Source organism: Durio zibethinus, chromosome 6 (assembly GCF_047325235.1).
Source record: "Durio zibethinus cultivar Kanyao isolate XHJ-2024 chromosome 6, ASM4732523v1, whole genome shotgun sequence".
Classification (NCBI taxonomy): domain Eukaryota; kingdom Viridiplantae; phylum Streptophyta; class Magnoliopsida; order Malvales; family Malvaceae; genus Durio; species Durio zibethinus.
In genome coordinates, this window is record NC_143167.1 from 30,967,721 (window position 1) to 31,240,306 (window position 272,586).

At 34.7% G+C, this 272,586-nt stretch overlaps 35 protein-coding genes, 1 long non-coding RNA gene, 1 other non-coding gene and 6 pseudogenes across 84 annotated transcripts in view; 19 read left to right on the forward strand and 24 right to left on the reverse strand.

Annotated features, from left to right (window-relative positions):
* The first annotated feature begins 13,708 nt into the window (after window positions 1-13,708).
* On the forward strand, window positions 13,709-15,389 carry LOC111285874 (shikimate O-hydroxycinnamoyltransferase-like; annotated as a pseudogene).
* Window positions 15,390-16,762: 1,373 nt separating this feature from the next.
* LOC111285870 (F-box protein SKIP1-like) lies at window positions 16,763-17,967 on the reverse strand. Its single transcript, XM_022875513.2, has 2 exons — window positions 17,562-17,967; window positions 16,763-17,481 (listed from the first exon to the last, which is right to left on the reverse strand). Exons 1-2 carry the CDS (start codon window positions 17,924-17,926, stop codon window positions 16,908-16,910), a joined length of 939 nt encoding a protein of 312 aa, XP_022731248.1. The 5' UTR covers window positions 17,927-17,967; the 3' UTR covers window positions 16,763-16,907.
* A 1,565-nt stretch (window positions 17,968-19,532) lies between these two features.
* Window positions 19,533-20,151, reverse strand: LOC111285873 (PMP3 family protein At4g30660-like). The gene is made up of 2 exons (XM_022875516.2): window positions 19,940-20,151; window positions 19,533-19,832 (listed from the first exon to the last, which is right to left on the reverse strand). The coding sequence occupies exons 1-2, from the start codon at window positions 20,027-20,029 to the stop codon at window positions 19,692-19,694; spliced, it is 231 nt and encodes a 76-aa protein (XP_022731251.1). The 5' UTR covers window positions 20,030-20,151; the 3' UTR covers window positions 19,533-19,691.
* Window positions 20,152-23,427: 3,276 nt separating this feature from the next.
* On the forward strand, window positions 23,428-26,810 carry LOC111284446 (uncharacterized). The gene is made up of 2 exons (XM_089762862.1): window positions 23,428-24,145; window positions 25,622-26,810. The coding sequence occupies exons 1-2, from the start codon at window positions 23,654-23,656 to the stop codon at window positions 26,600-26,602; spliced, it is 1,473 nt and encodes a 490-aa protein (XP_089618988.1). The 5' UTR covers window positions 23,428-23,653; the 3' UTR covers window positions 26,603-26,810.
* Window positions 26,811-27,508: 698 nt separating this feature from the next.
* LOC111285871 (uncharacterized) lies at window positions 27,509-30,519 on the reverse strand. The gene is made up of 4 exons (XM_022875514.2): window positions 29,498-30,519; window positions 28,612-28,682; window positions 28,103-28,502; window positions 27,509-28,003 (listed from the first exon to the last, which is right to left on the reverse strand). Exons 1-4 carry the CDS (start codon window positions 29,615-29,617, stop codon window positions 27,809-27,811), a joined length of 786 nt encoding a protein of 261 aa, XP_022731249.1. The 5' UTR covers window positions 29,618-30,519; the 3' UTR covers window positions 27,509-27,808.
* Window positions 30,520-32,890: 2,371 nt separating this feature from the next.
* Window positions 32,891-36,492, forward strand: LOC111285281 (nucleoid-associated protein At4g30620, chloroplastic-like). Its single transcript, XM_022874638.2, has 7 exons — window positions 32,891-33,173; window positions 33,670-33,818; window positions 34,960-35,060; window positions 35,149-35,188; window positions 35,681-35,752; window positions 36,029-36,085; window positions 36,179-36,492. The coding sequence occupies exons 1-7, from the start codon at window positions 33,086-33,088 to the stop codon at window positions 36,257-36,259; spliced, it is 588 nt and encodes a 195-aa protein (XP_022730373.1). The 5' UTR covers window positions 32,891-33,085; the 3' UTR covers window positions 36,260-36,492.
* Window positions 36,493-37,211: 719 nt separating this feature from the next.
* Window positions 37,212-42,655, reverse strand: BRS1 (alpha/beta-Hydrolases superfamily protein). Of its 2 annotated transcripts, none has more exons than XM_022874637.2 (9): window positions 42,179-42,655; window positions 39,622-39,729; window positions 39,436-39,531; window positions 39,253-39,345; window positions 39,049-39,134; window positions 38,544-38,944; window positions 38,362-38,457; window positions 37,740-37,845; window positions 37,212-37,628 (listed from the first exon to the last, which is right to left on the reverse strand). In XM_022874637.2, exons 1-9 carry the CDS (start codon window positions 42,447-42,449, stop codon window positions 37,485-37,487), a joined length of 1,401 nt encoding a protein of 466 aa, XP_022730372.1. In that variant the 5' UTR covers window positions 42,450-42,655; the 3' UTR covers window positions 37,212-37,484. The 2 variants fall into 2 exon arrangements, with proteins under 2 accessions (XP_022730372.1, XP_089618994.1); XM_089762868.1 differs by lacking the exon at window positions 42,179-42,655 and adding an exon at window positions 39,821-40,135 and having other exon boundaries at window positions 37,220-37,628.
* A 5,571-nt stretch (window positions 42,656-48,226) lies between these two features.
* On the forward strand, window positions 48,227-52,507 carry LOC111285072 (uncharacterized). Of its 5 annotated transcripts, XM_089762866.1 has the most exons (11): window positions 48,362-48,452; window positions 48,571-48,627; window positions 48,775-49,757; window positions 50,363-50,447; window positions 50,542-50,637; window positions 50,760-50,912; window positions 51,004-51,111; window positions 51,252-51,371; window positions 51,801-51,926; window positions 52,033-52,116; window positions 52,220-52,507. In XM_089762866.1, exons 3-11 carry the CDS (start codon window positions 48,796-48,798, stop codon window positions 52,343-52,345), a joined length of 1,860 nt encoding a protein of 619 aa, XP_089618992.1. In that variant the 5' UTR covers window positions 48,362-48,452; window positions 48,571-48,627; window positions 48,775-48,795; the 3' UTR covers window positions 52,346-52,507. The 5 variants fall into 5 exon arrangements, with proteins under 5 accessions (XP_022730040.1, XP_089618991.1, XP_089618992.1 ...); XM_022874305.2 differs by lacking the exons at window positions 48,362-48,452; window positions 48,571-48,627 and adding an exon at window positions 48,227-48,320; XM_089762865.1 differs by having other exon boundaries at window positions 48,334-48,627.
* A 128-nt stretch (window positions 52,508-52,635) lies between these two features.
* LOC111285073 (early nodulin-like protein 15) lies at window positions 52,636-53,632 on the reverse strand (annotated as a pseudogene). Its single transcript, XR_016343057.1, has 2 exons — window positions 53,219-53,632; window positions 52,636-53,120 (listed from the first exon to the last, which is right to left on the reverse strand). The product of XR_016343057.1 is annotated as an early nodulin-like protein 15 (transcript).
* Window positions 53,633-55,616: 1,984 nt separating this feature from the next.
* APO2 (APO RNA-binding protein (DUF794)) lies at window positions 55,617-58,937 on the forward strand. Its single transcript, XM_022875352.2, has 4 exons — window positions 55,617-55,909; window positions 56,139-56,290; window positions 56,842-57,167; window positions 58,000-58,937. Exons 1-4 carry the CDS (start codon window positions 55,882-55,884, stop codon window positions 58,829-58,831), a joined length of 1,338 nt encoding a protein of 445 aa, XP_022731087.2. The 5' UTR covers window positions 55,617-55,881; the 3' UTR covers window positions 58,832-58,937.
* A 1,288-nt stretch (window positions 58,938-60,225) lies between these two features.
* Window positions 60,226-63,745, forward strand: LOC111285755 (1-acyl-sn-glycerol-3-phosphate acyltransferase BAT2, chloroplastic-like). Of its 3 annotated transcripts, XR_002689759.2 has the most exons (8): window positions 60,226-60,562; window positions 60,652-60,695; window positions 61,004-61,076; window positions 61,355-61,549; window positions 61,653-62,059; window positions 62,231-62,332; window positions 62,761-63,058; window positions 63,364-63,745. XR_002689759.2 is itself a non-coding variant. In XM_022875353.2 (7 exons), the coding sequence occupies exons 1-7, from the start codon at window positions 60,520-60,522 to the stop codon at window positions 62,974-62,976; spliced, it is 1,080 nt and encodes a 359-aa protein (XP_022731088.2). In that variant the 5' UTR covers window positions 60,232-60,519; the 3' UTR covers window positions 62,977-63,745. The 3 variants fall into 3 exon arrangements, 2 of the variants coding, with proteins under 2 accessions (XP_022731088.2, XP_089618996.1); XM_022875353.2 differs by having other exon boundaries at window positions 60,232-60,562; window positions 62,761-63,745; XM_089762870.1 differs by lacking the exons at window positions 62,761-63,058; window positions 63,364-63,745 and adding an exon at window positions 62,433-62,571 and having other exon boundaries at window positions 60,232-60,562.
* A 586-nt stretch (window positions 63,746-64,331) lies between these two features.
* LOC111285753 (putative cyclic nucleotide-gated ion channel 5) lies at window positions 64,332-71,035 on the forward strand. Of its 3 annotated transcripts, none has more exons than XM_022875348.2 (8): window positions 64,332-64,535; window positions 65,647-65,740; window positions 65,884-66,466; window positions 67,303-67,515; window positions 67,723-68,039; window positions 69,160-69,271; window positions 69,393-69,629; window positions 70,131-71,035. In XM_022875348.2, the coding sequence occupies exons 2-8, from the start codon at window positions 65,682-65,684 to the stop codon at window positions 70,827-70,829; spliced, it is 2,220 nt and encodes a 739-aa protein (XP_022731083.2). In that variant the 5' UTR covers window positions 64,332-64,535; window positions 65,647-65,681; the 3' UTR covers window positions 70,830-71,035. The 3 variants fall into 3 exon arrangements, with proteins under 3 accessions (XP_022731083.2, XP_022731084.2, XP_089618990.1); XM_022875349.2 differs by having other exon boundaries at window positions 65,654-65,740; XM_089762864.1 differs by having other exon boundaries at window positions 64,337-64,358; window positions 65,654-65,740.
* A 1,454-nt stretch (window positions 71,036-72,489) lies between these two features.
* On the forward strand, window positions 72,490-80,762 carry LOC111284448 (uncharacterized; annotated as a pseudogene). The gene is made up of 3 exons (XR_016343058.1): window positions 72,490-73,507; window positions 77,971-80,005; window positions 80,255-80,762. The product of XR_016343058.1 is annotated as an uncharacterized LOC111284448 (transcript).
* Window positions 80,763-81,246: 484 nt separating this feature from the next.
* On the reverse strand, window positions 81,247-84,603 carry LOC111284912 (transmembrane 9 superfamily member 10-like). The gene is made up of 7 exons (XM_022874011.2): window positions 84,281-84,603; window positions 83,685-83,849; window positions 83,487-83,596; window positions 83,292-83,400; window positions 83,084-83,196; window positions 82,824-82,974; window positions 81,247-82,717 (listed from the first exon to the last, which is right to left on the reverse strand). Exons 1-7 carry the CDS (start codon window positions 84,389-84,391, stop codon window positions 81,560-81,562), a joined length of 1,917 nt encoding a protein of 638 aa, XP_022729746.2. The 5' UTR covers window positions 84,392-84,603; the 3' UTR covers window positions 81,247-81,559.
* A 1,686-nt stretch (window positions 84,604-86,289) lies between these two features.
* On the reverse strand, window positions 86,290-90,086 carry LOC111284914 (uncharacterized). 2 transcript variants are annotated; one of them, XR_002689632.2, is made up of 8 exons: window positions 89,757-90,086; window positions 89,344-89,385; window positions 87,877-87,959; window positions 87,697-87,798; window positions 87,367-87,581; window positions 87,049-87,143; window positions 86,589-86,969; window positions 86,290-86,507 (listed from the first exon to the last, which is right to left on the reverse strand). XR_002689632.2 is itself a non-coding variant. In XM_022874013.2 (7 exons), exons 1-7 carry the CDS (start codon window positions 89,896-89,898, stop codon window positions 86,710-86,712), a joined length of 939 nt encoding a protein of 312 aa, XP_022729748.1. In that variant the 5' UTR covers window positions 89,899-90,086; the 3' UTR covers window positions 86,290-86,709. The 2 variants fall into 2 exon arrangements, 1 of the variants encoding a protein (XP_022729748.1); XM_022874013.2 differs by having other exon boundaries at window positions 86,290-86,969.
* Window positions 90,087-90,687: 601 nt separating this feature from the next.
* LOC111284913 (leucine aminopeptidase 1-like) lies at window positions 90,688-94,959 on the reverse strand. The gene is made up of 10 exons (XM_022874012.2): window positions 94,563-94,959; window positions 93,687-94,101; window positions 93,403-93,597; window positions 92,971-93,196; window positions 92,456-92,582; window positions 92,150-92,245; window positions 91,926-92,003; window positions 91,757-91,817; window positions 91,122-91,309; window positions 90,688-91,022 (listed from the first exon to the last, which is right to left on the reverse strand). Exons 1-10 carry the CDS (start codon window positions 94,785-94,787, stop codon window positions 90,894-90,896), a joined length of 1,740 nt encoding a protein of 579 aa, XP_022729747.1. The 5' UTR covers window positions 94,788-94,959; the 3' UTR covers window positions 90,688-90,893.
* Window positions 94,960-95,176: 217 nt separating this feature from the next.
* LOC111286208 (uncharacterized) lies at window positions 95,177-98,853 on the forward strand. Of its 4 annotated transcripts, none has more exons than XM_089762871.1 (5): window positions 95,177-95,365; window positions 95,486-95,546; window positions 95,652-95,747; window positions 95,951-96,305; window positions 98,835-98,853. In XM_089762871.1, exons 1-5 carry the CDS (start codon window positions 95,216-95,218, stop codon window positions 98,836-98,838), a joined length of 666 nt encoding a protein of 221 aa, XP_089618997.1. In that variant the 5' UTR covers window positions 95,177-95,215; the 3' UTR covers window positions 98,839-98,853. The 4 variants fall into 4 exon arrangements, with proteins under 4 accessions (XP_089618997.1, XP_022731804.2, XP_022731801.2 ...); XM_022876069.2 differs by lacking the exon at window positions 98,835-98,853 and adding an exon at window positions 97,646-97,765; XM_022876068.2 differs by lacking the exon at window positions 98,835-98,853 and adding an exon at window positions 96,685-96,925 and having other exon boundaries at window positions 95,181-95,365.
* A 1,311-nt stretch (window positions 98,854-100,164) lies between these two features.
* LOC111286207 (uncharacterized) lies at window positions 100,165-104,539 on the forward strand. Its single transcript, XM_089762869.1, has 8 exons — window positions 100,165-100,304; window positions 100,521-100,592; window positions 100,687-100,739; window positions 100,873-101,485; window positions 102,684-102,741; window positions 102,853-102,936; window positions 103,013-103,154; window positions 103,824-104,539. The coding sequence occupies exons 4-8, from the start codon at window positions 100,999-101,001 to the stop codon at window positions 104,187-104,189; spliced, it is 1,137 nt and encodes a 378-aa protein (XP_089618995.1). The 5' UTR covers window positions 100,165-100,304; window positions 100,521-100,592; window positions 100,687-100,739; window positions 100,873-100,998; the 3' UTR covers window positions 104,190-104,539.
* A 1,381-nt stretch (window positions 104,540-105,920) lies between these two features.
* On the reverse strand, window positions 105,921-110,280 carry LOC111286206 (putative WRKY transcription factor 32). 2 transcript variants are annotated; one of them, XM_022876052.2, is made up of 6 exons: window positions 109,902-110,280; window positions 109,718-109,767; window positions 107,829-107,967; window positions 107,261-107,750; window positions 106,963-107,121; window positions 105,921-106,480 (listed from the first exon to the last, which is right to left on the reverse strand). In XM_022876052.2, the coding sequence occupies exons 1-6, from the start codon at window positions 110,152-110,154 to the stop codon at window positions 106,123-106,125; spliced, it is 1,449 nt and encodes a 482-aa protein (XP_022731787.2). In that variant the 5' UTR covers window positions 110,155-110,280; the 3' UTR covers window positions 105,921-106,122. The 2 variants fall into 2 exon arrangements, with proteins under 2 accessions (XP_022731787.2, XP_022731786.2); XM_022876051.2 differs by having other exon boundaries at window positions 107,261-107,967.
* A 6,135-nt stretch (window positions 110,281-116,415) lies between these two features.
* Window positions 116,416-118,285, forward strand: LOC111285879 (putative purine permease 5). The gene is made up of 2 exons (XM_022875525.2): window positions 116,416-116,770; window positions 117,045-118,285. The coding sequence occupies exon 2, from the start codon at window positions 117,191-117,193 to the stop codon at window positions 118,121-118,123; it is 933 nt and encodes a 310-aa protein (XP_022731260.2). The 5' UTR covers window positions 116,416-116,770; window positions 117,045-117,190; the 3' UTR covers window positions 118,124-118,285.
* Window positions 118,286-118,637: 352 nt separating this feature from the next.
* On the reverse strand, window positions 118,638-120,459 carry LOC111285097 (eukaryotic translation initiation factor 5A). Its single transcript, XM_022874341.2, has 5 exons — window positions 120,185-120,459; window positions 119,448-119,570; window positions 119,265-119,321; window positions 119,034-119,108; window positions 118,638-118,931 (listed from the first exon to the last, which is right to left on the reverse strand). Exons 1-5 carry the CDS (start codon window positions 120,305-120,307, stop codon window positions 118,827-118,829), a joined length of 483 nt encoding a protein of 160 aa, XP_022730076.2. The 5' UTR covers window positions 120,308-120,459; the 3' UTR covers window positions 118,638-118,826.
* A 14,772-nt stretch (window positions 120,460-135,231) lies between these two features.
* On the reverse strand, window positions 135,232-138,885 carry LOC111285273 (putative LRR receptor-like serine/threonine-protein kinase At2g24230). Its single transcript, XM_022874618.2, has 2 exons — window positions 138,360-138,885; window positions 135,232-138,231 (listed from the first exon to the last, which is right to left on the reverse strand). The coding sequence occupies exon 2, from the start codon at window positions 137,926-137,928 to the stop codon at window positions 135,367-135,369; it is 2,562 nt and encodes an 853-aa protein (XP_022730353.1). The 5' UTR covers window positions 137,929-138,231; window positions 138,360-138,885; the 3' UTR covers window positions 135,232-135,366.
* Window positions 138,886-141,550: 2,665 nt separating this feature from the next.
* LOC111285923 (midasin-like) lies at window positions 141,551-147,688 on the reverse strand. Of its 14 annotated transcripts, none has more exons than XM_089762874.1 (14): window positions 147,070-147,459; window positions 146,895-146,952; window positions 146,580-146,755; window positions 145,648-145,703; window positions 145,454-145,543; window positions 145,224-145,334; window positions 144,657-144,963; window positions 144,359-144,394; window positions 144,071-144,268; window positions 143,883-143,987; window positions 143,484-143,739; window positions 143,295-143,345; window positions 143,137-143,221; window positions 141,551-142,131 (listed from the first exon to the last, which is right to left on the reverse strand). In XM_089762874.1, the coding sequence occupies exons 9-11, from the start codon at window positions 144,086-144,088 to the stop codon at window positions 143,512-143,514; spliced, it is 351 nt and encodes a 116-aa protein (XP_089619000.1). In that variant the 5' UTR covers window positions 144,089-144,268; window positions 144,359-144,394; window positions 144,657-144,963; window positions 145,224-145,334; window positions 145,454-145,543; window positions 145,648-145,703; window positions 146,580-146,755; window positions 146,895-146,952; window positions 147,070-147,459; the 3' UTR covers window positions 141,551-142,131; window positions 143,137-143,221; window positions 143,295-143,345; window positions 143,484-143,511. The 14 variants fall into 14 exon arrangements, 10 of the variants coding, with proteins under 10 accessions (XP_089619000.1, XP_089619005.1, XP_089618998.1 ...); XM_089762879.1 differs by having other exon boundaries at window positions 145,454-145,492; window positions 147,070-147,401; XR_016343062.1 differs by lacking the exons at window positions 145,454-145,543; window positions 146,895-146,952 and having other exon boundaries at window positions 143,484-143,528; window positions 143,631-143,663; window positions 147,070-147,482.
* Window positions 147,689-149,558: 1,870 nt separating this feature from the next.
* Window positions 149,559-155,778, reverse strand: LOC111284926 (ubiquitin carboxyl-terminal hydrolase 23-like). 2 transcript variants are annotated; one of them, XM_022874035.2, is made up of 11 exons: window positions 155,323-155,778; window positions 154,704-154,818; window positions 154,399-154,509; window positions 153,952-154,124; window positions 153,431-153,757; window positions 152,821-152,946; window positions 151,710-152,330; window positions 151,452-151,613; window positions 150,705-151,359; window positions 150,254-150,350; window positions 149,559-150,079 (listed from the first exon to the last, which is right to left on the reverse strand). In XM_022874035.2, exons 1-11 carry the CDS (start codon window positions 155,659-155,661, stop codon window positions 149,920-149,922), a joined length of 2,886 nt encoding a protein of 961 aa, XP_022729770.2. In that variant the 5' UTR covers window positions 155,662-155,778; the 3' UTR covers window positions 149,559-149,919. The 2 variants fall into 2 exon arrangements, with proteins under 2 accessions (XP_022729770.2, XP_022729771.2); XM_022874036.2 differs by lacking the exon at window positions 152,821-152,946.
* Window positions 155,779-160,490: 4,712 nt separating this feature from the next.
* On the forward strand, window positions 160,491-162,616 carry LOC111284287 (BTB/POZ domain-containing protein At2g24240 pseudogene; annotated as a pseudogene). The gene has a single exon (XR_016343063.1). The product of XR_016343063.1 is annotated as a BTB/POZ domain-containing protein At2g24240 pseudogene (transcript).
* A 1,111-nt stretch (window positions 162,617-163,727) lies between these two features.
* On the reverse strand, window positions 163,728-169,150 carry LOC111284286 (omega-6 fatty acid desaturase, chloroplastic-like). Its single transcript, XM_022872999.2, has 10 exons — window positions 168,723-169,150; window positions 168,584-168,638; window positions 167,452-167,693; window positions 166,837-166,980; window positions 166,563-166,714; window positions 165,814-165,936; window positions 165,520-165,697; window positions 164,736-164,854; window positions 164,402-164,516; window positions 163,728-164,071 (listed from the first exon to the last, which is right to left on the reverse strand). Exons 1-10 carry the CDS (start codon window positions 168,759-168,761, stop codon window positions 163,910-163,912), a joined length of 1,329 nt encoding a protein of 442 aa, XP_022728734.1. The 5' UTR covers window positions 168,762-169,150; the 3' UTR covers window positions 163,728-163,909.
* Window positions 169,151-171,796: 2,646 nt separating this feature from the next.
* On the forward strand, window positions 171,797-180,628 carry LOC111284181 (formin-like protein 13). 2 transcript variants are annotated; one of them, XM_089762882.1, is made up of 19 exons: window positions 171,797-171,842; window positions 171,925-172,014; window positions 172,406-173,106; window positions 173,557-173,778; window positions 173,854-175,436; window positions 175,551-175,674; window positions 176,110-176,181; window positions 176,991-177,089; window positions 177,271-177,312; window positions 177,557-177,637; window positions 177,727-177,777; window positions 177,864-177,945; window positions 178,555-178,649; window positions 178,836-178,907; window positions 178,994-179,110; window positions 179,185-179,253; window positions 179,343-179,409; window positions 179,671-180,211; window positions 180,349-180,628. In XM_089762882.1, the coding sequence occupies exons 2-18, from the start codon at window positions 171,942-171,944 to the stop codon at window positions 179,703-179,705; spliced, it is 3,585 nt and encodes a 1,194-aa protein (XP_089619008.1). In that variant the 5' UTR covers window positions 171,797-171,842; window positions 171,925-171,941; the 3' UTR covers window positions 179,706-180,211; window positions 180,349-180,628. The 2 variants fall into 2 exon arrangements, with proteins under 2 accessions (XP_089619008.1, XP_022728630.2); XM_022872895.2 differs by having other exon boundaries at window positions 179,825-180,211.
* Window positions 180,629-183,072: 2,444 nt separating this feature from the next.
* LOC111284182 (uncharacterized) lies at window positions 183,073-187,561 on the forward strand. The gene is made up of 9 exons (XM_022872898.2): window positions 183,073-185,090; window positions 185,181-185,240; window positions 185,339-185,441; window positions 185,544-185,618; window positions 185,710-185,854; window positions 185,950-186,019; window positions 186,343-186,408; window positions 186,916-187,038; window positions 187,154-187,561. Exons 1-9 carry the CDS (start codon window positions 183,806-183,808, stop codon window positions 187,327-187,329), a joined length of 2,103 nt encoding a protein of 700 aa, XP_022728633.2. The 5' UTR covers window positions 183,073-183,805; the 3' UTR covers window positions 187,330-187,561.
* A 10,820-nt stretch (window positions 187,562-198,381) lies between these two features.
* Window positions 198,382-200,563, forward strand: LOC111284734 (CBL-interacting serine/threonine-protein kinase 6-like). The gene has a single exon (XM_022873616.2). The coding sequence runs from the start codon at window positions 198,964-198,966 to the stop codon at window positions 200,257-200,259; it is 1,296 nt and encodes a 431-aa protein (XP_022729351.1). The 5' UTR covers window positions 198,382-198,963; the 3' UTR covers window positions 200,260-200,563.
* Window positions 200,564-203,817: 3,254 nt separating this feature from the next.
* Window positions 203,818-210,861, reverse strand: LOC149518568 (uncharacterized). Of its 3 annotated transcripts, XR_016343066.1 has the most exons (4): window positions 209,558-210,861; window positions 209,373-209,452; window positions 208,616-208,804; window positions 203,818-205,924 (listed from the first exon to the last, which is right to left on the reverse strand). It is a non-coding gene; the product is annotated as an uncharacterized LOC149518568 (long non-coding RNA). The 3 variants fall into 3 exon arrangements; XR_016343064.1 differs by having other exon boundaries at window positions 209,373-210,861; XR_016343065.1 differs by lacking the exons at window positions 209,373-209,452; window positions 209,558-210,861 and adding an exon at window positions 209,089-209,319.
* A 3,829-nt stretch (window positions 210,862-214,690) lies between these two features.
* Window positions 214,691-215,532, forward strand: LOC111285506 (uncharacterized; annotated as a pseudogene). The gene is made up of 3 exons (XR_016343067.1): window positions 214,691-214,848; window positions 214,958-215,098; window positions 215,223-215,532. The product of XR_016343067.1 is annotated as an uncharacterized LOC111285506 (transcript).
* Window positions 215,533-219,432: 3,900 nt separating this feature from the next.
* On the reverse strand, window positions 219,433-222,877 carry LOC111286107 (bHLH transcription factor RHL1-like). 2 transcript variants are annotated; one of them, XM_022875904.2, is made up of 7 exons: window positions 222,129-222,877; window positions 221,931-222,035; window positions 221,677-221,838; window positions 221,430-221,495; window positions 220,917-220,982; window positions 220,619-220,687; window positions 219,433-220,159 (listed from the first exon to the last, which is right to left on the reverse strand). In XM_022875904.2, the coding sequence occupies exons 1-7, from the start codon at window positions 222,654-222,656 to the stop codon at window positions 219,776-219,778; spliced, it is 1,380 nt and encodes a 459-aa protein (XP_022731639.2). In that variant the 5' UTR covers window positions 222,657-222,877; the 3' UTR covers window positions 219,433-219,775. The 2 variants fall into 2 exon arrangements, with proteins under 2 accessions (XP_022731639.2, XP_022731640.2); XM_022875905.2 differs by lacking the exon at window positions 220,619-220,687 and having other exon boundaries at window positions 219,636-220,159.
* Window positions 222,878-228,989: 6,112 nt separating this feature from the next.
* Window positions 228,990-233,044, reverse strand: LOC111285092 (NADP-dependent glyceraldehyde-3-phosphate dehydrogenase). The gene is made up of 9 exons (XM_022874333.2): window positions 232,741-233,044; window positions 232,071-232,264; window positions 231,845-231,973; window positions 230,685-230,804; window positions 230,422-230,558; window positions 230,171-230,326; window positions 229,697-230,075; window positions 229,494-229,610; window positions 228,990-229,409 (listed from the first exon to the last, which is right to left on the reverse strand). The coding sequence occupies exons 1-9, from the start codon at window positions 232,883-232,885 to the stop codon at window positions 229,296-229,298; spliced, it is 1,491 nt and encodes a 496-aa protein (XP_022730068.2). The 5' UTR covers window positions 232,886-233,044; the 3' UTR covers window positions 228,990-229,295.
* Window positions 233,045-236,315: 3,271 nt separating this feature from the next.
* Window positions 236,316-239,241, reverse strand: LOC111286572 (small ribosomal subunit protein eS12-like). Its single transcript, XM_022876606.2, has 5 exons — window positions 238,222-239,241; window positions 238,004-238,047; window positions 237,180-237,468; window positions 236,775-236,840; window positions 236,316-236,588 (listed from the first exon to the last, which is right to left on the reverse strand). Exons 2-5 carry the CDS (start codon window positions 238,009-238,011, stop codon window positions 236,535-236,537), a joined length of 417 nt encoding a protein of 138 aa, XP_022732341.1. The 5' UTR covers window positions 238,012-238,047; window positions 238,222-239,241; the 3' UTR covers window positions 236,316-236,534.
* A 79-nt stretch (window positions 239,242-239,320) lies between these two features.
* Window positions 239,321-240,542, reverse strand: LOC111286569 (uncharacterized). The gene has a single exon (XM_022876602.2). It carries the CDS (start codon window positions 240,540-240,542, stop codon window positions 239,511-239,513), a length of 1,032 nt encoding a protein of 343 aa, XP_022732337.2. The 3' UTR covers window positions 239,321-239,510.
* A 185-nt stretch (window positions 240,543-240,727) lies between these two features.
* TRNAT-AGU (transfer RNA threonine (anticodon AGU)) lies at window positions 240,728-240,801 on the reverse strand. The gene has a single exon. It is a non-coding gene; the product is annotated as a tRNA-Thr (tRNA).
* A 125-nt stretch (window positions 240,802-240,926) lies between these two features.
* LOC111286570 (putative CCR4-associated factor 1 homolog 6 pseudogene) lies at window positions 240,927-242,399 on the forward strand (annotated as a pseudogene). The gene is made up of 2 exons (XR_016343069.1): window positions 240,927-241,327; window positions 241,457-242,399. The product of XR_016343069.1 is annotated as a putative CCR4-associated factor 1 homolog 6 pseudogene (transcript).
* Window positions 242,400-243,137: 738 nt separating this feature from the next.
* On the reverse strand, window positions 243,138-246,186 carry LOC111286571 (uncharacterized). 4 transcript variants are annotated; one of them, XR_002689850.2, is made up of 9 exons: window positions 246,032-246,186; window positions 245,533-245,621; window positions 245,245-245,308; window positions 244,830-244,907; window positions 244,566-244,642; window positions 244,382-244,448; window positions 244,189-244,296; window positions 243,416-243,502; window positions 243,138-243,301 (listed from the first exon to the last, which is right to left on the reverse strand). XR_002689850.2 is itself a non-coding variant. In XM_022876604.2 (8 exons), exons 1-8 carry the CDS (start codon window positions 246,101-246,103, stop codon window positions 243,473-243,475), a joined length of 585 nt encoding a protein of 194 aa, XP_022732339.2. In that variant the 5' UTR covers window positions 246,104-246,186; the 3' UTR covers window positions 243,138-243,472. The 4 variants fall into 4 exon arrangements, 2 of the variants coding, with proteins under 2 accessions (XP_022732339.2, XP_089619010.1); XR_002689849.2 differs by having other exon boundaries at window positions 243,402-243,502; XM_022876604.2 differs by having other exon boundaries at window positions 243,138-243,502.
* Window positions 246,187-247,932: 1,746 nt separating this feature from the next.
* On the forward strand, window positions 247,933-258,639 carry LOC111285882 (FIP1[V]-like protein). 4 transcript variants are annotated; one of them, XM_089762886.1, is made up of 12 exons: window positions 248,435-249,396; window positions 250,952-251,190; window positions 251,448-251,574; window positions 251,656-251,724; window positions 251,853-251,990; window positions 252,665-252,766; window positions 252,867-253,210; window positions 253,478-255,122; window positions 256,451-257,413; window positions 257,488-257,550; window positions 257,766-257,985; window positions 258,322-258,639. In XM_089762886.1, exons 1-9 carry the CDS (start codon window positions 248,539-248,541, stop codon window positions 256,997-256,999), a joined length of 4,071 nt encoding a protein of 1,356 aa, XP_089619012.1. In that variant the 5' UTR covers window positions 248,435-248,538; the 3' UTR covers window positions 257,000-257,413; window positions 257,488-257,550; window positions 257,766-257,985; window positions 258,322-258,639. The 4 variants fall into 4 exon arrangements, with proteins under 4 accessions (XP_022731267.1, XP_089619012.1, XP_022731263.1 ...); XM_022875532.2 differs by adding an exon at window positions 247,933-248,129 and having other exon boundaries at window positions 248,512-249,396; window positions 256,451-257,985; XM_022875528.2 differs by having other exon boundaries at window positions 256,451-257,550.
* A 1,233-nt stretch (window positions 258,640-259,872) lies between these two features.
* LOC111284449 (glycerophosphodiester phosphodiesterase GDPDL7-like) lies at window positions 259,873-264,005 on the reverse strand. Of its 2 annotated transcripts, XM_089762888.1 has the most exons (10): window positions 263,764-264,005; window positions 263,254-263,381; window positions 262,873-263,169; window positions 262,633-262,742; window positions 262,017-262,518; window positions 261,821-261,859; window positions 261,406-261,687; window positions 261,165-261,307; window positions 260,522-261,005; window positions 259,873-260,419 (listed from the first exon to the last, which is right to left on the reverse strand). In XM_089762888.1, the coding sequence occupies exons 1-10, from the start codon at window positions 263,796-263,798 to the stop codon at window positions 260,118-260,120; spliced, it is 2,322 nt and encodes a 773-aa protein (XP_089619014.1). In that variant the 5' UTR covers window positions 263,799-264,005; the 3' UTR covers window positions 259,873-260,117. The 2 variants fall into 2 exon arrangements, with proteins under 2 accessions (XP_089619014.1, XP_089619013.1); XM_089762887.1 differs by lacking the exon at window positions 263,764-264,005 and having other exon boundaries at window positions 262,873-263,473.
* A 2,860-nt stretch (window positions 264,006-266,865) lies between these two features.
* On the forward strand, window positions 266,866-270,687 carry LOC111284875 (VAMP-like protein YKT61). 4 transcript variants are annotated; one of them, XM_089762889.1, is made up of 6 exons: window positions 266,873-267,257; window positions 267,608-267,705; window positions 268,714-268,818; window positions 268,960-269,025; window positions 269,989-270,075; window positions 270,228-270,383. In XM_089762889.1, exons 1-6 carry the CDS (start codon window positions 267,065-267,067, stop codon window positions 270,267-270,269), a joined length of 591 nt encoding a protein of 196 aa, XP_089619015.1. In that variant the 5' UTR covers window positions 266,873-267,064; the 3' UTR covers window positions 270,270-270,383. The 4 variants fall into 4 exon arrangements, with proteins under 4 accessions (XP_089619017.1, XP_089619016.1, XP_089619015.1 ...); XM_022873942.2 differs by lacking the exon at window positions 270,228-270,383 and adding an exon at window positions 270,415-270,687 and having other exon boundaries at window positions 266,877-267,257; XM_089762891.1 differs by lacking the exon at window positions 268,960-269,025 and having other exon boundaries at window positions 266,866-267,257.
* Window positions 270,688-271,219: 532 nt separating this feature from the next.
* On the reverse strand, window positions 271,220-272,422 carry TIL (temperature-induced lipocalin). Its single transcript, XM_022873943.2, has 2 exons — window positions 271,912-272,422; window positions 271,220-271,654 (listed from the first exon to the last, which is right to left on the reverse strand). The coding sequence occupies exons 1-2, from the start codon at window positions 272,266-272,268 to the stop codon at window positions 271,469-271,471; spliced, it is 543 nt and encodes a 180-aa protein (XP_022729678.2). The 5' UTR covers window positions 272,269-272,422; the 3' UTR covers window positions 271,220-271,468.
* A 102-nt stretch (window positions 272,423-272,524) lies between these two features.
* Window positions 272,525-272,586, reverse strand: part of LOC111284877 (temperature-induced lipocalin-1-like) — a 1,360-nt gene continuing 1,298 nt past the window's right edge. The window contains exon 2 of the mRNA XM_022873944.2: window positions 272,525-272,586. This exon is cut by the window's right edge and continues 715 nt beyond it. The gene's annotated coding sequence lies outside the window, so the exon portion shown is untranslated.

Below are 272,586 nucleotides of genomic sequence, written 5' to 3' on the forward strand. Positions count from 1 at the left end.
ATCCTATCAATTATCTTATACACTAAACATGACCTAAATATTATTGTCTTCTTAATATTGCTTGATATTATAGTTGTCCTAATCAACACAAACAAGAATAGGACGATAAGAGCCGTGGAAAATTAAGATAAGTAATTGACATGTAATACCTCAATTATTAACTTGACCAAAAATTATCAGTAGCAAGCAGGAATACCACAAAACTCGAGACAGAAGACGTTTACGAAACTCACAGCCTGCATTTTGTCAACGCTGTGCTGTGCCTCCGGTAGTTACCCGCTGAAGAAGATTTTTGAGCACCTTCGGTTCTGGTATTATAAGGTACGGACACTTTCCTCCACATTCATCAATTATGTATGCATGTATGCACTATGCTAAATTTTTAGGAATTACGACACTTTTCATCAATAAAACTGTCACGTTCTGAGATCGAAACATAACATGATAATGTTATTTTGAAGTAAAAATTTAAAACAATACAAAGCTTAATTCATAATCATTAAAAAATCCTCAAATAAAATAAAGTTCTTAGTAAGTTTTAATATCTATAAAATTACTAAATAATAAATCTTTAAAGATTCAATGTCGAGTATTACAACTAAAAGAAACAATACTTCATAAAATCTTATTCTCTAAGTAGTTCTCCAATATTCAGATTCTTCTAACACTTCACAAAATTAATCATACTTATAATTCATATCATCTATAAAAGAAAAGAAAATGAAGAATAAGCAAATCACAGCTCAGTAAATATAAACGCACACACCTTACCAGATCTAACATCATTGTCATATATACTATACGGATCATTCCAAAAACAAACATCGTTTTCATACGTACTATATAGATCATTCCAAAAATATTCATCAAATCATAATATCAAAAGTATCAATAAATCAATATCAAAACATGTCACCAAATCATGGATCAATTTGTAAAAATCATCATAAATCATCATTATCATTCGTTTATCGTTAGCTACGATCAGTGCTATAACCCTTGATATTGGGCGTATTGACAATTCAATCCTCATGATCATTGCTAACTATTATAACCCGTTAACCAAAGCCTTACGCTAACTACTATAACTCATTAGCAAGGTCGTATGATCATTTCTGTGCTAACTACTATTATCCATTAGTCAGGATGGTAGAACTAGTTTTGGTGTCGATGATTTCATTTCCTAGGAATGTAAAAAATGTAGCTATCATAAAATCATTCTTTAAACATAAATCATTTTCTCATTTCAATCATAAGCATGATCAATCATTTATATAGAGAAATACAAAATAATCATATGCTTGATCATATTTTCATACATCAAAAATAGTAAAATAAAACATCCATTCATTTAGAAACAAACATATATACATAGATTTAAAAACAAGCAAAGTGTACAAGATTCTACTTACCTCTTTTCGATTTCATCACTTAGTTTTTTCTCCCAAATAATTAATGACCTATTCAAGATAATTTCAACATAACAATAATTAATCAACCCATTTTGAGACCAATTATACCAAAAACAATTAAGTTAAACAATGGTTAATTCAACTAATTAATACTAATAGTCTAAGCTCCTTTCACTAAAACAATCATATCTCAAGATATCTAATTCAGAATTAAGATCTTTTTAATGCATTAGAAACTAGACTCAATAAGCTTTCTAACCACATATAGCCCATCTCATGATTCCTTATAGATTAATTATAATAATTTTTCCAATCTATGTCATATATTTGCTATTAGATAGTCTATATACATTCTCATAAAAATTACGTATTTATTCATAGGAAACTCCAAATTCAATTCTGCTTCTTATGTTGAAAAGTAGACTCAATAAGCTTTCCAAGAATATATGGTTAATCTACAATCCCTTGTATAAAAATTAAGAAAAATTTCTTAATTCCTCCCTACTGCTTTTACTAGATAGCCTGCACATCCTTAAGTAAATATTAACCGACTCTTCATAGAAAACTCAAAATTGACTCTCATTTATTTCATTGGAAAGTAAATTCAACAAGCTTTCCAACGATATATAATAATCACAGTAGTATTTTAACCCTTAATACATAATATTATCTTAATCCATCACTACAAACATCAAAGTTTATACGAAATAGAAATTCTCCTTTCTAACCCCATCAAATTTCTATTTCCTATTTTTGCAACAATAAAATCACATTATCAAACTTTCTCAATACTTAACCCTAATTAAAGTCTAAATGATTTGCCCAAACTAATCTTGAAAAGAGATAATGAATTTTCTAAAATTTTAGGGTTCTCGATTATAAATTACACCTCAAAACCTAACAATCAATGTTATTTCTCTAAAATTAAAAGAAATTATTTACTCAATTTTGACAGATAATTTTTCTTATAGATTTTGTTGTTATTGTTCCAAGAATGCCTCATCAGCTACATTATGCAGACATAGGCTACTAATGTGTGATGTATAATTAAATGTGTGTTAGTGGTTTATGGAAGTTAGATGTTTGTTAGTGGTTTATGGAAGTTAGATGCGTGTTAGTGGTTTATGAAAGTTAGTTGTGAGTAAGTGGTATTTGTTTATGGCTTGCAAATAGAAAGATCATGCCTTGTGATTAGCATTCATTCTAGTTTTAGGTTAAAATCCTTTTGTACTTAAGGAAGTTGCATCAAATGAAAATGTGGTACAACATTTTTAGTTTCATATTCTCATTGTTCATTCTCACAAGTTTTTTTTTTTGTCTCTATAAAAACCAACAAATTAATATCAGAGCCAAGCTTTTTGAGGGATCTGTGAGTTAAGTAAACCAAAAAAATTATTACAAACAAAAATCCTCTACACAAACACAGCAACACACAACACCCTTAGTCAAATGGAGTCAGATAAGACATTCTTTGTTAAACCACCAGTCTTTGATGGTGGTAACTATCAAGCCTGGGTTGTTAGAATGGTAATGCATTAGATACTTTAGATCTATGGAAAGCAGTAGAGGATGACTATAAAGTTTTTGTACTACCTGCTAATCCAATAAATGCTTAGCTCAAGAATCATAATGAGAAAAGGACTAGAAAGTTAAAAGCAAAAGCTTGCTTATATTATGTAGTTTCAAACACAATATTCATCAAAATCATGAACCTACAATCAGCCAAAGAGATCTGGGAATATCTTAAGAAGGAATACCAAAGCAATGAGAGGACAAAAAACATGCAAGTGGTGAATTTGATCAGAGAATTTGAGATGCAAAAAATAAAAAAATCAGAATCCATTAAAGAGTACTTTGACAAGCTATTCAGTATTGTGAACAAGGTGAGACTATTTGGTAAGGATTTTTCTTATAAGAGAATTGTGTAAAAAATTCTGGTTATATTATCTGAGAAATATAAAGCTAAAATCTCTTATTTAGAAGAGTTAAAAAATCTGTCAAGCATTTCTTTGGCAAAGTTAGAGAATGCATTGTAGGCACAAGAACAAAGAAGAATGATGAGACAAGAGAATTCTATGAAATGTGCCTTTCAAGCAAAGGCATGAAATTCAATAAGAGGCAAAAAAAATAATAGAAAACAGAACAACAACAAGCCTGGCAACAATGAAGTCAACAATAAAAGTAAGGATGGAACTTATCCACTTTATCCACACTGCAAGAAGACCAATCATCCGTAAAAAAAGTACTGATAGAGGTCAGATATTCAATGCAAAAAATACGATCAAATTGGACATATAAAAAAGATTTGTAAGTCATATAAGCATAAAAATGAAGTAAATGTCGCTACTAAACAATATCTGGATGGGCAATTATTTGTTGCAACATACTTTGCAATGAATAGTAGTTCTAGTGACTCTTGGCTTATTGATAGTGGTTGTACAAACCACATGACAAATGATTAGGAACTTTTTAAAAAACTTGATAAAACTGATATTTTCAAAGTCAAGATTGAAAACAGTGAATACATCGTAGTCAATGACAAAGGAACAGTGGTCATAGAAAGCCTAACAGGTTTAAAATGTATTACTAATGTTATATATATACTTGACATTGATCAAAACCTATTTAGTGTTGGACAACTACTTGAGAAGGGTTTCAAAATATTATTCAAAAAATAATGGTGTAAGATCAAAGATGCAAAAGGCACAGATACATTTAAGATAAAAATGAAAGGAAAAAGCTTTGCTCTAAATCTAATAGAGGAAAAACATATAGCCTTTCTATGTAACACAAGCAATGCAAAATTATGGCACAGGAAGCTTAGGCTTTTCCATCATGCTGGATTTTTTTATATACAAAAACACGATTTAGTGAAAATAGTACTGTTGCTAGGAGAAAAGATGGTAGATTGTGAAGCTTATCAATATGGCAAACAAGTTAGAAGTTTTTTTCCTTAAACTGCATCAAAAGTAACACACAAGCTTCAATTGGTTCAAACAAATATAGGAGTACCTTAAAAAATATCATCTTTAAATGGTAGTAAGTACAATATTATCTTTATTGATGATTTACTAGATTCTGTTGGATTTATTTTTTTAAATTCAAATATGAGGTTACTGGTGTATTTTAAAAATTTAAAGTATGGGTGAAGAATCAAAGTGGTTGCAGAATACAGGTAATAAGGTCAGATAATATGAAGGAATACACTTTTGATAGGTTTAACAAATTTTGTGAAGAAACTAGTATTGAGCACTAACTTATTGCACCCTATACTCTATAAAAAAATAAAGTAAGTGAAAGAAAAAACAGAATCATAATGGAGATGATAAGGTGTATGCTATATGAAAAGGAGATACCAAATCGACTACTAACTAAATTTTTGGTATCTCCTTTTCATATAGCATACACCTTATAATCTACTTGATACAATTAGAATGCTACTTGCCTTGGCAGCACATAAAGGATGGAAGGTTTACCAACTGATGTAAAATATGCATTTTTAAATGGTTATTTATAGGAAAAGATCTTTGCAGAGCAGCCAGAAGGTTTCTAAGTCAAGAGATAAGAGAAAAAGGTCTACTTGTTAAAAAAGCCTTGTATAGCCTTAAACAAGCTCTTAAGACCTGGTACAGCAGGATTGATGAACACCTACTAGGTCTTGGTTTTGTTAAAAGCCTAAGAGAAGCTACGTTGTATGTAAAAGAAATCGATGCTAATCTAATCATAGTTTCTATTTATGTTGATGACATACTTGTAACAGAAGCTGATGAAGAGCTAATAAAGGAGTTTAATGCTAAAATACTTAAAGTATTTAAGATGACAGACCTTAGTCTGATATCTTATTTTTTAGGAATTAAGGTAAAGTAAAATCAGGATTGAGTCTTCACATGCTAAAAGAAATATACAAGGAAAATACTTAAGAAATTTTATATAGAGGACTGCAAATGTACAAATACCCTAATAAATCAAAAGAAAAAATTTAGCTAAGATGATGGATCAGACAAAATTGATGAAGGTCAGTACAAAAGTTTGATTGGTTGTTTGATGTATCTTACTGTCACCAAACCAAACATTATATTTGCAGTGAGCCTACTCTCACGATTCATGAATTATACTAGTGAGTTGTACTTTCAAACTGCTAAAAGGATTATCAGATATATTAAGGGCACAACAAATTATGGTATCAAATATTTTTATTGTTAGGATTTTAAGCTCCATGGTTACTCTGATAGTGATTAGGCAGGTTCAGTTGATGATATGAAAAGCACAATAGATTTTTGTTTTAGCTTTGGATAAAAAATGTTCTCATGGTGCTCAAAAAGTGAAAAGTGATAGCTCAGAGCACTGCTAAGGTTAAATATGTTGCAGCCACTGTAGCTGTGAATCAAGCACTTTGGCTCAAAAAAATACTTGTAAACTTATATATATAAAAGAAAAAGCCAACACAAATTCATATAGACAACCAAGTTGCAATTTCAATATCAAATAATCCTGTTTTACATGGCAAGACTAAACACTTTAAGATCAAATTATATTTCTTAAGAGAAATGCAAAAAAAAGGTGAAGTCAAGTTGCTTTATTACAAAACTAAAGATCAAATTACAGATGTGTTAACCAAAGCCCTATCCAAAGCTAGATTTGAAGCTTTAAAAAGTAAATAGGTCTTTGTAGCTACTAAGGCAAGGAGAAATGTTGCAAGAATGCCTTATTAGCTGCATTATGCAAATATAGGTTGCTAATGTATGATGAATAATTAGATGTGTGTTAGTGGTTTATCAAGTTAGATGTTTGTTAGTGGTTTATCAAAGTTCGATGTTTTTTAGTGGTTTATGGAAGTTAGATATGTGTTAGTGGGTTATGAAAGTTAGTTGGGTGTTAGTGGGTTATGAAAGTTAGTTGTGTGTTAGTGGTTTTTGTTTATGGCTTGCAAACAGGAAGATCATTCCTTGTGACTAGCAGTCATTCTAGTTTTAGGTTAAAATATTTTTGTATTTAAGGAAGTTGCATCAAATAAAGATGTGGTACAACATTTTCAATTTCATATTCTCATTGTTCATTCTCACAAGTTTTTTTTTTATCTCTGTAAAAGCCAACAGTTACCCTTCACTTGGAATCTTTTGATTTATCTTTTCTATATAAGAAAAAGAGGAGACCTAAGCTTTTATTTTTTTTCAATTAATCATCGACCTAAAATAATAGAATAAGTTAACTCTATTAAAAAAAATTAGGTTATTTATCAATAGGTCCTATGCATTTTTCATTCTTTGTTAAAGAGTCCCTCCACTTATAAACATATTTAAAATAGTCTTTTTTTTACTGGTCTTACATTATTCCTAACTTATAAATAGTTTCGTTCTTGAAACTTGATTTACCTTTATTTTTGAATAATTGAGGATGTTGTTTTTTCATATCATCTTCCATTTCCCAAATTATTTCTCTTGATGTGTGATTGCTTTATTGAACTTTTATAAAAGGAATAGTTTTATGCTTCAAAACTTGCTCTTTTCGATCAACTATTCGAATAGGATATTCCAAGTATGTTAAATTTTCTTGAACTTCTAAAGTTTCATACTTTACTACATGGCTTGGGTCAGAGACATATTTTCTCAACATGGACACATGAAAAATATTATTCACACTAGATAGTTGAAGTGGTAAGGCTATCTTATATGCAACTTCTCTCACCTTATCAAGAATATAAAATGGTTTTATATAACATGGGCTTAACTTTCTTTGCTTCCTAAATCGCATAACACCTTTTGTGGGTAATACCTTTAAAAAGACATAATCCTCTTGTTGAAATTCCAACTCCCATCTATTCTTGTCTACCCAACTCTTTTGATGATCTTATGTTGTTTTTAGTCTCTTTCTAATCACCTTGATCTTTTTCTCAGTCAATTATATCATTTTTGGCCCTAAAAGTTTTCTCTCAACATAAAAAGGATCTATATTTTCTAACATACATGGCTTCAAAAGAAGCTATCCCAATGCTAGATTGGTAACTGTTATTATAGGTGAACTTTACTAAAGGTAAATAATCATCCCAGCTACTTTTTAGATCAATCACACATGCTCGAAGCATATCTTTCAAATGATTCATTCTTTTCATTTGCCTATTTGTCTGAGGGTGAAAAGCTATACTCAATTTCAAATTTATCCCCATAGCTCGCTGTAAGCTTATCCAAAATTTAGAGATAAATCTAAAATCTTTATCTAACACAATACTTAGTGGAACTCTATGTAATCGAACAATTTCATCAATGTATAATTATGCTAGTTTATTAAGTAGAGTAATTAACTTGATATGTAGAAAATGAGTCAATTTAGTAAGTCTATCAACAACTACCTATACTACATTATTCTCTTTCGATGATCTAGACAATCTTATCATGAAATCTATAAAAATATGCTCCTACTTCCATTCCAGTATCTCTAAAGGTTGCAACAATCCTGATAATTTTTTGTGTTCAACTTTAACTAGCTGTGACACTAGACATTAGGACACAAACTGAGTTATTTCATGTTTCATGTTATTCCACCAAAAGCTTTCATTCAAATCCTTATACATCTTAGTGCCTCTAAGATGTATAGTGATCAAGACCCATGTGTTTCCTCCAAGATCTTTCATTTCAGTTTAAAATCATTTGGTACACATAATTTGTTCCCAAAACATAGTGTGTCATCTTCATGAAGTTTAAACTCTAGCCGCAAACCATTCTGCACATCTTCTTTGATTATGTACAACTCACTATCTTTTTTTCATGCCAATTTTATCTTTTCGATCAAAGTTGATTGAACCAACAAACTAGTTATAACAACACATTTTCCCTATATAGTCATCTCGATTTGTTACGCATCAAAATCTTCCAACAATTTTGATTGTGAAGTAATCAAAGCAACCATACTATCAATGGACTTTCTACTAAGAGCATCAGCAACTACATTGGTTTTACTTGGATGATAATTGATGGTCAAATCATAATCTTTGATTAGTTTCAACCATCTTCTATGTCTCATGTTCAACTCTTTTTACGTGAACAAATACTTTAAACTCTTATGATCTATATAAACTGCATAAGGTTCTCCATATAAATAATGTCTGTATATTTTCAAAGCAAACACAATGGTGGCCAACTCCCAATCATGAGTCAGATAATTTTATTCGTAGGATTTTAATTGCCTATAAGCATAAGCAATTACCTTATTATTCTGTATTAACACATAACCCAACATCTTCTTGGAGGCATTATTATAAATGGCAAAACTGTCAACATTAAAAGGTAAGGTAAGGATAAGTGTTGACACCAATCATTACTTTAACTCTTGAAAACTCTATTCACATTCTTTAGTCCATTCAAATTTTATTCACTTTTGAGTTAAATGAGTCAATGGCACAATAATTTGAGAAACCCCTCAACACATCTTTTATAATAACTTGCCAAGGCTATAAAACTTTTTACTTCTATCACGTTTGTTGGGTGAGGCCAATTCACCATTGTCTCAATCTTTTTCAAATCAACTCAAATCCCATCTTTAGAAACAACATGATCAAGGAAAGTAACACTTGCTAACCAAAATTTATATTTGCTAAACTTTGCAAAGAGTTGTTTATCCCATAAGATTTGTAGTACAATCCTCAAATGTTCTCATATTCCTCATCACTTTTAGAATAAACCAGAATGTCATTAATGAAAACAACAATAAACTTATCCAGATACTAGTTAAAGATTCTGTTTATCAAGTCTATAAATATAGCAGACGCATTTGTTAATCCAAAAGGCATAACCAAAAATTCATAATGGTCATACCTAGTTCGAAAAATTGTCTTAAGTAGATCACCTGCCTTAATCTTCAACTGATAATATCCAAACTATAAATCAATCTTTGAAATGACCTTTGCACTTTGTAACTAATCAAATAAGTCATCAATTCAAGGAACAGGATATTTGTTCTTCATAGTTACTTTATTTAATTCCCTATAATCAATGTGTAAGTGCAAACTCCCATCCTTCTTTTAAAAAAAAAAATCACATGAGCTCCCCAATGTGGCACACTATGATGAATGAACTTTTTTTTTAATAGTTCTTGAAGTTATACCTTTAGTTCGCATAACTCAGATGGAGCTATATGACAAGAAGGCTTAGAAATTAGTCTAGTTCTAGGGTTAAGATCGATTTCAAATTCAATTTCCTAATTAGGAGGTAGGCCAGGCAAGTTTTTAGAAAAGACATAAAAAAAATCTCTAACAACTGAAATATCTTCTAATCGTGAGCTTACATTCATTTAAGTGTCTTTCACATAGGCAAGATAGCCTTGACACCCTTTTTTTAAAGATTGCATGACACTTGAGATTGATACAACCCAACACAGAAGGTTTAAATTATCACTATCATATATAAGTTTCGATTGTCCTAGACACTGAAACACTAGTTTCTTTCCATAGCAATTAATAAATGCATGATGTATAAACAACAATTCATCCTTAAGATCACATTAAATTCTAGCATCTTTAACTGCATTAAGTTTGCTAGTAGTTCACAACCTTCTATGTGTATAACACAATTCTTATAAACAATATCAACACACATAATTTTTCCTACAAGAGTAACAACATATGAAAACTTATTCAACTTCTCAAGTTCAATACTTAAGAATGCAGCAAACTTGGCAAATACAAAGCAATAAGAGAGACCGAAATCAAATAAAACATTGGCATTGATATGATTAATGGGAACAGTACCTGTCAACATATTATCACTTACATTAGCATCCTAGTGAGTCAAAGTGAAAACTTGAGCATTTCCTTTCTGTGGTTGTTCTACTCGTTTAGCTTTAACAGCATCATTCTTCTTGTTTGGATAATCTTAAGCAATATGCCCATATTTTTCACATTCAAAGCAAACTCTTACTTTCCTAAAACATGGTCCAAAATGAAATCGATCATAAAAATTGCATTTATCGAGCTTAGTACCAGATTTTATCCTTTATTTTTTACTTACATTTCCTATTACATTTTTCTAACGATTACTCTGATCTCCCTCAAACGTCAAACGTTTCTTATCACCCCTCTTTTGCTCAATCTTTTCATGTCTGAGTTAATCTTCAATGCTTGCTGTAACATATCTTTGTAACTATCAATTATGTGAGAAGATAAATAAGACCAAATATTTGGCTTCAACCCATGCTCGAATCATATCGCCTTATTCTTATATGAGTTAATGATACGAGTGTAGAAACGTCTCAACTAATTAAACTTGTTGGCATACTCCAACATCATGCTTTTGTTGTGACTACAAAAATTTATTCTCTTTTTTTACTTTCACTGACTTTGGAAAATATTGATCAAAGAAAATTTTTTTAAACTTTCCCTAAGTCAAAGGCTCACCTGAATCTTCAAATATGGAATTTATAGTATCCCACTAGTACCTGGCATTTTCTCTTGGTTGAATGACAGCCAAGCTCAACTTCAAATCTTTAAAAATTTGCATCACCTTAAAAAGTTTTTTCAACTTTTTAACCCAAGCTTCTGCAACCAAAAGATCAAGGCTGCCTTTAAACTAAGGTGGGTTAACCTTCTAAAATTGCTCATAAGTTGTCTCACGTTATCATAGATTTTCTTGTGTTTGCTACTGTTGTTGTATCAAATTAAACACTACCTGACACACTCCAGCTAAATCATCTTGCGTCACAAGAGTATTATGAGCATTTTTAATATTAATTTGCTCATATCGAATATTGGTGGTTTCAAATTAATCTCTTCTCTTGTCAGTTTTTTTCTTTCGATCAACAAAGTCTACCATTGTCTCATTTCTACCACTTATTTTTACCTAAATTAGTACCAACGAAAATAGTTTGTAAGTGATCAAAATGAAATAAACGAATATTATTAGCATAAATGCTAAGAATACTTAAGTTTTACACTAACTATAACTTGATTCTTTCCTTTTTCATATCTTAAACCTTGGCTCTGATATTACTTTATGACACGCCCCAAGATTAAAATATAATACGATCATATTACTTTGAAATAAAACCTTAAAGCAATACAAATTATAATCCATAATCATTGAAAAATCCTCAACTAAAATAAGGTTCTCAATAAGTTTTAATATTTGTAAAATAACTAAATAACAAGTCTCAAAAGGTTCAATATCGAGTATTACAACTAAAAAAAACAATGCTTCATAAAATCCTATTCTCTAAGTAGTTTTTCAATGCTCAGATTCTTTTAGCTCCTCACAAGACTAATCATACTTATCATTCATATCATGTGTGAAAGAAAATAAAATGAGAAATAAGCAAACAACAGCTCAGCAAGTATAAGCTCACACACCTTGTCGGATCGAACATCGTTGTCATATGTACTATGTAAATCATTCTAAAAATAAACATCGTTTTCATACGTACTATATAAATCATTTCAAAAATATTCATCAAACCATAATGTCAAAAATAATTCAAAGATCAACATTCTGTCAAGTATTTCGTAGATCATGAATCAATATCAAAACATGCCACCAAATCATGGATCAATTTGTAAAAATCATCATAAATCATCATTATCATTAATTTATCATTAGCTACGATCACTGCTATAACTCGTGACATTGGCCATATCGATAATTTCATCCTTATGATCATTGTTAACTATTATAACCGACTAGCCAAGGCCTTACTCTAACTACTATAATCGATTAATAGGGCCATATGATCATGTCTATACTAACTACTATTACCCGTTCGCCAGGGCCGTAGAACTAGTTCTATTATCGATGATCCCATTTCTCAGGGATGTAAAAAACGTAGCTATCATAAAATCATTTTTTAAACATAAATAATTTTTTCATTTCATTCATAAGCATGATCCATTATTTATATAAAGAAACACAAAATAATCATATGCTTGATCATATTTTCATACATTGAAAATAATAAAATAAAACATTCATTTGTTTAGAAACATACAAATATACATATATTCAAAAACAAGTAAAATGTGTGAGATTCTACTTACTTTCTTTCAATTCCACCATTTAGTTTTTTCTCATAAATAATTAACGACCTATTCAAGATAATTTCAACATAACAGTAATTAATCAGCCCATTTTGAAATCAATTATATCAAAAACAATTAAGTTAAATAAGAGTTAACTCAACTAATTAATACTAACAGCCTAAGCTCTTTTTAGTAAAATAGTCATATCTCAAAATATTCAATTCAGAATTAAGATCTTTTTAATGCATTAGAAACTAGACTGGATAAGTTTTCTAACCATATATGGTCCATCTCATGATTTCTTGTAGATTAATTATAATAATTTTTACAATCTATGTCATATATTGTTGCTAAACAACCTATATAACTTCTCATAAAAGTTACGAATTATTCATAGGAAACTCCAAATTCAATTCCGCTTCTTTCATTGGAAAGTAGACTCAACAAACTCTCCAAGCATATATTGTTTAATTTGCAATTCCTTGTATAAAAATTAAAAAGAATTTTGTAATTCCTCCTTGCTACTGCTTCTAGGCAACTTACACATCATTAAATAACTCATTTATTTCATTGGAAAGTAAATTCAGCAAGTTTTTCAATTATATATAATAATCACAGTAGTATTTTATCCCTTAGTACCTAATATTATTTTAATCCATCATTGTAAATATTAAGGTTCATACGAAACAGAAATTTTTCTTTCTAACCCCGTCAAATTTCTGTTTCCTATTTTTACAAAAATAAAATCACATTACCAAACTTTCTCAACACTTAATTAGACCCTAATTAAAGTCTAAATGATTTGTCCAAACTAATCTTGAAAAGAGATAATGGATTTCCTAAAATTTTAGGGTTTCTTGATTACAAATTATACCTCAAAACTTAACAATCAGTATTATTTCTTTAAAATTACAAAAAATTACTTACTCACCTTTGATAGACAATTCTCCTTGTAGATTTTGTTATTACCTTTCACTTGTAATCTTTCGATTTATCTTTTCCATATAAGAGAAAGATGAGAACTAAGCTTTTATTTTTCTTTTGGTTAGTTGTCGACAAAAAACAATAAAATAAGTTCTATTAAAAAATATTGGTTATTTGTCAATAAATCTTATGCATTTCTCATTCTTTATTAAAGAGTCCCTCCACTTATAAATATACTTAAAAAATAATTCTTTTTTTTTTCAGTTATTACAAAAACCCTAATCGATCAAGATAATTCTTAACATTAATGTAAGCTCCATGATGAAGAGCATAAATCAGAAAAACAATTTCAAATCACGGGTTTTAAGAGCTAATATCCACAGGTGTAGACATGAATGATTCGTATAAAACTCACGAGCAAAAAGGTTGGAAAAGTTCCTAGAAGTACTATATTAAGTTGAAAATGCATATAAATAAGACAAGATTTTGAGGTTTCTGTGCTCCTGCAGTCACTGAGTGAAGAGATGCAGATAACTTTGAAGGGATCGAGCATGATACGCCCAGCTCAATACACGCCAAAACAAAGCCAATGGGTCTCAAATTTGGACCGGGTGATGACAATGTATCATTCCCCTTGGTGTACCTCTACAAACCAAATGGTTCTTCCGATTTCTTCAACTCCCACGTGCTTAAGGAGGCTTTAAACAAGACTCTGGTGCCATTTTACCCTATGGCTGGAAGGTTGGGAAGTGATGAAAATGGTAGAATCCAGATAATATGCAACGGAGAAGGAGCTTTGTTTATCGAAGCTGAAACTACTTCATCAATAGATAACTTTGGCGATTTTGCACCTAGCTCAAAACTTCGGCAACTAGTTCCAACAGTTAACTGCTCTGCAGATATCTCTACTCACCCGCTCGTTATATCCCAGGTAACTATTCACCAAACAAGAATGAAAAACCAGCATTCTATAGGCACTTAATTATACAAGGAGAAACTTTTGATACTCATATAAGTGTATTTTGCTAGGTAACTACTTTCAAATGCGGTAGGGTCTCTCTTGGAATTGGAATTCACCATACTTTGGCAGATGGCACATTTGTCTTTCATTTCATCAACAGCTGGTCTGAAATCGCACGAGGCTTAGTGTTGCACCAATTATTGACCGAACCCTTCTCCAAGCACGAGTGCCACCAATGCCTACATTTCACCATGTTGAATATGATCCATCCCCTTCCTTACACATCTATTTCAACCTCAGAATCTCATTCTCATCCTAAACCCTTATCGGTATCTACTTTTAGAATCACTAAAGATCAAATTCATACCTTAAAAGCTAAGTCAATCAAAATTGAAAATACCACCAAATATAGCACCCACAATATCCTAGCTGCAAACGTATGGCGCTGTGCAAGCAAAGCACGAGGCCTAGTAGATGATCAACCAGCAAAGTTACACATACCAACTAATGGGCGATCCAGACTATGCCCTCCCCTCTCATCAGGCTACCTTGGCAATGTATTATTCACCACTGCATCAATTGCCTTATTTGGAAATCTCCAATCAGAACCATTTCCGAATACCATAAATAGGGTTAAGAAAGCAGTGGAGAGGATGGATAATGAATATCTAAGATCAGCTCTTGACTACCTAGGAAAACTGCCAAATGTAACCAGCGTTAGGCATGGAGCTCACACTTTTGAATGCCCAAACCTGTATATTATCAGTTGGATGCTATTGCCAGTATATGATGCAGATTTTGGATAGGGTCATCCCATATATATGGGCCCAGCAAATATCGTTCACGAAGGAAAGATACGCTTGCTTCCAAGTTCGACAGATGATGGGAGTTTGTCATTGGTAGCATGCCTACAGACCTCTCATATGAAGCGTTTTCAAAATCATCTTTACCAGGGTTTAATGCCAATTGACAAAATAAAGCCTCGTTTTTAATTTTTAATTGTTATGATCCATCATAAATTATGTTATAAGTATCCTTTAGTCATTATTAATGAATAATTTTTGTCCTTACGAGTGAATTACCTTCCCCTTGTGTCAGATGCTCTTATTTCTCTTTTTCAGTTTGATATATATGTTTTCATTCAATTGAAGGAAAACCCATGTCTCCAGATTATCTCAAGTGATTGATTTTAAGAGCTGGTATCAGAAAATATGGCACCATAGGCAGATGAGATCGGAAGCTATTAGCCTTTTACTAGAAAACCTAATCTTGAAGAGTAGCACAAAATTTTGAATTGACTTTATGCCCAGAACACATCAAAAATAGAGTTGAGAAAGCATATATCACATGAGATTTTGAGGTTTCTGTGGTCGCTGCAGTCATTGAAGAGATGGAGATTATTGTAAAAGGATCGAGCATAATATGGCCGCTCAAGAAACGCCAAAAGAAAGCCAATGGATCTCAAATTTGGACATGGCGATGACAACGTATCATGTCCCCAAGCAGTACTTCTACAAACCAAATGGTTTGTCCGATTTCTTTAGACCCCAAGTGCTTGAGGTGGCTTTATGCAAGACTCTTGTGCCATTCTACCCTAAGGCTGGAAGGTTGGGAAGTGATGAAAATGCTAGACTTAAAAGATAATGTGCAATGCAAAGGGAGTTCTATGGATAGAAGCTGAAACTACTTCCAACGGCAAATGTTGTCCATGAAGGAAAAATATACCTACTACCAAGTTCAACCAATGATCGGAGCTTGTCATTGGCGCACGCATTTTACCCACAATTCATATTACTACAATCTTATAATCATGCAATCACAATAAAAAATTATATTAAAACTCACCGCTTACAAGTGTAGGCTCCATATAAAATTTTGATGGACCCATATATTCTAAACTGTGATTGGTTAATTATAATGTAATGATTGTAAATGATATGTTTCCTTGTCATTGGTAGCATGCTTAGAGACCTCTTATATGAAACTTTTCCAGAAACATCTTTACTAAGGCTTAATGCATTTGACAAATAAAGGCTCGATATTAGTTTTTTGTTCTCGCTATCAATATGTAACCTATAAAGCTGCTTCTTTTTTCCTTTAACTAAACTTTTTTGTTCGAATCCTTCTTAATTAAATTTAAATACCTTGAATTCCCCATCCCTAGCTTGGAAGGATCACACATCATCCTAAGGTAGCTAGACAACTTTCATAGTATTACAATTCTAATTTCGACCTCCTTTATTTTACCGTTTTTGATGGTGACAAACCCAAGCCTGGGAAAGAAACACAAATTCTAAATGCCCATTCAGCAATAGAAGCTTACATTTGATCAAGAATTACAGTGAAGTTAAACACAAATCTAGCTTATTATAGCATTATTTTTCATGGCCTATGTCAATTCAAAATAGGTTCATTGGCTATTTCTTTTTTCCCTTTCAGAGATCAAACAATGGACAAAGGGGAAACTAGTGATAGGGAAAATAAGTATTACATTACAACGAATTGAGCAAAACACCATGTCATCATACAATCAAACATGAACAGATGATTCATAATACGGTAATACACAAATAGTAAAGCAAAGCGATTGAGAGCATGTTCCTTTTTCTTTCTCCTAGATTCGAAAAACATCAGTTTGAAACCTCTCATCATACAACCTCCAATGCCCATATCTCTCAGCATGAAAAACTGACCTGGGTATATAAAAATTCGGCTTCTTCACCTCCTTCAAATCCTTCAAATTCGATGTCGCATTGACAATATCCCGACTAGTCAATTTAGCACACCCAGACAAATCCAAGTACTCAAGTTTCAAACACCCTTCACAAATCGAACCAAGACCTTTAGCTGATAACTTGGAAAATCTAATTTCAAGTTGCTCCAATTGAGGCATAAATTTCCCAATCGCAGCTGCTTCTGTATCCCCATCTTGTGGACAAGCATTTAGATAATAATCGGGAACGATTCCCACGTGTTGCGATGGGTCTAACCAATTCATCAGGTTCCTTTTTAAAACCTTTAGATTGGGACAATTCCGACCTATTAACACCAGAGATTCGTGTGAGATTTCATAGCAGTAACTGATGTCGAGTTGTTTAAGGTTCCGACAATGATACGCTATTTGAGCCATCGAGGCATCGGTCACGCGGGGACAGGTTTTTATAGAAAGAACTTGGAGATTTGGACACCTGGCAAATGTTTAGAAAAATCAAAGATGAAAATTGAAGCGAAAATGTAAAATCTGGAAATGGTGTCGCAAATGAGATACCTTTGAGCGGCCAGATTGATAGAGTCATCCGAGCAGTGACGGGTAAGAATCTTGGTTAGATTGCCGTTGCTCCAGGAGATGACGGATCGGAGCATGGAGTCGATTCTTCTTTCAAACTCGGTGGTCCACCAGCGGGTTGACTCGGTGGAGGAATCGAACCGAGTTTCGAGATCGAACACGGAGTTTAGAGAAGGATCCTTGCAGGCGTTGAGCCATGGTTTGCATACAAGCAAAGGGCCTGTCCATCGGTGCTCGAAAGTGAGTCGAGAAAGGATGTTGATGAGGCACTCGAGGGTTAACTCGGCCCAATCGGAGATGAGCACGGACTCGGTGTCTGATTCCCCTGTTCCTTCTTTGCCCTCCATGTTAGAACGCTTGTTTTGGGAAGCACCGAATACCGTTTCCCTCTTACGTTAAAAGAAAAGAGTTTTGTTGATAACGAATTGGATAATATGGTAATTTCATTGGAAAATACGTGTTCGCCTTTTTTATTTTTTTCCTTCAAAGCAAACGTACATGGATTTCTTCAAAAAAATATTCCTAATAAGTAGTGCCTTACAGTATAAGTTTTCTTCAATGAGATTAGGAACAGAAATTCCATCAAGTTCAATTGAAATTTCAACAAGGGTGATTTGTCAAATCACCCGAGTCGCAATGCCCAAAGGGGTATTGTTCTTCTTGGAGTAGATGAGAGAGAGGAGTGCAAATTTTAGTCATTTGATTAAAGTTTCTCTTTTGACATGCCTCACCAATATATTGGTTAAACTACTTTCCTTCCCCCATAACCAACGAATATTGGATTGCTGGAGGCCCAACCGGCTATCACATATAACATTCATCATATATGACTATACTTTGTTCAGTCATAATTCATACCAATAATGACTCATTTCTCGTAATTCATACCAATATTGAGTCACTTCCTACTTTCCCCAACTTACACCTTTGTTCACCTTCGGCATATGTCTAACAGCAATTACGAGAGTTATTGTTACATTATACAGATTCGAGACAATGCACACAAGCTACTGAAACAAATATGAAGAGCAACTGTGTGCAATTCGTTAGACACAACTGCATTTGACAAACTTGACAAAGTGCCGAGAGGCCATTAAAATAAGCAGACAAGTTTTTGTGTAAAGGCATAGACAAAGGCACAGACTGTTGCTAACTCAACCAGTAAGAAGAGTAGAAGAGTAAAAACTACAACTGCAAAGATGGAAATTATAATGTGAATGGTCATTCAGAAGAGGCCAGTAGATTGTTAAAACTTCACATTAAACTAAACTGCTATCATATATGTGAACTCAAATTGTGGGAGCAAGAACAACAATGAATAGGAATCTTTCATTCTTGGATTAGATATCTACTTGAGCCTAGTTTTCTCACATATCTGCATCAATTCTGGTCACAGAGGATCCAAAAGATTGATACTTTATGTAGTTTAGACATTAATTCCAATTGGAAGTTGTGATAACACGGGGAATACTAAATACACTGAACTAAAGCTCAAAGGTTTTCTGGGAAGAAGCAGATTGACAACTTCCAGTTTCCAAGTTCAGCCAAGTTCCCAGCCAATTGCTCTCCATCCATAGATGTTTATTTCAAAATAAAAACTACACACCAATACCACGTCTTTAAGAGTTAAGACATTGAATCAAATCCAAGGAAAAACAATCTAATGTTTTTAATTGTAGCTTATGACAAAATACAAAGTACTCCACTTCTAACTAATAAACCTAGAACCAAATCAGAACAATAACTACTTTCAGACAGGGATTGAGTATGAGACCTAACCTCTCCTGTATCCTGATCCTAACAACAATGCCAAGTAGTAGCTAGTACTTCTATTAAAGGGTATGCAGCAGATCAACTACCTCATCATGTTTCTTCATACAGCATTAGATATATGGTTAGTGCAATACCACCAAAAGTGAATTTGCATTAAGTTAAAATGAAGTAATCAAGAACTACCAAGACCAAAAAACCATTATAATAGCATAACATCAAGATCAATTAAAGAGTGCGCAACACATCAATATCGAGTCAAATTAAACACAATGGGAAAGAGTCTCAACATAATCATCATATTCATATTACAGCAAAGGAGGGAGAGATAACAAAAGAAGACTAGGCACTGGAATAATAAAGTGGACGCCTGTACTCATCAAAGTACTCATCGCGATCCACAAAAACAATGGCATACAGAGCATAGATTATCCCAGGAACATATCCCAGAATAGTTAACAGCAGACAAATGCAGAACTCAACCTGAAAAAATCATCAAAACCCAGAATTTATTAGATCAAAATATCAAAACCTCAACTTAAAACAAAACAATTTATTAACAGATCATGTGGTCAGAAAATTGTACTTACGCTGCAACAACCATGCCTTAAGCAAACCCCCAAAGGAGGGAGCAAAACCGCGATGAGTAGTTCACAACAAATTTCGCAGCGAGAAGGCATGTCGCCGGTGATGTGAAGATCGAAGTGATTAACTAAGAAAGCAGAAAAAAGGAACCCTTTGATCCAAGACTTTTGAGATTGGATATTCTTAATGAAGAAGAAAACAAAGGAGATTTTATCGTGGCGTGGGAAATTTCAAGGGAAAGAAAAATAATAAACAATGCCCTTGATTCCAACTAACTAAATCTGAGCCGTCCATTTTTCTGTGACTGGTTAAATAAACGGTTGTGATTACTCCAAAGTGTGATCACGTGCTCTTTTCGCTGGACCCACATTTTGGTTGGATTGATTGAGAAGTTGGGTGGACGAGCTGTAGCCCATAAGGCCCACAAAGAAAGGACTTCAGGGTGGGTTGTTAGCCCCTTTTTCTTATGAAAAAAACTCTAAATCCAAAAAAATATATATTTAATCTAGCTTATAACTTGTGCAATGGATGCATAGTTTAATTTATATATTTAAATACATATAAAAAATATAGTATTATTTACAAAGTTATATCAAGTTCTTCAATATTTATAACATATATATATTATATATATAATTGACATCTCATAAAAATTAAATTTTTTACAAGAAAATTAAATGTATTTTATTTTGAAAATAATTAGTCATAGTAATTTTTTCTTTTAATGATTCTAAAAAATATCTCATCTCATCACTATTATAATCTAACTCAAAATCATGAAATAAAATAAATAATAGATGTGTATCAAAATACAAGAAAAATATAATTGACATCATAAAATAAATATTCATACATCTTCAATCATGCGTTCTTAATCAAATTGCTACAAAATTTTAAAACAATTAGTAAATATCTATAGAGAAAAAAAAAAGATTACTTAAGAAAAAAAATAACTTTGAAAGAAAAGTTACAAATAGTATTAATATTGGATGGTAATTAGGATATTTATATGTATATTTCAAAATTGATAAGTATTTTTTAATTTTAAAATATGTTATGTTAAAAAAAAACAAATATTAAAGGATTATATGAAAATTTATAAAGATAAATATCATATTTTAGAAATTTGAATTTAGATATCTTTTATTGATTTAATTTGTATTTTTTTTTTTTAAGTTTCAAATTATTATTTCACCTTATTTTTTATTTTAAAAGACTAGCATGTATCTTTTCATGTAATCAACTTATAATCCATTTTTTTTTTGTTTATCATCCATTTTTATATTGAAAATTGATTAATTTAAATTATATAAATTTAAGTATTTTCAAATTTTAAATTTAAAGATTTGATGTTTTCTTTTAATTTGTAATTACATAATAATTTTTTATATCATCATTTGTATAAAAATATATAAAGCATTACATATCTTATTAGGTATTCATATATTTTATAATACACGCATATATAATGATCCTCCTAAACCATTTTAAAGTAATTGATTTTTTAATTAATTAATAAAACACTTGTTTTGTTTTATTCATTAACGAAAAACCTTCATTTTAAAAAATACATGACTTTCATGTTTAAAAAAATTGATTTTCAATATTTACAATTTTTTTTATTTTCTCATAAGTATTGATTTTTGTTTTACAAAAAGTTTATTAACCTAAGTTTATAAATTAAAAATCATTTAGTTATTATATTAAATTTTGTATATTTAGTTCACCACAATTATTAATTAAAAATTATTATATTAACTATATTTTTAAATATTCTTTAATAATTAACCAATTTTGACCATACATATTAATTATGGAGTGTTATTGATTTTTATTAAGCTTAAATTTTTTTTTAATTTTAATGTATTTAATATTAAATTTTAAAATTTTTATAAAATTAAAATTTTATGATTTTTAATGTAAAACAAAATTAAAAATTTTTAAATATAAAAAATTAGATAAAAAATAATTTGATACACAAAAAATATATTAAAAAATGAAAGAGTAATATTTTACATAAAAAAATTAAAATAAATATATTTTGATTGATACTTTTATGGAGTATTCGATTCGAGAATCTATGCGTTTTTCTTCAAAATTTTACTAGTGAATATTTAATTATAATATTTGGTTTAAAGTAATTTGATTCAAAAGGAAAGTAACAAATTCTTAATAGTACCAAAAATATCAGAATAAGGAACCCACCTAACAAATTTCCATTATAATACAAAACTCACGTATTCCTATAGTATTTTAGAATTTTGAAATGAAAAGTTATGTTGTTTTCAAATTTGACTTAAATAAAAAATTAAAAAATAATTGTTATCATTTTAAAATGCATGTGTGAAAGTAACTACAAATCAATTTGTAGGTTTATGCTATTAAGATTTTTTTATATTGTAATTAATGGCGTTTAGCATGAAAAACATTTTAAATAATTCACTTCAAATTTTTTAGATTATTTATGACATTTTTAGTTAAAAATATCTTAAATAATTTTTTAAAAAATTGACTAGCATTATTTAAAACAATTGTTGGCAAAAAAATTCTTAAATAATAAAAAAAATCTTATAAGTAATCATAAAAAAAAAAGACTAAAAGGAGAAATCCAACATACGATCTTATAATTAATAATTATATACTCTAACTAATTGAACTATTTTAATTCTTTTATATTTTATCTATTGAATTTATAAGTAATTAAAGGGATTATTTAATATATTTTTAATAAAAAATATTTTAAATAATGCCATTCAAAAACATTACAGGGTTAAAGGAAAAGTTTAAACCTACAACTTTATAATTGATAACCATATACTACGACCGATTAAGCTATTTTAATTTTTTTATATTTATCTCTTAAATTTTATAAGTAATAAAAGAAATTATTTAAGATATTTTTTATTAAAAATATATATTTTTAAAAGTATTATTTAATATATTTTTTATAAAAAATATCTTAAATAATTCATTCTTATTTTTAAATAATATTTATTTAAGATGCTTTCGAATAAAAATATTTTAAATAATCTCTTTAAAAAAAATAAATTATTTAAGATGTTTTTTAATCAAAAACCTCTTAAATAATTTTTTATTAATAATATTTTATAAATAAAAATAACAATCAAATAAAATATTTATTTTTTTATTATTAAACATATCATTTGTTGTTTTGATATTTATTATTAATGAAAATTAATAAATAATTATAATAATTATTTAAAAATTAATATATGTAAAAAAAATTTAATTAAATAAATAAATTTGAATATAAAATATCTTAAAAATTAAAAAAATCAAGTATCATAAAATTTTAAAAGTTATATTTTATTTTATAATTAAAATTTCACGAACCAATGAAAAAAAGGACGTGACAAATTATAATTGGCACTTAGATTCCTCCACACGTATGTCCTCACCTGCCCAAAACATTAAAAAACTCTGTCCGTGCGAAACACTCTGCCCAAAGTTCTCACAGTGTCTCATTTCAAGTACTGCCCGGGAAAAAAACTTTTTGCACCACCCCACTCTGCTTCTCTGCCCAGCCCCAGCCCTCTGCTCAATTCCCCCGCTTTTTAAACATTTTGCCCACGCGCCTCAACAGCGCCTACCACAAACGAACACATTTTCTTTTGAACCTTTTCAATTTCGATGTTTCTCTCTCACTGTACTGGAAAGCAAAAACCCCTCACTCAGAGAGAAAAACTAAAATTTTCCAAATGGAATTCAAATTCAGAGCGGTCGATAAACGGCAGCCAAATTATTTTCTTCCTTCTTCGTCGAGCTTCAATCCCTCGTCGGGTCAAGGAATTCGACCCAATCCTAACTTTAACCGAAACCGACCCGACTCGATCCAGTGGGAATTAGAGAAGGCACAAATAAGGGAAGAGATAATCGCGTCGGAAATGGCGCGTCGGAGAGCCTTAGAAGCCGAAGTGAGAAGAGAGTTGATGGCGGAGAGGGAGATGGCCGCCTGGCATAGAGCCAGGGAAACGAGTTTACCTTTCGAACACATGCTCACAGTGCGGCTCGACCCTAGGCTTCCTTTCATGCATCACCACTTCAATAACCACCACCGCTGGCGGCCTGAGCAGTCTTTCAATTTGTTTCCACCGCCGCCGCTGCCCATGATGCCGCCACAGTTGACGGAGATTTTGGACTCTGAGGTTAAGGATACTTCGGAGGGAAACAAGAATAAATTGATTATACTGGTAAGCCTTTGAATTAGTACATTCAACAAAATGTTTCATCATCCGAAAAGGAGTCTTTTTTTTTTAATTCGAAGTTTAAAGCCATAAGATTGAACAAACTTCATATACACACTAGTTTCTCATGAAAGAATCTAACCCTTTTGCCTAAATGATTTGGGTCGTTTAAGTAGCCAATTAAATGAAAGCCTTCGAAATCATAAGCTAATGTTGAGGTTTTACTTTTTCTGTGCTTGTACATTAGTTTAATGGCAATTTAGTTCTGTTGCTTGTGTTGTTTTGCCTTTGATGATGTTGCTATTGGTACAAGGCATGCATCTAGGCTTGCTATCAATGCATATGGTTAACCCTTTCACTTGTCAACCGGGGCAATTCAGAAGTTAGTCCTAATGGGGCATTGCAGTCATTGATCAGGAGGGTATTTTTCCTAGATTGCTTAGCCGCTGTTACTGAGTGTGACATCATATTGTAGCAACTTATTGGGGAGTATCATAGATTGATAATGGATTTGCTGTTCCCTTAGGTACAGCTTTCTCATGTCGTGGTTACATATAGCATCCGGCTTACAATAATGTGGGACTCATTGTCCACCATTGTTGTGAGAGGATAGTTGTATGCGCCCATGACAAGTGAATAAGTGATGTTATTTCTTTGAGAATGCTATCTTGTGTTTTTGTATAAAACCTTTATGCTTCCCCTCTGTTAAGTTATGTGGTATCCTGTAGCAATGGAATCTCCATACTCCACTTGTACCAGATTTGTTCATGCATATGCATGTACACTTCTACTGACTTTACTTATCATTTTTTTGAGACCTCAATGCAACTTCATCTGGCTTTGATAATCAAGTTGGCTGCTTCAAAAGTTTCTTATGGCATTAGAGAAACCAAGCCATTTTGCTGTTCCATGATTGAACTGCTAGATTTAGATGATGGAAGAATGGCTAAATGACATTATTTTTGCTTGGGGTTGTGATAATGGCATTTTAATACGGTTTTGTTGTTGTTGGAATTTGTTGTAGAACCATCTAAACTTGATTTGGATTTAGTTTATGTTGTTATACACAGATTAATTGGTTTTACTTTGCCTTCATCAGTTGCCTTCATCAGCTGCCTTCATCAGCATGCATATACGCATATGTTTATATGCATGTGTGCCCCTAACTTTCTTCATGGATCATATAAAAATGTTTAGAAGTGCTATAATTTTTGCATGGAACTTTCCGCAATCTCTGTTACTTTGAATCTCGGTATTAAGCTCTTATCAATTTTTGTTAGCTCTGTTCGCGCCAAGAAAAAAAAAGGTATATCATCTCACATGATTGATGACTTACTGTCTCTGAGGATAAATGCTTCATTTTGAGACTGATTCAGTTAAAGTAAGATAGTAGAAAATTAAATTTCTCCTTAATTGAAAAGGCAGAGGGTGGAGTGATTGACCCTTCTGGTTATGTATTCTTCTTTGAGTATCCCATTGCAGGCTAAGCCTGATCCTAATCGTGTTGTTGGAGCAAAGAGGAAAACACCACCTCCAGCAGGCACTGGTGAACTGCCTCTGCCTTTAATTAGTTTGAAGAAGATACCCAACGAGGAGTGGAGTTGTGCCATTTGTCAGGTCAGCGCCACAAGTGAGAAAGGTTTGATTGAACACCTTCAAGGTAGGAAGCACAAGGCTAAGGAAGCAAGACTAAGAGCTGAGAGAATGGAGAAAAGTTCCAATACCAATACCACAACATTGCCAAAAAAACCCAGACTGCCGCAACTTAATAAAAATATGGATGGTTCAGACCAGAAATTGGAGGATAGAGAAAAGTTAAAGAATAAAAAGGATGAACTGCTGATTAAGAGAGAGAAGAAGGCAGAAAGGTTTAGGAAGAAACATGGACCAATGCAGGTGGAGAGGACACCAGAACTTAGTAAAAAGGAGAAATATAAGTTTTGGTGTCAAATGTGTTTGGTTGGTGCGCATTCTGAGGTTGTAATGGAAGCTCATAAAAAGGGGAAGAGGCATATTGCTCGACTCCTGGATCTTGACGAAAATAATGCAGCTGCCCCTGCTACCTCCACCAACAATAAAGTCACTGAGCTGGCAAGATTTGATGGTAGTCAGATGCCAAAAGTCACTGATGTGGTGGTCGATGAAGCAAATGAGAAGATAACGAATGCTCCAGGGTCTGTTAGTTCTAAATTTTGGTGTCAAATGTGTTTATTTGGTGCACAATCTGAGGTGGTACTGGAAACTCATAAAAAGGGGAAGAGGCACATTGCTCGACTTCTGGAACTTGATGAAAATAGAGCAGCTGCCCCTGCTACCTCAACCATTAATACAATCACTGAGCAGGCAAGATTAGATGGCGTTCAGATGCCCAAAGTCGCTGATGTGGTAGCTGACAAAGCAAATGAGAAGCTAATGGATGTTCCAGAAGCTGATGGTTATAACCTATCACCTGTTGTAAGTTGATTGTCAAAACCGTAGACAAAACCCACTCTCCGGATTTGTGTTGGGAGCTCTGAAAATTGCTCTCTCTATCTTTTGTACTGTCTGAAACTTTTAATTAGATGTTGGTATTTTAGCTGAAATCCTGTCTGAAACTTTTAATTAGATGTTGGTATTTTAGCTGAAATCCAATATTTAATGAGGTGCACCCAAGATTGAGTAATTGCTTTGATACCAAGGATTTAGAGTAAAAATGCCATTCATTAATTTGACCTTGCCGCACCTTTGAAATTGCAGATAACTTAGCAAAAAGCTGGAAAGCGGCACGCTTGCATCGAGTACCAATGCTTTCCAACAGGTGTGCAACTGGTAAGTCTCCAAGAAATTTCAGTGGTATTTCTACCGACAGTTACCAGGTCCCTAATGAAACAAGTATAGTAGAATGCTAGATTCTTGCAACTCTTTTAACAACCAGATGCCAAATTTCATGTTCATATTGATAGAGAAACCTATGACAGTAAAGCAGTTTGGAAGCCTTTAATTACCTTAACAAAGGATGGCAAATAACATCCCTGTCCGACGTTCTATTGCGGAATCACATTCTGTTCCTGGAGGGTGCATGAATTGAGACTTAACCTAACACCCAAGCTTCCTTTCTTTTGTGACATTTGAACTAACTTCACCGTGCAATTTGGCATTAGTTTGTGTTTGCGTTTGCTTCAGGAACTTGGTGAGGACCCACAACCCTGGATATTGTGGATCTGTGTTTGCATTCTGATCCTAAGCGACAACAACTTCCAGCCTACTCCAAATACCCATTTCATGCATTAAAGACGGAGCAGCCGGCACCTTCCGTTGCTTAGCAAAATGTAAACTAGGAGGCTAAGGAACAAATTTTGGAATCTTTCAACAAATCATTCACACCATAAATAATTGCAAGGTACCAAACTGCTTCTCAATTACTCCGACCAAACAAGAGCAACATTCATTTGTCATGATACAAGTCGACAACAATTTCTGTAAGAACATATCTGATCTAAGCACCAATTTTGATATTTATCTTTATAAACTAAACATATGCAACTATATTTTCTTTACAAGAGAGGAAAAAAAAAAGAAGATAACAGAACATAGATCAATTAAAAAAAGGAGGGAAGCAAGCTCAACTCACAGGTCCCAACCACCAACCCCTCCAAACTAAGCACGTCTATTACAAGTAGAGTAAGAGACTTAAACCCTCAATGCCACCTGATCTTGCCATGAGATCTTTCTTTTCCCAACTCTGTTTGGCCCATTTCCGGTGTTCCTGCAGGCTGATATTTTAATATCATTGTGCTGCTCATCACTTCCAATTTTGATTGAACTTTTCTTGAATTCCTCTATTCTAGCTGAATTATCGTTAGCCTGTAGTTCTTCCTCCTCTCTCTGCAATGGAAGAAAATTTAGGCAACATAAGCTTATGATATAAGATTATAGCATGCAAATTTTAATGACAATAACTCATAATAAATACAAATAGATTACCGAAATCTGGTTTAAATCAAAAATTGGTGTCACGCTTCGAGCAGTTGCCTCCTTTCCACTATAAAGCCTTTCCCTCTGGTTTAAGTCAAGAACTGGTAAAGAACTTCGCAAAGCAGCTTCTTCCTTTACACTGAAAATTTTCTGCTGTTTCTGGTTTAAGTCAAACATCAGAGAAGGATGAGTGAAAGTGGTTTCCTTTTCACCGTAAGCCTTTCCCTTTTGGTTCAAGTCAAAACCTGTAGCTAGGCGTCGCAAAGTATGTTCCTTTCTAGTTGATTTCTTTTCCTTCATACTTGATTTACTTCTGATCACCATATTCTGTGGTTGCACAAAGTTTCGACTAGCTGGGGTGTTTGAAGATTGGTTTTGCATCAAGAACTTGTGCCTCCGTTTCAAAAACCTAAGAACAAAAAAAATATGGTCAACACTCAAAATATTAACTCTATATCAATAGTTGTGATTATAAAATTATACAAATCCAACAAATTTAAGAAGGAACAAGATCATACCGGACTTCAGCCAACAGAGTCAATTTTTGCTCTTTCATCATCTGCAACTTCTTTCTAATGGACTCCGTTTCCTGAAAAACACAACACGCATAAACATTAGTTAAGAATATACTCAGGGCTTAAGGTGAGTGTATGAACAAACTAACAATAACATAAATAATCAAAAGCTGTTAAATTTTGAAAAAAGCAAATTAGCCTTCAATTTTTTTTTCTTTATTTATCTTCCAGGGAGGTGGGTTTGAATGTATTGCCCTTTTGTAGTTTGTGCGATAACATGAGTAGTTCTTAATAGTATAAAAAAAAATCTCTATAGAAGAACTACAGGATTTAGGTGGACAACAATCAATAATTGTATTATCAAACCTTGCAATAAACGAAAAATTACATAGCATCACCTTGATCAATCAAACCAAAGAAAGCTCACTGGATCGAAAGACTTAAAGAGTAGCTATTTTTAATTTATTTGTTAGGTTTCACAACTGCCCATATAACAAAGGTAGAAAGATATTCATGGCAAACAGCATAGAAAATTTAGAAAATTTAAGGAAAAAGGGAAAACTTCATTGTGTTCAGTAAGAAAGTGGGGAAATATCCACTTACAACAGCCAAAAGTTTTTATTTCCTCATTTTTTAGCTCATCAAAAACAGAAACAAGGGCCTAAAACGCAAAAGTCTGACAATACCACATACAAAAAAGGGATCATTCCCTAGCTTGGATGAGGTAAGATCTCCATCAACTGGAGACCAAGATATAACATCCAAATAATCATATCCTCTCCTTATTCTCATCATAAATTAAGAAAACCCCAGAGGATTACAAACACCAGATCTAATGAAATCTGACGAAAGTAACTACAAATCCAAAAAATTCGCAAAAAATTATTACCATGTGCAAGTCTTCAAAGTCTTGCATAAGGCTTTGGTGCTTGAACCTGGTCCTCTGGTCCTCATATATGGCATATGGAGAATACTCCATAGCAGCAGCAACCCCTTTCATCTTCTTCATATTTCAGATCACAGGGGCGAGATTAAGAGAAGACCCCGAAAGGCCAAAAGAAGGAAATATGGAGGAAGAGAAAGAGACAAAGGGGAGAAAGAAGAGTATTTGAAGAGAAGGAAGAAAGATAAGGGCAAGAAATAATAGAAGGAAAGAATAAGTGTAGAGAGAGATAAGAGAAAGATAAACAAGAAAAGAGAGAGAAATAGAGAGAGAGAGAGAGAGAGGAAGGTTCTCGCTTTCCTGTTTACCCTGTGAAAAACTCTGACCGAGACAAAGAAAACCCAAAGAAGCCCACATAACTCGGTGAAAAAAATGTTTCTTTTGAGAGTTGAGACAGTGATGAAGATAGGATTTTTTGGGGCGTTGCAGAAGGGTATTTCCGGTAAACATGCTTTTAATTGGTTTTGTGAAAGAGAGAGAGGTTTTTGTGAGGTGGGTTTGGTTGGAGGACATTTGAAGACATCTATCTTCTCTTTCTTTCCCGTTCTCTCTCTATCTTTCCTTTCTTTTTTTTTTTTTGTTTTTCTTCTACATAAATTTTGGTCCAGCTGGGCCATTGAAGAAAGAGAGAGAAAGAGAGAGTTGGGTGGTGTGTGGACTCTTCTTTGATTTTGAAGCGGGTGCGTGGAGTTTCCATGTTTCTTCTTTTCTTTGTTTTTGGTGTGTTTTTCCCCTGTGTAGAGAGAGAAAGGCAAGTAATTTTTTTTCTCTTAGAAAGAGAAAGAAAGAGAGATATAGGCTTTGATACGAGAAGGGTGGGCTGAAAAAAGCAGGAGGATAAAATAGGATGATGCTGTTTTCTGATGTGTTGTTGTTGTTGTTGCTGGTGCTGGAGTTTCAGCTGTTGGAGGTACCTTATTTTTAGGCTTTGGCTTGTGGCGTGATCAGTGATGATAAATTTCAACGAGAAAGAGATGCTTTTCATTCCACATTATTATACTGCAGGCCCATTGCTATAAATTTCCTAACATACCCTTCACATTCCTTTCCTTTCAAGCATGCTTCCCCCGGCCCATCTACTCTTTAAGTTATTTTTTACGTCCACACCTTTCTAAAGTCATCTGTTTAAAAGAAGGTAATAAACCAAAATTGCCAGTCAACCTGTGTGCGTGGACAGGATGAAATCCGAGTTGCAGGCTTGCCTGAGTTGTTCCCCTGGCATTAGGGTTAAACTAGTAATATAATGCACCTAACCTTTTCCCCATTCACATCTACAGGTCTACCCACCTAATCCTGGAATCCGGACACCATCCTATCTTCCTAGCCATCAAAACAAGCAGTAGTTTCATGCCCTTTGTAAATGCTGGAAAGTGGAAACGAACAAACTTGATGACTTAAGAATCCCGACCCCTATTCCCATATTTTCTCTACACTGTGTCCTCTTTTATCTGCAAGATTGCATAGTCGACATTGATGACTACCAATAAACATAAAATCCTCATTTAAATTCCCTATTTTCGTGAAAGTGGGGGAGGGTATCTTGGTAAAATAAGGTTCAATTAGGTTTTAGTGGTACAGTAGCACAATGAATAGTGAAAACTAAAAACTCACCAACCATGGTGAAGCGCGCAACTCTTCTGTTACAGACCTTTGAATAGCTTAACAAAGCTAAAGCGATGGTGAAAAAGAGAGAGGAAAAAGCTGCTGCGGGGGACTCTCTTGAAGTTGTTTCCCTTCTGTCGGTGACCTGGTTCTTACTATTTACTGTTCCTTTAAAATTTTGAAACTGATAAAAAAGATACAAGCATATGTATGATGCATGTGAATGTTTTAAAGTGAGGGATGGTTTGGCTGTATTAAATTACTGTCAGTTTTCAGGGAGGTCCGAGAGCTCTACCTTCCTTGCCAATCTCTCTCTCTTTCCCATTTCAAGGAATTTCCATTAGTAATTAATTCCTTGCACATACGTGGGATGTTATCTGATATGGACATGTGAGGGTGAAATTGAACAAATTTCCGGACAATTCTTCCATTTGGCAATGCATTTCCCGTAAAGATTAAGATTTGACACCCATCTAGGAAATAAACATATCAGCTTATCACTTATGGAATGCACTCTCCATGGTCATATTACTGTTAAGCAACCTAATTTCTTTGAAGAGAGTTCTGATGCTTTCTTTAATCAGTTTTGAGTAGGCCTTTATTCTGCAGTTTCAAAATCCAAATGTCCATGTGAAACAATCACTTGCCAATATGTCAAAAGTTAACAAGTGGATGACCAAAAAAGTTGAAAAAAAAGTACTTTATGTTCCTCTAATTGTCTCAACTGTTTAAGCAGATTTTTGCTTTCTTCTGTTAAACTGTTTGAAGCAATGGGCTAGTAAGCATGCACTTTCTGAACCTTTTTTTTTTTTTTTGGCTAAAATCAAGTATCGGTATCTTTGCTTATGAGTTAAGCCAGTGGGCCATTAAATGACAGAAACAGAAGCAAAGTGGCCACTTCCACCATTGACGACTTGTAGTGCTTATTATTACTGTTTACAAATCAGAATTGGTTTTTCACTTTGTTAATTTGCAAATCAAAAGTGAAAGACATGATTGTGAGATCTGAGATGAGAAATACTGAAATTGCCTATTTACATATAGTTGACCTTAAAAAGTGAATACAATAGTAATTTCCTCTTAAGCAGGGTTTCACAACGACCATGACTCTTTGGTTTGAACTTGTTCCAGAGTTTGGAACAAGTCAAGTAGCCCACTTTTGTTGAATGCTCACTATTTGCGGTCTCTATGGAAAGCTCAAACTGACAAGGAACTGAAAGAAAAAAAATGCTATGGTAAATGACTGACCAAAACTTGTACTGACAACATAACATGTACCGTTTCTTTATCTAGAAACATTAAAACAGATACTTAGAACATGTCTGCAAGAACTTTAGATATACTAATTCATAGTAAAGTGATTGAATATCTGAAGTCAAAGTAAAATGGGATGAGAGAAATAAGTCTTGAAATCAGAATTATTTTGTTAATCAGCACCTTTGTTAAACCAACCACCAATACCAAACCCGTTTGCTGATTTTAACCATTCCTCCAAAGTTCAACTCCCGATGACTTGAAATACTAAAGGAAGCTTTAATTCAGACATGGGCTGCATGCTACTACACTAGTTTCCATCTATAAATGGAGAATCAAATTGGCTTGGGCCTTTTCTACTTGGGTTGAAACTATGAAAAGTAAACAACAATAGCCATTTTCAATTAGAAACCATCTCGAAGGCCCAATAAATTGATTTGGGCCTGACAATCTCAACAATAACGTGTCTTCCTCTTATTAGTCGCCTTGAAAACATGTACAAACTCCAAGAGCAGAAAAATCTGAACACCGAAAACGAAAAGAGAAAGAAAACCCTTTTTTTTTTTTTTTTGGATAAGTGATAAAAAACCGCACTTTATGGTTGTGAAATCTCTCTTTCTGTCTGTAGTCCACAGAAATATCTGAAAGTTTTCTAAGTGAAGAGAACCTGCCGAAGCAATGGCTTCAACAGGTGCCGTGACTGCTCAAATATCAAATCTACATGGAGCCACTGATTGGAAGAAGCCCACTCCTACACTGTCCCTTGGTAACTCTCTCCCTCTCTGTTTGGTTGCTGAGAAAATAGAGGATCAGACTAGACCATATCAAAGGTTTTTATTCTGTTTTGTGGGTTTGTTCTTGTGCTTGTTTTTAGAAGAAATGGAGTATCAGCGTTGCTGAAATAGTTGTATTGGTTCCCATTTAATAGGGTATTTTTCTTTTAACAAAAAGGTGTGAACTTTCAATTACCCTTTTCACTTTTTATTAAGTAGAAATAGAAATTTTCTCAGTAACCAAACCTAAGAATGTTTGATTTTATGTGCTTTTCTTTTTATTTTCACTTTTATTTCTATGTATAGCAAATGGTTAAGTTGGTATTAAGGAAAATTTACAAATTTCAGAATTTAAATGCTTAATTTCAGGGGACCAGAATTGTATATGTAAATCTACTTCCTATTTAACATTTGGGTGTTTATCTGCACTTTTGCCCCGTCAATTATAATTAATGGATTGTAATTTGTTTTTCTCCTGACGGTTTTCAGGTAACTTTAATTTGAATACGAACCTAGCTGGTAAGCAGTTTTTATCACCATCAGGTCATCGAAAATCTGGGCATAATTATAAATCTCTACGTGTATATAGTCTGTTTGGAGGAAAAAAGGATGAGAAGGGTGATGATGCACCTTCCAAGGTCAGTTATGTTACCCTCCAATTCTGGTGTATAGTGCATGTTAATTTCAACCATTCTTTAGAAATGGCTGTATCGATCTCTGACATCGAGTCGCATCTAGTATGAATTCCAGATTATGGGGATACAAGCCTCTTTAGCATTGTTATAGTCTGATCCATGCTCTAATATTGCTGTGACCTTTTTATTATAATTAATGTCCCATTGTTTAAACTAGTAGCTAATACTAGTTGTGTTGGTTCCAGTCTTGTCTATATTGAAAAAGATGCTTCATATTATGCCTTCGGTGTTGTTATCTCTCAGTTTCAATGTCCTTTTGAGTTTTGATTATTATATATGTTTTGCTTGTTACTGCTAGTAGTTTACGTGAGACATTTATTGGTGGAATTTGATCTTGATAATTGGCTAGGTCTGTATGGGGCACTGTACGTGGTCTTTGTTTCATCATATTTTATGCCCCATGTCAAGATGAGCTATATTTGCACTCCATACCCGCTCACTGGATGCATGTTTTATCATATGCCCTCATTTTTTTTTCTGTGTTAAAGATAACAAAAAACAAAAGAGCTTCTGCATATGCATAGGCCACTTAGGTATCCATGAATAGCCAAAAATCCACAAGTTAAACATATCCAGGGAGGCTTTGTGCAAAACTAAGAGAGCACATATGCTGGATGAAGTCATATGATCTAATCTGTATGATGTTTTTCCTAAAGTACTGAGTGCAGATGGGCTAGAAAACAAGGAAGGCACAGTGTAAATCACCATTTTGATGGTGGTCTAATTCAATTATGTGCTAGAAGGTTTCATCTTGTGTTCCTTTTTCACTTTATTAGAAATATGCATAGGCATGGAGAGAGAATATATAGGCAGCCACCGTGCATGTCTCTCTCCAGTCCTCTATCTTGTCATTAGATTTACACTCTGTTTCATAATCACTGATCCATTTCAAAGTGCTGAAATTGATTGATGGCTTGAGTCACGTGACCAGGCATTATGATTCGTTTGACTGAAAAACAAGCTTCGTCATCTTTTGCAAATGCACATGATATTTAGAACACTGCACCATGGTTGACACACTCTCTCTCCCTCTCTCTCTCTCTCCTTTGAAGCTAATGCTGCTGTCCTACTAATTTGATTTTAGGCAGGAATTCTTGGAAACATGCAAAATCTGTATGAAACAGTGAAGAAGGCACAAATGGTTGTCCAGGTTGAGGCTGTGCGGGTGCAAAAAGAACTTGCCGCGTATGGATCTTATATTAAACCTATTATTATCTGAACTTTTAGTTTCTTTTTGTGTGTGAGTTTCATTTGGTTTCATTCTTTATTGCAGAGCAGAGTTTGATGGTTACTGTGAAGGTGAGCTGATAAAGGTGGGTTATTATAGTTCTCTTTCTCTCTCCCTCTCTAATTCTAATAATGTCATATACCGCTTCACATGGTTGGCTACATTAACATTAGCTAATGAACATGGTTCAAGCTAGGTATGTCAATTTATACTTCTGGCTTTTAGGTTTCAATTTCCTTTACCACTTACTGTTCCACTGAATAACTTTCCACTTATTTTGCTTAATTGGATTATTCAGTCTTTTATGGGTGGAGTTATTCTTGAAAGATTGTTGCTTTTAACAAAATTCCTAGATTTAGAAACTTTTTATCCATAACTATTAAGGTTATAATTCTGTTTATGATCTTGAATATTAGGTATAGATAGAAAAATAAAGATGCCTTTGATGAAGAATGGTTCCGTTTCAGTTTTCATGTTTTCCAATGAAGTGTTGCTTCTGTATATCTCAAGCCAACTGTATGATGTATCATTCTATTGTATTTTACAGATTTTCTGACTCTGAATATTTCTTTTTCAGGCAACATTATCCGGAAACCAGCAACCTGTACGCATAGAGATTACTGAGGCAGCAATGGAATTAGGTGCAGAAGTGAGTATACGATTATAAAACTATTTTTCTGATAGATTATTTGAGATGACTCCTCTATTATAGTCATGTCTTAGGTGATTTTTGTTTTCAAAATCCTTTTAACAAATGGTACAGGAAGAAACAGTTTTGAAACTTCCACTTGCTTTGGCTAGGATCTAATAATGACCCATGTTGGGATGCGATTATAAGGCATTGAGAAGAATTTAAAAGTTGTGTGGTTTTGCTTGATTCCCTTATCAAGCTGCTAAATTTTTTTATAAACCTTAATACTTGCAGAAGCTATCTCTTTTAGTTAATGAAGCATACAAGGATGCACACCAAAAAAGTGTCCAGGTGATAATCCCATAATTTTTTTTTATAATTACAAGAGGTGGAACCTTTTTCAGAATCGCTTTTACTGATCATTTCTTTTATCCATTTTCTCAGGCCATGAAGGAAAGGATGAGTGATCTTGCACAAAGCTTAGGAATGCCACAAGGTCTCAGTGAGGGATTAAAGCAACAATGATCTCTCAACCAGCACCTGCATGAGCTTAGTGAGGGATTGAAGCAACGATGATCTCGACTGGCACAGTGGCACCTGGATGATTTTCGACTTTGTTTACAAACCAATGCATAAATGCTCGTTTGTACTTTTTACTATATGAATTTGCATTGTGATTTTTGTTTTCTGATGGAACTCGCACTTTTTGTTCAAAAATGCGTTGATGTTAACACAAATTCGAATATCTTTCGTTCCTATCTGTATCTGTTCAGGGGCATGTACAACACCCCAAAATTAAAATGATTGGACAGAGAAAGAAGAACTTTCTTTTTCTCCTATTATTCCCGTCAATTCCCTGAAACAGTAACAACAATATAATGAGAGAACTTAATTGGCAATTCTTTTCTTTTTTGGATGAATCTAATACTCTATATTTAGTCACCTTTTTGGCTCGAAGCCTTGTACTTCGTAGATGGTCAAGGGTCTCGTACAAGAAAGTGAGACTTCTAAATACGAATACATGCACGCTCTACAAGGCAGCTCTGAGACTGGGTATCTCTGCAGAACTAGTTGACCTTTGGATGGTAGACAACAGACAGAAGCATGCAACTCTAGTTCTGTTCCTCATGATTGTAGTTGGGAATTAGTACCAGAGACATGAAACGTTCATGACGTGACAACGAGCTTTTGGCTAACAGGCCATTGACATTACTATTATTTCTTTGAGGGTTGTTTCAGGGTAAGGTTGATTTCGTGGTTTAGGGTTTAGGTTTAAGTATTTTGAATGCTTACAGTGGAGGAGAATGCAATGTTTGTATCGCCCATGCTACCTCAGTGGAAAATGAAGCGTGAAATCATCTTGTTACAATCCTGTTTTCCTGGCAAGCAAAAAGTGCTGAGGGCATTTTGTCATTGTTCAAGGTGAAAACTTGAAATGCAAAATGGATTAATGCTCCATTTCCTCTTAGAAGTTTTTAAGTGCTTGCGCTCAAGATTTTCGACAGTGTTATAAATTAAAAAATTCTAGTTCGGTTTCCCTCATTCCGGGTTTGCCCGACCATGAACTGGAATAGAACTGACAATCTTTAAGTAAATAACAAGACATCCTAATTTGAATGAATCATTCCTAACACTAATCACCCATAAATTAATTAAAAGGGGATTTTGCTCTTGACTGGTAGATTTGCATTTGCTCAACAAACTTGAAAGCTGAAATAATTGATCTTTTCCTATTTTCTTAAGAAGTTCATTAAGACTTCGGCAATTCTTTCCCCGCCAAGAACGATCTGAAAAGAATGAAAGCTCTCCCGGGTTGAAATAGTGGAACTTCATGGCCAGCTCCTCTGACTGTTGCAAAAGTTAGTCCTTCATAAACTTCTGTCCATCCTCCGACCTAGTCAATCATATTCGATTCAAACTGAACTTAAAAAAAAAAAGAAAAGGAAAAACAAGAATGTACAACTAAAAAATTTGGGGAATCAAATACGGTGTAAGATGTGAATACCTGGCTGCCAGAGTACCAAGGATACCATGGAGTTTTGATATGGAGGTTCAGATGGCTAAGGGAAAACCTGGTGGCAGTCACAGGTACAACTGAATCTGTGTCTCCACTGCATTTAACAGAAGTAATTATGCCACATTACATTCTGTCAGTTTTTAGTTGTTGGGAAAAAAATCAGGTCTGCAGCAGATTAAAGTCATGCAGTAACACAATCCTATACCAAGGACAATGAAACACTCAACCTCCAAAGCCTAAGTTCGTGGCAGTAACAAATGGCTTGTCATTCATATGATTGGATACATCTTGATATAAGCTAATTCAGTTAGAAATTGGTAATTGTCAGCCTGTCCCACTTCCCTTTCTTTTACTATGACCTTCAAGAAAAAACCCACAGCCAGTATCTGAAAGAGTACCGTACTGTTATTACGTGTATTCATATCCTTTTTATGGTATCCTATTGACTTTTTCTTTTGTCAATACTGCAAAACCTGGTCGGTTATGGTTTGCATCTTTTGCTAATTTTTCCTGGTTAAGGAGCAAAACTTACGAGATTTTATATGAAAATATAAAACATGGTGAGAAAATTCTAATGCTCCTGGACTTGGAGTGATTGTTTAAAACTCACCTGAAAACCCAAATTCTTAGGTTTGCTGCAATCAGCTCTTTGTATATCGGTAAGATGGAATTATCAGAATCCTTCCAGTTTTTGATGAGAACATCACTGTCCAATGACAAAAATCATTTCTCAATTACCAAACCCTCCGTTTGAAAAAGAATTCAAAGTAATGATTGAGTAGTTGGAAAAACCTGCAAGCAGTCCATTTATAAGGAATTCCAGTAGTATTTGCATGCATAGCCCTTTGCACGTCTGGCCGATTATAGTATTTCTCGGCATAATTTTCAGTACACGGATCATACCCTGAAACGCGTCTATGCAAAAGAGTATTTTTGAGCCTTATATGCCTTTCTGAATTGGTTGTTAATACCAAGCAAGATGAAGTATAAATGCTGTATTGATCAATGTCTCCGAACTCGTGGTTCATGGCATAACTGACAGCACCATCACATTTCTTAGAACTTTTCTCAGCTGTAAAGTTGCAATATTTGATGATGGCTGTGTAGGTTCTATCAGATATCATGGAATGGGTCCACCAAAATGTAACAGTTCCAATGCTGTCATAGTAATTGTCTGTAACAGCATTTCCAACCTGTATGATTTTATTCAAAAAAATTTTAAATCACATTAACTTTATGCAGAGCTTTTTGGTTGATTGCTTCTGACAAAAGTGAAAATTATGCTCATTTTACTTACAATAAATCCTTTAAGATTGATGATCGGACGCGAATAGGCCTTATTATAATCATGGATTTTCTTGGCCAACTGAGGAACATAATGCCCTATATAAACATTAAAATTTTGTCAGTTCAGACATTTCTTTCATGAGGGAAGAATTTGGAAAGCTTATTTAGGTAATCGATAACTTGATATATAACCAACTGTTGCAGGCTCATGTACCTGCATAACTTTCGCCGGCAAGGTAAAATTCTCTGTGTTTGTATTGGGGAAATCTTGACATCCATCTGATGAGAAATATATGAGCATCCAGAGCTGTGTCACAAACAAACTATCATCAGGATTAAAGAATGATACATCAGTGAGATTAGAGAAAAGCAATGGCTAGCTGCAAATTAAAAACACCTGTCCGATTGTCTCCGGTGTCTTTAATATTGGAGCTTGTATTTGTGTAAGAGAATCCAACCCCAGCAGGTGATTCAAGGAACAGAATATTTGCTTCTGTAAAACATAAAGAAAAATCAAATACAAGTTTGATAGGATAATGATTGCTGAAAAAGGGATGATGACCCGTAATACATTGATTATTACCTATATTCCATGAATACTTGTTCAGATAAAGGGACGAGCCATTTTTATTAATCCGAAATGGTCCAATTTCCTCTGATGCTCCATATGCAACAGATGAGCAACCTGGCCCTGCACGGTTAGCCAGTGACGGATAAAAATCATCAGATTACTCCAATTATAAGACTTTTTAAGGTAAATTGGTTGATTTAATTAGAACAACCTAGCATTGACTGAATTCATATACAGATGTACTCCAAATGTGCTTGTTTTAAACTGATTAAGCTCTGCCAAGTTTATTTACCAAGCCAACTCAAAGAGTGAAATATTTACTTAATCAGAAGGAATGATCATTTCATGCTTTTTATTTCTTGATGAACCTTGATCTTCATTCTAGATTAGACATATACTACAGATACAGGGGAGGAAATTTTCGAGTACCAGGATCTAATTGATAATTGCAAAGGGAAGACAGTTTTGAAAACCAAAAAAAGATGTGACCCTTGAATGAAAGGTTCAATGGTTCAAAGAAAGCAGTGATATGAAGCAAGAATTTTTTCCAACCACAATAAATAACGGCTAACATAATTAAAACTGCATGATTTCAAGCAAGAAAAAAGAAGGGTCCTAAGCAGGCAACATCAAACAATGGCCCAGTTTCAGCTCCACTATGTGAAATGTGATGCTTCTATTCCTTTCTAGCTAAGCTAGCCACTCGGAGTAGGGTCAACCTCGTGCATAGTGGAGCAGAAATTCAGAAGTCAGGCTGTCAAGTATCAATGGAAATGCCAATTGCTACAGTGTTATTAGTAGAGTAATTTATCTAATCAAGGATTTTTTTTCCCATTTTGACATCTTCCCATATTTTGTGCTACAAAAAATAGCTAACCTACAAATATCAAATTAATCATAGCTATAGTTGCTTATTTGAGATAATTGAGCATTTATATATTTTCACTTGAAATATTCTTCTTCAAAGACAAAGAACAAACTAAAAATCACAAATAAAAGGGGAAAATGTTGCTTTCCTTAAACTATATATTCAAAGTTTTACATTGGAATAGTGTGAAAGTGAAAGAATTCAATAAAATAACAGTTCAGTCAATTTGTCTACTCTAAACCATTCGGTAAAATTGTGACTGCTTTACACTAATATCTTTTGATTTTCATCCTTGCAGAAAAACATTTAATGGTGTCACTTGAATAATCTGAGAGGGAACACCTACCCTCTTTGCTCTTAATAAAATGACTGAGGAAACAGTATTACTTATTTTCTTCTGAGATGTCAGCTTCTGTTTCCTTTTTTGTTTAATAAAAAAATTTTAAAAATAAATAAATTGCTCAGTCCTTAGCTTCTGATATTAATATGCTAGATAGTGACCCATTTTATTATATTTCCTATGCTTTAGTTTAATGAACTTTTCTCTGTGTGTGTGTTTTTTTTTTAAATTTCTTTGAATTCATCCTCCATTTCTGCTTCTGGGTCATAACTAATAACAGCCCGAGCAACCCCACAACATCAGCACCGTCACCCTGTCAACTGAATGCGCATGCTTCAAAGAAACAAAGGAACAGTGAGAGAATTGGGGCAAGCATCTTTTCTGTCCTTTTTTGCTGCCATCTCTATCTCAAGCCAACGCAAAGAAACAAGAGAAGAAAAGAGAGAGAGAGAGAGAATTGGAGGGGAAGGGGGCATCTTTTGGTCGCAATAACATGGAAGATTTTGGACGGTTCTACTGGAAGTAGTTGGTTCACTTTGTGGTAGCTTTTGGGGTTTCTTTTTGCCTTGAAAAAAAGACTATCAAATACAAACAAGTTGGAAAGAAAGTGACAAAGAAATTACTCAGAGAGCAAAGCTTTTTTGAGGAAATGGGTTTATTCAAAAACAGGGAATAAACGTCAGTTGTAGAAGAATAAAACCCTAAAAAGATCCAGACAGAAAGAGATCACGAGGTCCCATGTGGGTTTTATTTTTGGTTTTCTTTTTGGTACCACGTAAACAACCAGTTGTTTTTACTGTGCTTTCTTTCCAGTTGAAACTGACCTTGCTAGGAGGTGCATTTTAGCTTTGGGTCAAGGGGATTTTGCTAGTTTGCTCTCGGAGGGTTGATGGGCGCAGTCTGTCTGGAATTGTGGACAGAGTGGGCACGAGCTAGGACATGCAGATGTGGAAATGCTTCATTTATTGAGAGGCAGAGATATTTTTGGGTCATTATTTTGGCGTCAATGCCAATATTTCAAGCACAGAACCAATAAAGACGAAACATTAATTGCACGGAAAAATGAAATGTTCATAACTTCATGTCAGTTTATGGCATTGTGATTCATGGGATTGTTTTTTTCATGGAAAACATTCTGTGGGTTCTTTTCCCTTGTGTGCATTACCTTCAATGGTTGATGCAAATTCTTTGATTTGACAAAAAAAAAAAAATTAAGACACTTTCAGTACAATCTTACTATGGTAAAATGTAGAGCAAGAGCCAAAAATGATGTCAGACTTGTAAGAAAACATGAATCCATGATGTATTTCATTAATCAACAGCCAAGAAAATAGATGGAGTAGCTATCTAGAAAGACTGACCTCCATTGAGCCAAAGAACAAGAGGTTTCTTCTCTGGAACTGTAGTAGCTTCCGTCAGCCAGTAGAAGAGAGCTCGGCCATGTTTCTCATTGACAGTAACATAGCCTGAAAACTGTGAAAATGTCACTGGTGGTTGTCCTGGAAGAGAAGCAATTCGATCGAGTTCTTGTTGTTTTGGTGGTACAGCAGCAAGAATGCCGATAAGTGAAGATAAGAATAGGTAAGATATTGAGATGACAAAGACTTTGCTTTGACCTGTTGCTGCAGCCATTTTGCACCCTTCTTTTGAAACTGAAGGATACTGTTCTCTCTCCCTCTCTTTCTCTCTCTGTTGTGATGTAGTAGCAATTAAAAAAAGCTACTCAGAGATATTAATACCTGTATAGAAACTGATCAGAGAAGATATATATGGATGCCTGAATACTGTAGACTTATATGGTGAAGATTATATCAAGTCTGATGTTGTTGCATTACTACACTATTGCAGGTTAGGCGGTAAGTGGACCTCTCTCTTTCTCTCTCTCTCCCATCTCAAGATTCAGAAGAGAGAGAGTAGGCGGTCCTACTCCTACAAGAGGTAATTGAAAGTTGGATCAGAATTTGGTTAAAAACCCAGAAGCCAAATCATAAATGCATCACAAGACTCTCTCTCTCTTGCCATAGTGTAAAATACCAATAACCAAGAAAAGCTGGCTCAATAAAAGGCATTTACTCTCTAAATCTGTAATCTTCAAGGATATAGATAGGCAATTTTGATTCTTATAAAAGCATTTTGAACTTGTTAACTTTCCAATCCCTTAATGGAGAGTGGTAGAGATGTAATAATCTTATTATTAAAACAATTCTTGTGGTATATACTATTAGCAAATTGTCACTATAATGTATTAGTAATTTTTGAGTTCTAAATATCCAAAAAAGACAAATTGAGTGCTTGGACAGAAACTGGTCACTGAATAAGCTTAAGTAGTAATTTGAAACGGCATTTAATTCAAAGAAAGCTTGAACTGCTTAGCTTTTAGTAGCAGTATCTAACCACCGAATCTAAAGCACTAAGCAGGGGAACACTCTCTCTCTCTCTCTCTCTCTCTCTCTCTCGGCTTTTGTGGTCCAGAAAACGAAGATAGAAAAGAGGGTTAATAAAGATTAATGGATGTAGGGGTTGCGATTCTTGTGACCTTTCTAAAGGCCTGTAGCTTGATACTTTTGAATGTGGTACAAACAAAACTGCAACAGTTGGAGGTATAGCATAAGCCTGAAGAAAGAGATGTTCATAAACCCAAACGAGAAGTCGTTACCAGCTCTCTTTCTATTGAGAGTTGGAAGCATCAGGCAGGCGTGAATCTCCCCCACTAACCATTTTTTTCCCATGAGGTTTTCGTGTGGTATAAAAGCCTGCAAGGAAAGTGGTTAAAACTATATTATTCGATTAGATTGATTGATTGAAAATTTGAGTGACAGGGTTTGGTCAACCTTCCAATTTTTGTTGCATCTTCCTTAACATCGATCCCATAAACAATTGTCGATGGAAGTTGTTAAAACCTCTTTACCAAAATTTTCTAAGCCAGCGAACTTGCCTAATTTATAATTCTTTAATTCCCAATAAGCAAGTAGTAGCTGTTTAGCCGATTACGGTTCGTCATAATTATCACTGTTTACTGAAGGTAGTTTTAACAAATAAATTTCACAGGTTGACTACTTGGTTTGCCTTTTGAGCCACTTGAAAATTATATAATCATAGAATAAATTGGATGTATATATGTGCAAAGTAAAGTGATCGAGAACTGTATGAACTTAAACAGTAAATAGACGCGTCCACCGCCGCCTACATGTGCAGGCAAATTAATCCCTGGCCTCATTATTTGTTAAAGATGAAAATCTCAATTATTACGTAGTAAGAACAGATAGGACTACTAGTTCATTGCCGTCCATTGTGCTGACCACACCCTTGGTCGCTTTCTCCACCTATGTTTAACTATCGATATCCCTTTCGGGGGAGGGAGATAATGTGTAGCTTTTCCCCAGTTGAAGCTGTAAGCTGCCCATTACAGCAAAATGAGCAATGGTACGTTTAAACTTGAAAGTAATTGTTTGATTATTGCAATATGGTTTTGACCACGATATATTAGCCAAACTAATATAGTAGTAGTATATATGTTTGGAAACCCATCTCAACCCCACATGCACAGACCTAATTATAGAGGTTACTTCAATAGCTAGCTAGCAAATTCCACACCTCAAGTCAGTCAGAGACCTAATTATACATATATACTTGCTTGCTTAGTAAACTCTTACAATATGAGATCTGCCCATGATTTCCGAGATGTTGTTTCCACAGTCTTTACAGTACTTTTTTTTCCCTACAATATTGTTTCCCTGTGTACAACACAAAACCCCATGTGCATGCAAGCATGCAAATTAACATCTCAACATCATCTTCATCGATCCCACAATTTCTACATCATCAATTCATCATTACCAATGCTATGTCTGTCCTAGAACCTTCTCACAAATTTAGTTCTGAAGAATGTATATTATCAGATGCATGTAGTTGGCAGCCTGATCAACTTGACATTTAATATTTCTTGTCTTACATCTATATATGGTCAAAGTTTCATTTTACTACTCTAATTTATATGCAAGGAAAATTGTTTATTAAACACTTTTTTTTTAATTTATTCTTTTGGATAATTAATTGTCATATGCACATTTCATCATGTCAAAGTAAAACAATTACTCATGTTGGTGTTATTTCCTAAGGATGATATTATATTGTGTATATAATGTCAAGTTTGGTTATATATGCAGCATGCTATCTACTTAATTCTATCAATCAAAGTAAAAAAATATATTAATAACATTATATTTTTGTAGTAGCTATCAGTTTGTCCTTAGTATCTATTTGGGTTAAGATAGTGTAAGAAAAGGTTAAAAAAAAAAATGTAGGAAAGATTGATGCAGAGAGTGACCTAATCGATCCAGTCATATATGCATGGATCATATATATATATATATATGCATATATAGAGATGTCCCAACGGCTACGGCACCGCAGTTTGACCCCAATTTGTCGCCTTAATAAAATCATTCATATGGATGGAATTATTTGGCCGTCCACTCCCACATTCATGAAGCCAGCAGACATATAATACAATCAGATCACATTAAAGACAAATAATAAAAGAATAAAAGGATAGAAAAGAAAGGGGCGGGAGCTGGTATATATGGCCGGGGGAGATGTAAGTGGCTTGTCTTCAATATGAGCAGTTGGGCAGTTTTGTAGCCATGGTTTTTGCTTTAAAATTTAAACGCCGCTCATGTCTCAAGGCTTGCTGGGGCTGGCGTTGTCCTACAGCAAGGACATAGTATATCTCAAATTTGGCACTATCTTCTCTTCCAAAATGTCAACTTAGTTAAACATTGATCTTTTAATTAGTTGAAGTAACTAGTTACTGAAACTATTGGTGGATATAAGGTAGCAATCGACTAGTCCAAGATTAATTAGATAGACATGATTAAGGATTAATGGGGCCACCAATCACTTAGGGACAGGGAAGGAAAGCTTTTATCAAACGACAAAATTTGAAGAAGATGTTCATTTTTGGCCATTATTCTGTGCAAACCAATTAATCAAATCACATTTGTTTTGTTATCCTATCATATTTAATGCATCAACATTGACGCTTTGGGCTGCCTTTCATTTCCAAAAAAAAGTTGCTTTCGAAGATTTGGGTATTTGCCTAGCCGTTGAATGAATCTGTTTCTTGATAGTGATATGAAGATACATGAGCGGTGAGATACTAAATCTCCTTTCTGGGGTTAGATAATTGTTAGGTTATACATTGTGAAGCTTGGTCAAATAGAACAGTATTGTTTCGCTAATCTAGATGTGACTTGGTACTTAACGGGCGTCCGGTGTCGGGGGATAGAGCCAAGAACAGTGGCCTTTTAAGTCAAAGCGATTTTTTTTTCTCTCCTTTTCTTTTGGATTGTGATTATCTTGGTACCCAGTAACCACTTTGTCGGAATCAAGCACACCTGACCATGTACTAATAATTAATAAACAAACATGTAGCTTCTAAAACATGAATATTTGAGCTTAATTGGCTTACTCGAACCAGCAGCTCAACTTGTGCACATGGATGGACAAGTGTAAAAATGCATTACTGGGCTAAGGATGAAAAGATTCAGAGCTCTTAAAGAGATGTGAAGTTGGCCCAAAGGAACCTGGGTCAAAGGAACTGAGTCTCTGCTTTAACCTGTAATCCATTTGTGGGTTACTGTTTCGACATTGGGAAATGGGATTTTTGGAAGTTGGAGTTAGGACCATTGGAGAAATTTATGGCCATTTCTCATAGATTACGGCCCAACAGCTGCATTGAGTAGTAACTTTAAGCTGTTTCCATTACAAAAAGTTTGGTAACAACTAAAAATTGCCAGAAGTCCATCGCTGCCAAACTTAATACCACTTGAAAAACAGATTATGGAAGGCCCTTATCACTGTAACAATGGGAAGCAAGCCCATCAGAATGCCACGCCATCGCTTCAAAAGGTGAAAAATTCGGAGTGCAAGAGAAGAAGTTTGGTTTGAAACTTTTGATTCTATAACGGGTGAGGTTGGTCAAATTTGGAGGTTTTGATGGCAATTTTCAACACAGAGGGAGAAAGTAAATGAGTTGCTTTGTTCTGTTAGTTAATCAAGCTCATGTAGTGCATCTACATATGAACCCAATGTAAATCCCCATCCCCATGCCATCCTAGAAATTCACTCACTTTTTCCTTTTCCTCCTGGGACAGTGGATGAGAGCAACAGAAACAGTAGGGGTTAAGTTGGAGTTCTCTTAAAAGCCTCCTATTCATGATATAAATGCACCTGATCTGTACATTCCATTGATGGGGCCTTTGGCACATATGTGGTTCTAGCAGGCTTCTTTTTAGGCATCAATGGAAAGCAAGTCCAACTTCCCCTTTTAATTTTCTTTTTTCTTTTATTCATTTGGCAAATTTAGCAGAAATTCTGCCCCAAAATGTTAGTTCACATAAGCATGCCCACATTCCTGAGCTGCAAAACTTTTTTTTTTTTTTTTTGGAAACAATGTGCTGCAAAAACTTTAACAAATCTTAAGGTTTATACAAAAGTCTCCCCCTTTTAGGCTGTTTTGAAGGCAAAGCAGGTAGACAGTGACTAAAATTTCCAATAAAAATTTCCTCCTTTTGCAGATTTAGTCCTGAAGCTCTGGGAGTGAAAGCTATAAATAAATTATTTTATTAAATTCGAAATTTAATTCATATAATTATATTTTAAAAATAATATTAATTTGTAGAGTTACTGTTTTAATTTAATTACATTGCGGGAACGCAACTACATAGATTATATATACATAGATATAAGATCTCATTGATATGCCTCTCTCCAATAATAAAAAAAACATTCATAATGCAATAATTTTTCCCAATTTGTTGAAATTTTAAAATTTTAAAATTCTAAATCCTATGAATAGGTGACAAAGTCCCATCTAAAAAAATTAAAATGGAATCTTCGTCGGACCGCACCTCTGCCTATCTTGTACCAAAGGCCTTATCATCTCCTGCGTCTTAAGACGCAGCGTTCCGTTACTTTCAAAACTTCCCGACACGTGGCCTACATGGTAACTCGAGAAACGCCGTAGGAGTTTTTAATTGTACATTCGGGTAAAAAATTATTACATTATTATATTTTATCTTTTAATTAGTTTTATTATTTTATTATTTGTGAGTCAGAAAATTCTGTTGACATTTATTTTTAATTTCTGAACTCCTCAAAATATTGTCAAAAGAAAAAAAATCCTGAAAATCTTTTAACCACTAGGTAAAGCGTTGTCCGAACAGTTATTTTCTATCTTTTTACAGTGCCGTGCGCCAAGTTTTTAACCGTCCAGTCCGCCTTGACCAGTCAGACCCAGATTCAGTTTTTATTACACTTCCAAAAACCCCATTGTTTATTTATTTATACAAAATTATTGAAAAAAAAAAAGACCTATATATAGGCCAACGTAAACATTTTCTCAATTTGATTTTTTTTTTTTTGTTTTTTCTCTTTCAAATTTACCCTTTTTTTCCTTTTTTTTTTTTCCGTAGATTTGTAAGATTTCTGAGGAAAAGACAGGTAATTTTCCTTTTTATTAACTTTTCGATGTTTACGAGAGTATGCTTTGTCTCGAATTTATGTAATTTTTGTCTTTGATTTCTTTGCCTTGATGTTTGGATTTAATTGTGATTCGATTATCTATGAATCAGGGTCTGAAATTCGAGCCTTTATTTCGTTTTGTTTGGTAGCTAAGAAAATTGTAGATCTTAGATTGGATTTTTAATTGCGGACCATGATTTTTCATTTTTACTTATTTTGTTCCGTCCAGATAAGAGAAAGATCTATTCTTTTGAAGACCCTTCTTTATATTTTGCTTATTCCAATGGCGAGTAATTATCAAAATCCATGCTTTATTGGTTCAATTTTTGAAATATGGCTGAAAAGGCAGATTAAAAAGTTTCGTTCTCGCAAAATTTTGCTTTTAAAATTGTTTCGGTATTTGAATTTCGATTTTCATTTGATTGTATTGCAGGAGATTGACTGAAATTAAAAGATGTTAGAGCAGTTGCTGATATTTACCAGGGGAGGGTTAATCTTGTGGACATGTAAAGAGCTTGGAAATGCTCTGAAAGGGTCACCGATTGACACCTTGATACGGTCCTGTCTCTTGGAGGAACGCTCTGGTGCTGCATCATATAACTATGATGCTCCAGGCGCTTCTTACACCCTCAAATGGACTTTCCATAATGAGCTTGGCCTTGTATTTGTAGCTGTATATCAGCGTATTCTCCACCTTTTGTATGTGGATGATCTTCTTGCACTGGTTAGACGTGAGTTTTCGGAGATTTATGATCCAAAAAGGACAGTCTATAATGATTTTGATGAAACTTTTAGACAGCTTAGGAGGGAGGCAGAAGCTAGGGCTGAGGAGTTCAAGAAATCAAAGCAGATGGTTAAACCTGTGAATAACATTAAGAAGCAAGGGCAGGTGCAGAAAGCTGGGTTTGATAAAGGAGGTAAGAGTGAGGGTGGCTTGGCTGCTGATGGTGGGGATGGTGATAAAGTGAAAGGTCACAAATTGGAGAATGGACACTCCAATGGTAATCATGTTGACATTGAAGAACCTAGGATGACAGGTGTTGTTAAGGGTAAAGAAAATACTAGTTCCAATATTAATGCTTTTGATGTAAGTAAACTGCAGAAAAGAACTAAAGGTGGAAAGAAAACTGATACTGTTGTTAACAAGGGTTCCAAGCTGGACCCTAAGAAAAAGGTTACAAAGAAGAATAGAGTTTGGGATGATGCGCCTCCAGATACAAAATTGGACTTTACTGATCCAGTGGATGCAAATGGAAATGAGAATATAGAGGTTGTTGCAGCAGATCAAGGTGAAAGTATGATGGACGTAGAAGAGATTATCAGCAGTGATAGTGAAGGTGAAGAAGATGACAATGTGCAGAAGGATAGCAAGCCTGAAGCTAAGAAAAAGGGTTGGTTTTCCTCTATGTTCCAGAGGTAATTATTGAAGTTGTTCCTTCATTTGGATCTTAATTTCTATTATTGGATATATTTGTTCTGTCTTCATGATGAGTGAAATTGGAGGTCCTTGTTTTGAAACCTGATTCATTTTGAAGAAATATTTAATAGCTTTTGTTTTATCTGGTTCAGATGTTCGTCATAAAGCATGTCCTCATTACTTTTGATTTAGTTTTCATAAAACCTTACAACTAGAGTTGTAAATGTTTCTTTTATTGAGTTGATAATTTTAATATTGCCATCATGTGGCTTTATATTAAACAGTGCGAAAGATGGCATTAGTAGTCAATTTATGAGATTTCTTCCACTAGGCATCACTATTTAAAGAATGACAGTTTTAGACATCATTTACTTATATCATGGTTATATATTCCAGCATCAAAGAGTTTTACAGTCTTTTTTGTTTCCCATTTTATGATGACTCTTATTGTGCTTTTTTCTAAGTGGCAAAAGAATTAGCGTATGCTCCTAAACATGTTTCACTTGGGCTTTGTACAACTTTTACTGGAAGCTTTTATCATCACCATTGTTGAATTTACTATCCAATTACACCATTTATTAATTTTCTACTTTCTTGGGCTCAGTATTGCTGGAAAGCCAAATTTGGAGAAGGAAGACCTGGTACCAGCTTTGAGGGCCCTCAAGGATAGGCTTATGACCAAGAATGTGGTATGTCTTCTGCTAAATTTAACATACTTGAGTTCTTACATATTATTACCTCTCAATATCTGTAGGGCTACTTATTCATATGCGGCATTTACAGGCTGAGGAGATAGCTGAGAAGCTTTGTGAGTCAGTGGCTGCAAGTCTTGAAGGGAAAAAGCTGGCCTCATTCACAAGGGTCACTTCAACAGTGCAGGTCTACAAACTTTCCATCTTTATTATGTGGACTTCTAAATTTTCTTTTTTCTTTTTTCTTTTAGTTTTCCTGCCTTTTGATTTTCTATAAATTTAATTGTGTACGTTAAATTGTGACCGCAGGCTGCAATGGAAGAAGCCCTTGTTCGTATTTTAACTCCTAGGCGCTCCATTGACATACTGAGGGATGTGCATGCTGCCAAGGAACAGAGGAAGCCATATGTTGTTGTCTTTGTTGGTGTCAATGGAGTTGGGAAATCAACAAATCTAGCTAAGGTTTAGCTGATTTAACTGCTAATATGTCTAGATTTGTACTTAGGGACATGCCTTCTGGTCAGGCTGGCGAACCTTAAATGTTACTTTGCAGGTTGCTTACTGGCTTCTGCAGCACAATGTTAGTGTTATGATGGCTGCTTGTGATACATTCAGATCTGGAGCTGTTGAGCAGTTGAGAACACATGCACGTAGACTCCAGGTATTACATCAATACTAAATGTTATATTTTCAACATATTTGGCCCCATTATGCTCGAAGGCGGTTTGCTTCATGTAATAATGATTATCATTGGTATAGCTACACTTTTATTTCTGACTTGCTACTTGTTGCCCTTACCAGATTCCTATATTTGAGAAAGGGTACGAGAAAGATCCTGCAATTGTAGCAAAGGAAGCAATTCAGGAGGCCACTCGTAATGGTTCCGATGTTGTTCTTGTTGATACAGCTGGTCGGATGCAGGTATTTTCTAATCAGTTAATTTATTTGTTTGAAGACTTTCTACTTTGGACACTGCTTGGTGGCTAGTTTTATCATATTTTTTATTGCTTTCAGAAGCCTGAAAATAAAAAGTAAATGGTTCTGACTATGGACCATGATAGAGGTATAACTTTTATAATGGAAACCAGTTGCAATCAATACATTATTTACTGTGAAATTGAATGGAATAAGCTAGAGGATATCTGGATAACCCATTCAAAACAGGTTTGCTTGGGACGTAGTTGGCTGTGAATGTCAACTGCAAGAACTAGCGAAGGAACCAACCATGTTGGTTTTGCCAGAGGCCAACAACCAATTGAGCTATTTTGCTTTGAAGTTCATTTAAATGCAATCCTAGTGATATTGCTTTCCTTGTTAGCACTGTAATGATATTATCGGTATACTCATCAGGATAATGAACCACTAATGAGAGCCCTTTCGAAGCTTATATACCTCAACAATCCAGATCTTGTCTTATTTGTTGGAGAGGCACTAGTCGGGAATGATGCTGTTGACCAGTTATCAAAATTCAACCAGGTTTGCTTTCATATTTAAGCATTTTGTCTATTGTATTCAAATCTATTTGTTGTACCTATATATAAGTTAATCTCTGTTATAAAGCTGTGCCCTGTTCTTCCTGCAGAAATTGGCTGACCTCTCTACTTCTCCTACTCCAAGATTGATAGATGGGATTTTGCTCACCAAGTTTGACACTATTGACGACAAGGTAAAATGAGTTTGAGATTTGAGAAGGTTTTCATATTTTTGTTGGTTTGAGAGATCACACTGCCATTTATCTCACCTTTGGTGTTCAACCGAAATTGATGTAGGTTGGGGCTGCGTTGTCAATGGTCTACATATCGGGAGCACCGGTCATGTTTGTTGGCTGTGGCCAGTCATATACAGACCTGAAGAAACTTAACGTCAAATCCATAGTCAAGACACTGCTGAAATGAGTGAATGCTTGATGTAAACTCACAATTGCATTGCAATGCTCAACTTTTATGACTGTTTTCTTTTGCTGTAACTGCGTTACATTGGTGGAGGTGTATCAGTCCTTTGCGACTGTACATCTGTTTATGTTCTCATCTATGTTCTGAATCCTTTTTCTTCTGACATCGGGACCGTGTTTCTGAACGCCATCTTGTCCAATTAGTTGAATGAGAAGATACTGAGGTCGAACTGGATTAAGTGAATTGTAAGAATAAAACATGAAGAGATCGTGTTCCATTTAAGCAGAAAAATAATAAATAATTCATATGCTTCCCCTGTAATCTCAGAAGAGAATAATCCAACATAAGAATACAAAATTTCCTTCTATAATCATTCGAATGAATGATTCCTTAAGCAGCAGCAACTAGTTGAATATATTTCTGGTTTTTCAAAACAGAGCCAGCCCCATCAATCCCCCAAACGTAACCACCAAGCCACATTTCAAGCTCAAGCCACTGCTTGTTGGAGCCACAGCAGGGCCGTCAATTTCGATCGGAGAGGGTGCTGGTGAGATTCCCATCAACTGGCTTCTTGCAGACATAACCTCGACGATCAGTTTCAGGCCTTTTTGGCAGTGTCCCTCAGCTCCACTGATAAAATAGTACGCCCCTGATTTCTCAAGCTTCACCTTAGTGTTGCCATCCTTGTATGCAGCTATAGGGCTCAACGTATTGCATGTTTCATAGTCATTTTTGCTCACTTGGATCACAGAGTCCTTGCTGGAATCATAATTCCAAACTGCAAAAAAAAAAAAAATACAAATAAAGTGAACATTCGTGGATAAATTAATAACAAAAAGGACCCAGAGTTTGATAATGAGTGATTGATATTGTTACCTAGAGAGTCTCCAACCTGGCAACGTGACGCTCCAGCCCATTTGTTAAGAGAATCAGATTCAGATGAAGGGATTTTCCAAGCATTGGGTTTGCCTCCAACTAAGAGTTCCCTTGCATCTGTGAACGTTAGGAAGAGACATAAGCAGAACTGAAGACAATAAACCTCTCCTTGAAGCCATGCCTTTGTAAAGTAGTTTGAGAGTGTTATGGTATGTAATAATGATGGAGATTGGAGAGGAGGATGTGAGAAGATTGAGGAACATGGAAGCATTTATGCCCATTTTTATAGTGGGGAACGGCAAGCGAGGCAAAAAAAAAAAAAGCCGTTGCCGTTGCAGCAACTGTCAAAATTGAACAGTTTCATTGGCCCTACTCTTATCATTTTGCCGTTGTAAATTGTAATTGCGTGAATACAAGCCCATTTTCCTAACATAGTAAAAGGAAAATTTCAGTTTTCAGTGACAAGATGTAGAATTTCTCTGGTGGAATTTCATATGTGAAAATGATTTCCAGTATTTATCTCTTCCTCAAGTTAGGACCACAGTTTGAAGCTTCTCTCGTACCAATTAAGTATACTAAAAGCACTACCCACAAAATTTGAGCAATCTTGGATCCTTCTTTTGGAGGATGGCTAGCATGCTTGTAGCCTGTAGGCTTTGATTTATTTTTCAACTTTCATGTCCATTCAATTCTCCAATGCTCCAACTTCTATGATTCGCCGAAAAGAAAAACTAATTTGTTTTTTTTTTTTTTGTTCTTTTTCTGATGAAAGGGGAAAAAGATTCTTTTGGAAAAGGTCAGGTTTTAACTTTTGATTGAAAATGCACCAACTATTTGATTGAAAGAAAATGTAGGGACTTTATTCTCCATAATAATTCAGGCTATGCAATTCAAGTTTTAGGGCTTAAATCAAAAGATCCTTTAAACTTTATTATTACTATGGTTTGAAATTTAGAATTAAAATTAGTATATGTTATAAATTTAAAACTTAATTCAATTGATTTATATAATTATTTTTAAAAAATGATATTTAAAATTTAAATTCAATATTTTTAATTTTATTTTAAGTTTTTATTTGATTCTTAAACTCTTTATCTTATTACATATTTTATTCAAAATTGATAATAATTCTTTTAATTTTTTAATTCAAAATTGATAATAATTCAACCTTTATAAATCAAAATGACAACTATATTGTAACAATTGTTATATATATATATATTTTTTATATATACTTTAAAAATATAAATTAAATAATATTAATTTATATACTTATAAATTTTTAAATAAATAATACACATGAGTTACAAACTAATTTGTAAATAAAATACATTTCTATTTTGTGGTATTACACTTGCACTAATGGGAATACAACATAATTGATACATGGCTGCATGTTGCTGGTATTCTAGAGGATTCTTGTGCACCACAACTTCTGGAACTACTTTAACCAGTCCACTGCCACTTGTCATTTACCACCATAACTTCTCAATGTGGATTCTCGGCGTGTCAATTGTCCATTAACTGGCTCCTGTTTTTCTTCCCACCCTCATGTTTCCCTTTAAACTTCGCAGTGAGAGCCTGACAGGAACAGAGAAAGGAAACAAACATCATTAAGAGAAGAAACAAACAGATAAGAGAGAAAGTGTATAACGCAATATGGCAGGACCAGATCAAGCGGCTCAACATTCAACAGAAGTACTTCACCAGACTAGAAAAGGACCATGTCCATTTAAAATGGCCATTGGTGGTGTTGCCATTGCTGCCACCATTGGTTACTTCGTCTTGTATTCCAAGAAGAAACCTGAAGCCTCTGCATTGGACGTGGCAAAAGTCACTGCCGGTGTTGCCAAGCCTGAGAATACCCGACCACGCTAGCTGATCGGATTTACCAAGTTAATCATCTACTTGATGCATCAACTTCCCTCATTTGTTCTCATAGTTTTAAGTTGGTTTGCTGTAACACCTTATGATTGAGAACAAAATAAACTATTCAAATGCAAGGATTACCACTTCTCTAATTTTCCATTTCCTTCGTAATTCAATCGTTCTATTCGTATTATTATTTACAAGGTATTTTTCGTGGAAAAATTAAAACCTGTATCCACTTGTTCAAGCCAGGCTACTACATCATTCTTTAAAGACTCTTCACATCATCACAAAGCATCATTAAAGAACATGGCAACATGATACTTGTTTTCGGAATTTCATGTATATATATAAGCCTGTTGAATCAAAGTCATGAAGAAGGAAGAGGATACAAACATACAGAAGAAAAAAAATTCTTTCCAAAACAGAGCCGACTAAGTGGGAGCCCAGTACGATAGAAGGTCCAAGGTGTGGGCTGGATTAGATTTGGGCCTCAAAAAATATAAGTCGTGATGGCAGACAAAATACAGGGAGTTATCACTTGACCTTTGCGGCCATCGAAGAAGAGAAAGCAAAGCTCCCAATCCCAAATTCTCACCAAGCTACTTCAACGTTACTGTATAATTCCGCCAAAAAAACAGGAAGAATAAAATAAGAACTGAGAATATCGAAAGGCCTTGAAATTGGCAAATCTATCGCCATTGGCCACTTGCCCCCTCAAACTTTCCTTTCCTCTTACAAAATCTATGAAATGAAAATCTAATCTTCAAAATATTTCGCATCAAACCCAAAAAATGTCAGCTTCCGCTTCAATTCGCTGCTGTAAGCTCTCTTTTCTCTCTCAAATACAAACTTCTCGTTTATGAGATTCTTTTTCTGGGTTTTGATTGCTTATTTACCTTTATGTTCATTATTCAGGAAAAGGGTCTTCTTGTTTCTTTGAGATTAATGACAGCTTTATTTGTGCCATCTCGATTGTTTGTAAAAATATGAGTTTTACAGTTTGCTTCTCGAGAGATTTTTTAAGAAGTATATGTAATTTTGGTTTCAGGGGTGGATTGTGGTTCCACCAATCATCTGCCTCGAGGTAAATTAATGCCTTTGCGTCCAAGAATTAGGCCATCAATGCTTTCATGCCACTCAAGAGCGGATTTTTTGAAACTTAACCTCTACTCGGGCCTTAGTTTGCTTTCTTCTATGAAGGTACGCAGTATGCTGCATTCGACTTCATATTTTACTTCCCTATACTCCATATTTGGCTAATTGACTTATTGTTGAAGTAGTCAGCGAATGTTTTTATTTGACTGAATGTTGAACTGAAGCTTCAATAGAATAGGTTTAAGAGCTAACAATTGAATAATTGATTAAAACTTGAACTAGTTGGTAAATGATTATCCTTATTTAACACATAGCAATAGATTATACATTAATCTTTTGCTTGAACCTAAGGGTAGATTTTATGAGTTTTTCTTTCAGAGGTTTCCTTTTTGTTTCAGCTTGATTTGGTTAAACATAATCATTTTTCAAATTAGTTAACGAATCATTCAAAATAATCTAATTTTAGATGTCATAGAACTGTCAAGTTCTGACCCTTAGCATGTTTATAGCAGCCAGCAGTTTACTAATTTTAATAGTATCATTCTTCAATACCGAATGAAATATTAGATTCTTGGAGTCTCTTTGCTTCCCGAGTAACTGTTAGTTTTACAAAAATTCTAATAGATGCATATTTTCGGTGTTGGTGCTTTCTGCAGTCAGAGCCTAGAGCACAATCTAGAAAGTTTCATCAACCATGTGCATTGGTTGTTAGATGTGATCACCCTCAAAATGCAGACTTGCCTCGCTATTATTCAAAGAAAGAGAAAAAGCCCTTCCCTGTACCCATAGTGGAGCTGAGGCGAGCTGCTAGGGAGAGGTTCAAGAAGAGCAAAGGCCAGCCTAAAAAACCAGTTCCACCTCCAAAGAATGGCTTAATTGTTAAAAGCCTGGTACCCATTGCCTACGATGTGCTGAGTGCAAGGGTTACATTAATTAACAATCTCAAGAAACTCTTGAAGGTGGTGAATGTTCATGCTTGCGGGTAATTTTCTCCCTTTTCCATTCTTATTTCCTTATGAACATCCTGATACAGAGAGTGCCTTGCACCCATTTACTGTTCACAAAAGCATGGTGTTTTTATGGAAAAGCTAACCTGTTTCACTGTAATGTAACAGTATAGGCTTATGAAATAATGTTTGCATTTGGCATCATGAAATTTCTTACCCCCAAATTTTCAATTTATTATCCATCAATGTGGCTTCATTTTTGTACAAAAAGGTTGAGTAGTGCCACTGGACTGTCATAGAGGTGCTACTAGCACTGAAATTTAATGTTCTCACAAAGATTAATTAGTATCCTTAATATACCATGACTGACTACTATTACCTCCTGCTTTTCCTTGTTAATTTTAGGTAAGTGGCTTACAATTTATGTAGTGCACGCTTTTGTGTGGAATGCATTTAACACTGCACAAGTTATTTTAGCCAAGCCTTGTAAGTGATAGGCTGATTCTTGATGTTGTAGTAGTTATTTTAGCCAAGTTCTCATCTGCACATCTATATGCTTGTAATATAGCTGAGAGAAAGAAAACTCTCATCATTTAAATTGATTGAAAATTTGGAAAGGAAAAAATTTAATCATATAGACAATGTGTTTAACATTTATTAATGTACCATCATTAGATGCATGTAATGTGAATGTTCCACTGCTTGACTATTCTTGAATGATTCCACGCTATGTTTGTCATGTAATTAGACTTGATTTCTTTCCGGTAATAATCAGGCTTCATTAGTTTCTCTAAAATTAATTTCCAATCTTGAATGTTTTCAGGTAGTAGTATGCTGTAGTGATCTATTAATCTCACATTTTTGCAGTTATTGTAATGAAATTCATGTTGGTCCTGTTGGGCATCCATTCAAGTCATGTAGGGGTCAAGGTGCTTCCATCCGCAATGGCCTTCATGAATGGACATATGCAACCGTTGAAGATGTATTCTTGCCAGTTGATGCCTACCATCTATATGATCGCCTTGGAAAGCGCATACGTCATGATGAGAGATTCTCAATTCCTTGGATTCCAGCAGTAGTCGAGCTCTGCATCCAAGCTGGTGTTGATGTTCCTGAATTTCCAACAAAGAGGAGAAGAAAGCCAATCATTCGTATTGGGAAACGGGAATTCGTTGATGCTGATGAAAGTGAACTACCAGATCCTGTCCCAGAAGTTCCCCTGAAACCAATATTGGCTGAAATACCGGATTCAGAGATAGTAGCTCCTTGTGATGAAGAGGAAACGGTCTTACTTGCTGAGGAAACTCTCCAAGCGTGGGAACGGATGAGGAGAGGTGCCAAGAAGCTGATGAGGATGTATCCTGTGAGGGTTTGTGGATACTGCCCGGAGGTGCATGTGGGTCCCTCTGGGCACAAAGCACAGAACTGTGGGGCTTACAAGCACCAGCAACGAAATGGGCAGCATGGTTGGCAAGCGGCTGTGCTTGATGACCTGATACCTCCGAGATACGTGTGGCATGTCCCTGATGTGAAGGGACCACCATTGCAGCGGGAACTCAGGTCTTTCTATGGGCAAGCCCCTGCTGTGGTGGAAATTTGTGTGCAGGCTGGTGCTGCTGTGCCTGATCAATATAAACCAACCATGAGGTTGGATATTGGGATCCCCACCAACCTTCAAGAAGCTGAAATGGTGGTTTGAGCTAGGGTCTTTCCCCTTTATTTTGTATTCTTCATTTCCATATAAAATATTTGTTGTAATTGAATATTGGCATTTAAATGAAATGAAATTCAAAGTTCTTTTAAAAGATGATACTTAGTTTTATGATTTTTGTTCTCGTGATGGTTGTCACTTAATTGCATCCTGATTTCATGGATGTAAGTGTTCATTTCTCTTATTGTGTTTAATTATTTTAAGAAATCTTCTTAAAGTGATTTTTAAGGCTAGAATACGAATTGCAGAGTAATTGCAAATTGCTGGTAATTAAGAGGAGTCTTGTGCACCATAACTTCTGGAACTACTTCAAACAGTCCACTGCCACTTGTCATTAACCACCATAACTTCTCAATGTGGATTCTCTGCGTGTCAATTTTCCATTAACTGGCTCCTATTTTTCTTGCCACCCTCATGTTTCCCTTTAAACTTCGCAGTAACAGGAACAGAGAAAGGAAACAAACATCATTAAAGGAAGGAACAAAAACAGAGAAAGGAAACAAACATCATTAAAAGAAGAAATAAACAGATAAGAGAGACAGTGTTAAACGCAATATGGCAGGACCAGATCAAGCAGCGCAACATTCAACAGAAGTACTTCACCAGACAAGAAAAGGACCATGTCCATTTAAAATGGCCATTGGAGGTGCTGCCATTGCTGCCACCATTGGTTACTTCGTCTTGTGCTCCAAGAAGAAACCTGAAGCCTCTGCACTGGATGTGGCAAAAGTCACTGCCGGTATTGCCAAGCCTGAGAATACCCGACCACGCTAGTTGATCAGACTTTCCAAGTCAATCATCTACTTGATGCATCAACTACCACATTTCTTATAAAATGCCCTAATTTGTTCTCATAGTTTTAAGTTGGTTTGCTGTAACACTTTGTAATTGAGAACAAAACAAACTATTCAAGTACAAGGATTACCACTTCTCTAATTTTCCATTTCCTTCATAATTGAATCGTTCTAATCGTTTTATTATTTACAAGGTATTTTTCATGGAAAAATTAAAATCTGTATCCACTTCTTCAAGCCAGGTTACTACAACATTCATGAGAAGACTCTTCACATCATCACAAAGCATCATTGAAGAACATGGCACCATGATACTTTTTCTCTGAATTTCATGAATATATATATATATATATATATATATATATATATATATATATACACACATAAGCCCGTTGAATCAGTCATGAAGAAGGGATAGGAAACAAACGTACAGAAGAAAAAAAAAATTCTTTGAAAAACAGAGCCGAGTAACTGGGAGCCCGGTAGGATACAAGGTCCAAGGTGTGGGCTAGGTTAGATATGGGCCTCGAACAATATCAGTCGTCATAGCAGAAAAATACCAAGTTTTATCACTTGACCTTTGCAGCCATGGAAGAAGCGGCAGCAAAGTGCCCAATCCCAACTTCTTATCAAGCTTCTTCAACACTACCATATAATTCCGCCAAAAAAAAAAAAGACAGAAAGGCAAAAAGAATAAAGTAAGAACTGGGAATATCAAAAGGCCTCGAAATTGGTAAATCCATCGCTACTGGTAACTTTACCCCTCAAACTTTCCTTTCCCGTTACGAAATCTATGAAATGAAAATCTAACGAACCCTACAAAGTATTTCCCATCAAACCCAAGCCTCCCACATTCTTGCAGTACCTTTTTTCTCAGTTACCATGGAACTCTTTTCCCTCCCTTCTCTTTCTCCTCTCCCTCTCTGTAAGATACGTATATCTATACTTTCCTATCTACGTATTCGTATTATTCTTTCTATTTATTGATTCTTTCCTTTTTTTTTCTTTTTCCAGATTACCCAAAGCCCAGGATTTCTTCTACGTCGCCTTTCTTGCCGGTATTTTTTTTTCTTTTTTTTTTGTCTATCTATTGAGGGAAAGGTTTGTTGTATCGGGTAAAGTTGAGTAAACTACATGGGTTTCTAAATAGAGGGGAAAAAGCCTTTTTTTTTTAATCAAATTTATTAGCTATTATTGATTTGCTTGATTTTTTTTTCAATTTGAAATGTTTGATCTTTAGAGTTTAGACAGTGTTTCAAGTTGATTCTGTTATTGGAGAAAGTTTTACAAATTTGAGATTTTTTCCCCTTTTTATGCACTAATGATTTGCTTTACGACATTGTTCTTAATATATTGTTTAATGCAGTTTTATGATCCAAAAAAGGCTTATTTTGGCTACTCTCTGTGTAAACGGGCAACTTTGAGAAATTCATTTAACTGTAAGTTAATTTTGACATTAAAGCTATGTTCTTTATGTTTGATTAACGCTGCAAAATATGGATGCACTGTAAAATTTCCGCAAACTTATTATTTGTTCATCTGGGATTCTTTTTTTTTTTTTTGGGGGGGGGGGGGTTTAAATTGTTCTTGTAATTTAGTATAAAAGGTTATTTGGATGTTGATGCCAAGTGAGGGGTTTGGTAGTTGATACATGTATAGATAAGCAACTTTTCTTTATGGAGGTTTTACATATTAGCTTCTCTCCTTTATTTTGCAGCTGCTCAAAATAACTTTTTGCATATTTCGAGGGTGCTTGATGGTGAATCCCGGTGTCATTTTAGTCCAATTGAGGGTTTAAATAGATCATTTTACAATCGTAAATTACATAACCAGAACAAACTGTCCAGATATATAGTTGCGAGATCTGAACTTGCTGGGACTGGGATCCCTGATGCTGCTAATCCTTTATCAGGTTTTCCTGAAAGTTATTTAGTCATTGACCTATTTTGGTTTTCTTTTTGTTTTAACTCTTGTGCCATCACAATTTTACCTTTTCTTCAAATTTCAAAATGCAGAAATTAATCTGAGTTCAAAGGTCAGAGGGGTATGCTTCTATGCTGTCACAGCTATTTCAGCCATTTTACTGATTGGGTTTATGGTGGTGGCACACCCCTTTGTGCTTTTGTTTGATCGCTACAGAAGGAAAGCTCAGCATTTTATTGCCAAACTTTGGGCTACAACAACTGTTGCTCCATTCTTTAAAATTGAGTTTGAAGGATTGGAGAACTTGCCTTCACAGGATGCTCCTGCTGTATATGTTGCCAACCACCAGAGTTTTTTAGACATCTATACACTTCTAACTCTTGGAAGAAGCTTCAAGTTCATCAGCAAGACTGGGATATTTCTTTTTCCCGTTATTGGGTGGGCCATGCCTATGATGGGTTTAATTCCATTAAAGCGCACGGATAGCAGAAGCCAGTTGGTATTCACTTTTCTGTCTTTCTGTTATCATTCTAGCAGTTGTTTCTGTTTAGCAGGTCTGCATTAGATGGCAATATAGGATTAATCTGTTGTAATAATATCTTTTAGCTAGGCAGTTTTTGTGTTATTTCTTTCTGTAGTATGGATTTGAAATTCTATTACTGTTGTGTAGGAGTGTCTTAAGAGGTGTATGGATCTCATCAGGAATGGTGGCTCTGTCCTTTTCTTTCCAGAAGGCACACGTAGTAAGGATGGGAAGTTAAGTGATTTCAAGGTGAGATCATGCTCGAATTCTTATTGTTTGTTTGGGTTGATTAAGTGCAATTACTAAGTAAACCATCAACAGAAACTTATACTGAATGTCTTTTGTTTAGTGACTAAGAACCATTGATGAAAAGAAATATACTTGCCTCTGCCATCTTCTTTACACCAAGTGGGATCACATGCATTATTTTAGGTTGATAACAAATGCCATTGTCCAGTACTCTAGTCAAGCAATCAATCTCAAAATCAGCGATATGGCTCTCAAAAGTACCATGGAATACTTGCGAGTCCTGATTTGATAGTTGTCAAATGTCTGACTCTCTCTCTCTCTCTCATATTGATGATAGGAAGCGATTATAGAAAATCCGGATTTTAATGTGCAGAAAGGCACATTGTTTATTCAAAAGCTCATTGTTTTATCTTGATTTTAACATGCAGAAAGGTGCATTCAGTGTTGCAGCAAAAACTGGAGTGCCTGTCATTCCTATGACCTTAATTGGAACAGGCAAAATCATGCCTGCAGGAATGGAGGGTGTCATAAATTCAGGATCTGTGAAAGTTGTTATTCATAAGCCCATTGAAGGAAGTGATCCAGAAATATTACGCCAAGTAGCTAGAAACACGATTTTAGATATGCTGAAGCACCAAGGCTGAGAAAGTGGCTGCTATTACCTCTGTTTGACTTCATGGCTCAAACATAATCCTTTATTGCTGATTTAAGGACCATGAATGGAAGGTACAAAGAGTGGTCCTTGCCTTTAACAAAACTGTGCTTGTGCTTTTCTACTTTGCTTGCCAAAGAATATATGATCGTGCAGTCTTTTTCTCCCATCTTTCTGATTTTAGAATTCTACATAAGTTTCTCTTCGGAAAATGTCACATCTCGTTGCTGTTGAATTTGGATCAAGGTTGCACGGTCAGAAGTTAGTGAAGAGATTGATAAAATATTTTTGACATCATCAGGATGTTGTTTTTTTTCTTCAAGTATGATTTGTTCGCTGCTGAACAAAACTTGCCAATGCTGAACCCTTTTTTCTGCAGGTATATGATTCTGAAGTAGCACCATTTATTTATACGTGATCAGCTACTGGCTTTAGTCGGTTCATTTTGTATCTAACAACTTGGACGTCGTACCTGGGACCTTGGAGGGATCTCGGGTTTCATATCTTCTGATGGATGATTTTATACTATCATGACGGTAACAATTAACAAGTTGGCCAGGCGACTGCCTTAGGTTGGCATAAAAATTTTCTTTTCATATCATGTCTTGCATATGTGGCCATTCTGGAATAGGAGTCCACAATTTCACTGTCCCTGGATAGAACTTGGTTGTGTAGAAATTTTCCCAGACAATACTTGCAATTGTAGGATATAAATAAAAAGATAAATACTCTCTGATCCTGAGGAGGTCATTCTCATGTCACTTTGTTTCGTTGTTTATAAATGCAATGGCGGCTGCTAGAAGATAATGTGCTTTACAAACTCTGAACCTGAAAATTAAGCCGAAGCTGTGTCAAGGAGGCCGAGGTGGGGGTCGAGCAACAGGCTTTGCCAACTCTAACTTAGTTGGCTTAATAATTTAATCCCTTTGACCACGTTGATCTCTACTCCAGATTTTGGTTCATCTACTCCTTTGTTTATATCACCAGACATATGACATGATGACAGTAACTAGCTATCAATGTCACAATCTCAAAAATCCATGGAACTCAAGCATATGGTTTGTGGCACGGAAATTTTTTATTAAACACGCACAACAAAATAAAATAGTACGAACTCTTTTTTTAATTCTATTTTTATACAATAAATTAAAAATAAAACTTTGCTTTTTCATTTTTTTAAGAAAAAATTCTTGGTATCTTTATTATTTTGGCATTTGACCTTTTTTTTTATTAAGAATTTCATGAAAATTAATGAAAGCATATATAATAATGAGATAAAAGAAAAATAAAATAAAAGGAAGTAAACAGCGACAAGCATAAAACTGAAAACAAAGGTTCAATTTGGTCATTCTCCAAAATTGACGCCCTTTTTCGGTAAATGACTTTTTCAGTGTAGTCTTTCTTTTTACACTTTTTTCATCTTTCTCCTTTTTATTTTTTTCTTCTCTCCTCCTTCAGTGGCGCCTAATTGTAAATCTATTTTTTTGTTTTTAATTTATTTGTTATTTATTTTTTTAATTCGTTTTTGAAGTAAACTTCAAGGATTTCTCTGTAAGTATCTTTTCTCTCTTCTCTCTATTTTTATTAACTTAAAGTTAATAATAATGTATACAGAAATTTTCACTATTTTCTTTTTTTTTTTTGGCATTCTTAATTTTGCTTTCTAGTTTGAAATTTTTTTTTTTTTTTTTTTTTTGGGTTTGTTGTAGAAATTATGCATTTTTTGTTTGATTTTGATGAATTGAAGTTTGAACTAAGAATTTCCCATCTATGACTAGGAGTCCACTTTGCTTTCTAGTTAGTCGTTTCGTTGCATTTAAGTTAACGTTTCATTCGATTAAGCGGTCAAATATAGGTGGTAAATTTGATTATTTGAAAGACTGGAAATGTTGACAATACTTGAAAATAAAAGCAAATTCTTAAATCAAGTTTTACAGTCATTGTTTTGGATCCACTGATATAGCTAGAGAATTTAATCAATTTCTTGCAATTTTACTTACTAAAGATATAAGAACTAGGAAAGTGGAAATTTTTATTGAAATTATGGCTGTTACTTGATTAGTAGACGAAGAGGTGAAATTTGCTGCTTTTTGGTAACTGTAGAAAAGGTATGTGTTGGTTAAAATTAGGTTTGGCTTCTAAAGACCGAGAGCGGAGGAATTTGGCTTATTGAAATTCAAAAAGAGGACGATAATTTGTGCTGTTGAGAAATATTGACTAGTTTAGTTCTAGTAGTGTATAGCGTTAAAACTTTGAGCGATGCTTTATTGATGAAACTGCAGAACTGCATGAGTTTAGGATCTTCAGGAGCATGCTTTGAGTCGAATGTGAAATTATTTCATCAAATTATTTCAGTGGAACCGAACTCCACTCGAAAGGATTGAATAATGTGAAATTTCACCATAATGTGGTGTTGGAATCTTTTAAAACAATCGTAGAGACAAATCGTATGCAATTATATTACTTCTTGACGTCATAAACCTGATCGGTCTAATGAAACCTAGGTGTTTGTGCTTTCTCCTTATTCTATCCACACATTTAAAACTTTTTTCTAATAGCCCTGCAATCTTCTGGCTTTGGAGCTGCTTTACTGCTGGATCTTGACTGATAGCCTAGGTAACTGTGCTAATTGTTTAGCACTTGATTGACTTGTTCTTGTTAGATTGCAGGATGTATTTATGTGCTCGATTATAGAAAATGTTTGATTGTGGTTATAAAGCTCAGTACATGAGTGGGCAGAGGGAGAAGTTTGTCAGGTACTAAAGCACTATTATAAATATTCTTTTCTTCACTTCTCTCTCTCTGATGGTCACAGTTAAAGGCTGTTAGCTTATTGCTGCTGGATAAATTTTTATAAGTGAAGGCATATAACTTCAAGTTTTCTTTCTATTTTCTTCAGGTTGGATGACTTAGACTCTAGATTATCATCATCCTCTGATACAGAATTGAAAAAATGTGGGTTTAGCATTGATGGATTAGGTCGTTCTGTTCATGCAAACAATACAACATCTAGATCTTTCAAGAGAGGGATCAGAAAGGGATCTGAAGGACTTAAGTCAATTGGTCGCTCACTTGGATTTGGGGTTTCTTCGGCAGTATTTCCCGAGGATCTTAAAGTATCAGAGAAGAAAATTTTTGATCCTCAGGATAAATTCCTCTCGCAATGCAATAAGTTATTTTTCGTATCATGTATTCTGGCAGTATCAGTGGACCCTCTATTTTTTTATCTTCCAGTTATTAATGATTCGGAAAAGTGTCTCACTATTGATAAAAAATTAGCAGTCACAGCAACGACTCTGCGGACAATTATAGATGTTTTGTATCTTATTCGCATGGCTCTCCAGTTTCGTACAGCTTACATTGCTCCATCATCTCGGGTTTTTGGACGAGGTGAACTTGTGATAGATCCTGCACAAATAGCCAAGCAATACTTGCAGCAATATTTCATCATTGATTTTGTTGCTGTGCTTCCATTACCACAGGTCTAAAAGTTGTTTCCCTGCGTATTCAATAGCTGCAGGCTGCATATTTTCCTTGTTCTAATGCATCTCGCTCTCTTTTTCTCACATTATATCTTTCTGTATTGATTTTTTCTTCTCATGTATCCATTTTTTGTGTGCCACAATCATATTTCTTTATGATTTTTGTGCGAACTAAATACATCTAATGTCATAGTTTTATTCTTTCTTTCTTCTTGTTTTACTTGTTTTACACAGTTATTATGCAATTTATGTGTATTCACTTTCTTTCCATACATGCTTCTGCTTTCTCTCACATTGACACAGTCTTTTGCTGCATGTATTCTATAATTTAAAGTGTGAAACACATAACCAGTTGATGGTTTATTTTGCATAGAATATATGTGCTCTGTGATAATTCTTTTTCGTTACACTTTTTTCTTTCAGCCTATCAGTATTAATGGATCTATGGCATACAATCTTGTCTGTCTTTTAAAATCCTGGCTTGCTGAAGGAACTAAGTAATGGTGTTAATTTACATCGTCTTTTGAAGTTAAGTCTTGAACACATGCAGGGGAGGCCAATTTAAATATTCTAAATTCCTCATACAGAATGGATATTACCTCCACAGGATTTTTTAGTGAAAATCTGGCTGAAAATTGCTGTCCTTTAACTGCTTAATATGTTAATTATGATTATTCTATTTACATCATACGTGCATTATTATATTAGGGAGGGGTAGTTACCTGTACTGAAGTAATAATTTCAGTGAGCTGTCACTGTGGCATGGCATCCTAGTTGCAACTTGGCTGGTCAAACAGCTTCTATATCTTTCTCATTATATTTTTTCATAAATGCAGATTATTGTTTGGCGATTTCTTCATAGTTCAAATGGTTCAGATGTATTGGCAACAAAACAGGCCTTGTTTTTTGTTGTCTTGCTTCAGTACGTCCCTAGATTTCTTAGAGTTGTACCCTTAACATCAGAAATGAAAAGGACAGCAGGTGTCTTTGCTGAAACTGCTTGGGCTGGAGCTGCATATTATTTGCTATTATATATGCTTTGTAGTCATGTAAGTGCCTATTAAATTTGTGTCTTTATTTCACTAATCAAACCTGTTGTCAATTGTTCTCGACCCTGTTTGTTTTGATGCTATCTGCACCTGTCTTTCTCGCTAATTTTGATTTCTGGGGCATAATTTTCAACTATCAACCTGTTCTATCCCTGTTCTGCAATTAAGCTTACTTGTATAATTATGTTTTGTTGGATGATAATTCAGATAGTAGGGGCATTCTGGTACTTGGTGGCTGTGGAACGAAATGATACATGCTGGCAGAAGGCTTGTAAGGATATTGGTAGTGATAAATGCAATAAAAAATTTTTGTACTGTGGGAATCAACAGATGGAAGGTTATGGCGTGTGGGAGGGTATCCGAGACTCTGTTCTTAGTGACAAGTGCCCAGCTGATGACAATAATGATAGTCCTCCATTTGATTTTGGAATCTTCACACATGCTTTATCATCTGGCATTGTTTCATCAACGAAGTTCTTTTCCAAATACTGCTACTGTTTATGGTGGGGTCTACAGAATTTGAGGTGGGAAAATGTGTTCCTTCTAAGTGCTGGTTGAGATATATAAAATAATAAAAGAAAAAAAAGCAGTGGATTCAGTTATAGAATATTTTGGGGTGTATGATGGATTATAATATAACAGATAATTGCATTCATATGAGACATTGATAATTATTTATTTATCTTGATTGCAGGTGACAGTTTAATTGTAGTTTTGCATTGAATAATTTTCCAAAACTATTTTTATGAAAGATAATTTGCAACAGACTACTTCTTGGAAAGTTTTCATTTTGTGTTTGGCAATGTGTATGAAATAGGTGCACGCTAGGTTATATTTTCTGTTTTCTGTTATCTATGATCTATCAAGAGGGAATTGGATGTTAAATGCAGCGTCTATTAGAAATCTACATTGTGACCACAGGCCTCTGTCCAACTCCTAATGATCGAACAGTTAGAACTCAAAGCCATATGTAGCCCCTTGTTACTCGTGGATCATGGGTTCTGATGGCCATTTCAGAGCAATTCTCTTATATCAATCATATCTTTGCTACTCTATTTTAAATCTTACCTTCATATCTTCACCAAACTTTTGGCCTTTTGTTGCTGGACTAAATAAATAAATAAAGAAATAAAAGGCCTGTCACCTTCATTTTTTTATGCTTCTTAACTTGATATTTGGTTATCGCTCAGCAAGCCTACAGCTGTGACTTCTCCTTAATGTGACATAATTACTTGTGATTATACATTCTCCATGCTTGTGTTTGACTTATGTTCATGCGCAAAACTTTACTCATATTTATTATTTCACTGAAACTCCTAAGTTCTAACGTTGTCTGTATTCTGTAGTATTTATTGTTAGACATCTCTGTATTTACACATGTATAGAATATATTATTGTGCTGAACTTGCATGCTTATTCAATTATCTAAATAACATTAACTCAAAAAAATAGAAACTTTACTGTTTGACACAAGGCATTTGTTTTAATTGTCCATTAAATTTCAGCTATAATATCATGCCAAAATGAATCAATTATGTAAATGATGCATGCATTACCCTGATGTCTTTTTGGGTAAAATTAAACCATCAATGTTGCCATTGCTGATTACCAGGATTCTTCTGTATTTTCCTCTATCACTTGCAGTACCCTTGGCCAGGGGCTTGAAACTAGCACCTATCCTGGTGAGGTTATATTCTCCATAGCACTTGCCATTTTTGGACTCATCCTCTTTGCACTACTGATCGGAAACATGCAGGTGAATTTTGGATTTCATCTCATGTTTTATTTAACCAATTGCTTAGTTGAGACTGTTGAAGCACCTTGTTGACTATCCAATGGTGTTCTGGAATTGTGGTTGTTTTTAATGTTGTAAACAGACCTATCTTCAGTCTCTTACCATTCGGCTAGAAGAAATGAGGATCAAAAGGCGTGACTCGGAACAGTGGATGCATCACCGTATGCTTCCCCAGGACCTCAGGGAACGGGTAAGACGGTATGACCAATATAAGTGGTTGGAAACACGTGGTGTTGATGAGGAAAACTTGGTTCAGAGCCTTCCAAAGGATCTGAGCATAGATATCAAGAGGCACCTCTGTCTGGCTTTGGTTAGAAGGGTATGATCTTTTCCTATTCTCCTTTTCATATCTTTCCATTTTCATTTTTCTGTTTTTCTTTGGTTTCTGACGTCTTCTTTATTAACGGTAGTGAAAAATAAAAGTTTTAGATTGTTCGTGCAATGCATTAAAATGACAATTATCTTTCCCTTGTCTTTCTATGTCCTTGTTTTGAAGCATATGGAATGCATCTTTTCCCCACTACATAATTCTCATGTTTGCATGATATATATAACTGATCACTAGTTTGTTATAGTCTTTTTGCTTAGTGGATTTTCTAGTATGTTGCCTCGAAATTTTTGTGCTCTAATTTGATGATCTCAATTCAGTTTTTTTTTTTTTTTTCGTATAGAGCTGGTCTTTATCTTCAATTGCCTTTCCTTTTCCACCCATCTTTCTTGGATGCTTCTTCCTTCCAGCGTTGTCGTTTTCCAACTGGCCTCCAATATTATATTGCTTTGATACTATCTTACTTGATAACTGCTTTGCTTCATTTTGTAGGTTCCTCTGTTTGAGAGTATGGATGAGAGGTTACTTGATGCCATTTGTGAACGGCTTAAACCATGCTTGTTTACTGAGAGAACTTACATAGTTAGAGAGGGGGATCCAGTTGATGAGATGCTTTTTATTATTCGCGGCCGCCTTGAGAGTGTAACAACAGATGGTGGGAGGAGTGGGTTTTTCAACCGCAGTTTGCTAAAAGAAGGAGATTTCTGTGGAGAGGAACTTCTAACTTGGGCATTGGATCCCAAATCTGGTGCTAACCTTCCATCATCTACTCGGACAGTGAAGGCTTTGACTGAGGTTGAGGCTTTTGCCCTTATAGCTGAGGAGCTAAAATTTGTTGCCGGGCAATTCAGGCGTCTTCACAGTAGACAAGTGCAACATACCTTCCGTTTTCATTCACAGCAGTGGAGGACCTGGGCGGCTTGCTTTATCCAAGCTGCTTGGCGGCGATATTCCAGGAGGAAGAATATGGAGCTTCGTAGGAAGGAAGAAGAGGAATCAGAAGGGTCCGATGGAACCCGCAATAACAGTGGTGGAGTTTCATACAGCCTTGGTGCCACTTTCTTAGCTTCCAAGTTTGCAGCAAATGCACTGCGAGGTATTCATCGAAATCGGAACGCTAAGAGTGCGAAGGAGTTGATGAAACTACAAAAGCCTCCTGAGCCTGACTTTACTGCTGAAGACGCAGATTGATATGTTACCCATGATGTCTAGAGTTAAAATGCTGTTACTTTCATGTAATTGTACTTGCTTGGAAGATCTAAAAACAATGTATAATACATACACAATCCAGTTTGGTATTGCAGTAGTAAGGCTTGCTGGAAGAAATGTTGAGACCGAAAAGCTTGCTTGCTGCTTCATTATGACCATGGATTGCCATATTTAGTTCCCATTTCCCAAACCAAGTATAGGATAGAACATTCAAGCCCCTTATCACGTTCCAATTTTAGGGAGGGGGTGTCAAGTCAATGATTGCACGTGTGAAGAAACGCAGGATCAGAATTCAGAAGGAATTCCTGGTAGTGAACAACTCCTCTCTGTTTCCTTCTTTTTTTTTTTTTTTTGGGTTTTGGTGCAACTCCTTTTCCAATGTTAGATGATGAGAGCATTGTATGTAGATTGTAGGAGCGTACTTTGGGGTGGTCTTGAGAATCAGATTTATGATAATGACCAGTTGGATTTAGGTTCAGGAACAAATATCTAGGTTTTTCAACACCCTATTTCACGAAAAAGCTTGACATGATAGATTCAAAAGTACCTTGAGGGAGACCCAGAAGTAACGTTAGGTTGGTAATTGACTGTATGAGGGGATTAGAAAATACTTGCCTGGAAAAATTAGGATATGAAGTAAAAATATCTTGGTACTTGAATGAAAACTTGAAACCTTGTTGAGAAGGTTAAAAAATTAATTTATTTTTTAAGTTTATATGAGTGTGATTTACTATTTATAATAAGTCTATTACTCTTTAAGATTTGTAAATAAAATAAATAGATAAATAGTAATATGATTTTAATTAATTTCTCGTAAACTCCAATGCATAAAATTAGATAAAAGATAAAAAATAAAATTAATAAATAACAATTTTAATGTGACTTTCAGTTTAATTCAATTTATATATATAAAATATTTGTAATATATAATACATAATAAAGGGTTGTCAAAATTTTTTGAGGGGGAAGGTCCTCCCTAGACTGTATAAGGGGATTAGAAAATACTTGCCTGGAAAAATTAGGATATGAAGTATCATTCCAGACGGCAAGGTGTTGAAGATTTAATTCAAATGGTATCAGCACTGTTGCAAAAAGGGGGCTATATCTGCAAATGAATTCCGTAAGGTCGACTAGGTTAGGTAGAATAGAATCAATATATGGGTAGAGCCTAGAGGTTGCTCTACTCGAGGGCAGCTATGTTCTACTAGAATTTTTATCTTTGAAAGTCTTTTTAGTCTGGAATATTGGAACCATGTAATGTAATAGCTCTTAGTTAAGTTCTTCTTGAGCACATAGAATGTAAATTTAAAAGGGTTAAATACAAAAATAATTCTCGTATTATATATTTCTACCAGTTGTTAGTTAAAACATTAAAATTCACATTTATATATCTACATTTTGTTTTTTTTAAACACTTTAATATTTCAGTGTGGGTTGAGTTGTCTATCCATTGCTTTGGGATTGATCAGACTGTTTTTTTTCTTGATGAAATTGCCACGAAAAGAAAACTTCAGTGGATGATAACGTATCGAGCACTTAATTGTTGACTTTATGATTGACACCTGACATTCTGGACCAAAATATCTAAACAAAGATGAAGCTACGTCTTATGTTTCAGGCCCAACAAACACGGTGTATGTCCTGATATCCACCATGAAATGTGAAAGAGTAGAGAACAAGAATTTCCTCATTTCCACAAATACTTCTTCACATTCTGGGCAACTATTTTCCTTTTAAAGTAGACCGTAACCAATATTATTGCCCTTGCAATCTTAAGCTATGGTACTTTTTTTAGAAAAACAATCATCTTCATCCATCCGGGTCTTGTTCTTCTTCTTCACCCTGCTGCTGGTTTCTTCTTTCCATGTCTTTGGTTCAGTTTCTGTTTCAACTTTTTCTGTTCCTGGCACTTTTAGAGACGAAGCATCAACAAGACAGAAGGAAGCAAATGCTCTTCTAAAATGGAAGGCTAGTCTTGATAATCAAAGCCAATCTTTCCTGTCTTCTTGGGTTGGAAACGGCCTCTGCCATTGGATCGGGATCATTTGTGACAAGTCTAGAAGGGTCAGCCATTTAAACCTTTCAAGTTCCAGTTTGAAAGGTACACTGCATGATTTTAGCTTCTCTTCTTTCCCCAAACTTAATATTCTTGATCTAGGGAACAATTCTCTGAATGGAACCATTCCATCAGATATTGGTAACCTATCTAGACTAACCTACCTCGACTTGTCTTCCAATTGTCTTTCTGGAAATATTCCGTTTGAAATAGGAGAGTTGAGGTCTCTTTCAGAGCTTTATCTGGAAAAAAACATTCTGACAGGTTCAATCCCTCCTTCCATAGGAAACCTGACAGACCTGTTCTTTCTCTACTTGCACAAAAACAAGCTCTCCGGTGCTATACCTCAACAAGTTGGAATGTTGAAGTCCCTGTATAGACTTACTGTCTCTGACAATAATCTGGTCGGTTCTCTCCCTCCCTCCGTTGGAAACTTAAGCGGCTTATCTGATCCTCGCCTTCATAACAATAAAATTTCGGGGCCCATACCAAAAGAAATTGGAATGCTGAGTTCCCTTGATCAGCTCAGTTTGTCCAATAACAGTCTTACCGGTGAAATTCCCGCTTCTATAGGAAACTTGACCACAGTGTCTTTACTTTACCTTTCTGCTTGTTAGAAGATGTGTTTAAGACTACTAATGTGGATTCATGAATGTTGATTAGTTGAATGTTTCATGTTGTTCCTATTTTTTTGGTGTTGGTTATTTTTTTTGCTTAATCTTAGTACTATGATTTTATTGGGTAGTTATTAATTAGGCTTTAAATTGTAATGTTTCTGATGTTAAGAAATGGAACAATGAGTAAAATTTTTTTTGCTTCAAAAATAACAATATTTGGTATCAGAGCTATCTTCTTAAGGGATCTGTGTGTGAAATTGATACGTCATGAAAGTTGAAGGTAGTTTCTCCACAATTGCTCCGGCGGTGTTCGATGGAGACAACTATCAAATTTTGGTAGTACGTATGGAGACATAGTTGGAAGCTTTAGATCTTTGAGAAGCAGTGGAAGAAGATTATGAAATTCCTACACTTCCAAACAATCCCATCATGGCACAGATTAAAGCATAGAAAGAAAAGAAGACAAAGAAATCAAAGGCAAATGCCTACTTGTTTGCTACAGTCTCATTCATCATCTTCACTCGTATTATGTCTCTGAAGTCAGCAAAAGAGATATGAGATTATCTCAAGAATGAATATGAAGGAGATGAAAGAATTAAAGGGATGCAAGTCCTTAACTTGATTAGAGAATTTGAACTTTAAAGAATGAAGGACTCCGAGACGATTAAAGATTACTCCGATAGGCTTTTGAGTATCGCAAACAAAATAAAGCTTCTTGGATCTGAATTTACTGACTCAAGAATTGTAGAAAAAATTTGTGTTATAATACCTGAAAGATATGAAGCAACCATCACTGCCTTGGAAAATACAAAGGATCTGTCAAAAATTTTCTTAGCAGAATTGCTTAACGCTTTGCAAGCACAAGAACAAAGAAGACTGATGAGGGAAGATACAACAATTGAAGGAGCTTTGGCTGTCAAGCATCAAAATGTGGCCAAAAGCAAAAGAAAGAAGAAAAATGATTTTGAAGAAAATGGTGCAAGTACTGCATCAGCCAATGCAAAAGGAAAGAATGAAAATAAGAAGAAATCCTATTCACCTTGCCAACATTATGGAAAAAAGGATCATCCTCCATTTAGATGCTGGAAAAGACCTGATGCTAAATGCACTAAATGTAATCAGATGGGGCATGAAGCTATTATCTGCAAAAACAAAAATTTGTAACATGGTGAAGATGCAAAGATTGCTGATCAAGAGGAGGAGGATCACCTGTTCGTAGCTACATGTTTCTCCGGCATCGAATCAAGTGAGAGTTGGCTTATAAATAATGGTTGTACTAACCACATGACACATGACACATGACAAGGATCTATTTAGGGAACTAAGCAATGCAAACTCATTGAAAGTTCGAGTTGGTAATGGCAAGTACATAACTGTGAAAGGAAAAGGAACAGTTGCAATTTCAACTTGTTCAGGTACAAAGTTCATTTATGATGTATTATATGTCCTTGAAATTGATCAAAACTTGTTAAGTGTTGGACAACTAATTGAAAAGGGTTATAAAGTTGTGTTCGAAGATAAAAGTTGCTTGATTAAAGATGCAGTTGGCCAAGATATTTTCAAAGTAAAAATGAAAGGGAAAAACTTTGCTCTAAATATATTGGAGGAGGAGCAAACTGCTTTCTCAATAAAAAAAAATATCACTGAAGTATGGTACAAGAGGCTCGGGCACTATCATCATCAGGGGCTGCTGCAGATGAAATCCAAGAAAATAGTAAAAGATTTTTCAGAACTTGATGATCATATTCCAAACTGCAAAGCATGTCAGTTTGGAAAGCAAAGTAGAAAACCATTTCCTAAGGCAACATGGAGACATAAAAAAAGTTACAATTAATTCATACTGACATTGCAGGCCCACAAAGAACGTCTTTTTTGAAAGGTAGTCTTTAGTATGTTCCATTCATTGATGATTTCACCCGTATGTGTTGGATCTTCTTTTTAAAGTACAAGTCAAAGATGGCTCAAGTCTTCTGAAACTTTAAAGCCAGAGTTGAGAACGAGAGTGGCTATAGAATTCAAACTCTCAGATCAGACAATGGCAAAGAGTACATCTCTGAAGCATTCACTCGTTTTTGTGAAGAGGCAGGCATCTAATATCAATTAACCGCTCCATACACTCCACAACAAAATGGAGTAAGTGAAAGACGGAATAGATTCATATTGAAGATGACACGATGTATGCTACATGAGAAGAACTTGCCAAAGTAATTTTGGGTTGAAGCAGCAAATATTGCTGTTTTTTTGCAAAATAGGCTTCCCATAAGAGCAGTGAAGGATCAAACACCCTTTGAGGCATGGTATGGTTATAAACCATCTCTGAATTTCCTTAAAATATTTGGATGTTTGTGCTTCACTTATGTTCCATAGACCAAGAAAGATAAATTAGATAAAAGAGCACTTCCAGGCATCTTATTAGCTACAGCTCAGTTGCAAAAGCTTATAAAGTTTTTCAACCACAAATTGAAAAAATTATTATAAGCAGGGATGTGCACTTTATGGAAGATGAAGAGTGGAACTAGGATGATGCAAAAAAGATGGATCCAACCTTAAAAGAGCACAAGCTCAAGTTTCCTAGCATTGGAGATTGAAAGAATGAAATGGTAGATGACAGTTCTATCAGAGGTACAAGACTACTTTCTGATGTTTATCAAAGATGCAATATTGCTGTGTGTAAACCTACAAATTATGAAGAGGCCAAGCGGATCAAAATTGGATTGCTGCAATGAAGGAGGAGCTATTCATGATTGAAAGGAATGAAACATGGGAGTTGGTTGATCAACCCCAAAACAGAAAAGTAATTGGAGTCAAATGGGTGTACAGAACCAAGCTTAATGCTGATGGCTCAATCAACAAGTATAAAGCTAGACTCGTGGTCAAAGGATATGCTCAAATACTCGGTGTGGACTACTCAGATACCTTCGCACCAATCGTTAGACTCGACACCATCAGACTCTTACTTGTCGTTGTAGCACAAAAGAATTGGAAAGTGCACCAATTAGATGTCAAGTCAGCATTCTTGAATGGTTTTCTACATGAGGAGATTTATGTAGAACAACTAGAAGGCTATGTCAAGGAAGGAGAAGAAAACAATGTTTATTTTCTTAAAAAAGTACTTTATGGATTGAAGCAAGCTCCAAGAGCTTGTACAACAGGATTGATGAACATTTACAAAACTTGAGATTTGTTAAAAGCTTATCTGAATCAACATTATATGTCAAGCACAATGGAGCTGACATTCTTATCATCTCACTATATGTGGATGACTTACTTGTGACAGGAAACAACATAAGTATTATGGAGAAGTTTAAGCAAGAGATGATGGAGTTTTTTGAAATGACAGATCTTGGATTGATGACCTTTTTTCTTGGAATGGAAATCAAACAGAATGAACATGAAGTCTTCATCTGTCAGAAGAAATATGCCAAAGAGATTCTGAAGAAGTTTAAACTCGAAGAATGTAAAGAAATGAGGACACCAATGAATTCAAAGAAAAAGCTCTGTAAAGAAGATGGAATAGAGAAGATTGATCAGGCATATTTCAGAAGCCTGATTGGTTGCTTAATGTTTCTCACAGTAACTCGGCCTGACATTTTGAATGCTGTAAACATTTTGTCTCGGTTTATGCATTGTGCAAGTGAATGGCATCTCAAGGCTGCAAAGAGAGTGCTTAGATATGTCAAAGGCACAAGTGATTTTGGCATTAAATACACAAAGAGCAAAGAGTTCAAGCTAGTTGGTTTTTCAGACAGTGATTGGAGAGGTTTCATTGATGATATGAAGAGTACTTCAGGCTATTGTTTCACACTTGGTTCTGTTGTTTTCTCACGAAGCTCGAAAAAATAAGAAATTGTAGCTCAATCCACAGCTGAAGCAGAGTTTATTGTTGCAACAACTGCTGTTAATCAAGCTTTGTGGCTAAGGAAGATTTTAATCGATCTTAACTTAGAGCAGGAGGAAAGCACAAAGATTCTTGTTGACAACCAAGCTGTCATCGCTATCTCTCAAAATCTTGTGTTTCACAGGAAAACTAAACATTTTAATATTAAATTATTCTTCTTAAGGGAAGTACAGAAAGATGGAGCCGTTGTTCTTGTCTACTATAAAATAGAAGATCATGTTGCAGATGTTTTCACCAAGCCACTGCCAATTAGCAAGTTTAAATTTCTGAGGACAAAACTTGGTGTTTGCAGCTCCTAAAGCAAGGAGGAGTGTTAGAAGATGTGTTTAGGACTGCTAATGTGGATTCATGAATGTTGCTTAGTTGAATGTTTCATGTTGTACCCATTTTTTTGGTGTTGGTTATTTTTTTTGTTATTCATGCTGGTGGTCATGGCTTAATCTTAAGACTATGATTTTAGTGGGTAGTTATTAATTAGGTTTTAAATTGTAATGTTTTTTATGTTAAGAAATGGAACAGTGAGTAAAGTTTTCTTTGCTTCAAAAATAACAACACTGCTAACAAATTTTGTGGTTCAATTCCTCACGAAATTGGAAGACTTAGATCTTTCATTGACCTTGAATTGGCAATGGCAAATCTCACTGGGTTTAATCCCTGCTTCTATAGGAAACTTGAAAAACTTGTCATATCTTTACCTTCACCTTAACGAACTTTCAGGGTTTATTCCTTTCTAATATTGGAAACTTAACCAATCTCATTGAATTATTACTACAATGCAATAAGTTACATGGCTCAATTCCTTGGGAATTAGGTAAGCTCCGATCCCTTGTTGACTTAAGGCTGTTCAACAACAGCCTCAGTGGCTTCGTTCCGGCAGAGATGAATAATCTTACAAGTCTGAAAGTTTTTCTACTCTCTGAAAACTACTTGATTGGCCATTTACCACAACAGGTGTGCCTTGGTAGAGTACTTGAAAATTTTACTGCACATAACAACTATTTCACAGGTCCAATCCCCAAGAGCTTGAAGAATTGTACCAGCTTACACAGAGTTCGGCTTGAACACAATCAACTTACCGGGTATGTATCTGAAGATTTAGGCATATACCCGAATTTGGACTATCTAGATTTGAGTGATAATAAATTTAATGGTGAGCTGTCATCAAAATGGGGTCAGTGCCACAATCTAACAAGCCTAAGGCTCTCAAACAATAATATCTCCGGTGAGATGCCCGCTGAACTTGGAAAGGCAACTCAGCTACAAGTATGTGACCTTTCTTCAAATAATCTAATTGGGGGCATTCCAAAGGAACTGGGAGACTTAAAATTGTTGTTCAACCTTATGCTGAATGATAATCATCTTTCAGGCAGAATTCCTCAGGAAATTGGAATGCTATCTGGTATTCAGCGTCTTAACTTGGCAGCAAACAACTTAAATGGCTCCATCCCAAGAGGATTGACGAAGTGTGAGAAACTCTTGGAACTGAATTTGAGCATCAATAGATTGAGTGGAGGAATTCCGTCTGAGTTTGGCAGCTTTTCTTTCCTTGAAATTCTTGATCTCAGTCAGAATTTGCTGATAGGAGAAGTACCAAAGCAAATTGGCAACTTGAAAACTTTACAAAGGCTTAATCTCTCTCACAATAAGCTCTTGGGTCATATTCCATCAACTTTTGATGATTTGTTAAGCTTAACTTCTGTTGATATATCCCACAATCAGTTGGAGGGTCCTATTCCAGACAATAAGGCCTTTCAGGAGGCTTCATTTGAGGCTTTCAGAAACAATAAAGGTTTGTGCGGAAATATCACTGGTTTGGAATCATGCTCTTCAAATGTAAGCCACAAACTTGACCAGAAAAAGACAAACAGAATTGTAATTGCTACTGTAGTCCCTATTTTATGCACACTACTTCTTGTATGTGTTGTCTTTGGGATTCTTTCTTCTTTCAAACCAAGAGTGAGGAACACTGAGAACACGCCAGGGACAGTAGTAAGTGATAATCTGTTTACAATCTGCAACTATGATGGGAAAAGGATGTACAAAAACATAGTTGAAGCAACTGAAGAATTTGACTCCAAATACTGCATTGGAGTTGGAGGATATGGAAGCGTTTACAAAGCACAATTGCCAAATGGTCAAGTAGTTGCTGTGAAAAAACTTCACCCACTTTCGGAAGGTGGGGTGGCAGACCAAAGAGCTTTTAACAGTGAGATTCAGGCCTTGACTGAAATACGCCATCGCAATATTTTGAAGCTTTATGGTTTCTGTTCCCATCCTCGACACTCAATTTTGGTTTACGAGTTCTTGGAAGGGGGCAGACTGGAGAAGATCTTAAGGACTGAACAAGAAGCAATGGAATTTGATTGGATTAAGAGGATAAATGTTGTTAAAGGCATGGCTAATGCTGTGTCCTATATGCATCATGACTGCTCCCCTCCTATAGTCCATCGTGACATTTCAAGTAAGAATATTCTGCTAGATTCAGAATACGAGGCTCATGTAGCGGACTTTGGCGCTGCCAGGTTTGTAAAGCCTGACTCATCCAATTGGACCCCCTTTGAAGGCACTTTTGGTTACACGGCTCCAGGTATGTTTTATTTTCTTCCCATCTTTTTCTTCTTTTATTATTGGTTTGTATTCTTGCTCTATTGCACTTTTAAGCTGCAATTGAAGATATTAGATTACAAGATTTAATGGAATGATAATGCTAAGACAGAAACCAGACAGCATTGAATTTGGATAAGTAAATTGTTCTACACAAGCTGAAGTCATAATGCCAAAGATATTAATGCACTTGAGTTCTTAGTGTTTCTGAGCAGATATTTTTCTTTTGTAGAGCTTGCTTATACCATGCAAGTGAATGAAAAATGCGATGTCTTCAGCTTCGGGGTCGTGGCATTGGAAACACTCATGGGAAGGCATCCTGGGGATCTCATATCTTCTTTGTCATCATCATTTTCTTCGGTCTCTCCTTGATGTTCATCATCAGCAACCGTCAATCATTTACTACTGAAAGATCTGTTAGACCAGCGTCTTCCACTTCCTAGGAAACAAACAGCAGCAAAAGTGGTCTCAATTGTAAAACTAGCCTCTCTATGCTTACATGCCAGTCCACAATCTCGACCAAGTATGCAACAAAGTTTCTGAGGACCTGTCAACTCAGAATCCACCCTCATTGAAGGAGTTTCAAGCAATTACGTTAAGCCAACTGCTTGATTCCAGCAGTTATGCATCCTGAACATGAAATTGCTCCCCTTTTTTCCTGTTATTTTTCTGTTTTGGTTCTGCGTTTCCTTCATTTCCCATATTTCTATCACTAGATGTTCCATGCTTATTTACTTTTATAGTTGCATGTTTAATTTACTAAAAATTTTTTAGTGGTTAATTCAATAATCGACCTAGCCAAACCCCTGTTATTTATTTCCTTGCATATAAGCAAAGGGATCCGTGACGCAAAGGTAGCGCATCTGACTCCACATCGTGTTGATTAACGTCCGATTCAAATCCCAATGCCTTGATATCTTGTCTTGATCCATAAAAAAGAGAAGTATTATTTCATGCTCTCTTTTTGGTCCAGCTGAGAATGCTTTCCAAGCTTAAAGGACAAGTCTCGATGGGTTGAATGCAAGGAAATCTTGTCAACTAGTGCTAATGGTTGTCTAAATCCTTGAATGCATCGGCCAAAAAAAGGTCATAGGCTTCCACGATTGAATCAATTCATACTGCCTATAGACAGCTCAGATATGAATTGATAACTTCCATTTCTTTTCCTTAAGAACACAGATTATGAATTTTTTCTTGACAGAATTGCAGGATAAACAAACACTATTAAAAGTGTGAATACAAGAATTCTTTCATTTCTAGAATATGCATTGAGAACAGATTGCTTTAACAATCTCTCCAAGGGTCTTATACAAAAACAGTAATGGAACCAATTAAAAAGTTAACTAGTAACTGCCAAAGAACCTGTATGAAGAAGCCTAAAAAAAAATTAACAATTTCTATGATCAAAGATTCACAACTGAACCCAAATGGAAACTCCACGAGCAAGGATGCCCTGCATTTCTGATTCTTTTTGGGATAATTTTAGCATCCCCATGATGAAACAAACTGGCAATTTTCCTCAAGTTGCAATAATAGATCAATCAATCTTCACTGATGAGTAGATGAGCCTTGTGAACCAGAAACAAGCATAGAAACCAATTGTACCAGTCAGCACGAAGAATGCATAAGATACGATCAACATGTACCCAAAGTACAAAACTCCAGATACTGGCTTCGTGATCTCAAGCTTTGTAAAGAAGTAGAAGGCAGCATAGAGGAATAGGTAAAGCGCTGAAGAACCCGAAGTCAAGTATGACCTCCACCACCATAGATAATCCTCACTGCACAGCTGGAAGTAGCAGAGTACAACTGTGATCTCGGCACAAGTGACAATAAGAATGACAAAGACAATGAAGAGGAAGCCAAATATGTAATAAAACTGATGCAACCATATTGAAGTGAGGATGAAAAAGAGCTCAATAAAGACAGCGCCAAATGGAAGTATGCCCCCAATTAGGATGGAGAAGGTTGGGTTCATGTACCAAGCTTGTTCTGGAATTTGCCTTGGGATCTTATTAGTTTTTACTGGATCCTCGATTGCTGGCTTCTTAAAACCAATATAGCTACCCACAAAAACGAGTGGGACTGAGATGCCAAACCACAAAAATACCAGAGCAAACATGGTTCCAAATGGCACCGCCCCAGAGGATTTCTGGCCCCATATCAGAGCGTTCAAGACAAAGAAAATAACAAAGAGAGTTGCAGGGAACATAAACGCCGTTTTGAGTGTGATTTTCTTCCATTCTGTTCCCTTGAACAGCTTATAGAGACGAGCCGAGGAGTATCCAGCAAACAGGCCCATGAAGACCCAGAGTAGAAGCATGGCTGTCATTAACCCACCTCTATTTGAGGGGGACAGGAAGCCAAGGAGAGCAAAGATCATGGTAACAAGAATCATACCAAAAAACTGAACCCCTGTTCCCACATATACACAGAGTAAGTCAGAGTTTGTTGGAGTCCTGAAAACATCCCCATGGACCAGCTTCCACCCGGTCTCCTCTTGGGCTTCTTCTTGGGTTTCAAGTTGGTTGTACTTGGAGATATCCCTATAAAGAGTTCGCAGCATGATCATAGCCACCATCCCTGAGAGGAAAAGTACAATCATTAAAGAATTAACAATTGAGAACCAATGGATCTGATCATCAGCCATGAGAAGATAGGTATCCCATCGGGATGCCCACTTTACATCACTCTCCTGCAAAATGACAACAAGTAGCAAGTTGTTTAGAATGATATAACATCATACACGCTAGCCAAACTGTAACAAGTGGCATGGCATGCTCATTTTGCAAAGAGCTGACCTGGAATTCAACATCATAAGTAAATATGATCTCCTTATTTTCTTCAACCTCTTGAGGAGATTCAGAACTAGTAACAGCACGTTTTGCATGGGGATCACAGGTTGTCAGACGGGTCTTCTCATTCCACTCACCCACATATTCGTGTTTAACACTGCATTCATCAAAATGATTAGCTAAGAAATATAGAAAATAAACACAAATGGTAAGAGAAATTAAAGGTAACAGATATGCCACTGTCATAAAGAATAAAAATTTTTAACCTGAATGGTTTGACCTCAAATCCAACAATTCTTGCAGAATCTGACAGTGGATCCTTGTGATATTTGACTGCAAATGTCAAGTGATTATGGATAAAATGTTTCTCTTCCTTGCTCTGCAAGTACAAACAGCAAACCAGCATTGCTAGCACCAGCACATGGCAAATATTAAAAATTATTCTAAAAAGATGCCAATCAATCTATCACTTACCCCAGCATACAGTCCTCTGAGACCAACATGATATCCATGCTGATACACTACAACATTTTCCAGATCAGGCCTTCTTATGGGAACAACCAATGGAAGGTTATCCAAAATCCTGTCACAAACACACCATAAATATCAGCAGCTAATCAAAGAAGAACTGGAATACCATAAATAAGATTTCCTGAATGAGATCCTTACATGTTAACTTGATACTCATCATCGATCTTCTCCTTGAATGCCTTTGCAGTTTTTTTGTCAAGAATTTTACGACATACAATATTGCACATTTGTGGTTCTCTCATTTTAAACTGCAAATAAATAATCCTGTCAACCACAGAAAAACCAAAACACAGTAGTAACGAGACGTAAAGAAATGATTTTGGAGTCCAAACTCACCACATAAGGAGAGTTTTCGATTCGATCACCACGGAGGACTTCCCCAAGATTCTCTGCGCTGTCAAGTATGTGCTCAGGTTGACAATAAGGTAGGGAATAGTAGGAATAAGGAAGTTGTGTTTTAGTTGAAGTCAGCTTATTCACTTTCACCAACAATGGATCCCCCTGCATAATTGGAGAAAAAGGAACATCAAATAAACTACATTAAACCATCACTTTAGTTGAATCAAAGATCCTGGAGGTTGATCATTGAGCATGAAAGACTCGGTGAGTTTTAATCAATGTTCAAATTTCATAAACATTCTTCCAAATTTAAGCCGAACTGACCTGGAACTTATCGTATTGATAATAAACTAGCAGCTTGAAACAACGGAAAGATACAAACTTTAAAACTTATCAGACTAACTTCCATAGAAACATCATATCCAAATTCATTAAACCAAAATAGCGATTCTAGAGATCATAAAACGCAGATCTAAATAAAACCCAATAACAGAATGGAAAATCCAAGTCAACCCAAAGATCCAAAATACATGATGATGATGATCCGTACATTAACATAACATACATGCACGCATGCATGTCAGGAAACTGACCTTTTGGAAATCTTCAGGGGCAACACCAGGGAGGTAGAAGCAATGGGTACGAAGGAATAAGAGACCAAACAAGGAGAAGAACCATGCGACGTGAAACCTATGACCCGCCATGGGTTTTGCCCCGGATCTAGATCCGATTACCCGGATTCCCACTTTTCCCTGTATTGAAACGAAACTAACAAAGAAATGACCTGCTTTGCCTTGTAATTGGTGTCGTTGAGTTGAATTTTCTTGTCTGTGACGGAAGAAATAAAAGAGAGAGAAGGGGAAGGTGGTTTGTTGGGAAGAACGAGACAAGCCTGGGAAGTGAAATATATGTTTGCAGAGGGGCCTCCCTAGGCACGAACCGTTAGATTTAAATTCTCTGATTTTGATGTACGGTCTTGATTTGATGAGTTTACTTTGATGGTGACTCCATGGACATTACGGTAAATTTTGTTCTTTTTGGGTCAATGATTTCTTCATTGTTATTTGTTTGTTACACCATTTCTCATTGAATCTTCAAAAATCAAAACAATATTTTTCTCTTTGTTTAAATATTTATAAGTCATTTATTAAAAAGAAAAAGAAATGGAGAGCCATATGGTTTTACATGTGCTTTGAGTTTGTGTCAGTCTCATTGTCAGTCTACATTTAAAAACATGAAGAAATTATTAACAAAGAAAAACTTGCAAATTGAGCATTGAGGAACCCATTTTTTATTTCTCATAAATGAGATTAGAAGCCGAAAGAAATAATTCTTATTATTTCTATCAAATTTTCCCGGAAAATGGAAAATTGTTTAGACCTCTAAAACGTGTATGATTTCTGAAAACCCTTTTTGCCCCCCCACACCAAACAATGGGATGCAATGTAGGTGGTGAGAGTGACCTCCTAACAATGGAAGTGGCAAAACCCATAATAATAATAATATTACAGCTTGATGTGGAGTGGTCCTTTTACATAAATAATTCTTTAAGCCATGGAGTTTCTTGAATTAGGTTTGTTTTGATTTATTTGAGCATCATTTTTGGTTTATTGAATTTTCTTATAAAATATTTTATTGTTTAATGATTGTGAAAATAATTTTATGTGATGAGATTTAAATTTTAAATTTATTAAATAATATTTATTAAAAATAATTATATAAATTAATTTAGTTAAACCAAAATTTTAAAATTTTATTGTTTGAAGTCCTACGCAAAGCGAGCCATGATCTTGACTTTGTTTTCTTACCAAATAATAAGATCATCATTATTAATTATTCTTGTCATTAATATATCTTAACTATTTATATAAGCTCATCAACCTCAAAGACACGTGGGGATTGTTCTGTTTATTCACAATAATCAAAACTAAAATACAATTTTAAATTATTGTTAAAGAATTCATGACGTATTGTACTTATATGTTCAAGTTGGTCATTTATCAATCTCTAGATTAGGTATGATTTCCAAGTGTGCTTAAGATGTTGCATCTAACTTGTTGTTTACTTGACAACTGTGATAAAGGTAAAACATTTTCGTCAAAGGCAAAAAATCTCCCTTCCCTAACATGAAATCTTCTGTCCTATTGTCCCAAAGTTTACTGATTTATAAGTGTTTTAGTAAATTCATTATCATGCTAAATATGGTTTTTTCCTCTGGGTTTCAACCTCAAAACTTGTTGCCCTTAAATTCATTACTCAAATCTGCTTGTTAGAAGATGCATCCACCAATAGGAGGAAAATTGTTAGTTGAATCTGTTACTCTCAAATTTCAATATAAAGGGGGTTTTCACCTTTCAATCATTGAAGAGAGTAACATAATCATAAGTTCATAACCTGAGCATTATTTAAGTCTTTTTAGTTCAAGTGCAAACCCCCCCTGAAATTCTTGGGCTAGGTTGCAACCCTCAATCCCAGTTACATTCTAGACTCTATATTTCAAATATTCTTGGCATAACGTGTAGAGGATGATACATCAAGAATAACCCATCAACTATAGCATAAGCTGCATGCTGATGATTAAGATGATAGGATAGAGACTATATTCAGACTAGCAACAAAATTTCTGCAAGTTAAAAGGGGTGGGTTTCTGAGCTTAAGGTTCAGCAACCTAAAACAACAGGTTATTTCCAGAACCAAAAGAATAAAATTCAAAAAACCAGCAAAGGTTCACAATAATCAAACAATCGCAAGTTCTTTTCCGACATATGCCCCCTTTACACTGCCAGTTTGGCCCATTGCCTGGCCAGCTGGAATATATACCTGAAAACACACAAGCTGGAATCAGTTTGAAAATGCCTTCTTACCTTCTGGCCATGAGAATTCAGATGACAATGTCAACACCTGAAAATACTTGTAGAGCCACAAATGATTCATGATTGAGAAAGACCTATATTCCCATAAGAAATGACAATCTGCCGAGTTTCAAAGAAGAACAGAGCGTAGCTTACAAACAAATAGCACTCTAATTTTCCTCTTGTGTAAGTGTAGGTGGTTCTATCAATCTCACAGTACGTGGAAGCAGAAACTTAGCAAATATAGGATAGTGAGAGGATGGGTAGTAACCATCCATGTTATCATTGACCACTTCGCATAAAACAGGCATCAGAGATCTACCCCTGAAAAGAATCCAGTCTATGTGTAGATCCTGGGTTTGGCGGTCCCAGCAGAGGCAGAGTGCTCTAAAAATCAACTTAAGGAATTCAACAGCTCCCTGCTTGTCACCTGAAGGCATGAAATCATCATTAAGTTCAAGCATCATGAGACCTTACTAACAGAGCAGCATTTGGAGAAAGAAGAATACCTTTGAAGCCGTGATAAGTGTGTATAAGAGAAACATTTTTCCTCACCCGGGCATTAGGCCACACATCCCTCATGTCTCCCGCCACACCATGCTCTCTAATAAAATATAATAGAAACAGGCCAGTAGCAAAGAAGTCAGCCTCATATCACTAAGAAGATTAAAGTGCTGATACTCTATTCAAGTAAAACTAATGGAAGCCACTTTTAAATTCACTGCCATACAAAAGAAGACAACTGGAGTGGAGGAATCCCCTAGTTTGTTTATTTGAAGATACATGTGTTATGAAACAGCTAAATGGTTCTGTACCAAACAAAATACCTTGATCTCCCAAGAAGAAAACGCCCTGTTGTCGATTCCTTCTGTGTGTTAAATCCTCCACAATACACAACCGGTAAGCTAGGAGGTAAGGATGCAATATGTTGCCATGTAAGCAAAGCACTTCGTCTACGAGCACGAGGATTGAACTCATCCATGTTAGTATTTACTACCTGAAATGAGAATCCTGGCGGCTCAACTCCTTTAAGTTGAAATGTGTGGGCATCATGTGAAGGAAACAAACCAACACAATGGTTTTTTATGAAGTGGTAACGGCAACTGGAACTTCATTTAATAGTAGATTGAAATAGTAATCTAAATAAAGAAGGATATAGCCCATGTTGCAATACATGGAACTACAGAACCCCATGCTGTGCTCCCAGGGACAGAAGGTGACTCAGACAACCAAAAAGTTCCACCTTCAATCAGCTCTACCTTCAATTAATATGAAAAGAATGTTAATACACTGTACCAGAATATTAGATCATAAAAATCAACAAACTACTAAGATACCTTCTCCTTGTCATAGAAGATTGTACAATGTTCATCTGAAGTGTCCTGAGGCCCTTTTCTTGATATTCCGAACTGATCATAACCTATAGATCATCAAAAACCAAATCCATCCATGTTTAGTATGAATTAGGAGGCTTGCACAACATAGAAAGATAAGATAATCATATTCCATTATGCCAAATTTGAATCACAAAAAAATCATGTTTGAAACAAAATTATTGGTGAACATGCTATAACATGCTATCTTGTTGGTAGGGGGTAAACACAGTAGAAAAGGGAGAGAGCCACAAATGACATACAGTACAAGGTGAAGGATGCCCCACCGCCAAAACTGCAAACCTTCATAATGATGCATAAGAAGAAATAAATTATGACTCAGGACTCATGAGGCCCGAATGACCCAACATGCAAATTTAACTGCAAGAAACTATTTGCCAAACAATCTGAAAACACCAAGCGAAGAAAAACTATCTGGCATTTCTATTCTGTATGCACAAAAATAAAATGAAAATTGTAGAGTTTATGTATTTTCCCCACAACTCTTGACTGTTGCACTACTTCTATATCATTTACCTTCAAGCACGAAGGTGATTAGATATTCCTCAGGTTCCTTTCAATCTTTCATGCTCATCAGAGTGTCTATTCTTAAACATACTTCCCTTTCTTGTTTCAATTTTTCTGTGGTTAGATGACACACTTGGTGAAAATGAAAATACCAAATGCCATCATAGGCCTTTGACCCTAGAAAAAGGAAGGGAAAAGAGAAGGCAATTTACAGCTTACCCCATTGTGTTTAGTGGCGCTCTTAGTCCATGTTAAAATACATCTAATGTTTCATTCCTTTTACATGATATGCTAATTGGGTTTTTTTTTTTTTTTTTTTCCACTTAGGTGCCTTATTTTAAACTTCTTTGAAAGAGCATTTACTTGAAGATCATCCAAATGAGCCAAATCTTGAATGCTTCATTTTGGAAACACATATTCAAACATGCAACTCAATCCAACCATATAGACATAAATTTTAAAATATCAGATAAGTATGTGTTTCTGCTAATCTTCAATCAGAATGAAAAAGATTGAATTCATCCCAGCTTTAATACAATATCTTTCCACCCCTTACGGCAGCAGCAACAACAAAGGTGATGCATAAATCTAAAACTCTCAATCTCAATATCTTCTGTAGTTTCAACATGCATGCAGATTTATCTATCCAGCACTAATGCCTGGTTCTGGCACTTCAAAACCTAAATGATGCAGAACAAATAATCTAAATCATTTCATGCGAGGTACGAGGGCATCAAGTACTAAAATGAATATCTAATATTACATCGCTCTCATCATCCACATATAAGTACTAAAGTTATGGCAAAATTTTAATCCTTCCTAGTTAGGTATAAGTGTATGATTTAAGAGTTTAACATTAGGTGAATAGTTCAAAGGTTGAATGATGATTATTTGACAATGTACCTGGCAACCCCTGCTGAAGATAATCCAGTTGAGATTTTACGCCTGAATGCAAATAACAAAAACAAAGGAAAGAAATAAATAACAATAAAAAAAAAATAGAAAGTAATGAAACTCAATAAAATCAAGCCAGATCAAGCATATCAAGAAAAGAAACGGAGGGCCCCAAATTACATAAACCAGCTTGAAACAACCCTCAAAAACAACATTTTACATTAAACAAAGTTTCGATTCACCAACCAAGCATTTTCAACAGCAAAACTCTAAGCACCTTCTCAAAGAACAAAAACCAACCTCCAAAATTCAAATCAGGAAATACCCAGATCACTTAAAACAATAAACCATAGGGACAACAAAGATCCAAGCATAGATTAAAAAAAAAAAAAGAATGAAAGAAAACTTAATGAGAGTCATACCTTGTTGAGTACAAAGAATGATGGGGGAGTAACTAGTGATGACACTTATGCACAAATCCCTCCTCTTTTCCCACGAATTTGGGCTGTCTTCTGATTGGTCTTCAAGCAGATTAAACGTCATTACAGTCAAAGACACACTCATTTTTGAATTCAACAAACAAGAAAGAATTTGTATTCTTTCTCCCTTTGAATCTATTGTTGTCTTCAAAAACTACATGATCATTGATCAGATAACAAAACCCAGAGTCAAAAAAGGAGCTAAAAAAGGTTGGGTATATTCCATGCTTGTGAGTTTGGTTGTATTGGTTAAAGTGTGAATTTTAGCGGTACAAAGAAAAAAAAGATTTGTGAGTTGAATGTTTAAGAAAGAAAAAGAGACAAAAGCCAAGGGAAGCTCCTAATTATGTCTGAACGGAGACAGCTATACACTTTCAAGTATTACTGCGGAGTTAGGACATACGAAGTTGTTTGTTTTTATTTTTATTTCTTATATATATTAAAAAAAAGAAAAAAGAATGTAAGAGGCTTTGACCAAATACGTGCGAGGCTTGAAGCCTTGAACGTTGAAGCACTTGCCGAGAAGAAAACGATGGATTGCGTGAGAGTTTTAATTTTTGTTTTTTCAATCTTTGGTGGCTTTTCCAGGTTTTGCGGTCCTATCCAATGACCTAAAACAAACAAAACAAGCATAGTGGAGTAGTAAACAGGAAGGAAGCTTGCCTTACCTTATCATCTAAAACATTGTGAAATTGAGCAAAAGAATTTCAAAGATGATGCAAACCCTTTCATATAGGGAGGACGGGACAGATTTTTCAAATTAGAGTTACTTTCTGATGTGTGAACAGAGCAAGTCTTGTCCTCTAATGTCCACTTTTTTTTAAGGCCTGTGTTTATCCAAGTTCTTCACTTAACCATAACATAGGCATCCAAGTTAGAACACAATCATCATAAAGCCTGATAAGGAAATGAAAGTTACTGGTACAGATGAAGCTGATTTAAAGTTTTTTTAATTAAAAAAGCATATAGTTGTATAACTTCACTGCAGCAACCTTCTTCATCAGAACATGTTTTTATTCATGCAACATATATCACAGAATCCATCCCCAAAGTTGTCACCAGCATGCTCTAAGCTTTCATTTAAGAAGAGTTTTTAAGAACCCATTCCACCAAAGTTGAGACGCCAAATCCAGTTGCCATACGCGTCTTATCATTCCGGGCAGGGCCAGCCACGTCAATGTGCATCCACTGTACTTTCTCATCAACAAACTGCAAAACCATAGCTCAACAATCAAATTCAGCAAAAGTTTCCATCAAGGAGATTGGACTATCTTTGTGTGTGTGTGTGTGTGTGTGTAAATCACATACCTGTTTCAAGAACAGAGCTGCAGTGATAGCACCACCTTGCCGACTGCCAGTATTTACCATATCAGCAACTCCTGATTTCATTGATTCCCAATAGCTTTCCTCTAGTGGCATCCTCCAAAATTTCTCACCACTGACCTCTGAAGCTTCCAATACCTCCTTTGCTAGATCATCACTGGGAGTGAAGACGCCTAAAAAGGAAAATGGTTTCCAATGAATTGACAGTGATGAGATAGTACATGCCAAATAAGGAAAGGACTTCTAAACTGATTGAGTAACAACCAATAAAATGATGAATGCAATGGCCTTCTAAACTGACTATGAAGCAGGAAAAGGACTTTCAATGGAAAGAAGAAACTTGTATGCAATTATTACTATTAAAGTTTCAAATTTGAATGTTTACAAGGCAAATGAAGAATATAATTCATAACCCCTACCAAATATGTATGTTTATGTGTGCATAACATTAGGATATCCTCTTGTTTCTCCAAACTTACTTGTCATTCACAAAAAGGTCATCATAATTATTAAAAATAACAAAAAAATTAAGTTCCCAATACTTTCTTCCAAAACTAACAAAAGAAACGTTTGAAACACTATTTTCCAAGAATTGTAGAATTCATATGTCATGCATGTACCTGCAATTGAGGGTCCAAGAGCAACAACACAAGCCCCGGTTAGTGTTGCCAGGTCAACTATCTGCAAAATAAGTTAACATAGTCTTAAAATGCAATTCTGATTACCAATACAAAATAAGCAATTTAGAATTGCCATCACAAATTCACAATGTGCAGCGTTCAGCTTTACCTTCTCAACACCCTGGTTGCAAGCATATACCAGAGCATCTGCAAGTGTAAGCCTGCCTTCCGCATCAGTGTTATTAACCTGCAATCAGTGTAGTAAGCAACAAATTATTTATTAAAGACAATGAAGAAAGTCAAAATTAACCCAGTTATAAATGTCACGGTACCATATAATTTACCTAAACCTTAATTTTCCCTTTTTTTTTAAATCAAAATCAAACAGTATACCTCGATTGTCTTTCCATTTGAAGCTGTGATAATATCTCCAGGTCTCATACCTGTTCCACTTATCATGTTTTCACAAGATGCAACAATAAAATGAACCTGCATTTTAGGAAATTTACTAAGTGACAAGCTAGATTCCATGCAGAAATCGGAAAAGCAATTGAAAATGAAGGGACAACTAAAACACAATAAGAAAAGAATACTCATCGTTTCCCCAACCTTTCAAAATATAACTTTAAAAGGACACAGAGAGAGAGAGAGAAAGGTGGAGAGGAACAATAGCAAAATGAGAGCAACCAAACAACTTACCTCTACTCCAGAAGGTTTGATTTGCCCAAGGGCTTTTGCAGCACCAAGAACCGCTGCAGCACCTGCCATGTCAGTTTTCATGCTCTCAATGGAGCAACCAGGTCCAGTCTTGATATTGTAGCCACCACTAAGAACATTTAAGACAAGTATTCAAAACCTAGAAATACACCGCTGGTATAAAAAGGAACAAGGGACATAAATTCCAACCACTCATGTTGAATAGATGCCAATTGCATTAGGAAGAAATTTTGGTCAAGTTACACATGTATAGGTGCACATGGCAAGAAGTGGAAAAACGGAAATTGAAATTCCATGTTTACTGGTAAAACTTGACATGTGCACATAAGCACTTATTGAGGGAAGAACCTATCTCTTTATTTATGGCATTGCACCACAAACTTGAGAAAAAAAATATGCAGGCATCTCATCCCTGTCCTTGTTTTATTTCCTACAGTAACTGAATCATAAAATATCTTCTTGCTAGAATATGTCTATGTAAGTATATAAGAAATTACCTGTCAAAAGTCAATCCTTTTCCAACTAATGCTAACTTGGCTTTAATAGGTCCACTTGGGGGTTTGTAGCACAAATGGATGAAATGAGGGGGATTTGCAGATGCTGCAGCAACTCCCAGATAAGATCCCATCTTCAACTCCTTGCACTGCTCTGCAGTCAAGATGTTTGCAGATAGAACATTGCTATGGAAGAAAGCTATTTTTGAAGCCTCTGCAGCTAGTGCAGCTGCAGGATAAAAAGATGCATTAGATCAAAATTTAAGAATTATCTAATCTTTCTTAAGAAAACCAATTATAGCTCCACCGCTGACAAGTTAGAAATTCAGCTTTCTAATTATGCCTTCAAGCATAAAACTAAATAATAATCATCCTTACAATTAACCAAAAAGCAAGGATTATTGATGAAAAAGCAAGAATAATGCTCGTACGAACCAGGGGTAAGTACATTGGCTGGTGAATTCACAAGCTCTCTTCCAAATATTATAGCAGAAGAAACATCTTCAGCATGCTTGAGCTTCTTCTCCAACACCGTTCCAGTTCCAAGACCAAGAATATCTACAGATTTAAGCTGTGATTTCTTTGACTCTGACTTGTATCTATTATCTTCATATATTCCAAGCATCGTCCCTATGAGAATGCACCATTCAACAAAGATCAACTTCAATCTTTGGAGTAACTGCAACGATCAGGATACTAAGAAATCATAAGGGCATTACCAGATGCTATTGCCGAAGCAGTACTGAGCTTTGACTCATTTGAGAGGCCTTCTGAAGAGGCAAGGACGACAGCCACACTATTGGCTTGAGCAGTCTTTGCGGCTGCAGCAACAGCCTCACCAAGCCCAAGAAAAGCAGCTGGAGATGAAGCTGACTGTCCAAGCCCAATCAAACCAACCCTTTTGGAGCCAAGGCCGGGAAGTCTAAGAACTGTCGACTGGCCAGCTTTCCCTGTGAAATCCTCCTCAGAAGAAGCCTCAGCCAAGAGACCACCCAACAGGTCATCTAATTTTTTCAAAATTGAGTTTTGAAACTTGGAGTTTTCATCCTTGGTCATGTCTTTCTCAGTGACCCCAACTGCTAGTATGTCTCCTTTCCATTCTGCCACATCGATCTCTTTTGCACCAAAAGAGATCTTTCCAGCATTTTTCATAAAAAGGCAACAACCATTTAGTATTATTTTTTGGTATTTCACCAAACTAAACACACACAAACAAAACAATCTTTACATATTAAGACCAAAAGTGAATCCAAGAATCTAAGTAAGATGATCTTATCCTATGAATATTAAAAACTGACAATGTTTAGCCAATCTTTACTCCAAAATTTCAGAATTAAGCCTATACTTGTCAATCCAATGACATTCACATCAAAATATAAACTTCTAAAAACCCTTTAAAGAATCAATCCACAATCAAAGGTCAAATCTTAAAAAAAATTTTTATCTCCAAACAATTAACAAAAAAAAAGTTCACTCTTTTTGAGAAAGATAAATACCCCCATTAGCAAAAGCTCAAAAATTTTCAACCCAAAACTTTCAAACAAACCCAAAAATTTTGCTTAAACCCAACAGAGGAAAAAAAAAAAAAGGCTCACCTTGGGGTGTTCGATGTTGGCTGGCTGAGTAAGGCCAAGAGTGGAGCGAGCTATAGTGTGTACCATGAACTTGGCTCTTCGAGAACACAAAGGAGCAACTGCAAAAGAAAATCTAAGACCAGATGAAGACCGTAAAGTGGTGAAAAACAAAGAAGTAGAAGGAGAGTGACGGACAAATGAAGGTAAAAGAGAAGTAGCCAAAGACGCTACAATGGTGGCGACCATGTTTCAGTGTGGGATAGTCTATGTATTTATATTGAACCTCTCTTAAAAGGCCAAGCACTTAAGCTGATGGGAGCATTGACATCATTTTCTTGGGCATCTCATCTCATCTATCTTCCTGCTTGCTTTCTTGGGTCCTTTATTCCTCGCTCCTTAGCTTTGTTGGCCTTTGGGTAAAGGTTTTTTCCTTTTGTTGCAAGGTTTTATATTCCAACGTTCCTTGTATCTCGAGTCCATGGGATTTTTCTTTTCCAACCAAAAACAGGCCTAAAAGAAAGCCCAAATATTTAGGCCCAACTGACAGTACCCTGTATGACGAGCCTTACACGTGCTCACCGATAAAGCATATTTTCCCAAATTCTCTTTCTTTTCCGCCAAGCTAAATCAAAAGCCTTATAAGAACCCCATCAGCAGCACAAGCGACAAGAAAAATGAAAAAAATGGTAGGAGCGAATCTGAAATCTGAGACAATGAAGCTGATGGAGAAGAGAAGCGGAATGGAAGCTGAGATGAACGCTATCATTGAGCAGCTTTGTCAGCCTGGGGGTCCAGGTCTTTCTGGCAACCTCGTCGATTCCCAAGTATTCTCCTTTTTCTTTTTCTTTTTCTACCCATATTTTTTATTTCTTTAATTTAGTTATTGGGGCTCAGATTCCTATTCCTTTTCATTTCCTGAGATTAGGGTTTTTGTTTTTTTTCAGGGGTTTCCTCGAGCTGATATTGACATCCCAGTTGTCCGAGCACAACGACAGCGTCTTGCTGGTATTACCCCTTGTTTCATTTTTATTATTGTAGAATTAGTGCATTTGAGAAAGGTTAGTGTCAACAATGTTAGCGACCTTTTTCTTTCTCATTTTATTTGAGCAGAATTGAAAATTGATCACGAGGGAATTACAGAGAAAATAAACGTTAATATTCAAGTTCTGCATTCATCAAGACTCACTTCAACCCCTAAAGATTCAGGTTAGTAGCTCAATTTTTTTGCACCATTTGCTTAGATAAATGATATTGTTGCTGTAATCTGTCAATTAGCTTATGTTTTCGCCTTCTTTGGAAGTTTAAAAAATAACCTTTACAAAACTGGTGCTACAAAAATAAAGGGTAGCATCTTCCACGCCCAGGAACTTTCTGTTTTTATTACCATTGATTTGGCTGTTACTTGATAGGCGTTGAAATGAATCAAAACGCATCAGTTGTCAGTGCCGATGCATCTGCATCCTTGCAAAACCTTGTTTTGAGAGATTCTCCGAGTGCCAATGATTTGGATATGATTTCTAGCCCACCGTTCGCAATGGTTGATGAAATAGCTGATTCATCCCCCGCAGGAGAGGATGGTTTACAACTTGGAGACCAGATTGTGAAATTTGGTAATGTGACGGCCGGTGATAATTTGCCACAAAGACTTGCTTCTGAAGCTCAGGTCAATCAGGGTCACCCAATACCTGTCAGAATTATGAGACAAGGTGCATTAATTAATCTAATGGTGATTACTAGAACATGGCAAGGCAGGGGTCTTCTAGGGTATGTCATACCTTCTTTATCTCCTCATTAGTAATAGGTTTAAATTACAGATCACATCATGTTATCAGTACCTTGCTTTGAGATTGTTGCTCTGGAAGCAACTTAAATTAGTGACAAATGACTACTATCAGTTCCAAGAAAATGGTTGAGGTCAGAATCATGATTGATCCTGAACAATCATACTGGAAGTTTGGAATAATAATATACTTACGCAAGCATGTAGGAAAGACAAATGGGGCTTATATATTATCGCTATAGTAGACTTAAAGAAAGTTATTGCTTTTCTTGTGCATGAACTACAAAGCGAAATGGATTGAATGCTGCTGCGTATTTGTTCTTGAATATTTACTGATTGGTGGTTGACATTGGATTATTGCAGATGTCATTTTCGTATCATGTAATTTTGGCTCATGAATGGAGCAGAATATGGCAATTTGGTTGCTTTTATTCATCTGTTGTAAGACAATGCTCAGATAGCCATGTTGGGATGACTTCCTTTTTTTTCCCTGTCTATATAATATATATACCTTGGACACTTGGAGGATATACCAAATATTTTGTTTTTAAATGACTCCTGTGTTTTTATTGCACCCTTAAGATGTCCATTATTACTTTCTTAATAGCTTTTAGATGGATCCTTTAAATGTTCTCTCTCTGTGCTGTGGAGGTAAAGGAGGGTTACAGCTGTTATTGTGTCACTTAGCCCTTACAACTCTAATCAATGCCATTATGAGGATGAATAAAGTCAACTTATGGTAGGTGTTCCAAAGTCTTGGGTTTTGGGAGAAACCGCTGCCAAACCAAATCTAAATGTCTGATGGCTGATTTTTCAATTAGATGATTGATCAAATTGTTCTTGAAAAACTATTCTTCTGGGTAGAAAGCCCCCATTATTGGCTGTTGAGTTTTCTAGATGGATCATGGCAAACATAGCACATCACAAATAGCTTGTAAACTTGAAATTGAGATTGTCGGTCTCCCTCGAAAGCTTTGAATGTACTTGCTTGGAGATCTGTTGCTTAAATATGGGGTAGCCGTTATTGGCCATATACATACATGCATGCATGCATACATACATGCATACATATATATATACATATACATACATACATATATATATATATAGATGTATAATGGGGTAGCGGTAGGAGAGATTCTATCCTGAGGAAAGGTGGCAGGATTTGGAAAGACAAAGGACCAATTACAGAGTCTATAAACCTTTGCATGTAAATTTGCAAGGTTGATTTTGATAGCCGAGGCCGACATACAAATCAAAGTATTGGAGGGTTAAGATTTACTGAGTTTGGTTTGGTTTTAATAATTTCTTTAAGCTGAAACAGAATCCGGAATGAATCATCATAGTCAAAATGAAACCAAATCGAGAATGATGGATGGTTGAATCAATTTGCGGATGAAAGTGGGAAAAGGACGTATGAATTTATGCAGTAAGCGCGTTTTTACTCTAATCAATTAAACTCGGGGCATTAGCCGTTTCTGGAAGTGTGTAAACAAAGAAAGGTAAGAGATTCGGGATACTATTAAGTAGGTAAGCCCCACCCTCCATCCCATCCATGTCATCCAAGAAAGTCTCCAAGATTTGATACTTTGCCCTGATTGAGTCTTTGATTTCAAGAATGAAATCTCCCCTTTTTCACCCCACTCGATTAAACGCAGGAAAGAATATGCCTTGCTTTTGCTTTTCAAGTTTTAAAACTCTTTCTTTCACCTCTTTTACTTTGATCCTTCACTTTTTCTCTTGTACTATTATATATGCTTCATTTCATTTAGATGGACGGTCCAAATGCAGCAATAGTATATTTGTCAACTGAATGGCAAAATCAAAGTCCCGCTCCCGCACCAGGTCAAATGCCTACCCCATGTAATTTATAATTTACTCTCTTTTAGGTCTACATTAAAATCAAGGGCATGGAAATCTAATGCAAGTGTTTGGTAAGAAACTTGGTTCCTTCCCCATGTTTCTCGGTTATGGCTCCCATTTTCGCATTCACTTCAGTTGAAGAAAAATATAGCATTAGAGAAAGAGCAAAGGACAATCAAAGGGATAGAATAGCCCAGAAGGGGTAAGACAATAGTAGTTTGTATTCTATTAGTTAATAGGTTACTAGGTTCCAAATTCTATCATCTTTGGTTTTCATATGTATTCTATTAGTACTAGTTTTCTTAAAACAGTCATCCTATGATTTTTTTACAAAGAAGATCAAGATTTATAAGAGAATTAAAAAAAAATGAAAGTGTAGGAATCAAACTTCAACTTTATTAGAATTTTACTCGTAATAAAAAATAAATTAATCTTGCTTTCAATTTTACTAATTTTTATATGTATGCAAGATAGTAAAGTCCGAATGTGACATAAAAAAAAATAGGTTCATCATATTTTACTTATTTTTATTTATGAACAATACCCTACACCATAAAAGGTCTGAAATATTAAACCCAACTTAAAAAGTTGAATTGATTAGACAATGGAGAAGATTACTCACCTAATGCTAATTGCTTTTTCTTTCTTAGATGAAATGCTGTCATATGGGTAAATTGGACTGGTAAAAAAAATCCCCTTCAGACGTTGCTCAAAGTGGATTCAGGCATGGATTAATACTCAATGCTATACACTTATCATGGAAATGGAGATGCAAATACGACTGGTGATAGCAAGAATTTTCCTCTTTCAATCGGTAAACACAGGCAAAGGTTGAGCATTTTTTTTATTTAATTTGTCTGCTGAAACCCAACGTTTTTTATGAGCCTTTTTGCTTAAGCAGAGACAGATGAGTCTGTCAACGAAGCCTGAAGCTGTCACTCAAAAACTCAATTAAGGGAGCGATTTCCCTGCCTGGGCCAGTGGCCTGCTTGGGATAGGTACACAATTAATAACCATTGTCTTTCTTGCCAAACGTATCTGCCAACAGAACAAAAAAACGGGATTTACTTTGGTCTTTGACAGGATCGGGTCTCAACTTTCAAATTAAAATGTTATACATCAAACTTTTTCCCATTGAAAATCAACATCCATGAGATAAAAATAAGCAGACTAGATTCAAATCAAAGTCAACTTCAATTACAGTTTGCCTGCATTTCTTTTTTCTTCTTCATCTTGCAACCATGGCCATGGTCTTTGATGGTCTCCTAAGTTGATTTTTATAATTCAATCTTAAGCAAATAAATTATTTCCCTTTTCATGGCATCTTCTTCATAAACCAGTATCAAACATTAAAAAAAACAAAGTATCCAATGATTTTTGTTACACCAAACCTTCATTAAGCTATACATATAGATACTATTGTAGAAAAAAAATGGATTCAATCTATGATTTGATCTCACTAACACCCACAAAAAGTCAAATCTTGTTAATATCAAATTGTTAATGTAGTAATTAAAAATCTTCTTATCAGAATTTGTTTTCTTCTCTTCTCATGAGCATCTAGTGCTTAAATTAAGACAAATGGCATAGCATTTTTAAACTGAAAATCTAGCATCCTTATCCCACCAAATGTATTTAAAAAGAAAAACAGTAACTTTGACATTTGATTGAGTGGAAACCTTATTTCTTACCAGCAGTGGTATAATATAAGAAAAGAAATCTCAACTAAAATATAAACCCTAAATCTCAACAAAAATATTTTAAAAAACAGTCCAAAAAGTTACCGGGAATACCAGGTAATAAACCGGTCACTCCCAAATCCCAAATAAAATACTGTAAACAAAAGGCCAATCTTTACTTTTCTCTCTTTCCACTCATTGGTTCTTTAATTCTGTCTCTAAATTATAGATATTGTAATTTCAATTCTCATAGACCGATCTCTCTTTTTTTTTCTCTTCAAGTCTCCGATTGAATTTCTTGGTCACTTTCCCGCATTTTCTCGGAAAAGAAAGAGGAAGAAAGTATGGAATTTCCAGCAATTGTGTCAGCTTTTTTCTTAATCGAGTGACTGAAACGACACAGTTTCATAAACAAATACTGCAAAAACTTTTTCCTTTGAGGTAACAGAAACTCTCTCTCTCGTTATCCACAATGCAGAATGGAATATCTATTTTTCGTGGGTAAATTTGAATGCTTCAAATGAATATACAACCTGATCCCATTTTTTCCTTTTCTTTTTTTTTTTTTTTGAACTTTAAAGTTTGAACCTTTAGCTTCTGCTTCTTAAAAAGTGATCTCATTTTTGTCTAACTTTGTATTTGGGTATTTGTTTTTAGGGTTTTCGAGCTGATTTTTGAAGACTTTGAGGATAAGAGAAATGAGGTTTTTTGCGAGGTGAATTTTGGATGGTAATGAGATAGCTCTGTGAGTTTTTTAGAATTTGAATGAAGCTTAGAGTGGGCGGTAGAATTGTAAATTTGAGGCAGTTTTCTGTGGTGACAGGCTGAGATCTGTTTTTGGAGTTTTCAAGGGACTGGTTGATGAATGTATGTACTGTAAGTTCAAAGTATCTATGCAATTGTTTATGTTAAAGGGTTTTTGAAGTGGCTTAAGCTTTCTATTTATGAGGAATATGATGATTTTCTGGATTTTATTAGTGGGTTTTTGATAATTTTGAGGGTTGGATAGGCAATGTTGAGGATTGGAGTGAACTAAAGGGAAAGAGCTGATAAAGTGGCAACTTAGGTCTGCTTTGAGGTTTAAATAAAGCTGAGATCTCGATACTCTGTGTTGATTTGAGAGATTTCTTAATCTATGTCCGGTGCTCCAAGATTAAGGTCGATGAATGTCGCCGATTCTGAGGCCAGACCCGTACTGGGACCTGCGGGGAACAAGGCAGGTTCATTGAGTGCAAGAAAACTAGCTTCAAAGCCTTCAAGAAAAGTTGAAAAGTCTCCAGTTGATGTCACTGTAGCAGAGGAGAAAAAAGCCCTTCCATCATCTACAGTTAATTCACTTTCTCCAAAAACGCATTCTGTTAGTGTTCCTTCAGTGCTACGCCGCCATGAGCAGTTGTTACATTCTAATTTATCACTAAATGCTTCATGTTCATCCGATGCTTCCACGGATTCTTTTCACAGTCGAGCATCTACTGGTAGGTTAATTCGTTCAAATAGCGTAGGAAGTAGACGGAAGCCATACCCATCAAAGCCTAGAAGCGTTGTTTCTGATGGTAGTTTGGATTCGCCACCTGATGGTTCACATCAGAAGAAGAGATGTGCATGGGTGACACCAAATACAGGTGTGTTGTTGTGTCCTCTAATTTCTCAGTGTTTTCTCATGGTTGATTAGAAATTTTTTGTTAACATTTTCTTCCTAATGCTACTTTCTCTTATAAGGTTAGAGAAAATTCCCCTACATATACCTTCCGAATGTCATAACCAAAAGAATTATTTGGGATGGCCATCACCACGGGCATTAAGAATAGGATTATCATTTTTGTGGTTCTGCACTAAGAATCAAGTAATTCTTTTTGTATTATTTATGTCTTTCAAGTTCTTCAATCCTGAAACTGCATTATTAGGTTAGGTTTGATTAATACAGTCATAGAGCGCAAGGAAAGTTGAGGCTTCAGCATCTACCCAAATGAACCATCTATGGTGGCATCTCAATTTTTTTTAACTTTTGCAAAAATAAATGGTGTTTTTTACTTATTATTGCCAGACTTTACTGTATGTACGGAAATCAGACTTTCCGATGTATATATATAGTTATACGCTATTCTCCAATGAGTTATTGGTCTTGTAAAAAAACATTATTATGCACAAGATTTGTCATGTGAACTGAGGCAATGAGACAAGTCATGAGGGTGAGTTTGCTTTATCATGTATGCATTTCCAAAGGATGATTCTTTTGGGTTTGGTCTGGTTCATTCTAGTGCAACTCCATATTATGCTGGCCAATGACCATTGATTGGAAACCATGTTGTCAGCCGAAGACCAGAATAGAGCTAGTAGAGGCACTCTGAATAAGAAGTTTGTTAGATAGATTAGTTGGTCATCAGATTTTCCTAATCCATGAAAAAGAAATTATCCTAGCATGCTTCAGTGCTATCTGATAATATATATTGTAACTTGATACTTGATACTATTCTAGTATTTTTACAGATTTTTATGATTTATCGATAAATAGGTTAAATTGCCTTATATTTTATCTTTCTGACTTCATCAACAATCCATTTACTTGATATTTGTAAGTTTTGTACAGTTATCACCATTTGCAAGATATGGAAGTAATAGCATGAATGCAAATTAGTTACACATTCAGAGTTTCAGGCATTATATTTGAAGTGAAAGACTGTCTAACAGACTATTTCAATATGTTAGGGTTACATCTTCAAGTAACTTTTGGAGAGAGTTTTATTCCAGTTAAGGGCCTCGATGCTTTAATTGCTCTTATTTCATGTTTTCTGCTGACTTAGTTTTGTTTGTTGCAATCAGATCCAATTTATGCTGCTTTCCATGATGAAGAGTGGGGAGTTCCTGTACATGATGACAAGTATGTGATCCCAATATTGCCTGTGTCTGTTTATTGATTAAACAAGCTACCACTCTGGTAAAAGAATTTCATTTGATGAATACTTTGCTTGATATTATTATTCATATGCAGGAAATTGTTTGAGCTGCTTGTACTTTCCGGTGCATTGTCTGAACTTACATGGCCTGCTATCCTAAGCAAAAGGCACTTATTTAGGTATTGTTCCCACAGAGGTTCCATCTTATTTCCATTGAATAAGCAGACTCATTTCTGAAGTGTATCTTTTATGCAGGGAAGTTTTTGTGGATTTTGATCCTGTTGCTGTATCAAAATTGAATGAGAAGAAGTTAATAGCACCTGGTAGCATGGCAAGTTCCTTGTTATCAGAACTAAAGCTACGTGCCATCATTGAGAATGCACGCCAAATATCTAAGGTAGATTCTCGTTCTTCTTTTCACCATTTTTTAAACCTTGGTTGCCATGAAAGTAGTGCCCGCTAAATCACTCGAAGCAGCACACGCAAATAACAATCTGTAATTAGATGGAATATAACAAAAAACTTTGCTCTGCTGAAGTTGTTTACATGGTGGAACATCTAATTTGATGTTATTTAGCAAGATAGTAGCACACTTCTGGGCATCTTCTGTCCTACAGGGCTTATTTTACCCATATATCTCCGGATTCAGAATTCGTTGAATTGATTGTCACACCCAATATTAGGACCACTCACGTTGTTCTCTCTTGTTTTAGCAAACGATTAGACAAATATAAAAGATGCTTAGCGATCACTTATTTGAGTAGGTTAGGTGAAAAGTAGGTGAATAGTGGTCCTGCATATGTTTGAATCAAATAGGACAAACCAAAAGACTACAATCAACTATTTGATTAGATATATTTATTATATTTAACGAGTGAGGAAACTTAATTATTCCTATTTATTAGATGCCAGCTTGCTTAGTTGATAAATCCCAAGTCATTCATATGATTTAATTATGTTCCATCATTAACCAATAGCCCTCGTTACTGAAGTACCATAATTGCACTCTCCATAGTGGCTGTGATTATCATTGCAACTAACTTTTTGCAGGTTTTGCTGATGCCAGGTTATAGGTGAGTTTGGGTCATTTGACGAGTATATTTGGAGTTTTGTGAACCACAAGCCTATAGTTAGCAGATTCAGATATCCTCGCCAGGTTCCAGTTAAAACTCCAAAAGCAGATGTAATAAGCAAAGATCTGGTAAGAAGGGGTTTTCGAAGCGTGGGGCCCACAGTCATCTACTCTTTCATGCAAGTGGCGGGAATAACAAACGACCATCTCACAAGTTGTTTCAGATTCCAGGAGTGTATAACAGCGGCAGAAGGAAAAGAAAATGGGATCAAAGATATGCCTGAAGAGAAAAAAATTGATAGTGTTATAGAATCAGAATTATCCATAGCTATTGATGAATTGAGTTTCTCCTCAGAATGATGTTGGCTGGTGGCATATGGTGCTCCAGGTCCGATCATCAGTTTACCGTGTTGACTGATTCACTACTCTTTACTTTTTGGGTAGTAATGAAAGGTGGTCGTGTATAAAATTTTCATGAATACTTTTGCATCATGAATTTGCTAGATTGTAGATTTCTAAAAAAGTAAGTTAAAATTAACTGGTGAATGTGCTGTTGATGGGGCCTGTCTGTCATGGAAGTCTTAAAACATGATGTACCATTTATTTGTATAGTTGAAAAGGACAGCAATTAGAGATCATATTTAATATACTAGACACTGGCTTCTGAAGCTGCAGGCTGCAGGAAATTGCCACTGGATCTTTCGCCATCAGATTCTTGACCATTCTGTTATCAAGTGGGACTGGTTGTGGGTGGATTTATTAAGTATTAACGCTTTAAGTTGCTTGACAGCTAAAACTTACACTGACAAGTCGATTTGCTTTAAATGTATGTCACAAAGGGTTAGGGGCAAAATGTTAGTATGTCCTAAAGGACGGGGGAGGAGTGCATCTTACAAGACATGCTTTCTTCTGTTGGGACCCAATATTACTAATGATGTAGGGTACCTCTGTTTCCTTCTTTTTTTGACATAATAATGGCTCGATGGATGCTGTGCCTGAAAAAGCCTAGAAAACTTCCAAGCTGTACTTATGTAGTCCTACTAGGCTTTGTACAAGATCTGGACGGTCACTTGTAGATGCCTTCTAGAAATTTTGAAGTCCCTAATTTAGATGTTCTTTACATGCCAAATAGTAAAGATTACAATCTCTAACTCCCGTTCAAATTAAGAATAATTTTGAATATAAAATTTAATTTAATTGATGCATATAATTATCTTTAAAAATTGATGTTGAGTAAATTTGATAGTCAAATTTTTATACATGAAATTATTTTTTCATCTCCACCACTTTCTATGCAAAAAAATTAAGAATCAGTATATGGTTTTGAAATGTATGAAGATAATCTGAACAAAATGCAGGGCTTGTTGGCTTTTAATCTTGAGTTGCCAAATCAACTAGATGTTATTGTAAACTTACCATGGTGTCCAAATACTTTTAGCAGCAAAACTTGATTTGGCATTTTCCATCTTGTCAAACCAAACAAATCAGGCAAAGCAAATTTGGTTTTTGACCAGATCAAAGGAATAGTTTGATCTTTGAAGCAACTTTTTTTTTTTTTGGTAAGTCAGATTCATAAGGAGATTAACATTGGTCAGTAACCTTTAATAGGAACAGGACGACAAATAAAAATTGATCAATTATCATCTCACCAAACGAGACAAGTCAAGCATAGGTCAAAGCCACCTCCAAAGAATAGAATCGGTGACCACAAAAAGGCCGACAGAAAGTTTTCCAGTATATTATTTAATTAAATCAAATGTGCCTAAACAATCCAGCATTGAATGTATATTTGCCCACAGTAAGCAGTTTTATATAGGAAAATTTTGCCGTTATTAACCTAGAATTAACTGCATCTAACTTGCTATCCACTAATAATCACTTAAGTCTAGCGAAAAAAAAAATGGCATCCGACTAATAGCATTGCAAATGGCCAACAAGAATCATCCGGCATAATAGTCTGTGATTTATGATCGACAATTGAAAATTTGCCTCGTGAACTGCGTATCACTTGACTGCTGTCGCCCAATAAACATGCATAGCCGTGCTCCTAAATTTCGGCTCATGTCATTGAAAAAAAAAAACAGAAACGGGTTGCCAATCAAATCTATATTGTTTCCACTACTATAAACTTGTTCCAACCAGATTGAGTGGGAATACAACGGAAAAATATACAGACTCACTGGAAACTACATCAATAACAAACAAAACTAAAAATACGATAGATCAAACCTCACCATTCAATAATTTATAAGGAGACATGGCTGATGTTAACAACATAAAAGTCCCATCAAGTTCAGCATGGCTTGATTTCAAATCCAATACTCAGAAGCGTTCGAGCTGATTCCATTGCCTTCTCACCTCCAAGGTCTAGGGCCTCACCAGTCAATTCACCTTCAGTACCCACTGACCACTGGGTTGATGTAACTTGGTTTTGCACTCCGTCGGTTTTTTTATGTTGTAAGTTGTTCATAGAAGCAGGAGCAGCAGCAGCAACAAGAGGAGCACTTGGTGGGCCATGTCGCTTCTTTGGTACAGGCATGTCATGGTCATGAACACCTTTATATGTTATAATGACCGCATTTGTATTATCTACAGCTGTCTCAATATGCTTCCGAACAGGACACCCAGCAGAAGTGCATCTATAGTAGTTCCTAGAAAACATTCATCAACCAAAAGATCAGAATGAGCTTTTAAGGCTACCAAATTGGTCATAATGAAGGAAAAAAAAAAAAAGCCTCATTAATGCAGACTCTTGAACATCTGTCTCAGAGGATGATGCACATTGGTTTGGGAGAGATGTATAAATATATATAGCATGTAAAACAAAATGAACCTACATCGCTTTGCAAAGCACAATAAAAGAGCTTTGAGTGCTGAGACTGCTGTAACCTTTTAGTATTAATTGTCATCAAACTGGAACCTTTAGTATTAATTGTCATAAAACTCCATGGCACGAATGAATGGTTTTTCCAATATTTCAATAAAAGAAAGATAATGTAGACGTGTAAAGAAGCAAGCCACCATAACATAAAATTACAATGATAAAAGCCCGAGCAGTCATGCACATTGAGTAATGGTTTAAAGGGATAAAAAATAAAACCTTTAAGAAAAATAATGAGAAGTGAACAGGCACCTGGGATTAGGATTTCCCTTCACCATTTTCTGCCCATATTTTCGCCATCTGTATCCATCACCTGAGATCCCCACATCACCAGCTGCATGCACAACAAATTTAGGTTTTTTCCCAGTTTTTAGGACAGAACCAGAACAAACTGCATCACCTTTCTTCATCCTGGTCATCAAAAATAATCAGAAACCATTAAAACCAGATTCGCAAACAGGCTTTTCCATTAATGATAAACATCACATACACACATTTGTCATGAAGGCAAAAAGAACGAAGGGAAAGGGAAATTCACAGGAAAACTTGCCTTTTTTTTGGCTCTGGTTCACTCAAAAGCTCTTCCTTCACTTGCACATCGCCATTCCCATCAGAGCCACTTGAGCACTGTCGTTTTCTTTCAGGGTTTACAGTTGTTTCGGGTACAGATTCTTTAGAAGATGTGGATGGATCAGAATCATTAGGTATTCTGATGGGGTGTTCTGTAATGATATTCCGAGAAACAGGCACAGCAGACGATACAATCTTACTTTCCCTTGGAAAGTTATTTTTCCATGGTGGTTCATGACTATGCATGCCTTTATTAACAATCTCAATTACATGGCCTGTGTGATCAGAGCATTCTATCTTTTTGGCCCGACAATCAGAGAATGTGCATTTATAATAGCTTCGCGAACCTTTGGGACTCTTCACTTGCTTCTGACCATATTTCCGCCAATTATAACCATCAGATATTGGTTTCTTCACAATGGGAACAACAGAGACTGTTCTAAGATTAGAAGGTTTTTGCTGGTTTGATTCTGGAAGGGATGCACCATTAATCTTCTGATCTGCAAGGCTTTGTTCTGATAGAGTTGGAATGGAAGCAGATGAAATACCTTGTGTAAAGGAAGTTGGTGACAATTGTGGCAAAGAAGTTGGAGAAACAGATGACTGGAGTGGATTTTGTGTTGGAACTTCTGCCCCCTGGACAGCTGAACTAGGCGAAACTTCTGGGTGGGCTATCTCAACTTGCTCCTTAAGAAAATTAAACAAAGAGGAACTCAATTGAAAGAACAATTCAATCACAGAGAAACTTAATTTTACATATATCCTTTCTCGTTTCTGGTACTTTTATCAGTTTGTTTTCTCTAGGAGAAACTGAAGTGATAAGACATGAAGTTCCTAAAAAACCGGTGGCCTCATAGATCTTCCACATCACTATAATTGCTTTAAAGAACTCATTTAATGCTCTAACTTAAAGGACAACATATATCATCACCAAAAGAGTAAAAGTTGACAAAATTGAGTTGTAAGGAGGAAGAGCTTAGACAGGGATGATTAAATGTTTGCAGGAATGATTTCTGCATCCTTCAGCCCATCTATTTGCCATTGAATTTGATATAGGCTTTATCCTTTAGCCTCCACTTTTATATTAAAGATAAATTAGAGCCTTGAGCTAATACACCAACAAATTTGCAAGAATTTTTCATTAATATTAGCAGTAAGAGATTAGGTCTCAATTGGCATTTAAAGATGAGAACTTTAACAAAGGAGTACACTTGATTTGAGGAACTACCACATCCTATAATTCAACTTTACTGAACCACAGGTGCTTGTACGTGTCTGTGAAAGCACACCCAGTCGGAGTGATGGGGCATTCTAACTTGCAAATTCCGAGGACCTTAATTAGTCCGTTTACCATGAGACCAAAGGCCTCATTGGCTACTCGTGCAATGCTAAGATACAATAAGAATTTTAGAATGCCTCATTGGCTACTTGTGTAATGCTAAGATACACTATGAATTTTAATCCTTGATTAACAGTCATTTCATGAATCTCCAAATCCTTAAAAGGAAAAGGACTACCATGCATAATAAGCAAGGGGAAACTGGGAGACAAGAAGCATTTGATGTGTCACTCAACATAAGCAAGGGGAAACTGGGAGACGAGAAGCATTTGATGTGTCACTCAACACAATATTTCAAGTGCCAAGCACTTATTCAATAACATAATTTCAAGGGAACATATCAATAACATAATTTCAAGGGAACATAGCATAAAAGGACAAACTTTAAGCCAACAAAGTCATTAATCCATACACCATAAATGAAATATAATTCTAATTTCCAACTAAAGAACAGAAGCCCCAAAAAACACCGTCACAAAATCGGTATGATAATCAATAATTCTAATTAGTCCATTTACCACAGGACCAAAGGCCTCATTGGCTACTCGTGCAATGCTAAGATACAATAAGAATTTTAAAATGCCTCATTGGCTACTTGTGTAATGCTAAGATACACTATGAATTTTAATCCTTGATTAACAGTCATTTCATGAATCTCCAAAATCCTTAAAAAGAAAAGCACTACCACGCATAATAAGCAAGGGGAAACTGGGAGACGAGAAGCATTTGATGTGTCACTCAACACAATATTTCAAGCGCAAAGCACTTATTCAGTAACATAATTTCAAGGGAACATAGCATAAAAGGACAAACTTTAAGCCAACAAAGTCATTAATCCATACACCGTAAATGAAATATAATTCTAATTTCCAACTAAAGAACAGAAGCCCCAAAAAACACCGTCACAAAATCGGTATGATAATCAAACCTATAACGAACCAAACTACGCCTAGAAGAACACAAACAGAAAGTACAGAGTTCAAGCAAACAGATCAAAAAAAGAACAGTAAAACACCATAGTCTCAAATTTTGAAAACAAAAAAGTTATAAATGAAAGTCAAATAGGATTATAGTATCTAAAAAAACTAAACTGCTAACCTGTAATTCAGCTCCTTCCTTCGATTCCGAAGTAGAATTCTCCTGCAACCCTGAGAGATCACCCCATACTCCATCAAAATCATTCCAAGATTAAAAAAAAAAAAAGCTAAGCTTTTAAAACATTAGGGGGAAAAAAACGAAATTCTTCCATAAAACACTCACAAAAAATAAGCAAAGAACTTACCCTCGCAACGATCATAATTCGTTAGGGTTTCCAATTGAGATTCTCTCAACTTAGCATCAGTCAAAGGCGCCATTCCAGCACCTCGTGACTCTCTGACTCGACTCACTCCTTCTTCTTCCTCTTCCTCTTCCTCCTCCACCTCGTCCTCGTCCTCTTCTTCTTCCTCTTCCTCCTCCTCTTCTCCTTCTAAATCGTCGTTTCGCTGTTCCTCATGTCGTTTCGTCTGCTGCGTTTGGCTCTCAGTCTCAGCCATGCCCGGTTTTTCCTCAGCGAAAGAAAGAGTAAAGCAAACAAACAATTTTCGTGCTCTTATTTTTCTGTTCTCTTTTTTCTAGAAAAAGTCTGGATACTGGTTTTTTTTTTTTTTTTGTTTCAGACCGAGAAAAAAGAGTACGTGTCGTTTTAACAATATTTATAAGGCGAAATGGCATCGGAGTAGAGGAGAGAGAGAAGGCGTTGCTTTAAAAGAAAGTGAGAGAAAGGGCATATGTGTCTCTTTGACTTGAATTGACTGTCTCTGTGTTCCCAGGTGGTTTTTCTGTGTAACGGAACCGCCGTTGATTTCTCCGTTACTTTAGCTGCGGAGGATCGCCGTTGATTTTGTTGACCTTTGACGCTTTCTTTTGATTCACGGCGTTTTGGTGGGTTTTTTGTTACATGGACTGTTGACCCAGACATCAGAGGGCCCTTTCTTTTCTGTGGCATTTTTTCTATTTATATTATTTTTTATTTTTTATTAAACTTTTTTTTTCTTTTGGGTCTTGGCAGGGGAAGTCCATTCTTGATATGTTGTGGGAATATTTCTAGTTTTTTAGTAAAAGAGCATAATTTATGAATAAGATTCGCTTATCTATTTTTAAATTTTTAAATTTTTTTAATTTATTTTTATTCTTACCAAAAAAAAAAATTTATTTAGTAATGGACATGGCTAGTGTCATGGTCAGGCCTTGGTCCTGCCATGACTGACCCTGGACCAAGCAGCGGTCGAGATCGAGCTGGCGGGAAAGCGGTTCTAAGGAATGCGGGCGTGCATTCAGAGCTTGGGAACATGATGCTAACATGTTGTAGAGGCAATGAGAGCCCCGAGCCGCAAGATACGCGGAGAAGTTCGGGACAGTGGTCGGACACCCTCAAGTCAAGTAGCCTGACAGGTGCCATCTGTGGAAGCAGTGTGCGGGCGTTCTAAGCATGGGAATAGGTTAGAGACATTGTGTGTGGACGGTCCATGCCCTAAACCCTGAGATTTGCAGGTAAGTATAAGTCATTACGCCGGTGCCCTAGGACCAGCTAGCCAGACAGGTGCTGTCGGTCGAAGCCATGTACGGGCACCTTCGAGTGGGTTGGTGGAGCAACGAGCAGAATCAAGGAGCATTGGTGACCAAGAGGAAGGTTACGGGGCCCTGAGTTAGCCGGAGAAAGGCCCTGAGGGGGCTGGGCAGAAAAGTGTCCACATTTCAGACATTCTTACGGTCACTGGTAGCATATTGGGAAAATCTCTAACGCTCTTTATAGGGGGACGATTGGTGTCAGCTCTCCACCACCCCTTTGGCTAGCGGGCAGGCGGGGGCTTGGCTAGTCTGAAAAGAGCTACTCCTAGGCACTCGTGGTGTCTAGGTGGGCGGACATCGTAGGGTCACGAGCATGGCACGATGTTTTCTCGGGTAAGGTAAACCCGGGGGCGGTTGGGGCTGGTGGGCCTCGTATCGCGCCTTTGCTTTGAACCATGGGGTTGGACGGTAGAGACCGCTAGGCCCCTCGGTTTTCCCTCCTCGAGCCAGAAGGATCAGGTGATGGTGTTTACGTAGGAGGGATACCATCGAGCCAAAGGGATGCGCGGGCTAGCTAGCGGGCACGCTGCTAGACCCCTGTGGCCAGTCGGGCTGGTGGGCTGCAGATGGGGCAGTCCACCCAAGGATCCTTGCGGGATTGGACCACGCGATGGTATTCATGTAGGAGGGATGCCATCGAGCCGAGAGGATACACGGGTTAGCAGGCAGGCACGCTGCTAGGCCCCAGTGGCCAGTCGGGCAGCTGGTGTGCTGCAGCTGAGACAGTCCTCCTGAGTCCCCTTACGGGATTAGCATGATGTTAGGTGTCAATCATGCGTGCGGGCGGCCAATACTGACGCTAAAGGGCGTAAGCCCTAAGAATCGAGTCCCGTGGGATAAGTTGAGCCTAGAGGCTCCGAGCTGGCTACTGACCAGCGTAAAGGGGATGCTTGCGTAAACTTGATACGGGAGCTTGCGTATCATACGTACGGGCGTGGTGTTGGGTTCTCACCAAGTCAAGATGTAATAACATCAAGAGAACCGAGGCTGTGTGCCCCTACGAGATTCGAGGGTCGGGGCTCGAAGCATTAAGCCTTGCGGCCAGAGCTAGGTGCTCATGGTCACTTGAAGAACCGTGGGCCGATGCACGATGAGAGATGTGTTCCTCTCTATAGAGTCAGAATAAGCAACCCTATGGAGATAAAAGCCAGAAAAGGCTTGTGGGCATGCGGCTTGAAAGGTCGAATTTGGTTGGTCCGCGAAGAAAAATGGACATGGTGAAGGCTGACTTTGACTACGAGTAGTCTTGGTGCCGCACAATCGCGTGATTTCAGTAGGAGGAACGCGTGGACCGTGACATTTGGTATCAGAGCCTAGGTTGGCTCAGTGGTGAGATATACCTGACCCATGTGTGGGTCTTGTGACGCGAAACCGAGGTGGTGCTAAGCTCAAATGGAGCTATCGAGACGCAAATGTGGGTTATGTGTCGATAGAGGTTCGAAAATGAGCCAGCGATGTGTGCTGCGAGAAATATTGGGCTAATGTAAAATGGCTCTTAAGTAGGCTCTTGGGTGCCAAGCAAAAGGGCACCAGAGTCTAGCCTCACCTAGGAAAAAGGTGTTGGCATTTGTTGCGGCATGTGATGCCTTTACGGTGGAAGGAACCGTAGTGAGACAGAGATGTGAAAAGGGGCTTACACCATGAAATGGTGTTGCACAAGGCCACGTGGGCCGAGTGAACCTTGTCCTGAGGGGCAAGAGGTATCGAGTTTCAAGATTAATTGCTAATGTATGCGGTAGCTGTATGGTGCAGGTGCCCCAGTGGGGGCACAAGCCGAAGTATTCGGGTCTAAGCATGGAATTCTTGCACAGAGGAGTATGGAGTGGCCAAAGATTGAAGCCACAAGTGGGATGGTCAGTGGACCATGTCCTGTGATGGTCAGTGGACCTTGAGGATTGAGCGGGTGAATCCCCGAGTCGAGCTAATCAGTGAACTAGGTGTTCTGTTAGATCAGTGGATCTCCGAGCATAAGTGGATCTTGGGATGCCTTAGGAATCGGGCCAGAGTTAAAATTATTGAGAAATAGAACCATTAAGGAGATACGGTTACGCATAATACGACGTTGAGTTTCGAGTAAAAGTGGGGGAGACCTGTCAATTCCCCGTGAGACTAAGCCAAGATAGTGGAGCTTGGGCCATGGAACACAGTGTTTAAGCCGGGGGCAAAGATCGAGTTAGCGCGTTTTAAGGTGCCGTCTTGGGGGCGGTTGGCCAGAGGGCCATACCTAGAGAGGTGACCTTGGAGGGGCCGAGAGGACCCAAGTTGGGAAATAACCTAGGTGCTTGAATGCCACTGTGCTAGGGTCCTCATGTAGGGTGCGGTTGACCTAAGCCTCACGCCCAGAGGGGCGCATCAGTGGGTTGATGCTGTAAGCGTGCAGTTGGTGTGAGGGGTCACGTCCGGTGGGACGCACCAATGAGTGGCAAAGCGGGTGGTCATTCATTCTACTGAGGGTCATTGATCGACGAGGGCACCTCAAGGTCGCAACATAACATGATCAAGAGATAAAGCCATGGTATGGCCCATATGGAACAACCACGACAAGGTTAAACGATCCGAGCAGAAACCAAGCTGAACGACAAGGGTGCGACAATGTGACCCATCTACATCAACAATGGACGAGTACTGTGGACGGTGCCTAGTGTGACGGGACCTCGACCCAATTTTTGAGGGCACAAATGAGAGACATATGAGTAAATGTTAGCTGTGTGCAACAAGATAGTTGGGTGTGGTCTAGGCGTCGATGAGGGCATCGACATAGTAAATGGGGGAGAGTGTCATGGTCAGGCCTTGGTCCTGCCATGACTGACCCTGGACCAAGCAGCGGTCGAGACCGAGCTGGCGAGAAAGCGGTTCTAAAGAATGCGGGTGTGCATTCGGAGCTTGGAAACATGATGCTAACATGTTGTAGAGCCAATGAGAGCCCCGAACCGTAAGATACGCGGGGAAGTTCGGGACAGTAGTCGGACACCCTCAAGCCAAGTAGCCTGGCGGGTGCCATCTGTGGAAGCAGTGTGCGGGCGTTCTGAGCATGGGAATAGGTTAGGGACATTGTGTGTAGACGATCAATGCCCTAAACCCTGAGATATGCAGGTAAGTATAAAGCATTACGTCGGTGCCCTAAGACCAGCTAGCCAGACAGGTGCTGTCGGTCGAAGCCATGTGCGAGCACCTTCGAGTGGGTTGGTGGAGCAACGAGCAGAATCAAGGAGCATTGGTGACCAAGAGGAAGGTTACGAGGCCCTGAGTTAGCCGGAGAAAGGCCCTGAGGGGGTTGGGCAGAAAAGTGTCCCCATTTCAGACATTCTTACGGTCACTGGTAGCATATTGGGAAAATCTCTAACGCTCTTTATTAGGGGACAATTGGTGTCAGCTCTTCACCACCCCTTTGGCTAGCGGGCAAGCGGGGGCCTAGCTAGTCTGAAGAGAGCTATTCCTAGGCACTCGTGGTGTCTAGGTGGGCGGACATCGTAGGGTCACGAGCGTGGCACGATGTTTCCTCTGGTAAGGTAAACCCGGGGGCGGTTGGGGCTGACGGGCCTTGTATCGCGCCTTTACGTTGAATCATGGGGCTGGACGGTAGAGACCGCTAGGCCCCTCAGTTTCCCCTCCTCGAGCCGGAAGGATCAGGTGATGGTGTTTACGTAGGAGGGATACCATCGAGCCAAAGGGATGCGCGGGCTAGCTAGCGGGCACGCTGCTAGACCCCTGTGGCCAGTCGGGCTAGTGGGCTGCAGCTGGGGCAGTCCACCCAAGGATCCTTGCGGGACTGGACCACGCGATGGTATTCATGTATGAGGGATGCCATCGAGCCGAGAGGATGCGCGGGCTAGCAGGTAGGCACGTTGTTAGGCCCCAGTGGCCAGTCGAGCAACTGGTGTGCTGCAGCTGAGGCAGTCCTCCTGAGTCCCCTTACGGGACTAGCATGATGTTAGGTGTCAATCATGCGTGCGGACGGCCAATACTGACGCTAAAGGGCGTAAGCCCTAAGAACCGAGTCACGTGGGACGAGTTGAGCCTAGAGGCTCCGAGCTGACTACTAACCAGCATAAAGAGGATGCTTGCGTAAACTTGATACGGGAGCTTGCGTATCATACGTACGGACGTGGTGTTGGGTTCTCACCATGTCAAGATGTAATAACATCAAGAGAACCGGGGCTGTGTGCCCCTACGAGATTCGAGGGTCGGGGCTCGAAGCATTAAGCTTTGCGGCCAGAGCTAGGTGCTCATGGTCACTTGAAGAACCGTGGGCCGATACGCGATGAGAGATGAGTTCCTCTCTATAGAGTCAGAATAAGCAACCCTACGGGTACAAAAGCCAGAAAAGGCTTGTGGGCATGCGGCTTGAAGGGTCGGATTTGGTTGGTTCGCGAAGAAAAATGGACATGGTGAAGGTTAACATTGATTACGAGTAGTTTTGGTGCCGCACGATCGCGTGATTTCAGTAGGAGGAATGCGTGGACCGTGACAGCTAGCATGTTTGACATGTTTACTTCAAACATTTTCTCTGTTCTTACCAAGCATGATATTAGTGAAGAAAAACTTGTTAGTTTTGTACATAATTATTCCATTGCTAAGGAGAAGAATTGCATAGTTCATGGTAGTGATTGACATGTTTGGTTGCCATTAGACGTGACATAAGTGAGAATAATAATGGAAGAGAAAACACTAGGGTTGTAAAAATGGAATTAGAAAGTGGTTCAAGTTTGTAGACTGACAGACAAGGACATGATCACCATGATTGAAGCTGAATGACACTACAAGCATGTGTTTAAAGTAGTTAAGAAGGTTTGCATCTGAGAATATAGTTTAATAATTAATCAATGATTTTTTATTAAAAAACAAGATTTGAATCACCTTGACATAAATAATATTCAGCAAATGAAAAATTCAAATACCAAAATCTGGAAATTTTTTTTATATTTTATTTTCTAAGAAACTTAGGCACATAGGTATTCAAGCACTGAGAAAACCAATTACTAATCCAATACTGCAAAGCCATCAAGATAAAACCAATATCTGGAATATTGAAAAGAAGCACTTTAGATTGATTCCGACTTAGCTAGACCAAGTAGCAGCAAGTGCCAGTTGCAAAGCATGTTCATGCTGTTTAAGGTAAATTGAACAGCACAGCAGAGTAAATTATAACTGAAAGGTAACCAACTCAAGCTTTCTAATTAGTAATTACTAAAAAATCTAGAAAAAAGAGCTGACCATAGGCTTTAGGCTTGTATAGGATTTGCCCGCCAGAAATTGTAGAATATCAACAAAAATATAGAAAGTTACACTATGTTGATTGATTATTGGCTGGCAAATATTGAACTGTCAGTGCCCATCTAATTACAAAGTGGTGCACTCTGTCATTGACCGTAGCTGTACAGCCATTCAGTAATAATCAGCTATGAAATGATTTTAAAAAACATGAAGAATTGAAATGTTAGTATAATATTAGATATTTGATTCACATCAAATCCGAATTCCACAAACAAATACTCCATACGGAAACACTTAAAGAAATGCAAGAAGTGCTACTCCAGGAAGGTTCGTCCTCTGTACTTCTCACGCTGACTGTTTTTCTTCAGTAAAATTCTTGTTGAATTTTGTCTGGGTTAATAAAGCTCTTCATGTTTTCGAGTTCTAATTATCGGTTTTTATAGTGACTGTGTTTTTCTCTGTTGTCCTTTTTCTGAAGGTTCTGGTACTTGACTTCTTGTTTGTTTCTGTTTGCCTGATTGTCTAAGCTTTGAAATAAAAGAGGAAGAAGTAGAATTTACCTTTATTTTCTTTGGATCCTATATTTCTTGATTGATGTTAGGAGATAGGATGGAGGAGGAAGAGGAGGTTTCATCAGGAAGTTCTTCACTGTTAGGATGGGTTTCCAAGGTTAAGACCATGGCTTGGGAAGCATAAAAAAGCAAGCCAATTTCACGTTGGATTCTTCTATTTCTAAGCACTTTGGGGATGCTTGTGGCATTTCCTGCTTCAAGCCTTCTATCTCGTGTCTACTTTGCTAATGGGGGAACCAGCAAATGGATCATTTCATGGGTAGCAGTTGCCGGATGGCCAATACCTGCTATGATCTTATTTCCTACGTACCTGTTTTTTAAAACTTCCCCTACTCCTCTCAATTTATATCTGTTCCTTTCTTATGTTTTTCTGGGGCTCTTAAGTGCTGCTGATAATCTCATGTATGCATATGCCTATGCCTATCTCCCGGCATCAACTGCAGCTCTTTTGGCATCATCATCCCTAGTCTTTTCTGCACTGTTTGGTTTCTTGATTGTGAAGAACAGACTGAATGGTTCAATAATAAATGCTATTGTGATAATAACTGCTGCTGTGACCTTGATTGCATTAGATTCAGATTCTGATAGGTATCCCAGTATCACTAACAGCCAATATATTTGGGGTTTTGTATGGGATATCTTGGGATCAGCACTCCATGGCCTTATCTTTGCTCTTTCAGAGTTGATTTTTGTGAAGCTCTTGGGCAGAAGGTCCTTACATGTTGTTTTGGAGCAACAGGTCATGGTTTCATTCTTTGCCTTTGTGTTTACTACAATTGGGGTAGTAGTTAACCACGATTTCCAAGGAATGGTATCCGAGGCTAAAACTTTCGAGGGTGGGGAAACTGCATACAATCTGGTTCTTATTTGGGGTGTAATTACTTTTCAGTTTGGTGTGTTAGGAGCCACTGCTGTGCTTTTCCTGGCGTCCACTGTGATGGCTGGTGTTCTGAATGCAGTTAGGGTACCACTCACAAGCATTGCTGCTGTCATACTGTTACATGACCCGATGAGCGGCTTCAAGATCCTCTCTCTGGTCATAACCTTTTGGGGATTTGCTTCCTACATCTATGGCACTTCCCCTGGGAGCAAGTTATCCCGATCATAAATTTCTGTTGAGAATTATGTTCCTTCAGTTTTGCAAGAATTTTACTTGGTTTTGTTGTATTGAATTATGTTGGGAGTCCGTTGTGACAAGGAAATGCGTACTCATTATCTGACATTGGGATTGTAAAGACAATTTTTGTGCTACTAGCCTACTACTTCTGCATACCGGGTTTTTTTATTGGATCTCTATTTTTGGGCTTTGCGAGATCAAAACATCATAATTCGACTAAATCATAGATTTATGCAGCTAATATTCCAGGAAAGGTCCTGGGCTGAAGGTACAGGAAACAGAATTGATATGATAAAACCAACTTTCCTCTAATATACGGCGTGCGTATCACTAGAGAGAGGGTCTACGAATACCTACAGAAATTCCAGCGATAAACACAAATTGGTTCAAGAACTATCCCAGCTAACACTGAGCGGAAAAGAAACATTTTTATCTAGTTGGAAAGAAACATGAGACCTTAAAGGCCTTAGATCGATGCTCAAACCCAACCAAATATTAATGAATATGACATAGAAATAGGGCTATATATAAATTCCATCCTGCTGTTGATACAAGCTCCCTTCATCCAGGGATCAGCAGTTCTCCATAAACCTGAAGATTACAATGTTAAAATACCATCTGAACAAGGGTTTCTTGCACACATGCATAGTATGCAAAACTCTCTGTCAGCAAATAAAGCTATAACAGGAGATATTCAATTTTTAGAACCAATGTCCTTGAGAGCACAAATCTGCTCCTCTCCCATTGCGGACATGACTGTCACCACAAGCTCCTGTCCTTCAGCAAACCCATCTTTAATCTGCAAACATTTAAGTGTAAACACAGAATTTAATCACTAGATAGAAAATGGGTTATAATTATAAAAATGGTTGCTGAAACTTAGACTATCCTTATGATATACCTGGCTAAGCAGATTTTCATCGGTGGGAAGCTTTAGGTCATCCTTGGTGTTTCCATTTTCAGTTAAGAGACTAACCTACATGACACACAAGTTCAATGAATTAATTACTGAATTCATCTGTCATATTTATATTTCTGATACTCAGGCAATATTTGCTTCACATATAAAACTAAGCATTTGAAGCAATAGAAGAAAAGGTATCTAGTTATGAACATATGCTCAACAACTTACAAAACCATCTTCAGAGATATCAATCAGCTGATAATCAGCACGATTAACATGGGGAACCTGTGAGAGAAGATAGAAAACAAGTAAATTAGCTGCTTATGCAGAAGAAAGGAGTGAATTGAGATGGGGTAACTGGTAAAGGTTATACGTATAAGTTGTAACATCGAAACTTAAGAATAACATTACATCACAGTTGTGGGATGAAGGAACAATATCTTCAAGTTTTTTCCCATTAAAGATATCAATGCCCACAAAGTGGCACTTTGCATGTCCATGTTTGCCGGTCTTCGAAGTTGAAACTTCTACGACCTGTTTTAATTTGGTGAAAAAGATAACAAACAGATTATAAATTATGAAGAAAGCAAAAGTGAATCACTTATACCGAGACAAAGAAAGCAGAGCCCTTTTGTTAACAGCATATATAATTGTACTGTGGGAATGTTTGTTCAACAATAGGAATTCCCATAGTCTAGGAATTAATAATGTCATGGAGAAATGCTGGCGAAGGGTGTAAACTAATCTATCTACACACCAACGAGCATAGAATTTTACAGCTCTTTTTAAGTTTGAAAGGCTCTACGCTATCAAGCTTTTCCAAGGCCTAACTTAATTTGATAACCATGATTTTTCTGGCCCAATCTAAAGAACTTTGAATCACTATAACATGTCTACACTCCCAACAAAGCAACAATGATCAATCAACCATTTTCTAAGTACTCAAATTAAGCCCACATAGTAAACAGGAAAACAAGGAGTACCCATTAAACAGATGCATAATTAATCATCAACAGAATCAAAATATAACCATGAGAGATCGAAAAAGAAACAAAAACCCATATACAAGTTGATAACAGCAAAGAACATGATTTTTTTTTTTTTTGTTGCTAAGCCAAAGAAACAAAGAACAGGATTAAGTTAAAGACCTTGCAAGGACGGGCCTTGATGACGATGTAGCCATTCTTGCGGATGGTACCAGCTTGCTGAGGATAGGTCTTTGAGGCTCCGGCGTCCGCCTTTGACTCAAAGTGATGTTCCTCGTCCGACATCTCCTCCTTTCTCTTTGTCTCTCTCCGTTTCACCTGGAGAAAGACTTGTGGAGGTCACTGGCTCCTTTATTCCCATTTTTCACGATTTGGCAATGGAGAGGGGCCTCATTTCTCTTAACCATGGTTAGGCCGAAGAATCTGTCCGGTCCGTAGGATTGCGTAGCCTTTACTTTATCTCACCATTATATTTCCGCTTAGTAATTAGTACACTTCTTTTAGATAAAGGAAAATCCAGACTGTTAGTTCTTGTGTTGACTTTTTTTTTTGGGGTACTATTTCTTTATTCTACTCCTTTTTCTGGGATTAATGAATTGGCCTGTTATTCTCCAAAACATTCAATTTTAATGGTTCACAGCTTCATCTGCAAAGATGTCTTTTTTTGGGATAATAATGTTGTAAACATGTCATGTCGGGAGAGGATCTGATGCCAAGGAGTATGGGTTGTAGGGGGCCATAGATGTTACATATATATTCTTGTGGAATATGGCCTGTTTCTTGCTCTTTTTCTGCAACATATATGCTAATGAACTAATGCTAATACTAGCGTCCACTTGTAATCCGTACCTACAAAAAAAAAAGTTTGAGCAAAATAGAGAAAAATAAATGCTAGTACTACTAACAAATAAGGGATGCTCCAACTATAAAAAGACTGAGAATTGATCTTTTCGTGTCAATGAAGTCAAGCATTTTATTCATCTTTATCATATGTTATAATAGCTGGTAGCAACAAAAATGTGAGAGCATCTGAGTAACCATCCTGGAGGATTTGCAGGGATAATGATAAAGATGTTGAGGAAAACGGATTCACCATTTTTTCATTTTTAACAAAAGGAAGAGGAATCATTATGGCTGTGAAAGTGAGTGCCTGAGTGAATTGTCAGAAAGTGAAAAAAAGGTCCCATGAAAACTCTTGTATAAACAACTATCATAAGCTGTTGTGGAGCTGCTAGCTGAGGTTAGCAGATGTGAAAAAGCTTCAGACCTTTTTAAACCCGCAACGTATAGCAATAGCATTCCTTTTCCAAGCAAATAATTTTTTTAACAGCCTGTGCAAGAATCATTGCACTGGAGAAATAAATATACATCCCCTTCTGTTTCTGCAAGTACAAAATAAAAAAAAAAAAAAACTACATTTGTCAAATTTATATGCATTGGAATACTTAGAAACAGCATATTCTTGGGTCAAAAGTTATTTCTGTAGGGGTAGAAATAGAAAGCTGTTGGTAAAAAAGTAGTCTACTACTCATCCCTTCACTTTCATGGCTTTATAATTTGTCTTGTCAGCAGAAAATTTAGGGAACAACTATTGGGTTTATGGCTGCTACAAATGAAACTTTGAATAGATACATTAAAAAACAATAGTGTAGTTCAAGACAAACTTTGATAAATGTTTGATTCCTGGACCACTTCTTAAATTCTAGTATTATATTTCTCTGATTCAAGACAAACATAGAGATATGTGGCCCATAAAAATGAAGCCCACAGAGACTTTGTACCGTCACCTAACCCTACTAAACTAGCTTGTATCTGTTCAAGACCAAAACCCGTATTCAATGTCTTTAATCTCTGCCGTTGCTCCCTCTCCTCTTGGACCACCTTCTCCTTGAGGTGGAAATTAATGGTATTAGTTTCCACCGGCACTGTAACTCAACCAAAGCTCAAAGGATAGCTGAAAATGCCTACTTTTATCAGTTTAGAATTTCACTGCAGAGTCCATGAACTGGGAATTTGCACCATCCACTGAAAGGATACTGCCAGGCGAGATTAATCTAAACTGCATTCTCTTCACTCTCCTCTAAAAGGCAAGTTCCTAACATAAGTAACGGAATTAAATAAAAATGGCTTTGTATTCCAAAAGGCAAATGACAGCCTCATTCTTGAAAATATATCAAACTCATAAATTGACAGTATAGACACCTTATTTAATTCGGACCCAAATTCATTGAGCTTGGTTTAATAAGATTTAGGTCAAGTCTATTAGACTGGATTTAGAATCCAATTAGCTGACCTTAATGAGTTTTTATTTTTATTTTTATTATTTAATATATATATATTTTATTTTTCATCTATTAATATTTTTATTATTTATCTACTTTTATTTTTTATTATTACTTATCTATTTCTTTTATTTATCTAATTATTTTTTTTGTTATCTATTAATATATTTATCTTTTTATTTTGATTAATTTTCAGTTAAGATTAGGATAAAAAAATTGAAATGAATTTGGCTGTAATTTGAGAATTGACAGAGTTGGGATTGGATTCAAAAATTGAATCCAAATCTCAGAAAGAGTTGAGATTGATTAGAAACTCTTCTGATCAATCCCTATAAATAAGTGTTGGAAGAATAGAAGAAAACACACAGAAAAAAGGCAAACACAGAGAAGAAACATAAGCTAAAAAAGGGTTTTGGTGTGTTAGAATCCCGAGCCCAGTCTTCGAGCTGTTTTTCTTCCTCAAGCCGAGTCGCTAAGCCGAGCCATTCCCAAGTTTTTTTTTTCGTTATTTATTTATTTATTTTTATTATTATTATTATTATATTAGATTTGTTTAATATTGTTTTACTTTTATCTTTATTTTATTTTATTATTTTATTTTCTTTAAATAAAATCTAAAAAAAATACTTTTGAAAAAAAGTTGAAAGTATCAATTGTCTTTGAAAATAAGCTTTCCAAAAAAATATTTTTAGAGAAAAGTTGAAAGTATCAATTTTTCTTAAAAATAAATTTAAAAAAAAAAAGGGTTTTGAGGAAAAATTGAAAGTATCAATTTTCCTTAAAAATAAATTTTCAAAAAAAGGTTTTGAGGAAAAGTTGAAAGTATCAATTTTTCTTAAAATTAAAGTTTTCTAAAAGATATTTTTGGGAAAAAATTGAAAGTATCAATTTTTCTTAAAAATAAATTTTCAAAAAAAATTTTTGAGAAAAAGTTGAAAGTATCAATTTTTCTCGAAATTAAAATTTTTAAAAAAATATTTTGGAGAAAAGTTGAAAGTATCAATTTTTCCTGCACAAAAGCAGTCATTTTTTTCTTTTTTTTTATTTTCTTTTTAAATAATCAGACGATGAAACATCTGTAAGTGAAACAGTAGTTTTCTTGCATACTCTTGAGGTAAGGAGATTTTCTCAATTTTTTGCTAAAAGTATTAGAGTCAATTGAGAATAATTTCCAATAACTAATTACTTGGTAAATTTTTAAGGCTTGTTGGATAACACAAAATTAAGCTGGTACCATCTTTCGATGGGCATTGTGAGGGTGCTATAACCTTCTTCACACGTAACCAAACTCTCGAACTCTGTTCTGGTTAGTAGACTCGAACCTATTCTTGTAGAGACCCTTAAACTTAGGTGTTTCCTGAAATGATAGATTCCTTAGGTGGCCAATCACACCTAGATAAAAAAGATTAGTGACGACTCTTTCAAGTCAATGTCTAACGATGGATCTCTGGATCTAGACGTTATGACAGCTGGACAACTCTGCTGGGGACTCCGAGAGTCAGGCCAGCAAATAAATTTATGTTATCCAAAAGCCTAATAAAATTAAACTTTTTTGTATATATTTTATTTATTCATTCATGTTTATTTACTTTATTAATTATGTCATTCATATGCATATGCATAACATGAGCTCTATACCCGAGCTCCGTCCTTCTAGAAGGGAGTAAAGTATCTATTGCTTTCGTGAGGTTTAATGCCTCCGCAATGGCTAGCGAAATACTCCCATTCAAATTAAACATTTTTTGCTTGTAACCTGTAATGGGTGATGATTAGGATGCCTTACTAGTCTGTGATAGACAATGACATAAGGAGTAATTTGAAAACCTTTAGACTTTAATCTCGAACCACATATAGTGAACCTTAGAAGTGCTTAAACTTAAGATAGAGCACTTTCTATCTAATGATAGGTATACCCTGAAATTAGGACACAAGAAGAATGTTTATCTAATCATTTTGATTGTCTAGCTTTATGCATCATTTTCGTTATCATATGTAATATTATGTATCAACATCACTTTCAGTTCATTTGTGAAACTAACCATGTTATTTGTCTGATTTTATGCGTCTGTATTATTTTCATGATCCTGTTTTAACATTATCATCTGCATTCATTTCATATTAGATTTCATTTATGAAAATGTACATTTCATTCGTACATCAACGTATCACACATAAAGTATAGCATAGCATTTCTAATCATAATTACGGTGCTAAAGGTTCAAAGATAGCTTCATCTAGCGAGAACCCTATCCATCGATACAATACAAGAGCTAAAGCCAGACAAATGGAGCAGAAAAACTCTCACAGATTTGAAAAGCTAGAAAAAGTATAAGAAAAAATTGAGAATGAGTTAAGTAAAATTCTGGATGCTCTCAACAAATTAAATAAGGAGAAAAAAATAAAAGAGGACACAAGCCAACAAGACCCTGTATTGCAAGAAGTAACTGACCTTTTATATCCACCTGATTTTGGTCCACCTCAAGCTCAGTCTACACAAGAGGTTCCACCATAACATTTCACATATCTTACATATCCTGGAATGCCATCAGGTTTTAATTCAGGGTATTACCATAGCTATGTGAATCATGTCTTTACTGAAAAGGTAGTTGAACCAATTTAAATCTCTAATCTGAATGAATTGAAAGGAAAAGACAAGAAAAAGATAAAAGTGGAAGCTAAGGAAAACTCCAAAATTAGTATGCTAGAAAAAAAGCTATGGGCTGTGGAGGGAATTGGTTTCTATGGTTCAATTGATGCTGTTAGGCTTTGCTTAGTCCCTGATGTGATCATTTTTTCTAAGTTTAAAGTACCAGAATTTGAAAAATATGATGGCACAAAGTACCCAAAAACTCATATTACCATGTATTGTCGAAAGATGGTAGCCCCTGCTCATGATAAAAAGTTACTAATGCATATTTTTTAAGATAGTCTTACTGGTTCTGCTGTTAGGTGGTACATCCAGTTAGACAAAGCTCGTATCTGTTCCTAGAGTGACATGGCTCATGATTTTATCAGTCAATATCGACATATCATGGATTTGACCCCTGATCATTTGTCTTTATAAAACTTGAAAAAAAGGTCGATGAGACTTTTAAAAAGTATGTCCAGAGGTGAAGGGATATTACTTCTCAAGTACAGCCTCCTCTGACTGATAAAAAAATTACAGTGTTATTTATCAGCACTTTTAAATCTCTCTATTATGAAAGGATGATAGGGAATACAACAAAGAATTTCACCGACATGGTGATCTCTGAAGAAATTATTGAAAATACCATCAAGAATGACAAGTTGAAAGGAGGAGAAACCAAGAAAGCATCAGAAAAGAAAGAAACTGAAGCTCAAACTATGAGCTTTGATAGGTAACAATTCAGGGATTATCAATCCTATCCACTCCAAGATTACTCTCTATACTATTCTACTATGAATAATGTCTCATCCTACCCATACTAGTTAGTTTCACAACCACCTTATTCATCTACACACCAATCAATTTTTAGCCCTTAAGATCTTACATATAGCCTTAACATTCAAGCTCCTGTAAGAATCCAAATTCGTCTTACTAACCTAGTAAGTGATTCATAAAAACAATAAATTACTTGAGAAAAATCTGTATTTGATCCAATCCCCATGACTTATACGGAGTTATATCGAGAACTCTATAATAGCCATTTGATTACCCCCAGCCATGTAAAACCACTTAAGCCACCCTATCCTAAGTGGTATGATCTTACAGCCCACTGTAACTATCACTATAGAATTACTGGCCATTCAACTGAAAATTACACTGCTTTAAAGTATAAGGTGTAACGGTTGATCAATGATGGAATAGTAAGTTTTGATCAAGGAAAAGCAACAACACCTGATGTTAGTGCTCTGAGTGACAATCAAGAACACATTGGTCAGAAAGGGTCCGGAGAGTCACAATGAATTGAGAGACAAGATGTCAATAAAAATTCTTCACTTAATCGCATATGGGGATAATTTTGAAGAATGGAGATAAGGCTGGTTGAAAGTTTTTTTTTGTCATTTTAGGATTTTTTTTCGAGTAATGTTAGACTTTTTTTTGCAATATGACTTCACTTGTTATCATTTTAATAAAAGTAAGTTAATGCATTTCATTACATTTTCTCTTTCACTCGACCATTACTTCATGCTCTGTTACCTTTCATAAATTTATATTCTCATTCTCAAATTTTAGATGATGAATATTTAGACAATGATAACAATAATTATGAGATTTAATTTTGTGAACTCATGCACATTAATATGAGGAGATGATTTGAGCAACAAGTAAGTTGTTACCAGAGGTGAAATAGATATATCTTGAAGATGTACAGTCTTTTATATAGGTTCATGAGCTTTGTTTAACAGATGATGTTCAAGAAAAGTATTCACAATTGAGATGAAAAATGGCCATCTTTCTTTAACCATTCGAAAAACCATTTATTGTTACCCTTTTGAGCCTATTATGATTTTTTTTTTGAAAAATCTCAACCAAAGATCACCCTCTACATTGGGGGTAATTTTTGAAAAAATATCACAAAAAGTCTCAAAAATGGAAAAAAAAAAAGAAAAATAAAAAATAAATGCCACACACGACTTGGGGCAAAGTAATGAGAATCCTTTGTGTGAGAAAAGAAAAAAAAATAATGAAATGCTGTGGAGGCAAAACGTCAAGTTACATCAAATGATCATTTGGTCTTGAACCTTTTTAATATATGTTTTGAGCCTATTATATCCATTTCTTTTATGACCCCTCACCTTGATCTACATTACAACCTTAAAAAGTTCATTTGGATTAAGTGTGAATGCTCAACTTAAATGATCATATGTTGGGCGAAGATATGCTCATGATGAAATAATGGAATCATGCTACATCGCTCTAAAGTTTAATGTATGGAAAGATATCAACAATAGATGAAAAATGAGAAAAAAAAGATGATAAAAAAATAAAAAATGAAAAAATAGAGAAAAAATGAAGGAAAAAAATGAAAAAATGAAAAAAAGATTCAAATTAAAAACCTGAAAAGGTGATTTGGGTAGAAAAAGATCATGTCAAATGGTTCACATGGGTGAAAGATCAAAGACATTTGAAGATCCCAAAGACTTGGGCAAAATTTACCAAGCTCAAAATGACTTCAACGGTAAATGGAATGAGTTTTTGAAAAAGAATCCTAGATTAATGTTGAGAATTATCTGGATATTTATTGTTTGGACATACCATTCATCCCAATGACATGTATCCAATTTATTTCCTTTCCCATTTGTTTTGTACCAAAATAGATCTTTATTGATTATTTTTACCATAATTTACCTTGTGTTCTCTTATTGTTACATCCCTAGAATAAATCAAAAAAATGTATGAGTGCATTATATTTGTCAAGAATTGAAATGGTGATGAATGAACGACAATATGCATAAAAAAGTATTGCATTCCTTTAAAGAGAAATCTAAGATAATGGTGGTAACAAAATGAAAAAATGGTAGAAACTTAAAAGAGATGATTTGAAAGGATATATGATGTGACCAAATGGAGAATATGATGATGGATTGGATAATAAAATGAAGATGGGGTAAATCTTGAAAAATGGTATAACCAAGTGATGAGTACAAAGATGAATTCGTTGATATAACTTGCAAGTTATGATTGAATGATAAAAATAATCAGTGGATAAAGTTGTTTTGGAATGGTTAATGCTGAGACACCTATGAGTAATGACCCAGTGATGGTGAATGAAACTTGTTCTAAAATTTGTTAGTGCTGAGAAGTCCATAAATGGTGGTCAAGTGATGATCGATTAATGAAACTTGTTCCAAAGTATTGAGAAACTAAACGAGAAAGACATGCGAAATGGTGGAGTTTTGAGAGCCATATTATCACAATTATTTAAAATTTTATGATATAGACGCCAGCATTATATGCATCATGGTGGCATCATTGCTTGAATAGTACATGCACATAATTTGATGTATTAAACTTTGTTTGGACATGCATGGCACTATGAGAATCTAGGTTGTTGCATTTGCATCATTAATTAGTCATTTGCAATTTTGGTCATAACATTCATTCATGCAAATTTGTGAGTCACTTGAAAAATAAATTGTAAATATTTTGATTTTTTGAGAACTCAAATGAGAATCTTTGAGTTTCAAAATGAGAATCTTTGAGGAGTGAAACCCTAAAGTTCATCAAATGTGAATTTTTGAACAAATGAAAAGTTTTGAACTTTTGGATGTGAATCTCCAAAATACAAAGCTTCAACCTTTTGGATATGAATTTCTAATGTTTTAAATGAGAGTCTTTGAACTTAGATGTGAAACTCTAAGTTTTATTACATGTGAGCCTTTGAACTCAAATGAAAAGCTTTGAATTTTTGGATGTGAATTTCCAAAATTTAAATGAAAAGCTTTAGATTTTTGGATATGAATTCCAAGTTTGCCAAATGAGAACCTTTGAAAAGCCTTGAACTTTTGGATGTGAGCCTCCAAAATTCAAATGAGGATCTTTGATGCGAGTCTTGCAAGTTACAAATGCAAATCTTGAGATCTTGTAAATTTTAATGAAACTGAAATTTTGAGAATCAAATTTTAATAAATTCTTATGAAGTTGGAAGGTTCTTGCGAATCTGAACCTATGAATGTTGAACTTAAATTATGAATCTTTGAGTTCCCATTACAAAATTTTTTCAATCACGATATATAACTCCTTTGGACATGATTGTCAAGAAGTAATTTACTTTTCAAAGTTTCGTTGCCTCTATTTAGAGGAGCAATTTATTTTTCAAAGTCGTGGTGCCTCTGTTTAGAGGAGCAATTTATTTTTCAAAGTCGTGGTTGCCTCTATTTAGAGGAGCAATTTACTTTTCAAAGTTGGGGTGCCTCTGTTTAGAGGAGCATTTATTTTTGAAGTCATAGTGCTTCTGCTTAGAGAATTTATTTATTTTTCAAAGTCGTTGAGCCTTTGATTAGAGGAGCCATTTACTTTTCAGAGTTGTTGAGCCTCTTATTAGATGAGCCATTTATTTTTTCAAAGTCGTTGAGCCTTTGATTTGAAGAGCTTTGTTTATGTTTTTCAAAGTCGTTAAGCCTCTGCTTAAAGGAGCTTTGATCAAAATTTTAACCAAAAAAAAAAGAAAAAAACAAAAAAAAAATGTCAAGTTGAGTCTTGAATGGGTGTCTACGTCTTTGCACAATTCTTGCTTCACAGAAAATGTGCAAAGAGAGGTAGCTGTAAACACCCTATTTAGTTCGGACCCAAACCCATTGGGCCTGATCTAATAAGATTTGGGTCTAAGCCCATTGGACTCGGTTTAGGATCCAATTAGCTTGCCCCGATGGGTTTTTATTTGTATTTTCATTATCTAATATATATATATATATATTATTTTTCATCTATTAATATTTTTTATTATTTATTTAATTTTATTTTTTATTATTACTTATCTATTTCTTTTATTTATCTAATTATTTTTTTTTGTTATCTATTAATATATTTATCTTTTTATTTTGATTAATTTTCAGTTAAGATTAGGATAAAAAAATTGAAATGAATTTGACTATGATTTGAGAATTAATAGAGTTGAGATTGGATTCAAAGATTGAATCCAAATCCCAGAAAGAGTTAGGATTGATTAGAAACTCTTCTAATCAATCCCTATAAATAGGTGCTGGAAGAACAGAAGAAAACACACAGAAAAAAGGTAGACATAGAGAAGAAACAGAAGCTAAAAAAGGGTTTTGGTGTGTTAGAATCCCGAGCCCAGTCTTTGAGCTGTTTTTTTTTTCTCAAGCCAAGTCAAGCCAAGCCGCTAAGCCGAGCCGTTCCAAAGTTTTTTTTTTTTCGTTATTTATTTATTTATTATTATATTAGATTTGTTTAATATTCTTTTACTTTTATCTTTATTTTTATTTTACTTTTTTTATTTTTATTTTTATTTTCACTTTTATTTTATTTTATTATTTTATTTTCTTTAAATAAAATCCAAAAAAAATATTTTTGGGAAAAAGTTGAAAGTATCAATTTTCCTTGAAAATAAGCTTTCCAAAAAAATATTTTTAAAGAAAAATTGAAAGTATCAATTTTTCTTAAAAATAAAAGTTGAAAGTATCAATTTTCCTTAAAAATAAATTTCAAAAAAAGGTTTTAAGGAAAAGTTGAAAGTATTAATTTTTCTTAAAAATAAATTTTCAAAAAAGGTTTTTTTTTAGGAAAAGTTAAAAGTATCAATTTTCCTCAAAATTAAAGTTTCCAAAAAAATATTTTTGGAGAAAAGTTGAAAGTATCAATTTTCTTTAAAAATAAATTTTCAAAAAAGATTTTTTTTTAAGAAAAGTTGAAAGTATCAATTTTTCTCCAAATTAAAGTTTTCTAAAAGATATTTTTAGGGAAAAGTTAAAAGTATCAATTTTCTTGCACAAAAGCAGTCATTTTTTTCTTCTTTCTTTTTATTTTCTTTTTAAATAATCCGACGATGATGCCTCTGTAAGTGAAACAGTAGTTTTCTTGCATACTCTTGAGATGAGGGGATTTTCTCAATTTTTTACTAAAAGTATTAGAGTCAATTGAGAATAATTTCTAATAATTAATTATTTGATAAATTTTTAAAGCTTGTTGGATAACATAAAATTAAGCTGGTACCATCTTTCGATGGGCGTTGTGAGGGTGCTATAACCTTCTTCACACGTAACCGAACTCTCAAACCTTGTTCTGGTTAGTAGACTCAAACCTATTCTTGTAGGGACCCTTAAACTTAGGTGTTCCCTGAAAGGATAGATTCTTTAGGTGACCAATCGTATTTAGATAAAAAATATTGGTAACGACTTTTTCAAATCAATATCTAATTATGAATCTTCGGATCTAGCCGTTATAACAAACAGGATAAAATAGTCTAAATATGTTGTTGAATTCTCAGTGATGTTAGTCCAGGTAGTAATAAGAGTTTCGGGAACAGAAACAACCTTCACTTCTAGCACACAGTAGTTTTCTTACATACTCTTGAGGTGAGGAAATTTTTTCAATTTTTTACTAAAAGTATTAGAGTTAATTGAAAATAATTCCAACAACTAATTACTTGATAAATTTTTAAGGCTTGTTAGATAACACAAAATTAAGCTGGTACCATTTTTCGATGGATGTTGTGAGGGTACTATAACCTTCTTCACACGTAACCGAACTCCCGAACCCTGTTATGGTTAGTAGACTTGAACCTATTTTTGTAGAGATCCTTAAACTTAGGTATTCTCTAAAAGGATAGATTCTTTAAGTGACCAATCGTATTTAGATAAAAAAAATTAGTAACGGCTCTTTCAAATTAATATCTAATTATGAATCTTTAGATATAGACATTATAACAAACAAGATAAAATAATCTAAATATGTTGTTGAATTCTCAGTGATGTTAGTCCAGGTAGTAATAAGAGTTTCGGGAACAGAAACAACCTTCACTTCTAGCACACAGTATCTGTTGATCATGATGAATTTTGTTGACAATCATTACACCCACCAATAACCAAATGATGCGTAAATTTTGAAGTCAAAACTGAAAAAATCTATTCAACAGATTTTAAATGATCTTATCCTAATTTCTTATGATGCTACAGGTCCAAGTGGGTGTGGAAATTCTAGCATGCAAACCAAGGACAGCTTTTGCTACACCAACCCATGATGTTAAAGCAAAAAAATATACTTGTTCTTTTTCTACACATGGCAAAAGTGCATTTGGCATAAACTTGCTATCTCCACTTTTGATGAATTTACAACAATGCAGCCTTTTCTGAATTCTATTTTCTTCTTCTTTTTAACCTCTACATTGCCAGTGTAATGGTTTTTCGTGGAACTTTGTAACAATAATTTAATAAGACTGAACAGGAGTGTTTTCTTTTTCCACCATTCACATGCTGAAAGTCAAAGTCATAAAAGATGCTTGACAACCAAGTACCAAACCAATTAAGCTACCTAATTTGAAAATTATCTAGAAAAATAACTTGACATTGCCTGAAATATTATGGGATGTTTATCAACAAAATAGAGCAAAAAATGCATCTTGATAATATCTAGTGTGGTAGGAAACTCTCATGCATTTGGAAATGTTCAAGAACAAGCATCTGATCTTAAATTAGTTCAGGTGTACATGTCTTATAAATTGTGGTAGGAATCTATCTCCATCACTGCCAACTTTATTCTGCAGTGTATAACATATATTTTAAGCCTTCACCTAGCATAGAGCAATAAGATTTTCTAATTTAGGAATTATTATCATGAACCAGCTTGAATTTTGACAAGCACATGTCACATTTTCTTTTCTTCATGCAGCCGCACAGTATTTCTTCCATTAATGGTGAGGCAGTGGTCCATGACCAACTATAACTCTCGAGGTGATACCAACTACCCCCTGATCCATCACCAGATAAAAATAACTGCAAGAAAAAAAAAAAAAACTTCTTGAAGAAATGCAAACAATTTGATTACCATACGAGGCATAAATTGTCACGTCCCAAAATTGAAATATAAATTATTTTGAAGTAAAATCTTGAAATAATACGAAGCTTAATTCATAACCATTGAAAAATCTTCAAAATAAAATAAGATTCTCAATAAATTTTAGTATCTGTAAAATAATTAAATAACAAGTCTCCAAAGATTCAATGTCAAGTATTACAACTAAAAGAAACAATACTTCATAAAATCATATTCTCTAAGTAGTTCTCTGATGCTCAAATTATTCTAGCTTCTCACAAGATTAATCATATTTATCATTCATATCATCTATAAAAAAAAAGAAAATGAAAATGAATAAATCACAGCTCAGCAAATATAAACACACATACCTTACCAGATCAAATATCGTTTTCATACATACTATACAGATTATTCAACTCATAATATCAAAAATAATTCAAAAATTAGCATTCTATCAAGCATTTCGTAGATCATAAATCAATATCAATATATGTCACCAAATCATGAATCAATTTGTAAAAGTCATTATCAATCATCATTATTATTCGTTTATCGTTAGCTACAATCATTGCTATAACTTGTAACATTAGTCGTATCAATAATTTTATCCTAATAATCATCGTTAATTATTATAACCTGCTAGTCAAGACCTTACACTAACTACTATAACCCGTTAGCAGGATCATATGATCATGTCTATGCTAACTATTATTACCCGTTAGTTAGGACTGTAGAATTAGTTTTGGTGTCGATGATTCTACTTTTCAAAGATGTAAAAACGTAATTATCATGAAATCATTTTTTAAACATAAATTATTTTCTCATTTCATTCATAAATATAATCCATCATTTACATAGTTAAAACACAAAATAATCATATGTTTATTCTTATTTTCATATATCGAAAATAAAGAAATAAAAAATTTACTCATTTAGAAACATAAATATATACATAGGTTTGAAAACAAGTGAAGCGTGTGAGATTTTACTTATCTCATTCTGATTCCACCACTTAGTTTTTTTCTTCAAATAATTAACAGTCTATTCAAGATAATATCAACATAACAATAATTAATCAACTTATTTTGAGATCAATTATACCAAAAACAATTAAGTTAAATAAATGTCAACTCAACTAATTAATATTGATAGCCTGAGCTCCTTTCACTAAAACAGGCCTATCTCAAGATATTCAATTCAGAATTAAGATCTTTTTAATGTGTTCCTTGTAGATTAATTAAAATAATTTTTGAAATTCATGTCATATATTGTTGCTAGACAACATGTATACATTCTAATAAAAATTACGTATTTATTCATGAGAGACTCGGAATTAAGTTCTGCTTGTTTTGTTGGAAAGTAGACTTAGTGACATTTTCAAACATGTATGGCTCAATACATAATTTTTTATATAAAAATTAAAAGAAATTTCGTAATTTGTCATCACTGCTGTTACTATGTAACTTACATATCTTTAAGTAAAAATTAAACTACTATTCATAAAAAAAACTCGAAATTGACTTTTATTTATTTCATTGGAAAGTAAATTCAGCAAGCTTTCCAATGATATATAATAATCATAGCAACATTTAATCTCTTAATACAGAATATTCCCTTAATCTATTACTGCAAACACCAAGATTCATACCAAACAGAAAATTTCCTTTCTAATCCCATTAAATTTCTATTTCCTATTTTTATAGTAAAAAAATTACATTACTAAATTTTCTCAACGCTTTATTAGACTTTAATTAAAGACTAAATAATTTATCCAAACTAATATTGAAGAGGGATAATAAATTTTTTAAAATTTTAGAGTTTCTCGATTACAAATTATACTGTAAGACTTAACAATCAACATTATTTTTTCAAAATTAAAAAAAATTATTGACTCACCTCAAACATATAATTTTTCTTGTAAATTTTTTTGTTACTCTTTACTTGGAATCATTCAATTTGTCTTTTTTGTATAAGAAAGAAAAAAGAATAAGCCCCTTTTTTTTCCTCCATCAATCATACAAATAATAAATGTTAACCTTATTAAAAGTTAGATTATTTATCAATAGACCCTGTACATTTTTCATTCTTTATCAAAGAATCCTCACTTATAAAAATACTTAATATATATATATATATATATATATATATATATATTTTACGTGTATTACATAAGCATCTGTCTCCAGGGAGACCAAAGGCCGCCATTGCCCGAGACAAAACATTCAAAGCTTAGCAATTCTAGGGACAAGGAAACACAAAGTCAAGACTAAACTACTTCACTGGCGCCCTACTGCCATAACATAAGTTCCAGATTGATTTATTTGTTTGTATAAAGATAAAGCACAATGAGTGGCAATTTCCTAGAGGATAAGGGAAAAATTGAAAGGAAAATTTTATCTTTTAGTTTCAGGGATCAAACTCGTGTATATAAACTTATAAATTAAACTATGATGCCAACAATGGAAAGGTGAAGAGAAATTCCAAGACATAACAATTACTGTACATCCTCTCCCACGGTGGCATAAGGAAAAACTCATGGTAGAGAAAGAACAAATTTAGAAGGCAAAAAAAAAAAAAAAAGACCAACTTATATTCATTGTGTTTTATTGAGGAGCTCTTGGCTCAATATCCTTGAGAAGGCCGACAATCTGTTGCATGCTTGGTCGCTTGGTAGGAAGATCAGCCGTGCAGAGATATCCAATCTTGAGGGCCTCCTCCATTTGGGAATCTGGCCCTGTATCACGAATTTTAGGATCAATAGCTTTCGATCCTTGGTTCTTTCTCACCAATCCTCTAACCCAACTAGCTAAATTTGCTTCTTGCCCCTCCGGATAATCATCTCCAATTGGCTTTTTCCCTGTGATTAGCTCAAACAAAACAACACCGAAGCAATATACATCAGATTTTGGTGTGGGAGCATCACATTCGGGCTGAGAAAATTCTGGTGGTACATATCCAGGTGAACCACGGGCAATTTCATCCTCTAGACCAGTTCCAAAAACCTTGGCCAATCCAAAATCAGATAATCTAGGCTCCAAATTTAAGTCAAGATAAACACTACTAGCTTTAACATCTCTGTGGATTATTGGAGGTGAGCAGCCATGATGAAGGAATGCCAGTGCTCGTGCAGTGCCAAGGGCTATTTTTTGTCGAAATGCCCAGGTTGTTAATAGCCCTTCAGAGCCAATATTTTGTATCCCATTGCTGTCTTCTTCCCAGGTATCAGTACTCCAGTCCTCTGTTGTCTGAACACCAAGTGGCAAGTCATGTAGCAAATTCTGCAAGTTCCCATTCTCCATGTAATCATAAATAGCAATCCTTTGATCCCCAGCCAAGCAATATCCAGTTAATGGAACAAGATTGGGGTGTTTGATTCGACCAAGATACTCAAGCTCTCTTGCAGCTTCTTGGTCTGTCAATGTTGATCCATGAACCAAAACTTTAATAGCTACATGAATTCCACCAGGCAGAAATCCTCTATAAACAGGCCCAAACTTTCCTTCTGCTAGTAGAGTGCCTCGATCAAAATTCGAAGTTGCAGCCAAGAGGTCAGCAAATGTGATATTTAATAGTGGTTTCCCAAAAATCACTACTGGGACTGATGTTGCCTGCTTAACATCAGCCACCCATGTGGTCGAATCAGTTTGGAAGGAAAAGGGACCTGAAATATTCTGCTCCTCTTTATACGAGGGTTGCTTAACTACCCACGTCCTGGACTTCCTTCTGCAACCGAAGGCTAGGAACAGCAATCCGGCAAGCAAGAACACCATGGAGAGGGTTAAAGCTAAGGCAAGCTTAAACCCCCTATGTCTGTTGGCTCTTCTTTTGAAAAGGACAGGATTTGCAGCGATTGGACAGCTGTTTAATAAGCCAAAAAATGATGTTTCCAAGGTCTCAAGGGAGAACCCTGAATCACAAAGGGTTAAGTTGTTGTAAGAGAAGTTGTATCTCTCCATCCATTGGAGTTTTTCTACGAGAGAAAAAGGAATTTCTCCACTCAAATTGTTGTGTGAAACATCAAGTATTTTGAGGCTTTGGTTAGCCAATGATGGAATTTGGCCCGAAAGATGGTTTGATGAAACATCGAGTGTATGTAAATTACTCAGTTGTAAAATTTGACCAGGAATATGACCAATGAGGCTGGTTTTAGACAAATTGAGATACTCTAAACCCAAAAGCATTTCAATTCTTGGGAATTTCTGTCCAGCAAATCTATTGTATGCAAGATTAAGATGTCTAAGATTCTGAGCTTGACTCAGATTTATGGAAATTTCTCCGCTAAGCTGGTTCTCGGACAAGTCCAGATAAACCGAATGAGACCACTTATAAGTAGAATTGAATTGTACCTGAGAAATGTGACCTTGAAACTGGTTCTTACTGAGGTCAATCACCCCCAGCTGCCCTTGAAACACACCCATAACTGAACCCTTGAATAAGTTCCCGGAAATGTTAAGGCTTGTAAGAGACTTCATTTCCGCAAAATCTGTGTCCCGGCCATAAATCTCATTTCTGGCAAGGTTTAAAGTTTTGAGGTTAGGAAATGCAGCACCAAAACCATCTGGCAAGGAACCATTTAGACGATTTGCGGAGAGATCGATTGAAACTAAAGACCGGCAATTTATAATTCCGGTTGGAATGCTCCATTCAAATCCATTTCCAGCAAGGTTAAGAACTTGCAAACTAACTAGGGAGCTTATAGCTGCAGGAATTTCCCCAGAGAAATTATTGCCAGAAAGATCAATAACTTCAAGCAGACCAAAGTTGCCAATATTGCTAGGGAGAGACCCTAAAATCTGATTGGAGGAGAGATTAAGCCTCTTAAGTGAGCCTAAACTCCACAAATCTGAAGGCAAAGCGGTGATTTTGTTATTGCTAAGATCCAAAGACTGAAGATGAGTTAGCTTACCAATGGTGGTATCAGGAATCAAACCAAAGAGGCCTAAACCTGAAGCCTTTAACCCAATAACATTCTCCTTCTTGGTATCACAGTGCACCCCTTCCCATGAACAAACAGAATTAGAGAAGTTGTAGAACAAAGAAGAGTTTGAGCCCATCTTCTTCAAGAAGTCAGAGACATAAAAGTCATCTGTATTGGGTAGTTGACAAGCAAAATAATTGAAGAAGAGTGATAGAATTAGTACAGAACCAAAGAAACCAAAATCCATTTGAGCCAAAAGGTCAAAAATTTAGAAACAAGGAGAAAGAAGAAAACTGAAAGGCACCACCTTTAACCAACTCAAGCCTCTATCTCTAAACTTAAAATCTCCGGCAACATTTAATAACTAGTTCTGAGTCAACCCAAGACAACACTATTCCAATTTCTGCAAAGTCCATTAATGCCAACACCGCCAATAAGAACAACTTTTCAGCAGTTTTCTGGGGTTTCAAATACAAGGTGATTGTTTGGCTAAAAATGCTGCAGACTTTTTAGGGGTTCTCGTGATGACCAGAAAATACCAAGAAAGTGCCTGTAAGAAACCAACAAATGAACAGTGCTCTTGGAAGAATGAATAGTAAATTACAAAAAAGAATAAAGAAAAGAAATTATTTTATTATTATGAAGCTTTGGGTGTCTCCAAAGAGAATGTGAGCTTACCTTGTCTGGCTTTGCAAGTCTATTAAAGCCAACAAAACAAACATCCAAAGTGAAGCACTTTTGTCTCTGCGTAGAGCATAAGCAGCTCTATTCCTTTGTTCTTATCAGTACAAACTTTTTTTTTTGGTTTCGCCCTGAAAATAATCTTACTACTAACTCAAGAGGAAATAAAGACCGGGGTTTTGAACGGAGAGAGAAGCATAGCCAAAGTTAGATTGGGAAGAGAAAGATGGCAGTTTGGAACAGGCAGAACTCAGAAGTTGAGCTTCATAAATGAAAGAAGAGTTTAATACAAATATTATTTACAAAAAATATAATTTAGGTTGGTGAATTTATCAGGGATTGTTGGTGGGTATTCAATGATTCTTCATTGAGTGTTGATCATCTTTTCTTATCTCTTTCTTTCCTGATGGGAGAAGTTTTGGCTTCTTTTCCTTTCTTGTTTAAAAGAAAAATGGAACAGTTAACAATGGTTTTTTTCTTGGTCATGTTAGCTTTTAAAAATCCAACCTTTTTGATTGGGGTCAATGATCAGCCATGCGTTATGCCACATTCATGGGAAATTTAATAGTAAATGGCAGCCTTGAAGCTCTATTTTCTTCTAAAGTTTGGCAAACTGTAGATTTTATTTCAATTAGGGGAGGTGGCTGCTCCAATATGGGTTTCATGATTCAATAGATTTTGACCCCACTCTCCTAATTTTTCCAACTTGCTTATGTACTTTTGACTTGCTTGTGGATGCATTATGACGGCTACTAGCATTATAATCGCAATTATTATTTTCTATTACTACTTGATACTATGGTGTTTTGATTTTCAATTCAGTGATTTTTTTTTACCTTTATAATTTTTTTATAAGAAGTCCTTAGGGATAAGTGAAAAAATTATAAGAGTTAAAATTTAAATTTTAGATTTATTAAATATTATTTTTTAAAATTGATTTTATAAATTGAATGAGTTAAATTTTAATTTATTTCTTTGTATTTTGAATTAGTTTTTTGGTTAATTTTTTAATAATATTTTTACAAAAAAAAAAAAATCAAAATTTTTGGATAAAATTGGGTTGGGTTTTTTAGTTTGGTTGGTTGTGATTGATGTGTGGTAACAACATATCTTTTAAAAAAATTAACACAACAAATATATATACATGAAAAGAGTTGAACATGCCTAGATCCGACTGAAAAAAAAACCAAAAAAAAACATGAAGAAGGGAGGAAGAAGAAGCAATCTTAATTATTTGCATTGATTGGGGAAGATGAGTAACCATAAATCAATGGACATTTATTAATCATATATAATATAATATGCCCATATATGAATGTTTTCCTTTGTCATGCTTATGCCACCAAAATTTATTCTTCAAACTATGTTCCTTAAATATATTTTTTTACTAAAAATAATAATTATGTTTTCAAACTTTACTCCATTTTCAAAAAACTTAGGACCATCAAAAATATATATAAATGTTGCTAATGAGTTTCCTAAGATACTGTTTAAGAATAAATAAATTATTATTTATAATAATATTAATAGATTAAATGCAATAATTGATACTTTATTTAATAAATTTTAATGCATTGAAAAAAAAAAACTTAATATAACATAGTAATTTTTAAAAAGTGTCTCATAAGAATTAAACTCAAACTAAAAAAAGTAAAGTCTTTTTGGTTTTAAAGGAGTGTGAGTTTCACATGACATATTCAATAATAGAACATTTTTATGTGGTGAAAATTGTATAAAATAATATCAATCAAAATTGATATATGGTTTCTTGTATTTTGGGGTGCTTGTAATGATTCTCTAATGCTATTCATAGTACAGACAGTTTGTGATATAATGATTAAAAAAGTATTATGGGATATATAGTATGGACCACAAAAATATATATTTTTCAATTCATTTACAAAATAAAAAGAAATTTACGGAGATAAAAAGCATCTGTAGGTAGATTGTACTTTCAATATCAAAACTAATAAATTAATGTGAGTGAGAGAAATAATAAAAAAAAATTTCTTTTGTTAATTCGAAATATTAGATATATGGCCAATAATTATATGATATGAGAGTGGAATATTAAATTTTTAATTTTAATAATAAAAATTTTAAATATAAAAAATATTTTATATATGAATTTAGATTATTAATGTTTGAAAATATTTGATATGATCGAGCTTAAATTTTTTGTATGGATTGGTTCGGAGCTTCCCATGATTTGCTTTTGTTTTATATTCAAATTGGGCTTTCTTTTCCCTTATGTTAATGGTTTCTTTTCTTGTAAGGATGAAAGTGAACTGTTTTTTTTTTTTTTTTTTTCTTTATAAAAAATTATGAAATTTGGACATAATGGCCAAAATGTTGAAGGGAGATGCAATCATGGAAATAGTGGTGTATTGAGTTAAGGAGGTATGATTATTGCCACCAAAAATTTGAAGTATGAATGGAGCAAACTTATGCTTGGGCAGTGGTAACCAACAATTATGGCAAAAAGAACGACAACGTGCGATAATAATAACTGCTAATAAATAATCATCACTACCACTCAAGAAAAACGCTAGCTTTTACCTATTTTTAGGATTGCGGGGGGCATTTTCCTATTAAAAAAAAAAGAGATTATGAGAGCCATTATATGGGTGCGTAAATAAAGGAGGGAGAAATACATGTAATTGGAAATCTATATTCAGTAATTTTTTTTTTTTAACTTTTATACTGTGTATTTAGTTTAATGATAGATTTCTTTAACTCTTATTTAGTTCGATAATAGATGATGAATAGAAAATCTTGAATTTCCCAGATCTAATTGACATTTGATTTGAATTTATTATATGAAATAACTTAAATTTAAGCTGATCTAAATTTGAAACAACTTAAATTTTTTTGAAATGATTTAAATTTCTTCTAAATTGAACTAACCCATCAATTGTCACATTTAGTTTGAATGTATATATTGTATGAACGTTAATTTTATCTAAATTTAATAGGGAATTTGATTTTTTATCTTAATGAGAATATTAAAATGAAAATTGAAATGAAAATGATTATTAAATTTTTGAATGAAAATAAAAATATATATGATTTTAAAATTTTTATCGAATAAAAATATGAACGAGGATAATAAATAAACAGATACATCAGCATATCTCATCCATATTGTCCTCCTGGATTCTGTCCAAGAAAATTTTTCTGCAAGGCACTCAACAGAACTAGAACTTCATTTCACATGCAGCCATTTGAATTGGCTGGGCAACATCAATCTACTCAGAAATATATATTCATTTGACAAAGAAACAGCTAGCTGTCTCCCGAGAAAATAAATTAGATAAGAAAGTGATGAGTATATAGCCAAGTAACCTCACTGCGTCCAATGGGAATAATGTCAAAAGTATATCTAAGAAAATCTACTTGCCGGTTGCACGCTTCGTCAACCTGTTGTAACTCCATGCCTTCAATATTGCTGACCAAACTCATTGAAGAATTAACAAGAACAAGAAGCTGATCACATTCTTTTCTTCGTACATTGTATTTTGCAAGATCAGAGGGAAGACAATCTGAATGAAAAATAAAACTTGACAAACGAATAAATGGCAATAAACACAAGCTTTCGGACCTTCCTTAGCAGTTTTCTAAGTTCAATTTCAAGCTTTTCTAATGCTTGTGAAATTCTTTTATCAGTATCTTTTGAATGAGACCATCCTGCCAAATAATTCTATTCTAGCTGCACCTATAAAAGGCCTTCAATATTACTGACCAAGCTCACAAGCCCTATACTTTCTTCCTGTTAGTAAAAGAAGATGCAGTACTCAGAAAAGAAAAATATGATATATTTAAGGAATAGGAAGTGCCTTAGTAGAAAAGTGAAAATCTCTGTCAACAGAACATACCAATCTCCTATATCATATTTGCAAGTGCATAGATTTCATTGAATAGAAAGGATCCTTAAATAGCGGGAAAACAGAAAACAGAAACAGCAGCATTTAACCAAAGGTATAACACATGTTGCATGGAGAAAAATCATACAGTTACACAGTTCAAAGAAGATTTGAGCATCAAATGATTTTTTACATGAATATATAATCAGGAACATTAAGACATTAAGATTTGAGCATTCTTGTTAAGATAAAAAATGTAAAATTCACATTGATAAGCTACCCGTTGGGAAAGAGTGCGGGCACCAGAAAAAAGTGAATTACGCGTATTTGTCCTTGGGGAAGAAATTTGCCAGAGAACACATGAAGCAACCTTAAAAGCTTCAAACAATGCACGGAAAAGTTCTTGATATCAAGTGTACTTTGCAAAACAGAATGCATGACAGTATTTTACTGATAATCAGAATGCTACTAGACAGATTAGTTTAAAAAGGACAGCTTTGCGATGCATATTACCACAATATCAGTCAAAAACATCTAATCACGTAATCTAGCCTCAAATCATAAGCAACAGAAATTGCAAATATAGAAAGAATAAGAGAAAAGGGTAAAGAGAAGTTTCCATCCACTTTTTACACTTTACACCACAATGCTGAATGTAGAATGAAATCTATAACAGAATAAAATCTGCCTGGCACTATTTGTATATGTTACAAATATTTTAAACATGTTAAAAGTGAAAATAATTATCTTACAATATATTGGCAACACTAGCTTTTCTCACAGGCTGAATTAAGTATAATTGGTAGTGGAACATCATGATAGTCAATTATTGTGAAATTTTGAAACAGGAAGTAGCAAATCATGCAACATATTATTCAAAATAAAAGCGCAGAGCTTTTTGATGCACATACCTTGAAAGACGCAGGCACTGGCTTCATGATAAAGAATGCCACCAAAACCACATCTCAAGAACAAAACTAGAAACTTTTGCATGCACTGTAGCAGAAAGGATAGACAACATTAAGCCCCTGATAAGAAACAAACAAATGCATAACAGAATTATACTGACCTGATTCTGCTGATGTCAATGCATTTGATGTGGTACAAAAGATTGTGGAGGCTTTATTGAATAAGTCAGTGAATATTTCAAGTCAGGTTCCAGAAGGATAGACGGATGGCTAATGTTTTTTAACTAGCCAACTTGAAGTTCACTGCAAAGAGCAAAATCCTCAAAAAAAAAAAAAAAAAAATTACTTACCGCCTTCTTTTCTGGCTCCAAGCACCGTTCATCCTTTCCAGTATGCTATCATCGGCCAAGGAAATTTCATCAACAAGAAATAAATAACCAGCCTTCGTAGATAGCACAAGAGGCCCATTTTGCCACATAAAATTGTCTGCCACTTACGGTAAAGCAGATCAAGTTCCTTCTTCACCTCTGCTAAATTAACCATATCCAGCAAAGTGACATCAGGAATTGAAAGGCCTTGCCTGTAATTACTGGTAACTACATTCAGCTGGTCAAGAGTTGAAGAAACATGGCTAATATCGGAACAAATATCCAGCAACCAAACATATTTGAGACACCAGCGCATCTCAGAGAGTGTAGAGGAAATAAGCTAAGATACCAATAGACTATTTTAACCCAAAACATACTAACCAAGTCTTGAGGGAAATGAATGAGGGCCTTCAATAGCTTCAATCGTTCAATCACACATTTGTATTCTGAGGACAACATCAATCCATCTCGAATTGGATAGACAACCTGTTAAACATTTCATTAGAATTTCTAAGGGAACCTATCTTTCGGATGAGTGACAACAGCTAGTGAGAAAAAAGCAAACAAACCCCAAGAAAATCAGACATTTCAGAGCACTGGTGACAATTCAAAATGTGTAAATTTAACCCCAAAGCAATACTCGGTAACTGGCACACTGTAGTCTTCCCACCCCTTTGGTTTCACCAACAAGGAGCATGGTCTCACAAAACTTATAGCAACATCTGACAAGGAAGTACAATGCTCTCATGTTTTTAGTTAAGATCACACTGCAATGATTGAGATCATTAGGAGTAAAATGAAAATTAACACAAATTAGTAGAACCAAGATAAAATAAAACAGGTCTACGAGTCCTTACTTTCCAAGACACTGGAACAGGGTCCTCTCCAAGCAACTTAGGAAGAAAAAAGTATAGCAAAATATGTATTAGATTCTAGAACCTTTTAAAATGCTAAACAAAAATATTATCAACCAATCCAGGTTACTTTTAAGCTATTTGTGAACACTGAAAGAAATGGTGTTAGATATTTTAACAACATTCTTCCAATTACTGCAAATAAAACGAAGGTGGACCAAATCATAAGAAGTCTTGAACATAAATTGAAAAAGAAGTGACAAAAACAATGATTTTGTAATAATTTGGTAGTACATAATACCTTTGGATGGTGTGCCGCAAGCCATATTTTGGACTCTGTGACGGCTATCAGTAAATCCAAATTCCAATCCAATATTTTACTCAAGGACTCACACACTTTGTCCTCTTTCTTGGATTGGACTTTTGTATCCTAGTAGAAGAGAGAAGGATCAAAAACATAAGACAAGAAGCTTGAAAAAGATACAGAGAAAGCAAAGATAGATATAAAATAATAGTTAAACAGAGATCTAGGAACATCCGAACAGCTCCTTGAAATTGAGATGGATAATTCTTAGTTATAGCAGCTAAGACCTCCTTGGCCCAGGTTCCTGCCAAATAGTCCAAGAGATAACTCAGAAATATAACATAATTAACATTGATGATCATATCAAAAATAGCTATACGGTTATCTAGTTCAAAAGATATGCAAAAATATTTTTTTAAAAATGTTGTGCCAGCAATATACAGTAAACTAACGATGTTCAAAGTATTAAAAATAAAAATATCAAAGTAATTAAATAGTACTATATGCACCCGAGAAGCAAAACTTGAAATTGAAATGAAAAAGCCAATAAATTACAAGCCATACCCAATTCAGAGGATGCTGAATTGCTATCCCTCTCAGAAAATTTCATGCAGGATGGTAGAATCTTTGAGACAATATGATCCACTAAATTCCTCAGAGCAATTTTATCTATTACTGATATTAAAGCAAGATGATATGAGTAATCAGAAGAACTGTAATATACAACAACCAATTTAAAAGCAGTAAGTACGAAAAAAAGTAGGACAAGTAGAAAAAACTAATCAGCTTCACACCTTTGATCAACCAGAGCTTCTAACAGTATGGCAAGGAATCTATTAAAATTAAAATCTTTAGATAGTTCCAAAAGAATCCCAGCAATATCCCTTTAAAAGCATGCAAAAAGATAAGATTGAAAATACAACGGCTGACAATACACTTAGTAATGTATTAAATAGTTCCAAACAATATTAGAGAACTATGGAGTTACCTGATATTCCTTAAATTTTCCAATGCCCTTTTAGGAAACGTATCAACAGAGTGTGACTACAAAATTCGCACAAACTACAGTAAGAAAAATAGAAACAAGACAAAGCTTATAACAAGGAACCTAACATTTACTTCAAGGACGACTACATTTCACTTGGTAAGAAAGGCACATCATGCACCTAGTCAAAAGCAACCCTTTAATCATATAAGGTGATATATCAAAAGAAAACCTCTTAGTAAAAAAATAGTAATAAAAGTACTAAGCAAACTCTCCAATTAGTAATTTAGCACAGACAATATGGCTATAACACCCACCAAATGAGAATTTGGATCGAACTAATATACTTTTAAGAACAGTAACACCAATAGCCCTGTTGATTATATGCACCAAAAGTTGAAACATATAAAATGATAAGAGTGAAGCCAAGCCTCTCAGGTCAAACATGTAATCAAAGTATAAAATTATGGAAAGCAAATTTGCAAGTGATATGCATGAAAACCTCAAATGAAAAATGCCAAAACAACATCAATAGAGAATGATAAAAAAATTTATAAATGATAGAATTTTAGGATAAAATTGAATAATGACTATAATCTACATGAGCAGGATGCTAGGAACTGAACAAGATTTATAAATGCCATATAAGTGAAAACCGAAACCATAGCAAATCAGTTGACTCTTTGACATCTTCCCTATCAACCTAAGCAACTGTTCGAATCAAGCTATGTACAAGTTTGGGAGACAATGCTACTTAATTTGCTCGTAATCCGGCAATCTTCAAGGCACCAGCCTTCATAAAAAGATACATATAAATTCATACAAACTGCACATTGCAATCAGCAACCTATATGCGGTGGAAAGAATCCATATAACAAGACATTACAATAGTAAAAACTAATTTTCAAATAACCACACTTATGCCTTAAACTCACCTTGTGATCAGAACCTCCATTTGTACCAATTTGAAGACCAGAAGCTACGAAAGGATGAATTCTCTTCACAATGTAACTGTCAATAGTTGCAACACAACCCAAAACCTCACAACAATAACTGCTGTACAAAAGCTAATCACAGGTCTTGAAGCCTGAAACTTCTTTGTTGCAGATGCCTGCAGCAGACAGTTCAGATGAGACTCAACGGGAGATAGCAACCAAATGACCCATAAATTTATAAAGCAATGACTCAAATAATTCCACAAGGCCTTCAAAACCCCCATATCTCGAATGCATTGTTGCCCAATGACAGACCTATGGGGTGGCGCTCCAGAGACTAACACCATCCAAAATTTTCCATTTACTATTATTCCTGTACCAGTCAAGAACAACAAGAAGCAATTCTAACACCTATGCATGATAACCACAATATATATGTATATATATACATATATATTAACAGATCTATGAAAATCAAGAAATTTAATACCTGCATCAGGGCCTGACTTGCTCTAACAAAGCAAGAGTTCTTTCATATTTCCCACAGTCTTTACTCTGTCCCATGGCTACAGTTTTCACCACGGAAGCCACCGCCTCGACCACCATAGATCCAAACTTCGAATCACCACCGCCAACATCGATACTCTGCTGGAATTTCCCTTCTGAGTCGGATTTCTCTCTAAAACCTCTCCAAAAGCCTAAACGCTTCGCTCTCTCCCTCATCGTACCAGCCCCAGGCTTGTAAACAATAAACGAGTTTCACCCTCCGGTTCTGAACCAAGTAGGGGCCACCGGATAACTGCGAAGAGATGAATTCGACACAAGTTATGCAGCGTCGGTAAATACTAATTATATTTAAGGATGAATTATAATAATGTTTGATTGCCTTATAACAATTAATTCAAAACTTATAATGTTTGATTGCCTTATAAATACTAATTATTTTTATGATTTGAAATACAATAAAACTTATAATAATTAATTCATTCAAAACATAATAAAATTTATAAATGCACATTTTACACGTATTACAGAGAATTTCAGTCTTAACATTTTTTTTGTAAGACATGACATGCAGGCTATAACTGGCGGCTCTTGCTTTATTACCAGCAAGGGTCGATGAAAAATAATTTATGAAGAAGATAATTATCAAATTGTTTATATAATATAATCGGTCTCCTCAGTTTAAAAATATTTAAAAAATTAAAATAAATTAGTAATCAATTGAAAAAACAATAACCATATTTATGAAATATTTGTAATCAATTATTATATAATTTCTATTGTTTCTCATTTATGATCATATAATTTACGAAATTTTTTTTATAATTATTATATTAAGAAATATTTTTATTTTTAATTACATTAAATTTTTTGTAATAACGTTTGCATTTTGATTTTTTTTCATTATTAAAAATGGTTATAAATATAAAACACAAAAATTTAAAATTATTTGAATCAAACTAAATTTGGGGTAATTTTATGATAATGAAATCAATTGTTGTCAAATTATTTAAAAATAAAAGACGTAAATAACATTTTTGGACTAAGCTAATTTTGAGTTAGATTGTAATAATGAACCAATTATTTTAAAATTAATTTATCAAAGTATTCTTATTTAATAACTTTTTTTTTTTGTAAAAAACAAAGCTATTTCATAAAAATTATACGATTTAGTTATAAATGAAAACAATCATTAATGTATGATATGATTTATATTATGTTGTATTTGTCATAAAATAAATTTTAAAATTGTTTATATTATATTATATAATTGTATTTATTATATGAAATTATTAAAATAAAATTCGAAATTATTTACAATATTATATAATTTGATACTTTTTTTTCGTTCCAATTTGAATATTATATTTAATTTGAGGTGGAGATTAAGAAAATTTAAATTTAATTATTTTAATATTATTTTTCAACAGTATTAATAATCTATAGATTTAAATGCTAAAAAGTTAAAAAAATTAATCGGAAATTTCTAAAAATTAATATGAACTGAAATATAAAAAATTATAAAAATATAAAATGCTACAAATATATCTTAAATTTAAGTATTTTCACGTTTAATATTTCAGAAACCTTATATTATTGGATATTGCTGAAAAATACTAACAAGGACATCTAAATAGAATATTCACGCATTGATCAAATTTTTATATTTTTTAAATGAATTGAATTGAAAAGTAAATAATTGTCAATTAAGTAACACTTTTTAGACTCATGAACTAAGATTGTCTTCCTATTGGCAATTTTATAACATTTATTTTATTTTTTACATGAAATTTATATAATTGCTTTATGCTCCCATTACTTGTAATAAACAGGTGGAGAGGATCTTTGGGTTATTTAGAAAACTTAATCTATTTTGTTTATTATATTTTTGTGTTAGGTTTTATATATTAAAGCCTCGGCTTTACTATTTTATCAGTGCTTATAAAATATAATTAGTTTATATGCAAGTGTTAAAAGCAAAGCGCGGGGATGAACACTAGTTACAATGAAAAAGAACATGTCTCAATGCCGAATTGAATAATACGTGACACATCCATAACTTGATTATCACTAAAAAGTATAAATGATACGTTAATATTTGTAAGTTATTCAGATTCGATTTAAATAAAACTCGAATTTCATTTTATTATTATCGAATAAAACTCGAATTCAAGTAACTTGATTTATCGATCGAATCGAATTTAAATATTTTTATACTTGATTCGAATAACTCGTGAAATTAATCAAATTTTTATATTTAATTTTTTATTATTTTAATTAATAAAACATCTCAAATTCGAATTTAAATTTAAACACAAATAATCGAACTCTTATCGAATATAAAAATTAAATTTATTTTAACATATTAATCATACTCGATCGAATTAATTTAAGTAACTCGATTTCAATCATAAATTAAACTCGAATTAAAAAAATAAAACTCAATTAAATTCGAATCGAATATCAAACCTCGAATTGAGAGTCAAACTCGAACTTCTTATTATATTAACTCGACTCGATTACAGTTGTAATTATTGCTAACAAAGAGATCCGTTTGGGCTATGGTGTGAGTCAAAAACTAAGTTAACACATTGATATTCAATCATGTCTCTCTTTCCCTGACGGAGAAATTTTAAAAAGGTCGAAACACAAAAAAAAAAAAAAAAAAAAAAAAAAAATCTGAATTTTTTCAGTATTCTTTTTTCTCTACCTCAAACACTCTCCTGATTACAAAATACAATTTAGACCACGTTAAAAAAGACTGACAACTACTACATAAAATATAATAGCAGAAAGAGAGGTCAAAAATTGCTCCAAATTGATATGGGTTACTACTTCATATCCTGAACGGTCGATTTCCAGAGTTAGAATGGTCCAATTTCGACTTCTTTAACTGTGTTTTCTTGGTGGCAATTTGTTGGAAAGGATTTGGACCACCGAAGTTGTGCTTATTTTGCCTTATCTTCTTCCTCTTACCACGGTCATATTCTTCATCCCTGTAAATCAATAATTATGAAATTAAAATCTTTAGACCAGTCAAAAGCTATTCATTCACCCACATTTTATGAGGAAATCAAAAGCACATTCTTTTCCAAATACTAACAAAACCAGCAGCTAAAAAATGCTGTGGCAACCAAAGTATTATAAGGAATGCATCTATGTTCACTCACCATTCATCCAGAACGTATCCAATTTTGAGACTTTCCGAACCATTTGCTTCTACAGTCTGCGCAGGCGACTCAAAGTCCATATCATCCCATCTTGCAACTGCAGCAAGCATAAGAGGCAAAAGAATAACATAGCAAGTCAAAGAAAAATTCAGCAAAACTACAATCCTACAATTAATCCAATCACATTAAATAATCAAGTAAAAGTCCATCATTTATAAGTGTGGACTCCATATAAATTTTAATGGAGACCCCATTCAATTCTGAATTGTGATTGATTAATTCTAGTGCAATGATGGTAGGTGACATGTTCCCCCAAACCCCACCCCACCCCCCCCCCCCCCCCGCCCCCCCAAAAACAAAAGAAACGCAAAAGAAAGCAAAGGGCATAAAAAATTTAAATGCAGATGATGCAAAAGAGGAGCTGGAATTGATATTTTAGATAAGTACGCACCGGTTGTCTCCCCTAGACCCTGGGTAAGCACCTGCATATGTGGAGATGCACCTATTTTGCTATGTTTCAAAGAATCAGTTTCTCTAGAGTTATGCCGGTTTGCCTCTAATACTGAGCCAGAACTCCTATCTACCTGTTGATCAGTTGCAAGAACAACACCATTCTCATAAATCCTCTCTCCAAATACTCCATCTACGGTATTCATCAAGGAACTCGGACTACTGTTAACATTTTTCAGAGTACTATCACTGGATGCCTTTTTCCTCACATGAACCGAAGCTAAAGTGATTTTGCTGGAATTCTCAGCTGTAGATGGCCCCAGATCTGATGATAAACAATCCTTATCCAACAAAATTTCTCTACAAAGAATGTGAGCATCTAATGTGCGTTTCCTGCTCCTTTTATATTTCTTCTTGCTGGGCATGCGTAGAGATGCCACAAAAAATTTTGATTTTAAGCCAATATGCATGTTTTTAAGCTGTCGCTTTAGACGCTTCTTCTTTGATTTTCTACACAGTGCACATTCAGGAGCTTCAATCTCCAAGGATCCATTTGGCATGCTCAAAGGCAATTTGGAAATAATTTTTTGGCTAATATCATCTCCCTTCTCATTCAGTGACTTATCACTGGTACTATGGTTGGAAACATCTCCGATCTGGAAATGAAATGGGAAACAAATCATAATTCAATGTACAAGTACTAATATTAATACTACTGTTAGAGATGGAATATGATATAAACAATCACCTTATTACTCTCACAGTTTGGCTTATTTGGAGACCTAATTGCATGAACAATCTTCAATGTTTCATCAGTAGTACTCATAGATAAAGCTTCATCAGGAACTTTCTTCACTGCTTTATCTAATGCAACAAACCTTGAAACCTCAAAGTTTGAAGCATGATTAATCTGGAGGCATAAACAGATTTACTAATTAGAAACAGAAGCAAACACCACCCATGTAGGGAGACAGAAGCCTGTGTAGGGAATGAAACATGCATATACCTTCTGCAAGGCCTCTCTAGTCACAATCTTATCAGTGCCTGAGTTATGGAGACCACCACAATTGGGTGATATCATCAAAGGGACTCCAAATTCCCTTTTACAATTTCCACTCTCATTGCGGTCACCATCTTTGGCACCAGTAGTAACAGTTGAATTTTCAATATTAGAACTCTCAACATTAATAACCACAGAACCCGTTGATGGTTGCAAGTTTTCACCATGAACTAAGTTTGAAGCAGATGCTTGTGATGAGTCCTTGAATAATGGCACATTGGAAGAGGGTTGAACGGACTCCGTTTTAAGCACTGAGCTTTCTGCCATTTGCTGCACAGTGTTTTGCTGATATGGCATTGTCTCCTTTGATAAGCCACCATTAGCAGTATCCTTTTGATGCATAACAGCAGAAGTGCCTAAAGCACATAATTTATTCTGAACAGGACCAGTTTGCACATGTGCCTTGGGATTTTGACTAAAAATAGACTTTCCATTCACATTTGCTTTTAAGTCATCTCTCTGAAGAATATCAGCAGGTTTTCTTTGAGCAGTATTTCTTCTGTCACGAACATAAAACAACATGTAAGCCTTCTGCTCCAAAACAGTCCTCTCACTGACCTGGAAAACCTGTTGCATTATGTTTGGAAACACAAAAGAAGGTTCATTCACAAGATCTATAATAATGCATCAAGTAAGGAGTCTTCTAAATAATAGAATAGGAAACAAAAAGTGTTCCTCATCCCCACTCTCAATCTCTCTTCATTCCATTACATATGATGGAATGAATATATCGTACTCACATGTAATGAATATATCATACGATTCATGTTTGCATAAATTAAAGTAGTCCTCAAGTTCCAATAATGAACATCTCTTATGGCTTGCAAACATAGCACGGTAAGCCACTTGTTTCAAAAATAACAATGTGCTTCTAAATCTTGCAAAGACAACAGCTTTAAAATAGGTTTGGCACATTGATCATTTCCACATTTTTAGTGGAAATTCAAGAAAGAGGAGGTCCTTCCTAATAAGTAGGGAATAATTTCTTCTCACTGATTAACCCTACTAGCATTCTAATAGCCAGGAAAAATCGAAAGTACAAAGTTCTTTCAAGTACCCTGTTGTCATCAAGGGAGTACCACATGCCACTTGATGTGCGAACAAAACAGTAGTAGTGGCCAGAATGAGTGCTCCATCCACGATGAACCAGAACGCCATAAAGAGTGTACTTCAAATCTCCTTCCTGCCAAGTCCAACAAACCTAATTTTTCAATTAATTTATATAAAGCATGATGTCAAAGTTATTAGCAAGATGAACCCAGAGCTTAGCTCAGTTAGTTCATGTAGCTACCCTTAAGGGGTAGCAACCAACAGGTTTGGAGTTCAAATCCTAACACCTACAACTCCCCCCATCCTCATGCTGCAGCTTCCTTCGTACCAAAAAAAAAGTTATTGGCAAGATGGTTACAAGCATAGTTTCCTCATAGCAGAATGCTGTATGTACTCAGGATAAAAAAATAATAATAATAATAACAGAACAATCAATAAATAAACAGTAAACTTTCTCCTAAGATCATTGCCCCTTAAAAGTCATATGAGAAAAGACACTTATATGACATTGCATTATTCTTTTGACACTACTTTTTGTCTTTCCCAAAGAACGGCTTAATAACCTACAAACTCACTCACTTCAGAAAAGTTACAGCATGCAACAGAAGTTTACTCACATTAGAACCACTGACAAAAGGCTTCATGTCTAAGGTCGGACCAAATTCAACTTTACTGTCAATCTTTTGCCCAATATCGTGTGCTTGAAATCTCTTTAGATGGATTGCAAGTACATGAGGTGCATTGTAAACTGTGAGTTGTTTGATTGCCTTAACTTTCTGCTTGCAGCGTTGGCATTGATATTGCCTCTCCCCTCCATCCAAAAGCTCCGCAGCAGTGAAGTTTTTAAGTGCTTTATGCAAGGAACCTACCTTAACTATTTCAAGACTTAAATCAAGGAAGGGATCAAAAGTATTGGAGCAGTAAGAACACTGCCCGCATTTCACCTGAAGAGGTAACAAGAAAACATTGAATAATGTACAGGAGCATAATTTTATAAGAAGTTTAACTGCAACTTGAACATATATATTAACTACATGAATTTTCATTGCTTAATTACAACACAATCAGAAACTGTCAAAATCCGGCAAAAACTGTTTAGAATTTGGTCATAGCATAATCCAGCAAGAAAAAACTATACCTGACTACGAAGGCGACCACCAAAGATCTTGTGCACCAAACTCTTCTCATAAGCACTAGGAGATTCACTTGGTACTCCTGAAGGTAAGCAGCACTTGTGCATGGATTCCAGCAGGTTTACCATGTACTCATGTGCATCCTCTTGTCGAGAATTTCGGAAATTCTGAGATATACCTAAGCATGAGGTCAAGAACCACAAGTTCTGGAAACTAAAGAGCATAATGCCTTGATCAGGAGAACATCAATAATTAGCCATCAATATTAATATTAATTCAGGTTAAATTTGTGGCAGTAATACAACAAATAATTCCCTCAAATGAATTTCAGGAATACATAGCTAACAGGATTGCCTTGACTAATCTCTGTTGGCTAAGGATTAATAAGGAAATATATAATGTGCCTCAGCTGAATATCAAATTATTCAATGACATGATACACAAAAGGATACATCGTAGGTTTGAGACCAGATCATTCGGTGCCAATATTCTCCCAGTTGATTGTAGAGCGCGGCTAACATGTTTATGGATGGCACATAAGGCACAAAATCCAGCAATACGGCCTTCACAAACCAATTGAAATATGGCCATCAGAGATGAAATATAAGAACATAAAATGCGAAGCTAGACTTGCACTTATAGCCAAAATGTTACAGGTAACATTATGCATCGACATTGATGCACAAAAGTGAATAAACACATCTATAAAATGTTGTACTGCACAAGAACAGAGAGAAAAGAGGATAGTTTCACTCACAAGAATTTTGATGCTTGCCACTTTGTAGGTAAGCTACTAAAGGCTCTGTGTATGTCAGACATTGCAATACTGAATTAAGAAAACAAGTGTTTCCAAGATTCTCCAAACCAGCACCCTGTAAATTATTCATGCCATGATAGTGGCTGAGTTAATTATAAAATCCAAGCATCTTAGCATTTGCCAATAATAACAAATAAAACAAATCCGACATTTAAGACCAAGTTCGTTGGAAACAAGCAAAATACTTCGATTGAACACACTTTATATTATTGTCAGACAAAACCAACAAAGCTCAAATGATCGAGAAGAGCCACAGATATCTCCAAAAACTGCATTTGACAAAAGACTCCATGTAAACGAAAAATGTAAAAAAGCAGGTTCGATGAAGTAACGCAGTTTAATCAACCATTCATTGAAACATCCAAGACAAATTAAGAAACTGAAAACACGCCAACAAGACAAAGGATATAATTTCACATAAAATCATAAAATTAAGCAAATACTAAACGACACTAAGCTAAAACAAAAAAAAAAAAAAAAACACAAAATCTGAGATAATGGTTACAAATGGGGAAAAAAACCTATAAAAAAACTAGAAACGTAAAAAAGAAAAGCTTACAATTTTGCGAAAGGTAATCCTCAAACTGAGAACTGTATCCAACCCGTGCTCCCACATATCAGACCCATCAACCTTCCTTCCTGTAGCACCCACTTGACCCGACCCCACCCCGTTTACCCGCTTCGGATCCAGCCAAGGATTTAGCGTCTCAATTCTAAAATCCCCACTCCCACAATTTTTGAACCCATTAAAGGGCTTCCTTGCTGGATGGAACACGATCTTTCTCTTAGCAAGGTCAACAATTGGAGAACCTGAAGCCGATGACCCGTTTCCAAGATCCGAACACTCCGTTGCTGCTTCGGTTCTCAATTCCGAGCAACTAATCGCCGTTTCTTCCATGTTTATAAAAAATCGGTTCGGTTTATAAATTCCGTGCCCGTTTTAATCTGTAGATATGTTTTTCGGTGGAAGAAAAAGAAAAAAAATTTATGCGGCGAGATTTTTTCCGGCTTCTGCGAAAGAGGCAGTGAAGCGAGAGTTCACTATTAAACCCTACAGCAAAGACCCAAAAAATGAAATTAATTTTTTTACTGGATCTTGATTTGACTAGCGCGGAGTGCGATGCATCTGATTATTTCTTAGCGCACGCGTTTTATTTTAATCGGCATGGTGTTGCAAATGACCAATGGGACAGCGCCACGGCAGGGGAAGGAAATAGTTCTTATGCCTTGTTGTGGGGGAGTTACGAATTGGCTGGTCGGAACCTTACAAAAACGGTACACGTGGCTTTTTGTTTGTTGTCGTCGGAGAAAGATGGCCTATTTCTTTGTAATGGGCGGCTGGAATGAGAAGGTGTGAATTGAAGAAGATGCTTTTAATCCTTCATTTCAAGTAAACCTGGTCGTGGAAAATATTGATAATTTTATATTTGTATTATGTTTATATAAAAAATATGTGTTATAATTTATAATGAGATAAAAATATAAATTTTTTAAAAAATTTATATAATTTTATTAAAAAATTTAATCATATTATTATTTTTTATTATTTTTATATTGTATTATTATATTATGAATTAATTTATTCAAGACGCAAACAAAGATTTTTCCCTTTTCTTGATGCTATTTCTGTTTGGTTAAATTGAACCATTGGCTTCTTGCTTGCTTAGCCACATAATTTTTGGTCCTCTGATTTCAAACGCGTTATAAATTTTTTCTCCTTTGAATTCAGGATAGTTGATTAATATATATGACATTCAAAATTTTCAAATACAAATAAAAATATTTCTAATTTTTTATTTTCATATCGTAATATTTTTATAATAAAATTAATAGAAAAACGAATAAAAATGAGATATAGGTAATTCCCCCGTTTCGAACGTTTAATTCCGTGACCAATCATTCGGGGATTGAACTTTTTTTTATTTCAAATAAAAAATGTAAATCCGATATTGTGCACTTTAGTAGAAGTGGAGGAGTCGGTCAAAGCGGTGCACCGCGGCAACCGTTACGAGTGCCACTCGTGGGCCGACTGACATAATCCCACGTGTTTCGCACCTTTCATTACTTCAGCACAGAATTTAATTTGACCAAACTGTACAAAAGTAAACATGTTTCTCGGGCTCAAAAGGGTCAAAATCAGGAAGATTTTGTCCATGGGCTAGACCCATATCAAATAAATTTAAAATTTATATTCTGGCACAAGTATGCCTGTGGGCTTAATCATGTTCGGTTGTAGAATTTGGGCTAAACGAAATAACGGATTGTCGGAAATAGAGATGAAGCATATAATTTGGTCAAGGATCACTGGCAAATAAAGTAATTTTCATATTATCTGTAATTGAGTTTTTTCCTTTTTTTTTTAATTAAAAATTTATCAAAACAAATAAAAGATTTTTTTTTCATTACTTTCTTTTATTTTTCTTTCCTTTATTTCCATTTTCCTTCAATCCAAACATAACATAATGGAATCAAGCTTGATTCCATTGATTAATTGTCTTTTGAAATTTTGATTTACGCTCTAGAAGTTTAACCGTCATTGAAAAGGAATCGATTGCTTTATAAAAAACCAAATATGAAGCTTTTCTGGATCAATATTGAAATCAATTACCTTTTTTTAGTGATTTTCCAGAAATTGAAGCAACCACCTATCCTAAGTGAAAAGTTATAAATTCAAAATAAAACATAAATTTGATTTCTCTTGAGAATAAAAAGATTAATTATTTAAACGAATCTTAATGATTCAAAAAAGTATCTTTCTAATTAAAAAAAATGATATTTAATTGAAAAATATAATCAAATAATCACAAATTTAAGATTTAATTTTTATAAATAAAGTTGAAAGTATTCATTTGCATATGTTGAAGAATTAATAATTCATGAATTCTCTCTCTTTTGTTCTATTTTTTCACAAATAAAATAAAATTATTTTGAAATTATTTCTGTAAAAATTAATATTCAAAAATTGATATTTTCATTATCTTCTATAAATGTTTAGTAATTTGATATCACAAATACAATATAACATCAAATAAAATATCTTTGTACTTTTGAGATATTTCGGTTACATTATTTTTCGTATATCATAATTGGCATGAACGAATATTTGTAATATGTTTTGAAGTCAATTCTCTTTGTTCTTTGAAGATTTTATCTTAAGTTAAACCCAGGAAAACATATAAAGGGAAGATTACAACTGGAAATACAAATAAAATGATATCATAAACAAGTTCATGATAAAACAAGTTTGTGATAAAGCAATGCTTGATTTTCTAACATAAAATAATGAGTGCAAACATATTGAATTTAGTTCAGTAGTTAAATCACGTATTCTCTGTTACATGCTCAAAGAACAAAGATTGAATTCAATTTTTTTAAATATAAAACAAGATTAAAAATAATGAATATAAACATATTGCATTTAGTTCAGTAGTTAAATCATGAATTCTCTGTTATATGTTCAAAGAACAGAGATCGAATTCTATTTTTTAAATACGAAAACAAGATTAAACCCATACTATTAATCAACGAAGTTATTACGCATGGCTATATATAATTCGTTTTTCTTGGTTTGATATGTCATTCCTACAATTTCTTCATTGAGATTATGTTAACATTATTTACCTACGGATCAGATCCATGAATTATGTGTCTAAAAATAATGAAGAGCTAAGAAGGGAGAAAAAAAAAAAAAGTTCTTTGAAAGCATATTTTTCCGATTCGGAAGTCTTCAAGGTGCTTGATTGTTGGATTGATGTTGTTAATGTTCTCTCCAGGTGAACCCCAACAGGCCAGCATTGAGAACTGCTTTTTCGCTGAATGGGCTACTGACTTTTGCATGTGAACAAGTGCTTTTCCTCAGACAAATTGGGCCCAGACCATTATTGCTCAGCACAAAATCTGAATTCTGAAACATGCATGTAACGCACTTGCTTCCAAAAAAAAAGAGAAACCCAATTCTGAATGATAATTATTGTGAGTAAAAAAAAAAAAAAAAACATGTTAAGGAGTTGCAGTTTGGTTTTGTGACACTACAACAGAATTTCAGGAACATAGCTTGATAAAAGCAACAATGCTGGACCAGACCAGAACCAAAAACATTTCCTTCACATTAATCAAGGATTTCTTTTTAAACCTTCTGTATTTCTAACAAACCCCTCTTAAATTCTTGTTTTCATGCTTCTATTGAACTAGGTTGCCAAGCTTTTTTCCCATAACGAATTGATTGAATGTGTCAACTGACTCATTTTATTTTTCTAGAGTTGGTTCAAGGAAACCAACATATCAATTTTTGATAGGATAACTTCTCTAAATAGGAGTTTTGATTGGTTAAACAAATTTCAAACATTTCATTGAAATTCTTAAAAATGGTCATGATTTGTAGTGATTGGCTGATTGTAGTTTCTAGCAACTAAAAGCAGGACCAGACACAGGAATCAAACAGAACAGAAAGTTAAGACAGAGAACAGGGAGAATAACAGACAAGTAAAATAATTAACCGAAGTTTCTTTGAGTTTAAGATAGCTCCTTATCAACAAGCTAAAGTAAAGTTGATTGTCTTTTGACAGAAGCTTGAAAAATGTCGGCATCATCATTATAGAAATCTTGCTACGCATTTCTTGTCACAGTTGTTATTGTGTCATTTCCCCATAATTATGCATAGGAATAAAGCACAGAAGAAAACTAGATAATCATCGGCTATTGAAGGTTGCTTAATATGGAGTGAAATCTTTTAGAGACTGAATATTCATCCATGAATATATCCATTAATAAACCGAAAGCTCTATTTGCTTGAAATGATTGAAAGCCTTGAAGAATAAGGATTCAACTGACAGATAATCCCCGTCCCCTCCAAAAACCTCCATCACCCCCCCCCCCCCCCCAACCACAAAATGGGACACAAATTCAATTGAATGAATCTTCTAAATCTTAGAAAATAAGGGGGCTTGGCCCAACAGTTCATTAAACAATTATAAAACGACAATGTTTTCAACTTTCAAGAGAGTGCCTTGAAAGCATGAATATGAACAAAGAAGCAGCAAATTATGGAATTGATTTGTAGTAATTGCATCCAGCAAGCCTATCTGTGTGCCGGCCATGACCTGCAAGCAATGCAATCACACAAGAGATACAATAAACAATGTAAAAGTGAAATTTAATTGGAACGTATGATCAAGTGTAAGTATTTTCTTATAATAAAAAGTGGCGAGTTACATTACATAAAATTGTTCTTTATTTTAGAAGTTTTTTACGTAAATGATTTGAAAACTTATCCCCAAGCTTATCTTTATTGAGTTGATGATACAAATGCCAAACGACAAGAGCCCTTAGTAATAGTATGATTTAAAGAGTTGAATTAAGCTGGAAGTCTCAATTTGCGTGTCAATTTGATTGTTCTTCATATCACAATATGAAGCTCAAAATTAAATAATGGTGATAATAATAGAAAAAGAAAGAAATTAAGATAAAAAAGGTTGGTGTAAAGAGAGCAAGACACCCCACAAGACACGGTCTCTTCAGGCTAAAGATTTGAATAAAGCGGACTTCATTGACAGAGGGCCTTAACTAAACCCCAAGCTGAATTAACTATGGAAGACTTTTCTGGTGATATATCCACCGTTGGATCAATGGAAATTCCTTCTGATTTTGATAATTTGAAGCATCAACGGTGAAAACATGAAGAGGAAGCAAAAGCAAAGAACTGGACGGCATTAGAGACGACTTGATCTGCATGGGGCTCAACCACCGTCCCGAAGCAAAGAAAGTGTCAAAACTCAATAGGTTAAAGACTGACGTAAAAGAAGAGAGAGAAATATGGAGAAAACAATGCAAGAGAGGGAACTCAAAAAAAAAAAAGAAACTTAAAAGTGAATTTATTTGAAATTCAGACGCTCCAATTCTTCAATTCTACTTGACCAAATTCCACGAAATTCCAAACCCAGCTTTAAAAGCCTTGTCTTTCCAAAACCCAGATCACAATTTTCCTCAATTTGATTAAATTTGCCTCATTTAATTCACTTCCCCTGTTCTTATTCAACCGGAGCACCTCCTCTTATATAATCACTGTTAAAAAACTGAGCTTTTCCTTCATCTTTCAATTCCTATTGCTTCGTTGTTAGTCTCACCTATCTGTGGTTCCTCTTTTGATCTTAAATTATCTCTAAATCCTCCAAATTTGAGGAAATTCATCTCATTTTCTTTTCCCCGCGAATCCTCTGCCTTATCTTTTTCCAAACGCTCAATTCTCAGATCAAAATCCAAAATTTTCCTCTGTTTCTCTATCTAGGATTCTTCAAATTTTGACAAAAAATTGAATCATGGGAATCCAAAATGACATAGTCAAATTCAACGTTGGAGGCAGAATCTTTCAAACGACAGCTACAACACTCGCAAACGCTGGAAGGGATTCGTATTTCGGTGCATTATTTGACGACAATTGGGACTTACAACAACAACCAAACAATCGCCAAGAATTCTTTATCGATCGAAACCCCGACTGTTTCGCCGTCCTCCTCGATCTCCTCCGAACGGGCGATCTCTACATTCCTTACAATGTCCCTGAAAGGCTTCTTTACAAAGAAGCCATGTTTTATGGCTTAATTGACCATGTTCGTTCGGCTAAATGGGGTTCATTTGATGGTAACAGGTTAAAGCTATCTAAGTCAGTAACAGGGCAAGCCCCAGGGGATGGAACCGCCATCCGAGCTGGTCCAGATGGCGGCTGCTGTGTAGCTCATGGTAGCATGGTTCATGTTTTTGATTGGATGTTAGAAGAACACCCGCCAATCAATCTTGATTACCAGAGAGTCAACGACATTGGTTGGGTCAACGCTGAGCATGTTTTGATAAGTGCTTGTGAAAAGCTAGGGAGAGGAGATGGTGGGATGGGGCTGTTCAGTTCATCTACTGGAGATTTGAAATATAAGTTTAATGTTGTTCATGATAATCAAGTTAAGAGTTACACTGCTGGGGCTTTGAGTTTTAGTCCTGATTATAAGATTTTTGCAAGTTGTAAAGGGAGGAGCAATGAGTATGGGATTGGAGTTTGGGACCAAGTTACTGGTAAACAAATGGATTTCTTTTATGAGAGTCCTGGCTGGTCTCTTGGTGATGCTGATAAACTACAATGGTTGAATGCCAGTAAATGTTTGTTAGTTGCTACTTTGTTTCCTAGAAAGGATAACTGTTATATCAGTTTGCTTGATTTTAGAGAGAAGAGAATGGTTTGGTCTTGGTCTGATATTGGTGCTCCTTTTACCGTTGATGAGAAGAGGGTGAGAGATGCAATTGCAATGGAGGAATGTAACTCTGTTTGTGTAGTGAATGAGTATGAGGATTTGGGGTTCATTGATTTGAGGATCAGTGGGGGAAGTGTGAGATGGAGTTCCAGAAGTAGGTTGATGAAGGGGAAGATGCCGGATGAGCCTTGCTACCCGAAATTGGCATTGCATAATGGGCAGTTGTTTTCATCAATGAATGATTGTATTTCTGTGTTTTGTGGTCCTGATTGGGTGTTAACATCTAGGCTCCGAAGAAGTTATGGGGGTTCAATTTGTGATTTTTCAATAGGGGGTGATCGACTGTTTGCACTTCATAGCGAGGAAAATGTGTTTGATATATGGGAAACTCCACCGCCGGTTATGTGATTCAGGTCATGGGTTGATTACTATAGCAGTATTTTTTTTCTCGTTTTTAATATAGCAATCATTTCCTTTTTTAGGTAGTAGAACATAGAAGATGAACTTACAATTCCAACAAATATCATAGGTTAGGCAAAGATTACAGGGTGATATTTAAAGTCAGAGTTTTGTACAGAGCTTGCTTGCTATTTCAAAGAAATGAAATTGATTGCTAAACCACCACTAGCAGATAATATAGAAAGCCAGAGTCCTGAGATTTCAAAGTATTTGCTTATCATTACAGAGGAATGAAATTGATTGCTCAACAATCATACGTTAAAGTTTTCACTTCTAGAGATACAGATGAAATAATCTTTAGCAAAAGAGTCTAATTCATCAAATTGTTGTTATTTTTCCTCTTTTTTAACTGGCAAAAGGTAACTAAGATTTTCACTTCCTTTTCTTCTTCGGAATCAAACCACGATATCTTTTCCTCTTTTGGCCAAGTATTCATCAAGGTTTCCTTGCAACTTTTCATTTTATGAATCTCACAGGTCCAACGTTTGTGTTTGTGTTTGGTTAAAAAAAAAAAGAGATGCCTGTTCCATATGAGCCGTTGCAACTCTCTACTATCTTACAGGTTAGTGGCTAACTACTTTAGTTTCAGATGAGTTTCGGTTAGATACAATTTTAAATCTACATTCAATCTCGAGAGGCTTTTTCGGGTACATCAAATCTACTAATGATAACGCCAACCACAACAAACTCTGCTTCCTGCCTTCACTAGTCTTGGTCATTCGTGAACATGGTTCATCCACCAGTTGTTTACAAGTTCCAGACTCTGCTTATTTGGCTCAGTCTTGAAATACAGATTCAACTGATCTCCACCGTTGATGAATGTTAATCTCCTAAACGGGGAATAGATCCCAATTCAAATAGCCCCAAAGAGGGGAATATAATATCTCTTCTCTTTCTCTTACATAAATGAATAAAATATGGTATCTAGGATTAGGTTTGCAATTAGTTAGCACTTGAAGCTCAAATGTCCGGAACATATATTTAAATGAGACAATACTCTGGATGAAAATCACTGTCAGCCATAACGGCTACTGGTGCCAACCAATGTGATCCTAATCGTTTATGTTTTTCAGTGCTGCAGTATTTGTTTAAGCAACGTACTGACAGATTGGGTCAATCTAACCAAAAATGAGAAAATTTACAAAATCATTTTACAGCAAAGATTCTCTGAGGTTTAGATAGTTTAATAGGAATCAGTTTTTAAGGATCCGGTTCATCTAATGAGCAGACATCTTTCACCATAACAAATTACTGTATTGAAGATGGGAAATTTTCCAGGAAACATCCTCTATGTTACTTTCTTCTATTAAATAGTAAATGTTAAAAAAGAATGATTCACCATTCGAATGAACACTTATGAAACTGGAATAGCATACCTAATTTGACCCAAAATGTGGAGGCTAACATATATGGAAGAACTAAAAAGCAATGGACCCCTAGGTGTTAAAAGAATCAAGCATAATCAGGCATTACTCTTTTGAGAAATGTAATTGGAGAAGATTCTTCAGGGGCAAGTTCATCAAAAGCAATGTAATTTTGCTCCTTGTTGTAAACATGGCACATTGTCATTATTGTCTTCATCAAACGCCAATTCCACGTAGCCTCGTTCAGATACTGTCACCAACATAAACATGGAAAGAGAACATTCATTAGCATCTTCTGAGGAAGTTAGTATATGAACGCTATGTTGTTCTAAAACTCATTTTAAAAAGTGTCACTTGACTTTTTGTATGATTTTGTTTTTCTTTTTAAAACTCTCTCTCTCTGTTTTTTTCCTTCCAACTTGCATTTTTATTATTCAGTACACCCTTCACCTCCTTTTTGAAGAATTTCTTCCTTTTCTTTTCTGGTAATCATACATCAAAATTTCATTATAGATAATCTAACATCCAGAAGAAGATAAGGTTGATTAACTATGTAAAACCAAAATACTGCTTGTCATACCGGTCCCCAATTCTCTTGAATAGACTTATGGGCTGCTCGCAGATTATAGCTTGGTATCCTTGAAGAAATATGATGGGGAATGTGAACATTGATATCATGGCAGAGGATCTCAATCCTGTCAAATATATAAAACTCAGCATTTTTCCAGAGCCTTCAAGGAAACAGAACCAGAGGAAATAAACAAGATGTTGAGTGAAAGAATAAGGAAAAGCTGTCCAATAAATATGATATCTGATAAAGATAACTCTACCACCTAGTTTAGTCAGCTTCCATAAGACATGATGGCTAGTCAAATAGAAGATCAATAGAAGAGCAAGAAAAGTAATATATGTACCAACGAGGGTAATCGCAATGCACTGTTCCATTCAGCTGAGCCTGAGCTGCATTCCATTCATCTGAAGATTTGAAGGGTATATGAGGAGCAGTGTGATGCACCATTGTGAAAGTACTCATCTGTCAAATTTAAAGAAACCAAAATTTCTCAGAAACAAAAATAGATAAGTTTTATCTCCATAATCAAATCACTCACACTCAGAAGAAGCCAAAGATTGGCAATCTATGGTGAATCAACTCTTAACAAAAGATGCAAAGATATGAAGTTATTAGAGGCAGACATTATACAAAGAACTATTACTAATAGATCAGCAAACTGAAGGTCACATAAAAATTAAGAAAAAAGAGGGAAAATTGGGAAAAATAAATCTTGGATTTGAATGCATGTGTCATTTTTCATGTAATTAAGTGTAAGCCAATCATGTCTAATGACCTCTCACTTTTGTTTCAGTACAACAAAGAAGTAAAAGCTCACTGCTCTTGCATGATTGAAAGTTGAAACACCCCATGAAGAGCATATTATCACTATTTTTATGAGAAATGGTAAACGAAATTATAGAAAACACGCACTTCAGACAGTGGGTTTCAAGAATGCTTCGGCCAATATTTGACCACAAGAAATATGATCATTTTTCCACATGATTAAATAGCATTAGAAGCTAATTAAGGTCCATCAGACTTATATAGAGTTGTACAGAGTATCAAATCTTATCCAACAATATTTGCCTGATAACGATGTTTAAACTCATAAAATATAACTATATGACACTAGGGAATAACATTACCCAAAAGTGATAGCCCAACCATGGCATTAGCCAAAACTTAATCCATCCCATGATTCCTGTCTTATAGATGATCAGTGGCCATCCGATTGCCATAAATGCAAAAACACAAGCCAAACTGATCTTCACCCTTTTGACTTCGTTCAGTCTGAACTTGTTCACATCAAAGTGCCAGATCAACCTATACAGCAAATATGTATATGTCAAATTAAGAAGGGTAAGATAGTGGAAATGAGACATGCTAACTATTAATGATAAATGTGGACACTAAGGTCCAAAAAAAAAATAATTGCATACCAGTGAGCTATGGACATCCAAGGCCGAAATGGGCCATACCCAAAGATAATTGCCTTGCGTAAAAAAGGAGAAGTCTCAAACTCTTCTTCCCAAACCGGGTGCCAAGCAGTATCTTCAGCTAGCCTACAGATATGAATAAAGAACAAAATTTTAAAAGTTAAGATTACTAATAAAAGAAATATAATTCAATGGAAGTAAAGAACCAGCATGATTACAATGTATGAAAGAGCAAAATGGTGGAATTTAAATGCAGAAGCTTAAGGCAGACTTGCCACCAAAGCAACAATATCAAACAAATTGGGTAGAAAATCAAGAGTTTACACTACATATATAAGGGTAACATGACTGAAAAAGGAGCTAATCTTCCCAAAGGGGTAGGGGAGTCCACTCTAAGAAAGAAATCTAGCACATATACAGCAAAACTGCTGAATCTCCCGTATTGTATGTGTTCCTGTGTATAACCAGTGATATCAAATGATAGATCGAGAAGCAACATTCTCCACTTAATCATTTAAAAAATGACAGAATTTTCAGATCAGTAACTAGGGAAAACTCTCATAGAAATTTATTCTACATAGTCTATATGTTCATTAATTGAAATATTAGAGAAAAAATTTAACGTTCTGCAGAAGAAAGTGCATTTCAAGATGCTGACACCATAGCAAGGTACAGTCCAAGTAAAGTCATTGATACTAACAAAATAGGTTTTATTACAAAAAATAAATAAAATAATAAAATATCATACATACATGTTTGTCTTTGCATGATGCCTGTCATGCTTAAAACGCCATGGCTCATATGGGTATATTAGTGGTAGAAAGGCCAGAGTTCCCACAATGTCTTCCAACAATTTGTTTTTCGAAAATGATTTGTGAGCACAATCATGGCCTATAACAAAGAACTAAAGAAATGGGAGGGGAAAAAGGAAAAGAAAAGTTGGCATAGATGTATATTGAATGTGCTTTCATAATAAATAAATTGGTAATATTAAAAATAACATGAAGAGACTGTAAAGAAACTTACCCCAGTTATTGATGTCCCTGTGTATGCCCAAGCCAAAGGAAGTAGATACCATGGGGCTTTTGAAATCATGAAGATCCCCAATGCATAGGAAGTGACAGATATTAAAACTGAAGTCCATGCTTTGACATCATCAATCTCGAACACCTTAGAAGAAAATTTGGGAAAAAAAAGAGAAATAAGTAAAGAGATTCATAGTAAATAATAGCATTTACATAATTCAAGTTCATAACTTCACCTCCGTAAAAAACCAATACAAATATTCAACCTTAAAGTTTTTTCTTTGTTCAGTTCAAAGTATCATAATAAGCATACAGAAATAAAACATCCTTAAACACCCTGATCCACTATTCTGTAAAAGCAAAATTATTTTATGATATTTAACAGCTGACATCTGGCTATGAGCACATATCTCCAAACATGAAAGAATGAGAAAATGTACAACTGTTTAATAAAATTAGTTCATTACACAATCTTGCTCATACAGATAATCATATGGCCTAAAAGTTCACCCAGCAGTGGGTCCAAAATGGCAAAATGTTATACTTGGAACCAAATTCAGGGAAAGTGATCTGATCTGAACAAGTTGGATGCATGAGGCAACTATAAAAAAGTTACCTTTTTTGGAAGGGTGTCTATAACATCCTTTAATGTAACATTATCAGGAAGTGGTTCTCCAATTTGCCTGAAGCCATATGTTTCTGCTAACTGTTTTCCGTACTCAGTACTGTCTGCTGAAGATGGTGTTACTGGAACTGCGACAGCTTGTATGACCTTAGTCCTTTTCATGGGAATTAAACCCTTTTTATGATTAATTCCCTTGAGGGGAAGGCTTTCCCACTTCAAATGACTGCTACTTGCTATTGAAAGAAAAAGGCATTAAAAAGCTGTAATACTGAAATTACATGGAATAATAGCACATGAAATTCATACTACACTATATGCTAATCATACATAGGCGAAGGCTAAAAACTCAGAAGTTGCACAAGATTATTGTGCATACAAACTGAAAGGACAATCATCAACTATGAAACCATTGGGCTTAATGGCATTTAGCTCCAGACGCTTATGTCATATCTGAGATAAATAGTTCTCATAATATAGTTTTATCGCAAGATTCTTCACATGGGATATGATGGATTAAAAAAACTAGCCACCTGTCTACTTGAAGTTCTTTCAATTAACCATTGCTCTGCACTGTTGCAAGTATAAGGTAAGTTCTAAGAAGTTAGAGAAAAAGGTTTTTATTTACAATAGAGAGCATCTACTTAGTGGTTTAATTGTTGCCGATTTGGTTGATAAGGTACCCCATGTCCTTTTTTGCAGCTTAGTTACTGTAAGTTTGTAACCAAAATGTTGACATAACATGCGTATGTACCTTGAGACTTGTTCTAAACCTTCTGGTAGCACTTCTAATTGTTTGTTATACTGTAGCTTCATATTCACGCAGTGAACATTCATTCTTCTTATTTTTCTAATTATCAGAATCAGAGATACTTATAATTCTGATGCAAGAGACTAGACAAAGTATTCAAAGCTTTTTTTTATCAATTAACTAGAAATTGAATTACCATATTCAACAGGCAATGCAACTCAAAACAAGAACTGCGAAAAACACCAACTTAAGAAATACATCAAAATAACAAAACCCAAATCACCGAATGAGCCTAAAACCTTATTGCGTAGACAATAGCTCAAATTTCTCGAGCTTAATAGAAAATATTAAAGAGAGAGAAAGAAAATTGAATACCTGCAGATGAATGGGTAGCAATTCTTTGACTCCTAATTGGCCTTTGAGTAGGACCCTGAAAATCAAACCAATAAAGCAAAAAGATTTAGAGGTAAAACAAAGAAAGATTACCGTTTTATACAGAAAAAACAGAGCATACCAAGCAAAGGAACATAGAATCTGAGATTTTGCAAGCCATGGGAACAGAAATGCAGAAAGCAGCCAGCTTCTTAGCACCCCTTCTTTCCCTTCCCTTCTTAGAGGGTCTTAGATGAGTGTGAAGAGAATAGAAGTGAAGAGAAAGAGGAAGATAGGCCTTTTAAGCCAGACAAACTAAACTAGGGGCAAAAGAGAGAGCCCTCGAAAATACTCCGAACCTCTCCAATAGAAATTAAATCAATTGATAACAACTGCTGCAAAGTTCACACTTTTGTGGTCTGCGTGTCTCTTGCTCTCTGACTGTCTCTTTTGTGGATAGCAATCAACGATTCCACGGGTCATTCCCCATTCATGGCTATTATTTGTTTATCATTCACGGCTTCTTGGAATTTTTTTTTTTTTTTGGGATGTATGAAATGGGGTTTTAATAATTTACTGAAATATGTATTGTTATATTTATATTAAAAAAAGTGCTGCCATATATGGTTAAGTTCTCGCCGGCAGTTTTTCAAAGAATCAGATAGTCATTAGCCGTACGTTTTGTTTTAGTCAAAGAAATCCTTAAGTCCCATATTGGTAGGGGAAGATTTTCTTTCCCTCGGCCCAGGCCTAACTCATTGAAAGCATGAATTCCGTGATAAATTTGCTCCATCGTTACTTCCCGAGGGTTAATCCTTTCTCATTCAACTACCGACCCATTTTGAACTCGAGCCATCGAAAAAAGGGGAAGAGCCCAAGTGGAGTACTTTGATACACATTTTCGATCTTTCCATCAACCAATTAAATGAAGGAGAGTAACGCGGTTACTGTTTTGTTTTGTGTCAAAAGTTGACTGCCGTCCTTAACTGATCCCATTGGAGTTGGAGATAAGGTTCGGGAACAAGAGTAAGATCATATGATCCCCAGGAATTGACGAATCCATCAGGTGGTTTTAGACGTCAAAAATCAAAAGTAATTGGCTATCAAAGTATAATAGGCGTCTGACAATTAAGAAGAAATGTATATCAAAGTTCTTTTAACAAAAAATCAAGGTAGCAGATGACTGGATAAGAGCTTAAGCCTAATTATTGTGCGATCGTCTTTTTTATGTTTAACTGTTCATGTCATATTTTAAGATGTTTTAAAACCTTCCAACAAACAATCCTCGTATTTAGCACCGTGTAGCTCACTACGAGTATACTCCCATATTTTGGTTAAGGCCAAGGCCCGAAGCTAGAGCCTTCTAAAGGCTTTCTTGCCTAGGTGTTATAGTGTCTATCACTGTGCCCGCGCCTAACCTTTCTGAAATTTTAAGTGCCGGCGCACCTGATCTGTCTCCAAGCATCTCTAGATCCTTTCATACCCACCAGCCTAATTTGTCTTCGGGCGATTTTATACCCTTCTATGTCCACGACCTGGTCTGTCTTCAGCTGGTTTTAGATCTTTTTATATCTGACTGTCTGTATCATATCTTAAGATTTTTTAAAACATTTCAGCAAATAATCCTCATGCCTGGCACCGTGCAACTCACCACAAATGTACTTCTACATTTCGATCTTGGCCTTAACCCGCATAATTGATGTATGGACCTTTTGGATCTCAGTTTTGATCCTTCTTGATGCTTTGCCAGCACCATCTTAAATAAATCTCATCACGCGACTCTCTTGATCTAGGATTCGTGCGCGGTCCGTGACACAGATGAGCTCCAGGTAATGAAATACATCTTTTGTTTAGAAAAGAAACAAGACTGAAATTTTAACAACATATTAAAGCAAATTTGTCTAATAGATACTAGTGTTTTAATTCCAGGCTTACCTGAGAATATATAGTTATTCGCTAGAAGCTAAGAAGAAATACCCAATGCCATTTTGACAATTCTTGCATGTTTGATCCATTAATGAATGCTTTTAATGAATGTGCTGTCAATGATTATTTAATTACTTGGGAACTCCCAATTTAAGGTACAGTTAGGAGAATTTTATTTTCTGCCAATTTGTTTGCTGTTTACACCATGCACATTCAACGTTTTCATCAAATTTAGATTTTAAGTGTTCAGTTGAAAGCATTGAAAATCAGATGCTTTTACTTACGGATGCAAAAATAGGCATCTCCCCTTCTGCAAGCTTCTTACCAGGATTTGAGGAAACTTCAATAACGTCACATGACCACTTAATCACAAGTTTGGCATTGCTAACTGAGTTTTCCAGATGCAGAGGTCATTCATGATGTTGACATGTTCAGGTTAAAGCAGATGGTAAACCCCCAAAACAACTAAAACCCTTTTGTTTCCAACTGATTTTCTTTCATCTTTATCTCCTTCATCATATATCCTGACGGTACAGAGAGTAATGGCTATATCCTGAAAATTCCGGCCCAACCGCCAAAGCTTTATGAGATTTTATTGAGACTTTCCTAGTATTTACTAGCTGCCTTGTGGTCAACCCAACAACTTGAAAGTAACCAATCTTGAACTTGAATTAATTTCTCCATTCCCATCTTCTAATTATTATGTAATATTAAAAAAAATTCTACCCTTTTATCATAAACATGAAGATAATAAAAAAAAAGTATATAATTGAAATTGTAAGCATAGATTAATGAAAAGTGAAAACTGAAAGGAAGAGAAAAGGAGACAATTTCTACCTTTTCGGGTTTTCCCAAAATCCCAATCATTTTCTACGTAATTGGTTCGTAAAAAAAATGAAAATGAAAGAAAATACCGCATAAAACAAAACAAAAATTAGATAAATGTGAAGTGGTAGATGTCGGCAATAGATGGTATCCACGTCATAAAACGACACTCAGTTAGGTGACAGCTGACAGATTCTCCACTTTCTTGTCAGCTGCAAAGCTGAAGCCCAAACCTTTTTAGGGCACTGCACGAACAAACTAACAAACTCTATCTCTCTATCTCTTTCGTTATTCTATCAAATCAAATCATTATTTTGAGAATCTTTTGGTTTTTTCAGTATCGAACAACAAACACTAAAAGAAACAGAAATAAATATACCCACCAAATCATTTCCTTTATCTGCAAGTCTAAAAGTCTTTCAATTTAATTTCCAATAAATATCACAACCCAACCAACAAACAAATAGAATTCCACAATTCACTTTCAACAACTCCTTATTCCAAGGGCAAGGTCTGTTTTTTTTTCTTCTTTTATTTTTATTTTTATTTTTTTTTACTGCTTTGGAGTCTGATTTAGTTGTTGTGTTTTCAAGGATTTTGGACCACAGACATGGCCTTGTTTCGTAAACTCTTTTACAGGAAGCCACCTGATGGCCTTCTGGAGATCTGTGAACGTGTCTACGGTACGTTGGGTTTTCTTGGCTTTCTTCAATTTGCATTCTTTATTTTTATTGGTAATGCTAAAAATAAAAAGTTTATGTTTTTATTGGATTTTAGTTGTCTAACTTTTTTGAAATGTGGAGATGTTGGTCACACCGGAAATGATTAATATTTGGGTGATTAAATATGACTTTTGAAAAAATTGCTGTTTTTTAAAATATGGGTTTCTGTTTGGTCGCTTAGGAAATTTGGGAAAGAATGCAAAGTTTGATTTTTGAATTCTTTGTTTAAGTGTGTACGAGCAGATGATAAAAAAATACCCAGAGTTTAGCTAAATGAATTTTAACTTGTTTCTTATTCTGCAATTTTATCAATTGGTGTTTGACAAATTGTGTGTGCTGTGATTGCATATAGTTTTTGATTGCTGCTTTACTATTGATGCTTGGGAAGAAGAAAACTACGAAGTCTACATAAAAGGAATAGTTAGTCATCTTCAAGATCACTTCCCTGATGCTTCATTCTTGGTCTTTAATTTCCGAGAAGGAGAACCACAAAGCCAGATCGCTGAATTTCTATCTGAGTATGATATGACGATAATGGATTACCCTCGTCAGTATGAAGGGTGCCCATTAATCGCAATGGAGGTGCTCCACCATTTTCTGAGATCGTGCGAAAGCTGGCTTTCACTTGGTCAGCATAATTTGCTGCTAATGCATTGTGAACGGGGTGGTTGGCCAGTCTTGGCCTTCATGCTGGCTGCATTGCTATTATATAGGAAGCAGTACAGCGGAGAGCAGAAGACGTTGGACATGATATACAGGCAAGCTCCTCGTGAGCTTTTGCAGTTGCTTTCACCCCTGAATCCAATGCCTTCACAATTGAGATATTTACAGTATGTCTCAAGGAGGAATGTGGCCTCAGAATGGCCTCCTTTGGATCGAGCTCTCACCTTGGATTGCATCATTCTTAGATACATTCCAAATGTTGATGGAGAGGGAGGCTGCCGTCCAATATTTAGAATATATGGACAGGATCCTTTTCTTGTTGTTGATAGAACTTCAAAAGTTTTGTACTCAACCCCCACAAGAAGCAAATCTATCCGGTATTATAAGCAGGTAATATCACATCTTTCTAGTTTTTTATATCAGTTTCCATTCTCATTCCCTTCCCCTTTTTCGTTATTAAAGGAAAGTGGTTGACATTCCTAAATATCTTTTAAGGATTTTGAAGCATGTCACACATCTAAATTACAATCTTGAGACTAATCTTGAAGACTAGTGAGGGATGTGATACCTTTTCGTCTTAGGTGCTTCAGTTGTTAATTAGGATACGTCTGCTATATATAACCTTGTTTTGTTGTTCAAATTTGGGGAGTTATGCTCTAATATATGAAAAAGTCATTAATTTTTATAACAATAATCTCCTTACTCTATGTATAGACACGTACCCACATACGGTTTGGGCCTATGCTTGTTCATATTATCACATCTTTTGTATAGACGTGTTTGATTCTACTCTAGAGCAAGTGATTGTCTTAACTCTTACCTTTTACTAATCTATTGCAGAAAGAGTGTGCGCTTGCTAAAATTGACATAAATTGCCATATTCAAGGTGATGTTGTGGTTGAGTGTATCAACTTGAATGATGACATGGAAAGAGAGGGGATGATATTCAGGGTTGTGTTTAACACAGCTTTTATTAGATCAAACATTTTGATGCTCAATCGTGATGACATTGATATTTTATGGGATGCCAAGGAGCTGTTTCCAAAAGAATTTAGAGCTGAGGTATATATTTTTGTACATTTTGCTTGTAATTTTGTGGTTCTTTTTTTCTAATAAAAAGTTGCCCTCTGTATGAAGATTCTTTTCTCAGAAATGGATGCTGCTTCTTCCATTATTTCCATGGATTTTTCTTGCTTTGAAGATAAAGAAGGTCTTCCAATGGAAGCATTTTCCAAAGTTCAAGAAATCTTTAGTAATGTTGACTGGATGGATCCTCGGGCAGATGTTGCATTCAACGTGCTTCAACAAATAGGTGCATCAAATATTGTCCAAGAAAAGTCTGACAGTGATTGGAATAGCAGCGTGAACCTCAGCCCTCGGCTGGGGAGATTAAGTCCTAAAAATCTTCAGAAGGAAAAAAAGCTCACGGGATTACCAAGTAGCCCAAGGAGTCCTGCATCTATGGGTATGAAGATTCTGCCTGCACCCTCACAAGAGTCATCTATTGATTCAGATGCAAGTAAGGAGGCTAAGCCCCAAGACTCTTACATTGAACCATTCGCTCGGTCTGATGTCACGCATCAACAAAATAACCAGTATACTGCGAATTTGCTTGATTCTGTATCATCTGTTGGTCGGGTCAGTCATTTAACTACAACATCTGCAGCTGCAGTAAATGTTTCTCGGGCAGTGTCAAATATACCTAAAGTGGATGAAACTAAAAGCATTTCAATTTCATCCCAAGCGCCTCTACCTCCTCCAGTTCAACCTCCCTCAAGTTCTGGTGGAACAAAAGCTCTTCCTCATCCCCCACCACCTCCACCATTGCCAACTCCTCTTTCTTCAGCATTAGAACCATTAAAGTCTTCACCTGCCAAAGAAACTGGAACTTACTTACAGGACAAAAATCAGACTGCATTAGCCAAAGATCAGTCTTCGAAGGCTTCCTCTTCTACTTCCACTCCAGCCTTTGCAATAGCTTCAACTTTGACACCTCCTTTAACACCACCTCGCAAGGAGAACCCAGCTGTTAGAGTGATCCTTCCTGCTGTTCCTCCACCTCCTCCAACACCGCCTTTGAAAGAGAGTGGTGTACCTCTGGACGCATCTCCATCATTGGAGGAAAATTTAGCTTTGAGAGCTACAACTCCAGCAGCACCTATACCTCCTCCTGCATCTCCTTTGAATAAAATTGAAGCTGTTAGAGATGGACTTCTTGCAGTGCCTCCACCTTCTCCTCCTCCAACACGTGTTAGAGCTGGGCCTCCTATAGCCCCCCCACCTCCTCCTCCAATGCCACCTTTGAAGGAAAATTCAGCTTCTAGATCTGCATCCCCGCCACCTCCACCTCCTTTTCATTCCAGGCAAGCGGCAATTCATACAGCTTCATCATTAGCACCCGCACCACCACCACCACCCACCCCTCCCTTGTCATCAAATTCTTCTCAAGTTCCTGCTGCCCCGCCTCCCCCTGCTCCTTTTGGTAAAAAGACAAATGCTGTTTCTCCAGAAACTCGATCTATAGGTAGTAGTGGATCTTCAGCTCCTGCACCACCACCTTTTATTTCTTCCACGAATCCAAAGAATAGACTTCTGTCGCGTACGATTAGTTCAAAGAGTCACCAGACCAAGAAACTAAAGCCATTGCATTGGTTGAAGTTATCTAGAGCTGTGCAGGGAAGCCTATGGGCTGAAGCACAAAAATTGGGTGAAGCTTCCAAGTATGTGCTGCTCTGCTAAGTTTGGTTTTTGTTTTCTTTTTAAGTTTCGTTCAAGTATTATGGTCTTTTTCTTGTTTCCTTTTATTTTATTGGAATGGTTACCCCTCTTTGTAGGGCTCCAGAGATTGACATGTCAGAGCTTGAGCATCTTTTCTCAGCAGCAGCTCCTAATACAGATCGTGGAAGTAAATCAAGTTCGCGTACAGCACGTGGGCCAAAATCTGAGAAGGTGCAACTGGTAATGGAATTTTATATATATATATATATATATATATATTTAAGTGATACAGTTGATGGTTTAATTGCTTGTTTCATAGATGTTAGCATCTGTAGTTTAAGTCCGCATGCTATACAATTTAACCTTGGCTGAATGTGTTGTATATTAAATACTAAGTGCATTTTTCATCCACTTTCTTGTCATTGCTCATCTGCTTGCCAAGGGAAATAGGAAGCATTGTAATACCGCTCCAGATTGGAAACTTGAATCAAGCGACCTAGATGCTAAAACCCTTTTGTTTCCAAATGGTGCACATAAGAAATGCAAACTTTCAGTCTGATTCATACTCACACATGAACTGAGACTTATTCCGTGGGCTTTGTGATGATAACTATATCATGAACCTTATTATTATATTTTTAGTATGCCTTTGTTTAATATCATTCCTTCTTGCAGATTGACCACAGACGTGCATATAATTGCGAAATCATGCTTTCAAAAGTGAAAGTGCCTTTGCCTGACTTAATGGTAGGTTGAATCGTATTATCCACAGCTTGTAATTATTGATTTCTCTAACATTGTTGCTCTGCAACCTTACTTTTGGTTAATCTTAATCCTCAAATCAACTGCAAACCCATATCCTAGCATTGGATTCTATTTTGTCCTTTCACCAATTCGCTGCTTATTCATCTTAACATCCTGGTCTCTTTTTGCTTAACAAATGTACATATATGTGTAACAACTTAGTCCTTCAGACCGCCTATGGTTTTAGATTGTTTGGAAATGGTACTAAGTTTTGATGGACAGTGAAAAGCTTAGCTTATATGCAGTTTTAAGGATAAAGCTTACTGTAATTTCTGGATACCAAGGGAGACGTTGAAAATATTAGTGCAGAAGCTACACAAACTTTTTTATTAATAAAAGCTTGGTCCGCATCTTTAGCTTTATAAAATGTGCACGCTAAATCCTATTCTGATTTCCTCGGTATATCCAGAAGTCAGAACACAATGTACTATTAAAAAATGGCAGACCTTTAGGGTTCTCTCATTCCTGGCCAAAAGAAAACATTATATTGCTCATTTAGAAATGCATTTTTGAACATCTTTGTGCTACCAAATGCTAGTCCGGATTTTGTAAGTGCTTAATAATATGAATGTTCACTCAATAAGAACAAATATCAACTTGTATGCACAAATGCATCTCCATTCGAATGTGGGTTCAGAAAAGCAAAAAAGTCGCAATATGTGAATATAGTGAACAATCTATTTATAATTCAATCAGATTAGGTTAGTATCTCGTGCTTGTTAGCCTGACACTATTTAATGAAACTTTCGCAGAGTTCGGTTCTTGCCTTGGAAGAATCAGCATTAGATGTTGACCAGGTTGAAAACCTCATAAAATTTTGTCCTACCAAAGAGGAGATGGAAGTACTAAAGGTGAAACGAATCATTATTATTTGATTAATAATTTTTTAAAATCCTTCATCATAGTAACATTAGACTTGATGGTCTCCTCTAATCATCTTTCTGCCTTTATTGTAGTCAAAACATCTTATATTCAAGGTACTGGTATTATCTTTTCCTTGAGTTATAATTGCTTTCATAACTCCTTGTTTAGGGCTACACTGGAGAAAAGGAAAAGTTGGGGAAATGTGAACTGGTATGTAGGATTTTATTGCTGTTTCTATATTTCTTGTCTGCTAGGTCTCTTCTTAAAATTTTGAGTGATTGTTAACCAGTATACTTTCTGTTGAATATCATAATTTGTCATCAACAGGAAAGGGACATTTGAACTAGCCAATTTGGCTTTCACTTGAATAGCTTTTGAATATTAACAACCTATGAACTTTTATATTATCAATAATCACTAATGGATCAATATTTTTCATGGACCTCTGAAACAGTTCTTCTTGGAGCTAATGAAAGTTCCCAGAGTAGAATCCAAACTCAGGGTGTTCTCTTTTAAGATACAGTTTCGCTCCCAGGTTTGACCAAAATCTGTACCCAAATTCCAGAGTTGCTAAATGTTCTTGGCTTTTCTTTGTAGCTTATCTGGCCTTCAATTGTCCTTTAGGTTTCTGACCTCAGACGTAGCCTTAATGTTGTAAACTCTACAGCAGAGGAGGCAAGTTATACTTTTTTGCTTTTCTGTGAACTGCTTTAGGTATCCAATGATTGACAACATATTAATGTCAAAACTTCTCTTATCAGATCAGAAATTCTGTCAAATTGAAGAGAATCATGCAGACAATTCTTTCGTTGGGAAATGCTTTGAACCAGGGAACTGCAAGGGGTGAGTTAAGTATGATTTGTCTGGTACAGGAACAATGGTAACACGCTATCATACATGCATATCCTCAATATTAGGAGGCATCATAATCAACAGTGAAAGATTGATTATAAGTCCTAATTGGGATCGTCCAGGCTCCAAATGTGCATCCGAATTTAGTGCTAATGACATTTGCTAATTATGATCAAGTGTCTGGTGAATGCCCTTACAATACTCTTTTCTATTTTTTTACTTGAAAACTTCTTTGAACCACCGATCTCTATCTCTTTCAAGATTTAACTTTTCTTTTTTTTTCCATTTATGTCACCCGCTTCTCATTGCATTGTCAAGTCGTCCTTGGCTTTGGCTTAACTATCTGACCTCTAACCCTGATACAGCTTAAGATGCCTTTGAGTATCGAGTTTCAGTCAACTGTCTTATGTCATCGTCATGAATCCAAATCTATTAGATTTAGCTTCACAGTCCTCATTAATATTTTTTTGCTTATTTTCTTATTGTTGTTCTTTTTCTTTTTTTTTTACATTTGCTTATGTCCTGTCTTCTGCTTTTCTAATGTTTCTTTAATGATGTTAATTTTTGCACTTTTTATTCAATGTCAATGTTTTTTTTTAGGTTCTGCTATTGGATTTAGGTTGGATAGTCTTCTCAAACTAACCGATACACGTGCGCGGAACAACAAAATGACTCTCATGCATTACCTTTGCAAGGTACAAGTTGTGATCCATCATTTGGATGTGCTGTGACCATAACCGTACCCTTTATTTATTGATTCTAAAGTATTTATGAATCTGTACTGATTTTTCCCCCTAAATTAGTTTCTTTAATCTGGTAACCATCTGTCAAAAGTTTAACATTTTGAGTTGGTCACAATAATCCTGAATAATAAATCGTAGGTGCTTGCTGATAAGCTTCCAGATCTACTGGATTTTTCAAAAGATATTTCCAGTTTAGAACCTGCGTCAAAGGTATGTTACCTGTTCTTGGTGAAAATAATTTTACGAAGACATAAGTTAGAGCTAGCATTTTTGGCTGATGTGTGGTTCCCATCTAGATACAACTGAAATTTTTGGCAGAGGAAATGCAAGCCATAAGCAAAGGATTAGAGAAAGTTGTGCAGGAACTGTCCAGTTCTGAAAATGATGGACCTGTGTCCGAAAATTTCCGTGAGGTATTTTAAGCATATAATTCGTTTTAATGTATGTAAAATATAATATTTTTCTTAATGTTTCTTTTGTTGTCCAGACTTTAAAGGAGTTCCTTTGTTTTGCCGAATCCGAAGTGAGATCCCTGGCTTCACTATACTCGGGGGTGGTAGGTGTCTAGATTGTGTTTCAAACAGTGGCACTCTTGTATTTGTTTTCCATATTAAACCACTCATTATCTGAGTTCTTTATTAACAGGGTAGAAATGTGGATGCGTTGATTCTTTATTTTGGAGAAGATCCAGCTCGTTGTCCCTTTGAACAAGGTATTTGATAGTTGTCATCAGTTTGTACTGCCACTTACATCTTGACTGTTGCTGAATTATACAAAAGTAAAACCTTTGACTTTAATCTAGTACAAAAATGAAAGAAGAAATTGAAAAAAATGAAAAGAGGAAGCTTAGTCTGCTGCTCGAGTCTAAAATGCTTCTATATCTCTGTTTATTAGCCTATAATGTTTCAAATGTGCTTCTTTTTCCTGTAAGAATGAAGACCTAATTTCTGGTTACTTCTGTTGGAGATTCAAGGATACCCTCCTGTTCATCTGGTTTACTTCATTTGAAAATCGCTTACTTCCTTGTATTCATTTTAATGGACAGCTGAAGTTAAGTTACTTTTTACTAGTTTTTATTTTTCTTTGTATTTTATATTATTCTTCTAAACTATTGCTGTCTGCTGTAGTTACTTCGACTCTACTCAATTTTGTAAGGATGTTTAACAAAGCTCATGAAGAGAACTGCAAGCAGCTTGAGCAAGAAACGAAAAAGTCAACGAAAAGTGAGAAGTTGAAGATGAATGCTTCGCAGAACAAATCAGAAAATATATTACAAACTTCTATTGAGAGCAGCAATGTTAAATGATTCAGAGATCATCCTAAACTGCTTCCATTCTCAGGAGAAGAGAGGGTAGAGGAGTCCAACAAGTATTTAAATTAGCAGAAAAAGAAGGTGGAGGGGTTGCTGTTGTTGAGAGGAGAACGTATGGTTGACTGATACATCAAATGTGGAATTTAAATGTGAAAGTGATGCATTTCATCACAAACTCGAAGCTTTTGAGTGGCAAGCACTAGTAAGTACTAAGTACTAACCTATTGCGGTTCATTTTCAGCCATGTCCCCTAGTTTAGGTCAATAACTCCGCCTCTTCATTTCTTCCCTTCCATACTATATAACTTACTGATTTGGTCTATCATTTTTGTTGGAGCAGAGATGGAGTTAAACTATTCGATTACTTCCGTAGGCAACTTGTAAAATATCCACTCACAGAACTCGTAAGTAGTTTTCCAGAAAGATTTTGGGGATTGTGAATCTCTTTTTTCCCCCATCAAAATTTTGTTTGTTACTTTTGTTTGATTTTCATGAGTTTGCTTTTGGCCAATGTCATGTTTTGTTTCACAACAAATATATCATTGTGGAAACTGTATATCTGCTATATTTATTGATGGGGCTCCTTTGCACAAAATAGATATCTTAAGCTTCATCTTTGATTTTACAGCTTTATATAGTTTGCGAAATTAGATTATATTTAAGATTCCATAGGTTTAATTTGGTTGAAATTTGTGCATTATTACATTTTATGCATAGCATTCAAGAAGTTTCACCCATTTCCACAAGCTTTATGGGAAAAGGCATACAACTTTCTGGAAAACTCAAGTCAGGTGTCTGGCGTCCTATTTTAAGTCTTTGAAGTCTGTTTCGTGGCTTCCTGTCAAGCCAACGGATCCAAACCATCCATGTGAAAGTACATTGAAAACAAAGACATTTTGCTGATAGTTCTTTGTTAGGATTTTACCATAGCCTGATCATGATTGAATAATGATTCTATTTTTCTACGCAACAAGGATTTTCAATCCTATTTCCAGATTATACAAACAACAGAATGAGAAATAATCAAATACCCTTTTTTTGCCTTTCATTCCTTGTCGATTTATAATATCTGACAGATGCTAAATCAACCCCCCTTTTAACTTTATTTATAGTTGTTGGAGCTTAGTTCAAGTGTTGGAAGGGTCAAAGTTTGGCAAAAATTATCAATTATTTTATCATTTTTTACCCTGCCAACTACTTGTATGCCATTCTCAACGCTTACTGCAATCCCTATATCAGAATTTGATGAAATTTTTGCGAGATTTGATGAAATTTATGGCATTTTCCCACGCAACAAACTGGACCATGATTATCAATTTTCTAAAACCAAGTCGTTACTGATAGTTGACGATTGTGGGTCACCTGTCACCAATATCCATCACCCCACAATACTCAATCAAATTATATATAAACTAAGTTTTGCTCAGCTGAATCGAATCGGCCATTGCTTTGGTACTCTAAATTCTTAAATTATGTGGGAGTAAGTGAGCTACTTTACAATATTTAATCAAAATCAGAGCTCATCTGTCAGAATGTTTACTGCAAATGTAAATGTATCAGCTTTAAAATCCTCAGAATAAGTATATTTAAATATTGGAAATATTTTGTGTCTTGGTGACATAATTAGGTAGCATATCTTGCTAGGCGTGCGAACCATGTGCCTTCAACGGAACAAAATGGGGAGGGGAATCCCAACTCTATAGTTTACTCTATCACTGCGTAGCTGCTTAAGTTATACTTGAGATTATTCTCTGTAATCAATGCCAAATCCAACAAATTGGCTCCCTATTTTTGTTGCTACTCCCTAAATTTTTATTGATTTGGATCTTACTGACTCATTTTTAACATATCAAATGAAGCTTTGACTTCCATGATCTCCGGGATTGTGAAATCCGAAGTTTGATGCATTGGTTTGTTTAGTTTGATGTGTATAAACTTGGTTGTCAATATTGGTGAAAATTCCCGATTACTTGGTCTTTAGGTGCCTAACTCGGTGGCCTTAATTATGACTAATTGTGGAGTTCAGATTGTTGTTGCAGTCCTCGCCACGTTTCTAGCTGTACTTTTTTTTTCACCATTTCAAACATACTATATTCCATTGTTACAGGTTCCTTCAATTTAAGAGGGTGAACTGCTCCAAGTCTGAGACTGAATCTCAAATCCAACCTTTTTTCAAAAGAGAGACACCCCACCTATATAAGGGGGAAAAAAAAAAGAAGAAAAGCAGTGCTTTTTAACGTTGCAAACACAAATTATTACCCATAATTATTAGATTGGTAAATTGGTGTCGGTGGGAACAAGAGTACAACTTCAATTTGTCCATACATGGAGGCAGCTCTTGGCATGATATGACCTCACATGCTTGTTAAAAGAAAGGGTGGGATGGTGGGGTAGGGTTGCAACCTTACAATTTACTGTGCTCTTCATGTACTAATTGGATTTACCAGTTAGCCTTACGCCAAACATTCCTCCCGTATGCCATAAGCCTTCGTGTTTGTGACAGTATGACCTATTTTAGTTGTCTTTTTCTTGCAATTTCCTGATGCGAGGTTTTAACATCTCATTCTGGGGAGCTAAGAAGATTGCCTCTGCTATTTGATGATGTCTCAAAAGTGGGTTAAGGGGTTTTATGAAATTTTGGCTCGAATTGGCCTGACTTGTAATTTGATAAAGTTTCTCCAAGCTCAACTTTTTTCAGAAAAATTTTCATTCGAAGATAACTGATTAAAATCAGTTTAACAGAAACAAGAGCTTTGGAAAGTCAACTTTTTATATCTGATATAAGTGGGAATTCTCTTGAGCCAATTCAACTTGGATTATTTTTGGATAAAACGAAAAGCATGGATTCCCTTCATTCACCAGTCAAGCATTTCTTTTGAACGTGCCACCAAACAGTCCACTCTAGTTAAGACTAATCAGCCAAACCAAAACATGGGTCTCAAGGCCTGACAATGACAATATTCACCGACCGAACCGTAGGATTTTTTTGTTTGTTTTCACTTTATCTATTTTTGGTGTTCGGATTTTTGATCTTTAGAAAATGATTCCGGCTTAAAATTAGACCATAATAAGGATTGAGCACGAAAATTATGAGGCAACAAAGCTACCTTTAAAAACAAAAGCCTCAAAATTTTCCCCAGGCTTTGGCCAAGTTTGGGAGGCTACGCCAAGGATTGCCTAGCAATTTTTTCACACCACGTGTTTTTTCATGCCTCAGATACAAAGAAAATTAGCAGAAGAAAGGAAACCATCTCTCAGCAAGGACAATGTCTCCATTTTGCATGTGAAAATGGTCTACCCCTTTTGGTTGCATAGATTACAGTGAGCTCTCAGTCTCAGATATCCCTTTGATAATGAAAAAGAGAGAAACAAATATGCAAAAGGAAAATAAAGAAACAAAAGAAGACAGAGAAAAAATGTGATCCTTCACAACCGCCCCATATCATTCAACCCCACCACGTCTGTATCTCAGACTTCTCATGAGTAGCCAAAGCCAACATTAATTAAAAAGAAAGAAACCAGAACAAAAGAGAAAAAGAAAAGGTAAAGGAACCCAATCCTCCGTCCCTTGCAACTCACTCACTCTTATCTCTCTGTGTTTCTCTCTCTCTCTCTCTCTCTCTCTCTCTCTCTCTCTCTCTCAAGAGCTTAGGAAAGGGGAAGCTAAAGTTCCACCCCACCAACCTCCATTTCTTCAACTCGAAGCCTCTTATCCAATAATTAACATCCATGTGCCGGTAGTACTCAATTACAGGAAAGGAAGAGTAAAAGAAGATGAGATAAAAAGGAGGAAAGAGATGGATTTGAGTAATAGAAGAGCTGGAGCTAAGAGCAGTGTTGTTGCAGGGTCAGTGTGGGAAACTAGAATGAAGAGTGATGAAGTCAAAGGCGGAATTAAAGTTTTCAATGGAGAAGAAAACAGTAATGCTGAAGAAAATAGTGATGGTGGTAATAAAAAATTGAGCTTGAAGAAAGGCCAAACTATTGGCGGTGTGGCTGTTAATAGCAAGAGAAAGACTTGGAAAGGTGAAAGCATTGAAGGGTTTGAGAAGAACCCAATTCATATTGCCTCAGGCAAAACTGAGGAGCAGTGCAAGGAGTTGAGTGCGAATGTTGATGGAATTAAGAAAAGCCCAATTCGGATAGCTAAAGGAAGATTCATGGAACATTGCAAAGACTTGAGCTTGTCTGTTGATGGAATTAAGAAGGCTCCAATTCAGGTTAAGAAAGGAAGATCTGAAGGAACTAAGGAGCTAAGTAAGTCTGTTGATGGAATTGAAAGAAGCCCAATTCATTTGAAGAAGCCAAGATCTGAAGTTCCTAAAAGGTCTGCTAAGCTGAGTAAAGATGTTGTTGAATCTGGTGAGAGAATAGAGGGGAATTCAGCTCAATTAAGGAAGGCAAAATCAGATTCAGTTAAGGCCTCGGATCAGTCTGATAGTGGAAACAGGAATGAAGGGAATTCACTTCAATTGAGGAGGTCGAAATCGGAGGAGAATAAAGTTCTGGTTTTGGATGATCAAAAAAATGGTAATAATGTTTCCATTGAAGAAAATGAGAAGAACCCAGTTGAAACAGAGAAGAATGGATCTGAGTCTGCGGAGAACTGTAAAGAGTTTGGTGTGTGCCAAGACAAGGTCATTTCAAGCAGTACAAGCAATGGAAATATAGTGAAATCATCTCCTGAATTATTAATTGATGATGATGATGATGATGATAATGATGGTGAAAATGTTGAAGATGATGAAGAAATTTATGAAGAAGAGGAAGAAGAGGAGGAGGAAATTGAGGTTGGTAATGAAAAGAAGAGCTTTGACATTAAGGAAATGAATGTACCAGAGGAGAAGCCTAACAAAGTTGCTAATGAAGTGAAGAAATTGCCAGAAGAAAAGCCCAACAAAGCTGTCAATGAAGTGAAGAAGTTACAAGAAGATAAACCTAGCAATGTTGTTAATGAAGTGAAGAAAATTAGCCAATTCCATAACAAAACTGCATCATTTTCTTCAACTGTGAATAAGCAGTCTCCACCAGTTGTAAAGCGTGCTACTTCAGTTTACACAACTGCTACAAAACCTACTTGTTGTAAGTATATGTTTCTACATGATGTTTTATTGAGATAAAATTTGTTTAGTTCTGAATGTTTATGACCGTACTGTTTTCCTTCGGTTTCAGCCTCAGATGATTACCATTACAAGAGTTTCCCGCAAACTCAGAACAAAATGCAGAATTTAGGTGGAAAATTGATTTCATTTCTTGGACAGATCAATGAATTTCATATTTGCAACTTGCTTAATTCTTCTTCTTCTTGTGTGTCTTTGTTAATCCTTCAGTTGATTTAGTCATGTGGAGAGACGTATCGAAATCCGCATTGGTCTTTGGGATGGGCACATTCATCATCATCTCATCCTCTTACACCCAGGACCTCAACATCAGGTCTTAAAATTTATCAATGAACACAAGTTTCAATTTTAACCTTCTCTGTTTTAAGACACAGTACATTACTAAAACTCTGTTTGATAAATGCTTCTTCTACAGCTGTATTTCTGTAATTTCCTATCTGGGTCTTGTTTACCTTGCTGCCATCTTTCTTTACAAATCAATCATCTGCAGGTAAAACCCTGCATCAGACGCCATGAATGATCAAATTTCTAAGTTTCAATCCATTTTTTAACCTTCTATTTTTCTGTCTATAACAATGCAGGGGAGTTGTGGATATAGATGAGTCGAGCTGTGTGCTTGGAGAAGAAGAAGCCGTTTGGATACTTAAATTGGTGCTTCCTTACTTGAACGAGTTCCTATTAAAGCTCAGAGCACTTTTTTCCGGTGATCCTGCTACCACAATGAAGGTAATTTCCATATTTCAAACATTTGTTATTCATTTTCATTTCTAACATTGAGCAGGAGGATGGAAAAAGAATTTGATCAATTGGGGCAATTGCAGTTGGCAGTACTGCTGTTTGTTTTGGCCAGGTGTGGCAGCTCCATAACAATCTGGAAAATGGCTAAATTGGGTAAGTTTGTTTGGTTGAAATCACAAATTTACCTTCTAATTTAAAAACAAATTTCTTTTTTTGTTATATAAATTAGACAACTTTTGAAAAACAACTCTATCATCAAAAAACAAATAGGTTGTCTCTTTTCTATCCAAGGACACTGTTGGTTTTTCCATGCAACAAAGTCCAAGTGAAATGAAAGAGTCGCATCGTTTTTACCACCCTGGAGTAATGACATGACAACTACAGAGAACAGAACTGTTTAAATTCTGTCAAGTGAAATGAAATCTGAATGCTTTTTCACTTTTAACTGATGCTTGGTTGTGCTCACTGTCTGTCAGGCTTTTTTGGCGTTTTCACCGTCCCAAAAGTCTGCTCTTCTTATTCCCACCAATTAACTGCATACGGTAAAATCCCATTCCCCCTTCATTATTACTCTAATCTACCGTTACAAAATATTTCAATCACACTACACATTGGATGCCCCACAATCGGACCTGATCTTTTAGATCCTGTTGGTCTGATTAATATAACGGCTCTTTTGTTTCTGGGTCCTACTCTTTTATCACTCAGGCTTAAAGTCAGTCTCCATCATTACATCATTATCTTCATTATCGGATTCTGATTCGAGCCATTTCCTTTATTATGCCCTTTTCATCATGTTTGGAATTTTATCCTCTGATTACAACCCTTCGCATGAAAGTTTTAGGTGAAAACTTGTTGCATTGTCATTCTTTATCTCGAATTTGGGTTGGTGGGGGTGGTTAAACGTGCTTAATATTATAGGATTAAGTAGTTCAAATAGCTTAATTTATTGGCTTTAAAATACAAAAGTGTTTGATTTAGTCTATTCTTATTTCTTAATTCAAAATCCAACATGATCTAATAATTTTCAAATCAATTTGAATACGAAGGAAAATTTTGGATTCGACGCTTCGGTGATGCATGGGATTCATGCACACATAAAAAAGCTGTGGCAATGGCAATCTTCACCCTGGTTTGGAACCTATCTTCGATTGTTGCTCGCGTTTGGGCTGGTGAGAAAAGTAGCTTCAGTTTTTCAACGAATTCAAAAGCTAACTTCCTTGCAAAGCTCGTCCAATTGATGGGTTTTCTTTTAACCATTTTTCTTCATGTTATAAAATTGTGTAGCCTTCATGCTTTTTGTGGCCCTCCGATATTATCAGCAAAAAATGGTGACAGATGATTGGGTGGATGATGAAGCTGAGCCCGGAAGTGGAGAAACATGGCAAGGACCCATGGAAAGACAAAGACATGGGCTTGGGTCATCTAGTGTTGAACCAAATAAAGTGAAGAAAGGGTCCTAAGATTTGGTCCATGCCTACATTGGCTGTCACATGACTTGTTCTTCCAAGTTGTTGATTTGGTTTTTTTCTTTTTTTTTTTTAAGATATAGTTTTATAGTAGTAATTCATTATATATGCATGTTTGGTTTATGTTACTTTACGTTACTAGCATGCTAATAAACGAGTGATATTCGATGTTGATTAAAATATTGGAAAAGAAAATGGAAAGTTATCAGGTTGTTTTTTTCTTTCACTCTATAATATGCTATATCAGTATATAAATCCGCTTCCTCAACATAAACTTTTAGCAGAAAAAATCAAAATTGTTAGAAATAAATAAGCATGCCAAATTCTTCAACTTGATGATGCACCGTAGTCTATAGATATGAAAATAAATTGTAGGTTTTGGATTTTGAATCATATATATTTTAATATTACTTTTTATAAATGATTATACGAATAGGTTAAACTTAGAGTTTAATTCTCTGTTATTTAATTCATCATGTTTTGGCCTTATTACCTAATGGGTTTAGTAAGGTTGAGCCAAACCCAACCTATTTGTTTTCCTTACTTAGGTAGATGACGATTCTACTTGGTTTTCAATAGCATTAATTAATCACGTCTGGCTAATGCATGGAAGTTCAAGATTAAATTATCAAATCAATATAAAGAAGAAGGGGGGGGGGGGGGAAGAAAAAGCTTTGGATGTTGTTTTATTCGAAATTTGGTACTCCATTATTCTACAAAATTTGTGTCTAAACCAATTTGAATCCACAGATCATAACAATTTGGCAGTGATATTGACTCATAGCTAACTTGAAGTGTATATGGTAGGTAACCTAGGCCTGTTTCATTATATTCCACTTCGTTTTAAACTGAAACACATGGTGATATTAGTGATAAACAATCTAAAAGAACATGATGATGGAACTAAACCCATGCACTGGTGGGAATGAATATATACTAATGGAAAATAAAATTAAAATTTTGGTTTAAAAAGTACAAGAATAATAACAGTATACAAATGTTAAAAGTGAGCTATATGAAACACTTTCAAAGTCTTGTACCTTCCCTCATGTAGCTGAATTCACAGCTTTCATTACTAGCATTTCTGTTCCTAGCTATTAACCGTATAGATAATGGACATTAGATGCAATTAGAATAAAAACTTGGAAACCCAGTTATCTCTCTGCCACAAGGTGCTATTGGGCTGAAGTTGACAGAAGCCGACTGCCGAGGGCCAAACCAGTTGCACTAGAGCTTGCCTGTGCAGGCTGCATGTATTGAGTTTCCAAATGTTCCGCTTCTTGTTACACCTAAAAATGGAATTTGAGTTCCCCTTAATAAAACTTTATCCAGAAATAAAACCACTTTCAAACTGTTCAAAGCATTGTACCACATGAAACTGATTGTATTTAATTCCCTGGATGATCTATTATGTATTTCATCTACCCTTCAGAGGTTTTAGGAGTCAAACTCAAAATCCATCGCCCTCCAACACTTTGGCTGGACAACTAGTACAGACATATAATCACAGTGCATGCAGTAACGTAATGTTTTGTCGAATAAGTGGCACGTAAATTAGACGCGATACCGAAGTTTTAGGGGGTTCTAGAGATCCTAATCACCTCATTAATCACGTTTATTAAGTTATTAAGAAAAGTAGAAATGCTTTATTAATTTTAAGCTTTGAGCTGGTAAGTAGATGTTTGTTTGTTTGTTTGTTTTTTTTTTTTTTTTATCATTCTTGGCTCTGCATTATTGAGCAGTGTTACGTAAAAGAGCATCCAATTGATAGGTTAGCTTTTCAACAAGATAAGGTGTGAATCAACCAGAAAGTTAGTGTAGTCACTCTCTCTGGCATGTGACATTTTCCTTGCAATCCACCTGTCTGTTACAAAATTTTCTCCAAACACCTTTCAATGCTGTCAATTAAATTTTAATTGATCATTTAAAAGGCTTGGTAATCTGTGTACTCCTTCAATCTTAGCCTCAGAACTGACCAACAATAAAGCTGTAGGAAAAATTCCCATTGGTATAAGTGTAAATTATTTGCATTTTTTTTTCATTTTATATACAAATTTGAGGTACTCCCCGGCCTTTTCCAGTACATATTCTGATGAGAATTCAGTAACTAGAATTCAAGTTCACAGAGAAATATATGAAATGAGTCATCATATTCAAATTCAGGACTCTTTTGTTTCAAACTTCTGTCGTTTAATATATCAAATAAGGTTCTGCGCATGCCATGTACCTCAGAAATCGAACCTGTCATTGTCCACTCCTTGATCTCGTGGTTCAGCCGCTGGTTTTGTTAGGTGATATGAGCTTTGTTAGCTAACTTTGGCTTGTTTTTCTTCTGGAATGGAAATTTCATCTGTTAAAATCTTTATCTGATACTATCGATTCTACATCAAGTTTTGATTATGCTGTAATTTCTTGGTTGACCAGTTCCTGCAGATCAAGACAAAAGACCTATATATCAAATACAAAGAATTATGACTACATTGGCCTACTAATCGATTTAATTATTTGAAAAGACTCGATTCAATTATTAAACAAGAACTCCGCAGCCTGTTGCAGAGATATGGTTTCTTGACAAAGTTCTTGAATCGCATAATTTCCAAGTCATGAAGGGTTTTCTTTCTGTCCTTCAAAACTGAATTCATCAAATTAATGAAAGAAAAAAGTACACATAAGATGTTACCCTGACAATAATTATAGCTGCTGTTAGTAATTACTCCATTAATTTTCTCAAAACTTCAAAAAAGTACTAATTAGGATATGGGTATTAAGGTGTTGAATAATTAAACATTAATTCCATGTGAGAGGGAAAACTGGCTAGCTCCCAAAGCTAAGACGGCTGAGAGGACATCAACAAAAAATCTTTTCTCCTGAGACAAGATGTAGTTTCCATGATCTAAACCCAGAGTCTTAGTTTCAGTATTAAGATAAAACAAAATCAAACAGTGGGCAAAACAAGACAAGACTCAACAAAGTATACCAAGCAGGTACAATTCCAATTTGTTTATGTTCAACTCACATAAAATTAGGACTAGTAGAAAAATTTCAAAACCCTTTTTCCAAATAGAAGGTTTTGATTTGCAGAACATAGGCCTATAAAATTTTCTTAATGAACTAGAATTAATAATTAGATAAATCTGTCTTTCTTTCTTTCATTTCCTTTGCTTCTTTGTTTATCCTTCTGTAGTTAGAATTAACTAAAGAATAAAACAATTTTGCCCTTCATATGTATATTCATGATAGAGATGTTTACCAACTTATGGGTCTTTCTTTAATAGACATATATCTTTTAGTCATCTTACCCCATTATAAATTTTCAGCACCAAGGTGAAGCAGCTCATCATCGCAATAGCTTTCTAATAAATGTAAGATGAGATCAATTGGATGGTTCATTTTGTCTCTTTGATCCTTTGAATCACCATTGTGTGGCTTTTGTTATCTTCCATTCTTAATAGTCGTTCATTTTTATCATTTGCTATTTTACTGTTTTGCTAAGTATCTCAGGCTCCTTTTAACTTGTCTTAGCTAGTTGTCCCATGTGGCCCTCCAATTTGCTCAAAAAAGCTGCTTTTTAACCTAAGTTTTTCATTTGTTTGATCAAAGATCTAGATGCATTACATTGGTCTACAGAGGCTTTAAACGACCTGGCTTTTTTTTTTTTTTTCATGACATAATTTGTTCTGTAGAACATGATACAAATGAACCTAACATTGTTCACAGCCACAAACAAGCATGAAATAATAGGAGTTTGATTTGATCATAATTTCATTATTATTCTCTCTAAATTCATGATTAGATATCATTAATTTATTACCTTATTATCATCAATAAATTTGTTTTATTTTTTTATATATACATAATATCTAAGCTCACCAGCAAATCTTAACAATATACACCAACCTACAAAATCAGATGCTTTAGCCCTTGTTTTATTATTGCTTTTGTCACAATCAGATGGGACTGACCCACTTGTAACTTTGTTAATTAATTGCTTTCCTAGTAATCATATCTATAGTAATCTATATGTCACTCCCAATTTTTACATATAAACAAGTTTTATAACCAAAGAAAGATGAAAGAGTACAACCCAAAATTTGGGAAATTATGGCATTCATTGATCATTTGCGGTGTTATTGTAATGACATTAATTAAATTATAGATTCATACTACTTATTTTATTATTTTATCTTAAATTTTTATACTTTCTAATAAACATTTAATTTTTCGATAAATTCAAAAATGATATTTACTGATTCATGAGTAAATAAACTAATTCATAAATAAAATATTACAATAAGTTCAATAATTACATATCATCCGCACACTTCTATACGGGGAAGACCACAAGGCATTAGGGTCCTCTGCAACTCAACATTAGTGGATAAACAGCTCAAAAATTGAGTTTGGTCCCATAGTTATCCACAGGTGATTAATACTAAACATCAAATTAAAGCCGCATGCAGTTTTACTTGAGATTGTATAGGGAATCAGAAGTTCCCTTTGGGATCCATTACAGACCATACGTAACTGATCCCCAATCACATATTCGGAATTATTGGCCTTACTTCATCTAGGTTTGATTAATTATCGGTACCAGTTTTCAAGTTATAAATGTATAGACAGTGATCACAAGAATGGATTATATGGATACATATCATGGTCAAATAGGACCTATATTATTTTTTATATATAGATAAGGTCACAACCTGAAAATAAAAAAAAATTACGTAAATAAATTGAATTGAAATTGAATATTAATTATATATTCAAATTTATATCGATTTATTATCACAAAGCATTTTTTGAAAAAAAATATATATTTGAATTTCACATACAATATTAAAACGTGTATATGCTAATATATATGATAGATTATCACATTTTGTGGAATTTGAAACGTTTAGATGACAAATTGCGTACTACTATAGCTCTCGCTTTATTATTGAAAAAATGTATTGTCAGTCACTTTTATTGATTTGTTATGTATAACAATACGCAATTGACAACTTAACTAATTTGTTGCAGATAACCTCTGAATCTGGCGATGTTGGTATACATACATCTGGCGACAGAATCTGCTTTTTAACCCATCTTTGCCGTAAAAATTCATATAATTAGACTTAGCATGCATACATATATATATATATATATCATATAATAAAATAATTTTTAATTTTTTATAATTTTTTTAACCAAATTTACAACTTAAAAGTATTAGAGAAAAAAATTATATATAAACATTGAACATCAAACTTTAATCTTGTGAAAACTTAACCAATATATGAATCATTTAGACAAAATCATGTTTTAATTTTACAAAATTTAGTTGTGATTTTGTTATATTTCTTTTGTGATTCCCTGGCCATATGGTCCCGTTAAGATTTGGTGCCTGACTAAGATAAATAATCTTTCCTTATAATAATCTTAAAACACAAAAAAAAAAAAAAAAAGGAGGGGATGCTAATTAAATGAGAGTTTTTTTTTTTTTTTTTGAAACTCCAATATGGAAATTTGATAACAAAATTTAGTCAGAAATAATTTGAGAAACATTGGTTTTTGTGCAAGATTTTTTAATTATATGTCCATTGATGAAACTGAAAAGTCACAGGGCCATAAACCGATATATTTCTTTTGGCCACGATCTATAATATTTTTAGTGCTGATATTTTTGTTGTACTACTATATATTTAATATGTATTTTATAAGTTATTATAACAACAATGATTTATTTTTTATTTTTTGTTATATAATATATCATCCATTGGCTTTTTTTTTAAAGAAAAAATGTGCTATAAACAAGCAGCCAAAACCAAGAAAGAAAAACAGTGGGAAACACAGGCTGGCAAAACAACTGGAATGGTGTTCATTACAAAATTTTATAATTATCACTTGAGACTATTAGGGGATCCCACAGGGAAAAAGCCTTTCACTCTTAGACCAGCAATGTTTAAAAGCAGTAAAATTACAGTTTTGGCATCATTGTCTTTCCATTTGTTTTGTTCATTCATGTCCACCAATCAAATTAATTTCCCAAAATCTTTTATATCCTCTCTCTCTCTGATTAATTCCTCGGGAGGGGCCTTAATTTCTCCATGTGATTTCATTGGGTTTCACCCATGAGAATTTTCTCAAATTTGAACCATTTTTCTGAATTAATGGTGGAATTGATAAGATTTTACATTGAAAATGCAATGTATCAGCTTGTATTGATTTAGTTACTTGACCAACTTGAATCAAATTCTTTTACAGTGCTTCCTTGTCGTCAGGTTTTTGATTTAAGAGATACAAGTAAAAAAAAAAAAAAAAAGGGTCTGACAAAACATCGATACTACAGCATAAGTTTGGACAGACATGTTATCAGCTTCTTTAGCGTGAAACGATTTTCAGATTCTCAATCTCTCATTTCATTTTCACAATTACGGGATATCCCAATCTCACCTCATCTACCTTTTTTACTTGCACATATCTCTTTTCACTTTAATTCAAAGTGTTTTTTCAAAGCTTATCTACATATACAACATACATCTCTTAAATAGAATGAACCCTACCTTGAAATTTTGGCTTGTTATTGGTATGAAGGTCACGTTCTAACAACTTCAATTGGGACATTAGATAAAATCAGTGGAAATTTGTAGCTGACTCAATTCAATGTATGAGAGAAGAGATGGAACTGATCAAAGTCGTTCTTTGAGTGTAAATTTTGGACTTTATTGACAAAAACACCATTAAAAATATGTTGATGTTTATCCATTTCTCCTTTGACCTGCATTTTCATTTCGAGTTTATCCCTTTGATTTATGATGAATTATATTACCTGACAGTCATTTACTCTTACTCTTAAGTTTAATTAACTTTGAAAGAAATGAATAAAAAAGTAAAGCCGTCGGAAGTCTACTCTTATACTTTAATTTTGCGTTCGACTGATTAATGAGATGTTATAGTGATAGTGAAGTCAAGTTTCAAAATCAAAAATTTTAAATTCGAACTTTAATTATAAATTAAATTTTTTAAAAAAATTATATAAATATTTCTTATAAGAGTGATGGTAATTATAAGAAAATAGTTTATTAAAAATTTCAAATTAAACTCTTTGAACATTTTATAAAAAAAATAAAATTTTATAAACAAAAAATTCATACATATAAAATCTTATCGATGTGAACAAAGTTAATAGATAAGACTAAAGCTTATCTCCAAAATACATATTAAATCGGATCATTATCCTTCTTCCAATCACAGCCCCTTTTTTCCAACATTTGAATGTTGTTTGAGTATTCACGCCATTCCCACAATAGAAAGACAAAATGTAGTGTTAAGAACTTGATCAAATATAAAGTAATTAAAATCAACGATTCATATTCAAAACAGCATTAATGTTGTCGTATCGGTGTGATGATGAAATGTGACCTCGAAATGGGTGACTACACATTGAGACGAATCTAGTATTTTTATCAGTGGAGGTAAATAATTTAATTTAATTTATTAAAATTTTCATTGAAATATATTTAATATAAAAATTCAAACAAAAATTTACATTTATAACATATTTTTTCTACAAAAAAATGCAAAATTTATACCATAAATATAAATTTTTATAGCTAAAATTAATTATATGCTTCTTGTAGAATATAGTTTAAATATTATAATATTATAGATAAATTATCTTTCTGTACACATAAACACACGTATAACTATGTATATATATATATATATATATTTATTTAATATAATTTTACTTATAAAAATCTTAAAGGTATATAGATATAATACGTCTTAATATAAAAAATATATATTTAATTTTATTATTTAATTTTAATAAATAAATATTTATTATAATGTGGAGAGTAACAAATATCAATTTTCTTATATTCAATAAAAATAAAGTCAAAGACAAAAATTAAAACATAAATTTATATTAATTAAAAATAATTTTTATTTTTATTAATTCCGGCTTTATATGTTTTCTTTTGTAATGTTAAATTAAAGAATGAAATTACTTAACAACAAGGCATAAATATGATAAAAAATTTTAGTGAAGGCAAAGATTAGAATATCTAGAACTTTGAGATTTTTTTGCACTAAACCTAAAATGTTTTTGGATCCTAGTGTGGGCAACTGCCCCCACACCTACGGACATAGATCCGTTCCAGACTTCAAAGTTCAGAGCCGTAAATTTGCTGCTAATATGGTGCCTGAACCTGACCAGACCCAAGGACGTGTGGGGTCAATGTCTGTGCAATAAAGACAGGCAAACCAAGTGTAACCATGTGGCCCATGGGACCCCAAAACCATGCTCAATCTTCAATCCAAACCTGAACCAGAAACAACCGATCAGCTTATGTTTCTTCTGGCCTTTGTCTTTCTCATTTTTGCTTTGTTGGTTTATTAGCAATAGAGAAGCAGCCTTTTTTTAATGTTTTAATTATCAGCGGAACGAAAACATGGAAGCAATCAATTAGAAGTGTTAAGACTTGTCTTAATTATGATTGGCTTTTGCAACAAGGAATGAAAATTAAAGACCAAATCATGCCGTCTGTGGTGGGCGTGGCCGCCGAAAACGAGTTTCTTTTGCTGCATTTGACTGAACGCATTTTCCATCCATTCCACTTGCTAACGCTCAATGGCTGCGTCACTCCTGTGTGCATCAGCACAGCCGTCCATGTGCAGCTTCCCAGATGGGAAATTTAGTATATTTTTTTTCAAATTATAAGAGATATATATTTATAATCGAAGTGATGAATTTATAAAGGGCACGATTAACCGGTGTTACACTGATTAAAGATAATTAAAATATTATAAAAAAATTAAATTTATTTTTCATTTTTTTTTAAATAAATTAAATTGTTTTTACATTTAATACATTATTTTCATTGAATTAAAAAATAACGTATTAATTATAAAATATTAATGTTTAATTGTTTATTTTTCTTTGAAGGAAAAATTGATCATGAGAAAAAAAAAAAATTGGGATTTTCCGAGAAATGAAGGGAGAATAATATGTAATAACTAGAAGGGGACAGTCAAAGATGGACAAAGTGAAATTGATGGCGACGTCCACTATTTCTCTGGTTGTTAGCCATCCCAAATTTGGTGGCTCCGGAGACTGCCGTGGACTTTAAAAATGTTGCACTTATCAAGTCTTCTTCTTCTTGAATACATGTCATCAATCTTGCGTATTGAAGTAATGGGATAAGTTATTATAATTTTTTATTTTGTTTTAATTTGACTATTACTTTAATTAATTGCCTTTCAAAAGAATTATTTTTATTATTTCAACATCAAATTAATTTCATTTGTGTTGAATCACTCAAAAGAATATATTCTATCTAGATTCCTCAATTATTATAATACTCTCATTTAAATATATAATAAAATGTATTATTAATTTTAACGATTGATTTATTAAATTATTAATCGTGTATGAAATTTATAAAAATATTTTTGCACCGAAACTTGATTTATTTTCATATATAGACGTGAAAATTTATCATTAACAGCCTCATTTTTAAAAAATGTGAGGGAGAAAAAAAAATCAAATTGCACGTTACTCCAGCGTCCATGCAGGGCGTGCTTAACAAGTATATGAGCCAAAATTTTAAGACTTATTTATTCGGAAGAGGAATATTAATAAAACACACTGCCAAAAATAATCCTCAAATTTTAATCATTTTAGGGCGCACGAAGCATTCATTTCCCCCAAATCAAACAGAAAGAATCTGAGATAGAATATTTCGAGAAAAAAAAAACCTAAAAAATTGAAAGTGGATAAAAAGAAAAAAAAAGAGTTTTTATGAAAAAAAATGTAAAATGATTCGATTTTAAATATTATATAGTTATAACTTGTCGTTGATTAACAGGTCGATTTTAGAAAAGTTAATTTTAAATTAATTATTATTTAATATAACCCTTTTTCGTGTAAACAAATTTTAATAAAATAAAATTTTGATAATGCATGCATTGTTTTCATCAAATTTTAGAAAATAATATATTAATTACCTTTAAATATCTTTTCAATCAATATCACTAATTAATAATTTATTATTATAATTAAAATATGAATTTAGAATTTTAATTTTAAAACGGATTTTAACATTATTAACAACCCATCTATAATTACTAATGATCATTTCTTTTTGAAAAAAATTTAAAAATAAATAAGTTATTTAATTTTTTAAATCAAGATAAAATATGTTATATTTGATAATTTAAAATATATAATTATAAATTATGCATTCAAAATGATTCTAATTAATAATCATATATAAAATTTAAACTCAAAATTTTTTTATTATAAATTTTAATTGATTAAATCGATTATTTATTAATTATTAATGATCATTTATTCAAAAATAAATAGATAAAATTTAATATTATTAATTAAATAACAGTTTTCGTTGGTGGAAAAATCAGAAATGAGATTATCAATATCATCTTGGATTAATCTTTTACTTTTTCCACTTAGTGATATTTACCGCATGCATTTGGCTTTGATGGGACTCCCCAATTTGACAAACTACTGCCAGAAACAGAAAAAGTGCAGTCTTGGGGCTCCACCTTATCCCTTAGTTCCGCATCCCGTAATCCACGTTTTACCTCTAAACTGGTACATTAATTATTTACTTAATTAATTATAATAAAAAAGGAGTTAAATATTGATTTGGCTTTTATTAATTTATTAATGAATATAAATATTCAATAAAATTATATATTTATAAAAATTAAATTAATTAACTGTTTTAATCCAAGATATCACAAAATAAAATTTTAAATATTAAACCGAGAAAAATTGTAGAACAAAGAAGCCAAAATCATTATTAAACAAAAAAGGATATTCCATTCCTTGATTCCTTCACGTCTACTTCTAGCATTTTTGTTTACAGTCACCCTATCAGTAATTCAACGGCGTAATAAGTTATCATCGCTCCAATAATCAGACTTTCCATCACTGTCTGGACCCCACGGAATTATTGAGAACCTAACATTTCGACAGGCCGTGACTCGTGAGGATTCACCGCTGTAAAGACGGGCGGTCGACATATTCGTAACACCACACGCTACAAATGGCGGTTCCCTTCCAGCATTACACGTGTCAGAATCTAGTGTTTCAGTCTCGATGATTTCATCAGACCCTGCCATGTGGGTTTCATTCACTGGGTTGATTCATGATCGTCTGATGAACCAAGGGACGAAATAGGAATTCTACGCGAGGAAAATGCACTATAAATCAGAAGGTTTATGCGTTGATCCAAGAAAAAGAGAACGGCAAAGCTTCTCTCTCCTGGCAGTAGAGATAGAGCAAAGCTTCTTCATTTAAATAAAAAAATATTTCTTTTTTGGAAAAAAAAAAAAAAGAAAAGGAAAAAATCCCTGTAGGGAATGCAGAGAGATGAGAAGGTCATCGGTGACGAGGCCTGAGCTGTGTGGACACGGTAAGCGGTCCATCGGCGGCAGGAATTGCCACCGTAAACACGTCGAAGACGGGTGATTCATTCCCGTGCACTGTAACAAACAAAAAGTGAAAAATCTATGCCTTTAATCTTCTGTTTCTTTATGTTATCTCTTCTATTGTATATACAATAATTCAGATCAGAGCTTCTTTCTGTGTTGTGTTTCTCGAGCTGATAAGAAAAAATGGCGGAGAAAACTAAAAATGAACACCCTGCTTTGCTTCATGGAAAGTACGAGCTTGGTCGTATGTTGGGTCATGGAACCTTCGCCAAAGTCTACCATGCACGGAATCTTCAGACAGGGAAGGGTGTTGCCATGAAAGTTGTTGGCAAAGAGAAGGTGATTAAAGTTGGGATGATGGAGCAGATCAAGCGGGAGATTTCCGTTATGAAGATGGTGAAACACCCCAATATAGTTGAGTTGCACGAAGTCATGGCAAGTAAGTCGAAGATTTATTTTGCTATGGAACTTGTCCGTGGTGGAGAACTCTTCTCAAAAATTTCCAAGGGTCGGCTCAAGGAAGACTTGGCAAGAGTTTTTTTTCAACAGTTAGTTTCTGCTATCGATTTCTGTCATAGTCGTGGGGTTTACCACCGTGATTTGAAGCCGGAGAATTTGCTCTTAGATGAAGATGGAAACTTGAAGGTTACAGATTTTGGACTCAGTGCTTTCTCAGAACACTTGAAACAAGATGGGTTATTGCACACAACTTGTGGAACACCGGCTTATGTGGCTCCTGAAGTTATTGGGAAGAAAGGATATGACGGAGCTAAGGCAGATATTTGGTCTTGTGGGGTAATTCTTTATGTTCTTCTTGCTGGGTTCTTACCCTTTCAAGATGATAACTTGGTAGCCATGTATAGGAAGATTTATAGAGGAGATTTCAAGTGTCCACCATGGTTTTCCCCTGAAGCTCGTAGATTAATCACTAAGCTTTTAGATCCCAACCCAAGTACCCGAATCACTATCTCAAAGGTCATGGACTCGTCTTGGTTCAAGAAATCTATGCCTAAGACCGTTAGAACCAAGGAAGAGTTAGAATTTGAAGCGTTCAATGTTGACAAATCATCCAAGCCTGAGACTTTGAACGCCTTCCATATCATTTCTCTGTCTGAGGGCTTTGATTTATCGCCTTTGTTTGAAGAGAAGAAGAGAGAAGAGAAGGAGGAGCTTAGATTCGCTACAACAAGGCCAGCAAGCAGTGTAATATCAAGACTGGAGGAGGTGGCCAAGTCGGTGAAGTTCAGCGTCAAGAAGAGCGAGTCAAGTGTGAGGTTGCAGGGGCAGGAATGTGGAAGGAAAGGGAAATTAGGGATTGCTGCTGACATATTTGCAGTGACGCCGTCGTTTCTGGTGGTCGAAGTTAAAAAAGACCATGGTGATACCCTTGAGTACAACCAGTTTTGCAGTAAAGAACTCCGACCGGCGCTTAAGGACATCGTCTGGACGTCGCCCGCCGATAACTCGACACTTGCTTGATTTGTCTAAAAAAAACCTAGGAGGTGGGAAGTTTCAAGACCTATCTGTTCTAGACATTGTTTGATGATGATGTTATTGTTTTTGTTGTGATTGTTTTGATGGAAATTAATAACAGAGGATGTTCTGTTATTGTTCTGTTCCTTTCAGTTCTTGATTATCTTTTGTCATGTCTTTGTGGGCTTGGTCCGTTGTGATATGGTCACTTGGAATCATGTGTGAATCATTCGATAACTTTATCGTTGTCGATCCATTTTATGCCGTAGTTTTCATGTTTGTATATGCAAGTGGGCTGCTTCAGTTACAACCTTTCTCTGCTACTTTTTCTCCTTTCTCTTTTCAATTATGGCGATACTTTCTGCCAATGATTTCTCATAATACTGTCCATTTAAGCACTAATTCTTACTTTTTCCAAACATTAGCTTGAATTTCTAGTTGATAATTTACTAGTTAATTAGGGTTTAGGAATAGTTTCCGTTTCCAAAATTTCAACTTTTAAAGCTATTCATACCAATTCTATTGTGGTGGTTTGGTAAGGGAGAGCCTAAATTTCTGCACAAGCCATTGTCTGTTAAAGGTTTTTGGGTTGTGTTGGAACTTGGAAGTTTGGCTTTTGAATATCGACATGTGAAGTTCAAGTCAATAATGACCGTCTTACATGCCAATGTTTGCCATGTTCTTGTTACGTACCATGAATTGCCATGAAACTAACGAAGGAATAAGTTTTGGATTAGTTTTTGTCTGTCGTGTCATGCAATCGTTGCATGAGCTAATTGCTTTCTCACCACTAGCAAACAAATACCCAGTGTCGGGCCTTCTTTATGCGGTCCTTTAACTGTTAGGATTCCTGACCTGGAGCAATAAATGAGAACATGGCAATGCGCCAACCAGGAGGGGTTGGTTCAATCGGTCAAGTTGTGCCCTCATAGCAAGAGGTTTCTGGGTTTGAGCACTTACGACCTCTCGTTAGTGCTATTCAAAATACAAGTTCATCCACGAGACGAGCAGGTGAACAGCAAATATGCACTTTGACAACAGCATCTCTACTCATGATTTTATTCAAAAAAAAAAAAAAAGATCTGTATATTGCAATGTAGAAACTCAATTATTTAATAGAAGTGGTCTGGCTAGCATTCAGGGTCGTTCATTGTTTGGCCTTCCGGATAGGAGCGAGAGAAAGGTTCGTTCCAGCTTCCATATTACAAGTGGAAGTAAAAAGCCGAAAACAATTGGGGTAGGCAAGAGGTGCTGTCAAGTTGGAATAAGACACTACTATAAGACCCAGTTTTCATTCATGTGAAGGAGAGCATCTGTCACATTCTGGTAACTAAAAGCTTGCTCCTCATTCACTTTCAGTTTCAGCCACATGGATTTGGCGTTCCCTTGATGTTTTTCTTCGTCGATTCGTCTAGGTCAAATAATTTTTATAAGGTAAAATGAAAAACAAAAACAAGAGATTCAAATCCTTCCAATTGCCAACGACTTGGGTCTCAAATTCATAAGTAGTTTATGTAACTTGGTATTTCAAGTTTGTAAGCGACGTTGCTTATTATTGAAATGATTGTAATTTTCCAACTAATTTCAAGATGCCCTCTTTCGTTTTCCTTCCTCTAAGACCGAGCAAAAATATCTCACATCTGTGTACTTAAATTGTAGAGAATGAGGAAAGAGAGTGTGTACACGTGAAACTTCTTTTTTTTTTTTTATTTAATTTTTAATTTTTTATTAGATAAAATTTGTAAAAAAAAATCAATGAAAATAAAAATGATAAAAAAATTTGTATGATTTATATTTGCACTAATACAAAGGTACATTTTAAAAAAGTAATCAAGATTGGATCAATTTATAAATAAATTTAAAGTATTATATCCCGTCTCAATGATCCTGTGACACCTTTTTTTTAATTTTTTAATTTTCTTTGTTTTTTATAAAATTTTTGTATTTTTGGGTTTCCTTTTTTAAAAAAATTCTTTTATTTTTTTTATTAAGTAAATTTTATAATAAAAAAATCAATTAAAATAAAAATGATAAAATAACTCATATCCAATGAATATCGATTTGATCCAATTGATGGATTTTTTTTTAATCCAAAATAATTGAATTGAATTTTTTTCTTAAATTGAGCTTGGATAAAATTAAGGTTTTAAATGTTATACCTCTACCTTAATATATATATATATATATATTATTTATTTAATTTTATATTTATATATGTATTTTATTAAAAATATTATTTAATATCTTAATTTATTAAATTTATGTATCATCCATTTGATTTTTTTTGTCTTTTTTTTTATTTTTTAAAATTCTATTTATTAGATAAATTTTATAAAAAAAAAATTAATGAAACAACCTTTGAGATAAGGTTTGTGGTGCTCTACTTGACTCTCCTCGACAAATATAAAAAATGTATTTAATTATTTATTTAATATATATTTACATATATATTATATTAGTAAATATATTATTTAATATTTTAATTTAATAAAAAAGAATATTTATATATAATTAAATTATAATTTATAGTAAAAATTTTACATAAAAAATTTATCTCTCATTTTAAAAATATAATTTAAAAAAATAAAAAAAGCACAGGTCTAATTCTAATAAATTATAAATTCCCTTAAACTATTTTCTCTAGTAGCATAACATAACATGTCGTTCCATGATTTGGTTAATAGCATAAATTAATATTAATTTCACAATATTAAAACATATTGTCACAAGTAGCATTACCTCGGACCACCAGGTTTAACTTAACCTTATGCTTAATATAATCAATTAATCACAAAATAATATATGTATGATGGTGCATGCATATATTCTCGCATCTATGTGGGGAAGGCGTGTGTTTAATTTAATTAGATTCAAAGAAATGAATGATTATATCTAATTCTAATTTGTTGCAAAACAGCTGGGGTGGGCCATGCCAGATGGTCGGTCCAAATTCACAAATCAAAGGATTTTCAAACAATATGAAATAATAATATACTAATTAAAACTAAAACCAAAAGTGTAAGCCTTTGTTAATGTAATTTAACTACCAAGAATCGGAGCCACATTTGAAATTTGTAAAAATTATGGGTTCGAATCTTTTAAAAAGTGTATATGATAAAGAGCAAATCTCACCTAAACGTTACGATCATAGTTAAGAAGACAAAAGATAACCCAACAAGCCAATGAGAAGTCATAAGTTTAAAGGCTGATGATAAAATAATTAATCAGTGGGAGCCGGTGTTTGGTTTGTAGTTAATGGAGTTTGATTGATGATAAAAATAATTGAAATGCATTTTGTTTTTGTCTGACAATGGAGGAGGGTTTGGACCCTGCGGGGCCTATTGTAGAAAAAGAGCAATACACTATCCAGTCCATTGTTTGGAACTCAGGCAAAGATTACAAGAGACAATGCAAGAAATGTTAGGAGAGAAGGGTGTCTCTGGGCAGCCTGTCCAAACCCCCCCAGCCACAAAAGTAATACTACTACTTTTTTGTTTTTGGTAAAATAAAATTAGAAGTTATTCAATTTTTTAAGTTATGATAAAATGTATCATATTTGATAACTTAAAAAGTAACGATTATAAATCATGCATTCAAAAAGATTCCAACAAAAGATCAGCATTTGGATTCAAGTTTAAGACCACTTGATGGTACTACTATTACTACTTAGCTAATAGGAGAAGAAAAGGAAAATCATGTGTCCTACTGCACCTTTTCCCTAACTCACAGACAGCTTCCAACCTGTTGTCAACACATTTCGACTGTTAGTCCCATTCCATTGTTAAACTTATTCCCAAGTTCAATATGTCCCATCCCCACAAAGAATAGGTGTAGGGCACCTTTCTTTTTTGCTTTTCATGGACATGAAATTAATGCCTTTGCAAACTTCAGTTTATTTTAGCATCGATCCAGGAAAGTTTTAGTTTGTCGGTAGTGATAAGGATCCCCATAATTTACACATTACCTTGGAATTTCAAGGATGAATTTCTAAGATATATAATTGCCCGTTACTTGAATTCATATCAAGCATTTCCTTCTCCTTTGTGATTCTAAGCAACACAAGATAATGATTAGAAAAAAGCAATATATAGATAACAGAATGAAACTGATAAATAATATTATAAATGGTAAATAATTTTTGTACCCAAACAAAAGAAAACATAAAACCACTGGCAAACAAAATGGGAACCCAATCCACAGAAAGAAAACATCCTTAAAAACCATGGGAATAATTAACATGCAAAATTTGGATACAAGCTATGTATAGTTTCACACACTGATATTAAAAGAAAAAGATGTCCTTATAAACCAAGGTAGATTGAACTCTTTGATGCTGGACAAGGTAATACCTAGACATGTATGGAACTATATTAATGGATCACTGCATGCACAATTGCACTATTTCAAATAACCTAAAAGCTTCAACAACATGAAAATTCTCAAAAATCATTCCACCATAAATGCCCTAGCAAAACCATAACTTGAATAGGACATTCATTTGACATCACATTAAGCACATCCATAGTGCATATATGATTCCAAATTTTCATATGCTCAGAAGTAAAAAAGCTTGTTGGCATCTTCTGTTCTCATCCTTGGAATGGAACCAAAGAGATCAACAAAACTTAAACAGTAAATATTGAGGAAAAAACCAAACCATGAGAATCAAAGCTTAGCAAGTCTATCTTACTTTTGAGTACTCTTTCTGGAAAGCAAAACAAAATTTTGGAAACAGGATTAAAACTTTACAGAAACTTGACTTCATGGTAGCATGTGGATGCATACAAACAAAAGCATATAGTTAACATGTATTAAACATTAATGAGAACAGAATATTTTCACCTCATTTGCATAACACTCCTTAGCATCTGCATATAAATCAAGTGGCTAGTTTTTCCTTGTTAGACCATGCAGTGATATAAATATATATTTAAAAGATTGTCTGTACTAGTACAGTCAATGTCTTCTTTTGAAAATTAAAAGGACCACATTCCCCCAAAAGGGATAAGAAACCTTCCCACTGTATCCTATAAAAAACATATTACTTTGATATATAGCTTTGGTCAACATATCTAGTCTATTTCTGAACAACTAAACAACAGAATAAGTGAGACTTGGAAATAAAGACTAGACATGACCTAGAAAAGTTACTTGATATTTCCAGAAAGCGCCATTTCTTTTGCTATATATCTTTTTTTTTTTTTCTTTTGAAATGTAAACGTTTAAGCTATATATGTATCTAACTTCACTTCAACTTTAATTGATTGAATGCTCAAATAATGTGCATTGACTTAATACGAAGATTATAAACAAGTGTGCTATGCAACAGTATGTGATACAATTGATAGTAAATGAAGGAGGCTAACGATAATAAGCTGTATCAAGATCTCCATGTAAATTGCAAGTGACGGAACATTTAACTATATGTTGATCAAATGCGTGTCTATAACTATTGGAAAGCCTATTTACTGCACTAATTAATGAATTAATGGAAACATTTCAGAACATATCAAATTATCTAGCAAGTGAAAATAGTTGGCAAAGATGACTTAAAACTTAATAGAAAAGAGGTGAAAGTTACTTAAAAAACTTACTCATGATATACCACTAAGTGGTTGGTTCAATCAGTTAAAGATTGTTCTTTTCGACGAAGAAGTCTTGGATTTGAATCCTGTCGATGGTAATTTATTAGGGTTATTTCGAATGCACGATTTGTAGTTACTTGTTTTAAACTGTCAGATATGACACATCCTATCTTAATATGAGAGACTGAACAACTTATCTCATGATGGTCATGCAAGTTTTCACTATGTCACAATTTTTAAACAATTCATTATCTTACGGTCTTATTTCCTTTCCCTTTCTTTACCTCATGCAAGTATTAATTAGTGGCCTCTGGATTATCACATGGATTTTCCATTTGTCCTTTACCACCTTGTTTGCCTTATTATACAAATATGGTTGGACACAAGGGGAGTACTAAAGTAATGAACAGCTACCTCCATCAACTTAATTGCTTCTAAACTTTTTACTTCTTCAAACATAAACCATTTCAAATCCCACTTTTTACTTCTAGCTACTTCTGCAATAGATTTTCTACTGAAGCTATTCAGAATTTTTAATCTTATTAACTCCCTATGCTAGTCTTAACCTCTTTCCATATTAGACATGTTTTCATGATTTTAAATCTAGTGTGCCATGTTGGAGAGACAGTGGAAATCACAATTAATAATAATTGCATCCATCATATAATTAAATTATATATTGACTATGTTCTAAAGCAAATATACGAGTAAAAACAAGGATTCATTTAATGCACTGTAAAGATGATGTTCAGAAGCAATTAAGGCTCCTTCTAGACAAAGATTAAAATTCGAATTCGATCAATGACAGTCCTAACTGACTTCAATTTGCAAGATTACTAAACTCATATGCATAGGTCAAATTGCATCGATCAACAGCGATTTCTTTTCACTTGTTTTCTAATTAAAATTAGTTAGCCAACAGTTTACGCTGTGGCAACTCCATCCTTGTCACCCTAATGTTCCAAAGATAATCACTGCCATCCACAACCAAAGCTATGGACATAACCTCTCAAACACCAGTCCTACCACCATCTGAAGAACTACCAGTATAGCAACATCCCTATTATTGACCACTACATAAAACTAGTGTTTGCACTTTATACTTTCATTCCTAAACACTGCTGTCACAATCACAGATAATATCATTTCAAGAATCCCTAACATCATAAGTTACCAAAGCGTAAATTAGCTTCTCTAAGTGCACTATATTCTCAATATCAATTAATTGAAAATCAAGAGTTTATAAGACAACAAGTTTTTGAACCATTATATTTGAATTCTACCCATCACCAATATGAGTTTTGCTTGGTTATGCTGCAAGCAAACAAAAAATCTCAAGGTTTTAGAGACAAAATCAAAATAAACACCGTTTCTTTATATTAAAAGATCAACAACTATATAATAAGATTGACTAAAGAATTTTGTATGTTTCCAAATTATAAGAAAAAAAAAATCAGCATAGGACCAGGATACATATATATTTATGATAAAAAGGATATATATATATATATATATATATATATTGAGTAAACAATTTAGCAATCTTGCTTTCATCTCATTCTAGCATTCTCACATATTGAAAGTGGTATATACTTGCACCAAGATTAACCTTGGATTACTTTCAATCAATCTGATCATGAAAACAATGATACCTCACTCTTTTACCAGACAATTTTATAAACCTCATAAACACATAACTTAATCCCCTCTATTCTAACATTAAATCTTTAACATATTCATGAATCAAGTGACAACTTCAAGATCCAAATGTTAGGGGGCATATGGTCATTTATATATGTCAAGTTCTGGCCAAAAGTCATACAATAACCTGGTCATCAATATCAATGTGTTCCCTTATTTGGTTCTCTCAAATTGATTGGTTTTCACATCGAAATTTTGATATTACTATATAAAAGATTGTAACATATGCAAAAAATATAGACAACACTTTATCAAAAAAAAAAAAATCATTCGAACTCAATCTATGTAAGCCCAAATTAAGTAAAGGATATCACCACAACTGGTGACTCAATTTTTTCTAGCAGACCAGATAAATGACTATTACAAGATGTATTAAAAAATAATGTTCATGAACCTGGATTCATGTAGCCACCAATCTAGTATGTTTGAAAGTTCAACACATGTAATACCTTCCACTATCCCCGGCTGTGGCCACCTTTGTACCAAAAAGAAAGTATAATGTCCACCAATTAGCCCATTGATAAATTAATATTAATTCAGGATTTCCTTCTTTGTATGAACGATTCAAATGTCCATAACAAACAAAGTGTTGATTCTCACTTGACAAAATAAAGCTATGTCTATCAAAACTCATTGTGAACTCACAATTAGGTTATTAGTATGCATGCTCAAACGGCAAGACGTTACTCCCCTTTAGATGGATGTCAAACATTGCATTGCAGGACAATTAGCATAAAGAATCAGCAAAAATAAAAGACATTTTAAGTGAATTCTGGAGTTGTTGCTATCTTGTATACATGTTATTCCCATAAATTTTAGGCTAAACCAATTCATCGATCCTTCACTGATCACTTAGCTTCTTTAACAGCAATGTTAAACCATTATCACAGCTGCAACTTAATCAATATTATGTTCAAGAATAGGCTCAAAACCTCAATTCCAACATGGAAAATGCGTTCTTGTCTAGATTAAAGACCAACATCTCAATTAATCACATAAAATTTGAAAAAAAATTGAGAGCTTCAGCAAAAACAACATTAACAAAAAACAAGTTAGAAGGAAACTGAAAAGGTTACCTGGATGATTAACCTGTGGCAGAAAGAAATATTTTTTGCCTCCCAAGGCCAAACGGTAAGTGCTGTGGACGGATATGTTGACTACCAAAATACTTAAGAGACCAGCTTGAGAAAAGAAGAAAGCTCTTCAGGTGAAAAGGCCAAAAAGTAAAATTAAAGCAACACCCACTGACTGAATCGATCCCTTTCCTGCATTAGAAAATTTTCTACTCTAAAACCTTCAATAACGAAAAGAAAATAGTGCATATTTTTGCAGAAAGCAGCAAAAAGCATGATTTCTTATAGCTACCACAAGGAGCAGTAGCCCATAAATTTTTTCAGTAATTGTAAAGAAAGCAGCCAATAATTCCAGATCCAAAACCTGGGTAAACCCAAATATAGTTAAAAGCTTCAGTTGTTAGAATATAACATAAAAAAAAAAAAAAAAAAAAAAGGAACCAAATATTAGAATAAAAAACACCAAAATTGTTCACCTTTTGTTGTTTTCTTGGACTCTCATTTGGGGTCAAAACTCAGGAACACCAGAAGAAAAAGAAAACCCAAATTCAGAGCCAGATTGAGGGTAAGAGTAGAAGTAAAAACACAAGCAAAAGACTGCCTTTAGGCTTTTACCTTGCATGGTCTCCAATAAAGCAGGAAGACGAAGAGAAAGAGGGTTTTCAAACATGGGAAAGAATACAAAAAAAAAAAAAAAGCCGATAAATTCCAAGGTACCAATGCGGTTTTCCGTTAAAATGAGAACAGTAAGTAGGCGTACCTTCAAAGAAGCCACTTCGTCCACTTCAAAGAGAGTACCATCAAAAGTCACGCTTTCTTTCAAAACTCCATCACAAATTTCTTGGTTTCCCAAAAAGAAAAACAAAATTTAATCAATTAATAACACAAAATAAAATCCTGAAAGACAAAGAGAGACATAACAGTATTTAGTTGATAAATGACAACCCCCAAAAAACGAAAGAGCTCCATGTTCACGCTTACTGAGCTTTTTTATTCAATCTGTGTCTGAAGCAGAAGAAAGGGTTCCAGAGAGTTAGTGGATGAGAAAGAAAATATTTGTAGTGATGTGTTAAGAACTACAAAAAAAAAAAAAGCCTGCTTTTCTTATGTATCATCTTTCTTATCTGTATCCTTTTTCCCGTGTACTTGAATTGAGCAGTGACTCTTCCTTATCCGAAAGAGCAAAAGAGTTCCAGAGAGAACGACATGCGGATTGATCTAAACAAAAAAAAAATCTAGAAGAAGAAGAAGAATAAGCGGGGGATATTATTATGTAAATAAGCAAGGAGTACTAATAATCTAATATTGTGATTTTGAGGGAACACAAAGCAAAGCTGAATTAGCTGACAGAAGAGAAGTGAGCACACACCCACAAAAGGTATGCCTTTCATACAATTTGCCAGAGTGTGCTCACTCTCTTCTGTCAGTCTCTCTTTGGTGTTCCTCTACACTATCATCCATTTCCCATTTCCCATTTCCCATATAAACAATCTTACCATCATTGGCTAAACTGCATGCCTGGATTAAAGGGCCAAAATTGAAAACAAAAACTTGAAATCATAGCAACAACTTTTCAATGGGAACAAATAAACAGAGATCAGATCATCAGATCAATACTTTGAGACAGATCTGAAATCATATTTTATTTTTTTCACAACCCTTTTCTGGAGACTTATTTTAGATATGAATAGGACAAAGAGTTAGGGTTTTCTTTAATCACATTCACTCACTCCCCCAAAAGACTAAAAAGCCTTACATCATTTTCCATCAAAAAAACCAACCCACCTTAATCCAACAACCCCACCCCCAAAACCCATTACCCAGCTTCCTTTTATCTTTAAAATTTTCTTCACTTTCTCTCTTTATTTCCTCATCTTTTGGCTTTCCCTGGCGGCTACAACTACTGCACCTTTCTTGTGCTTGCGAAGCTGCAGAACCAAATTTGGACATAAAAATTACGATGATAGAAGATTCAGACGAGAACCGAAAGATCAAACAAAAGCATGTACAATAAAAATGATATTTGGATTTCTTTTGTTTTGGCATCACTTTGTCTGCTTCTGCTTTGTTAATAAATACAAAGAAATAAATAAATAAAATTAAGGGGAAGAGAACAGCAAAAACGCAGAGAGGGAAATCGCCAGAGAGCTTTGGTGACGTGTTCAGGAGTGATTGGCTGGAAGGGATCTGTTCAAACTGGAGGCTCACAAATGGAATATGGTTACGGCTCTGATTTGACCGATAAGGAGTGAATTGGGCCGTGCGATTAATCATCACAACGTGGTGAGACCCTTTTATCGCTGGTGTGGGTTTGTTAGGAAGTTGCGCGGGGTAGATGGAGGACAAAAATTTAATAATAATAATAATAATAATACCTCCTCTAACTTTAATTTTTTAACTTTAGAATATTAAGAAAATTTATCGAATTTTTATATTAAAAATAAAAAACTTATAACACTTTAACCCTACTTATAAAAAATTAAAAAAAATCTAATAAACTCTAATATTAAAATTAAAATGATTAAGATCAAATAATATAAAAACCCATTAATAATTGGTAATTCAAAATATCACGCAATGATATAATATCAAAATAATATTAAAAAATAAATTGATAAGATTTAAATTTTTATAAAAATTATATATTAATTTAATAAAAATAAAACATTATATTTTATTTTTTGTATATCTATATAAACTATGAACCTTAATATTCAAATAAAATATAATATAAATACATAAATTTATAATATTTTACACGAATCTAAGCAATACAATAGAATTGATTATTTGACAACCGTCCCTCAGGTTCATGCACTAAATGAGATTATGGCAAACACATGCGCAAGAGGATAATATAATTAAAGGCTAGTGTTTAACCCCCGTATCGCGTGGATCATATACTTGTACCTCTCTTTTGTATTTATTCAATAATTCAAAGTTACACTAAAAAAAAAAAAAAAATTGTAAAAAGTTTGAAAAAAAAAATACTGTATACGAATAATTATGAAAGGTTTTTCTTTTATGTTTTATTGGAATTATTTATTTCAGTGATAGGACTAGCCATCAACATTAAACGTTGTCATTTTCTATATTCTTCACATTTTTCTATGATTAAGTGGTTCATACAAAATGCTTGGCCAATTGTTATGTTGAAAAGGAATATAAAGTCAAATACCAATGCCACATGACTTCAATGATTAATTAAGATTAAGATTTCTCCAGGATTCAGATTTGTGATGGAGCTGAAATTTGTCACATGAGACTTAATATTAAATTTTATCATTATATTTTATTTTTATTAAAATTTTCTTTGCTTTTCTAATTTTGTTGATTTTGAATAAATAATAATTAAATATAGTATTTCATGAAATTTTCTATTAATGCAAATGGTATATTCGTAACTATACTTTAAATTTTGTTGATTTGTTAAAAAAATTTTACAAGCTTAAAACAATTCATGAGGTACTTTTTTTTTTTTTTCATGAAGTATTATGTTAATATAAATGATATATAACTTTATTAATTTAATTATTTTATGTCAAAAAAGGAACAAAAAAATTAAAATATAAAGATAAAATTCAACATGGACTTTTAAAGTATAATGACAAATTTAATCTTGATGATCTCTTAAGATTTTTTAAATTCAAAAGCGATATTGAAATAATAGAAATTTTGGATTTTCCATTTTTCATTACACTAGGAATGTTGATATTGACCACCCCCAAAGTAGAGGATCGATTCTTTAGGGCTTTTGACTTTCCATTTGCATGGGTTAATTTGTGTAATCTCATCTCATCATTTGCTTAATGATTGGGGAAGCAAAAGAAATTCATAAATAATGAAGCAGAAACAACTCTTCCCAATAAAGGTTGATCATTAATGTGTGTATAAATGATACTGGTATTTTCACTTTCCATGTAGCTGCCTAAAACACTGGCGACGAAATGAACCCAAAATTTAGCAAATTCGGTGACAAAATGAGATCATCATCGGCCACCAAATTTTGTTTTCTTCGTTAAAATTTTTCTTACATGAAACTGTTCACTAGTACGGATTACAACTTCAGTGAATGAGAACAGCTACCCTCTTCTTACTGTACAACAATGAACATCTCTTCTCTGGCCGGCTTTGAATATAAATTGTACTACCTGTTTGGCCCAACTAGCTACATGTATAGGCGAATAAGGCAAGCTCTTCTAATAGCCACATATACTCGCTAAAGCTTCTCTTACATATATATTTATAGGACAGACAGACAACGTTGCTTTATCAATTTTGCAGACCAACTTCATTATCAGAAATCGGCTACCACAAACTCAAAGCCATTTTCACATATATATATATATATTATCTCTTACTTTTCCTGCAGAAACGTTATCTGCTGCACTCTATAATTAATGCAAGTGGGGCGGCTGTGGTTTGCAACTTGCAGCTTAATGGCATTTGACTGTCTGCTAAGAAGCTAAATGACAATACGAAGTACTTTGCGTCTGCTTCCAAATTCAACACTATATATATATATATATATATTACATACAGCCTGTTTTTCCATTTTCTCTTAAAATGCGTGGGAAGAACCCTTACTGTGATTACCACTTTAATCGACAACGGCTCTTGAAGCTGGAAAAATTATAGATACCAAATTTGATTTTTGTTTTTAGCCCACTTAGATCCCTATGATTAAACGCATATATAATTGAGATTGGTTAGGTATTACAATTATTTCTACCGACAAACTGATGCCATCAAACCAAAGCAAACTTGTTTATAATTACTTCTCTAACTTCATCTGATCTAGATAGCAAACTGGCAATGTTCTTAACAGTACTGAAACTGATGGTGTGAAACCAATACCATAGTGTTAATTGAATTGATCAGTGCATAAAAAAAAAAAAAAAAAACAAAAACTGATGAAGGAAGAAATCATAAGCCGCAAATCAAATTAGTAAGGATGGGAAATGAAAGAAATGCAAGCATGGGCAAAATGTCAAATGCTAAGGAGAAGGTGGACAGGTAAAGTTCCAAATCATTATTTCTGTTAGTATTACGATAGTTTTGATATTATTTATTAAGTAAAAAATTTCAAATCAATTAATTATTTAAGTTTATATAAATATAATTAAACAATCAATTAATTACATAAAAAATAATAATTTAATATAATTCAACTCAATCGATTTACTTTTATTGATAAAAAAAATTCATTAATTATAAAAAATTACAAATATAAAATCAAATCAATCACTCATAATCAATACTCATAAATATTTTCAATCTTTTTTAATCTTATAAAGTATTATCAATCCAAACAATATACATAATTATGTGTATCCATGCATTATAATAGCCAAATAAATACATATTCATGTGCATTCATGTGCCATACTTATGTAAATTATTTCAATCTTTATAATATACTCATAAACATTTAAATATATACACTTATAATACGTAAATTTTAAATAATTTTATGAAGTGTTTATCTCATAAAATTTCATAACTCTTTTACATATTTTTCTCATATTTAATCTTAAAAATTTTTTATCTATTTATAAGTATACATACTTGCTTATTAAAAATACTTTTCTCTTAATTTTTTTTTTAAATTTTTTTATCAATCAAACAATATGTAACTAATCTAAAACAAATTTCTTATGAGATTTAAATCACTATTCATAATAATTTCTACCACCGATCCTATAAAACCTGTGACTAGGGTTGTTAATCAATTTGCTTTAATTCCTTATTCCCCTTTTCTTTTCTTTCCCAAATCGTTCCTTCCTTTTCTGAAAGTAATAAAAACTACAGATTCTTTCTAAGAATTGTTTAATTTTTTTATCAGATTCATAATACATTTAGATTTAGATTTCAATATTGGCTCGTATTCCAGTTATTCTTTGTGATAAACAGGATAATCTTTATTCCATTACTCACATCTTTTTACTATAAAGCACTGATGGGCCATTCAAATATCACACAATTTCAGCCCGTTCACCCAAATTAGTACTACATAAGCCCGTAGTTTAACCATGGTCCAAATAAGCCCAAACTAAAACCCTAATGGAGCCCGCTTGTCTTGCCTCCAGAACAAGGAACGAAAAGTAAAATATTAGGCATTTTCTTGTTTTCTTTGGCAAAGACAGTAAGCCATGGCGCTTGAAGCTTATGCAGCCGGAGAATCAGTTGAAATCCACACTGACGTGCTTTTGAATGCCAGTCAAGCTTGCTACAAGGTCCCTCTCTTCATCCCCATCTCTGTAATCTTTGTAAATTATTGCAAAAAGACCCTTTAGAATTTAATCTGAATGTTTTTTTTATTCATTTGGGTTTTGGGTAAAAAAGGCTCGTGATGCATTCTATTCTTGCTTGGAAAAGCTATCGGACAAGAAACCCACTGAAATGGGATCAGTGGGGCTCCCCCTATACCCCAATGAATGCAAACGTTACTGGGAGGAGTACTTTAAGAATTGCCGCGTTTCTTGGGTATCTAATTACTATCTAATCTTGGTTATTTAGCCATAAATTTTGTTTCTTTTCCTTTTTTTTTTTAATTTTGGGTTGAATTTGTTTTTCTTTTTTTTTCTTTCTTGGTTTGGGTTGTGTGTAGGTGAAACATTTTGATAGTTAGTATTCTAAGACCAAGCGGACGCAGAGGTTTCTCGGTGATAGGGAAAGGAGGAGAGGTCCGTTGTCACTTCCACAGACTTACACTTTCAAGCCCCCAACCTCTACTTGATTGCTTATTGACGCTTTTAGACTGTTAGGGGCTGCTTTAGTTTGTTGAATACTTTTTGTTGAAATTGCACTTGTATCGTGTTACTTCGGGATATACAATCACATAAATGCTTACTGGCATTGATGGGAAACTGCATATCTGGTAATTGGTAAAGAAGTGATATTGGTATTTGCATTTGGCTTTATAATCGCGTTCTGGTTCTAAAATGTTTTTTTTGTGTGATTTCAGGGTGCTTTTTGTTCTTATTGACTGAATTCCTAGGGATGCTTACTCATAAGTGACGATATAACTTTGGGAGCAAAGAGTGGTACTGTGGTTGCATTTGAAGTGAATAGTACTCAATAGGTTCAGTCTTTTTATTTTTGGCGGGGGTGTAAGGCTTGGTTTGGGCCCCTGAATAAGATTGGACCAATCATCATGGGCCCATCATTGGCTGAATCTTGCATACTTTATTCATGTCAGTGGGAGGTGTCCTAGTAACACGAGCTTAAGATTTGCTGAACCATTGGGGATTTTATGCAAGTTATTGGCTTTCCACGTTATCCCAATTCAGCTCTCTTGATTCATTTACTACATTGATATGTTTGTGCGGTGTAAATATTTGGTTAACTTCATCCTCATTTCACCTAGGTGTGTACAATGAGATGCATTTCTGTCTGTCTTTTTCAATCGTTTTAACTTCCTGTTCATACTTCTGTTTTAAAGTTAAAGTCAGAGCTGTGTGTTGTCATCCATCAGTTCTCTTCTGTTTCCGTTTTCTAAATTTAGACTATCTTGCATTCTATGCATAAGACTTGTATCACTTTGTTCCTTTCTTTGTTTTGACTCATACTCTCAAACATGTCCCTTTGCTTGCTCTATGCGCTTCTATCTTTTTTTCTGAATCCTTCTTCGGTACCTTTTTGATCTTATCTTTGTTTCTCCTATCATATCGATGATGACTACAACCTATCAAGTTGAGTTTCCCGGGAAAGATTTTGCTGTTTATACGAAATCTATTCATGATGCAATTAGTTTTAGAACTCATAAATATAACAGTTGGATCTGTTGCCAAGCCCTGGCAAGATTTTGCGAACCAGCATTAATCTATAGTAATAATTGAAATTTTCTTCCTTTAATAACTTTACCTCTGTACTTAAGCACGTGGCATATCATGAGTCTGAGTAGTTTATTTCATACAAAAGGCAGGTAGAACTCTTCTATTCATATCTTCCACTCGTGTATAAATACAATCCTATTGGTTCTCCATATCTTATGGGAATCAATTGGACTCAGTCACCTTGATGTGGCTCTGCCAGTAACACTGCCAAGCTTGCGACTGTTCTTGACTATTCAACTAGTGAAGCTGTAATTTGGCTTCGACAAGGAGTTGATTTATTGCTCAAATATAGTTTTTTTATAGGTTTAAAGTGAGTTTTAAAACATGGTATCTATCTGTCATGTAATACTCTCTCTAGACATGCACACATAGCATTAAATTTTATGATTAAGAGGTGTTCTTGGCAAAGGAATGAGGGAGTGATATTCTGAAGACAGCTAAGTAGTTTAAACTATTGAATGAACTTATTGAAGAAGACATCTGATTCTGAAATCTGAACTACCAGCTTTGTTTGATAGTGTTTTTTTTTTTTTTTCTTTCCTAAATGAATATAGCTTTTGCTGGCTTGTTGGAGCAAATGGACGGGCTAAAATATTCTTTAACCTGCTTATAGCTGATATGGCATTTAATTCTTAAAAATAATGTCTCATTGACACAAAGTAGTGCACTTCATGTCTCTTAATACTCCCATGTGCCTGATGTGGATGTATAATTTCATTAGATATCAATAACATCTGTTGAAATTGAGCTTCGAGATTTGTAGCCACATATATATATCGTCTCTCATGCACACAATATATATTATCAAGAGATCATTGCAAATGTTGCAGGGTGATGATTTGCCAATGTGAAGAAGCAGTAGGTGAACAGTTTACTCTGAACTTCATCTACTATTAATCTAAATTTTTTGAGAATATTTGGGGGACGCCTTTAGCTGTGTAAAACTGGGTTACCTACCATTTTGTTTAAAGATGACCATTGCTCTACTTTGTTGTGAAGTAGTAACAATATAGAACCGACCTATTGAATTTTGTTGGATAACTTACCCACCGAGGTCTGTCTCTTGCTTGAGTGGGTTATATATTTCTTGATTTTGCAACCAAGATCTCTTTCATTAGCTGTAGCCTGCTGGGAGAATTGCTGGTTCCCTATTTCGACTTCACAAACGTTGGTTACAAGCACAATGGCATGTCAATGGTCATAGCTTTTTAGTAATCAGCAGCACCTCCTCAATATTTTCCTATTGACCATCCGTCGTACGATTCTAGAAGGGATGGGAAACATTCAAAGGAATATTTGTTTATCAAGCTGAAAGAGGAGAGAACCTATTAATTTTTCATATAACTAATAGCTTAACTTCAGCTTTATATAATAATCAAAGGAAAAGAAAATAGATTATCAAACTAAAATACTATAATAATCATATGATTTATTGATAAAATATTAAATTTTTAATTTTAATTGTCGAAATTTCAAACCTAACAAATTTAATTAAAAAACTAATAAGCTGTTGTCTATGGGGACAGCCAATCCCCGGTTATAGGACAGTGACAAGCACACGCTTAAAGCTTTGACTAGGCCGTTGAGCCCTACCACGAGAACCACAACACTGGTTAGTCGCTGCCCACTTCTCACCTTTATTTCAATTCGTTTCTTCGTCAAAAACTTATAATTAATTACAAGTTCGTAGCCCTGATGTTTCTTGACCTACCAATCCTATTTCACTGATATATGATATGTTTGTTTTTTCGGCCGACATGAGAAAAACAGTCTCACCTTGGGAATACTAGCCAAAAACGTAACTCCAAATTTACACAACATTGTTGAAGATTGAAGACCGATGCTTGATGACAAATTTTTGTTCAAGACGTCATTGTTTCTTCGGGAGGTAGATTCATATTTGAGTGGGAGGGTGGTTGAATCCCTGATTTTTATTAAGGGGTCAGAGATGATGGATTAGACAGGCTTAAGTACAAGGTAACAAGGTCGAAAACCCCGAATTGGGTCAATGCATTTGATATGACGTTATGAAAGACTCCAAGGAAACATACTTACAGTAAAAAAAAAAAAGTCAAACACAAGTTTAGATCAATTGTTTTTTCTCATGTTTATTCTACTTGTTTTCTTTTAGAAACAAAATAAGAAATAAAATAAAGAGTTGGATTTTAACCAGGAAACTAACCCTAAATACAACAAGAAAAAACCATAGCTCATGCTTCTATTAGTGCATGTTATTGACTATGTATAACCTTACTCAATTTTCAGAGGGGTTTTTCTTCTTTTTTATTTGGAAAAAAATTATGCATTAATTATTAAATTAAATATTTACATGTTTTAAAGAGAAGTTATTTTGTTATTTTGAATTTTTTTTAAATAATGTGATAGAGTAAGGCGTCACCCATAGGGCTGAAACAAAGAAATAAACAAAGGCATTATTATGATTTTCAAATGCTTTACTTAATTAATTTATTATCCACCTTTATAAAAATTGTATAACTCAATTATTTTAATTGCAGATAAAACAAAAGTAACACGCCGTTGACTTGTAAGCATAACGTTCTCTAAAGTCCACTGAATACACATCAATTGCTCAAATGTATTTAAGAAAGCTTAAATAAAATAAAATAAAAATAAAGAATGGTGTAGAAAAGAAATAAACTCAAAAGTTACCAAAGCTGCCACTCCTTTTTAGATAATCCTCCCAATGTCATCCATAATAATTCCCTAATTATTTAAAGTGGTTAATCCTCTATTTAATTTTTTCCGTACAAAAGATCTTAAGTTAAAAAATTTTACAAAAAATTTAAGTATTGATATTTAAATATTAAATTTGGTAGATATCATTTACATAAATTAATTAAATTAAATTTTAAATTAAATTTTCTATTAATTTAATATAAATACCAACAACATCATCGACTCCATGTTAAGAAAATAATAATACCCTTCATTTTGATGTTGCATTGCATTGGACAGCCCAAATTGAAATTTAAAAATATATATATAATAAAATAAAGAGACAACCAAAAACAAGAGAAGATTGAAATACGAAGAACCTAAACCAAAAACAATTAAAATTATTTAATTATAATAATAAAAGTTGTTCTAGGAGTTGGGTGATCCTCCTTGTTTGTTTTTTGTTGATGTTGTGGTTGAGGTTAGATTTGGGCTTTGGCCAAAGTCTAAGTAAATACGGCGTCGTTGCAAGACCACCTTAGTTTCTTAGACTTAAAGCTGCCGTTAAATTACCTCCACAAATCATTCTTTCCTTTAGATTGAACTTTTTTCTTTTACAAACCGAGAAAAAAGTCAGTCAACTCCGTTATCATGGCTTGGAGACAGAGGCAGCATCTTTAACGGAGCCGTCAATAGGGCCGTTACCCACTGTGGCTGACTGGACAGTCAACACGGACATGCTAGGCGAGGAAGGCCCCTCACCGCTGGATTGAAGCAGCAGGTGGTTGCTGTTACCGTTATTTGGGTTTGCATTGTTGATCATGGGATTCCTGGAATGACATGTGGCAGTGGAGATGGCGGTGGCGAGGGAGATGGGCATGAGGCAGAGACCCTTCCCTTGTAGGTACTGCATGGCGGAGCCCATGTCCTCTTCCATCAGCTTGGCCACTTGGTGCTCCGTCACCGTTAGGCTGTCGTTAGGTGACGACGTTTGCTTGCCATTAGCACTCGTTTGAATACAATCACCACCTCCCTACAAGGACAAAACACATTGCATTCTTTTATGATTGTCCTTTTTTTTTTTTCAAAGAGATACTACTACTACTACTACAAAAAAGAAAAGTTTGAGAGAGAAAGAGAGAGAGGAATCTATGAAAGTGGGGGGCACGCGTGCTACTTTTGTTTTGTCGTGTAGCGGTGTGGTTGAGGAATGGTCGGATTTGAGAAGAAGAGTGAGGGAGTGTGATTTTAACAAGACAAGCAGCCTTTTCGATGCTTCATTTTTTCATAAAATGACATGTAATTTTCTCTCATTCCTTTATTTCTTTTTATGGAAACCAACCACCTTGTTTTTTGTTTTTGTTTGTTTTCTTTTTTTTTTTTTTATGGGGTAAGGTTTTGTTTGTTTTTTCTTGGTTAAAGGAACAAAATAGAGTCAAAATTACCAAGGTTAACAATCCAATAAAAATCAAATGGTAATATTTAGGTTTACCTCAGAGGGCATATCAGCAACAAGGGGAGCAACAGCAGCTGCACCGCCCAATCTGCTCATACTTAGAACCTGTATTGTCCAGGAAACAGCAAAAAGGGATCGAGGAGCAGCAAAGGAATTTTATTTTCAGAAGGCCCATACAATTGGATTAAAATATTTCATCTTAAAAACAATGTCAACCAGGTCAGGGAATCCTTTATAATTATTGTAATTAATCAATTATAAAAAAAAGTTATTTTTTAAGTCATATATACTAACAGAATAGAATAAAAAAAATTAAGAGAAAGAGAGAGGAAACCTTGACTTGGAGCTGGAGGAATTTGACATAGTCGATGATCTCATCAAGCATCGAAGCCTTGTCTGTCTGTCATTCCACAAATCACCGCCCAACAGATCACAAAACTTGTTACTATTCATCAATTAGCTTAAATATATGATCAAAACATAAACATATACTTAACAGGGATTAATTATTTTTCCCAACTAATCTTATAATTAAATTATTATTAAAGATATGATGAAGCTTAATAAAAATCCCGATACATTCGGTTCCTAACTGCACTCTTCCTGGAGTAAGGTTCGGGACCAACTTATATCACTTTCCAGTTTCCAAAACCGATTGTTAAAATTAAAGTCAGAGCAACATTAAAGACACTGTACTGTGACGATTATTTTAACCTTCTTCTGACACCTGTCCATATGTTGTTGATTTATAGTAACCTAACATTGACCGGAGAGTTATAGTGTTTTCCCCGGAGACCGGAGCTTATCGAGCTTCCAGTTACAATGAAAAAGGAAAAAAAAAGTGTACCTTGTTGGCATTGGGAACCAATTCCTGAAGAGCTTTCATTCGCTCTGCAATTCTCTCTCTGCGTAACTGCCAATACACATCATTTCAGAACACGGATCGAATAAAATCATTTTTGAGCTTCCTTTGTTTTGTATTGTACCATAAAACAACCAAATCTTCATCAACTTCCATGGCAGGCAAACCCAAAGAAGAGAAAACTGAATAAAAGGAAAGAACCCACAAACAGAATTAATAAGAGTTCTCTTACTCTTTCAGCGATACTGTGAGGGTCAGTAGCTTGACCCCTCCTTGCCCTAACTCTTTGTTTAGGTTGAGCCGGTGTACCCCCGGTCGTCGAACCACTTGCCTGACTTTGGTTCATCACTGTTCCTGCTGTAACTCCGAAGTTTTGTGCCTGCATATTCCCTCCCTGAGCAATAAAGGCACTATGAATATTACTTCATTAATGTTTTGTTTGTATTACTATCTTTGTATAATAAATAAAGAGAAAACAAGGCGTGCCTGAGGATGGTGAAAATGCTGAAACTGGTTCGATGACTGATTAGTTCCATGCAGAGATCCCGCACCAAAACTATTACACAAAGCTTGAACGGAACCATCTCCACCCTGCAAAAAAAAAAAATGATCACTCATTATTACGTCTACATATCAATATACCACCCAAATAGGAAACTAAGAGAATTGAAAACTGAAGTGAACCTGATGATTAGGGGATTTAAACGAAGACCCGTCAACGATATTGTCGTTCTGATGAGACCCAGCAGCACCACTACCCAAAGATAAAGGCATCGTGAACCCTCCTCCTCCACCTGCACCAGCGGCAGCGGTGGCTCTTCCCTCTAACATCATCTGCTGTTGCATCATCATCTTCATAGCTGCAGCAGCGGAAGAAGAGCCTCCTCCGCCGTTGATTTGATGTTGTCTAAGCTTGGAAGCTAGAATCTCATCGTAGTGGAACCCAACATTGTTATCTGGATTAGGAGGACCCGTTTCATCAGATTTAGGTGGGTCCCAAGGTGATTTGAGGTCGGACCATGAGCAAGAAGGGAGTGTCGACAGCATCTGTTCTAAAAAGTCATCGTGTGGCGACGTGGGATCGAACTGTGGGTTTTGGATCTGTTGATGGGCGTTGCTGTTTCCGTTGCTTTGAAGGTCTTGGAGAGGGATTTGCTGAGTTGGGTTTAGAAGAGAGTTCATAGCTTGCATTTCCCGGCTACAAGGCTGCATAATTCTCAAAAACAAGGCCTTGAAAAAAAGGATAAAATAGAGTAAGATAAGATAGAGTTTTGTGGAAGCGTTTATACTTTGTAGGCTGATTGGTTGTTGTTAGGGATTTTTAGAGAAATGGAAACTAAGAGAGAAACCCAAGAGGAATCATGAAAAGTTTGCTTTTTCTTTTTTTGTTGTCGAGTGAAGATGAAGGGACGAGCCTCTTCTTTATCTTTGTTTCTTTGGGTTTGGATTTGGATTTGTTATATATTAGACTAGCTTTGTTTGGGTGTTGTTCTCAGTTTGCTTCAATCAATGCTTCTTCATTGATCATCCCTCTCTCAGGTTTAATCTAATTCCCAAAATAGCCACTCGTTTGTCACGCCACCCAGTGCCAGCGCGTGGCTCACTTTCATGTCCTTATAATTTATCATTGTGAGTGTTTAAGAAAAGATTAATTTAAATATTTAAGATCGTTTCTAAAAATTTTTAATTTAAATACATATTTATCATATTATAAAATGAAATTTTATTTTTATTTTTTACAATTAAAAATGAAATTTTTCTTTAATTGTAATTATACACTATCCAATACATTATCAAATATATTAAACATATTAAAATCCTAAAATTCTAAATTTAATTTTTTTGATTGTCTAATTATATTTTAATTAATTAACAATATATTATATATTATTTTAATATATAATAATAATAATAATTATTATTATTATTATTATAACTTCTTTTATATTTGTAATTTCATAAAAAATTTCTTAAATATCAATAAAGTTCTTCATTATATTTTTTTTATATAAAAGAAGAGATCGAAAGTATTTGAATTTAAATTTTAAATTTATTAAAAATTATTTTAAAATTAAATATATAAATTAATTAAATTAAATTTAAAATTTTTTATTAAATTTTTTATGCATGTATTATAAATAAATTTTGATGATTCAAAAATATCTTTAATTTCATTATTATTACGGGCTAAACATTCAAAGAAAAAAAAAAGGTACTCGATAAGAAAAAGACTACATATTCATATGTGAGTTGAGTGCACGGTGAAAGTAATCGCGTGGAATGGCATAATGACCTCCGAGGTTTCGCGTGGTCGGCCAGTATCCCACTAGGGTTCGCTATCAACTCGACACGAATTGTCGAAACTACCCTTAATTAATAATCTCACGCGGCTAATTATCCTCAAAGCAACATTCTTGTTGGCAAGAACAAAACAAACTCATGATTTCCAGCTCTTCTCTGGTTATACAGAACGGCTACTGTGTCGTCCAGAGAAAGCGAGTTTCTTTCCTTTAACCTAAGCGAGAGTAGGGATTTGCAAACCCACTTACCCAAAATTTAGCCGAGCACAAATTTTTTTTTTTCTTTTTCTCATTTTCATAACTAAGTTTTGGCCTGAATTTCGTGTGAATTTGTTGAATTTAGTCATATTCAGGTGAACATTGAAACTTTGAAAACATTAATCAGTTACCTTAGAGTGATAAAAAGGGATTTGTTTTAATCAATCACAAACTTTTGATAATTGAGTTGTGAGTGAAAAAAAATAACTTCAACTAAAAATTACAGGCAAAATACTAATGCTTAATATATAAATTATTTCTAGTCTTAATAATAATGGGCAAATAAAGTGGTCTGATTGTAGCTTGATTGCCTTCCCTCGAAGGAAAAAAATATTTTGTTTTTTTTAATAAAAATTATGAAATTTTTAAATTTTTAAATATCTTATAAATGATTATAAATTAAATTTCGAATTCAAATACGATAATATTTTAATAATAGATTTCGTTAGCAAGTGTCTTAAGGAATTTTTTTAATATTATTACGGTATGTACATTTTCTTTCGATGCATTGTAATTTAAAAATTAATTTTTTATATTATAATTAATGTAAAATATTATTAAAAATAATATTTTTAAAAAAATTATCTTTAGACATTCGTTAGTTAAAATTTTTAATGATAAAAAAAAAAACAATTATTAGAACCTTCATTTTAATTAAGGCATGGCTTTCAACATAATTATGTCCCAATTACTACAATGCATTCACCTAGCTTATTCATTTTCTCAATGAAAAACCGATATAAGATTCAAGTATTTATTTCCTCCCCCAATTATGCAAAAAGAACCCTTTTTTTTTTTAAAGAAAGATAGCCTCTTCTTTTTTCAAGTGCAATGCATTATCATTTTTGTTTTTCCATATAACTCAAAATAACATTTTGTATATCATTAAGGTTTACTTAATAATATCTAATATAACATTAATCTATACTTTGATTATTCATGAACTTATATACTTATAAATCTATGATATTTATAAATTTATTTAATTATAGAAAATGTACTTCATGTTTTATGTCATTCAAAAATTTTGAATTTTAATTCATATTTACTATTAATTAATTATAAATCAAATCCAAAATAATGAATCAAACTATTTATAAATTTAATTATTCATGAATTTATGACATTCATAAATTCAATTGATTATAAATAAATGTACTTAATTTTTAATGTAATTTAAGTTTAATATATTCATTAAATAATATAAATACAAATAAATTAAATCATATTACTGATAGTTTACCTGATTTAACAGTACAAGTTTTATTATCTCGAGATTTACTTCCTAAAGAATCCTGTGTGAAAAATAAAAATAAAATAAATTATAAGTGAATAATATATCAAAATTTTGCTTCTATAATATATATTAGAACATAAATTTTTATGTTATCAATTTAGAAATTTCGATTTGTTGTTGTATTTTAACTTATTTTTTTTATATTTCAATGTTAAAATAACTCAAAAAAAAAAAAAAAACTCTCAAAAACGCGTAGAATGTGATATTGTATAAATATATATTAATTGGATTGGAATCACAATGGCTAGCAGACACAAAGTTATGCATATATCTTAGACTCAACCTAAAAGATTACATTTCCAATAAGAAATACTAATTGGAAATATGGGTTTGCAGTAAAGAATAAAAAAATAACTTGGCTAGGATCTCTCCAACGCTCCCTCTTTCATTTCTTTATGTACAAAAGAAAATCAAGAAAATCAAGACCTGATCACATGTACATGTGGATCTTGATACAACTCGATGGTGATGATCATGAGTTTCATTGCAAGACAGGAATATTGCATGGTGGATAACAATTTTTATTTATCGTAGTTTCTCATCACTTCCTATTTCAAAATATACTTTCAAAAGATAAATTTAATATCTATGAGATATATTTCAGAAAGAAGGTTTTTATCTCTTTAGGTAGTTTTAAAAGAGTTAACGGATGTCTATATATTATTTTTACTAAATTTAATAATTAATTAATAATATATTTTTTCTTTAAATATCATCCTATATATAGCGACGCCTTGTTGTTAATATTTTGGACAAATGAAATTAAAAAAAAAAAAAAAAATTTCATCAAAATTGCCTTCATTAATTGCATCATACGTGTGCCATGTGAAAAAACCCTTTGATTCTTCTACTTCATTTTTCTTTAAGGTCAACTGAAAAATAATAATCTTGAGAAATTCAACATCTCTTCTACAATGTCACTGCTCGGCCCTTTCACATATTAAATCACATATTTACTGCTAGCAAGTATATCTTGAAATCCCCCAATAATTGATTGCCTTATCACGGTTTAATTAATCATTTTAACAACTTTAAAGGCAGAGAGGATAATTAAGTTTTAATCATGTTTAAAACTCATCAAAAACAGGATCATTAACATATACAAAAGCAATTAATTTTTAAAGACATGATTGAGGATCATGGCTTACAAAATAATAATAATAATAATAATAAAAATATTATTTGGTGGAAAGGAGCCTGAAGGTTTGAAGACAGAGGATCAAACCCAGTTCAAGAAATTAAATATAGAAAAAGAGATATAGAGTTTTGGTTTTGTAGGTATATGTCCTTGTCTTGTTCCAATCATATCCCACTTTTCTTTACACCTCATACCCACCCACTAATCCTAAACATTTATCTGCCACCCCATTTCAATTATAAACCAAATTAAAACATGCTTATCTTTTTAAACCAATAGCTTTTCTATTAAAAATTTTTTTCCCCTTTGTAATGATAATATATACACAGTTTATCAAACAGAGTCTAATTTAATCCTATTTACTTTACTAGTTAATATATTTGTTCTTAAGAGGAAGATTAATAGTTAAAATGGCCTATTCTTTTTATGCAAGAGAGTTTGTAATTTGAGAATATAAAATAAAAGTTAAAGTGATCAAATAAAAATTTTATATCTGTTAGATATTGTGTTTTAAAAGTCTATGCATGTAGTTTTGACGTCATATGATATTAATTAAAATAGTATAATTTGCTTATGTCACATTAATGGATGTCCTGAATCGTGTAACATGTGGTATAGCATATATATGGAGTAAGGGATGAAGGAAATGAAAATTTCTTGAAAAAGAAAATTCCAATTCCATTTACGTTGAATCAATCATTCAAACAACAATTTTATGCTAAATTCGATTAATGAGATCTCTCATATCATCATATATTTCAACACTGAATTACTGCGAACAAACAAACCTAGCTCTTTTATCAAATATTCGAGCTAGTTGCCCTTTATTCGTGAAGATTCATTTTAGTTGGTTTATTTTTATCAATCAAAATGAGACTTAGCAAATTTTTATAAATAATCTTAAAAAAAAAAAAAAAAAGGAGAAGCCGATCAAGTAATTTTAAAAGAAAAAAAAAAAAAAGTTGTTCATGGAAAAAGATAATTGAAAAGCACGTAAAATAAATGTGCTTTTAGATGGAAGTATTTTTCACGTAACTGCAATTTCACTTACCAAATTAAGGATTGCTAAGTTACTTTTTTCGAATTAAATGCGAAATGTTTATATTAGAAAAGGGTTGAAAATCACATAATTAATGAAACTTTGATAACATCTAAGTATCTTTTTTTTTTTTTTTTTAAATCTAAGTATCTTTAGTATATATACACTACTCCATTTAGATAGGTTTATGTTGGTAAACTTAGGGTTAATTTGATCACAATTTTAGTTAATGTGATAAATATAAATATGAAATGAAGGACATGGGTTTTTTTTTTTTTTTTAAAGAAGGAAGGACATGATTTTTAAACATTATAAAACTTTGTGATAGTCAACTCCTAAAGATTTTTTTTCCTGCCAAATATGCTTGTTTAATTTGATCATAAATATATATAGTTTTATATTTTCTTCTGGTCAGCATACTCCTTAAATTAATTAAAAGCATGCTCAAACTGTGAGGCCCACTTAATCATCGTTATTAATAATTATACATGTAGTTTAAAATCATTTCAATCTTGAAATCCTAATCCCATTGAGTTTTTAATACCAACTAATTGACAGAAAGGAGAATTGAATTCTTTGTTAAAGCAAAAGGGTTAAATTTATGCCTTTTTTTTTTATATAAAGAAAGCTGTAATTTGAGGATAAAAGAAAGTGTTGACGTACTGAAATTTTAATTTTAATTTTTTTTAAATATATGAATGAATTAATGAATTAAACGTAGGTTCAAATTTATGGAATGATTTAGATTTGAGAAATGAGAATCCAATCCATCAATTATATTTTATATAAAGGCTTAAAAGGGTCTAAAAGATGGGTTCCACAGAAAAAGTAAGCTATGGGCCATTAATTGGGTGGTTAAGCATAAATTATTTTTGGGTTTTAAGTCTTAAAGAGCCTACTAAATATGGGCTCCACAAATTGACTCGCCTTTAATTTAATTTATATATGCTAATACTAATATTCCATAATAATTTGAAGGTAAAATAAACAAAGGCTTAGGGATTCTTTTCTTAACTATCAAGTATCAATTATTTGGAGAGTAATTAAAGAAGATAGTATCCTTATTATGACTAAGACTCCTTTTGGTTAAGGTGTTTGATGATTTGATAATAATATTAGCGAGATGCGACAACATTTAAGTTTAGCCAAACATGAGAATTAGGTTGTAGAATATGAAAGTTTTTATTAATTCAATGACGGCAAAGTCTATTCCAAAATTGAAGATTTCAGTTCAAATTACAGGCACAACTGTTTTTAAATATGTAAACAAATTTTATTAATTAATATAATCTGGGCCTAAGAATGGGTTTTATTTGAACGAAAGCATGATTTGCAAATCATTGACAAATGGTGATGCAGGAATCAGGATGATGAGAGATGGAGGCCCCTTTCACGCCCTCATAATTTGGAATGTCCATTGCCTGCATCATCATTTTGTTCTTTTGGTCAAAGAAACCAGGCCACAACTTACCCCCTACTTGAAAACTAGCATACAATTTACATGTCAATAACATGTTATAATCAAACAGTTCATTGCAAAGCTTTGGTTTCTTCTTCAACCATGCTTCGGAAAAGAAGCAATGCAGTGACAACAAATCCAATTCCCTTGCTAAGTCCTCAAAATATGATAACTAGATCACTGAAATCAGCTGAAACTTTGATACATTTGATAACACACAATATAGCTGGTTGCTCATTCAGTCATTTGCGTGTCCCCATTATTCATCCTTTTCACTAAACATCATATGGCTGGCAAAAAGTCTAAGATAAGTGGCTCTGATATATTTTATGTATTCCCTAATGGGTAATACTATGATTACTAACCCATGGTGTAAGATGGGGCTGGCAAATTGATGACGGTGCTCTTGATCTTTGTCATCATGTTGATGCTGTTGGTAACCCCCTGTGATCCGATTCCACTATCTTTTAAACCCTGTTAGGAAATCATTTGTTAAGGTTCGTGAAGCCAGTCCAAGAAGAAAAGCATTTCAAGTGGGGTTTCGTAGATTTTATTTACCTGAAATGGGAAATGGTCTGGTCCACGAGCTGGTGCAGAATTGATCTGAACTGTCCCGGTCTCCATTGCATCACTGATCAATATTGCCTTATTGACATCCTTAGTGAAGACACATCCCTGCAATTTTTTTTATGCATTTTTCAGTATCAAGCTACTATCATCGGAGAAAATTTTCAACACTTTGATAAGTTTATCACCTATACCTGGAGTCCGAAGTTGCTAGCATTGCAATGGTGGATTCCTTCCTCAATGGAGTTGATCCTTATAACTGGCAAAACTGGTCCAAATGGCTCCTCCCATGCAATCCTCATATCAGGTCGAACGTTGTCTAACAACAATGGCCAGATAAGATTGCCATCTCTCTTGTATTCCTGACAAAATGTAGCTCCTTTCTCTTTTGCATCCTTGACCAGCCCTTCAATGAAATTTGCCGATGACTCTGACACAACTGGAGTGATATCACAGTCATCCTCCGGTGGCCCAACTGTTAACTTTGCCAATTTAGCCTTCACCTTTTCCACCAGAACATCAGCAACAGATTCCATCACCAAGACAACCTTAACAGCAGTGCACCTTTGACCACTGGTAGTGGTAGGTGCAAAAGAGTTAAGACCATATTAATGTTATTACTAGTGAAAGTAGTTAGTGTTGTCACATTTAACAGAATTCTTTTCAACCTGTAAGAAAATCCTCCTTTTATTATGTTTGCAGCAACCAAATCTAAGTCAGCGTCCTCAAGTACGATACAGGCATCTTTTCCTCCCAACTCCATCTGAAGAGGGATCATTCCTGCTTTCTTCGAGATGGCAATTCCGGTGTCTCCACCCGTAAAGCTGAGCAAAAGGAAAAAGCAAGTTATACATGGATAACTAGCTATATAGTAAAATGAGGGAGCTACAATAGTGTCCACAAGATGAACTGGAATTACCTTATACAGTTAACTCCAGGATGCATAGTGAGGAAGTCACCAATCTCAGAGCCTCTCCCTGTCACACAGCTGATGAGCCCTTTGGGAAAACCAGCCAAATGAAAGCAGTGCACCATATGAAGAGCAGAAACTGCACCCTGGAAGAAGTTTACAGGAGACATTTTAGATTTTTTGTTTTTTTGTGCTAGAAATAATTTTAGTACACCATCCTATTCAATTATGTGTTTCAACATGTGTTATCAGCTTGTTTATTTGTAAAATACCTGTGTTGGTGGCTTGAGTACAAGGGAGTTTCCAGCAATTAATGCTGGTGCAATTTTTGAAACAGCCAGGTTGACAGGATAATTGAATGGTGGAATGGCTAGAATCACTCCAAGTGGAATCTGCAGTTTAAATCATAAACTACATCATCAAAACATAAAAGATATGAAACAACAGAAGAGTCATGTTTATACTTTATATTGAGAGTAATTTTTCACATGAAATTGTTTTCTCACTGGTAGAATTCAATAAACATGTCTCGCTCAGAGTTTATGGCAAGGATTAACAAGAAAAAAGATAATTGATTTATAGTAACAATGAAGAGTCCAGACTGTTAACCATATTAATTGGTTATAAATTGATTAAGCAAATAAGGACTAACATTTTGTTAATCTTTTACACCAGCTCTATGCTAATACAATTACTCAAGCCAAACATGCATCAGAATTGGCATTTCTTAATTATTAATATTTATAATCTAAAACATCTTACATTGAAGTTAAACAAATGGAACTGTGACTTTGCATTGATGATTCAATGATAAAAGGAAGTAACAGAAAGAATTATGGGAACTGAAAGAGTACGGTGAAAAACAAATGAAGTGGATAAAAACTGGTTCAAGAAGTCGTTTTAAAAGGTTTGCTTTCAGTACTTTAGATGTTATCTTTAATATCAGATGAGAATGGCACTTATAGGAAACTCTCTGCTGATGCTACTCAAGGATGGGCAGGAAATACAAATGCAAAGATGCCTGCCTGCTGCATATAAAAGAATCAAGATCAACTAAAAATCTCACATCCATTGACCAACCATAGGAATTTTCTCCCTTCCCGACTTATACACTAGATGTGGATGCATACATGATGCTCCTTATCAGTCTGGACAGTGTGGTGGGATGAGTCCAGATAATAAGTTTGGACCTTGGCTACATTATTAATAGAAGACATATAAGTTTCTCCACTTTACAGAACATTCAACAAAAAGGAAATGAGTAATCAGATGACATTATCTATCCATGCAGGTTGTTTTCTCAGAGTTTTGTATAAGGATTTCCATTAAATGTTGGAGCAATGAATGAATCGATACCATAATTTGTATCAATTCAATGCTATTTGACAAGAACTTGAAGAAATTTACCATGGGATGAGAAATGAAACTTTACCTTGGAGGTGAGGCAATATTTGGTTCTCTCATTACCGGGAAAACTATCGGATACCAGGAATTTCCCTTCGCTAAGAATCCTAACCCCCTCTTCAGCAGTGTAAGAAACCAGATCCCCGGACCTCACAACCTTCATGGAATCAGATCAAAACCGGTTTGCGTAAGATCATTTGTTCACTTCTGAACTAAACAAAATGCATGGACAATAGCTATAACAAATTATATACCTCGGTAACCGCATCTTTGGCTGGTTTTGCAATTTCTTTAACCAGGCACTCAGCAACTGGTGCTTTATGCTCCTTTAGGATGGCAGCAGCCTTGTGAAGGAGCTCTGCTCGCTTCCAAAGGGGAGTCTTAGCCCATGATTTTTGCGCAATTTTTGCTGATTCCATGACTTTGTTCACTTCTTCTTGTGTACAAGCTGTTTCAGCACCATACTTAATTAATTTCACTAAGTAAACAAACCTGAAGACACCAGACATTTGTAGATCACATTTTTTTTTTCTCATTTCTCTGTTTGATTTTTGAGGAACGAATAAAATCACTGTTAATGCTTAGGTTTTGGTTGGTCTTCAGTTTACCAAGACATGCAAAATTGCCATTAAATTTGATATTAGCCCAATAATTCAAGTCTGGTCTACCCTGCATATTACATAACTATATCACTTTGATCAATATAGAGCATCACAAAGAAAACAACAAAGAAATCGATTTTATCACAAGAAGCAAACTTAAGTTTCAAAGTTAAACATCAGCAAACTTAATAGGAATGAAGAAAACACCCCATCTTTCTAAAGAAAAGAAAAACTTGATATGAGAAAAGTTTAAACCGAGAGCAGGCATATATGATTACTAGATTAGCAGAATACAGTGATTTTACAAGTTTAGCTGTTTAACCTTGAACCCTGTACTGAGTTTTTCTCGTAGTTGGGTTGATAATAGCAACAGTTTTCCCAGAAGAAGACTTCTTCCATTCTCCATCAGCATAATACTTGTAAACATCTCCATCCAATATCTCTGCAAAAATTCCAGTCCCAGCCATTTTGAAAACCCCCAACAAAGAAAATATACTTGTTTCCTTTGGATTTCCTTGCTTCAAGAGCAAAGATACTTTTGCTAGAGAAACAGAGAAGAGTGTGTGGAACGTAGAGTGAAAGGAGAGGTAGGGAGTGTCTGGTGTGAGTTGATGCTATATACTTACAAATATATATAGGGAGAAGGTGAGCCACGCCTTGCCTTTGGTTGCAGCTACTTCGGACAAAAAGTTTTGGGTTAGGTGGTTCACGTTGTGACAAGTTAGACGTAAATAGTTCTAACGTAACTTTTTTCCTCTCGCAAATTCACTCTAGCTGACCTATCAATAGATTACAAATTAAAATGTTCGTTAGCCTCGATATTGCCGTTACTTCCACTTGGACTCTGCTCCAACTTCTTATGATTTTTTCTCCTCTTTTACCCTGCACAAAAATAGCAGAAATGGAGGTAGATATTGATCGCCACTGTTTGATTTAATTTGTTGTGCTTGAACTGTTTTACAGTGACTTGACTTCATGCTTTTACAAGTCAGAGAGACGAGTTCAAGCTCGTTTTAATAATATGTTTGCATAACATTGGATTGCAGTTTTTTTTTTTTTTTTACAAAAGAGGTTGAGAACAGAAAAATAATTTTAAATGCTGGAATTTGAATTATAATCCTGCTAGATGTCATAAAAAAATGGCTGCATGTAAGCTACGGGTTCGAATTGCAGTACTTAACCTAGTGCTTAAGTTAGGCAAAGTAAGCTTTTGCACTTATAAAAATGGAACCGAAATTAGTCTGGTTTTTCTAAGCGAAGCCTGCGGTACTTGCAAATCAGTCGCTATAAAAATTTGTGGCTCAAAGTAAAAAGTATTAATTAACTGGAACCTTGGAAATTAATTTGTTTCGGCTTATGTGCAGCTATCAGAAACAAATGGTACTTTCTTGTCTACATAAGTGCCCCCATTTCCCCTTACGTAGTCGCCAAAGCTGTCCCAATATCAGATATGGCACCATGAATTCACGATGAAGCTATAAATTTTTGGGTTATTAATAGTACAAATTGAGTTAATAACACTCAACCATGATATGATCATAAAAGAGTTAGGCCAAATTAATGGATCTGTTGAAAAGATTTTCATTTTACGATGAAAATTTCGTTCAAGATTATTACAAAAAGATTCAGGATTTAGTTAAATTTTAAGATCAATTACTGATAGTTGATTAATTTTTTTTTGTTCAAAAGAAAAAAGAGATGATGAGATTAAAATTCGCGTCCATATATATTTTTTAAAACCTCTTAATTATTAAATCAAAAGGTAAAAAACGATTTATATTTGAGGATGTGCATGTCTTGTACCAGCAAATTGTTATCCTCACCATCACCGTGCCAATGCCATGCCTAGTACCATCCTGCATAAACTACCGTGCCCCAAGTCTTCTCCTCCCCTTGTTGGGAGTTCAACAGCACTTCAAACACAGGTTTTACAGAGGATGGGTTTTCTTTTTGAGCACGTTTTATCTACTCCTCGAAATAAAAAATATGACTTTTCAAGAATCCCAAATATGCCATTTTAAGAATCCCTTGAATGTGTGGCAGTTCACATGTGTTTTCTTTGTTTTTACATCTGTGGAAATTATAACAGCTGGTGAAATTTCTAAATTGTTCTGTATAAAAAAAAATAAAAAAAGGACCACAAATTTCAAACCGAAAAGAGCAGTAACTTTGTTAGCTTTAACCATAGAAGAGTTAGCTGGAAATTTGGAAGCGAGAAATCATAGTAGTGGTGGATAAACCTCGTTGGCTGCCTGGTGTAGGATCAACTTAAGATACAGTCCACAAAACTAGAATAGGTGGTAGATATCCGAATGATGCATCAGGTTTCATGGACCACAAGTGCTGACGATGCTAATAAAGAACTGATTGACCCTCTATTCCCTTCATATTGATGGACCTGACCACATCCATCCCTACCATTCATCAAAGCTAAAAGCCCATCACCATTGATTATTTTATTACATTGCGTTTACAGCTGGTCCAAAAGTTCTATTTGCCCAATTTATTCTTTATCTATATGCAAACCAATTGCTTTGTGGTATCCGGCTGCCACCCTAGAACAGAATTTTGGAGTTTAATTCTCCGTAATTCATACAATTATTATTACTAATTTATGTTTAACAAAATTTAAAGTTTAAATCATAATACTTTTAATTTATTTTTTTATTCTCAAATTACGAATTATTTTGTAAGAAAAAAAAAGAACACAAAACATCCCAAATTGTTGTGTAAAGGGAAACCAGCTTAAGGTTTAGAACCATAAACTATGAACCGGCAACAGCACCAAATTCAATTAGGCATTGAATAACTATGACTTAAAATACTGCAATGAAAAGATTGATTTCTTACTAAAGTTTTAGTTTGAAGTGAATTTCTGAATCTATTTATATAACGTCCAGATCTTAGAGACCCAAATGAAATATGACACTCAATTCTGATGAGCTCAACGGCTGATGCCATTAAACATCCTTAAGCGAATTACTATGAATGATTTCGACCCAACTGTCCAACCTTATCGAATGGTGAGAAAAATGAAAAGAACAGACATCTTGGATCCAACTTAACTAGGCCGTGTCCCCCCATCCCCATTAAAAATTCTACCTCAGACTAGTTCAAGCATTTATTTTCGGAGAGAATGATGAAAAGAAGGAAGAAACAGAAGATAAAAATGTTGGCTTCATGGATGGGTCATGCATATATGCAGCTTGTAATAAATTGAAGGCATGGAACTCGTGAGAATAGCTCTCTAAAATAAATTATTTGTGCCAAAACATGTAACAATGTCCGTGTCGACCTAGGATCAGTTAAGGAAAAAAAAGAATGAGTCGCTAGTCACAAATTATGTTATTTAAGTGAATATACCACACAAAATGCAAGGGTGTCTTATCTTCATTCTTTAACCACTTTCACGAATTATATTCCCCCAATGTCTGTTAATTACTCCCTTTGAATGTGCTAGATATAACCAAAAACCATGTTCTTTTTAATGTTATTTTCTTCTTCTAAATGTTATCTAAAGGTTAGGGCTTCAAGTTGAAAGCTCTACAACCATGGAATTTCACACTGACTACTAATATCTCATTATACGAGAGCATGGCCAATAGTTGCATAAAACCATGAACCGACACCAGGGCCAAAATCAACATTGGCAACAACATCAAAATTGGATGATTAGTTATACCAAGTCCAGATTTTAGGGACCCAAAAAACAATATCAAACTCGATTTGGATCAGCTCAACAACTCATGCGTTTCAAAATTCTTCACCACAATCCCATGAATGATTTCAATCCAACCAGCCCACCCTGTTCTTATTGGCGAAAAAATCAGACATCTTGTATCGAGGCACTAGCCACCCATTAAAAAGCAAGACCCAAACTAACTTATGATAGACAGGTGAAAAAAAGCAGAATCATCACATAAAATTGTTGGATTTCCAAAGGGTTTGCCACGTCCTAAGCACATCATTTAAAAGGAAAAAGGTAGCAAACATAAGAAACACCAAGCAGTTTGGCATTGCAACAACTTTTTTAAAACAAAAATGATCAAGCAAATTACTGTCGTTTACTAAATATCATGAATGACCAGGAAAAAAAACTCTAATTCTACCAATTGCTTAATCCTTGTGCTGCTGAACAACCTCAACAGCCTCATGTTGTTCGCCATAATCCTGCAGGAAAAAGAATTAAAAATCCCAAGAATCATAAATACAGAACATGCATGGTCATATTTTCTAAATATTGTTTGAAAATAGAACTGATTCAAAACGTAAATAAGGTGAAAAGAAAGAAAATGGATTAATGAAAGAAATATTGTTTAAGTATACTAGAATGTAATTCTATGTATAAGCTCATACCTTCACAACTACACAAGAGCAACCGACAACTTTCCGTGCTTTCCCCTCAGAATCTATCTTACACAACTGCATGCAGAGATGAAGCACAATTAGCATTCACTGAGGAACAAGTTACAGAGTCAAAGGGGTGTGTTTGTGAGCGCAAAAGAGGGAGAGAAATAACTCATGTTCCATATCATACAAAGACACAAATTAATATTAATTCTTTTCTTTTAAAAGGATATCTTCACATAAGCAAATTTATACATATTTCACAAGGAAGATATAGCAGATATCTCCCAAAACTGAGAACAACAGAGCATATTGGGAACAAACAGTATACTAAAACATCAGATGGTAGCCTCATCATTTCCTGAAATGCAAGGAAATAATTCAAACATAAATGAGCAATGAAATGTCACTTACACCAGCCCACTCGCCAAGAGTTTTTGCACTAGGAGCACGTAGCACTTTAACATTATGATCAGCACAGAGTGCCTTGACCAGCTTAACATAATCTGGCTGGTCACAGTCATCGGCTAAAACACAAAGATGTGCATTGTGCTTTTCAATTGCCTTGGCAGCTTCATGTAAGCCACGTGCAAGCCCACCATGAGCTTGTGACTTCCTCACCACAAGGGGCAAAGCTGTGTTGATGTCCATTGGCTCACCAAGAATAGGTGCTGCCTCGGGTTGGGCAACTGCAACTTCTTCTCTGCAAAAGCAATAGGCAATAATACAACATAAATACATGCAGACACAATAAAAAGGGAATATAATAGCTATGAAAATCAAAGAAACAAAGGTTAGGGGAGAAAATGATGGGCTTAAAGGCATCAAAAGGGCAAATTTTGTTGACAAAATGGAATCGCAATAAGACTTAATCTCAAGATGCGACAAAATGGAAATGCTTTCTCCACCTCCTATCAATGCAAAAACAAATACATATTACAGTCTAAGATACTTCCCATTTCTAACAAATCTGGAACAACACACAATGACTCAAACAAGTAGGTAAATCATCTCAAATAAAACACTGAATTATGTATTAGCATACAATAAATACCACAACAATTCATTCCACACTAACGCAAACTAAACCCAAAGTCTATACAGTGAAAATGCAACCAACTTGATGTCATGGAAATATTAAAACAAACCCAACAACTAGGTTAAATTTCATGGAAATAACGCAGATATTTTACTAAACATGGCCTTGAACCTTTACAGAGGAATAGGTTATCACTTACCCAGACATCTTTTGAGCTAAAGTTGGGATCAGAGGCTCCGCTTCCTGGTAGCAAAAGAGAAACCAAACAAAGTCAACAAAGCAGATCGTTAAGTTAATACAACATTGAAAGCTAAGCAAAAGGAATATTTCATTCTTCAGTATTTTTGTTGACAGAAATCAAAGGAATTAATAGAAAAACACAACAGGAGAATTAGAAGACGATGAAAAGGCGCTAACCTGGAAGTGAAGAAACCCTAAAGAGCTAATCTGCAGCTGGGTGGCGGAGGAATGCCAAGGGTTTAGCGAAGTGGAGATTTTATATGCCAACCCTATTCTTTGATGGGGCCTTGGGCTGATTTACTCTTCTCTATTCTTTGGCTAAAGTGGGCTGGTTTCCTCTTCTCTGGGCTAAATTCCCATTATCTAGTCCTCTCTAGTCCCCTTTGGGCTTCTTTTTGCTTTGTTTATTCTTTGGGCTAAAGTGGGCTAAATTCCCATTCTCTAGCCCTCTTTGTGCTTCTTTTTGCTTTGTCTATTAACTGGTTCTTTGATTTGGGAAGAGTAAAAAACAGAATCACAATTAATAGACAATTTTATTACCTTTTACCCAAAAAAAAAAAAAAAAAAAGAAGTTAAAATCGATTCATTGTTGGTTGGCTTAGTTTTGGCTGAAAAGGAAGATTCAAGTTTGCCTTCCTGGCCTTGATCTGAAAAGATATATTAATTTTTGAGTTATCTAAAAGGAAACCTCTTTGCAGATAGTGTTTCTTTTCTTGCATGGGGGGTTAATATATATGATTATATGATTCTAATCATTCAATAAAACCATGGAACACATCTTTTTACATCTTCACTTTCTTTTATGCCTGGGGTCATCTCCACTTTGTTTAATATCAATACTAGCTTCAACTTTGGTTAAGAAAATCTGGTAATAACAGGAATAGGTATTAGAATGCTTTGCTGTTGTATAATCTAGGTGATCTAAGCGCAATTGGGGATTTATAATCTTAGCAAAAATATGGAACAAAGAACAAAGAAATAGGTTCCAGCGGCAGGATGCTTTGATCCTTACCGAAACCCTGTCATGCAGAGAGCAACAAATTGACAAAGAAAAAAAAGTCACATTCATCTGAAGACTGATCTTGATTACTGTCAAAACCTCATGTTTTGAAAAAGCTACCGTTGATTCATTTTTACTGGTTTCCTCTACGATGTAACTCAACCAACATGTGTCACTTATAGGAACAAAACTCAAATCTCAAATTCAGTAACACCACAATATAAAGATAATACAGCCTATCCAGATCCATCATACTGAAGCAACTAATAAAGCATGTTATGGCAATTCAAGATTGAAATTAGATATGTATTAGAATTCTAGGTTAAACAGGAACAATTCAATTTCAGTAAATAAGGAAAAATACAATGAGGGAATGGCAACTTCAAAACACATGAATAGTCTCCATTCATGAACAAACAAAGCAGAATACCGACAGATCACCATGAGTATGGTACAGCTGACATCATCAGTTTCGACCAATCGGGAGCGATCTACAGGTGAAAGTTTCCTTAAAATCTGACTTCTTGGAGGAAGTAAATATAGAAGCATAAACTTCCTTAGTAGCATTAGCCGGTGCCACATCCGCAGCTCTAAACTTCTTCACTCCGCCATTACCCAATCCCTTACCGTTCTCAAGTTTTCCATTCGCTTCCAATTTACCACAACCCTTTTCCCCATCCACAACATCGATTCCCCTTTTCTTCTTCTCCTTCACTGTTTTCGCCTTACCTTCCTCCATCATCTCCCTCAAGGCTGCTACTTCTTCCTCACTACCATTAATCACCACCTTATCACACTCCACAAACTCCTTATGGCAAACCAAACAAGCTGATGACTTAACCTCTTTCAAAGCCTTAGCGCTAACCACATGCCCACAATTCTTCAATGCAAAAAACTTATACTTCCCATTAAATTCAAGCCCCGATATCGGGCATTGAAACCTAGCACCATCAGCAGCATCTGATTCATTCCCAGGTATCATCGACAACTTAATATTAATCATATCTTTCAAACCTTTTATATGTCTAAACTCTTTGGGCAATTTCTTACCCAACAAAGCTTCAACAAGAGCTTCCTTATTGAAAATATTCCCTAATTTATCAATCACGCAAGGTTCTCTTAAGGGTTCATTAGATAAGGCACAATTGAGCCACTTACCGAGCCTTTGCTCATTCGGGTCGACTTTATCAGGCTTTTTAACGGCGTACATCTTGAGATAACAATCGCGGGACTCAGCTCCAGTGGCGCCGCCATCGCCTCCACCGGCGGAGAGGCGGGGGAGGAGGAAGAGGGTGGAGAGATGGGTAATTTGGGGATTAGGGAGAAGGGTGGAATCGGGGAGGGGTTTTCCATTGAGGGTAAAATAGAAGGAGGATAGCGATTGGGGATTTGGAAGAAGAGAGGATTTGAGGTGGTGGAGGGTTAGGGATTGGGTGGGTTCTAGTGTTAAAGTCAGGGTTTGGTGATTTGGGGATCGGATGAAGACTTGAAGATCCATTTCTTTGGGCAGATTTTTTGAGTGAATTAGGGATTTGATAAATGGCGGATTGGGGATTTATAGCTGATATCAGTGGCCAACACCGACTTACAAAAATGATGAACTTGTCAACCGAAGGAATAAAAAGAGATATTTAGGCCCAGATTAAATCCGGCCCATTTAGGATGAGCAAAAGAAGAAGCCATTGCTTTCATTGAGAATCGAACTCAAGACCTCCCGCTTACTAAACGGGTGCTCTAACCAACTGAGCTATGAAAGCGGTGATGAACCCTCAGTTATATCACAAATTATAACAAATATAGTTTTTCCCCCCCACCCTTTAAAAGGAAATATCTAGATAGTGCTGGTCCACTGGATCAAGACCACAATAATTGAGTGCATGGCGTCAGATTTGTTTGTCAATGCAAAAGTAGTATCTGAGAATTGAAACAGAGAAGGCAAGTGAAAAGTATCGGTATAAAGCCCCCTGATATAAAGTGCCTGGTCTTTCTGTCCTCTCTCTCTCTCTCTCTCTCTCTCTCTATAATTTTTTCTCTTCATGTTGATTTTGTTACAATGTGAAGCACAGGGAAGCTTTTGGATAAAAGCTTTCTTTATCTTCACCATCCCATTAATCATTAAATAAAAAGAAAAGAAAAATTTTTACCCAAAACGCAAGTTGTCCTCTTCCTAAGAATAAAAGCCATAAAACTCTCTTCCTATTATCATCCATTTCATCTCTCTACACCACAGATTCCGATTCGAATCCAATCTGACATTTACTTGTCAGCTCCAACGTTTCCCGGGTAAGATCTCATGTTCTTTACCTTCTTTATCTATTTCGAGACTTTGATTGGTTTTTCAAGATATGGGTTTTTGTTTTCTTTTGATTCGGAGAAATGGGTAGTTATTAGTTTTTAATGTTGTTATTGCAGATTGTGGGAATTCTGGGTTTTTGCTAGTTGTCCAAGAATAAAAACTTGTTCCTTTTTTGGTGAAGAAAGATGTCGATTTTACCCAAAAGTGAATCAATCCATATAAGGGAAGTTTGGGACGAGAATCTGGCATGTGAATTCGAGTTAATTCGAAATATTGTGGACGATTTCCCTTACATTGCTATGGACACTGAGTTCCCGGGTATTGTTCTTCGCCCAATAGGCAATTTCAAGAGCAGTTCTGATTACAATTACCAAACTTTGAAAGCAAATGTTGATCTTTTGAAATTGATTCAGTTGGGTCTTACTTTCTCTGATGCCAATGGGAATTTACCTACTTGTGGAACTGATAAATACTGTGTTTGGCAATTCAATTTCCGTGAATTCGATCCCAATGAGGATGTTTATGCCAATGACTCCATTGAGCTTTTGTCTCAAAGTGGCATTGATTTTCAGAAGAACAAGGAAAAGGGTGTTACTGCTCATCACTTCAGTGAACTGTTAATGTCATCTGGAATTGTTTTGAATGATAGTGTGCATTGGGTGACCTTTCATAGTGGTTATGATTTTGGGTATTTGCTTAAGTTGCTTACTTGCAAGAATCTTCCCGATACCCAAACAGGCTTCTTTAGTTTGATCAAGATATATTTCCCAACTCTTTATGATATCAAGCATCTGATGAAGTATTGCAATAGCCTTCATGGTGGGTTGAACAAGCTTGCAGAGCTGTTAGCTGTGGAGAGGATTGGTATTTGTCACCAAGCTGGTTCGGATAGTTTGCTTACTTGTTGTACATTCATGAAACTGAAAGAAAATTTCTTTAAAGGTTCGACTGAGAAATATGCTGGTGTGTTGTATGGTCTTGGTGTTGAGAATGGACAGAATACTGCTTAAATATCAAAGAACTATGAAATAATATCTCCTTCTATCTGCTCTCTTATCATCAGCCTATCTTACACATCTGTCATTTCTTTTATTATTATTATTATTATTGTTATTATTATTATTCTTATTATTATTATTATGATGTTCGGGATTATGACATTTCATTGCTGGTTATCAAAGAGGGTGGGAGGGAATAGTCAAAGAAATGTTTTAGAATGGCCAAGGGACATGGCTCTCTTGTTCCTGAGATTTTCTGTCTGTTTGTAAGCTTTGCTTTCCAAAATCCTGGCCTGGTCTTCTTCTGAGCAATTCCGTTCAAATAAATAGGTAGAAGGATAATTTCATGGTGGTTTTGAGCTTTTCCTGTGTGTTTGTTTACTACTACGATAACGTTATCCAAATGTCTTTCATTGCAATTAATTCATGGTCTCACAGTTCAGTGTTTCCAAGGTGCAACTGCGAGGTAACTTGGTGACATTTGATACTAATATGCTGCCATTTTGCAAAGCAGATGCAGTATCAAATTGCAGCTTTGAAAAAGCAAACTCAGCATGATTAGGAGAGATAAACGGTAAGATTCTTTGATCATCATCACAATTAATAATATATGTTCCTATATATTGCAAAATAAGCATATAAAGCGAAATTGGGGGAGGGGAAAAAGATTTCATAATTCATAGGACCCTCTGAAACTATATATTTTGCTGTGCCGTTGGAATGTTCTTTATTATAATAGAAATCCAACTGGCGCATTAGATTTGTCTATGTCGCCCGATCTGGGAAAGGTAGGCAACGATGAAGAAATAAATCCTTCAAATTCTATTACCTCAATAATTATCCAGTAACACAAAACTTAACAGTAATAATTGTGGGCAAAAAAAAAATTAACGGTAATGATGGATGACATTTTACTTTACATCAACTGCACTCGCCATAATCTTTGATATCGTACCGTAACCACTGTACCATAGAGAACAATGCACAACCATCATTAATCAGAGAAAAGAATTCAGATTTGTCAGTGTGATTGGCAGGTAAAATCCTAGTTAGATCAACAAACCAGCAGAAATTCACCGTTCCATTCCCGGTATTGCTGAACATGGAGAACTCAAGTTAACCCAGGTATAGTAATCAACCTAACCTCGCTTCTCTTCGCAAAACCTGGTTATAGAAAAAAGGGAGCAGTGGTGAATCAAGTATGTAACAAGAACAAATAGCATATTCTAATAGGCTCTAAATCCTTCTTCAAATATAATTTAAGAATATATGTGGACGTTTTTCCTCTCCCATGCTGTGATGAAGATGATGATAAAAGTATTTGAAATATTTTAGCGTGGAAACGGGCAAAAGCAGTGCCCAACATTTTTTAAAAGTAAAAGACAAAGACACTTGCATGACCAGCTAACTATTGTTTAGAGAATGAGAACTAATATTTTGTATATATTGAAATAAGTGTTGACAACCAAGCCCTAACTTATCTAGTTACTCCTTTTGTTTTTTTTTTGTTTTTTGTCATATATGAAACAACTCTCTCTATTAGCACTACTTTGATCCTCTACCAGTAGTTCATGATTATTTTGGGTAAACCGGTAGTCCATTAATTACATCCACAGTGACAATACTTTTTTTGATCCCATAGAGATTTAACCACATGAGTGAACCGACTTTATACATTACCCCAGTCCCAAACAAACTAGGAAGAAAAATAAGCTAGATATCATTGAAAGAATCACAAACATAATATTAAGCATCAAATACTTTTATTAAACGGCACAACTGCACTTGGGCACACCAGGCTGTAGTTAATGTGGGGATATTAGACGCAAATGCGTAAGAGTAGTGCCTACCTCTTCAGCAAACTTTATCAAAATAGTTGTCCGGGGTCTTTGCTGTCCCTCCATAGGTACAAAATGAGCTGTTACTACTGCTGGAAATCCTGCACTATCCAAAACACCCTTCCAACCAACAAAAGGAGCATATAAGAGCTTTGTTCCACTAGATGATCAATCATATTATACATAAAAAGAATGCAGCTCTTACCCTCACTATTCCAGCAACAAATGCCCCACAATTAAATGTCCCCATGTCTTTCGGAATTGAAATAAACCTACAATGCAAACAGACCAGTTGGCTATTAATCTAGAACCAGAGATCTAGTTAGTTTGACGTATGTCATTATAAGTGGTATGTCATTATAAGTGATAAGTGGAGGCCAATGCATAACTTGTTCACGAGGAGTTCCTTCTCACTGATCATGTATTCGTCATCATGTTCAGTGCCCTTCTCAAGTGAGTCAGCCACCTAACATAGTACAAAATGGACTTGGTAAGAGAAATACTGAATTGGAGACCACACTGATTGTAAACATATGCTGAAAATGTTAGCCAGCTAGAATTGTCACGCTATAGCTACAGGAAAATACACAAATTCCTTTTGACAATAATCTAACTTTAAATTGTTGCACCAATATACAATTTTGCAGGCTTACCTTTCCAAATAACACCTTCCAGACAGTGCTGTGTACAAAAGATAAAATACCCAACAATCGAGTCTCCCTTCTATTCCCCTGTGGCAAAAAAAACCATAGGTTTCTTTCTGGTGAAGACACCATGGAAGAATACACATGTTCATACAAATGAGCACACATCTTTGCATACAAATGTCAAATCATGATACAAAATATGAAAGCAAATGTAATTGAGGTACGACCACCAAGCATATAAGGTCGGTAAGGCTGGCATCCTAGTACTAAATCATGACGTTCTCACCTTATTAGCAGAATTAAAACTCTACTTTAAGAAGGTCATGCTAGCTTGTAAGCAATACCTTGAGAATGCAAATAAAGAATAAACAGAACCACAATGCTATTGGAGTCTCAAGTAGAGTCTGTGAATGTGTTGTACCTTATCCCTATGACATAAAAGTTCAAGAACTCGAGCCCCAACAGCATACCCTGCATCCTCTAGCCTGATCCATTCCCATGAATAATATTAGATTCATTGACAATAGAAGAACCACTAACTGAACTAAGCATTATGCCAATATTTGCTTTAATTTGAAATATGGAGCTTTTTGTTCTATTTTTCTTTCATTTTTCCATTATCTTCTTCAATAAATAGTTTAATCTCAATCACTTGTCAGTTGGCAATCGAAGGATTCAACAAAAGAGATATCAAACATGAACATATTACCTTCTTTCTAATTCAGCAATGTTATCAACCTGTGTTTGATTGTACTGAACAAGCTCCGAAAACAAGAATGCAAATGCACTCAAGCTAACCTGCAATGAAAGCACCACAGTCAATAGTTTGGAATTTTTTACTCCAAATTGAAAAACAAAATCAGCAATAAAAGAAACTGCTGATTCAGATTGTTCAATTTTATCTAAATTTTTTCTATTTTCTAAAGTAATTAGGAACTCAACAAAATTTTTTTTTTTTAATTTTGAGACTAATTTGTGTGATTGGATCAGAATTTCTTAACTAATTTAATGGCCAATTCAAATAATTCAATGACAAAATAACAGTTAAAAGAAAGAAAAAACAGTAAGATCTCAAATATTGCAACAACAACAACAACAAAAAGAAAAAAGAAAAAAACACAAGGTGAAACTTCCGCGAAGATCTGAAGCTGAGCTTGCTTTCTAAGAAGAAGAAGAAGAAGAAGAAGAGAGAGAGAGAGAGAGGGAACCTCCTGTTTGCCCTTGCTGAGAGGCTTGTCGAGGACGTTGCAGTATTGCTTGATCTTCCCGACTCCGATCATTTTCTATTGTAAAAATAAATTTTAATTTTCTGTTTGGCTGCTAATAAACTGCATGAAAAAAAAATATATATGAAATCAGGCAATCAACCATGAGAAACACCAAGCGAATATGCGTGGACTTCACTGTGCAACCCGTCTTGAACCGCCGGTCTAATTGGTTTTCTCCGGATCGAACATACGCGCTCGGCCCATGTGTTTTCCCCCTCTTTTATTTTTTATCTTTTAGGTTAAAGGGTAAAAATGTGTTTGGATAAGAATTCAACAATGACTCAAGTTTTTATTATTTTATTATAATTAATTAAATTTTTTAATTTTTTTATAAATTAAATTTTTATTAAATAAATTTTTATTAATCATGAACACTTTTTTTTTATTTAATATATGACTCCATTGAAGTGCAAAAATATATTTAATAATTAATTGCATGAAAATATATATTTAAGGATTCAATTGATCTGATATAAAATTTTAAAATTTGATTAATTATAATAAAATATTATAAATTTAAATAATTACTAAATTTTTATTCAAAATTTTTTTTATCTTTTTACTTTTTCTCATATTAAAAATTCCTATTAATAAATTTTAAATTTAAATTTCTAATAATTCATAAATACAAATATTATTAGCTTTCTACATGCACCTATGAAAAAAATAAAAATACTAAGTTACCTCCTTAAATTTATTATAAATAGTTTAAATGAAAATATTAAGCAAATCTCTAAATTTAAATTAAATCACTCAATTGAGCAACATAAATTAAATATGAATAAAATTAATTTAAGTTATTTTATATTTTAAAATTCTCAAATCAATTTTGACTCTAATCTTTTTAAATTTAAATTATTTTAAATTTTAAATATTTTTTAATTTGAATCATTTCGAGAGGATATATTTTCCTCGTAAATTTCTATCAAATATTTATTGAAAATTATATTATATGTTATCTTATTTCTTTAAAATGAACCCTCAAGTTCAAAATTTGTTTCCTTTTAGCTATTAAAACTAAACAGTAAATGTTTTGTACATTTTTTTTACATGTAATCATTCTTTTTAGATTTCTTTTATCATGATTCATTCATTGAATACAAAAATCCACCGATATATTTTTTTTATTTTTAGCTATAATTGAATTGCCTTTGTTTCAAATTAATTTTAGATGTTTCCTTTTTCTTCTTTTGTAATTTCATTTGGATTAAAAGGTTTATACAATTCTTTAAAATCATTTAATTATTAATTAAGATGTAATCTAATTATTCATACAATCATTTTTTAAAATATAATAATAAATTTAATGTTTAAATTGCATCATTGGTATTTTTTTTTTTCACATCATGAACCCGTTTCAAAAAAAAAAAATTTCTTTTTAATTTTTATTATTTATAAATTGAAATTGACATTAACTTTATGTTCATGTTGAAGTAATGTTAATAAATAAGGGGTCGTTTAGTATTATTGTGTATTTTATATTTTTAAAATATTTTTTTTATTTTTTTTAATTTATTGAATTTGAAAATACTTTTTGATGGAATGTTTTTATTGTAAAAATATGAAAATAAAAACAGGTAAAAGTACTTAAAGCTTTTAAATTATGAAGGAAAAAGATTTGATTCTCGCCAAAAACAAAAATTTTAAATTGTAGCACTACTATAGTCAAACGGGTAAACAATGCCACAGTTGTAACTGTACTAAATTGTTTTAAAAATTTTGAAAACATAATTTTTTTTTGTTTTCAACAAAATTCAAAACTTTATTTTTAATTTTCAAAAATATAAAACAAAAATAATCTACCAAACATATATTTGTTCTCAATCAAAAAAATAAAGCAAAAAAAATGAAAATGTTACCAAACTACCCCTAATTAAACAGGTTCTCAAATATATAGGAAACCCTTCCAAAAAATAAATGCAATATATGGTATTCATGTCATAATGCATATAGGTTATTGGAAGCAATTACTAGTTTTCATGGGTGCTAGCCATAAATGTTGCACAACTAAAAATCAAGCCACATACCCATGCTTAAGGTGAGTTTAGTGTTGACCATGCTCTTTGATTTCAATTTTTTTTTTTTTTTTTCATAATCTTCCACCATTAAATAGATTGAAGGTAACAAAAAACAAAAAAGTCAGTTGATTCTAATCTTTTAATTGATTTAGTTATATTTTTTTCCAATTAACTTTGTAGGCAAAAAACTTTGTAGGCAAAAACACTTGCCTAAACTCTTCATCAAAATAATAAATAAATAAAACCATAAAAAAAGAAGAAGAAATTTCAAAGGAGATAAAAGAAAATAAATGAAATAAAAGCCTGCCTCTAACAAAGGCAGAAGGCCAACAATTAACAAACAAACAATCAAAACCCTTTCTTCCCTAACTCTGCCTTTATTTTTTTTTTCCTCTGTCTCAGCCTCTCTTCCTTTTTTAACGAATTCCGATGGAAGATGACGATGAGTTCGGAGATCTGTACACGGACGTTCTCAGACCTTTCTCATCAACCTCCACCACGACTACTTCGTCGTCATCGGATGCTCCGCAACCACACCAGCCTTCTCCTACACCCGCATATCTCCATCGTCCGGTAGATCTCAATCTTCAATCCCAAGACGATGTTAACACCCTCTTCGGAGCTTCACGTTCAATTTCCGCCACCCAAACCCTAGCACCCTTTAAATCTCTTCCTCCTCCCCCTGCTGCTGCAGCACCGGATTCGATCCCTAGCGGCGATTCAGCTCCCCAACCAATGGTTCTGGATTATAAACATGAGCATGCGGATGGCAAAGACGTTAAATTTGATATTGAAGATAGGGTTAGTGATGGAGTCGAGGATATCGGCTCAGAGGACCCGATAATCCCTGGTTTAACCGAATCGGTTGGCCAGGAAGATTCTGGAAGGAACAACAAAGGAAGCGATAACAGAATTCGAGACGGTGAAGTGGAAGCCGATGGAGAAGGGGGTGATTGGGATAGTGACAGTGAAGATGATCTACAGATAGTGTTAAACGATAACAACCACGGCCCCCTGGCTATGGAAAGAGGTGGAATGATGGGGGAAGATGATGACGACGACGATGAAGATGGGGACCCGCTTGTGATAGTGGCTGATGGAGATGCAAACCAAGGGATGGAGGAGCAGGACTGGGGTGAAGAAGGAGGGCAGGCGGCGGATGGGGAGAGGAAAGAAGGGGGAGAAGCAGGGAAGGTTGGTGGCGCTGGCGGCGGCGGAGGAAACGTGGTTGCACCAAAAATTGGGTACAGCAATCATGGGTACCATCCGTTTCATTCTCAGTTTAAGGTCAGTGTGTTAACATGTTGATGCTGTTATTGCTGTTGAATCAAACAATTTGGAAACATTTGGACAAAGACAATGCCCAATTGTTTGATGAATGATTAGGATTTAGTATAGTTTTTGGTTTGTAAACTTTGTACAGAATGAAATGATAAATAACAGTTTTTTTTTTCTTTTTGTGGTCAAATAGCGAAGATTTGGGTGGAGATTATTTTGCCATATTTTTTGTTTTGATATTATATTTGAATATTGAAGATCATAACGTAGCTCTCAGAAATCATTATGATGATTATTTGTAAAACAAACCTTTGTTCTGTTTGGTGAGCCTCTGATCGTTCTCGTCGTAGTCTCGGAAGTTTGTCTATCTATATTAACTTGCGGATGTTTCTGCTTGCTCAAAATCTCACTTATTTCAAGGGTAAAAAATTTTAGATGTATTGTTGGCTGATTCTGACCTTTAAGTTGTAAGAAAGGGTTATTTGATTGATCTTTGTTCTTATCATAAACTTGAACCTGACAACTTAAGAAAAAGGGTTTGGTCATATGTTTTGATTTTCAAATGTTCTGGGGTACTTAGTTAATGGTTTCAATAGTAAAACCTTCGCAGATGAGGTACAGAACCGCAATTACAGTTAATTCATTTTTTTATGTAATATGTGAAGATAAGTCCATTAATCTTTCACTTGTCTCCTACACCAATAATTCTCTATAGGAGCTGTTAGAGATTAGCAACTATGTTCAGAACTATTTGTTTATTTTTGTGTTAAGTAATTTGTGCTTTAGATCAAATTCAGATACTTCTGCAAAGAAAAAGTTCACACAGCCTATTGGTAACACAGATGAAACTGTAGAGAGTAACATCACCTCTGCAAATTGAAGCGCAATGTTATCTGTTTCTTGAAATGCAAGATCAACTGCTAACCTTTGCTGAAAATATACTTCTATTCATACTTGTTCCTAACCATTTTCACACGGCACTTGATTCGATTTACCTAACCCTTGTCATTGCTTATGTCACAGAGTTTAAATGATTTACAGCTTGAGATTTATTATTGTACTTGACATTTTGGTTGCACACGTATGTGCTGCAACTTCTTCCTTGTCGATTATCTTACGCCATTCATTTGCCACTTATTCCCTCTTCCAGATACCATCATTACATTGCTAGCTCTATGTTGTGATCAGTGTATTCTTTGATGTCCTTGTTTCTTTATTTGTATATTGTCTTGGTGCAAGCTATTAATTGAATTTCTTATTTTCATTTAGCTTAAGAAATTTTGGTTTAGCAGTCTCTTTTACTTACAACTTAATGTTTGGTGATACAATGAAAAAAATTGACCTTAGTCTTGAATGTATTATCCAATGGAAAGTTTATTTTAACAAGCTGCATATTTATATATTTATCAAGGTTCTGATCGTCTGTTGTAATCTGTTATTTTTATTGCAGAAGAGAAAAAATTGCTTTGCTAGATGATCATCCCATTTCTTTTCTTATGGGCTTATGCTGCTTGTTCACTTTGGATTCTGATTAATGCTGTGATCTATTTTCTGCTACATGCAGTATGTAAGACCTGGTGCAGCACCAATGCCTGGAGCCACTGCAGGAGGTCCTGGAGGAGCCCCAGGTCAGGTTCGTCCAATCATGGGTGCTATGGCTGGTCGTGGTAGAGGTGACTGGAGACCACCTGGAATGAAAGCTGGTCCTCCCATGCAAAAGGGTTTTGGAATGCCTGGTTGGGGTAACAATATGGCAGGACGAGGTTTTGGTGGTGGGCTGGAATTTACGCTTCCTTCTCACAAGTAATTGCTCAATTTTCTATTATTATGTTAATATTTAATGTTAGTTGATAGTGTGAATTTTTTGCATGTTATACTAAATCCATTTTATATTGGCTTGTAGAAGCTGAAAATGGAGACAAATTTCTTGTTGCAGAATGCCTTTTGGCTTCTGTCAAACTTTGTTATGTTTCATTCTTCTAATATCATGTGCAAACTCTTTTAATTTCCGTGTTTGGTTTTGCCTGATTAATTTATGATTAATACCTATGTGATTCCAGGACCATATTTGATGTTGATATTGATAGTTTTGAGGAAAAGCCATGGAAATATCCTGGTGTTGATCTTGCTGACTTCTTCAACTTTGGTCTAAGTGAGGAGGGCTGGAAAGATTATTGCAAACAACTGGTAATTATTAGCTTTAATGATACCTAATTTCATTCTTGTGGGAACTAAGGTCTAAGAAGGTTGGATTTTAAAATCATGTAGGAACAACACCGCTTGGAGACAACCATGCAAAGCAAAATTCGTGTTTATGAAAGTGGGCGAACAGAGCAGGTAATTGGTTGCTTATGCATATCTAAAAAAAAAAGTTTCCATTCAACAGTTAAGTACTTGGATTGATGGCATGATTTCTGCTGTTCTGCTGTTGCTGTTAAGGGTATGATTGTCTTGCTTTCTTTTAGGATTATGATCCAGATTTGCCTCCAGAATTAGCAGCAGCAACTGGGCAAGAGGTTTCAGCTAATGCTGCTAATCTTGGAAAGTCAGATGGTGGACAAAGGGACGTGACAAAAGGAACTGCTCGAGTGCGACCACCACTGGTAAGCTTCAATTCCTGGTTTTACCGTACATGCATTATAACTATAAAAGCCATCATGCTTGATGTAGATTCTTCAACCGTACTTGTAGTTTCCCTTTAAATATTTATCTTGTACTCTTAAGTCATGTTTAGTATATAAGATTATGATAGGATAAGATAAGATAGTATTATAAATAGGATTAGATTAAATAAAGTTATCCTCTTTTGTGTTTGATGTGTGTAAGAATTAGGATAGGATAATTTATTTATTTGTCAAAATTATCCTTCTTCAAAATGTATATAATTTAAATTATTGATATAATTTTTAAGGCTGTAATTGGACATGTAAGTTTAGTCCAATGGATTAAAAATGATCCTCTCTACTTGGGGAGGATTGAATAATCCTATGTCAAGAGGATATTAATCCTACTTGCAATACCTATCCCTATCTTTAGATACAAATCAAACATGATATAAGATAATTATTATCTTATCCTATCAATAATCCTACACATCAAACATGACCTCAGCTCTTAAGATATGTGCTTTATTTGTATCTGTATCTTCTTTTCCCTTGCTGTCCGATATTAACTAACTATTTTGTTATGAGTGTAATTACCAATTCCTGTATTGTAGGCTGTTGTGCTATTTCTTTTTATCTGTGCAATAATTTATTTATTTTATTTATTGTACCAGCCAACTGGGAGAGCAATACAGGTGGAGGGAGGTTATGGGGAACGCCTCCCCTCCATTGATACACGGCCACCTCGTATCCGTGATTCAGATGCAATTATTGAGGTTAGCAGTCAAACCTTGTTTCAATTGCACTTAACCCAAGTCTTATTTAGTGTCTATGGCTGCTTATGCAAAATTGTTTAACTCTTAATTGTGTGAACAGATTATCTGTCAGGATACTCTGGATGATGATTCCTCCACAGGCAATGGTGTTGAAGACAGAACAGAAAATGATCCGCCAAGGGAGGATCTTAGAGGAGATCTTGCATCTGAAGCTGATGTTGCAGATGAAGATACTGAATATTTTGATGGTTTTCCAGATGCTTATAATAGTAGAAAGAGGGAGCTAGGTGGAAGGAGGACTATTAATTCTGTTCACATTAATATACCTGAAGACGACAGGACTTTGCCCTTCCCTGCAGGAGCATCATGTCCATACGGCCCTGGATCTAGGGGTCAGAGTCCTGTGCATCCTAGTGGAAACATTGGCAGCCCTTGTGATGAGAGGTATGAACCTTGAAATAATTTATTGTCATTTCTTTTGGATAAAGTTAATAGTATTATCTAATATCATTTATATTGTTGCTTTTTTGTGACACTATGCTACTTCATCAAGTTGATGTGAAAGGCTGGTTGTGACTTTGAGCAAGGATTTCTTACTTAATTGTCTTTGATTGTTTTTATGTTTCTGTTAGCTTGATGTCTTAGATTATTATTGAGGTGTTAATACTACATATGCATGAATAAATTCCACTAACCCTCTCCTGCATGCAGGCATCAACAGGGAAGAGCACGTGAGAGATCCCCTTGCATGACACCTATTCAAGGTAAACAGGATAAGTTCAGTGATGCCCATGAAGAAGAATCTGTTGAAAGCGTGGATGGTAAATCTCCTCTTCTTGTTAGAGATGCGAGGGAGATAAGTGTGGAGCAGAAGGATGATGTTGATGATGAACTTGAGCCAGCTGATGGAAGCCCTAAGGATGAGCTGATAAATGACACCCATAAAGATGAGAATTCGCTTGATCCCATGAAAAATGAAAAATTAAGTTCTCAAGTAGAGCAATGGAAGCTTCAAGAATTTGACGATGATGAGGATTCTAGGGCTGCAAGAAGTAGTGAAAACAGCAAAGCAAGATCTGGCAGCAGCAGAGATTATCAGAAGTGGCGAGATGGTGCCGAGGAGGAAGTTGTTCAAGGTGGACGTTCTTCTCACATTAGGATTGTCAAGAAGCATCTTGATGATCATGATCAGAATTTCCGGAGAAAAGATCGTGATGGGAGACCTGAGATTGAAAGAAATCGGATGGTGGCTAAACCTGGAGAGTATTCTTATCCTCTTAGAGCCTTTGATGCTAACTTGTCACATAATTTGCACATTAAAGCAGAGGGGTTTGATAGGCGAAGGGAGCGTGACAACCCTGATGGTACTTGGCAACAGAGAGAAGATGATCTTTACGGCAGAAAAAGTAGAACTGAGGACTTATGGAAGAGAGAGCGTGATGAGGAAATGGGTTCTAGGAACAGGGCTAAGGTTCGAGAAAGCGAGCGGAGTGACAAAGATGATTATCCACCTTCTAGAAAACAGTTGGATAATGGCAGTTATAAAGTTCATTATGATAAGGATGTCAGTGCAAGACATAGGGAAAGAGATGATAATTTGAAGAGTAGGTATGAAGCAGCAGAAGATTACCACAGCAAAAGAAAGAAAGATGAGGAGTATTCGAGGAGGGACTATGCAGACAAAGAGGAGATCTTGCGTGGACACAGAGAATCCAGCAGCAGTCGCAGGAAGCGAGAAAGGGATGAAATTTTAGACCCGCGTAAGAGAGATGAGCAACAAAGAATTAGAGACAAGTTTGATGAACATCATTCAGTACGGCACAAAGATGAGGTCTGGTTGCACAAAGAGAGGGTTGAGAGGCAGCGGGAGAGGGATGAATGGCATAGGCTAAAGCAATCCCATGATGACAGTTTATCAAAGCGGGAGAGAGAAGAAGGACGAGGTACTGTGAGGAGTGGCCGTGGTTCAGAAGACAAAGCATGGGTTGCCCATACCAGGGCAAATGATGAATATAAAGTTTCTGAAAAAGAATACCAACTCAAAGAGACTGTATGCCATAGTGAACAGGTGAAGAGAAGGGATCGGAATGCTGATGAAAGTTTCTCACGCCATAGAGGGCGTGAAGATTCTTATGCACGCGGACACCAATTTAGTAGTGATGAGAGAAAATCCAGGCAGGAAAGGTTAAGCACTCGGAGTGACCATGCTGTCAAAGCTTCAGATAGCCAAAGGGGGCATGAGAAGAAACATAAAGAAAACACTAGGAAGAATAGAGAATCTGAAGGTGGAGATCCAATCACTTTGGGCTCTACCAAGAGAAAACAAGAAGATTTAACTGGTCACAACAATGAAACGGTATGTTTCATAGACTCAAGGTCATAATGTTTCTTTAGTAATAAGGAGAAAAGTACCACAGCAATTTTCTGGAAATGAGCCTATACATGTGCATACACGTATAAAGATAACTCTTCTATTGAAAGTTGGTTCAGTTTCTTCAAAACTGAGATTCTGATTTTACTTACCTGATCATTTATGTTTTTGAGTCATCTTTTAATCAGCATATATCTGTTAAGAGTGTGGAGGACTGTGTGTTGTTACGAGCACAATTGTTCTGTCCCAGATATTTGCTTTTAGATTGAGAGTAATTTTAAAGCTATGCAATTCATGAATCTTTTTGCCAAGCATATGATTTGTCATTAGGGTAGATACGTTTTATGGAAGCAGTGTTTTTTTTTTTTTCTTTTTTTTCAAATTATGGTCCTAAGCATGTGCTGAGGATTTACTGAGTAGTGTTAGTCTCTGATATCAGTCTTATTGTCCTGGTCATTAGCTCTATTGCTTTTTATTTCAATTTTTTTACAATGCTCCAACAAAAACACAGCATACGATCCCAATGTCCATGGTTATGCAATCAGTTTTGGCAATAGTTTCAGCAAGCAATGTTTAATAACAAATTCATTATCTTATGTTAAACTTGGTGTGATGTTGATGCTAATAATTTACTGCTGTTTATAATTCCTTGGCACCTTGGACATGATTTTTTCTGTTTATCTATTATTAACTTGTTTTTACCTTAGTATTTGGCTGTCATCATCTTTGTCATTTTTGAGGCCTGCAAAGTGAATTCTATAGTCCTGCTATTTGGGTATGAATTTAATGTTGTGTTCATTTGCATTAAGATTTTGTTTGGAATGAGGCAAGGTGATGGGGGAGACTTTTCAACTTTTCATTTTTTAAAAATCAGGGGGATTTGGAATGGAAGGATTCCTAAGTAAATCTTCTTAAACTCTGTAGACTAATTGCTATTATTTTAACGTTTCCTTTTAATTTGTAAAGGTTGTACTTTTGAAAGAAAATGATAAGTTATCATTGATAACAAGCTTGATTTCAGATAACATGATCTAATTTGAATATGAAGGAAAGTTGAGATTTGAACTTAACACCTATGGTTAGCACTTTGGTTTTTGAACTTTTCATGTGCCACCATAAAGACAATGTATTCGACTGCTATTTGGCTAATTGTTAACTATGTCATCCCTTCTCAATTAACTGATGGAATTGCCCTGCTACAGAACTCATCTGTTAACATTGTTATTATAATTATAACAATTATAATTGCTGTTATCATTATTATTACTATTATTATTATTATTATTATTATTATTACCCTTTGCATTGGTTAGGGCTTGAAAAGTGATGAGAAGAAGGAGAACCCAGTGCATTATAACTCTTCCAGAAAACTTAGAGAAGATGCTTCTTCAGATGACGAACAGCAAGACTCAAAACGAGGGCGCTCAAAATTGGAGCGTTGGACAAGCCATAAGGAGAGGGATTACAGTAGCAACAGCAAGTCATCAGATTCCTCAAAGTTCAAGGAGATTGAGAAGATTAATAATGTGGGATCTTCAGAATCTAACAAAATTCCAGATGAACCTGGTAAGTCAGTTGAGCCTGTTGAGAACCATCATTCTTTGTGTGATGATAAAGGTGTTGGTGAGCCAGAGATCAAAGATGCTGATACAAGACCATTGGAGGATCGGCACCTTGGCACTGTTGAGAAGCTGAAGAAGCGAAGTGAGAGGTTCAAACTTCCAATGCCTAAGGAAAAAGATGCCGTGGCAATAAAGAAGATGGAGAGCGAGACACTACCTTCAGCCAAGAATGAAACTCCTGCAGATTCAGAGATTAAACAGGAGAGGCCAGCCCGAAAAAGAAGGTGGATTAGCAACTAACAGTGGAATAAGTAACCTACATTTTTGCTGTGTTGCAAGGTGTACCTCCCCTGATTCTTTAACCCCAAAGGTCTTGTCATGCCATATATTTTGAAATGGCTACTCTAAAGGTTCCAGGGATGGGTATCTACTACAGTTTTATTAGTATCAAAGTACTATTATATTGTAGCAATGCTGCCAGCCATGTACGTTTTTTTTCCAATTTTCCATTACTGTGTATATACTAGAGAATGTAACATTGAACTAGTCACAAAATGGTGGCACATATTCCATTTAGTGTCAAATTGAGATGTGTTGCTCAGATCATATAGTCTGGGTGTGATGACTGATGAGGGTCACACACGAGAAAAGTAAATTTGGTGACAGGGTCCTTTCTTCTGGCCTGTGTAGAAAGTTGACCGCATCAGAGTTGAGGTGAGTAACTTGTTATTGATGATTACAGCTTTCAATTGTGATTTGAAGAAAAATTGGTGCTAACCAATGAGCAGATGAGATACTTTGCATTTGCAATGGCTAGAGAAGATACTTGGAGAAGGTGGCATATATGAATGGTTGGTACCGTTATTTGTATATCTAGCTCGATTAGACTTTTTCAAATTTCTCCTTTCTTTTGTTTTCCTTACATTTGTTTTCTGACAATTGGTGCGGCAAAGCCTGAAGGCTGAAACACGGTGTGGAGAGCTCCTTTTGTACTTTGAGAAATAAGTTTACAAAAAAAGTGATAAAAAGGAATAATTTTCTGAGTGATTTCCTCTCAAATTGGCAGTGTTCGTTCTTCCTATTCCAGTATAATCGATTGACCAAATTGCAAAATGAAAAAAGAAAATCTTGATGAAAGCTAAAGAGAACGCAGGCTCATGTCTGGTGGTTATACACCCTTACCAATTTGGGTTTAGAAAGCCAAGTCCAGTTGAAGTGTAGAAAGTTTCAGGCGCCGCAGCGAGAAGAGGGGAAGCGACCTGTCAATTTTCTTGCATCCCTCAAAGGTAACTTTACGTGAACAAAAACTTTGGTTTTTTTTTTTTTTTCCTCATTTTGGTTGGATTGGCTGCTATAGACTATAATGCTATGCATAAAGTTCGTTTTTTTTATTAAGCTCAGCAGTCTAATGCTAGACCTCATCCATGGTAAAGATGCTGCAATCAAACTAGATAGTTTTCATCCAATAGTCTTATGGATGGGTGTTTGAACTAAGGTATCCATAAATTTTTTGTATGGTCCATTGTTGCAATGAGGCCTTGGTTGGTTGTGTGAATCTTCTTTTCTTCTTGCCAAAGCTCTAACTCTAATGACTGATGCATCTTCCAATCACTCTACTGCAGGTGACCTACTTTGTTACCTCAGCAGGGGAGGTCTTGAACAAAATTGCAGTTCAACAAAGGGCCAGAGAGGCCATGTAAATGTCCAGTGGTAAAAGCACATGCAACAATTCTTCGAAGCCAGTATAGAGGTGCTTCCAGGATTTTCAATTTTGTTTGAGCTTCTATTACTCGTTCTTCTATTCTTCAACAATTCTTGTAAATGGCATTCAATTTACAGGACATCAACCTTCCATTGGGGGTGATTGTTCACCTTGTAAATTAGTACTTGCAAATTTTGTTTGTCAGCATAAATTTCAAAATGTTCGTCTTCTCTCCAAATTGTGTTGAATGACCGATTCTAACAAACATGGTCCAGTGCTTTCCAGTTACATACCGACTAAAAGAACTATGTTTTTGGGTTTGGGTTCTTTCTTCACGGGCAACCATCTGTTGCGGCCATGGCGGAGGTGGTTTTTTCACTTTGACTTCCATCAAAAGTCAAAACCAAACCTTAGCCTACTCCTTTCCAAAAATGACTTGTTTTTCCAAGAAAATACTTTCGAACCAAAAGGAGATTCAGTACTGTACAAGGACCAATCCTTAACCGAGACCTCTGAAGAAGAAAATTCAATGAGAAAAGGTAAATATTTTACAAAACAAAGTACAACTTTGAATAACCAATCACTACGCCATTGAATTAAGATCTTTGTAAAAAAAAAAACTTTATTTCACCCTCTTACCGATGTAAAATGACTAGAATATCACTCCTTTTTTGGTCTTTCACCTTCTCCCTTTAGGAGGGGTATAAGGATAATTGTGGAATAAAACGAAAATATAAGCAACATAAAGCATATATGTAGGTGATCGAAGGCCTAGGGTTTTCTGAAAGGCTCATTAGTTTAAGAATGAGGCATTGCTCTCAGGGGAGATGGTAGCTCCTTCTCCTCTGATTGATAGCGAAGCCTATGATTTCACTCTCAACGTTTATCTACGACATCCCTTTGTCCCTTCTTACACTCAAGCTCTTGCACTCTGCGAATTATCCCCCAACACAGTCTCCATAATAATCATTGTCTTTTCTTCTGTTTCTGTTTTATTGTTTCTCTTCTTCTTCTTCTTCTTCTCTCTCTCTCGAAAAGGATGCAATGGGGCTATGATGACTTCTTTTTTGCTTATAAAAGTTCAGACTTTGAGGAAAAAAGGCCGTAGCTTGGCGGGGCAACTCTGGTTTGTTGCAGCCACCGACTTTGTTCCTTTACCTGTCTGACAAAAGGCGAATCTGAGCCTCCCTTTCCTTTCCCCATTCCCTTTTCCCCATTTTCTCTGTTTGGTTTGAGTTTTCCTGGCTGGTGGGGGATACCATTGGCACATATTAATGGGTATTTGAAAGTTGGAAAAATTATTTTTAATCAGTTGGATGTGATGCGGAATTGTAATTTCTCTGGCTAAAGCATGAATTTTCATAGTAAGAGTTTACTATCATAAGGTACCTCTTGAAAGGGAGAGATCCAACCCAAAATTTAGATGTCCATTTAAGACTCAGTCAACAACACTATCAAGTTCCTTTCCAACCCAAGTTATTGCTATTACCGGTTTATGGGTTATCCCTTAGGGAAAGAAGATAAAGGCCATATATACGGATCAGAGATTCATATGAAATTCATGATAACTTATCCCAGCTGTTTGTTCGCTATGAATACAAACCATGAAATATCAAGATAATAAACACAATAATCAATCATGCAAAATTTGCTGTAGAAAAAAAAAGAAAAGGAGGAAAAAGAAAATCGAAGTTTTGGAGTTAATAGTCGTTAAGGTCAATGTCCCAGAGAGAGTAAGTGGAGTGCCATAATTGCTGCTAGACAAAGACCAAAGTTGGTGGTAATTGTCAAGCCACTTGAAGAAGAAGGTGCTGGAGCGCCTGGGGAACCCGGTGAAGCTGTAGAGGATGATAGATTGGTTACTGGCGGTAGTGGAGGGTCAACAACATCTTTAACCTCAAGCGGCGGATTGGGGGGATTTGCTGGTGGCTGTGCAATGGCAGGAACTTGCTTTACCAGTGCACCGGGTTCAGCGGGTATGATGGCAATTTCTCCATTGAGATCCACGCATGGGCTCCCTGCAGCACCAAAGCAAAATTGTAGTTATGAAAAATATTCAGTTTGTAACTTCTGACATGATGAAAATAGCACGAAATAAATTTTATGGTTGAATCACTCACTCATATATCTGCTGGCTGTTCCAGGGAATTCTGTTATAACCCCATCAACCTCTAGTGCTGCAACATAAGTAGCAAGCTCTACCATGGGATCCGCATAGAAATCAAATGGAAGTGCAACAAATTCATTTCTCAAAACAGCGATATATACTGAGATGTTTGCAGCATGCATTTGATCGAGAACATTCGTTTGAGCCTTAGTAAAGCCATTTTCAATTGATATCAGGGAAGGTCTTGTGACAACTACTCCATCAGCATACTTCTTGATTTCATCTACTGTCGGTTTAGGCGTATCACCTATCTCCTTGTTAATGCGGAGCAATCTTTTGTAAGCTGGGACAATTTGAAACTTGGACAGAACTGAAGTATCGTCTGATTGGATCAAGACTTGTTGAGTTTGTTGTTTGTCAAAGGTTGCATTGCTCAAGGCTTTTGTAACAGAATCTACTATGCCGAGACCCTTTTTCGATGCCAGGTAAGCAGCATTCTGGAGAGGCATCAGTGTTAGGATTTTGTCACAGAATGAAAGCCGGCATAATTGATGTACATAATTATAAAGTTCAACAGATTCCCCTATAGGTGAATGATTATGGCTGTGGAAAGGAAAGAAAAGGAAGAGGAGTGGCAGAAAAATAAAAATTCTTACTTCTATGTTGATCAAAATTCCAGAAACTGCCTTTGCCCTGGCAAACTCCAAAAAGTCAGCCAGTGTCATGAATTTACCCTTGTTCTTGGCTTCAGGGTTCCTTTGGTAGCCAGCATTTTGTCCAAAAGGGCTCACCATTTGGGCTGAAGAAAGAAAGATATATCATTAGCGGGAATGTGGTAGAAGATTATAAAATCAAACTTGTAGGACTGCGTGTAGCGAAAGTGTTAAAGAAGTTTACGCTTCAAGGTCTGGATCTCGCTCCATGTAAGATCGAATGAAAAAATTCCCTTATCCTTTTGAACTTCAGGAATGGAGACAGAGCGAGCCACGAAGGTAGGCATTGCAGTAGTATCCCCTGTCAAATCGGCTGAATCTAAACAGAAAGCTACTCCATCTTTGGACATTTGGACTGAGCAATCTATTACGTCAGCTCCATCATTTACTGCTTGATCATAAGCGAGATCAGTGCAACCAGGATACATCCCACTTGCTCCATTGTGAGTTATGATCAAAGCTTTCCCTGTAAATGCACAAAATCGCAGGCAAACATTATATTTTTTCTTCAAGTATCCCTAAATTTATGGTACTAAAAGGATTATTTTTTAAAGTTATAGAAAGACAACTTATTTGAAGGATTCAAACTTAGCATTTACCTTTCTTGGGCTTGGCGGTTTCATTAGTGGCAAAGCATGCTGCATCAAAAAGACCATTCGGAGGGGGTTAATCACAATTCATGCTATAATTGTTTAATTTGTTTTCACTGATTGACTGGTTTTTCTTTTATATGTTTATAAGAATTGTGATTAAAACAGAAATATGGCACAGCACTACAGCAGTTAATAAGCTCACCAATGGCGTTTGTTGCTGTAGGGGAGAAATCTGTCAGCAACCCGTCAACCGTAAACTGGGGATTATCAATAAATTGCAAGTATTCAGCTGTTGGATCATAACTATAACTGTAACTTCCTGGCATATCATTTGCAAAACCAGAAGCATATACTTCTAGGCCAAGCTTGTGAGCATCAGCCACAAGAGTAGTAGGATTTCCCAAGTAGTTGTTTGCATCAACAGGCCATATGTATCCTTTGGGGACAAGAATTCCGGATGCAAATGTCTTGATGGTTGAAAGATCCTTCAATATTGAGCTATACGTTTGCTTGGTTGTGGGTTCAACCACATCTGGATCAAGGAACTCAAAGATGAGCTTTGTCCTGACTCTGTTAATCTTTCCGTTTATGTTCTTCAAGAAACCAATCTCAGGAGATGAAATGAAATTTATTCCCATAAATCTCATAGCCTTTTCAAGGTATCCTGACACACTGAGTTTGTGTTCTGTATAGAAAGCGTCATACTGCGAAAAGAGAACAGACAAATTAGGGAGGTCATTTTTGCTGTTGAGTTAATCTCATTCATGGAGAAAATCTTCTCTGAACAAGAAAAAAGAGCTGGTAAAGAAATATGAAACCTGAACATTCAACCAAAACACTGTGGGTTTAACTCCTGTGACATCCTCAACAGTAGATACCGGCAGTTGACGGTCAAATGCATTTGTTCGAGACAATACATTTTGAACCACTGCCAGGGAAAGAACATGCCAAAACAGAAGTTATTAGGAAGTTTGTACCAAGTTGACTCTCTTTCGACATTCTTCCTTCGGATAGAGAAATAAGATATTGCTAATAAAGTAGGAAGATTTGAGACTTACATGAAACATTGCTTATTATTACATCAGATGTGTAATCCAAAGCAAACCAACCCTTAACCTGTTGTCCGTTAATGTTATAGGACTTGGGATCTTTTGGGAAGATCATTCCTATGTTTGTTGAATTATCAAGCCTGATATCTGACAGGCATATGCCAATGCCATCTTTTGTCAGCTGTAGGTTGCAGAACAAAGCCACTTCCGTAAATTTCAATTGATTGGCCATGTCATTTGCATATGCGCTAGATTCAGGAAAAAGCCCTGAGAATCCACCTCGAGCAATTACCAGGGGTGGGTCACCTGGAGACCAAACATATTTGTTAAAGGAGGGGAAGAAAAATAAAGAAAAGATTAGACTCTGCTGGGAAAAAAAATTTATGTTACCGCTTAAAGTTAGCCATTTCTTGAGAGGAGCCTGAGGCTCAGTAGGTTGATCTTGTTTTTTTGCTAAAGAGGCATGGATCAACAGGGAAATCAAAAGCAAACACCTGATCATTTTGCTTCTAAAAATCCTGCAAATTTGTTTACAAGATTATTAGCTAATCCAATGGCCAATGTAACATGAATATATGACATAAAAACCATAACACCAACTGATCATATATTGATCATTTGCTAGAAACAATCAAAACGCATTCTTTTTCTTATCAAAGTTTTGATATCAGACACCTTTTTGTTCCTGGGGTGCACAGGTTTACAACTCAAAGATTTCCTCATATCTTTTTTATTTGTGTCATTTGATGTGACAAGGATCACTTAAATCCATAAATCTAAAATTTGATAACGCCCGATCTTCATAACAAGAAAACCATTAAACAACAAAAACAATATCATCAACAAAACATATCTTAGGATACCCATTTCTCCTGACAAGAGAAGAAAAAAAAACCTTACCTGAACCTTGATTGATCAGATGTGCAAAAGGACATTTCCCTGTCAAGTTTCACATAAAATATGGAAGAAACTCACAAAGGGAATGCAATGTAATGAAAAGAACAGAAAAAAAAAGGTAGGGGAGATTAACTGGTTTAAAGTTTTGTTTTGATAACTCCCCTACAAAATTTTCGCATTAATAGCTGGTCAGAATTTGTTTGAGTGAATGACCAGTTTTTATTTTTTGTTCTTTCTTTTTGTCCTTTTATATTAAGGGGGCTGATAGTTATATATGCTATTATTGTTCCTGTTTTCTTGGACAACAAATGACATAAGCGGGAAACAACTTAGAAACCTAACGGCTTAGCCGTTTTCTGAAACTCCTTGCTGCTTTTATCAAATCTTGCTCATGGTTTATTTTAAGAAGTTTTATAATTTTTTTTCTATATTTAAGGGTTAGATTAGAAGAAGCATAGTAATTTTTTTTTTTTTGAGGGTGGGGATTAAAAATCATGTTGTTCGACCAATCATCATGCATCAATCATTCAATCAAATATTTGATTGCGAGAATAACAAAAAAACTATAACTCACTCAACTATATATATATATATATATGTTGTCGTTCATTTGCTAATTAAGTATTGTGATTAATTTAATAACCATAACCATTAACATCATACAATTTATAAGATAGCAAGCTTTAAAGTTTAAAGCCTTTAATTCTTTAAAATTAATCAAATGGGAGTAGAAGAAACTTAATGACAATTGGTTTAGAATTTTAATTGACATTTCAAATGTTGATATAGAAAAGTGTCAAATATGCGTGTTCGAATTTAACTCAAATTTAGAAAAAAAAAATTATGATTTTTAGAGCTCAAAATTGTGGTGGGTTTATTTTAATCAATTTGGTTTACCAAGCTTGAAGTATTCTAAACCGTAAGCTAAATTATTTAGCCAACAAAACTATTATATTAAGAACAATTTATTTTCCCGCAACACACTCACAGCGGATAAAACATAAATTTTTTATTTTAAATAATAATATTCACTTGATTGCTTCAGTCGATTATCTTTTTCGATAAAAACATTTTAAATTTGAATTCGATGATCATTTATTGAGATCATATCAAATATATAATTTATAATCACTTATTTTAAATTATCAGATACAAAACATTTGATCTTGATTTAGAGATTAATCATCTTATTTATCTCAAATTCTATTTTTTATCAAAAAACAAAAAAAAAAACAATAATATTTCAAAATCCTCATTATAGGCAGTTAACAAATTACTACCAACATCCATCTTATTGCAAGCTCGGGTAGGCTTCGTCCATGGACAAGCATCACAACAGGAAGTGACTCTATATATTCTCAATTACCAGCGACACAGTGAACTCATGAGAGTAACTTGTTCATGGCTCAGCAATGACAAGTTCCCACTAGCCAGCAACAGGGTAATCCCAATAACATGGTGATCCCCCATGGTCTTCTCTACCGAGCAATCTCTATTGACACGACGGCCGTGGTCGGGGAGGCTTTCAGACGGTTAGCCCTAGTGCGATTGTCGTCGGAGTAGTCCCTCAGATGACAAATCTTTGCCCACCTCAGCTGCATATCATACTTAACATTTCCAAAAAATCTGGTCATCATCCTTGCATTATTATCTCCAGCCGTAGCACGCCAATACTAGTAAAGCTTCTTAATCTTGTGGAAAAGGCGTGCCACCGTCCCTGCTTCTGTTTCATTGATTAGGTAGAGCTTTATTTTTACCACTTCTCACTCCTTTGGGTCGAGCTAGATTGCGAAGTTGACTAGAATGCAATAAGAAATCCGGCGCAGACCAACTTTTTGCTAGAGAAAGCGAACCCTGCAGCCATTGGCGACTCAGTCTCACCCTTACACCTATCACCCCTTTTTTGTGTAGAGGGTGTATCATTGAATCGATATGATTTAATATTTTTTAATAATATATAATATTATAAATTTTTAAATTTTAATTTAACTTAAATTAAATTTTATAAATTCGATTTAATTTGATTTATTGATTTTTAAAATTAATTTTTTATTTTTTATATATTATTTAATAAAATTTGTAATATATTTAAATAAATTTTTATAAAAAATAATTATTTTTATTTTATAAAAATTTAAAACATATATATAAATTAATAAAAATATATAATATAATTTGATTTAATTTTTTTAATTTTAAATTTAATATATATTTAATAATCAAATTTAATTTGAACTAAATCAAATATCATAATTTTATATCCATTTTCAATTTTTTGTATTTGTTTTCTCCTCCCTACCTTTGTGCACCTCCGTTTCACGTTACTCGTACTAAAAATCTTCCCCAACAAACCTTTTCACGACTCTAATTTTATTTCTATTTTATATTTTGCTAGAAAGTTTGGTCATTTAATTGGGTAAATTGGTTCTTTCAGCTTATTTTTATAACTTTAAACTTTGAAAAACGAATTGGTTTTTTAAAAAAGATTTTGTTTGTTTCTTTAATTAAAAAGTAAATATAAAAAAGGAATCTACCGTAGTTATTTCTGAATTTGATGAGTTACCAATCAATAAAAGCTTACATTTTTTTTTTAATAGAGAATCGGATTTTTGTTGAATTAAAAAGGTTAATGTTATAAATGAGCTATTAATTATAATAAATTATTTAATATAATATTTAAAATTTTAAAATTTTTAATGTAATATTTAAATTAAAAATTTATTAATTAATATGATATTTATTTTTAATTTTATTAATTTTAAATAATGATATAAAATACATAAATAAATTTTAAATCAAATTAATTAATAAATTTATAAATAATATATTTTTTAAATTTAAATATTATTAAATATTCACATTATCCCAAAATTGCGTCCTAACACTTTCTCTTTATTTTTTAGTTCTTCCCCTATCACGTCTTTTTAATTATTCAAAATTATAAAGTAAAAAGGGAAATCCCTATAACGGCCATAATATAAGATTCTAGTGGGACCAAACAGATCAACGGTCCTGATGTATCAAACTTCCAGCATCTTCCTTTTTTTTTTTTAATTATTTTGTGCGTCGGCACATAATTAAATGCGAGCCAGCCAAGCGATTGCAACGAATCGAAAAAAGGCATCGACTACACCAGATCCTTATTCCCCATTCTCTTTTTCCTCTTACGAGTTTCCTGGAACCAAACAAAGAAAAAGAATTCTTCGCAGAGAGATAAAAATAAAGAAATAAAATTTATTATCATTATTATTAATTTTTTCTTGGGGAAAAAAATTGAGAGAGAAAAACAGAGATAAAGAGAAAGATGAAGATCACGTCGTTATTGGTGTTGAAGTGCAACCCGGAAGGATCCGATCCGATAATACTAGCGAACGCATCCGATGTGAGCCATTTCGGTTACTTCCAAAGGTCAAGCGTCAAGGAGTTTATCGTCTTTGTTTCTCGAACCGTCGCCAAACGTACCCCTCCCGGCCAGCGCCAGTCTGTCCAGCACGAAGGTCCGTCCGATTTTCAACTCTTTTCGCTTCCGATTTTAACTTTCTTAAATTTGTGTCATATGATTGATAACACCCTGTTTGGATCTTTCATATTATCTCTTGTATTAGATTGAGAATTTTTTTAATCTGTTCTAAAACGGGATTTTAGTAGTAAAAACAGAAAACTCATATTTCGGGTATGTTTTCTCACGATTGATAAAGATTTGACCTCATATGTATATGTGATCTTTCTGTTTTAGTGAATTTTGTTTCTATTTTAGGTTTGAGAAGGTGATTTGGTTGATTATGATGAAAATTATGATATTTAATTTTTTTAATTCTAATTTTGTTGTTTGGTGATGTTAATGTAGAGTACAAGGTACACGCTTACAACAGAAATGGACTTGTTGCCTTGGGATTTATGGATGATCACTATCCTGTTCGAAGTGCCTTTTCGCTTCTCAACCAGGTAAACAAAACAAACTGCAACTCCTTTTTTTTGTCTGGGTTTCATGATTTGCTTTAAGCTTCAATGTCATCCAATCTTATTGACTGCAGTATTGGTGTTTTCTGTTAGTTGTATTAAGTATTCAAGTACAATTTTGCAAAGTTCTCAGTTCTCACTACTTTTTGGTTTGAACTGCCTTGTTTCAAGATTATATAGCAAGAATCAATAACAGTTAAAATTTTCTTTTAAATACTATTAGTTTTTTTATTGATGTTCACTAGTAACTCACTCATGTTTATGCTTGTTGCCTGGCACATATGTTGGATATTTTATCTTTGTCATATTGTGGATAGATAGAGGTTCTATTTCACTTTGCATCTGATAGTGATAAATAGATGGATGGATGGAGGAAGATATTGTATGTGTATGTGTGAGTCTGTGTGTTTATATATATGTTGCATTAAGGTCGTGTTTGCTGCATAGGATGATGGATAGGATAGTATGATAATCATTTTATATTATGTTTGGTTTGTATCTAATTGAAAGAGATTGGATTAGGAGGAGGATTATCATCCTATATAAGATTATAAGGAGGATTATCATTTTCTTGGTATAGGATGGTTCAATCCATCCAGGAGAAGATTATTTTTAATCCATAGGATTAAACTTACATGTCCTATTATACCTTGAAAAATTATATCAATAATTTAAATCGTATAAATTTTAAGGAAGGATAATTTTGATCAATAAATAAATTATGCTATCTTAATCTTTACATGCATCAAGCATAAAATAGGATGACATTATTTAATCTAATACTATTTATAATAATATCATCTTATCCTATCCTATTATAATTTTGTGTACCAAACATGACCTAAAAGTTTTAGATAATGTCAAGTGTCCATGGGTCACATATATCACATTTGGTGTGCATCTGTTCTTTTATTGTTCTTCGCTTTGATGTTGTAGAATTTATCCGTGAGTTTGTATTGTTTCTTGTATACATTTCAAGATAATGTTTGGCAGGTGCTAGATGAATATCAGAAAAATTTTGGGGAATCATGGAGATCTGTGCAAGCTGATAGCACTCAACCTTGGCCCTATTTGAATGAAGCTTTGACCAAATTTCAGGTGCCTGTTTTCTTTCTCATACATGTTTGCTATAGTTTATACTTTTCAAATTCATCTCAAAAGCTATTTTAAAGGATATTACTCGGAGCTTTAGAGGAGTTATTTCCGAAAAAACTTTTCTGATCCTCTTTCCATCTTCAGGACCCTGCAGAGGCGGATAAATTATTGAAAATTCAGAGGGAGTTGGATGAAACTAAAATCATCCTTGTAAGCATTTCGCTGAAGTTGTTGTTGTTGCATAGATCTGATGATTTTGTGTGCTTTCCCTTTAGCTTTCACCTGTCAATGATACCATGCAATCTTCATCTTCAAATTATCATTTTGTTGGCTATTCATACTTGTGTTGGTTGTTGATTCTGTAATATGCAGAAGGCATGCTTTAGATTGAAATTGTTTTTGCGTTAATGTTGTGATACATTGATAACAGTTCATAGAAATATTTTTTTATAAATAGCAAACTAGTTAAGGTCATCATGGATGTTGTATAGTAGGAGTGATGTTATGGAAAATGGTTTTTGCTTTTCCTGTTGAATGATAGGAGTAGAATTTGCAAGTCTACTGTTTTCTTAAACTGTTCCCTCCTTCATATTCTATTGTCAGGGAAATGACTGGAAAAGAGGTAAAATAATTTGTTGATGTTATAGCCTATTGTCATTGAGGGGAAAGAAAGGTGTCGTGAAATGTTCAAGTTTAGGTTATATCAACTGCCAAGTGGCTATTTAGAAAAGAGGAAAAGGTTTATGGCTATCCAATGAAGTGAGTTTAGGTTCCATTCTTTGCATATGAGTTGTTCAAATTAGTTCATACTCGCAAATATTGCTAATGGTTGGCAGCAATTCCTTGTGGAATTGATTACAGATCCATTAATAGATTGTGTCATAGTTTGATAAGTTTGGCACATCAAGCAGTTAATAAGTGCCATCCGTTCATTTTCTCAACTCGAGGATTTGAAAGGAATATTGGCTAGCTAATGGTTTAAATAGCAACCAATGTTAGTTATGCTGAATTATTGTCTTGTAATTTCTTCATCTCTTGGAGTTTTGTGTCAACTTTTGCTGTTTAAAATGTAACTTGAAGATGAAATGTCGAAAGAATTATTATGTTTGTGTTAGCGTTTGATTGAAATTAATTCTTCTCTCATTCTTTGAAATGATTGTTTCTTTGATGCAGCATCAAACTATTGATAGTGTGCTTGCACGAGGTGAGAGGCTGGATAGTTTAGTTGAGAAGAGTTCAGACCTCAGCGCGGCATCCCAGGTACATGTAGAAGCCTTAATGTAATTCCACATGCATTCACCGATTTGCATATGCATCTAATCTAACTATATTCAGTGAGGCCTGTGCTTCTTTCCTATTTATCATGCTTACTAATTGCCCCCTCCCTCCTTTTTTCTTTTGTGTCCTTTTAGAACTTTTTGTTGTCTTCACTACACAGTAAATTGATATCATAATGGATTGTCAGCATACCCATCTTTTGTCTTCAAATGGTCCTGAACATGGAGGGTTGTAACTGTTATTGTCATTATCATCTAAATTCAATTGAACAACCATTATGTTGTTGCTAACATTGAAACCTAACTTTGGTTATTGAAACAGATGTTCTACAAGCAGGCTAAGAAAACCAATCAATGTTGTACCATACTGTAAACTTCTAGAGAAATCAGCTATGCATGCAGTGATGGCATTCACTTGTTTTAGCCTCTGAAGCTGATGGTGACTGTGATTTGTCTATATGGTTGATTGTTTGTTTGAGAGAATTACTCATGGTTTTCTCTTTCTGGTTATGTTTATTTTGGATGAAAAGAGAAGGGAAACCAAAATGTTCACAAAAACATTTTTCTTGTTATAATAATACTATTATCACTTTTACGCTGTCTTCTGACAAATACTAGTAGATTTTATATCTTATATCTCTCTGGATGTATGCAATTCTTCTGTAATGGTAATATATAATTCATCTTGGCAGTAGAAAGTGCTGCCACCTCCTTGGGTTAGTGACTTAGTACTAGACATCTGGTTGCCCATGTGTCGTTTCAAAAACTTCATCCTTGCAACAGCACTGAGGTTTCTTCAACTTGTTCCAAAACATTTCGTTGGATCATAAATATTCTGAATGGACTTGATGAGCTGCCTTTTATAAGGGAATTAATTAACTTTTGGCTCGATAAACATCTTTGCAAGTAGATCATTTTGACTGGATAAGCATATGATTTCCTTTTTACTAGAAATTTTGCCTTTCATAAATCTAAAGCTGGTTTCCTGGGATTCTAGATTGCATACATGATGATAGCGTATAGATAACCATGCTATCACATTAGAGAGAAGGGACGAGATTCAAGATGGACCCGATTTTCGACAGGTGTTATATAGTATTCATCACTGGATTCCAAGAACCAAATAATTGTACAACCAACAGGCATCATCAACATACACACCAAAGCAAATTTGCATACAGCTCGATCATCAATTCATGGTTCAAACCATAATGGAGACAAAAACTTACATCCATACAGCAATTTCTTTTACAAATCAAAGAAAAATATGGGAATTGACTTTCGACCGCTAACCCTAATCCACGAACTGGATTTTGACGCATCAAGACTTATTTGTATGTTTCTACTAAACCATGAATGGATAGTCATTCAGATTCCTACTTTCCAAAAATTGATTTGATCCACCAAATGCCTTTGGTGTCGTTGGGGGTGTCCACTCCTTCTGGTGGGGGATCGCTTTGTGGGGTCTTGTGCAGTTTGCTCACATCATAGCCCTCATCTTTGGCCTTCTGCACCGGCTGATTGTAGATTTCATCATCCATATGCGTCTGCCTGCATAATATCTACATACATAGCCCACAAATATTCGAAGACGACCAATCATCAGTACATGCATTAATAATTGCTGAAGCTGTGTTAATGAAAAATAATTTCTCGTCTCAATTTTTATCAGTGTAATGCAGCAAATTGAATCTAATCCATTTTGAGAAATATGCCAAACATATATATCATATAATTCTTGCTGATAGACTGGAATTGAAATGATCAAAAACTATAATTAATAGCTACAAAAGAGATTGAGAGGATAAAGGACATATACCCAAAGATACTTCCTGCTAGGCTGACCAATGAGAGCATACTGATAATCATCATCAATGTACAAAACCCAGTAATCCCCAACAACAGGAATGATGGGCAAGAAAGGAGGAACATAGAATTTCACTTTCAGCTTCGCCTCATCACTCTTGGGATCAGCCTTGTAGGCAGTGCCTTCTATAAACCCTCTTTTGCCATCAGTAAATGTCTCATTAAGCACATGCACAGTTCCATCTTCGTTCAAAGTATAGGTAGCCCTTGTGTTCTCCCCATTCCTAGGTTGAAACCTTGATGGGAATGAAGCTATCTCGTACCACCTTCCCATGTATCTGTTGATATCTAAATTCTTAACCACTTCCATTGTTTTCTGGGACAATGTTTTGGGTTTTTGTTTAGATCGCAGGAGGAGAGACCCCGGTCGTTAAGAGAGTTGTAATCCGCTTTTTGCTGAATCTTGATACGGTACTATAGGGGAAAATTTTTGGTTCATTGCAATGGAAATTTGAAAGTGAAACGTGGAGGGCTAAGGGCCTCACGTATGTAGGTATGAAGGGCTGAAGATGCACATGGAAGCTTCTGGGCCGTTTACGGGTAGTGGAACAGGTTTGGGTCTTGGAGCTTTCTGACAGTCAAATCGAAGAAAAGCAAACTTAGGGAGCAAGAAAAGCAAAATAATAGA

What these genes read in the sequence shown, in the direction of transcription:
- LOC111286107 (XM_022875904.2), bottom strand. Translation starts at nt 222,656, where the DNA reads ATGCAGCCTTGTAGCCGGGAAATGCAAGCTATGAACTCTCTTCTAAAC. An exon ending in CTCACAGTATCGCTGAAAGA is followed by an intron (nt 221,496 to 221,676) that starts GTAAGAGAACTC and finishes GTGTATTGGCAG; the next exon opens with TTACGCAGAGAGAGAATTGC. An exon ending in TGGTTCCCAATGCCAACAAG is followed by an intron (nt 220,983 to 221,429) that starts GTACACTTTTTT and finishes GTGGAATGACAG; the next exon opens with ACAGACAAGGCTTCGATGCT.
- LOC111284914 (XM_022874013.2), bottom strand. Translation starts at nt 89,898, where the DNA reads ATGAGTGTGTCTTTGACTGTAATGACGTTTAATCTGCTTGAAGACCAA. An exon ending in TCTTCTATGACAAGGAGAAG is followed by an intron (nt 87,799 to 87,876) that starts GTATCTTAGTAG and finishes TATTAATTGAAG; the next exon opens with GTAGAGCTGATTGAAGGTGG. An exon ending in TTTCTTCTTGGGAGATCAAG is followed by an intron (nt 87,144 to 87,366) that starts GTATTTTGTTTG and finishes ATATTTTATTAG; the next exon opens with AGAGCATGGTGTGGCGGGAG.
- LOC111286207 (XM_089762869.1), top strand. Translation starts at nt 100,999, where the DNA reads ATGTCCGGTGCTCCAAGATTAAGGTCGATGAATGTCGCCGATTCTGAG. An exon ending in GTTCCTGTACATGATGACAA is followed by an intron (nt 102,742 to 102,852) that starts GTATGTGATCCC and finishes ATTCATATGCAG; the next exon opens with GAAATTGTTTGAGCTGCTTG. An exon ending in ATGCACGCCAAATATCTAAG is followed by an intron (nt 103,155 to 103,823) that starts GTAGATTCTCGT and finishes TGCTGATGCCAG; the next exon opens with GTTATAGGTGAGTTTGGGTC.
- LOC111285072 (XM_022874305.2), top strand. Translation starts at nt 48,796, where the DNA reads ATGTTAGAGCAGTTGCTGATATTTACCAGGGGAGGGTTAATCTTGTGG. An exon ending in GGCTTATGACCAAGAATGTG is followed by an intron (nt 50,448 to 50,541) that starts GTATGTCTTCTG and finishes CGGCATTTACAG; the next exon opens with GCTGAGGAGATAGCTGAGAA. An exon ending in CACATGCACGTAGACTCCAG is followed by an intron (nt 51,112 to 51,251) that starts GTATTACATCAA and finishes TGCCCTTACCAG; the next exon opens with ATTCCTATATTTGAGAAAGG.
- LOC111286571 (XM_022876604.2), bottom strand. Translation starts at nt 246,103, where the DNA reads ATGATCGGAGTCGGGAAGATCAAGCAATACTGCAACGTCCTCGACAAG. An exon ending in ATTGCTGAATTAGAAAGAAG is followed by an intron (nt 245,309 to 245,532) that starts GTAATATGTTCA and finishes GGAATGGATCAG; the next exon opens with GCTAGAGGATGCAGGGTATG. An exon ending in GGAAGGTGTTATTTGGAAAG is followed by an intron (nt 244,643 to 244,829) that starts GTAAGCCTGCAA and finishes GTACTATGTTAG; the next exon opens with GTGGCTGACTCACTTGAGAA.
- LOC111286572 (XM_022876606.2), bottom strand. An exon ending in CTCTTGGCGAGTGGGCTGGT is followed by an intron (nt 236,841 to 237,179) that starts GTAAGTGACATT and finishes CTCTGCATGCAG; the next exon opens with TTGTGTAAGATAGATTCTGA. An exon ending in GCTCTTGTGTAGTTGTGAAG is followed by an intron (nt 236,589 to 236,774) that starts GTATGAGCTTAT and finishes TTTTTCCTGCAG; the next exon opens with GATTATGGCGAACAACATGA.
- LOC111284734 (XM_022873616.2), top strand. Translation starts at nt 198,964, where the DNA reads ATGGCGGAGAAAACTAAAAATGAACACCCTGCTTTGCTTCATGGAAAG.
- LOC111284181 (XM_022872895.2), top strand. Translation starts at nt 171,942, where the DNA reads ATGGCCTTGTTTCGTAAACTCTTTTACAGGAAGCCACCTGATGGCCTT. An exon ending in AAATTGGGTGAAGCTTCCAA is followed by an intron (nt 175,437 to 175,550) that starts GTATGTGCTGCT and finishes CCCTCTTTGTAG; the next exon opens with GGCTCCAGAGATTGACATGT. An exon ending in GAACCAGGGAACTGCAAGGG is followed by an intron (nt 177,946 to 178,554) that starts GTGAGTTAAGTA and finishes GTTTTTTTTTAG; the next exon opens with GTTCTGCTATTGGATTTAGG.
- LOC111285281 (XM_022874638.2), top strand. Translation starts at nt 33,086, where the DNA reads ATGGCTTCAACAGGTGCCGTGACTGCTCAAATATCAAATCTACATGGA. An exon ending in CAATGGAATTAGGTGCAGAA is followed by an intron (nt 35,753 to 36,028) that starts GTGAGTATACGA and finishes TAATACTTGCAG; the next exon opens with AAGCTATCTCTTTTAGTTAA. An exon ending in CACACCAAAAAAGTGTCCAG is followed by an intron (nt 36,086 to 36,178) that starts GTGATAATCCCA and finishes CCATTTTCTCAG; the next exon opens with GCCATGAAGGAAAGGATGAG.
- APO2 (XM_022875352.2), top strand. Translation starts at nt 55,882, where the DNA reads ATGTCAGCTTCCGCTTCAATTCGCTGCT. An exon ending in TTCCGCTTCAATTCGCTGCT is followed by an intron (nt 55,910 to 56,138) that starts GTAAGCTCTCTT and finishes TTTTGGTTTCAG; the next exon opens with GGGTGGATTGTGGTTCCACC. An exon ending in GTGAATGTTCATGCTTGCGG is followed by an intron (nt 57,168 to 57,999) that starts GTAATTTTCTCC and finishes ACATTTTTGCAG; the next exon opens with TTATTGTAATGAAATTCATG.
- LOC111285092 (XM_022874333.2), bottom strand. Translation starts at nt 232,885, where the DNA reads ATGGCTGGGACTGGAATTTTTGCAGAGATATTGGATGGAGATGTTTAC. An exon ending in AACTCAGTACAGGGTTCAAG is followed by an intron (nt 232,265 to 232,740) that starts GTTAAACAGCTA and finishes GTGCTGAAACAG; the next exon opens with CTTGTACACAAGAAGAAGTG. An exon ending in TACTCAAGCCACCAACACAG is followed by an intron (nt 230,559 to 230,684) that starts GTATTTTACAAA and finishes AACTTCTTCCAG; the next exon opens with GGTGCAGTTTCTGCTCTTCA.
- LOC111285753 (XM_022875348.2), top strand. Translation starts at nt 65,682, where the DNA reads ATGTTTGATTGTGGTTATAAAGCTCAGTACATGAGTGGGCAGAGGGAG. An exon ending in CAGAGGGAGAAGTTTGTCAG is followed by an intron (nt 65,741 to 65,883) that starts GTACTAAAGCAC and finishes TATTTTCTTCAG; the next exon opens with GTTGGATGACTTAGACTCTA. An exon ending in TATATATGCTTTGTAGTCAT is followed by an intron (nt 67,516 to 67,722) that starts GTAAGTGCCTAT and finishes ATGATAATTCAG; the next exon opens with ATAGTAGGGGCATTCTGGTA.
- LOC111286569 (XM_022876602.2), bottom strand. Translation starts at nt 240,542, where the DNA reads ATGGATCTTCAAGTCTTCATCCGATCCCCAAATCACCAAACCCTGACT.
- LOC111286208 (XM_022876066.2), top strand. Translation starts at nt 95,216, where the DNA reads ATGAAAAAAATGGTAGGAGCGAATCTGAAATCTGAGACAATGAAGCTG. An exon ending in GCAACCTCGTCGATTCCCAA is followed by an intron (nt 95,366 to 95,485) that starts GTATTCTCCTTT and finishes GTTTTTTTTCAG; the next exon opens with GGGTTTCCTCGAGCTGATAT. An exon ending in TTCAACCCCTAAAGATTCAG is followed by an intron (nt 95,748 to 95,950) that starts GTTAGTAGCTCA and finishes GTTACTTGATAG; the next exon opens with GCGTTGAAATGAATCAAAAC.
- LOC111285923 (XM_089762872.1), bottom strand. An exon ending in TTCATTTCCCTCAAGACTTG is followed by an intron (nt 143,740 to 143,882) that starts GTTAGTATGTTT and finishes ACTCTTGACCAG; the next exon opens with CTGAATGTAGTTACCAGTAA.
- LOC111285870 (XM_022875513.2), bottom strand. Translation starts at nt 17,926, where the DNA reads ATGGAGGGCAAAGAAGGAACAGGGGAATCAGACACCGAGTCCGTGCTC. An exon ending in ATCAATCTGGCCGCTCAAAG is followed by an intron (nt 17,482 to 17,561) that starts GTATCTCATTTG and finishes AACATTTGCCAG; the next exon opens with GTGTCCAAATCTCCAAGTTC.
- LOC111284286 (XM_022872999.2), bottom strand. Translation starts at nt 168,761, where the DNA reads ATGGCTTGCAAAATCTCAGATTCTATGTTCCTTTGCTTG. An exon ending in TAGACACCCTTCCAAAAAAG is followed by an intron (nt 166,981 to 167,451) that starts GTAACTTTTTTA and finishes TTTTCTTCTAAG; the next exon opens with GTGTTCGAGATTGATGATGT. An exon ending in CATTGCGATTACCCTCGTTG is followed by an intron (nt 164,517 to 164,735) that starts GTACATATATTA and finishes TATATTTGACAG; the next exon opens with GATTGAGATCCTCTGCCATG.
- LOC111284875 (XM_022873942.2), top strand. Translation starts at nt 267,065, where the DNA reads ATGAAGATCACGTCGTTATTGGTGTTGAAGTGCAACCCGGAAGGATCC. An exon ending in CCAGTCTGTCCAGCACGAAG is followed by an intron (nt 267,258 to 267,607) that starts GTCCGTCCGATT and finishes ATGTTAATGTAG; the next exon opens with AGTACAAGGTACACGCTTAC. An exon ending in AAGCTTTGACCAAATTTCAG is followed by an intron (nt 268,819 to 268,959) that starts GTGCCTGTTTTC and finishes TTCCATCTTCAG; the next exon opens with GACCCTGCAGAGGCGGATAA.
- LOC111284913 (XM_022874012.2), bottom strand. Translation starts at nt 94,787, where the DNA reads ATGGTCGCCACCATTGTAGCGTCTTTGGCTACTTCTCTTTTACCTTCA. An exon ending in CCAACATCGAACACCCCAAG is followed by an intron (nt 94,102 to 94,562) that starts GTGAGCCTTTTT and finishes AATGCTGGAAAG; the next exon opens with ATCTCTTTTGGTGCAAAAGA. An exon ending in GCAACCAGGGTGTTGAGAAG is followed by an intron (nt 91,818 to 91,925) that starts GTAAAGCTGAAC and finishes CTTATTTTGCAG; the next exon opens with ATAGTTGACCTGGCAACACT.
- LOC111285882 (XM_022875532.2), top strand. Translation starts at nt 248,539, where the DNA reads ATGGAAGATGACGATGAGTTCGGAGATCTGTACACGGACGTTCTCAGA. An exon ending in CGTTTCATTCTCAGTTTAAG is followed by an intron (nt 249,397 to 250,951) that starts GTCAGTGTGTTA and finishes TGCTACATGCAG; the next exon opens with TATGTAAGACCTGGTGCAGC. An exon ending in TTTACGCTTCCTTCTCACAA is followed by an intron (nt 251,191 to 251,447) that starts GTAATTGCTCAA and finishes ATGTGATTCCAG; the next exon opens with GACCATATTTGATGTTGATA.
- BRS1 (XM_022874637.2), bottom strand. Translation starts at nt 42,449, where the DNA reads ATGGCTGCAGCAACAGGTCAAAGCAAAGTCTTTGTCATCTCAATATCT. An exon ending in CAAGTATTCATGGAATATAG is followed by an intron (nt 39,532 to 39,621) that starts GTAATAATCAAT and finishes TATGTTTTACAG; the next exon opens with AAGCAAATATTCTGTTCCTT. An exon ending in TCAATCTTAAAGGATTTATT is followed by an intron (nt 38,945 to 39,048) that starts GTAAGTAAAATG and finishes AAAATCATACAG; the next exon opens with GTTGGAAATGCTGTTACAGA.
- LOC111284912 (XM_022874011.2), bottom strand. Translation starts at nt 84,391, where the DNA reads ATGGCGGGTCATAGGTTTCACGTCGCATGGTTCTTCTCCTTGTTTGGT. An exon ending in GATGAGTATCAAGTTAACAT is followed by an intron (nt 83,401 to 83,486) that starts GTAAGGATCTCA and finishes TGTTTGTGACAG; the next exon opens with GATTTTGGATAACCTTCCAT. An exon ending in CTTATGATGTTGAATTCCAG is followed by an intron (nt 82,718 to 82,823) that starts GTCAGCTCTTTG and finishes GTCATTTTGCAG; the next exon opens with GAGAGTGATGTAAAGTGGGC.
- LOC111284182 (XM_022872898.2), top strand. Translation starts at nt 183,806, where the DNA reads ATGGATTTGAGTAATAGAAGAGCTGGAGCTAAGAGCAGTGTTGTTGCA. An exon ending in TGCTACAAAACCTACTTGTT is followed by an intron (nt 185,091 to 185,180) that starts GTAAGTATATGT and finishes CTTCGGTTTCAG; the next exon opens with CCTCAGATGATTACCATTAC. An exon ending in ACCCAGGACCTCAACATCAG is followed by an intron (nt 185,442 to 185,543) that starts GTCTTAAAATTT and finishes CTTCTTCTACAG; the next exon opens with CTGTATTTCTGTAATTTCCT.
- LOC111284926 (XM_022874035.2), bottom strand. Translation starts at nt 155,661, where the DNA reads ATGGAAGAAACGGCGATTAGTTGCTCGGAATTGAGAACCGAAGCAGCA. An exon ending in TCTGGTCTCAAACCTACGAT is followed by an intron (nt 154,125 to 154,398) that starts GTATCCTTTTGT and finishes CCTCATGCTTAG; the next exon opens with GTATATCTCAGAATTTCCGA. An exon ending in CAAACTGTGAGAGTAATAAG is followed by an intron (nt 151,360 to 151,451) that starts GTGATTGTTTAT and finishes TTTCATTTCCAG; the next exon opens with ATCGGAGATGTTTCCAACCA.
- LOC111285873 (XM_022875516.2), bottom strand. Translation starts at nt 20,029, where the DNA reads ATGCCTTCTCGCTGCGAAATTTGTTGTGAACTACTCATCGCGGTTTTG. An exon ending in TAAGGCATGGTTGTTGCAGC is followed by an intron (nt 19,833 to 19,939) that starts GTAAGTACAATT and finishes TGATTTTTTCAG; the next exon opens with GTTGAGTTCTGCATTTGTCT.
- LOC111284446 (XM_089762862.1), top strand. Translation starts at nt 23,654, where the DNA reads ATGGAATTCAAATTCAGAGCGGTCGATAAACGGCAGCCAAATTATTTT. An exon ending in AGAATAAATTGATTATACTG is followed by an intron (nt 24,146 to 25,621) that starts GTAAGCCTTTGA and finishes ATCCCATTGCAG; the next exon opens with GCTAAGCCTGATCCTAATCG.
- LOC111285273 (XM_022874618.2), bottom strand. Translation starts at nt 137,928, where the DNA reads ATGGATTTTGGTTTCTTTGGTTCTGTACTAATTCTATCACTCTTCTTC.
- LOC111285879 (XM_022875525.2), top strand. Translation starts at nt 117,191, where the DNA reads ATGCTTGTGGCATTTCCTGCTTCAAGCCTTCTATCTCGTGTCTACTTT.
- LOC111286206 (XM_022876051.2), bottom strand. Translation starts at nt 110,154, where the DNA reads ATGGCTGAGACTGAGAGCCAAACGCAGCAGACGAAACGACATGAGGAA. An exon ending in AGGAAGGAGCTGAATTACAG is followed by an intron (nt 107,968 to 109,717) that starts GTTAGCAGTTTA and finishes AATTTTCTTAAG; the next exon opens with GAGCAAGTTGAGATAGCCCA. An exon ending in AAGGGAAATCCTAATCCCAG is followed by an intron (nt 106,481 to 106,962) that starts GTGCCTGTTCAC and finishes AATGTTTTCTAG; the next exon opens with GAACTACTATAGATGCACTT.
- LOC111285755 (XM_022875353.2), top strand. Translation starts at nt 60,520, where the DNA reads ATGGAACTCTTTTCCCTCCCTTCTCTTTCTCCTCTCCCTCTCT. An exon ending in CTACGTCGCCTTTCTTGCCG is followed by an intron (nt 60,696 to 61,003) that starts GTATTTTTTTTT and finishes TGTTTAATGCAG; the next exon opens with TTTTATGATCCAAAAAAGGC. An exon ending in CGGATAGCAGAAGCCAGTTG is followed by an intron (nt 62,060 to 62,230) that starts GTATTCACTTTT and finishes ACTGTTGTGTAG; the next exon opens with GAGTGTCTTAAGAGGTGTAT.
- LOC111285097 (XM_022874341.2), bottom strand. Translation starts at nt 120,307, where the DNA reads ATGTCGGACGAGGAACATCACTTTGAGTCAAAGGCGGACGCCGGAGCC. An exon ending in CTTCATCCCACAACTGTGAT is followed by an intron (nt 119,322 to 119,447) that starts GTAATGTTATTC and finishes CTTCTCTCACAG; the next exon opens with GTTCCCCATGTTAATCGTGC. An exon ending in ATGAAAATCTGCTTAGCCAG is followed by an intron (nt 118,932 to 119,033) that starts GTATATCATAAG and finishes AAATGTTTGCAG; the next exon opens with ATTAAAGATGGGTTTGCTGA.
- LOC111284449 (XM_089762887.1), bottom strand. Translation starts at nt 263,365, where the DNA reads ATGATCAGGTGTTTGCTTTTGATTTCCCTGTTGATCCATGCCTCTTTA. An exon ending in AACCGCCAAGCCCAAGAAAG is followed by an intron (nt 261,688 to 261,820) that starts GTAAATGCTAAG and finishes GTGCATTTACAG; the next exon opens with GGAAAGCTTTGATCATAACT. An exon ending in GAATTTTGATCAACATAGAA is followed by an intron (nt 261,006 to 261,164) that starts GTAAGAATTTTT and finishes ATGCCTCTCCAG; the next exon opens with AATGCTGCTTACCTGGCATC.
- LOC111285871 (XM_022875514.2), bottom strand. Translation starts at nt 29,617, where the DNA reads ATGAAGAAGATGAAAGGGGTTGCTGCTGCTATGGAGTATTCTCCATAT. An exon ending in ACTTTGAAGACTTGCACATG is followed by an intron (nt 28,683 to 29,497) that starts GTAATAATTTTT and finishes TGTGTTTTTCAG; the next exon opens with GAAACGGAGTCCATTAGAAA. An exon ending in TTGATTTAAACCAGATTTCG is followed by an intron (nt 28,004 to 28,102) that starts GTAATCTATTTG and finishes CTTCCATTGCAG; the next exon opens with AGAGAGGAGGAAGAACTACA.
- TIL (XM_022873943.2), bottom strand. Translation starts at nt 272,268, where the DNA reads ATGGAAGTGGTTAAGAATTTAGATATCAACAGATACATGGGAAGGTGG. An exon ending in CTAGCAGGAAGTATCTTTGG is followed by an intron (nt 271,655 to 271,911) that starts GTATATGTCCTT and finishes CTATGTATGTAG; the next exon opens with ATATTATGCAGGCAGACGCA.